At 44.5% G+C, this 276,568-nt stretch overlaps 1 protein-coding gene across 1 annotated transcript; it reads left to right on the top strand.

Moving 5' to 3' along the window:
• The first annotated feature begins 54,827 nt into the window (after window positions 1–54,827).
• NXPH1 (neurexophilin 1) lies at window positions 54,828–241,615 on the top strand. Its single transcript, XM_088653925.1, has 3 exons — window positions 54,828–55,829; window positions 56,702–56,863; window positions 239,541–241,615. Exons 2-3 carry the CDS (start codon window positions 56,810–56,812, stop codon window positions 240,300–240,302), a joined length of 816 nt encoding a protein of 271 aa, XP_088510051.1. The 5' UTR covers window positions 54,828–55,829; window positions 56,702–56,809; the 3' UTR covers window positions 240,303–241,615.
• Window positions 241,616–276,568: the final 34,953 nt, after the last annotated feature.

Below are 276,568 nucleotides of genomic sequence, written 5' to 3'. Positions count from 1 at the left end.
AAGAAAGGAATGCAAAATGGATTCATCCGTTCCAGACTTTTAAAAACAACCCCTAAAACAGCAATTTAACATGATTTTTACTATCTAACGAGACCACTGAGCCATAAAATGAAAGCAATAAACGATGCACTGCAATCACACAGTCAATCAGTAGCTGAACTGAGTTCCACACAGTCACTAAAACAGCAAAGAAGCCGCAAAAACAAAAACGCAAAATAAATAGCAAAAACGGACAGACCTCAGCGTAACACTCAAAATGGAAGTGTGGCACTCAAATCAGAAGCGTAACAGTCAAAACGGAGCACATTCAGCTTCCGAATTTTTTTATTTTTTATTTGCAAACGGGAACACTTCCGGATTTGCAGTGTTTGGGGTCCAAGTTGTTTGAGTACCAAGGCATTTGAGAACCAAGGTACTACTGTATCTAAAAACATACGTTGAAAGAATACCCTGTTTTCCCGAAAATAAGACATACCCATACAATAAGCCGTAGCAGGATTTCTTTTTTTAAAAAAAAATAATTTTTATTGGAGATTTTCAACTTAAAACACTTATCATCACAACGCTTATCATCACAATATGACCTAATATTTAGCAAGAAAGAAAAAAGAAGAAAAAAGGAAAAAAGAAAAAAAATACAAAAAACCACACACACAAAAAAATAAATTTAAAAAAGAAAAAATAGCATCAATCTAGCTATATCATTATCATGACTTTGACTTCCCCGTCCCACCCTTCCCGAGTCCATTTTGTATCCATCTTCAGCAGTTTTCACCGTGTAACATACTCATCTAATAATACTTTCTATATCTTCACATAATTTAATACTCTTAAATCCTTGAAATTCCCTTATTAAAGAAGAAGAAGAAAAGAAGAGAAAAACAAAATATTCTGTCTATAAAAAACCCCTTAGCCTACAAATTTCCCTTAAAAATATTCCCATTTGCTAAATCTATCACCCTCATTCTTAACCTATTACCCTTATTTCCTTAAAGCCCCCCTCCCTCCCCTGGTTGACAATTCCCTGTGGTCCACGGCCAGGTCCTAGTAACCGTAGCAGGATTTCTAAGCATTTGCGCAATATAAGCCATACCCTGAAAATAAGATAGGCACAGTTCTGGAGGGTGCCAAGGAAGAGGCGAGGCTGGACACGTAATAAAAATAGGATATCCCCTGAAAATAAGCCATTGTGTGTCTTCTTGAGGAAAAATAAATATAAGACAGTGTCTTATTTTGGGGAAAACACGGTATGCACAGCCCGCAGACTTAGCACATAGAGTAAGAGAAGAAGAAGAATGTAACATTTAAAGAAGATTGGTAAAATGTTTTATTGAATATATGGGAAATAATTGTATACAGCTGAAAACGCTGGCAGCATTAAAATAAATTCAACAGTGTTGACAAGTTTTGATGGAAGCAATAATGGAATACTGAATGGTATAGGTTTTTTTGTAAAATGTGGAGGGATTTATGATATGTAAAATGAACCATGGAAAGAGAAGAAGGGAAGTCATTGATATCTTAAGGATGCAAATTGAGTATTTTAAATTGTAAAACAAAATTTAATAAAAATTATATAAGAAAGACATAATAGGAGTTGGCTCCTATTGTTCATGGCTGAGTAGGGATTCCAACGGCTTCCCTATGCAAGAAACAGATTTGAAATGTCAGTATATTTGGATATGTGGCTAGAGATCAATCTTTCCCAAACGTGGTGCCCTCTGGATGTTTCATCCGACGACTCCCTTGAGCCCCAGTCAGCATGGCCAACGGTGTGGCGGGAGTTGCAGTCCAACATTTCTGGGTGCCAGGTTGGGGACGGCTGACCTAACCTCTCCTCTGATTTACACTCATTCTAATTAGCAGGCACCGCAGAATAGTTGTTTTCTGGGCAGCACCCCAAAATAACAAGAACAGTTTACACTCGCATTTTGGAAATAAGGATGTGTGGGATATAAATTAATAAATATATATATCCTGCCATTGGGTTGTCTCTGGGTAGCATGATCCACCTGGAAAAGAAGAGAAGAGAAGAGAGAATATAAGACTGTTTCCAGTGGGGGGGGGGGCTGCTCCATTAGGTATATGGGGCACTACCCAACCATCCTAATATTGCCCTCAGCTAGCCCCCTGCCCCGCCTCCCTCCCTATGTACAACCAGTCTAGAGAATGGCACTGTGAGTCAGTTTCCTCCTCCTTAGACTCAACCTACCCTTTGTAAAACTTAACAGGGAAGCTGAGGTCAAAATTATAACTGGCACTTCCAATGAACATGAACCACCACTGTCAAGAACTGGGGTATTTTGGGGGAAGTTTTGACATAAGTTTTTGCTGTTGTTGATATTATTTTTTTGTATCTTTATTTTTACAGTGGAACCTCGGTTTATGAACACCTCGGTTTATGAATTTTCGGTTTATGAACGCCGCGGACGCATCTGGAACGGATTAATTCACTTTCCATTACTTTCAATGGGAAAGTTCGCTTCAGTTTATGAACGCTTCAGTTTATGAACAGATTTCCGGAACCAATTACACCCATGTTTCAGTTTATGAACGCTTCAGTTTAAGTACTTCGCGGACCCGTCTGGAACGGATTAATCCACTTTCCATTACTTTCAATGAAAAAGTTCGCTTCAGTTTATGAACGGTTACTCCGCGGACCGTCTGGAACGGATTAATCCACTTTCCATTACTTTCAATGGGAAAGTTTGCTTCAGTTTATGAACGCTTCAGTTTATGAACAGACTTCCGGAACCAATTGTGTTCATAAACCGAGGTACCACTGTATGTGGAAATTGTTCAGTTTGGTTATGTAGTTTTGATGTGTTTTTTTTATGACTACTTTGCTATGTTTGTAACTGTAAATCTTTTCATATTGTAAGCCGCCTTGAGCATTGTTTTAACGATGGAAAGGCGGCATACAAATAAAATGATGGTGATGGTGTCGCATTTCATTTCATTTATTTGCATGCAGCGTTGCCACACACACACAAAAATTATGCTCAAGGCAACTTGCACGAAGAAAGCAATATATTTCAAAACAAAATGGTACAAAAAAGAGTTTCCTAATAACATAGCCAAACAACACAATTGCAAACATAACTTACAAAAATCAACATTTCAGAACTATAAATATAACATGATTACATAAACAACACCCAGGATCCAATAACAAAAATAACAAGGGAACTTTGCAGTTTCTGCTTGGTCCTAGAAACAACCCTCTCATGATGTTGCTCTCAGTCCTTCTCCTTTAGCAACTGTCTGTTTAACTCCCCACTCCACTTTACTTCTAAAGATCACAAAAACTCAACAACACAAGCAGCAGCACTGTAACATCTTTTGGTTCTTGTTTTGAATGCCTAAGTTTCAAATAACAATTATGTGTAACTGGACAGCAGCTGGTCCAATAAGTAGGTGTCCTGCACTTCTTGTTCTGCAGGATACTCCTGCTACAAAACATGTAGGTTTTTGGCATTAGAATCACAAACCTAAGCTTTCCTCTTAAAAAAGTGAAAGTTTGAAGATGGACGTTAACAGTTCAAGAGGTAAAATATAATTATGAATATGTTACTTAAAATAATAATAATCCAACAACACTTCTCTGCTATCTCTGCCCATGTCCAGAATTTTCAGTTATAAATGTCTGTTGTTATATGTTGCAATTGTACTGTTTTGCAATTGTACTGCAGAAGGGTTATGGAATGTGAATGTTATCGTTTTAAGAACAGTTTCCTTTTGTTCCTGCTGGGGTTTAGTATAGTGGTTTACTTTTGCAATATTCTCATTATTTCAACTTCCACTCTCTTCCACATCTTTATATAGTGCACAGTACTGCACACTGCTCACCTTCTATTTAATTTTCTGTCACTGATAGCCTTATTCCTTTGCCAACATTTTGGTTTGCAATGTACATGCAGACAACAAAGGAACTGTGGGCTGCTTTTAATTTGAATAGCAAGAATGGAACATCTGGAGTGAAAATCTAATGGATGTTCTGTGGAAATCTAACTTACACAAGATAGGAATATTGCTTTCTTTCACTGAAATGGAACAACATAGCGGGAGGAAAAGACATGGCAAGGCATGGGGGTGGATCTGTGTGAGTTCTCACTTTAAAAGAACAAAATCTGCCATTTACGCATTCCCTTGCAGTGTTAATTTGTTCATGCATTTATTACATAAATAAAATTTTAACTTAATTTCATCCTTGATTTCATTAAGCAGCACAACTGCTTTGATTAGGCATAATTCAAAATGAACTTTATAAATCTATTCGTGATGCAGGAGAGATTTTTGTTCACGTTAAGGATACTCAGTTTAAATGCACTTTATGATTGTCACACTACTTCTATTACTCAAACTGTTGTGTACAGGCACTCATCATCTGCAGGGTGAGAAACAATCACGTTTATATGTTACTGTTCTTCCAAGAACCTTAGAGTGGCATCCATGAGATTATTTCATTCTTTTCTCATAATAATCCTGAGTGCTACTTCGCACGCACGCACACACACACACACACACACACACAAGAGCAATCAATAACAATTGTAATATTGCCTCAGGGAACAATGTGAATGAGCCTATACATACCTCAAGCTCATACTTTGCCTTCTTTTTTGCACAACGAAAGTCTAAATTCAAGGAACTGTGGTTTGTTTGAATTACGACTAATGATCAAAAGCATGTTTTCAGATCTTGGCTTGTTCCAAAACTGATAGTGGATACAAACCACAATTTACTGGGCTTGGAGGTCACAGGGAAGAGCAGTTAGCTTAAAATTGAACTCCTTTCCACATAGTGAGAAATGATAGCTTTCCACAAAATCTGAACCATGGTTTATATTCACACATATACATCTACATATACATATACACAGTGGTATCTTGGTTCTCAAACTTAATCTGTTCCGGAAGTCCGTTCCAAAACCAAAGCGTTCCAAAACCAAGGCGTGCTTTCCCATAGAAAGTAATGCAAAATGGATTAATCTGTTCCAGACTTTTACAAACAACCCCTAAAACAGCAATTTAACATGAATATTACTATCTAACAAGACCATTGATCCATAAAATGAAAGCAATAAACAATGTACTGCAGTCACTCCATCAATCAATCAATCAATCAGTAGCTGAACTGGGTTTCACACAGTCACAAGAACAAAACAAAAAAGAGCCGCAAAAACAAAAACGCAAAATAAATAGGAAAAACAGACAGACACTCAAAACGGAGCATGTTTGGCTTCCAAAAAAAGTTCGCAAACCAGAACACTTATCTCCAGGTTTGCAGTGTTTGGATTCCAAGTTGTTTGAGAACCAAGGTACCACTGTATATACATAATCTCAGTACAGGCATGTAATTTTTCTTATTAATTCCCCAGTATTGAACAAATCGATTAAGCATTTTAAATTTCTTTAAAGTGCTTTTTCTACTGTCCCTAAAATGAATAATTTGCATTAATTTCAAACAACTAATGACAGCCTCCCCCCCCCCAATTTATTTAGAGTTGCTCTCCGCTGCGACACTGAATTATCAGGCACCTTTCTGCTATCAAGAGACGGAATGTCAACTCAGTTTCTTCAATGCTGTCCAGTTTTTGCAAATATCCCAGAATTATCCATCTAACTGGCTTGCTCAGGTTCTGAAATGCAGAGAATTTAGGAAGCAAGATGGCAAGAGAAACGTCTGTGTAGGTATTAGAGTTGCAGTTGGATTGAAGAAAATGTGGCGACAAACTAATATGGATATTCTTTTGGAATTCACTGAATCACCACTGGACATCTATGATGCTGAGTCCTATTAACTTCAGGGCCCTTTGCTGGTGTAAACAGGTGTACTGATGTAAATCTAAGAATAAACTATAGAATTTCTGAGCTGGTAACTTGACTAGTGAATGAGCGCAAGCCAGTTAAAGTTAGGTGCACTTAAGGATCATTGAAATAAACGGGGTGTGAGTGCATAACGGTGCGCAAGTCAACCATTCTCACCCAGGCATATATAATATTTTCTGGATGGAGTTCAATGACTCCAAGGTCTTTTCCCATAAAATATATTTCACCTATCATCTCTATAATTGACATCAACTGCACCTCCTGCCATTTCTCAGTAGAGCAGTCCTAAGAGGTTTTTCCTCTTTTGAAGAGATTTGCCAACAATTTTCGTTCACCGTCAAGGCTTCTAGGTAAAGTGACCTAGTTCTGTGGGGAAATTACAAGGTGTATTTGAAAGTATATAATGAATGTAGTTGGAATCCTTCAGCACCTTCCCAGCTTGGTTTTAGAAATGCTATACTACCTTTGGTTTAGCATGTCTGGGAAATAAAGTTCAGACTCAGCAACTCTTTCCCTTCCCAACTTCTCACTGCCTTTTATTTGAACTAATTGCCTACAGTACTTTATAATGTTACAAAGATCAATAAGAAGTAGGACAGGAGATCAAAGAAGATACTGATAACTGGAGTATAGTAAACCAGTAAGCTTCCAGATATGGATGTGCTAAATGGTAAAAAAAAAAAAAAGACGAGGCAGAAGTCCCCCCCCCCCCCGACAAAAGGTGAATTAGAAGTTTGGAGATTATATGAAGAGGCATTGTCCCACACTAAAAACATGTATCTGTTTCTAATAATGTGTATTGTTCACAAAATTATGTTCATAAGAGGAACAATCAAGGAAGTATATTAAGTTAATGGAAGCAGTAACTAGTTGAATTTAGTTAACCCGGGATGAAGATAAGTGGAAGTCGTATGGGAGGAGAGGACATTTTTCTTTCCTGTTTTGCACTGGATATTGTGCTGTAAAGTTTTGTTAGTGAGATGAAGTTTTAACTGGTAGGGCTGCAAGTTAAATATACACACTCCCTGTTTTCGAGTCTGTTTTGTTTCTGCTATACAGTAGTAGGAGAAAGTGAAAAATAAAACATTAAAATGGCCTTTCTTTCTGGCGATGAGGGGAAATGTTTGTTTATTAAATTGTAATTTGCTTTTCCTTTCAATAGCCTCAGTATTGATCCGTTTTTGGTAATATGAACATTAATTTTTTGAATTGGTCAGAAGGTGCATGGTTAAGCCACTCAAAATACTTTGGTAGGTTGTTGCCATAAAATAGGATATTAAGGTCTTTTTGTGCCATCTGCAGAAGATTCTCTTTTACTACTGTCTCTCTATAGTAACTTACTTGGTGGGTTGCCAGGTTGCTTCTCTGCTGACAGCTGCACCCGTTGTCCTGTTGTGAAACAGCCCTTGTTTAAAGAAGAACAACTGTATTTTGTCCGCTGAGAGCTACCAATTGCTGTGGAAAATAGTCTTTCCAACTCCATCTCTAGGTACAAGTGTCACACATTATCTCATGCACCTTTGCTGAATTGAGAAAAAGTGGCTGCAATTCTGATTTGGGAAAAGTGGCTGCAATGTGAGTCCGACAAAACTGCTATTTTTCAAAGTGCGGATCAATCGCTCATACAACACTAAGGACAATTTCTCTCTTTTTCAGGGCAGAGATCATCTGGCTCAGAAGATAACCTGCACTCTAATATGTAATAAGGACTGTTTCCTGGACCATGTAAAATTGTTATTATTTTCTCCTCTGAAGACCTATGGCTTAGATTTTCTGGTTCTCTCTCAATAGGCAGTTGACCTAGTCTATCTGGGTTTCAGAAGAGCCATTGATACGATATACTCTGCAGAACACCACATCATACAGAGTATTTCTGCCAGTGTTAAACGTTATAAAGGTAAAGGGACCCCTGACCATTAAGTCCAGTCACAGATGACTCTGGGGTTGCAGCACTCATCTCGCTTTACTGGCCGGTGTTTGCCCGCAGACAGCTTCCAGGTCATGTGGATTCAAACTACAAGAAAGAAGATTCCACCTAAACATTAGGAAGAACTTCCTGACAGTAAGAGCTTTTCAGCAGTGGAATTTGCTGCCAAGGAGTGTGGTGGAGTCTCCTTCTTTGGAGGTCTTTAAGTGGAGGCTTGACGGCCATATGTCAGGAATGCTTTGATGGTGTTTCCTGCTTGGCAGGGGGTTGGACTGGATGGCCCTTGTGGTCTCTTCCAACTCTATGATTTCTATGATTCTAGCATGACAAAGTCACTTCTGGCGAACCAGAGCAGTGCACGGAAACACTGCTTACCTTCCCACCAGAGCAGTACCTATTTATCTACTTGCACTTTGACATGATTTTGAACTGCTAAATTGGCAGGAGCAGGGACCGAGCAACGGGAGCTCACCCCGTTGCGGGGATTCTAACCGCCGACCTTCTGAGCGGCAGGCCCTAGGCTCTGTGGTTTAGACCACAGCGCGACTTGCGCAGTTAAACTTTATAGGAAATCATTAAAGGAGAGGTGGGAACTACAAGCCCAGGGACCAAATGCAGCTCTCTGGATTTCTCTATCAGGCCCTCGAGACTCCGTCCGGACCAGGCCATGCCTCCCCCTCCCAAGGCCATGCCTCTCACCTGCCCTGCTCCACACCCTCCTTGAGTGTTTTGAACTGTGACTCTTGCTTCCTGGGTTGCGACATTGTGGCTGTGTTCACAAGACAGTTTATTCTGTTTTCCTGAGTTTTCTCTAACTGTTGATTTCTGCATTTATACTTGATGTATACCGCATTTTACATGATGTACAAGCCACTTCTGGAAATATAGCAGAACACAGGGCAAGTTCAGTGCTCATTTCTGTGTTATTTGCACTCTCCTCCTCTGGAAGTCTGTCTAAGGTAAAGGACCGCTGGACAGTTAAGTCCAGTCAAAGGTGACTATGGGGTTGTGGCTCTCATCTCACTTTCGGGCCGAGGGAGCCGGCGTTTTTCCACAGACAGTTTTCCGAGTCATGGGCCAGCATGACTAAACCGCTACTGGCACATGGAGGACCGTGACGAGTGCCAGAGCGCACGGAAACGGCGTTTACCTTCCCGCTGCAGCGGTACCTATTTATCTACTTGCACTGGCATGCTTTTTGAAATGCTAGGTTGGCAGGAGTTGGGATAGAACAACAGGAGCTCGCCCCGTTGTGGGGATTCGAACCCCTGACCCTTCTGATCAGCAAGCCCAAGAGGCTCAGTGGTTTAGACCACAGGGCCACTATAGCACAATCGAAGAGCACATACCTTGTAGGCGGAGGGTTTGAGGCAAAATCCTCAGGTAGGGCTGGAAAATAGTCATTTCCGGAAAACCTGGAGAGCAGCTGCCTGTCGGCATAGGCAAAATTGAGAGAAATGGGCCAATGGTATGATTTAGCACGCAGCAGCTTTCTGCCACTCATGCCCTCAACTTGCCTCAGTTTCCCCCCTTGCATAATCTTGTCTGCCAGCATAACATTGCTCTCTGCAGGCAAAAGGGGGTTCAAGAAGAGCTATCCTATCCAGCACAGCAGAATTAACTTGAGGATAGGCTCACTGGGTTAAATTATTAGATCTTGTTATATAAGGCCTCTCTGTAATTATAACTGCTACCCTGTTTGTGATTACAGAGGACTTACATTACAGCCTCTCCCTCCTGCTTCTAAATAATCCTCATCTTTCCATCTTTGGTGCTTTCAATTAAGACTTAATGCATTGAAGCTATATTTTCCCTTCCCTTCATGGTATTCATTAGAGGACCTTATATTTTCCAAACTCCACTCCACTGAAAATAATTACATTAGATCAATATAGGGATGCCCAGTGGATTGTATTACACAGCTCATCGGAAAGTACTGCAAATATATATATTTCCCCCCCATAAGGTCTGCATTAACCAACTCAGTGACCAGAAGTGGGTTGATGATCTAAGGCTTTTATTTTTAGTGCCTGAAACTTCCATTGAAGGCACCTTGGAGGGAAAGAGCTGCTGGGGAACTGTTCTGCAGCAGTGAATGGCTGGCCTGAATATCAGAGCAGAACCCAGTTAAGTGGTCTTTCAATTTTGCTTTCTGAAAGAAGATGCGTTATTGCCATCACAGTTTCTCCAGAGAACTTGGTTGCAATCAGGGTTGCTGTGCTGTAATATCTTGGGCCTATATTCTCACAAGCAGGTATTAACTCAGGCACCCCCAAACTTCGGCCCTCCAGATGTTTTGGACTACAATTCCCATCTTCCCCGACCACTGGTCCTGTTAGCTAGGGATCATGGGAGTTGTAGGCCAAAACATCTGGAGGGCCGCAGTTTGGGGATGCCTGTATTAACTGAACGTCCTACAGCAGCAATGATAATGTCTGGTGAGTGTGTGAAGGCAATATGTCATGAGTAGGGAACCTGTGGCCCACAAGACATTCTTAGACTCCAACTCCCATCAGTCCCAGGCAGCAAGGGGCAATGGTCAAGGATGATGGGAATTGTAGTCCCAGAGCATCTGGAAGTACACAGTTGCCATGTTTCTGCTTTAGCCCAGTTGTCTCCCTTCCCTAGGTCAGCTTTTCAGGTTTGAATGCTCAGAAAAACCTATCAAGGTTTTTCAACAGATTGATTGATCCAGTTCGAGCAAGCGAATGGATACTTTGCCCACGGAAAGCTGGTGCTTTCCTGATTGTGCATTGTACCCAACAGCACTGTTGTCACAATGCCTCTTTCAGTCTTAAAGTTTAAGACCAAGGATGGAGAACCATTTGTGGCCCTCCTGATGTTCTCAGACTCCAGTTCCCATCAGCTCCAGCCATCATGGCCAAGGATTATGGGAGTTGAAGCCCCAGAGCATCGAATGTAAGAGTCTTTGAGTCTGATAGGTCTGACTAGTAAATACGGTTAAAGTTTCATCCTTGCACCATAAAATCGGCTCCTTTCCACTGTGTTTCATTGTCCAAGGGTACCTCAAAGCCAGCAAATGCTGTTTGTATGCAGCAATAGTGACATCTGGTGGCTGTTTGCTTTCATCATAATTGTTCTGCAATACACAACCCCTGTAATAGGATTGTAAAAGAGAGTTAACCAGATGACGACTCTTGTACAGAGGACAGCACGTTTTCATACATTTTTGTTTAAAGAGTGCACATGTCTCTCTCTCAACAGCAAGATTACTTCCTCCCATCTAGGGATGGGGATTTTTTAAAAAAAATCAGTTCATATTTAAAGATTCCTGATGAGTGCTGGATCCAATCCTGCTTGTGTCTGCTTCTGCAGAGCATTCTTTGCGGCAAACATGGTGTGGAAGCAGACCCTGCAGCCAGCAGGATTTCACCCTTCACTCACCAGTAGGTTTACTCCTATTCAGTTTGACCGTGTGTGTGTGTATTTTCCCTTGCTGGGAACGGGCACATGCAGCCAGCGCTCACAATGCATCATGGTTTTTGTTGTCTAAAGGTTGCATCAGTGCTTAGTCATCTGTCCCCCCCGCCACCTCTTTGCTTAGCATCATACTTGGGGATTGTCCTCCTCAGGCAACTGTCAAGGTCCCAGCATTCCCAGAGGGCTTGTTGCCACCAACACTTCTGACAAGTAGTGTCTGAAGGGGCCTTGGACAAGAGGTGATGAGTTGAAGGCATGGTTTCAAATACAAGCTGAGTTAAATACATAAAAGGTAAAGGTAAAAGGACCCCGACCATTAGGTCCAGTCGTGACCGACTCTGGGGTTGCGGTGCTCATCTCGCTCTATTAGCCGAGGGAGTTGGCGTACAGCTTCCATGGCATGTGGCCAGCATGACTAAGCCGCTTCTGGCGAACCAGAGAAGCACACGGAAACGCCGTTTACCTTCCCACCGGATCGGTACCTATTTATCTACTTGCACTTTGACATGCTTTCGAACTGCTAGGTTGGCAGGAGCAGGGACCAAGCAACGGGAGCTCACCCCGTCGCAGGGATTCGAACCACCGACCTTCTGATCGGCAAGCCCTAGGCTCTGTGGTTTAACCCACAGCGCAACCCGTGTCCCTGAGTGAAATACATATCTGATGGGAATAAAAAATTAATTTCCACAGGGAAGCTGACCTTTTATGGTTGGATTTAATTCTGATATACCAAACTAAAGAGAATTCCCGTCTATTCAGAGGTCATTCTGATATCTTTAGCGAGAATTGCATCATGGACCTAATAGTCGGAAACTGAGCAAATGTGTTTAAAGCCTTAAATATGTTGCAGAATAGGTGAAAAGCATATGCTTTGTGAATTTTCCCAACCACTGAAAGAATTACGTGGCTACTCCTCTGGTGCAATTTACAGCTAGGGATGTGTGAATCTGTCAATTTCCAATTTCTCTCAGATTCTCATTTTTCAGATCACTAAATTTCCACATCAGATGATGATGATTACTATTACTATTACTAATATAAAATCCTAACAAAAACACTGTGTTTCTCTGAAAATAAGACACTGTCTTATATTTCTATTTTTTATTACATGTCCAGCCTCGCCTCTTCCTTGGCCCCCTCCAGAACTGCGCCTATCACTATGTCTTATTTTCAGGGTATGGCTTATATTGTGCAAATGCTTAGAAATCCTGCTACGGCTAATTTTATGGGTATGTCTTATTTTTGGAGAAACAGGGCACATCACCATTTTAATGCGTATTTCTCTTAGTAAACACATTTTTTTTGTATGCAGGTTTGACCTAACCCACACATATTGGGACGTAATTTCCCCTATTGTAATACGCTTGTGTATTCCCACTAATATAGGCATTTTTAATAGGGTTGTGCATTGGGACTGATCAAATTCTGGATCCTGAAATGAACCAGGTTGCTTCAAGCCAACCTGGGTTTCCCCCAGAATGGATTGAGTCAGCCCTGGATTACTCTGGCTAAGGTTGGGTGCATCCGGGGCAATCCAGGCTGTCAAAAGGACGGAATAGTTGGCAGTGAAGTGGCCGAGAAGGAGGCCTGAACAGGTTGCCAGCCAGCATCTTCTCCCCACATTCTCAACTGCCTGTTTACTGTGGTTTGGCTTTTCTGCAAACTCCGCTCTAACATGTACAATTTTGTACACATTGTTTCGTCAGCGAATGGCGTCACAAAATTCAGAGGTGGGTGAACTTAGAAGGACAGTCGTCTTTCGGCTTGCCTACTGGTTCAGGAAGAGCAAATTAAGTAGTTCCTCATTAAAATGTAAACAAAGTCAAGTGTCTCCCTGCCCCTATTTATGACTAATAGCATCTAACCCTCCAAATGGCTGAGAGGGGGCTTAGAAACATGCCCCCTCGCGCAAAGAGCCAGCTCTTGAAATATACTCGAAAGGAAATCATCCCTTTCACTAGCTATAGGAACTGAAAGACCACTAGTTGACTTTGTCTTATTTTCTGCTACAGAGATGAAGGCTCGAATGGGGAGGGGAGATGTCCGCTGTTGCCCTGAGCTCATCAAAACTCATTCCAGTTAGGAGGGCTCTAGAGACTCGCACTCAAGCAATTAGAATTACAAGCTTTGATGAAACTAGTTCACCGCTGCATTCTTCATTAGTCATTTATGATAAATAGTTCTCAAGCTACTTCACGCATCCCTGGGCTACCTATTTTTTCTCTTCTCGTGTTGGAAACGCCTCCCGAGATCCAGCTTATCTGCCACATTCCCAGTTTCCACAGCAGGGCTGGGGGACCTGGGACCTTCCAGATATTGTTGGACTGCAACTCCCATAGAGATGGGTGAATCTGTCAATTTTACTTTCATTTCCCCCATCTTAAACGCATTTCATGTGTGTTCATACCACAGTCTACACAACAAATACAGCAGTGCGCTTTTGAGCAACACTGCATGGGCCTTTCTACACAATCTGAGCTAATCCAACCATTTCAGTTTCTCTTTTCTCCAATCTTAAATTGTGGAGAGAACTACATCTTCTGTACATATACCACATCAATTTGTACAGGGGCCTCTCTTACCTTGAGTGTTTATTTGTACTGTTTTTAAACCTATTTTCTTTTGTTGTTGTTGTTGTATGATTGCAAATCGCCTTGGGACTTGCATGAAGGGAGATTCATAGATTAATAAAACAACAACAACAAGAATAAATCTCACTCTTACATTTTTTTCTGGCTAGGTTTGAAGTTGCAGCTTTTAGTCCATCTGAAACTAAGTCAAAATTGGGCATATTTGCACATTCTTTTCATCCAGCTGTTTTCCATGTTTTATTTGCACTGAGTCAGGATTGCATTTCTGGAACAATCTTAGGAACATAGGAAACTGCCTCCTACTGAGGGCTTATCCTCACTTACCTTTTGCCCTGCAGTTTCCAGGCACAGGTGCCTAAGGCACAAAAATCTGTGCCTAAGTGTGGTTTTTGGTTTGTTTTTATGCTGGAGCTTTCCCTGTGAAAACCCTCTCTTTTAGCACTCAGTTGGAACAAACATCAATTCAGGGTTTATGCGGATTGCTATTTGCTCTGATTAAGCTTTAAAGAGCGGGTTTTAGTGGGGGAAAGCTCCGTAGGAAAAAATAGGGCAGCCGCACCCTGACATGGAGCTTCAAAACACAGAGCATGCCTGGAAAGAGTGGAGGAAATGGTAAGGGTGTTATGATAAGGCTTCAGTGAGACCATTGGTCCATCAAGCTCAGTATTGCCCACACAATGCTCTCTGCAGCTCTCCAGGGTTTCAGACAAGGAGTCTCTTCGGGTCCAACCTGGAGATGCCAGAGATTGAACCTGGGACCTTCTGAGTTATGGCTCTTCTTCATCCTGAACACCCTTCATGCACTTATAGGGAGACTGGGGTCTTGTTTGCGAGAACAAGAAATGTTATCCCAGAGCTGCAACCATATACATGTCTATCTGCTTCTTGCAATGTTTTCCTGAATGGATTCCTTACATTTCTCAATCTGCATAGTTTGGTGTGTGTTGCCAGAATTATTTTTTGCAACAAGAGCACGGAGTAAATTAAGTACAGAGGTTTTACTGTTCCAAAGTATCTATTTCTCACTGGTGAATCAAACGCTCTCCAAACCCAGTTTTATGCTTGTTTGTCTGTCTGTCTCTAAATAATATATTTGATGGCTGCTTAACCTTCTGTTAACCTGCTCTATTAAAATTCTTCAGACACACAGTAGCAATGCTCATAATCTCCAGTTCATTATCTTAATTAGATCTGTCCTATATTGTCCCACTGTTCATTCTCATTAGTTTTTAAAGGTGATCAGCCTCCAAAAAGGAATATGAGCGGAATTCGGTGGATTCTATTGTGGCTGTTTGGCTCTCATCTACGTTTGGATCTTTCAGGTGTAATAATGACAGCGCTACTGGTACATTTAATTAAAAGTTGCTTTCAAATGACGCGAATGCCCATTTTGGAAAATGAAGACAAAATTAACTCGGGGATGTAAAAGGCGTGTAATGGAACTGAACTGAACTGGGCTCTGTATCAAAATATAAATGAGACATGAAAAATGTTGGAAAAATGAAGAACATTTCTTGAGCAAAATTCCTGCCTAGGTCGAGAGCAGTTCGTTAAGGGGCAAGTGACAGTTTGTGTCAAGAGGACGATGTATGATCATGTCATTCATTTCATTATGGCCCCATTAACCATTTCCCCCATGAATCATCACAACAGTCATCTGAGGCAGGGTAGACTGAGAGAAAATCACAGCCAAAGGCCTGTTACTGCTACCAGTGGTTACCTGCCATGATGACTCAGGCATCCCTCCAGATGTTCTGGCCTACAACTCCCATGATCCCTAGTTAAGAGGACCAGTGGTCAGGGATTATGGGAATTGTAGTCCAAAACATCTGGAGGGCCGAAGTTTGGGGATGCCTGTTCTATCTCAACTTTCAGAGGTGAAATCTGAGGTTATCAGTGTGCCCTCAGACAACAGCTTCCACCCTCCCTAGCCCCTGGCAATGCTGGCTGGGGCTGATCAGAATTCAACACCATTTGGAAGGCACCAAGATGGCTACCCTTGTTTTAGATTACAGAGAAATTGTGGACTTGTTTACAGGCAAGTCTTATAAGCCTTTCTCTCTGATGCAAGCTGCATGAAAAGATTAATGTGATTAGAAATTTAGAACATTTTTTTTTCTTCTGGGAAAAGGCTTCCATTGGCTTTCTGTAGTCGAGCTATTATGTTTCTGCATCGACCAGATTGCCCACTGCCTGATAGTTAACCTCGAGAAGGTAATTAAATAAAATGAAAGAAGAAAGAAGACGAGCGCATCCTGTCTGCTACTCCATCAGGACGAGTCTCTTTTTCTTTCCCCTCTGAGTCTGGCAATGGGGGAGGGGGGAGGGGAGTGCGTTTGATTTCCCTTTGTCAAGAGGCAATTGCAACATTCAGCGAGCAAAGACAAGTGTCACTTTAAACACAAAGTCCAGGCTTGTTCAATCCATAGCTGAGAAAAGGGTGAAGTTGTGCAGCTGGGTGGCGATGCTTCTTCTCAGCAGCTGTCAATGAAAAAAAAGGACACGAGCTCTCTCTAGACATCAAAAGCTTCATCTGAGGATATCATGCGTATCTTCAGATGATGGCAGACGTTTTCAATGCATCCCAAATGGTTCCATTGGGACTGGTTCTTTTCAGATCTTTGTCGCTTTCCTGTGTTTTTATTCCTTGGATTCCCACGGATTCCAGAGGCACCATTTCAGATTTAAGTAGGTGATAAACAGACACCTACATCTCTATTTGCTTGTGAGGGCAAAAGACCATGGATGTCATGGGGTTCAGAGGAAGAGTGAGCAGAGAAAGGTGCAGACCACCATGAGCCCAGAAAAAGCTGCCTTATACTGCCAGTCCAACTAGCCCAGTCTTTTCTACCCTGACTGGCAGAGGACTCTGTGAGATTTGAGGCACTGAGTCTTTCCCAACCTGAATTGGAGATACTGGAGATTGAACCACTGAACTTCTGCATGCAAAAGGGAGCTTTGGTCCCTATGTATGAAGCGATTAATCAATGGAAGAGGACACAAAGCCATGGCCACATTGTGCCTCTTCTGCTTCTGAGCAACTGGCCCTGCTGCTGACTCAGCCTGACCTTTAACCAACCTTCTTTACTCTACCCCGTTCTTCTTGACATTAGTCATCCTTGCAGAGTTTGGGAAGTTTAATAATAATAATAATAATAATAATAATAATAATAATAATATATTTATACCCGCCCATCTGGCTAGGTTTCCCCAGCAACTCTGGGTGGCTCCCAGCAGAACACAATAAAACATCAAACATTAAAAACTTCCCCAAACAGGGCTGCCTTCAGATGTCTTCTAAAAGTCAGATAGTTATTTATTTCCTTGACATCTGATGGGAGGGCATTCCACGGGGTGGGGGCCACTACCGAGAAAGCCCTCTGCCTGGTTTCCTGTAACTGCACTTCTCACAGGGAGAGAACTCGGAGCTGGACTTCAGTGTCTGGACTAAATGATGAAGGTGGAGATGCTCCTTCAGGCATACTGGGCCAAGGCCGTTTAGGGCTTTGAAGGTCAGCCCCAACATTTTGAATTGTGCTCAGAAATGTACTGGGAGCCAATGTAGGTCTTTCAGGACCGGTGTTATAAGGTCTCGGTCAGGGCCGTCTTAAGCAGGTCAGGCGCCCTGGCGCCGTGGTGTGCCGATCGCTCCAGCGCTCCCGCCTCACCCTGTTTCTTCCCGCGGCTGGTGGGTGGGCGCAGTGCGCAGCATGGTTTTCGCGCGGCTTTGCAGCGCAGCGCCCCCCTACCGACCCGGCGCCCCGCACCACCCAGCCTAACCCCTAGAGCCGGCCCTGGTCTCGGTGGCCACTTCCAGTCACCAGTCTAGCTGCCTCATTCTGGATTAATTGTAGTTTCCGGTCACCTTCAAAGAGCTGGTTCTAAAGTTCAGGTTCAACATGCACCTGAAGGAACTCAAACCAGTTCACAAGCATCCCTTTAGAAAGTGAACTAGATAGAACTTTCATGGTTTTTTTTTTTTACCTTTAAGCTCTTTGGGCCATAGAGTCATAGAATTGTAGAGTTGGAAGGGATCGTGAGGATCATCTAGTCCAACCCCTTGCATTGCAGGGATATGCAGCTGTCCCATACAGGGAACAAACTTGCAACCTTGGCATTATTAGCATCACACTCTTAACCCACTGAGCTACCCAGGCTGACAGTCTTAAGGCTTAAAGAGCATAATGGTTGGTATGTTTTAATACCCTGACAGAGCAGCTTGTAACATTCTGAATGCTGATCAGAGAATTGCTGTTGTTTGCTGCTGCCGGATAAGCCCGTGGGAACTTACTGATGAAGGAACGGTCCCACCAGAGAATGCTTTGTCAAGCCCCACCCCCACAAAAACTGGATCCATTTCTTTTTTTTCTTCGCCCAAAAGAACATGGCCTCCCCTCTGCAATGAGCATCAAGAGAGATCTGTCATGGACATAAGAAGGCTTTTTTTTTTTTAATGCCTGTGACTGATCTGTTGGAAAATATTTTAAGTGACTTTGACCAACTGAGACTTTTTAATGTTAATATCTGCAGGTGACAGAACAAATGCATCAACTTTTTTGCCACACAGTTTTGATCTCTTTGAAGATTGGGAGAAGCATAGCATACTCACTGAAACAAGCTCTTCAAGGAAATAAGAAAGAGTGAGAGAGATCGAGAGAGGGAGAGAATTTGATCGTCATGCAAGGAAAATATCAAGATGGATAGAATGCAGAGATGAACACTAAATGTCAGTCTCTGGACTATAATGAAAATGGTCTGCATTCCTATTATTTCCTGTCCTCAGGTCTCATTATAGTCATTTTACCAATGAATACATGCATAGTATGCTATTTCCTTTTCTCATTACCATCTTTGTCATGGAAAAGAGGCTATCAGAATCTTAATGACTCAGTTATTTAAGCCGTTTCTGTATTCTTTATATTTTGAACAACCTCTCTGTTTCACTTCTTCCCCACAGGTTATTAATGCCGAGAATGGGAATTGCCATCAAATTGCTGAACAATGAAAAGGCCAAAGTATCAGGATTGCTATTATCTCCGCAACAAAGATTATAACAAGAGCGAGAAAGAGGGCCAGGATGAATTCAGCACGTGTCTCCCCAAGGCAACTGACATTAACAGATATGATAAAGAGCTGGAGCTGGAATCCGTGGAAGTGAAGGGAAAGACTTCCAAGGTCCCAAAGTTACTCACCCTGATGATGAGGTGCTGTGTTAGCGTTGTGAGATGTGCTCCCTACTTCTGCGAATGGTGTGGAAGTTCCAGGGGCAGTTGGGCTTCCTTTGGAAGGAGAGCTCTCTAGAGGCAGAGGGCTGAGCAGAAAGACAGCCTTGAAAGAGAATGGCATCAAACATCCACCTCCCTATATATTGTTGTTGTTGTTGTTGTTTAGTCGTTTAGTCGTGTCCGACTCTTCGTGACCCCATGGACCATAGCACGCCAGGCATTCCTGTCTTCCACTGCCTCCCACAGCTTGGTCAGACTCATGTTGGTGGCTTTGAGAACACTGTCCCACCATCTCGTCCTCTGTTGTCCCCTTCTCCTTGTGCCCTCCATCTTTCCCAACATCAGGGTCTTTTCCAGGGAGTCTTCTCTTCTCATGAGGTGGCCAAAGTATTGGAGCCTCAGCTTCATGATCTGTCCTTCTAGTGGGCACTCAGGTCTGATTTCTTTCAGAATGGATAGGTTTGACCTCCCTATATATCTTTTAGCTAAATCCCATTTTGAAAACACACATTTAAATGTGGTGTGTGTGTGTGTGTTTAATGGGATTTCCTTGTGACTGGTTTCCTTGTGACTGAATAAAATTATACTGTGGTCCAGGTTGTGTGTGCTGATCGCAGAGGGATGAATGCCTTGCTTTGCCTTGTAGATCCCTGGAAGGTAGACTTCATAACTTTGGGGTTCATCCCCATACTATGCTTCTCTGATTTCTGATGTAGCCAAAATGGCACCGCCAACATGCAAGATGCAAGATGAAAGTATTAGTGTGCTTGGAGGTGCCCCAAAGTTTGCAGAAGTACAAGGAAAGTAGACCTCCCCTTCAGGAAAACCCCCCCAAAACCTTAATGAAGTCAGAGTGTTCTCAGTGCCCAGAGAATGCTGCCTGATGGTTTGGAGTGGGAGAGGGATGGAAAACTGTTGGCGGAAGGAGAGGGAGACTAGAATACTGAACAAGGCGTCTCCCATACTATAACTCAAGGGTAGCCAACCTGGTGCTCTCCAGATGATACTACTTTTATCATCCATGACCTTTGGCCATCCCAGCTGGGGCCAATGGGAGTTGGAGGCACATCTGCAGGTGTCAAGGCTCTGCCAAGGCTTTGGGAAAGCTATTCCTCCCCCAGCTGCAGTAAGAGCAAAAAAAAAAAACAAGGTAGAGTCTTTTTTAAATGAGTTTTATTCCATCCTAATAGTGAGAGACAAAAGAACGCAACAATGGCATTGCTCCAAACAGGGCTCCTCCTCCCTCCTTCTGTCAGGAGTCCAGGGTCCCGGCTCAATAACACAGTAAGCGTAGGTAATTAAAAAGGAGGATTTATTGCAAAAACAAACAGATAGCTCCAGGCGGCTCTGACAAAGCCGCTGACATTATTACCCTTCTGAAGACTCCTTCCAGTTCCTACAGAAGATATTGAACCTTCGCCCCTTACATCTCTTGTTTTGCTTCCTGTCCAGCAGCCATCCCATTCGCTGACTCTTCGGACTTATTGGACCAGCTCCAACCTCTTCCTGTTCCAAAAGACTGTCTCTGTCTCTGTTCGCACCTGTTTGAGCTTCCTGAGAGCTTTGGCTGTGTTCCAGCCTGTTCTCAGTTGTTCCCTTGGCAACCGGCCATCCAAGGTCAGAGGGAGTCAGCACTGGCAGCTCTGGCCTCTGCTCAGCCTGCTTCGAATCTAAACCGCTCTGTCCCTGCCCATATTCTGCAACTGGCTGTAAAGTTCCACTTGGAGCTGGCTCATTCCTGACACCTTCCTAGCAAACCGCATCTTCCCTTATGGTGGCCAATCATGGCCAAATGTCTTTGAGTCCTTTGTTCCTGTACTCTTAATGAATACCACGTTCTAGGAGAAGGGGGATCAGAAATACTTTCCAGTGACAACGTGTCATCTGGCTGCCCTGCTGCAGTTCCCCCCACTTCTTCTAACACTTCCCGACTTTTCTGTTTGTCTCTCTCTGAGCTGTGACTTTTCTCAAACCCCTTAAAGCCCTGTTGTAATGCAAGGCTGTCTCCCTCTTCTCCTGCAGCACCAGGAAAAGGGGTGTGTGTGATCACCACCATTCCTCCTCCTCCATCTCACCCTCTTGAGTTTGATCCCTGACATCAGGGCACCTTGTTGGCTACCCCTGCTGTTTTGTCCCATGTCCGACTTGTGCTTCTCTTGCTTGAGCATCAGAGCCAGTTCAAATGTTATATTGTACCAGGCACAATATTGCAGAGCTGAGACTCACTAGCACTGTGTGTGTGTGTGTGTGTGTGTGTGTGTGTGTGTGTGTAAATGCTCACCAAATAGTAAAACCCAGATTGCTGGTGCATGGATCTCAACCACAGTCAGATCCAGGTGTTCCAGAGATCATTTCAGGTCACTTTGAGAGAATCATGTTGAGATGCGTGAGTCAGCAATTTGGTCTTAACATTATTAGTGGGTATGCAGGAAAGCACAAGTAATTTGTGTGCATTTACCATGCCTCCCGCAGTGTAAAACTCAAACCAGCCCTTGGGCTGCCTATGTATTAGGGGAGATGACTCTCAAAGGGTGAGTCACCCGAACAGCCACGATAGCCCACCAGGACTACAATGTCTCATTGTAGATCTGTAAAAAGAAGAATGGGGAAATTAAAAGTGACATTTTTAAAGCCCTACCTTTATAATCCAAATGTATGTGTAGGGGAATTTAATTAGCGTCGTAATTTTTCTAAGTTCAAGCCATCCCCAGAGTAACTTTAATGTAACTTCTGAAATTAATTAGAGCATATTATTTCTTAGAGGAAACAACCCTTCACAGTCTGCTTTGCAGTCACTGTTTCTTCATGTTATCTTTGAAACATTCTCCTGATCTTCAGCAGAAACGCCAACTTAATAAAGTTCTTAATATCAAGCGAGGCTGCTTGAAGCCTGATGAACCAAAACTGTGTATGCCATTTCTCTCCATTGCTAAGCCGGAGTTTCTGAAATACTTATTAAAAGGGTTAGAAAATGAGACAGAAATCAGCGTCTTTTATGAAAAGAATTACTCATTCTCTGAGCCCTCCAAATTGTCCTAAAGAAGTACCATTTGTCGTTTCCAACCCTTTATTTCCCCTGAAACGGAATCATAATTCAGTTATCTGTTTAACTCCCTTTTTAGAACATGCACTTTTCTTGATGGCAATAATAATCAACAAAGATAAATTAAATTAATATCTTTACTGATGCAATAAATTAAATCACTGCCTCTCTTTATCTGTCATCGGAGTGCAATATCACATGACAGGCTATCAAAACGTTCATTTCTGGGTCAGAGATTCATGTGTTAAGTTGGAAGTGTTCCTTATTTCATCTAATATTGTTATATAAATAGTAATGATAAAGACAAGCTGCAATAAAATGTTGCTGTGTGAACAAGGTCAGCTCACTTATAAGCTAAAGTGAGCTGCTTGCCTCAAGGGGTGGCTTACCAGGGTGCCGGATCAATGTCTCTGGCCCATGGGTTGGCAAACTAAGGCCCAGGGGCCGGATCAGGCCCAATTGCCTTCTGGATCCGGCCCGTGGACGGTCCAGGAACTGCCGCGTGGATCACCAGCGCATGTGCGTTGTTTCCCTCTCCTTCCCTCTCTCTCATACGGCGGCGGCAGCTCCTCCTCCCTCCCTCCTCCTGGCTTCTCCCTGCCCTGCCTAGAGGAGGAAGGGGGATGGGCTTTGTTGGTGCCAGCAGCAGCAGTGCTTGAGCAGCCACCATTTAAAGCAGCCCCTCTCCGGAGCCCTTTTGCGTGCCGCTCATTGTCCCTCCGCCGCTGCCACCAGCCCCTGCTGCTTGCAAGACACAGGTAAGCAGCCACCAGGGCCCGTGGTGCTCTTGCATCACCCCCCCCCAAAATATAGTCTGGCCCCTCACAAGGTCTGAGGGACAGTGGACCTGCCCCCTGCTGAAAAAGTTTGCTGACCCCTGCTCTAGCCCATCACCATAGGTGCCAGCTTCTCAGGATGATGGAGCCGATATGACGTATTGACATTGTGCGTGCAACATGTGAGGAGCCAGGGGGTGGAGCCAAATGCCTTCTGAACATTGAGGGGGCCCAGCTCCCTCACCCCCCACTTTTTGGGGGCACTAATGCTTCAGCCCCTAGGAGCCGGTGCCTATGTCCATCACCCACTGTTTCCACTCCCCATCCCCTGCAGAGTTGCAGTGCATTTTTGGTGGTGGCGCCCGCCCTGTGGAACACCCTCTCATCAGATGTCAAGGAAATAAACAACTACAGTGGTCCCTCGACTTACGAAGTACTCGACTTACGAAATTTCGAGTTACAAATGAAAAAAAATGGCCGCACGCTTCCCTTTTTTTTGACATCCGAAAGGAAAACCGTTGCGGTTTAGATGGGGTTTTCTCGGCTTACGAATTTTAGATGCGGTTTACTCGACTTACGAATTTTTCCGTTTCCAATGCATTCCTATGGGAAACAGCTTTTTTTCAACTTACAAACTTTTCGACCTATGAATGTGCATTCGGAATGGATTAAATTCGTAAGTTGAGGGACCACTGTATCTGATTTTTAGAAGACATCTGAAGGCAGCCCTGTTTAGGAAAGTTTTTAATGTTTGATGTCTTATTCTGTTTTTAATCTGTTGGGAGCCGCCCAGAGTGGCTGGGGAAACCCAGCCAGATGGTCGGGGTATAAAAAATAAATTATTATAATTATATTATATTATATTATTATTGACTGCTTGCTGCTGCTGACCAGCAAGTCACTCCCGAAGACAACAACAACTTTATTATTTGCAGTGGTACCTCTGGTTAAGAACTTAATTCGTTCCGGAGGTCTGTTCTTAACCTGAAACTGTTCTTAACCTGAAGCACCACTTTAGCTAATGGGGGTCTCCTGCTACCACTGGAACACGATTTCTGTTCTCATCCTGAAGCAAAGTTCTTAACCCGAGGTACTATTTCTGGGTTAGTGGAGCCTGTAACCTGAAGCGTTTGTAACCCGAGGTACCACTGTATATGCTGCCTGTGTGTGGCTGTGTGGCTCCCAACAAAATATTAAAAACACAGTAAAACATCAACCATTAAAAACTTCTCTGAACAGGGCTGCCTTCATATATTTTCTGAAAGTCAAACAGATCCAGTGGTTACAGAAATAATCTACTCTGATTTGATTTATAATGCAGCATGTACTGTACTTTAGGATCTAGTCCAGGACAGTCTACCTTGATGGGGTTTTTTTCCAAGGTCTCAGACAGTGGTCATTCCCTGCTTGGTACCAAAGACCCCTTTAAATCAGAGGTGGAGATCCCATGGCCCTTCAGTTGCTGTCAGACCCCCAAATGCCCATCATTCCCCTCCATTTTTCCATTCCAGCTGGGACTGATGGGAGTTGGAGTCCACCAGCGCCCTTATTTTAAACAAGCCAAGACTTTGCTCTGTGACATGGTCTATTCCCTGCCCCCCAGCCCTGGCCCATCAGCTGATCCCCACATCTTTCCATGCCGTTCCTCTCCTTCTGCTCCTTGGGGACCAGCCATGGACTGTGAGGGAAGGAAAGCACGTGCTTCTTCCAACTCATTTTCAATGGGTTATAAATAGAAGCAGAAGACTAAGCTTAAATAAGTGCCTCCTTTAATAAAAAGTGTCCCATGTGCCGAAATAGGAAGGGAAGAAAAAAAAAACTGTTTTCATGGAAATGTTCAAGAAGTGATTTCAGGAACAATATCGGAAGAGTGATGAGATTATTAATGAGTCAGGCTCACACAGCTGGGCCTGAAAAACAGACTCAGACACTTTCCATTTTAAGATGATTCCCCTCTCTCTCTTTCTCTGTGATTTACTTTGCTTCAGTCCGGTTCTGAATGGGTTTGGACATTGGATAACAGGCAGAATAAGAGAAACACCTTTTTTTAAAAAATGCGGTTGTAGCCTGTTCATCTCCTAGGGAAGGGATGAGACACCTGTGGGCCTCTAAATGTTGCTGCACTACATATCCCATCATCCCCTGCCCATTGGCTGTGCTGGCTGGGACTAATGGGAGATGGATTCCAACACCATCTGGAGGGCCTCAGATTCCTTGCCCCTGCCCCAAGGTGTTGGACTGGATAAATGCATTATAATTATTTTACCCTAAGACAGGGCTACTGCAGGTTTTGAATGGGGCTTGGGCAAAGTGTTCTAAGGTGCATTCCCCCTCACAAGTTAGTGAGCTCAAGTTTGCGATAGAAATACTTTATTGTCACTGTACCACTTGTTTACAGTGAGATTAAATGAGTCCCCATCCCCCCCTCCACAATCTCTCAGTCCTTGTTACTCTCTGGGTGCTGTCGCACGACCACCAACCCCGAGCGTCAGCTGCTATATTCAGCAGCCTCACGGCCCATGGGTAGAAACTGTTCTTTAACCTGTTGGTGTGACTTATCATGCTTCTATATCTCCTGCCCGAGGTGCTGGCCAGGGTGTGAGTCATCCCTGAGAATGTTCCTCGCTCTTCTGAGGCAATGGTCTCCCGCGATAACATCTAGCAGACTCAGGGGACAGCCCACGATATCGTGTGCTGTCTTCACCACCCTCCGTAGGGTCTCTCTGTCCATGGCTGTCAAACCAGCATACCACACCGTAATGCAGTATGAGAGAAAACTTTCTATTGTGGACCAATAGAAGGAAATCATCAGTTGCTGTCCAATCTTGTTCTTCCACAAGACCCTAAGGAAATGAAGTCTCTGTTGGGCCTTCCTAACCACCTGGGCTGTATTGACCTTCCAAGTTAGGTCTTCACTAAGATGGACTCCCATCTTAGTTAACAGTTAAAACATAAGAACAGTCTGCTGGGTCAGGACAATGGCTCATCTAGTCCAGCATCTTCACAGTGAACAACCAGTTGCCCATGAGGAACCCTCAAACAGGGCACAAGAGCTCTCTCCTCTTCTAGGGCTTCCAGAAACTGGTATTTTGAAACATTACTGTGTAAAGGAGGAGGAGGAAGAGAAAAAGGACATAGCTTAGAAGACCTCTTCACACTTTCACAGAGGTGGGGCACACAGAGAGCTGGTGAACACGGGGCATTGTAGGCGGAAGGAGGTAACACCACCATGTTAGCTACTCATCTTTACACACGTTATTCCTTCATAAAACTAGAACAGAACTTCTGGGGTTTATTCATTCCTGACCACTTTCTTCCATGTTTTGACCTTGCATTTGCAACAAGAGCGTGTGTTCGTAGGAAGTGGTTAAAGGAAAAAGAAAAAGAACAGTTGTGTGCATTTGATACTCTTTTTTTTTATTAGGATAAGGAGGGCGATGGGAAAATCTGCATTTTGGTTGAGAAGGGTCATGGCTATCTTATTCCCTATCTCACTCCTTCCTAGACAGCTCTCTTTGATGTTGCAGTTCAAGCGTATCACATCAAGCTCTTGTGACACACAACCAGATGGGAGAGGCTAAAAGTCAGTCCAAGCATCGATTTTGGAAAAAAAAAAACCCTGGCAGATTCCAAGGATCCATATTTAACGCCGCTCGCCTGCAGCAAACATCTCAGGCTAGCAATGTTCAGAAACCAATGGGCAGAAGAACAAAGGAGCCAACCTCTTGTAAGGTTATCGTTGCCAGTGGTCATTTGGCTTTTAATTGTTACAAGCAGCAACAGACAAACGGTTGGAGGCAGTATGCGTCTGAATACCAGTGTTTGGAAGCCACAGGAGGGCAGAGGGCTCTTGTGGTCAGGCCCTAGTGGCAGGCATCCTCAAGCAGGGCTTTTATGTTAAAGATGATAAACTTGTGCTTGCGTTTGACCTTGCTATGCCTTCGTGTCTTGTCTGTCGTTGCGACAGGGGCACGGCAGGAATTTCTCCCACTTGGCTGATTGGCTGGTGCCATTTGGGTTTCACCTGCCACGTAGCAAATCATCACAACTTGTAAGGTTGCGGGATAGGCTCTGGTTCAAGTTGATAGGGATGGCAGAAGGGTCTCGCCATCCCTATGCGTTGGGTATTCCGCTAAAGGAATCCACGGACTCATGGTTGGTCTTCCCTGTGAGGGGTTGTGCCCGGAGCCTGAGTCCAGGGGACATCTGGGTGGAGGCCTAGCAGGGCTCCTGCTTGCCACTGTCCCAGGTGTTCACCCGAGGCTGACCTACGGTTGGTGCCCAGGGTCAACGCTGCCTGTAAGGGTGCAGGGAGCTAGTCAAACCAGAGCCTATGAAACCACTCACTTGATTGTAATCAATAAAGTTGGGGTCTAAATTCTGCCAAAAACCAAACCAAAGATTTGAGTCTTGTCTGAATTTATTTCGGGGTGGTGGTTAAAAGGTCTCCACATGCAAAAGTACATGCATATCAACAATGCTGGTATCTCAAGTAATATCTCTTTGATTCTTCATTTTGGCTGATTAGGTTTATATAATTTCATTAGCAGTATATCCTCTATCCCGGTCAACACCTGAATTTGAAATTGTTATGCACCCACCCACCCACCTGTTTTTATACATGCAATTGTTTTAATTGTTTTTACATCTGCAATTACTTTGTATGTGGTTTATATGGTATTGTGAAATTGCTTTGAGATGCTTCACAGGAACCAATTAACTAATGAAATAACAAACAAACAAATAAACAAGCAAACAAATAGAGGTGTGTAAGTAAGCAGTTACTAATTCTTAACAGAGAACAGTGAATCATGGTGAGGGAAAAGCATTATTTTTCTGAACTTCTTCCTAGATTGGAGGGGTGGTGGAATCGCTTTCCCTCCAGATCTTTTCTTTTTGGACCAAATGCTTTTGGCACAAGATAGTGCCCTTCAGCTTATATATATATATATGCAAAGGTGCTGGCAGCCAAGCTCCTGCTAGGGACTTCTTCTTTGTTCCGGACCAGACACTCTATTTCTGCTTGGTAACAGCAAGCCTAATGGACCCTTATTATATAGCTCTCTCTGGAAATCATGCCAGTGCTCCTTCAGAATTGGCCGAGAGCTGTGTTGAATCAATGAGGCAGCTGGCACCCTCCCCGGAGACTGAATGCTTTACCTTTTTGATTCATGCGGTCTATGCGAGCAGAGATCCAGGATGCCATGAGTGATTTCTCTTAGAGGCAGGTGAGAACAAAAGAGCTTTGTAAACCCAATTCAATAGAAGCGGCAGACATGGTGCTCTATTGATTACGAAAATACATACACAGTCCAGAAGCATTTTCTCCGTAATTGATTTCTGGGCGAGGTGGAGCTGAGAGTCCTAACAAATAAAACATTCCATATCGGGATTGCCCTGCCTATATATACCAGCAAGTGTGTAGGATCAGCCGCTATGAGTGATCGCCAAAGAAGAAGAAGAGGATCGGCCGCAGCTTCTTATAAACTGAGCTCTTTGCTGAACAACATTTGCCCACTGTAGATTATATACTCAGTCCTAGAAATGATAGATGGAGAGAGATGGATTCTCTTGCATTTCTGGCCATATAAATTCCAGAGACATGATTACACATTGACTCTCAGTACGTTTCTGAGCACAATTCAAACAGCCTCGATCCAGTATACCTGAAGGAGCGTCTCCACCCCCATTGTTCTGCCCGGACATTGAGGTCCAGTACCGAGGGCCTTCTGACAGTTCCCTCACTGCGAGAAGCCAAGTTGCAGGGAACCAGGCAGAGGGCCTTCTCGGTAGTGGCACCCACCCTGTGGAACGTCCTCCCAGCAGATGTCAAAGAGAAAAACAACTACCAGACTTTTAGAGGACATCTGAAGGCAGTCCTGTTTAGGCAAGCTTTTAATGTTTAATAGATTATTGTATTTTAATACTTCTGTTGGAAGCCACCCAGAGTGGCTGGGGAAACCCAGCCAGATGGGCGGGGTATAAATAAATTATTATTATTATTATTATTATTATTATTATTATTATTATTATTATTACAGATGCATAGAAGTTCTGGGAGGGAGTTGCTGAAGAGTGATAAAGAGATCTTGGGAGAAACTTACTATTATTGTTGTTATCTTGATTTATGTCCTCTCAAGAAAGCATGTAGAGTTTTATCCTCCTGTTAGCTTTTACGGTTCACAACAGGACACTACCCTCAGGTTTGAAGATGGCATGGAAAGCAGTCTTGGACCAATGCTGGCAGTGACTTTCTGTAGGTGCCAAAGAGGTTTGGTAACAAAGCTGAGAAATATGGCTGGGTCATGTTTGACTGAAGAGACCAGACCTATGAGACGGTGGCTGAGGGCAAAGAGTAACTACTTGCTGCCTCCTAGTTAGGTTTGTCTTTTTTCCTCTGGATGTAAGCTTGAATAGCTGCCAAAGCAAACTCTTTTTCATCCCTACCTCCTTTTGTTTCCGGAGAAGATTTATATAATTGCTTGCATTTGGGCCAGGCTTCTTTTAAACGTGGCTGGTGGGTTTTTTTGTTTTGTTTTGCATGACTCAGGGATAATGTCCATGCAGTGTGAAGGTGAGGGTGCTGAGAGGCAATTGCTCAGTGTTGCTAGGCAGAGAAGCAAATTGTGATTTCAAACCAAAGAATATTTGTCAGGGTGTACAAAGAGGGTGTCTCTTCTTTAGGAGGCTGAAGTCCAACACTTTGGCGAAGCATATAATTTTCTCATGCTGAGGGTTCATGCTGTGGTTCCAGCAAATATACCTTTGACTCACATAATCCTTTAATATGCATTTACAGGAAAGGCTTTTAACACATAAAGGATGCTAGGCAGAAGTTGTGAAGAATGCTGATCCTTTCTGTGTTAAGAGAATTAAGCTGAAAGAGCAGAATCTAGCCCGCCAATGCTTATCACAATACATGTTTACTAAAATACAATAAGCATTTTAAAGGCTTTCATTGCCTCCTTTATTTAATCTATTTATTAAATTATGCCCTTGCTCGTGACCTTTCTTGTAGATCCAGGTTGTTATTTACAGGAGGGTGCTAGTTGGTGTCTAACTCCAGCTGTCCATGTTGTGCACAGGACATAGTATAAGAAGAAGTCTCAAGTGAGACTCCCCTAGCCTTGTTTAAACTAGAAAAGGTAAAGGGACCCCTGACCATTAGGTCCAGTCATGACCGACTCTGGGGTGGCGGAGCTCATCTCGCGTTATTGGCTGAGGAAGCCGGCATACAGCTTCCAGGTCATGTGGCCAGAATGACTAAGCCGCTTCTGGCGAACCAGAGAAGCACACAGAAACGCCATTTACCTTCCCGCTTGGAGTGGTACCTACTTATCTACTTGCACTTTGACGTGCTTTCGAACTGCTAGGCGGGCAGGAGCTGGGACCGAGCAACGGGAGCTCACCCCGTCGCGGGTATTCGAACCGCCAACCTTCTGATTGGCAAGCCCTAGGCTCTGTGGTTTAACCCACAATGCCATCCGCGTCCTATTGTTTAAACTAAGCACATTTAAAAAGCCTGCTGGATCAGACCAATGGCAAATGACAACATTCTGGGAACCAGCAAGCAGGACTCAAGCACAAGAGCACTCTCTCTTCCTGTGGTTTCTAACAACTAGTATTCAGAAGTGTTACAGCCACCAACCGTCGAGGCAGAGTATAGCCATCACGGTTAGCAGCTCCATTTTGAAAAATAAGCATATCTTTCTGCATCATTTTTGCTTGGATAATTGTTAAGCGGTCCAAGGATGTATACAGGGCACTGACGCTCCCACCCACCCACTTTTAAACATACTGTATATACAGAGCCATGAGTTCTAGAAACTTGAATTTCTAGTGAAAGCTGAGCTTCTGCACCCATGCAGAAGTCATGGCCCACACACAGCCCAGCTGTAAACTTACTGGCCATTTCCCCTTCCACCCACTATAGCTTTTATTTCATCTCAATACGATGGAGGTGTGTTTCTCCTTCCCAAATTGATGACGGCATCTATCCCAGGCCTTGGTAATCTCTTTAAGTGGTTCCAGACCTCCCAGGCACCTTTCTTCTTCGATCTTTTCTCCCACCTCACTTTCCTTGCATGATGTCACTTTCCTCTCCGCCTTTGCTTGTCATCTCATCTCCTATCAGCCGATATACGGTGCAGGGGCGTCTTAGCCATAGAGGCTACTGGCGCAAGGCGCCACGGCGCCAAGTTCTGGAGGCGCTTTGGAGGGCGCCTCCACCATGCCACACTGTGCCTGGAGCCTCCTCCCTGCCGGAGGAGCAGCACTCAAGCCCCGCCGGCAGCGCCACCCTCACCCACCTCTTCTTGGGCTGCCAGCGCCGTTGCAGGGAAGCCGGCCACAAGCCTCCCATCAGCGCTGCAGCCAGGGCTGCCTGGACGGCAGCGCCGCACAGCCGCTTTGGCCGAGGAGGCAGAGGCGGATCACAGCTGGCAGCGTCCCCGCCCATCAGGCTGCCCCCTCTGGTGGCCTGCCGTGCCTGGTCCTGCCCGGTGGAGCGCAAGTCCGGCGTCGCCGTTGCCGGTCCTGCTCGCGGCAGGTGAAAAGCAGAAGCCACGGCATGGCGGTGTCGGGGGGGAGTGGTGCCTCAGAGGTTTTCTGGCTGGGAAAGGGGGGGGTGGGGTGCCGGAGGGATCTCTGAACCACGGTGCTGGATAGGCTTAAGACGGCCCTGATATGGTGGTGCAACAGGTGTTTCCATTTTGAGTCATCTGCCGTTGGACATCAAAGGATGTGTTCCCTCATGTTCTCTTTCTTCTCTGCCAGTCCCTGCTTCTGGGCCAATGACCTCCCCTGCTCCCCACTCTTTTACAGTGGCCTTTCCCTGGTTCCACGCCACGCCTTGCCATCAACTCGCATGCATTTTCTATTTGCGCACCTCACCTTTGCTCTTGCCACCTCAGACATTTTCCCTGCCTTATTCGAAACACTGCCTGCATCCCCCTTGACACTTGATAAGAAACCCTCTGGTGGCAACTCAGTTGACACTGTTTAGCATTTCCTGGAAGGGTAGTCGCATCCAGAGTCGCTGCACAGAATAAGACAAACAGCTAGCATTATGTATGCCAGGCATAGCACTGCTCACAACTCTGTGAGGTAGGTTAGGCCGAGAAACAGGCTGGTCCAAGGTCATTCAAGGTCAGGTTTGGGGTTGAGTGGGGTTTTGAACTCCAGTCTCCCACGTCCTATTCTGACACTAACCACTGCACCGCGTTGGCTCTCAATGGCTCCCAAGACATTTTTTTGCTGTTTGAGGCAAAGGACTACTTTCCCCATTCCACATACAGAATCCAAATAGATGGACAATTGAATCTTCTTTAAGAGCGTAAGAAGAGCCTGTTGGATCAATCCAGTGGCCCATCTAGTCCAACTTCTCTTTCTCACAACGACCAGCCAAGTGTCTGTGGGAAGCTGTCAGGCTTCAGGGAAATCGGTCCCTCCCCCAGTGGCAGTAATTAAGCAGATCAAACGAAAGGAGCACTCTTACTAGATAGTTCTTATGACAGTGAGAGACAAAGGAATGAATATCTCTCTAAAATGGTGTTGCTCCCAGTTAAGGTTTACCCCCTCCTTCCCCATTAATCTACGTCACTCCTACGTCATGCAGTCTGAGTTTGTTGCCTCTGAGCTTGCTGTTCTATCACTCTCAGAGCCTGTCTAGTCCTAGGCTAAGGGGGGGGGGTGTCCAAGGACACTGCATCTGCCAGCTGTCTCTCTCCTGGTGTTCCCTCTTCTAGCTGTTCCTCGCCCAGTATTTCCCAGCTTTACATCTCTGGACTATGCCCCTCTGCCAACCACTGTTCTAAATCAAATCTGTCCTCCTGCCTTTGGGAAGGTTCAGGAGAAGAGAGGGGCAGCTCCCACCATTTCTCCTCAGTCCAGCCCCTTACGGAAGCCCACAAACAGGCCCTGAGCACAGTAGCACTCTCCCCTCCTGTCGTTTCCAGCAACCGGTATTCAGAAGCATTCCTTGCCTCTGACCATGGAGGCAGAGTCTACCCATCATGCTAAACTATGGTTTCAGCCTCCAAACAGGGGCAGACTTTGGTCTTTTAAATTTCAGTGGCGCCCTGTTTGAGCCCAAAATTTGGCACCCCTGCCTCTCGCCTTCTGTTCTGCTCAATTCCCTAGGACAGAGTTGTGATGCCCTACAATGCCCCCTAGGCTTGGCGCCCAGTGCAGAGGAACTGCTTGGGTTGCCCTAAATCTGCCTCTGCCCTAAACTATCAGGCCATTCATGGTTCAAAGCTGCTTCTATGCTTTCATTTTCAGTCTGCTTTGCTTATGTCAACCCAATTCAGGCTTGAACTTGGAGATGGCTGGGGGAGACATTAAGAGCATAAGATGAGTTTGCTGGATCAGGCCAGTGGCCCATCTAGTCCACTCTCCTGTTCTCACAATGGCCAGCCAGATGCCAATGGGAAGCCTTAAATATTGGGGATTGGACAGCATCCTCTGTTGCATCTGAGTACAGCAAGGTAAAAGGAGCACAGGACAGCATCCCACATAGCTTTATTCTTGCCAGTGCTCTCTGTTCAACACAATTCACTGCTCAAAGCACCTTCCTCCTTCTGCCTAATGGTAAGCCAAAGATATTGCTATATAAAGCAACATGCTAAAACATGGGCAATGCAACAACAATAACTCAGCCTTGGAAAGAGCAGCTCCAGGAAAATTAGTTTGTTAGAACAAAGGGGTGGCAAAGTCCATTAAAAAAGAACAAAAACTTTTTGTGCAAAATACACAAAATATTGTTATAAGCAGAAAGATATACAGCAGATCCACAGATAAAATAATCATATAAACTTACAGAACCACTTACAGATTTACAAGAACAATCTAATAGCTCATCTTCATTTATATGGAATGGTGTGATTGTTCTGCTCTTTATGAGTACAAAGAGACTAGGAAAAAATTGTTGTTTATATTTCAATTACTCAAAGTTTATGGAAAGATTTTGCAAGAACAAGGTGGATTATATTCTATCATACTATGTTATACTATAGCTGTGTCTTCTGTGTAAAGAACTTAGATTAATTTGATCTTGTGCTTTATTGTTCCAATAAAATACAAATAAACTCTACTTTTCAATGACCTGATTGCCTTTTTGTTGGCCTCCTCTAAATCTAATAAAGTCACCCATCCATTTCCCAAACTTGAACCAATCATGAAACAAGAGAAGGTAGCAGGTCCCCGGTCCCCCCCCCATTTTTGACAGGTCACCTTACGGAGACCATTGTTAAAGGGAGCAAGGATTTTGCATTGCACATTGAATACAAATACTGTATACTCTTGACTGGAAAGCAGAGGGAGAGAGACTGATGTAGAAGGAAATATTTTAGGAGAGCACCCGTTATCCCTCACTGCCTCTTGAAATCATTTCTAAGCCCTGTTTTCTCCTTTATGTACATCAATGCCATTTAGAGCGTTGAACGGTGAACTATCTACAAATTTGGTTTAGTATAAAATAGAATTCTAAGAATTTGCCATCACTTTCAGATTTCAGACTAATAAGCAGTGCGGTGGGTCCGATATGCACAGCGCAAACAGATCAGCCTTTTCCCATTCTGGATCAATTTGTTCAAATGTGTTCATTCGCAGCTCCACCGTGTCCCATCTTTTCAACAGATTTGTTTTTTTAAGCAGGAAAAGTTTGCATTTAAATTCTACACCTTTCCTCTCAAAGTATGCATTTTCCTGTGCTTTTGGGGAGCGGGGCCACAGAATCAAAACTTCACCGCAACGTGTGTGACCTGGTTGATAGATCCATTCTGATTACTACGGTACGTAAGTCCTGGCCAGGAATTAGGCTGGTTTGCTTTCAATTGCAGACTCACCAAATTTCTCCTCTTTCCTTAATACAATGCAGCAGATAGTTACAGAGGTATAATACCACGCGGTCCCATTAGATCATTAAACCTCTCCAAGGCGTAGTGGGATATACAAGAACAGGGTCAAGAGGCATTATGTTGGAAAGGATACTACTCCCCCACTCCCGGTCCCTTCCCATCCCATGTGTGCACTGTCTTCTTCCAGTTCCCTTCTTCACTGTGTATGGAGATGATGAAGTTCCTTGTTCAAAGTCTCCTGCTTCCTCTCTCCTTCTCCAGCATCCCCTTGTCACACGAGCCTCCCCTCCATACTTTGCATTAGCAATTTCCCGCTTGGCTGCTCCTCCACCATAAAACAAGCTGGGAGATTTAGCGATCTCGCAGCACAGGTTGAGTAACAGCTCTTCCATTTCCTTTTCTGACAAAAATCTGCACCTCTCTCTCGCCTCGCGGAAGCCCTCGGCCTCTGTAAGTTCAGACTTCAGAAGCGTTGAGAGCAGAACAGCAAGGAAATCTGGCGGGGAGGGAGAAAGAGCGGCGTCAGCCATTTTAAAAAGGCTTTGTTCTTTCCCATCTCCTCCACACCATGGCTCGATTCTGTGTAACGTGCTTCTAATTGCCTAAGCACCTGCACTATGAAAAGAGATGTATTTTCAGTGCCGATGAGCTATATATAGTAAGCACGCAAATATTGGCTTAATGCAGTCATTTAGAAAAGGGTCCGTTTTGTGTACATGAAAGTTTGTGCCTTGCCTTACGCTTCCGAAGGCAGCTGGAGCCAGACATCGGGGGAAATTCCTAGGCTGGTCTAGTGAGAGTTTAGTGAAGCTGGATTTCTCTCTCTCTCTTTTGAATGTCCTAAGAATATAAGAAAAGCTCTACTGGATGAGACCCAAAGCTAAAAGACCCAGTGTTTGGTTTCCTACAGTGGCCAACCTATGAGAGGCCCACAAGCAGGATATCAAGGCCACAGCACTCTCCTGCTCCACAAATTCTGCTATGGTGCCCAGAGACCGTTCGAATTTTGGGTACCCCCACTTCCATTGGCCGATTCGGCTAAAAACTAGAACTTTCCAAGGGCTCCAGAGGCTCCCCTGACAGAGTAGGCCTGTCCGAAGGCTTTCTGTGACAGTGTGACACAATGATGTCAACATATCAGGGTGGTTTAGGAGGCCTCTGCCCATATATGGTGTGATGATATAATACGGTAACATCTTCAGTGCAGGAAGCTTCTGCCTAAGCCGCTCAGAACTGTGAGCAAATCTGTCAGATTCCATTAACACCTGAGGTGAACCCAAGTCCAGCTAAAAATCTTGTCTTCAAATCTCAAAAACTGAATGTGTGAGCCTGCTGGTCTTCTACAATGTTCTCTATAAGAAATTAATTCTCTTGCTAACATCCGGGAAGGGCTATAAAACTGTCTTTCATCATGCTTTTAAGATTTCTCCATGGAATAATTTTTCTGACAATCTGATACAGTACATGATTTTTTGTTTTGTTTTTTTAAAAAATCGGCTTTTGTGTTTAATACCATTTTAGGCTTTGTTTTTCACTCTGCTCTAAGATTATTTGAATTATGCAGGGGAAGTGGAGTAGAAATGCCTTTATTTTATTTTAAGACAAAATAAAGTAGCTTTTTCTTCTTCTTCATGTAAGTGGGGACTCAGCTTAAGTTAGTCAATAAACAGCATTTTGAATGCGTTATAAACATGCAACACCAGGTGGTGCTGTAGAGCAGAAAACTTTTTTGCATAGCGTTTTTCTTCTTTTGATATAACGATTTGGTTTCTGACTTATTTACAGCGGTTTTTCCCCCAGGATGGTGTCAGCATGGGAGAAAAGAGGAAGTGCGGTGGTTAGGTCAGACTCATCGTCATCACCTGTTGATTTGTATGCTGCTTGCCCACAAAATTGTGTTCAAAGCGGCACACAATGTATCAACTGAACAATAAATGTAGCAAGTAAAAAATACTGGAAATGGTTGCAAATAATTATAATATCAAAAAGCTGTGACCGTTCCTGGACTGGGATAGCCTTACTCGAGTGGTCCATGCACCAGTAACCTCATGCCTTGATTACTACAACACATTTTACATGCAGCTGCCCTTGGATCTGGTCCAAAAGCTGTCTCTAGTGCAGAATGCAGTGGCCAAGCTGCTCACAGGACAGGAATTTCATTAGGTCATGGTGTCCCTAAAAAAGATGGGTTTCTGCTAGTTTGTGGTGTTCTTTATTGGCTAGTTTTAATTGCTAGTTTTAATTGCCAATTATTCTTTACGTTGGATGGTGAGGTAAGTGTTGTTCGTACTAAAAATTTATTGCTTACCACAGTTACTGTAGAAGCTTTTAAGGCTTAGTTACAGTCATACCTTGGTTTAAGTATTTTCAGTTTAAGTATTCCGCGGACCTGTCTGGAACGGATTAATCCACTTTCCATAACTTTCAATGGGAAAGTTCGCTTCAGGTTAAGTACGCTTCAGGTTGAGTACTCTGTGGACCCGTCTGGAACAGATTAATCCACTTTCCATTACTTTCAATGGGAAAGTTAAGTACAGACTTCCAGAAACAATTACACTCATACCTCAGGTTAAGTACGCTTCAGTTTAAGTACTCCGTGGACCTGTCTGGAACAGATTAATCCACTTTCCATTACTTTCAATGGGAAAGTTCGCTTCGGGTTAAGTACGCTTCAGGTTAAGTAGGCATCAGGTTAAGTACAGACTTCCAGAAACAATTACACTCATACCTCAGGTTAAGTACGCTTCAGTTTAAGTACTCCGTGGACCCGTCTGGAACAGATTAATCCACTTTCCATTACTTTCAATGAGAAAGTTCGCTTCGGGTTAAGTACGCTTCAGGTTAAGTAGGCTTCAGGTTAAGTACAGACTTCCGGAACCAATTGTGTTTGTAAATCGAGGTACCACTGTATAAGAAAGCTAAGTGTTTCTTGGGTTGCTTGTGTGTAACAGAGAGAGCTGGATTTGAATCTGGCTGAGGAAAGTTTGCTATCCCGGCCACGAGGTTTGGGCCTGTTCCATTTCATCTGCCATTTGCTCAGACGGAGGTAGAGAGACCTGCGGGCATCTGTCACACTTCCTTCTCTAGATCCTGTTAGCATTCCGTGCATCACCCAGAATAGCCCTTGGTTTTAACATCAACCAAATGCACTATCTAGAAAGGACTGCCACAAAAAAGATGCAATATTGGATTAGTGGGCACACTTCCGTCTTTGGCTATTGCAACACAAAACACTGGCTTGCACCAATGGTGGTTAGATCTGATGGCAGGCTGCTGGTGAGCCAAATGAGGCTTGCTAGGCGATCTTAACCCTTTCTTTGATCATTATCTGAAATAATGCTTTCATCTGCCCCAGCTGCAATAAAACATGTCTCTCCTGCATCAGTCTCTACAGCCACAGGAGGTGCTGCAACCTTCCAACAGCTTGACCTCCCCCCCCCCCCCCCCGCAAAAAAAGGTGCATTCCTTCATTGTTTCCTGAGACAGGATGGAAGCTCTGTAAACTTTTTGGGGCAGGGCGGGGCGGGGATGTTTTGTTCAGAATTAAAGATTGGCTGAGGTTTCTTTGTTCAGAGCACAGATATAACAGCATTTATCATTATTTTTATTTATAAACTGCACTTGGGCATGCTTGAGTTTCCTTTTCAGGCTATGAGTAATTGGGCTGGAACTCTGATAAGACGGTTTCAGTGTCTGGTTAGACTGTCAGGGTTGTGGGCTGGTGATAATAGTTTAAAACGTAAATAGTTCAAAACAATTGTGTGTGTGTATTAAAATCAAAGTCATCCCGGGCCTCACCAGCTACATCTAGATCTCTACATCTTCATGTTATCCTGTTGTCTGGCAGAGGGATATTACTACGTGATATTAAACATTGCCACAAGATGGCGGTAGAGGATTATAGCAATGTCGTGCAATTGGGCTTTGTAAATCACATCCTTGTCCAAGTCAAAATAAGAAAGGACTTTTACATTAAATGATGCAAGTCTTGAAAATCAGTTATTGCTCTTTATTATCACTGCCTCAACTGTTTTTGTTTTTTTTACAATTCTGTAAAGAGCGACACAAAGAAGGAACAAAATACCGTACAGAACATTTCAAAACATTTTTTTAAAAAATGTGATGTATACTTTTTTTTGCTACTTATCTGTTGCCAAGAGCTGTCTTTCACTCCCTTTGGTGAGGAGGAAGGGCTGGTCACAAATTTGAAACAAGCAAGCAAGCAAGCAAGCAAGCAAGCAAACAAACAATAAAAGTAAAATTGGGAAGTGGTTTAGGGGAAAAGGGAGGTGAGCTGAATACCCTTCTTGAGCTCTTGATGGTCTGGCTAGAGCCAGACATGACTGGCTGGTGGGATTCTCAAACAGCAGCACTCCCGCTGGGAGGGAAAGTGACACTGCAGCTTTTTGTTGCAGCGCCAACTTGTGCCTAGAAGGTGCCAAATATTGGAGTCAGAATAATGAAACCATAGAATTGTAGAGCTGGAAGGAACCTTGAGGATAATGTACTCTAAATGCCGATTCCAGATCTTCAGTGTGTAGACGTTGGGCAGGCTCATTGGGGAGAAGGAGCCATTCAGCCCAGCTCTGCTGTATGTATGGCCTTTCTAAGCCAGAGGAGCACAATCTCTTGTGGACAACCTTCCGGGTGTGAGGCTGACTAGAGGCAAAAACGGACAGAGCAACGTTCCTTTGTCCAGGAGGCTCTGTTCCAGCTATGCAAAAGGCAGAGCTTTCTACACGAACACACACACACACAAGCATACTTGTCCCTCCAGGCCAGCAAAAAAAAGCATCACCCCAGTTGAATCGCCCATTCCAGCCAGGCAACATCACCGGCATGAGGTGGCATGAAGAGAATCCCAAGGGTCTAACAGAGAGGCCTGGAGGGCCAGTTTGGGGGCCTAAGGTTCCCCATTCCTGCTGCATAGTCTGTGCCCCTATGAAGGTGGCTGGGAAGAGTGGGGAAGGGGAGCCTCACTCACCTGGCGAGCTCCCTGCCACTGCCTGAGATGGCAGGGAGGTCAGCAGTGTGCAGGTGGGAGTGCCGGACTGACTCTGCGTCTACATTGTGCTGACCACCCCACTGCATTTTCCCTTCCCAGCTACCACAGAATCATAAAATTGTAGAGTTGGAAGGGACTCAAAGGGTCCTCTAGTCCAACAGCCTGCAATGCAGGAATCAGAGCTAAAGTATCCTTGACAGGTGGCCACCCAACCTCTGCTTTAAAACCTCCAAGGAAGGAGAGTTCACCACCTTCCAAGGTAGTCTGTTCCACTGTCGAACAGCTCTTAACGTCAGAAAGTTCATCCTGATGTTTCATCGGACTCTCCTTTCATGTAACTTGAAGCCCTTGGTTCGAGTGCTACCCTCCAGAGGAGGAGAAGAGCTTGTTCCCTCTTCCCTCTCCACCCCCAGTGTTCTGCCCGGACACTGAGGTCCAGCGCCGAAGGCCTTCTGGCGGTTCCCTCACTGCGAGAAGCCAAGTTACGGGGAACCAGGCAGAGGGCCTTCTCGGTAGTGGCACCTGCCCAGTGGACATCTGCCCACCAGATGTCAAAGAGAACAACAACTACCAGACTTTTAGAAGACATCTGAAGGCAGCCCTGTTTAGGGAAGCTTTTAATGTTTAATAGATTATTGTATTTTAATACAGTGGTACCTCGGTTTACAAAAGCAATCGGTTCCAGAAGTCTGTACTTAACCTGAAGCGTACTTAACCTGAAGCGAACTTTCCCATTGAAAGTAATGGAAAGTGGATTAATCCGTTCCAGACAGGTCCGCGGAGTACTTAAACTGAAAATACTCAAACTGAGGCGTACTTAAACTGAGGTATGACTGTATTCTGTTGGAAGCTGCCCAGAGTGGCTGGGGAAACCCAGCCAGATGGGTGGGGTATAAATAATATATTTATTATTATTATTATTATTATTATTATTATTATTATTATTATTATTCCATGTGACAGTCCTTGAGATGGGTGTCCTATCTCCTCTCGGTCTTCTCTTTTCCAGGCTAAACCTATCCAGCTCCTTCGACCGTTCCTCATAAGGCCTGGCTTCTAGACCCTTGATCATCTTGTTTGCCCTCCTCTGCCCACATTCCAGCTTGTCAATATCCTTCTTGAACTGTGGTGCTCAGAACTGGACACAGAACTGTGGGTGACCTCCAAGCTGGAAAGCCAGGTGAACAAAGTCATGGATTCTAATGATGCAACTTGTGGTTCTCTAGCAGTGGGGCCTGCTGGATTCTTCCCATCCTGGGTAGAGCAGCTGAAACAAGCCGATGATCAGAAAAGGTCTCGGTTCATTGCCTCTATGAATGCACGCAACTAGCATTTCTATTAAAATGTCCAGGAAAAAATTATATTTTTAATGTGTGGCATTCAACCGTGAAAAGGGACACTAGACAGGATTTTTTTTAAAAAAAGAGTAATGTAATTTCAAAGTCAGAAGAGAAGGGGATGGTTCTAAGGGTGAGAATGGCTTCCTCGCTCCATAATTCAAATCATTTTCATAAATTAAATTAAAAGTGAGCAGGAGGCAGAAAAACATGTCGCCGGCTTTTATTTATTTATTCCGACTTGGCCAGATGTGCTGCAGTTTGGGAAGAAACTGCAAGCAATGGATTGATGGGAACGGCATCTATTGACCCAGACAGGGAACTGAAGTGGGGCTGGCAATTGTTCACTCGCTGAATTACAGCAAAAGGGTAAGGATGCATATTGTTTCAAAAAGATATCACAGAGAATGTGCAACACGGTGGTTTCAATTTACGGCTAGCCATGGAATTGGCTCCATCAATAACACCAGGAGGGACAGGACTGGTGGATAGATGTCCAATACTCTTCCTTGAGCCAAAGCCACGTTCATCTGAAGAGCTAGTATCTAAAATAGCTAAGGGTGTTTTCACAATGAAAGCTAAAATGCACCCTTTACACCAAATCAACCCCAGGGCTAATTTAATGCTTTATGACATACAGCTAATAGCTCAATTAGTTACTTAGCAGCCCAGCCGTACCCATGGCTACTTAAAAGGAAGCCCCATTGAGTTCGGAGAAACTGAGGGGTCACCCACCCTTTTTCTTGACCTGTATTTTGATCATATCATGTGCTGATTAATTCCCCTGGGTCCAAGAGCTTTCCTCGTTGCCTTGTGAAAAATTGCCTGCTCAAATGGGTCTTATCAGATGCATGGAAAATCTGAAGAGAGGTTTTGCTTACCAAGCTCTTGATACAGTGGGTAAAATCAGATTTTCCTAAGTCACAGCCACAGAAAAACGAGGAAAGCTCTCGGACCCCGGGGGAATTAATTGGTATACAATCTGATTACTATATGGGGGAAATGAAGGTGTGAATGAGCCCCTTACTATCAGGTAAGTTGGTTTAGGAGTGCTAAATTTTTTAATTTTCTGATAAATTAAGAAAGGCAACCAGATATTGCTAACAAGCCTCACCCTTCACACCATGTCATGGCAGCAGCACTGCTTGCTAGGGATGGAGAAATCTATTGTTTGCAGTTTCTCAGCCCCCCCCCCCCAATCTACAGTTTGCCACATTTCAACATCACTTTTCAATTTATGTACTGTATCTATTTTAAAGATCCTAATGAAAACCAGTATTTTCCCCAAAGTGTACATTTTCACCTGATATACTGAAATGTGGATTTTCTGCACTCTTTTGTCTAATAGAAAAGAGACCCGCAAAAGAAGTTTAAAGACTCTCTCAAGGCAATCTAAAAAAATGTAGTATAGACACAGACAATTAGGAAACACTGGCCTGTGAGTGCTCCAGTTGGAGAACAGCCTTTACCAAAGGTGTCATGGGCTTTGAAGACGCTCGAACTCAGGACGAAAGGGAGAAATGTGCTAAGAGGAAGGCATGCTTGGCAAACCTGCACCATGATCAACTTCTGCCCAGAAACCCATGTCCCCACTGTGGAAGGGCTGTGGATCCAGAATTGGCCTCCACAGTCACTTGCGGACTCACTTTTAAAAACGTGTTCATGAAAGACAATCTTACTCGGCTATGAGTGATTGCCAAAGAAGAAGAAGAATGCTCCACATGAACTGACACATCAAAGGAGGTACATTGCAGAAGTCCCATTGACTGCGCCTGACTATAGCGTTCCTGCAAGGGCAGGCCGATGTTGCTTCTTTCACATTCCTGCTTCTGTCTATCACCCAGGCAACTTTAACTGATAAGCAAAGTCTTTCCGCTGGCTTCCTCTCCTGGTGTGGCTGCTTCAGTGTTATTCCTTCTCCAGAGCTTCCACTCCCGTCTCCTCAGGAGTAAATTGTGGTCAGTTGCTGGTTGATGTTGATGACTCACGACAGGGTCTTTTCAGTGGTGGTTCCCCAATTGTAGAATGCCCTCCTTGGTAAGGTGGACGTGTCTCCTTCATTATTAACTTGCAGAAGAAGCTTAAAATCATCCCTGCTTACCCTTATTGATTTATTCCTGTAAAGAGTAATTTTTCTGTGGGGACTCTAAATCTGCCCAGGAGAACACTGACCTAAACTGATATCCCTCCCCACCCCAGCAGTGCCCTTGGCCCTTAGTTACATGAAAGGGGAAAGTTCAGCCTGCACATCTTTCTCCTGGTATGCAGTTGCTGTGCAGGAGAAAGATTTGCCAGCTGAATGCCTGCCTGTTTTTTTTTTTAAATAGCTGGGACAATTAAAGGCACAGGAGTCCTACCAGGAAAAAGTTGGCAACCTACTGGTGTGTGACACTCAATTAACCTCTATCCAAAAGCTGTGGCTTAGCCAGGCCAGGGATCAAGTCGAATGAACTATGGATTGACTCAGACTAAACCAGTCATGCTTTAGTCCTGCCCAGATCAGTGGGACAGTTTAGCTGACCAGCTTAAGTGCCGTTGACATCAATAGGATTACAGCATGACCAACTCAGTGTAGATCCAATGCTATGATAATAATGTTTGTTGTCAACTTCTCTTTGCCTTGGGGGACCTGTCAATTAATCGTCCCTAGGGTGGCCAACATAAAGAATCCCACTAATTGGATTTTAATGACAAACTTCACTTTAGTCACACAGCAATTTTTGAAATCTAATTATCTCTTTAGGAGGACCACCCAATTCATTGCTTTTCTGCAATGTCTTATTTGCTCATTCCTCACAAGCTTCTCCTTGTAATTTTGCTGTAAGGTATTTTCTTGTACAAGTGTGCATGAGTAATTAAAATGTGGCGCCGCGTTCCACAGAGTACTGCTAGAGAAGACCTCTCGTATCTGATAAATTAACTATGTGAAATGTTTTTTTTTTAAAAAAAACAAAAACCCAAACAAAGATGCATTGTATATTTTGCACTTCAATCTTTTTCACAGCGGCTTTCCGGTGAAGGAAGCCCATGAAGCTAGAGCCTGAGGTTAAATTGCGGTGCAATGTTATACATCTCCACTCAGAAGTAAGTTTGGGGTGGGTGTTCATCAGTATGCGGATGATACCCAGCTCTACCTCTCTTTCAAATCAGAACCAGTGAAGGCGGTGAATGTCCTGTGTGAGTGCCTGGAGGCGGTTCGAGGATGGATGGCGGCACTTGTGGAGTAAATACGGTACATACCGTAAATACTGAGACAAAAGTGCAACACACAGGAGGGAGAGCTGGAGCTGGAGCTGGAGCTGGAGCTGCAGTGGAGTTACACTGAGCTGATAGGAGCAGCCGTCATTACACAGCTTGCCTCCCTGTTTAAATATATGGTACCAAATATACCCGAGTTTTGAACATTTAATAAAATATTGAATTGTTCTGTTTGGTGTTTAAAATATTTGTTTCATAATTTTGGGCTAAAAAAATAGGGGTCGTCTTATACAGGGAGGTGTCTTATGCATGGAAAAAATACGGTAACTGCTGCTGTTCTCTGCTAGTTCTGATGTGGTCTTTAACCTTAGATCAGGTGATTAAGGTATTGAATTGCAAATCGCCATTTTGAAGGGAGTTATGTTTGGTCTTTTGTTCCCAGCCGGAGTGGAAGTAAGATGGAATAAGGATGCTCTTCTGGAGCTGCCTAGCCCCTTGGAGCTGGAATAAAGGCTAATAAAGGCTGGAATGGGGGAAAGACACAGTTTTGATTTCTGGAAGAAGTAAAGTTATTTCTAAGATGCTGGACCTGTGCTGGCCATGCACAAGATCTTATGGAACTGTTCGGATGCATCGTTTACTGCGTTTTGTTCTGTTCTGAGGAAAGTTCTGAAAGTAAAGCTTTGAATCAAGCTTGTGGGTCGGCCTGGGCAATGTTTGCTTCCAAAAGGAGTCGGCTTTTATGCATCCAGTCACTTCCAGCTAGGCAATCTTAAGATCTGCAATATGCCCTCACTCTTAATTGGCTTCAGAACACGGCTGCTTGAAACTAAATGCTTCCTGCCCTTGCTCCAAGGGGTTCCTGGAGAACAGAAGGGTTGGCTGGGTGTTGTCATGAAGCAACCAGCTCCTTAAAATAAAGAAGGGGCATGGGTGAGTGGGCAACACCTGCCCTCCTTCCTTTAACTGCCCAAAGTTTGAGTCAAAACATGTTAATTGCAAGCGTGCAGAAGTGTCCTCCTCATTTTCCTTTCTGAAATGGCAGAGAGTCTGCCTTTTTTTTACTTCCACATTTCCCAGATGAAGATTGGTCTTCTTGCTGGCTCTGGTATCCATCTGACTTCTTTGCTTGCAGGCAATAAAACTCACCCGTTGTCCCTGCACCTTCTCTGGCCATTCCTCCGTCTGGGGCGAGAGCTGCCTGCTGTGGAAGATCTACGAAAAGTATTGCTGTGATAATCAGAATCTGGCGCTGGAGGGACTAAGTGCTACATTGCTGGGCTGTCATTGAGGGAGTGAAGTTGGGTCTTATTTGACTCTAGCAAGAGGTGAATTGAGCCTTGATCAGGGAGAACAATTTTAACACATTTGGCTGCATACACGCTGTCTGTCTTTTATCTGCGGAAGGTTTTGACTTTAACAGGAAAAATGAGCATGTTATTCCTGTAGCGCATGTTTCTGAGCTCATTTATCAATGGAATGAGAAAAGTTGCAAAAATGGCAAGAAAAGGAAAAGGAAAGTTATAATACCTAAATCAGGCTTCTGCAATGTGTGACCCACTGAGGACTGTGCCTTACCAAGGCTTCATTTATCCCTCTGAGGTTTTTTTCGCTGACCACCCAAGGCTGCAACAACAGAGAAGTTATTATTGTTATTATTATACATTTCTACCCCCACCTTTTCCTCCAAGGGCCTCAAGTTGGCATACTGTACATGGTTCTTCCCCATCTCACTTAATCCCCCATAAGCACCCTGCAAGGTAGATTAGGCTGAGAGGCAGTGATTGGTTCAAAATCACACCCAGTGAGCTTCATGGCCAAGTGGGGATTCGAACCCTGATCTCCCAGGTCCTAGTCAGGCACTCTAACCACTGCACCACACAGGCTCAGGCTGTCAAGAACATGACAACTGGCTAGTGTTGCTACAAGTTTTGCAAGGCTGCATTGAATCAAGCGACTTTGGTCTAATCCAGGCCACACACCCTCTCCGTAGGCTACACCCGTTGCTGGCTCTGCCAGTGTTTTTGTCCAGCTAGAACTTTTGCTTCTCTAGAAAACAGCTTGTTGTACAAAGGTAAAATTTACATTCACCGGTCTGCCCTGGCCCCTCCACCCTTCGCCTGTGGCCCTTGGGAGGCTGTTCAGAAGAGCCTTGGGCTGAAAATGGCTCCCTATCACTGATTTTAACCCAAAGCAATTCACAGTCTGATTCTTTCAGCCAGGCACAGTCATACTGGTCCTCTCCGTACGTTTTGCACTCCTTCATTTGCAGCCATAGGCATTTGCAGGTTATTCTGTGTCACAGGAGCACGTCGGTCAGTATTCACAAAGTTCAAAGGTGGAGTTAACTCTTTATTAGCAAAAACATGACCTCCACAGACTTGGTTGGATTGTCAGGCCTCATGAGCATAGCAGCTCATGCCTGGTCGTCTTCCTCCATGAAAATCATTCGCCAAGACTGAAAGTTCCCACCTCATCCCCAGGGCTTTCCCCAAGCAATTAAGAGACTGAACCTGCATGCAGCCAACCTCTCCTCCACCCTCTTCATGTCTCTTCTGGTTCTGGAGACAAGCAGCGATGGGAGCTTGTCATAGCAGAAGGGGGGGGGAGACACCTGTGACTCTTCACCAGCCTGATTCGTCTCTGCCTCTTGGCCTCCTTCATCCCACTCTCTGGCTTCAGCTTCTGTCTCTGATTCTGGTCTTCTCTCTGCCACCCACTCTTTCAGCTCACTAAGCCCTGTTAGCTCTTCAGCTTCCAACACCTCCTTCTCCCAATCTTCTCCCTCTTTCCCCTCCCTCCATCATTGGCCTTCTTCCCTTGGTGGTCCTCCAGCTGGTTCCTCCGACCATTGCTCTGTGTCCAACCAGTCCATGACATTCTGCTAAGGCACTTTGTCCTTGCAAGTTAGCGGCAGCTCCCCCTCCCACATCCTAGCCTGGTACAACAGCTGCCTTTAGTTCAGCTGCATTACCATCCCTCTCACCCTGGGGCCATGTAAAATTCACTGCACTACAATCAGAGGCAAGAATGTGTCTGAATATCAGTTGCTGAAAATCAGTTGCTGGAAGCCACAGGTAGGCAGAGTAATGCTTGCACCCAAGTCCTGCTTGGCAGGTTTCCCATAGGCATCTGGTTGGCCACTCTGAGAACAGGATGCTGGGCTAGATGGGCCATTGGCCTGATCCAGCAGGCCTCTTCTGGCAAGGAAGGACCAGTTGCCCACCATCTGCTATTCAGAAGGATTTTATGAAGCATTTTTCCCTGTTTCATAACAGCCACAAAACCGAGCCATAACAGAAAGCAAGGAAGAGAAGAGAGAAGCTTCCTTGGCATGGCACTGTGCTCCGGTTGCAGATGAGGAAGCCACTGCAGCAGCTTAGGGTGATACATTGGATCGTTGTGGCTTCCATTGCCATTTAACTCAATGAAGCGAAATCAGCATAAAGTTACAATTCCAAGGAGACACAGTAGGGAGCAAGCCCCATTGAACTCAGGCTGGGTTTACTTCTCACGGTAAACATGGTGGGATTGAGCTGTCTGTTGTACCGTTTTACTTCATTAGGTTGTGGATCGGGCTGCCTCTTATTACAAAACAAAACAGTATATTCTTGGTCTTCTTAGGTGGCAAATGCTATTTTTGTGTGGATTAAAGAAGAGGCAAGAGGGCACAGCTTGTATAATGATATCACGCTTACAACCCTTAAAGATTCTTATCTTAGGTATGCAGATTTCCTTGCATAGAACCATAGAATTGCAGAGTGGGAAGGGAACATGAGGGCCATCAAGTCCAACCCCCTGCAATGCAGGAATCTTTTTGTCCAACGTGGGTCTCAAACCCATGACCCTGAGATTAAGAGTCTCATGCTCTACCAACTGAGCTATCCCATATGCTCTAGATCAGGCATCCCCAAACTGCGGCTCTCCAGATGTTTTGGCCTACAACTCCCATGATCCCTAGCTAAGAGGACCAGAGGTCAGGGATGATGGGAATTGTAGTCCAAAACATCTGGAGGACCGAAGTTTGGGGATGCCTGCTCTAGATAAAAGTAGCTTGTTCAACAGGCATACACCTGGTAGTCATCTTTTATGATAGGATAGGCCTGGTTTGGCTTCATCTACTCTTGCCCTCCTTGCCTTCACCCAATGGGCAGCAGCCTCCACTGGTGGTCAGCCATCTGCTTTGCATGCTGAAGGACCCTCATATCTCCAGGAATGGTTGGGACAGACCTTTGTTAAAACCCTAGAGAGACATTGCTGTAGACACTGCTGTAAATGGACTCATTGTCTGATTCCAAGGCAACTTCCAAATCTCCTCTGACCCTCCTGTCCTTCTTTGTTAATATATGGCACTTTCCATTTAAACCTGCATTTCTTCAGTAACAGAGGCAGACTCCAGGGTTTTTGTTTTTTTGCTCACTTCCCAAGATTGGTTCCTTCCCCCCCCCCCCCAACAAAAGGATAGGAATGAAAAGTTACTCTAGATTTTCACACAACTTAACTTCCCAGCTGCTTCGTTGTTGTGATTCTCCCTTGAAGTCAATGAAGCTAAACTGATTTAAATCTGGTCTGTAGTTCTGAATTATACAGATTGTCTCATTCCCCCTTCTTTTTGAGCTCACTTCAGAGACCAATTTAAACCAGAATGCCTGGAACGATATAGGCACACTTCAGCAGTAAGTTCCATTGCAATCACTGAAGCTAACTTCCGAGTAAACACCCCTGTTCCAAAGCTAGGCAAACACATTATTATTATTATTTTTAAAAAAAGGTTTCCAAAAGGTGTCTCTGTTTTCTGCATCGGAGGGGGAAATGCCATGGGTGATATGGCACACATTTCTTCATTTAAATCTGAGCTGTGGAACCTGCAGCCCTCCGGTTGTTGGACTCCAGCTCCCATCGGCCCCAGCCCAATGGCTAGGGATGATGGGAGTTGTAGTCCAGCATTGCAACTGAACATCTTGAATACACAAGGCATTCAGGTGGACCAGGAGACCTCATCCAGCCTGCCAAGCTTTCCCTGGTGGCCCGCTGGGCCCCCAAACCAATCTTTTTGCAGGGATGAGTAGAGTGATTGCTCTTTTCACCATAGCACTGGGCTGGGCAGAGACATTTCTGCCCAGTCCAGCGCTATGATGGGGATGCAGATAACCCCTCCCACTCCACCATGACACCCAGGGCCGGTGGGTCCATTTAGGCGAACTAGGCAGTTGCCTAGAGCGCGTAAATGGAGGGGGCGCAAAACCCCGCAAAACCCCCGCGCCACCACCGCCTTCCCATGGCGCTCGCTCGCGCTCCTCCCGCCTATGGAGGTCCTATGGAGCGCGAGCCAAAAGGAGAGCTCAGCGCCCTCCCGCCTATGGAGAGGACGCTGTGAAGTCCTCAGCGGCTGCAACGAGCGAGCGGCGGCGGCGGCGGCAGCGCCTGTAGCTTGCACTCCTCCTGCCTATGGAGGGGACGCAGGGGCGCCAGGAGGTGATTTTGCCTAGGGCGCAAAAAGCCCTAGCATCGGCTCTGATGACATCACATTACAGTATCTGATGGAGTGGGGGAAGAGACACTTGTCATTCTCCCTGCTAGAGTGCTGCAGCAGCAGCAGAATGGAGAAGAGGGAGATGGGGAGGAAATTTGCTTTCCACTCCAGCACCTAATGGGCAGGGACAGTTTTCCTGCATGGAAGTAGCATTGTCTGCCTGCATGGGCACGATTGTCTGTCTGTCCATCTGTGCATGCGTGCATTGTATGAGGCTGTGTGTGGGTCAATCACACCCACTTTGACAATGCTCTTTTTTTTGCTCTGGACGTGCCCACGGTTGGCTTGTGGCTGTCAGAGGGTTGGCCAAGAGCAAATCAGGTCCTTGTGGCGGGGAAAATGTTGGCCACTCCTGATTCAAATAGAACTCTGTGCTTGCCTTAACAATCCCATGCATGTGATGTTAAGAGAGCCAGGGAGATGTGAGGATTACAGTGGGGGACTAGGACTGAAGAGACCCAGGTCCAAATGACTACGCCATGGTGATCTCTGGGGTGACCATGGGCCAGGCACCAGTTCCATGCCTAACCCACCTCATCAGGTTGTTGTGAAATAGAAGGAAGGAAGGGAGGAAGATTTTGGTGTGCTACCACAAATGTTCAAAACACTATGTTTCTGGTGGCATGTCAAAAGCTGAATTCAGTGCCTGGGTATAGCATGTACACAACCTGTCTGACACTGGCTGACACAATTAAAAGGATTGTATTTTACTTTTAAATCAATGACAAGCAGCCTACACTTTTCTCACCATGAGGCAATGTCTGGCAACAATTCAGGTCAACAGCCAGTTTGAAATTGTGCCAAGAGCCATTTGACTCCTATTGCCCCATTGGATGATTAAGAATCTCAGCTTTCATTCGAATCAATTTTCTAGTCCTCGTGGTTTGTTCAATAAGATTAAAAAGTACCAGGAAATATTTGCTTTTTTTAAAAAAAACATAGACACAATACAGAGCTATTGGAAATGGTCCTAGGATAATGTATACAAATCACTCTAAGTACCCAGGGAAATTTCTATATAAATATAATATTAATCACTACGATATTTTACTGCAGGGGGAACCTGTGGCAGGGAGTTCCAGTATCAAGAGGGTGGACTAGACAAGATCCCTTCTAACTCTAGGAATCTAAGTAGGACCTTGAAAATGTTGCCGCATCCTGTTCTCGGTTCCAGCCACTCCCTTCCATAGTCCCTCCCCAGCAGTCAGTCAACCAGCATTTAGTGACCACTGAGCATGCTCAGTCTACATGTGGCTGCTTTGGGAGAGTTCCCTCTCCCTTTTTTGTTTTTCTTCCCCTCCTATAGCTCAGTCAGTAGAGCATGAGACTCTTAACCTCAAGGTTGTGGGTTTGAGCCCTAGACTGGACAAAAAACAACAACCTGCATTCCAAGGGATTGGATGACCCTCACGATCCCTTCCAACTCTACAATTCTATGATCTAATAATTATTTTTTTGTTACTTCTGCAAAAGCCTTGGGTTCCCTCAAAGCTGCTGATACCTCTTTCTTGTGTGTGACCGTTCTGGCCACATGAGCAATGACATCATGACCTGAACTTTGGAAATAGTAGAAATGATGGCTTATTTTATCAACTTGACTTCCTGTCATTAATCAGTGACTCTTACTTTTTCCCCAAGGAGAGGGAAGTTCATCTACCCTTAGTGGAGAGGGATATTAGCTTGGCCATTACCCAGGGCTCTTAGGAACATGAAATAGACAAGGCTGGAGCCTGACTGTACAAATTAAGTTGTTTTCTGGTAGGTTCAGGGTGCCAGAATAGGGGGTTCCACACTCAAGGCTGAGAAAAATCCCCATCAAGGCCTTCATCCTGGTCACATCCAGATTCCAGTGCAGTTTATCTTAAAGGCCTTTAAATCACCAATCAGCGTTTTTTTATTACAATGTTCTGAAGCAAGGCCTCTGAGTTGAAACAATATTTTAGAGATTAGTATCAAAATGTCAAGCGGAGGTATTAATCACCCCGACGTGTTCCAAGGGAGCAGGTACTTGGCAGGACAAATGAAGTCCTTTTCTTTTCTGCTAGAGCATTCATGGGATGACTGTCTCCTGGTTTCCTCCTTTGGAAGATGATAAATCACAGCCTTCATCAACAAGTAATGAGAGGAGGCTGAGCCTCGGCTTGTTAGACTTTACCCAAGCAAATGCCAGACTCCCACAGCTTCAAAGGCTGGGACTCTGCTTTTTAACAAAATTATTGTGATTATTTCAAAGGCCAAGGATTGCCCCTTTCCCTTCCCCACTCCCCCTCACTCTGAAGCCGTTTTGTCCCACCAGCAGGTATGAAAGACCATGATAATAAGAAAGCAGGTACCTCTCATTCTGGGCATCAAGGATGAAGATCAGGGGTCTCTAAACTAAGGCCCGGGGGCCGGATGCGGCCCAAATGCAGACGGTCCAGGAATCAGCAGGTTTTTACATGAGTAGAATGTGTCCTTTTATTTAAAATGCATCTCTGGGTTATTTGTGGGGCATAGGAATTCATTCATTTCCCCCCCAAAATATAATCCGGCCCCCCACAAGGTCTGAGGAACAGTGGACCGGCCCCCTGCTGAAAAAGTTTGCTGACCCCTGATGAAGATAGTCGGATGCACTGCAGAGTGATGATGTACTGTATGTTCCAGGTAAAGATCTATCTATCTATCTATCTATCTATCTATCTATCTATCTATCTAATCTTTATCATCTACCTATTTATCACCTGCAGATCCACAACTATATATTTAAAGCCCATCCAATTTACACCAAATGCACATGCCTGTTCCTCAAAAGGATTCCTGGGAACTGTAGTCTGTCAAGTATGCTGGGAATTGTAGCTCGGTGAGAGGGAAACTGCAGTTCCCAGGATTCTTTGGGGGGGAGTCATGTGCTTTAAACTCATGGCTGCCTACAAACCATGCATTTACAGCACATGGCTTCCCCCAAGGATCTTGGGAACTGCAGTTTACCCCCTCAGAGAGCTACAGTTCCCAGACTCTTAACAAACTACAGTTCCCAAGTTCCTCTGGGGAAGTCATGTGCTTTAAATGTTTGCACATTTGTATGTACACAGCCTGCCTATCTAAAGACTGTCTACACACCTGCAACCCAGTGTTAGGCAGAGTTGCCCAGAATTGGACCTAGGTTTTATATGCACACCCCAGGGATATTCTAGATCGCTTTTATTCTGGGATAGTCCCATAGTGAGTGGGAAAAACCAAATGAGCAGATGTACACAAGTCAGACATATTTGCAAGCAGGCAGATGTGAATGAATACAAACCAAGCCTGCCCCTCGCACCCTGTACCCTGCAAATCTAAATGGTGGAAATTTAAATAACAACAACAACAACAACAACAACAACAACAACAACAACAACAACAACAACAATGGGAAAGTGCCAAAAATGAGAGCTGCCTGCCTGAAAAAACAACAACACTAAATATTAGGTTTTACAATGCTTTCTAGGCAAGGTTTTCTGTTTGTTTTAGAAAGAGCAATGGGACTTTGTGTAGCCTGAACAGCAAGTGTGTGATTTATTAGGTCTTCCTGGCCACTTAGCTGATATCCAATATGCACCCTGCTACAGCAAACACCCAGTGCAATCTTATACATGTCGGCTCAGAAGTCCCACCTGAGTACAGTGGTACTAACTCTTGAGCAACTATAGGTAACAATCTGTGTCTCCCTTGACAAGCTCGGGGCATGGGCATGTTAGGGGGGGCAGGCTTTTTGTTAGGGGGGCCAAAACCTCAGTTTGCTATGTAATTTTTTTGATTTTTATTGATTTAGGGGGGAGCAGCTGCCCCTCCCTGCCCCCCCTGACTACGTCCATGTCCTGGGGAGTGGAAAAGAGAGAGAAACATCCCTCCAAAATCAAGATGTGACATTCACACTCATAGATTAATGACTTCTTACCAGCTTTCTCTCTCTCATAAACACTTTTTATTATGAATTACAACCCATAATCACTAATCATTTTTTTAAAATCCCCACCTGATGCATAGACATACACCAACAGTGAATATATGCGAAGGATTACTCTTTAGTACTCCAAAATGGTGCTATAGGACAACTGATCTGTAGTACTGTACACCATCTTAAGTTTGCGACTCCTTTAAACAGCCTCCCCCCCTCTATAAATTCATTGACTGGTGATTCCGGAAACTATGGAACTCCATCCCACAGGAGGCAGGGGTGGCCACCACTTCCGATGGCTTTGAAAGAGGATTGAACAAATTCACGGAGAAGTTTGTCAGAGTGGCTACTAGCCATGATGTCGGAGGCAGTAAATGCTTCTGAATACCAGTTGCTGGAAGCCACAGGGGGAGAGTCTTGTGTTCAAGTCCTGCTTGAGGGTTTCGTAGGGGCATATGGGTGGCCACTGTGAGAATAGGATGCTGGACCAGAGGGGCCGTGGGCCTGATCCAGCATGGGGAGGTGTGTATATACTTTTTTCATTCCATTCTTTCAGTGCTCTTCAATGCTCTTCTCTGCTTGAAGCCAGGCTTATCATCTCCCTTGCTTGAACGGAGCACAGAACCAGGCGAGATAATGATTCCGAAGTAACTAACGCGGAGTTAAAGCGAGTTAGGGGAGGCCCCTGTGCCCGCCGGAGGGGTGTGCTACAGGGAGGGCCGCGACCATAGCTGCCAAGTTATCCCTTTTTTACAGGGATTTTCCCTTATGCTGAATAGGCTTCCTCGCGAGAAAAGTGAAAACTTGGCAGCTATGGCCGCGACACATCGGTGCTCTCAGAAATCCAAGTTCCCGAGTGCTCGCTCCGTCCCCCCCCCCCGTCTCTCAATTCCCGCCCCGCCTTGGAAAAAAAGGCAGTCCCTCCGTCTCCGAAGAGAGAGTGCCAGGCATCTCTCTCTCTTTCTTTCTTTTTCTCTCTCTCCCCTGGCCCTGTAACCCAACTTCTCTTATCTCGGGTGCCAGACTTCACGCCCCATTTCTCCAGCCATCTCGCAGCCCCTGCAGTCATCTCCAGGAAACCATCGGAAGGCATCAAGCTCCTCTTTCAAGTGCTTTATTATTTGTGCGGGAGCCAAGGGCGACGTCATTATTCATATTCATGGGATATTAATTGCTATTGAAGAAGGAGAGGAAGGAAGGAAAACCGGAGCCTGGACGGTGTGTGTGTGTTTGTGTTTATGTGCGCGTTGAAGAGCGGGAAGCGACGCAAACTCTCCTGCTCTCTTTCTTTCTCCCTCTCCCTCTCTCTTCTTCCTGCCAGGGCATCCTTTTCTTCCTCCCTCCGCAGCCGCGGAGCACCGCGTGCGGAGGGAGCCCCCTAGCGGCAGGGCAGCGCGCTGCAGCGCGCCTTGGCGCGGCTCTGATTTGTTGCCCGCGCGCCCGCCCGCCCGTCAGCCAGCCAGCCAGCCGGTCGGACTTGGAGAGGCTGGGACGCGGCTGCCTCTCTCGCAAGTCTCGCCGATTCTTCTTCTTTTCGCTCTCGCTCCTCCTCGCAGCTGGAATGACTCTCGGACAGCGCTCGAGGCGGCTTTTCGGCGCTTCTCCTCCTCCTCCAGCGCCGGCCTCCTTCTGCAGCCTCGCTTTGCCCTGGAAGGGATGATCGGCCGAGGGCTTTGCAGCTGGGCTGCTTGATCCCTTGTCCAAAGTTAAGAAGGCGGCAACAAGGAGCAGCTCCCGCTTAGCCAAGAAGTCCTTCTTCTTCTATTTTTTTTTCAAGAGACAAATCGCTCGGCACGCCCGGACTGCCTCTGTGCCAAGACAGAGACGCAAGGAAGCGGTCGTGCGCTCCGGGCTGCCTTCTTCTTCCTCCTTGGCGAAGTTTCCTGCCGCCGTGTCCGTCTGCGGGGCGCCTCCCTTGCGCAGGCTGGCTCCGAGGGGGCGCCTGTTTCCCCGGGACCCCGCTGGCCACAGCATGGAGCAGCAGCAGCAGCAGCAGCCGCGCCGAGGCGGGGATCCTCGCGCAGCCCTGGGCGCTGCTGCCGAGACCCTGTAGCTTGCTTTGCTTGCTTCCCTCTATCCTCGCCTCTCCTCTCCTCTTCCCATGGACTATTGCCAGAGATCGGCGCCTGCTTTCGGACCTTCCATGCAGTAGGTAGCCCCGTCTACTCTGTTTTTGTGGGTGGTGGGGAGGAAGGAAATCGGATCTGATTTTCCTTCCTTTTTTTTGTTGGGAAGGAAACGAGGGGCGGGGTGCTGGGAGCTCCGCTGTGGGTTGAGGGCGACCTGGCGGAGGCAGAGACGGGAGTTGGGAGATGGGCGAGGGATCTGTGTGTGTGCGCGCGCGTTTGCGCGGATACGGGGCGCGGGAAGGAGGCGCATGTGCGCTCCCGAGCACCTCTGGGGCACCTTTTGCCTGGAGCCTGGATCTGGGGCTTGATCCGCGACCCTAGACCAAGCTCCATCCCTCGTCCCCCCCGCCCCTCCGCTTTTACTTTCCACACGCCTGGCTGCGTGTGAGTCTCTCTCTCTCTCTCTCTCTCTCTCTCTCTCTCTCTCTCTCTCTCTCTCTCTCTCTCTCTCTCTCTCTCTCACACACACACACACACACACACACACACACACACACACCCCATGGGGTAGCTGCGCTGGCGATGATGCACCAGCCGTCCCCATCTTCCTTTCAAGAATAAGCAGTCAGCTCTGGACCCCCACCTCACCCCTGCCCAATCCTGTCATTCCGCACCTCCCTAAGTCACTCAACAGCTTAGGGGTAGCAGCTTGGCCCGCGCGGCGCGAAGCCCTTCTCACCCCGCCCTCTGCCCTGTAAATGGATTAACTCCGATCAGAGTCCTTCATCACTCAGCGCCCCCCCCTTTCCACCACTTCCCTGCCCTCTCCCGGTCCGTGTGTGTGTGTGTGTGTCTGTGTCGCGCCCCTCCCTCTGCCCCCCCTCGCTTCGAAGCCCTCACCTCTTGTTTTGCGATCATGGAGTCTATACAGTAATTTCCTTTTTGGTCTAGGCTGGCGCGAGCTCTCCTGGTTCTATAAAGTGGATGTCAGGTGGATCTATGTTCCTGGAGGAACAAAGAGCAAGCGAAGGCAACGCGGTGGAAGTTTGAGCTGGGAGGATGCAGCCGGTGTACTGGTACGCGGTGCTTCTGTTGCAACCAGCACTCTACCTGGTAAGTTTGGCAAGGAGCCTCCCTCCCTCCCGCTTTCTCTCTCCCCGCCCCGCACACTAGCTTGGGCTGGCTTGGGTGGAGGGCAGGAGAACCCCGAGCAAAGGCCTTGAGGCTCGCCTCACTTACTCACGAGTAGACCCACTGGCTACCGAGCCAAAGAGTGAGAGAGTGCCTTGAGAGACTCCTTTCAGCTTTCTCCCCTCGTCTCCGTCTCCCCGTGGGGTGTGTTTTTCCCATTTTTTATTCATTTGTTGGTGGATGGAGTGCACGTTTTGGGTGACTATGGGCTCGACGGAAGTTTGGCAACCTTACTGTAGGCGTGCGAGAAGGTGAGAAGATCAATTCAAGGACGTTGCCACAGCGTCTCTTGGAAAGCTTGACGAGAGGGGCTTAGCAGGGGTGGTTAGGAGAGCGAACTCCGGCAAAACTTTGTTCTTCCACGATCTACCAATTGGAGCTCCATCCGTACATATGGGGGACCAAGCCGGCGGTCTTAAAAAAAAAGTCCACTGTAGACAGCAAGGTCTACCCGAGGTCTCTCTTTGACACGGGCTGGAGCTAGTTCAAATCCGCAAGGGACCTCTCCTGCCCGATCATAAACTCTGTAAAGTGACAACTTGGGCTATGTCGTGGATATCTCGCCTCCTCTATCTGTCTTCCTCCTTGTGACCCCTGTGTGTGTGTGGGGGGGGGTCAGCTGGTGCGTCCCCAAGGTGTCTTCAGCTCTCCTCGGGACAGGAGCGGAAGTTTTCGGTGGCGCCGGCGATCCAGGTGATGAGAGGAGTGGATCGCTCTCGCGGTCACTGTCGTGCCATCACACGCACACCCTTTAGGGTTTTTTTTCCGTCATGCACAGGTGTCAACATCCAACACTAGCACTTACCGCCTCCCCCCCCGCCCGGGCTGCGTAAAACCAAACCACCTAAATGCCACTGAATAAGCCCCGTGGCACATACAGATGACCAGAGGGGACGCGAAACCACACAACCCAGGGATCTCCTCCTCCTGGGATCCAGCTCCCAACGAGCCAAATAAGCACAGAGACCGTCATCTCCTGCTTTCTGAGCCAGGGGGATCGAGAGTGATCGGCTTTCAGCTTGGAAAAACGGTCTAGGATTAGGCTGGATGGGGAATAATGAAAAAGAAGCGCCTGGTGCTGGCTGAAAAAAAGAATGGTGTGGTTCGACAAGCACACAAACCTTGAAAACCAACCGGGGCAACTGGGTGTTTTGTTTTTTAAACCCCTCTGTAAGAAGCCTCTTCCTTGCGCTGTTGGCCTGCGGTTGCAGCTCTTGGCCGCTGGAGGGCGCTGCGCGCCAGTTTCAGCCCCACTCAGGACACCTGGGGGGGGGGGGGGAGAGAATCAGGTGAACGCAGGGGCAGCCCTTGCATACGGGAACAAGCGCTCTGGCGTGCCATCACCTGCTGTAACACTGCCTTCCCCCTACAAATGGACCGGAGCCGCAGATTTGAAGTCAAGAAGTCTTGGGAATTTATTTATTTTTAAGAAGAAGAAAATTATTCTGGTTTCTATTCATTCAGATTCCGACCCCCCCCCCTAAAATAGAGGTTCCTCTAAGATCCGCAGAACTATGTCAAGAACTAAACCCGCCCCCATGATGTTGTTTGGGGGCCAGCGACCCAAGAAGCCTGGACTGGCTATGCATCCTTGAAAGGGTCGTTTCACCTGGGGGGGGGGATTGCTGTGTGCGCGCCTGGCGCCATTGCACAGCTCTCTGATTTATTTATTTTTAAATAGGTGGGGGCCAGTGAACTCCAACACACGTAATCTCTCCCATCCAGGCGCAAGATCAATAAGCTGCGTGGCTCTCCCCCCTCTTCCTCCGCCCGCCCTGGGTTTGTTGGCACTTAAACTCTTTCCCACTCATGGCAACAACGGCGCAGGATTTATTCTAATGCGCGGTAGGCTGAAAACAAGCGCATTAATTCTCCTTTAATTGTAAACTGGGAGCATTTGAAAACCATTCAGTGTGCAAATTATGCTGATTCAATTACCGTTTAGTTACAGACTTCATTACCTGAATGCCTTCTCCCCCCCCTACTCCCCCCCCAACCAGGATTTGGCAAGCGGGGGAAAGAAGAGGAAGGGAAAGAAAGAGTTTTCAAAACAATGCGAAATGTGACTGAATGCAAATTGAAAATCAGCAACAGTTTAGGGCGGTTGTCAGCTGAGGGAGGGCTTCGTATAGGATTCCACAGGCTGATCTATGACTTTATTTGCAAGTCGATATAGTCGCCGGTTGATACTTGCTCTGCATATTCCTTGAGTTTTCCTAGGGACTAACTATCCTGTGCTAAGCCTGATAAAACCCTTCAACCGCGAAGCTTTGATTTAAAGCTTTAATCAACCGCAGGAACCAGCAAGGTGTCAGATTTTGCTTCTTCCTAGATGGATCTATAGGGTGGCAGGATAGGACCGCCTTGTAGAATTGAAGCCCAATGGAGTGGGGGAGGCAAAAACGGAGAGATCAGTTTTCATGGAGAATCGGTTTAAGCTTGGGACGTATACGCACAGCGTAGATGGAACACGATCCCAAATCTGTGTTTCTGAGGGATTCGCCGATGGGAATACATTTTTTTTTTAAAAAAATAAGTTTACCTCTCAGTAGCAGGACGTGGGAGAAGCTATTCTGGACCTCATCAACTGCACTGCAACCACACTGCAGTCAGTCAGTGCAACGCCAGTGCTTTTGTATTTAGTGTGGTCAGGAATCTGGGCCACTCCGCCTACTAAAGGAAAATGGCAAGAGGTCACCACTGAAACAGACGGAACTGAAATGACTAGGAATGTATGGACAGGCCTGGTGGATGATATGTTAAACCCAAGAATGCTTGTCAGTGACTCTCCGGATCGCTCCTGTGCTTCTTAGATTTGTTAAAAGGGAATTCACGAAGCGGTCCCCGTTCAACAAGCTTTAAGGTTTCTTTGGCCTACTCGCGATTCTCTCGATATCTGCTTGGACCTACCGTTATATGGGGCTTAAAACATATTTCTGATTTCATTACACAATTACTCGATAGGAACCCCAAGAGTATGCTGAATAACTGAGGTGTTTCTCTTGGGGCCTCCCCCCTCCAAACCGATTTTCTTCCAATGGATTTTTGGAGTCTACTCCCTCCCCTCAGTTTTAAAAATGCCAAAGACATTATGCGGCAAACATGCCTGTATATATGAACACAGACGGTCATATATATTGTAGTTGACCTTGACGCTTCCAGTGGTGGAAGAGAATGAGATGGATTATTGGAGCGCTGGAATAATTCCTAAACGGCAACCGGAGTCTGATGTCATTTCTGGACATTTTCCAGTAGAGTCCTAGAATGGAACTTGTGTGTGATGTATATAGTAGCTATAAATAGATCTATGCGCCCAATACCCTGATATGTGATAATATAATGTAGGTTCTATAAACAGTACAGCTCACAGGTTAAGGTATAGAACGGGTGTATAGAGAGACATTCAGAGAGAGCACGACAACATGTTTCATATATGAAATGCACACACATGTATCTATTTGCAATGTGTGGCTGTATAAAATGTGCCTGTACATCTACAATGCTATTTTCTCTGTCCTAGACACACTACTCAAATTATATGTTTAAGCATCCTAGCATGTGGCACGTTTTTCCTAGGAGAGAAATCCCTCTGACTTCAATGGGACTTGCCGTCAAGTCAATCTACACAGGACCGCAGGCTAAACTCAGGATTGCTTCCAAACTGATTTTAAACTCTTTCATATCTATCCTAAACACAAGAAGCAAATTTCTGTGAAACCGGTTGGACTTTTTCATTAATATTATTGCTTTAAATCTATGCGTTCGCATCGCTGATCTGAGTGGGATTTAAACCGGCGCGCTGGCTTGTGTGAACTGGGCTGTTGGCGATGTTTTGGTTTAGAGCGATCAATATGCCTCAGAAGCATTGTGTGTGTCTGTGGCAGCTACTCCCCTCTTTTTTTTTTTCCTTCCTTGAAGGGATGAGGGAAAGCGGAGACCGTAGCTGAGAACATTTCTCTCCAGGATAGGCTCCAAGTCTGGCCAAAGGTGCGGCGCTATCCCTCCTATTTTGACACTCGTCGGTCATTCCAGAAATCTTCTTGTTAAGAGCGGATCAGAACAGCGGGATCGCTTCTCCTGCCAATGGCACAAGAATAACTTGGTTTCTGTGCTACATGTTTGGGACGGGAAGGCCCACATTTTCGGAGAATTCCATGCAAATATTTAAAGCACCCGGGCGTGCGTTTCCGTCGCACATTTGGCGCGGGGTGGCCTTAGGAGTCGGTTGACACAACACTTGTTTTGTTCTAGATGTCCAGTGCGGAGGTGTGAATGAACCGCAGATTTTTTAAAAAACGCTGATCGTGCCAAGCCATCCAAACCGACCTCTTCGCTCGATAAACTCCTGATCTCGCAAAGATTTCTCTCCAGAGCTAATTGTTCACAGGAAGGCGCGAAAGGACAGTGGAAGTTGGGTGGGTGGGTGGGTGGAGGAAGACCATTTGATTTGTCCTTCATTTCCTCTCTCCTACATTTAGTTTAGGCCGTGTATCTACCACTCTCGAACCTTGAAGCAACGTACCCTGTCGGGGTAAATTGCATTTATGACTGTACTTCGGAGTGTGCGCGCGTGCGTCCACAGCTCGATTTAAAGCCCAATGAAGCCGGCGACACCTCTATTTCAGCTCCATGATCAAATTCTGAGCTGTCATCTCCAACATGATTTGGCGGTAGCCAGTTTCGCTGTGTGTCCCACACCTTTGCTTGGAAGTAAACCCTATGGACTTCAAGTGAAACTTCTGAGTGCGTTTAGCACCTATCATACATATTTAGGAACACCAAAACTCCGTTTAGCTCTCATGGTTGGACTCGAAGACCTCAAGGCCACCCAAGGGACGTCCATCCCAGAACCTGGTCTTTCCTGGGTGACGGCTGGGTTTGCATAGGAGAGAGGCAGAGGAGGAGAGAGAGGGGGAGGGAGGAATGGAGAGGGGGGGGAGAGGGAGGAAGATGTTTCTGTGTGTGGTGTGTCTGTAACACCAGGCAGCATCGTGTACCTTCTTCTATATGAATTCCGAAGATTACCAAGCTTACCTGTTTAACCTCAGGGTTTGAATGAAGTGTACATACGTATTCCTGATTCACGCCGTTTTGGGGTGGCCCGTTGATAAAGCCAGGTGCATGTTGTGCTGTGAGAGACAAGTCCAGGGCTGGTGGTGGTGTCACTCAGACTGCCTTAAAACTCGCGACTGCCTCTATTATCTGCTCCCCAGCTGCAGATTCTAGAGTTGGTGTCGCTCTGTTCAGTCTGGCCTCGATTGCGGTCATTTTCTTCTTCCTGGTAATCGGAATGTGTCCCCCCCCCCGCCCATCCTTCCTCCTTCTTCCAAGCTAGGTAAGCATTTCCCTCTGACTGCAGGGAGACCATCCCCAGCCAGGCAAGCATTGTCCTCCACTAACCATTCTTTACACGGGGTTTCAAAGGGTTTTTCTCTTCCTTTCTTGGCGCTGAAAGCATTTGGCTATTACTGGCTTGTTTTCCCCGCTCTTTCTTCTTTTTTAAAGCGATTTGCTGTACTTTGCAGGTGGAAAAAGAAAGATCAAAACAACTCGTGGCGCTGGTTGTATATTGGGCATCTCACACAACACGGTGGCAATTTATTTTCATTTATTTGTGTTGGGAAGTTTGGGGAGAGAAAGAAAGAAAGAAAGAAAGAAAGAAAGAAAGAAAGAAAGAAAGAAAGAAAGAAAGGCGCAGCTTAAATTCTCTAGGAGCAGAAATCTCCTAGGAGGACTCTGAGTTTGAACAATGTTGCAACAGGAGACAGGCATGCGTATGTAGAAAATGATATGTCTAGGAATATCTGGGTACATGGTGATTGTGTTTTCCTACACATACAACACGTGCACACGAGCTACGGTATTTAGACTCAACACATGCTGTAGGATACAGGTTGTCTTATATCTAAACTGATCTTTCTGTATCCTCTCAATGTCTTGTTTTTATACCAGGAAATCCATGTAAATTCTCACAATCTACAGAACCACCCCAGCACGCTCTCGCCGTCTCTTTTTGAGGATAAATTGGAGCATTTTCTTTGAGTTTTATTTCTTTGGGGTCTTATTTACGTCTTCTTATTCACCTTATTTCACCCCCTCTTCTGAATCAAGCGGTTTGTCGTAAATATGCAGTGAGACTGTGGGATACACACAGTACTGTACATACATAACAGCAGGGTAAATCAACTTCCACCATCGCATAGGCCCATTGATTCCGACAGAGTCTACTCCTAAGTAAAACTCCAAGCGGCTCCAGCCTTGGTAGGGTTACTTGGTGGAAGTAAGCCCCGCGGTGTTGGGTGTGGGACTTACTCCCGAATTAGTTCCCGGGATTCTGCCCTGCAGCCGAAGACCACCCGATGTTATCTCTGTTCACACCCACCTTTTAAAAATGGGGCGTGGGGGCGGAAGGGAAGTTTTCCAGGTGTGTTAACATCGCCTCTCTCTCTTCCAAATCAGCACAGACTCAGGTACCTGAAGGAGCACTGAGGCGAGCTGGGCTAGCCCCCCTCTCCACCCCCCCCGTTTTGAATGTCCAGAGAGGCGTCCCTACTTCTACAGAGACAGCAGTTCTCCATCTGAGTGATTAGCTAAATCTTCCGAGCTAGGAGTAATGAGAAGCTCATTTCAGCCCTTATGTAGCCCGCCTTGCCTCTAAACTGTTTATTATTATTATTATTATTATTATTATTATTAGAAAAGCCATTTTCCTTTTAAGCGATAGCAGTCAGAGGCTAATCAGGTTAGTCACCCCCTTGCTGGGAATCGCCGATTTCGCAAGCTCTGTCCCCCCACCCCGTTTAGGATCTCTTGTTCCGTCCTTCCTTCCTCCTAGTAGTAGTTTGGGGGAAGATCGCCGGGTGATTTGCCAGTCAGTTTAACTCACAACCGGCTCTTGTAAGTCAGCATTTAAAGCACCCCCCAGGGTGCTTGGTAAATAGGACTTGAGCCATTTTTTATGCGGCAGATTGACATGTTGACGACTCTGCTTGGAGGAAGCTTCTTCCTCCTCGCTCCCCCCCCTTTTTTGCAAAAGCTTGGCAAGCACTTCATCAAGGATAAAAAGGTTCTGCCGTAAGGATGTCACTCAATTTATTGTGAAAGTCGAATGAATTACGTTTAATGAAAGTGCTCCCCCGATGAATATTACCAGCCATTTCCTGAGTTGGCTCTGTCAGATTGATGGGAGGAAATGCCAGGCGGCCTCCCTGCTGCCACTACCACCAAGATCTCCAGCCTCAATCACGGACGCGAGCTAATCGAGGGCTGCTGCTGCTGCTACTATTACGCATAGGATCGAGAGGGCGGAGGATTCCCAATGCAATGCGCAAGGTTAACAAGGCGACGTTCCATTTCGCCTGCATTAGAGCTTCGATCCTGCCCATCGTCAGCGGTTGCACCAACTTCCGTGGGACTGTTTGTTTCTGGGTGAATATATGAGGGTGTGGAAATGCTATGCTTGCTGACACTTCCAGCCAGCCAGCCAACCCAATCTATAAACCGGGATTTGGCACCTCCCCTCTCCAATTTATTTTTTTGAGAAGTTCTACTGATGACATTTGGCAGGTTCAGAGTACACAGTGGCACTCGCTTCCCGATAAATTTAACCTATATGCAGCGATGCCTGGCTCAAGTACGCAAGGTGGGAAGGCACTCTCTTTGTGAGAGCGGAGAAACCATAGCCAGTCTGTACCTTAAAGGGGAAGAACTGGAGGGTTTAAATGTGTGGCTGGATTCTCCAGAAGCTCTCGAGCGTTGGCGTCTTACGTATCTCACTAAACACTGCAAAAGGCCCATCCACATATAAATCGCCCGAACACATTGATTCAATCGGATCGAGCTCCCATGATGGGCCATTCACAAACCACGGGACTTGCTCCCGTGTAAATGCGGAGAAAATCGAGTTTGCACATCCCATTGACTTCACAATGGTTGGCAGCTAGACTGCATTGGCCCTGGTCGTTCTGGCTTGTAGTTAACTGTGAACAGAGCTCCAAGCCAGCCAATGTATTTAAGATTGTCCTATTGGCTTCTATTGACCTTTCTCTCTCAAACATCCCCTCAACCTGATATAAGGTCCCTTCACTCCTTTTCCTTGAATGTAGCCCTCCCACTTCAACAAGGTTTGAAGCCCAAATTGCGTCAACTTATCCGAGTTGTGAATAAGACAGACAAAATATTCCTTTGGGATTTCAGGCTGGTTCCCAAGACGTTCTGTGCTCCCGCGCACGTTTTATGAGCTGCGTTAGCGTTTGCATTAGTCCAATCGCTGGCCACAGTCTGATCTTAATCGTAGAGGATCTATCCTGCCATTCTAAAGGCAGCAGGGTCACAGTCCTGTTAGGTAGGGGCTGTTGATGCAGGAAGTTTCGGGTTTGGTCTCAGAAGTTCAGAATTACGTTTTGTTGATTGGTTCTTAGTCTTGGGGTACCAAAGCGCTCCTCCATCCAAAACATTTCCAGCTGAAATTAAATCTGCGATCTTACCCACACTTAGGAGTGAGTCCCATTGTAGACGGTTGGATTTACTTCTGAGTAAACCTGCACAGAATTGGGCGGCACAAGTCTTAAAACATGCTAGTTTTCCTGGGCCTCATTTTCATTTTGTCTGATTTATGTGGGCACTGAGAGTGTCAATACTTTTCTTTCATAGAAGTATGTTCAGCACTGTAGCCCTCTTAGACATAGAAACACCCCAGTCCTATTTAAGTAAAATGCTTAGGATTGCTGCTTTACTTGGAACTAAATTCTACTGAAATCCATGGCACTTGCTTTCAATTATGCATAATCTGCGTAATGAGTTTAAACCGGGCATTGCTGCTTAACAGGTGTGTCGCTCTGGTTGCAAAAGACACCCTACTGTAAAACAGAAAGAAAGAAAGAGAGCCTTCCCATCGGGATATTGTTGCCGATGTGATGCAATGCAGCAATAGTTTAGGGTGAAATCTTGAGTACCCTTATTCGGAGCACTGATGAATAATGCCCAAAGGTTTTGCTTCCTCGCAACACATGAACACCCCAAGCCTAAATCAATTTACTTGGAAGTAAGTCCTATTGTAACCAAGGGAATTTACTTCCAATTGAAGAAGTTAGGCTTCGGATAACTGTGTGCTTCTGAAAATCAAGTTCCACTGGTACTTTTTCACTGATGCTCCAAGCAAGTTATGTGTTCAAACGATTGTTGCGTTAGATTCCATCACCACAAAAGGCAAGAAAATGAAGGAAGGAAGGAAGGAAAAAGTCCTAGCAGGGATCCATTCTAGTATTACAGTTCAGCCAGCTGCTGGAACTGGGATTTCCAGTATCCTCAGTGTCAAAGCTGGAGAGAGGCTGTTCCTTTTCCTGTCCCAACCTTTCGGGCTTTCCCGAGATCTTAAGTGAGGCAGAAAAAGGTATCCACTCTCCGAAGTGACACCTGCTTAGACTTAACATCCTGAGAGGTACTGGTACTGAAGTCTTGCGCTCTCCCCACCTCTCCTTCCCTTTCCCAAAGGGGCTGGCTCAAACCACAACCCTCTTAAGAGCGGCACACAAAACTTCCAAGCCAAATAAGCTAGTCTGCTTTTTACCAGATGGTGGAGTGTCGAACGCAAGGGTAGTCAATGGTGCCGTGTAAATCACAGTTCTTTGTTAGGAACACCTGACGACAGAACCCAGGAACCAATGGATGATTCTTAAACGTAACGTATCATTCTTTACTCATAGTATTAAAGAGATCAGCTAAGCAACCACTGCTGTTCATTCCAAGTCTTTCTTTACTCTTCTTACTCTTTATTTCCTGCCCTTTATTGAGCGAGAGGAGTAGCTTTCTCTCCCCCCCCTCTCTCTCTCATAGAAACTAATATTCAGGACCAACTCTTTTTTCCAGACCTGTACAAAGAATTTGTTCAGATAGTGGGCTCAAATATATGATCTTCAGGTTTCTTGCGTGTGCCTACAGAACTTTTCTCGAGAAGACTTTCCACTGAAACTCTGAACTCTTTTGACTGCTGGAAGAGAAATGTATGTTGCCTTCTCATCTATAAAGAGCGAACACCTTATCCGCAGAGGAACGCCTCTTTTTAAATGTTCCATTTTTGTAGTCTTGGATAGGTTTCCACAAAAGGCGATTTCCTTTACTCAGCGTCGCTTCAGAGTTACAAAACAGGTGTCTCATGTGTAGGCAAGCTTTTGAGTTGTGCATATCTCTTCGTCATTTCTTACAAACACCTAGCTCGGAGTAACCTGGCAGGTTGACCGCTCTTGTACTAAAATTATGTGGGTTTTGTGTTTTGTGGGTTATTCCAGGTTTTAGTCACCAACACAAAGGTAGACTCTTTGCTACGCATCTCTTTAGCCAGTCAGTTCCAGTCATTTATGCTGTATTAGCATGCCAAGTTTTCATTATACTGCATTCGGATTATGTTAAAGCAGTTGGAGCAGAGCTTTAAAAAAATTATCTTAAGGTGGTGCAGCAATGTTTTCCATTGTTCAGAAGTTCAGAAAGTCCGTTCTCCTGCTCCTAGCCACACCGCTGGTCCGCTGCACCTCGTTTCCTTTTTGCTTTTCTGATGGAACTAAGCAACAATGCTCACAGAATGGCTATTTTCTGAACCTTGGAGAGCTCCACGCGCAACGAAACTCCACACGCCCTGACAGAAGCTCGTTTCATCTTCAGGACCCTGGACAGCATCTAAGAGTTCTTCAACGGCCACAGTAGTGACCTACCCCATTCAACCTCTCTCTCACAGACCTTTGCGGTAGAGACCTTTGCAGTAACCTTCCATGTTCCTGGCGCTTTCTAGCTCACCGCGTAGTAACTCCAGGCGAGTTAACAAAGCAGCCCTCCAGCGCCCGACCTCTCGCTTCGGAAACAAAGAAGGCAAATAACTGAGATTGATGTCTCATTAACGATCGATGCTATTTTATGTGAAGCGAATGGAAAATAATAATAATAATAATAATAATAATAATAATAATAATAATAATAATAATAATAATAATGCTTTAGGGAAGCTCCCCCCACAAAACCCCCCACAAACCCTTCCTTTTTTTAACGTCTTTTGGGCAACAGAGCAGGATTTTTTTCTCTAAATAAGGGAGATAGCTGGTTGCCTGCAGCCTCCACCCACCCTTTGGTAATGGCACTTCTCAGTTTAAGTTACGTTGCTTTCCAGAACCAAAAGGGAGACTGTAATTCACACGTAATAGAAGAGAAAACCCTTTGAGGAACAGGATTTGTGCATTTGCTCTTTCCTGACTAACCGGCTCCCCTTAAAAGCAGATGGGTGAGAAACAGGGTTGACTACTTGCTATGAAAACCACCTCCGTTGAAAGGATCCGGCGCGAATAGAAAGGGGAGGGGGACTTAATATTTATTGTGGACTGGAGGACAGCGTCACACTGTTAGGAATGGCGAGAAGCATATGTTCCTTTTATGTTTTTTATGTTTTGACAGATTTTTAAAATTTTAACAAAAAAAACTTTAATACGTTGAAAAAATTTACCTGGAAGTTTATTGACAGTGAAATATTCACTGAAGTCTACACACACACACACACACACACACACACACACACACACAGAGAGAGAGAGAGAGAGAGAGAGAGAGAGAGAGAGAGAGTATTCGATCACTACCAACTAAAGTCAATGAGTGACCCTCCTGGTGACCTCTTCCTAAGACAACCTGTCTCTTGACCCAGTCCTTAATAACAGCTGTTAATAAATTAATTATCCCACCCCGGCATCTAAAACCAACCAAACAAACAAACAGGAATGCAAGAACTCTCATTTGATTCTTAGCCAAGCCCTTGGGATTGTGCCATAAGGATACTACCGTATTTGTAGTGGGCTAGCTAGCCATACTGATCGGCGCAAACCAACCAACCCCAGCCCATTTAAGTGTTTGCCCAATTAACTTAAACATAAGCGATAGTTTTTTTGGCGTTCCTACGAGCTTCGCCTTCCTCTGTTAAGTAAGAGATAATCATTGACTTTGCCCCTCGATGGCATAAATCCCCACTTAATATTGACAGAGCTGTCCCCCAGGGTTTTGCTCGCGGAGAAGCGGTTGTCGATAAAACACAGGAAAGTTGACAAGGAAGGTGTAACTGGATGAGTGATGGGAAGCCTTACAAGAAAGAGCGGTGGTGGGAATAGATTGGGCCGCGCTTTAAATCAGGCTTATTCAAAGACCCACGAAGAAGACGTAGGAGAGGTTTCTTTGGGGGTGGGGGTAGCGCGGAGGCAGGCGAAACTGGCGCCGAGTGTCTGCTTCAACACTTTAGCACCTCGCTGATTCATGGATCCGGGAGGTGAAGGAACAGCTGGGGACGCAGCCTGGATGCTCAAGGCCTGTCTCCGCCGTCGACTCTGGGTATATCTCTGTCTTTGAAACGGGGAGAACAGCGGCTTCCGTAGGCGAGATGGCTGTCGCCAAGCAGTTTACTGATTCAGTAAGATTTTTATGTACTTATTATTCCTTTTTATATTTTAAAATGTTTTATCCTATCCCTCCTCCAAAAACCCAGGGTGTTTTAAATTACAGGATCTGTAAGTCAGGGCTTGAATAAAATTGTATTGGGGCGGGGGAAAGTAAGTCTCGCCCCGCATAATGGATCACAAGAAGGGGCTCATCCATACCATTTGAATGGCAATGCCCATCAATTTTTTTGGGGGGGCACCTCAAATATTTTATGGAGGGGGCCAAAGGGACCACGGCCCCTGGGAGTTGGCTCCTATGTGTAACGTTGTCTTCACAACAACCCTGCGAGGCCGGTTAGGCGGAGGCACAAGCTATCTCAGCGAGCTACAGGGCTGAGAGGGCTTTAAACTGCGATGGGTCTCCTTGGGTCTGGTTCGACCTCCTGACCCCCAGCTGACTGTGATTCCACTAGTTTTAATCACGACCACTAGTTTTCATGCACATAATTTTAGATACCAAGAGCATAGCCTACTATAACAAGACATTGGTCCCGACCTGTCCTTATAGATTTGCAACACAATGGATGGGGGCGAAGGTAAGATTTGAACTGGGCTCTTCTGCGCGCTTTATCGAGCGAGCCAAACTCCTCTGCCCTCGCCATCAATCTTCTGTTTGCCTTAGTACTCAAAGCGCCAGCTGCTACCGGTATTATCCACGGAGAGACTTGGCGTTGCCCGTTAAGTCTCCATCCTCTCCTCCGGTCCTTTCTCCCCCCCGGAAGGCAGTTAGCTTTGCCTTGTCGCGTTATCTGCTGGCAGGTTCTGGATCCACTCGTAGATTGTCTTTCTCGTTGACGAGGCCTGTCACTTAACCGAGGGGGGCGGCGGGAAGAGCTTTCTTCAATTGCTCCACTGCAGGCTGGTTGCCCACTTCTTATTAGCAGCAGGCGCTAGAATGGTTGGCTAAGCCCTCCAGGCACAAAGGCGACCCCCCCCTCGCCGCCAGTCCTTCGTTTGCATATGTGTAAAAGGGCAGAAAACAATGAGAGACTGCTGCATCGCTCGCATTGGAGTCCTCTGCATCAAATGGCAAAGCCGTTTGGCTCCTCCATATTCCAGGCTCAATGAATTGCAACGATTATTGAAGAACAAAAGCTCGCGCGACTCGCCTTCCCCGCATCTTTTTCCTGCTGAACTTTAAAAGTCATTCTAATGCAAATATATTTCTGCATTATTCCGCCTGCCTGTTTCCCTAAAAGCTCGCTTGGGGAGAGGAGGAATCTTGGACTCCGTTCTTCATTGGAGCAGCACATCCGCTGTGAAATAGATAGCCATACCCCACTGGCACAGGAAGCACATTTCTTGGGGAGGTGGCGGCGGCAATGGGAGTTGTTTGGTGGATCTGTAATTTAAGATAGGAACTCAAACTTTCTTGCAGGGAAAAGAAACTCTTCATTGTGCTTAACCTGTGTCCAAAGGTAAATGGAAATTACGATAGGGGTTCTGGATTACTTTTGGCAAGAGGACAGCAGGTGTATCTCCTTTTCAATCAGCTGCTGTGTTTTGGATTCTGCTGTTATGCTTCTGTTAATTTTATTTTGACCATCTCTTTGTATGGAAGTACCATTGGACCTTTATTTCCAAGGGGGAATCTGGGCCATGCACATGGGAAAGTCTCTTCTCCTTTCCAAAGATTCTAGGCCTTTCCCTTTAGGCACAAGGGTCGAGTGGTTCTTGGATTCTGTGCTGTTGCATTCAGGTTTTCTTGCAGGTTTCTCAAAGGAATCTGGCTGGCCACTGTGAGAACAGGATGCTGGATTAGACGGGTTATTGATCTGATCTTCTTACAACCACATATTAATCTATCCCAGGGTATGGTCTGGGGATAAATCTGTACCTGACCAGATGCTTAGCTCTGGGGTGGGTGGCAATTTGCCTGGATTCTTGTATGCAGCAAGGTGAGAGATGGCAGCTGTGATAATAGTCCTCCCTGATATGGCTTGTATTCAGTGCCAGATTTATGTATAAGCTAAACAAGCTGTAGCTTAAGGCCCCACTCTCTTGGGGGCCCCCCAAAATTTAAGGAAAACAACAACTGGATGTACATTCCCAAAATATAAGACAAAAAACAAATAAAATAAAACCTACATACAGCAACAGTGTTTTGTGTTGTATAGGTTCCTATGATGTAAGTAATGGGCCCCGCCTGCTAGCCTGCTCTCCCTAAAATATCACTGGTTTGTTCATTTCTATATATAGGGTGCCTAAATTCTGCATGGACTGGTTGCATGGCAACACGTGCAAATGGCTTTAGATACCTATTAGGTCCATACATTACCATATAGCATATATTCAACACAAAAAACAGCGGCAATTTGTTGTTGACAAAGGACAGCTGGACATATAAAGGGGCCCATTACCTTCAGTAGCTTAGGACCTCATCAAACCTAAATCCGGCCCTGTGGGTATTCAGTGCTGGTCATAGTCGGAGCAGACCCATTGAAATTAGTGGACAACTACTGGCAACATATTTATTTCCATAGGTTTACTCAGCTTATACAGTAACTTAGTTGGATACAACCCTGTGGAACACCTTCCTCTCCAGATAAGATTTGGAGCTTTCGCCAGGGCTTTTGGTTGAAAATTTATCTCCTCTGCACTTGGCATTGTTATTTGTACTTGACACTGGGGATTGTTTGATGCAGGTTTTAACATGTAGTATGATATTCATTTCATAGAATTTCAGAAACATAGAACTGTAGAGTTGGAAGGTGCCCTGAGGATCATCTAGTCCAATCCCCTGCAATGCAGGATTACGCATTGAATATGTTGAAGATTCATTCCCTGTGTCTGCAGTCATGGGATTGTTGTCTATCACATGACGGTGTATGTTCTTCATTCCACAGAGTGGGAAGTGACGGAGACAGGATGTTTGTGTTACTGTGTTCTGTGTGTGGGATGTGAAACACAAGAGCAGTCAAGTACAACATCCCTAGAGTGGACAGAGAAGGGGATGTCTGGACCAGCCAGTTGGAACTTCCTGTTTCTCCTGGGCTGGGACAGACTTCCTCTGCATGTGACTAGAGGTGGGTGTGGCCTCACCTGTGCAGGTAACAAAAGGCAAAGGACTGGCCGCCATCTCTCTCTATCTGATTTCATTCTTCAAACAAGCAACATCTGCTTAGCCAGAGATGCCCTCTTGGCTTCCAGCCAAGAGAGGACAAAGGAGCTATCTCCTTATGGGATAGATTCCAGGTATATTACTTTTCTAAGCTAAGTCTGCCTTCTGGGTTCCTGTTGTGAACAGAATGATGTGAGTAAACTCTTTTTATACTTTTATAAAAGACTGTGTTGTGTCTTATCTTTTAGGAGGGAATAAAGGGAAAATACCAGGACAATATTATTATTGAGGTTTTAGTGAACCTGAGCAACGCATCCGCTGCGTGACTTTAAAAAGGGGAATGTTACTCTGCTAAATTGTGGAACTTGTTAACACAAGCTGGAATAGGATATAATCAAACAATATATCCTCTCCTGCTCCCCTGAACATTCCCACACTGTGAAGCGGGACTATTGTCCTTTGTTCTTTCTCTTTGCTGCTTGATGTTTGATGTTAGAGAGAGAGGGAGCCATGTTGCAGTGCTCTGTGTGTGTTTATATGTAAATAAAATAGATTAGCCAAATGCTGAGTTCTGTTATGCAAACTGCAAAGACTCTGCAGATCCCTAAGTGTGCTAATGCTTTTTGGCATCAGTCGCTGTGATGTTTGGGCTGAAGAAAGCCTTTGAAGCTCCCGAATGATCGACCAGGAGGGAGAGAACATGCCACTCTTGTGTAGGATGACTCCTAACAGCTGTCCCATACAGGGGGTTGAACCGGCAACCTCAGTGTCATCAGCACTATGCTCCAACTTCAGAATGTTTTGATTGTTGCAAAAACTGTGGTAAAAACTTGTTGGGGATGCATATTGCCTGAAAACCTAAGAAATTATAAATAAGACAAGATGATGCAGCCACTTTGCTGAAGTCCAGTAGATCTGAGTGTGGTCACTGCTTGGATGGGATGCCATTAGGGAAGTCGGTGTATATTGCCTTTGATGGCCTTTGGAGTTTAAGCACATCAGAAAAACCAAAGCTGTGCTCTGAAATGGAATCTCTTTTACCACTCCTTGCTAAAATGAAACAACAGTGTAGTCAATTTCTATCCTTTTTAAAAAATGTGGAACTTGTTTTTATTATCTAAGAAGCAGGCTGCTATTGTCAATCTGTTTATCATCATATGCAGTTTTAAAAGCCACTCTTGATTGAACTGTTCACCCATCAACTCTTCTGTTAAGCTATCTTGTCAAGAAATGCTGCCACAGGCCTCCAGGTATATAAAAAAAGCTGGTGTAAAGTTAATGGACTGCCTTATATATTTACAATCTCATCCATAGTGCCAGAACTCTTTTCAGAGCAATATATGTATTTAAAATAGGTGCAATATAAAAGTTGCATATTCAGGTTTGCCACTCAATCAATAGCCATAAAAACAACATTGTCAAGTGTTAAATATCAGACTGTAATTTCACAATCATTTACCCAAGTTGTTCATAGCGTATTGCTGTTCTATAACTTGTCAAAATTATTTAAAAAATACATTTATGCAGGAAATCATGAGCATATTAATATGTATCTTATACTGATAATTATAACCTACTGCAGTTTGGCGGTTTTTTTTTTTTAAAATGAGGAATACAACTGTTGACTTAATGAATCTTATGGATGTACTTTGGTGTGAATCAAAGCAAAAACATTGTTAGAGTAAAAAGGGGGGAGGGAAAGAATACAAGGCTGATCAAGACACCATTTTAATATATGGGTTCAGTTTTGCAAACCAGGCCACAAGATGAGCACCATAATATAGATGTCAGCTCAGTTCACAGAACTGGCTTATACCTACATAACACACTGGGTTATTTGATTTTCCAAGATATTTTGTTTCAACTCTCCAACATCAAAAAGTCCCACTGCATATGTTGGTGTAGGTAAGAATGGGGAAAGTGAAAGGTTAGGCTTAAGGAAGTAGCTGGACAGGCAAGTTTCACATTCTAAGTTTTGGTCTGTAATTAAATGCTGGTGCAAATTGTTGTGGCTTAGAAAGTGAGTGACATTGCTACTGCTACTAATACACTGCACTATGTCCATGGGCCAGTTCATACAGCTGGTTGCACCTCCTATACAACAGTTTTCAGGTGTGTGTAGAACCACCAGTGGACTCATGACCTGGCTGAGTTCAATTGGAAGAACCAATTGTATGAACGAATGATGCCTTAGACCTCAGGTGGGTTGCAAGCCTGCTGGCACCCTTTTGTGCTCCGGGAGCCCATTGTGTGCGAGTTACCAACCCCATCATTGCCATAACACGGATGTTACAAAATGCAGAGCTGGGCTGCAGGATGCTACTTCCCTTGCACCATGAAAAACTAGGATCTTTATATCAAGTAGGGTTGAACCCACCGAGGGAACTCCACTGACCTTTCTGAAAGCAAAAATGGGTGGAGTGATAACAGGCGAGATCCGCTGTGGTATAAGTTTTAAACCCTTTGCTCACTAAGCCTCTGTCAGTTGGGAGCACTGTATTGCAGTGGTTCCCACTTCTTCTAGCAGGTCTGTTATCAGAAAGTAGCTGGGTGGGACTTCTGTTAACCTCATGGCAGGTATGCTGTGAGGTTCCTCAGGGTTCCATCTTGTCCCCTATGCTGTTTAATACATACAGAAAACCACTGGGAGGTGTAATCTGGGGATCTGAATTGTGGTGCTGCAACTATGAGGAGGACACCCAGCTCTACGTTGAGCTTTGTCTCCCCATTCCATATGAATTAGGAGAATAATAATAATAATAATAATTTATTATTTATACCCCGCCCATCTGGCCGGGTTCCCCCAGCCACTCTGGGCGGCTTCCAAAAAAACAGAAATTCTAAAATACAGAAATCCATCAAACATTAAAAGCTTCCCTAATTAAAAGCTGTGCAAGTGCTGGACCAATGACTGGAAAAAGTGATGGTCTGAATGAGGGTCAACCAACTGAGACTGATTTATGATAAGATGAAAGTACTGAGGGTAAGTGGTTTCTGGTAACTAGGGAAGTGTTCTGGATGGGGTAGCACACCCCCTGAAGGAACTTGGGGGTCCTCCTCAATCTGAAGCTGACAGTAGAAACCTAGATGACATCATAAGTGATGAGAAGCACCCATGTTCAGCTCTGGTTGGGTCACTAGCTATAATAATAATAATACTGTAATAATAATAATTAATAATATAATTTATTTTTTATACCCCACCTATCTGGCCGGGTCTCCCCCGCAACTCTGGGCAGCTTCCAACACACATCAAAAATACATTAAAATATCACAGACTAAAAACTTCCCTAAACAGGGCTGCCTTTAGGTATTTTCTAAATGTCATGTAGTTGTTTATCTCTCTGACCTCTGAGGGGAGGGCGTTCCACAGGGTGGGCGCCACTACCGAGAAGGCCCTCTGCCTGGTTCCCTGTAGCTTTGCTTCTCACAGTGAGGGAACCGCCAGAAGGCCCTCGGCGCTGGATCTCAGTGTCCAGGCTGAACGATGGGGGTGGAGACGCTCCTTCAGGTATACTGGGCCAATTATTCCTGGACAGGGATAACCTGACTTCAGTAGCCCACAATCCCATAACTTCACAATTGGACTATTGCAGTGTACTTGACATGGACTATCCTAGGAGATGGTGTGTGGAAGCAGGGCCGACCCTACAGCCAGGCTGGGTGGCACAGGGCACCAGGCTGCCGGGCCGCCAGGGGGGCTCCGCGCAGCAGCACCCGCGGCAGCCGCACTGCGTGCTGAGCCCACCTGCCTGCCCGCCCGCCACGTTGGGAAATGGGGCGGGGGGGGGGCGCCGGAGGGATCCGTCACACCACGGCGCCAGGGCAGCAGATATGCTTAAGACGGCCCTGTGTGGAAGCTCCACCATCAGAATGCCGTTGCCTGGTTATTTGGGGCAGATTGGCTCATATAGCACTGTACTGGATGCTTGTATGTTATCAGGCTCAATTCAAGGTGTTGGTACTAGTGTTCAAAGCCCCAAACGACTCAAGGCCAGAATACTTAAAGAATCACCTTTCTCAATACTTGCTGGCCCATGGTTTGAGATGGAGAAGCCCTCCTTATGGTCCCATCAATGGGCATGGTCTGTAGGGTGGTGACACAAGGCAAGAGCTTCTCTGTGGTGCACCTCAATTGTGGAAGCCCCTCCTGGGGAATGCCAGTTGTCTCCTGCTTTGACAGTTTTTAAAAAAATAAAATATCAATTGAAGATGTGTTTGTTTATGCTAGCCTTTGGCACATAGTGGATTTTATCTGCTCAGGTGTTTTTGTTATTTGTTGTGTCTGCTATTTTATGTCTTTGTTTGTAATTTGCTGTTTCATGCCCTTGAGTTTTTGATATAGGTTCCTAGCTACTGATTCAATTATGATTTTATCATGATTGTATTTTTGCAGTTGTTTTTAGCTACCCTAGACTCTTAAGGGAGGAAGGGGAGAATAGGATGATGATTATGATTAAATAGTCATAGTTTTATGGCATCATTGAGCCTAAAAGGAAACAGTTGTTCACTAATGGGGATACAGAATTTATAACATAAGGCCTGGTCAGTTCATTTCTGCACCAGTAATGTCTGTAAAAATGGGGGGTAGTGGGACTACATTGGGGAAAACCATGTTTTCTCTGCATGCGAGCAGTCCCAGAGTGACTTTAACACATGATTCTTTCGTACAGAAATAGAAGTGACTGCTCCACTACAATGATAACAGATGACTTTTGTTTTGTTTACATTTTTTTCTTGACTTTCTTTTCTCTTTAGACAAACATCTCATTTCAATAACATACATATAACACATCTTAACCCCTTCCTTCCTGGGCTTCCCCCATTTCTGGTTTGTTTCCCTTTTTATCAACATATGACTTTGGTTTTGGAGGTTAGTAAGTGTTAGAATTAGGTCTGTGTCTTAGATTTATTTATATATGCCCAAAGGTTGTTCTTTCATTTTCTGCGTTGAATTTCAAGGAGTGATCTGTGAAGTTAATTACTTTGCAGCTTACGCAACATAACATAATATATTAAGATGTAATCCAGAAAGATGCACCATAGAACTTCACTTTATAGCCTGGCTTGGAGGATGTGCTCACTTCAAGCTAAAAAACAACAACCCCTCAAATGCTATTTATATGGTATTTATGCTGGCATGTATAGTGAAGTTTACTTGGGAGATTTGCAATGAGTTTAAATAATTAGGTCACTCAAATAGCTGAGGTTTAGATACAGGGATTCCTGCTGTACATCTTTGATTAGTGTGCAGATTTTCAGTGCTGCAGTTAGGTAATTTTAGACTCTGGACTTAATGACCTTATGCACCCACCTCCTTTAGATGTTGATGTGCTTCACTTCAAAATGTGGAAAGCCAGCCCTGCTGTATTTTAGGGTCCCATTGCTCTTTCCACTAGTGGGGTCCTGGACTTCTAATCTGATGACACCACTGTTTATTTTGCCATGCGCTATGTGGGTCTTCTATGGAGGCATTGGCTCCTCCCTGGCCCATTCCTACCTTGTGTGTTGAGCGTTGTGATTGACCTAGGAAATGGAATTCTGACTTCCAAATCATCCTCATCCTCTAATAAGCCATGCCAGATTGTGTGTGTAGTAGAAAATAGGCAGGCAGGCAGGCTACCATGATGGCTAACATACAATGCATAATCCACAAGAGAACTCTAGAGAATACATTTTACACTTTCACAAATAAACCCGTTGGCCAAAATATCAATGTGCAGGCACCATTCCCTTGTTTTTGAGTGTCACCATTTTTAAGCCCATCTCTGATGTACCAGTCTTCCATTTTGGATTTACATAATACGGGCTTATTTAAAGCAAAGTGTACAAAGTGGGCCTAAAAAGTTGAAATGCTTCCACCAACAGATCTGCTAAAGGGCTTGGCTGTTGTAATCTCAGGCTGAGGACTGATTGATTTCTCAGTAGTTGATTGTTCCCAATGTTAAACGTCTTTGAAGTTTTGAGGTGCATTTGATGTGAAAGCTCTAGAGGTGGTGTTTGCACAGCCCATCATTTGCTGCTGCAGCCATGATGAAAAGAATAGGGCCATCCTATTGACCCATTTGTGCATGCGTGTGAAATCTAGTCCAGGTTGGCTCTGTTAAGTCCTCTCCTCCTCCCTGCATTCTCTTACTTTCCAGCTCTGGGCTTGGAGAGAAAGGGCAGATGGATGAGTAGGCAATGCTAGCGGTCGTTTCCTCTTCCTACTCTCATTGTTTTCTGGCATTATCCTACTGTCCATACCAGTGCCAATGGGGACCAGTCTCTGTGGACCCAGAAAGGTTCCCTGTCGGGTCTCCTTTAGCCCAGCTTCCTCACCCAAACATCTGGAGCACCTGGCTTAATTAGATCTTCCCCAGGACTTCTAATGTCCTATTCCTTTTTCTTGCTCTCCTTAGCCTACTGTGCCGGTGTCAACATTTGAAGAGGTCAAGGGATTTGGGCTTACCATCTGCACAGGTGCTTTCTCTCTCTCTCTCTCAGTTTGTGCGTGCCTTTTTAGTTTGACGCAACAAACGCAGCCATTTGTATAAGGAGGCTGAGAGATGGCAGTTTGTCCAAGGCCACTAAGGTGAGTGGGCCTTTAAGTCGAGCCCTTCCCACTCAGAGTCCAATGCTTTGTTAACCCCACTTTCTAAAACCCACACTAGGGAACCCAAAAATCATGTTAATGATTCACATTAGCTTTAATGCATACCCAATGAAAATAGGGATGTTCCTATTCCATAATAATAATTTTATTATTTATACCCCACCCATCTGACTGGGTTGCCCCAGCCGCCCTGGGTGGCTTCCAACATATATAAAAACCATTTAACATTAAATGTTAAAAAACTTTCCAATACAGTAGTACCTCAGGTTACAGATGCTTCAGGTTACAGACTCTGCTAACCCAGAAACAGTACCTCGGGTTAAGAACTGTGCTTCAGGATGAGAACAGAAATCGTGTGGCGGCGGTGGAAGGCCCCATTAGCTAAAGTGGTACTTCAGGTTAAGAACAGTTCAGGTTAAGAATGGACCTCCAGAACGAATTAAGTTCTCAACCCAAGGTACCACTGTACAGGGCTGCCTTCAGATGTCTTCTAAAGGTTGTATAGTTACCAGTAGTGGAGCAAGGGGGGGCATCATAGGCAGCACTGGAGTTGCAGGGCACCCCAGCCACCGCCTCCCTCCTGGGCGCCCTCCAGCTGAGGGGGAGGCAGTGGGCGGACTCCCTGCAGGCTCCACGCAGCACGTCCTGCCCCAGCTTGCCCTGGCCAGTGGGCGGCTAGCCCCGCCCATGGCAGCTAGCCCTGCCCCTATACGTGGCACACATGCAGGGCACACACACTGTCCTGGGCACCCAAGCAGCTAGCTACACCACTGATAGTTACTTATCTCCTTGGCTCGGGGTTGCATAATTCAATACCCCCAACATTTCTCTGATGAAAATAGTGCTATTTTTCTGGAAAAAAAGAGGCGCCGGACGTCACAATGAACTTCTCCCTTGTTTTCTTACAATGGAACTGGTGCCCACTTGATGGGTGTCAGAACTGAGCTCCAGTGAGCTCTGGCTGGGAAAAAAAAGCTAAGGAAAAGTGGGACATTCTGGGATCAAATCAGAAACCGGGATGGCTTCTGTAAATCTGGGGCTGCCCCTGGAAAATAGGAACACTGCATCCATTCAAATGAAAGCAGATGGTTTCAGAGATCACCGTTTGATGTACCCATGACCTCCTTCATACATGCACATTCAATGACACAAAAGCCACTTCATGGGTGTGCAGTGTAAATGAAGCGTGTTGGTGGACTCAACCACGTAGATCTTTCCAACTTAATAAGTATTCCAAAAACATTCAGAAGCCCTATCAAAATCCAAATAGAGCAGGTGTCTGGAACCTTTGGCTCCAGATGTTGCGGAACTACATACAGTCTGCATTAGTCCCATGAGCATGGGCAACAGTCAGGAGTGAGGGGAGCTAAAGTTCAGACACACCTGGCAGACCAAATGTTCCCCACATTTGAAGCCGAGATAGGTCTGGCATGCGACGAATGGACATGTAGGGATTCCTCTCCAGCTAGAGAAGAAAATTAGATACTCACTGTCACTAGATAAACTCCAAATGCGTTGGCAGAGGGATGGAGATAGCCTAGCTTCATTGTAGTCTTGTACTGTGTATGACCTTGAAAAAGCTTAGCTGTGCCTTAGGGGGTAAAAAATTAAGTATTCCTTGCTGAAGCAGTCTCATCTTTCAGCTTTATGTGGATTTAAAAATGTAAATAAAATTGCTCGTAGTAAATGGTATACATGAAGGTCACACTTACATCCGCCGTAAAAAGATTCAAACATAACCATTTGATCCATCAGTGGTTCAGCAGACAATAAGGCCATTCTCTTGGTTTCTAGTAATCTATTTTTAAGCGCTTTATGGGCCAATATTTATGTGCCTGCCTCCCAGTTTGGGAAATAAGAAATCCAAAATAAACCTTTAAGAACTTCATTGTGGATGTATTTATAGCCCGGCTTGCCAGCGTGTCAAGCAGTGAACTTTTTAAAATGCCAGGCCTTTTCGGATTACATTTTCTTAGTTGCAAAAATGGCAGTACAGAATATTTGCAGAGATAGGAGGAGCAGCAGCCTTTGAAAGATTTTGAGCATTCTCTAGTAGACTTGAAAAGGAAAAAAAGCTTCAGTGTGCCTATAATTCTTTATTCTCTTCAGCAGGTTAGACACACTGGCTGTGCCATTCTCTTCTGTTACCTGGCAAAAGAAAAATATTTCCACAGGTACCATGGACAACATGTTCCTTAACTGGATCACATGGTAGCTGAGGAAATGATTACATGGATGTTTTAGGACTTTAGGATATAGTGTTGCTTTTCATCTCTTACATGATTAGCTGATAGACCAAGAGGATGCTCCAGGGTGGACTGGACACAGTTGTAGTAGTAGTAGTAGTAGTAGTAGTAATAATAATAATAATAATAATAATAATAATTTATTTATACCCTGCCCATCTGGCTGGGTTTCCCCAGCCACTCTGGTCGGCTTCCAACAGGACATTAAAATACAATAATCTATTAAACATTAAAAGCTTCCTTAAACAGATGTCTTCTAAAAGTCTGGTAGTTGTTTTTCTCTTTGACATCTGATGGGAGGGTGTTCCGCCACTACCGAGAAGGCCCTCTGCCTGGTTCCCTGCAACTTGTTGGGGCAAGATTCCATTTATTTATTTCATTTGGGTTTAAATGACCAGAGTCCCTTGATAATTAAACACACACACATACACATGATCTGTAACAAAATGCTACCTTGGGGTGTGCTTAGGCAGCCAGCCATGGCCCCCTCCGGGATACTCAACTCCCCACCCCATCTTTCTGCTTTTCATTTCTCTTTTCCAACATTCTGTTGCACCTGAGCTTCATCACTCTGCATTTGACTATGAGCTTTGGGGGGGTTGCCCCTTAGTTTTTTGTTTTTTAAAAAGATTTTTGTGCCCCCAAACAAACCTCTCACTTTCTCTGTGTTCTCTCTCCTTACTCATCTCTCTTCTGTTTTCTGCTTTTTTCTTTCCTCTGTCTTTTGTCCCTTCTCTACCAGCCAGTTAAATTTTTCTCCTCTACAGTTTGAATTGGTCTTGTTCTCTCAGCAGGCAGTTTTAGTAAGTGGCCTTACCTTTACAGATTCGATCTCTGCTCCCCCTTCTTTTCTCTGCATGATTACACAATTTGTAGTCTTGCTGTTTTTCTTGGGGTGTGTGCATTCTCTCATTGTTATCTGCAAAACGTGGGGTTCCTCTTCTTCCTGGCTGGTTCTGTTTTGGTTATATAACTATCGGCACATACCCCCTAAGGTATGATGAGAATCAACGTTTCATAGAGGATCAATATGTTTGCAATAATTAAAAACAACAACCTTGTATCAACTTATCAGCTTTAAGGCTCACAAGGTGGAAAAGAGAAATGTGGAGCAAATAGAAAAGGAAGCTTGGGCTTAGTTTCTTGAGCAGTCAAAAAAGAGAAGATGATTAATAATAGAATTGTAGAATTTGAAGGTACCATGAGGGCCATCTAGTCCAGCCCCCTGCAATGCATGCCATGATCTAAAACAGCATGGGATCATAATGTGCACAAAGTGCCCACAAATCTCTACCGCCTGCACAGAGCTCATCACAGTGCTGGAGAGAATGGGAAAACCTATTCTAATAGGAATGTTTTTGTGTGAAAGTGTTCATATCAGAGAGAAGGTCTTCCAGTTTTGACATGGGCCACACCTTCAAAGATCTCCCCATGCTGAGCCTCTGGCAGTAAAGTCCTTGCATGAAGACTGTTCTGCCTCAATTAGGAAATTTGCATCAGCTTCTTGTTTAGAGTTGAGCGATGTCGCATTCGGGCAAATGAAGAGACACTCTGTCAACGTGAAGATCAGTCGATATAAAAGGAGATCTGTAACATATACAACTAGGAATATTTCTCCCACAGAGAACAATAAACAATAGGCAAGTTCAAAAAGGGAAATTTAACAGGAGTTGGAAGGGTCTACTAGAGACTGAAGTAGCATGGGGCAGAAATGCAATGAAAAGGGGCATTGATTCTTTCCACTAATGATTTCTTCTTCTTCTTCTTTTTAAATCGATTTTTCTCTTTTCTCTTTATTTCATTTCACATTGATGCTTTTACATACCATTACGTGATTTTGTAGCTGACTTCTCCAAAACCAAGCACGTTGTATTTTCAACCAGGGAAGTCTTCTTCTTCTTTGGCAATCAGTCGTAGCCGAGTAAGATTGTCTTCCATGAACACAGTCTGAACAGTGAGTCTGTAAGTGACTGTGCAGGCCAATGCTGGATCCACATGTCCTTCCACAGTGGAGACAAGTAGACTAGTATGGAAGAAGGTTAGGTAATAGGAAAACAGGGTTACATGCCCCCCCCCACCCCGGAATCTCTGAGTGGTGTGAGATTCCACAGGTTCAAGGCGCTTACCCAGGGTCTGCGCTTCCTTTGGAAACGAGGCACAGCAGAGACTGTGGTGTCTCTATGATATATGGTTTATTTACACACATATATCCTATGCAGTGACGGAGCATATGCCCGTGCTGCCTGGGGCAGGCACACGGGGCTCCCCCCTGAGAGGAACAGAGCGTAGATGCCACAGTTCAAGGTAGGGGAGGGGCGGGGAAGCTGCTGCCCACCCTCCCACTGCTCTCCACCACCGGGTCAGGCCTGACCTGGCGGCCGAGGCAGAGCTGCTGCGGCCGGGCATGCCCAGCTGCAGCCGAGGTGGGATGCTCTCCGCCACCAGGTCAGACGTGATTCGGCGGTGGAGCTACTGCTGCCGGGCATGAGGTGTCTCGCAGCCAAGGAGGGTGGGCGGCAGCATTGCCACTGACTTTCCTGCTCTCCATCAGACCTGACCCAGCGACGGAACTGCTGTGGCTGGGTGCGCCGCTCCGTGGCCAAGTAAGGCTGCTCTTTCCACCTCATCAGAAGTGACCTGGCTGCCAGGCGTGAGGTGTGCTGCGGCTGAGGTGGGTGGGTGGCAGCAGCACTGCTGCCCACCCTCCTGCTGCTATCCTCCCCCAGGTCAGGCCTGACCCAGGGGGCGGAGCTGCACAAGGCACAAGCACCGCAGCTAAGGTGCTGCTTCTGCTGGCGCTGAGCCAGGCTTTGATGAAGGAGCCTGCTGTGGGGGTGCCTCTTTGCACCCTGCTCTCAAAATTGTGCCTGGGGCCATGGTCGCGCCCCCCCCCAGTACCCCTCACACTATGCCTCTGATTCTTTGATTTTATATGGAACCTGAGCCTAGGATGGAGGGGTGACATCCTTACACCCCCAGCAGACCCTGTCTCTCTCATAGCTGCCATGATGGTGCCCTGACCCCTGCCTTTTCCCAGTTTTCAAACTGCTTGCAAAACACACTTGTCCTTTCCAGCTTGCATCATTGCCCACTGCAATTCTGACTCCCCCCCCCCCAACTCTGGCATTGTATTTTGCTCATTCCTCAAAGTACAGGGCAGGGGTCTTCACCCATCTTCTTATTCTTTTTTTATAATAATATTTATTCATTATACAAGAAAAGAAAAAAGAACAAGCAAACATAAAAACAAAAAAAAATACTTCTCATAATTTTTTCTTAAACAGCAGTATGTGACTTCCCCCAATCCCCCCACCTGAATTTCATATCCGATCATCTTTGGCAATTCCAAAAATCAATACCTCCTCAATATCTAATTATAGAATTCTAAAATCTTAACCTATTTCCTACATTTACACTGACAGCCTCCAACAACTTACCTAAGGAATATTAAACATTACAATATTTTTAAAGATATAATTTAAATTTCTTCCAGTCTTCTTCTACCTCCACGTCTTCCGAATCGCAGAGTCTCCCAGTAAGCTCAGCAAGTTCCATAAAGTCGATCATCTTCATTTGCCAATCATTTATAGTTGATAAATCTTGACTCTTCCAATTCTTTGCAAGTAGTAGCCTTGCAGCAGTTGTGGCATACAAAAAGAATGTAGTATATTTTTGGAGGATTTCCTCCCCTAGTATTCCCAGTAAAAAGGGTTCTGGTTTCGTAATAAAAGTGTCTTTCAACACTTTTTTCATCTCATTATAAAACTTTTCCCAGAAGTCTTTTACTTTGGGGCACGTCCACCACATATGGTAAAAGGTTCCTTCTTTTTCTTTACATTTCCAACATTTGTTATCTGATGTGCGATACATTTTTGCCACTTTTACAGGTGTTAAATACCATCTGTACATCATCTTCACCATGTTTTCTTTCAAAACAGTGCATGCAGAAAACTGAATTCCTTTTTTCCACAACCTCTCCCAATCTGGTCTTCACCCATTTTCTGGCTGGCAGGTATTGAGGTTGGCTTAAATTCTAACCCTTTTCTGTTTCCGGGAATTTAGGGGAGCCTTGCAACCCACAAATCCATAACAGCAGCCTTAGGTTAGAAATGTTCATACTGTCATCAGACTTTAATGGTAGACTATTCCCCTTAGCCATAATTGGTCACAACTGTAGATTGTCGCTATACTGTGCTTTATCTCTCTGAATAGCTGTTCCAGACTGGTCTTCAGAAATCTTTAAACTTGACTCAGACCCCTTCGACTCTTCTTTCATCTAGGATATTGAAGCACAGCAATTAGGAGGGTGCATTCTGCTGATGCAAAGGAATCCTGGCTGGGAGTTGCTCTTAATTAATGAACTCTGCAAAAGGGTCAGAAGAACACAGGATTCATTCCTATTTAAGAGTGAGGAACCTCAAGGAAATAAGCACCTTTGGGGATATTTTTCTACATTCACCTACATGGGTCAGAGTAGTCACATGGCTTCAGGTCCTACATGGAAGGGTTCCAGGCTTTTGCAGTGCAAATCAGCTATTCAGTGAACACAAAACTATACAAGATTCATGTTTACAATTGTTGCTAATCACATTCATATCAAATTGTAACAGGCCTGAGAACCAATGAGCTTCACTGTGAAAGGTTTTGAACCTAAATTTCCCCAGTTTGCATACAGTGGACTAGCTCAATTCAGGTGTCACAAGAAGCAATGGCTTTTGGTTTAAAACCCACACCATGGTTTGAATTTCCAAATATATAACAAGCAAACCATGGTTTAGGGTTGTTTGACTGCTTCCATTTTATGCCTTCATAACACTCAGCTCCATAAATTTACAAGCTCATTCATGTATCCATTTTACAAGCAATATCTGGAGACAGAGTGATGGCCATAGCTATGGTTTAATAATTCAGACATCACAATAAACCATAGTTAGCATAAACCACTATGATTTGCAAATCTACTTCAAACTAGAGTTTCTGATTCTAGTTAATCAACTGACAGCAAACTTCAGTATAGAATAACAAACCATGGTTAAATTTTCATAATGGTGGTTTGGTGTGAAGTTGGAACATCATAATCACAAAACCACATTGGATTGGGCCGGAGTGCCCCATCTATTTCATGGGCAGCTTCCTCTGTTTGATTTCAACACGGTGCAAATGCTTTCACATTAACATTGGTGGATGCAGGAAGGGTTAAGCAGCCCCCCGCTTGGTACTTCTCCCAGGCAAATCAAACTCACTTGTCCCTTCAGCTGCTCTGCAGTGGTGTAATGGTTGTCAGATTCTCAATATGCCATTGAAAGTGTGGCTTAGTTAGGCCTTCAAAAAAGGTTTAAGGCATGTGACATAAGTCACGGACAGTTCCCATTTTAGTGCCATCAACAATGCCTGCTCATAACTTGTGTAAGGATTTGTGTCCCTTTCCTCCTGCCTCGATTTTTGAAAGTAGACATGGCTGGCAAAGCTACAGAAAGAATTACCAAACACACTGGCTCAAGGGAATGCTTAATCTGACTACCAGGCTGCCTGTTCGCAGCGGAGAGCAAAGCTTCTCTTCTCAGGCAAACAGTTTGAACAGTTTTGTAAGCCTTTGTAAGCCTCTCTGTGCAGCAAGGAAAGTGTCGCAAGGCAAGAGCCCCACTCCCCCCCCAGTAGGTCACAAAACTGTAAAGATGGTTAATAGTCACAATGCCTGTGAACAGGAAACTGGGAGGAAATTGGTGTCTTAACAGCATCTGGATTGGAAGCGCCCTTAGTTTCGGAATCTCAATGCAAGCAGAACATTTTGTACGTTATGGATGCTATATCTATATTAGCAGGAGTGTAGTGTAGTTGGAATGTGTGTAGAGCACAGTTCTGGTACTGCTTTCATAGTAGCAGTAACTACTTTCACTGGTAGAGCTAAGAACCTGGAAGTTGCCTTCCTGGACAACTGGTCCCTCTAACTCAGTATTGTCTACATAGACTGCAATGGCTCTCCAGGGTTTCAGGCAAGGATGTCTCCTATGATCTCAGGAAATAGGGCTGGGGACGATCTCTAGAGTCTCTACCAGAGATCGCGGAGAAGTGCCACCTCCAATCAGAGCTGCTGGTACTGGGCTAGATGGACCAGTGATTTGCCTTCGTATAAGAGACATTCACCAGCTCTTGAAAGTGGCAATTTACTAGAGCATCTATCTTCATTTAACTAATTTCTTTACTTTTCTCTTTCTGTTTAAACTTTACAAAATCTTTAATGTAAATTTAATGCCACTCTCTGACAGCAACAGAGAGAGCCTGTGTTTATTCACTGACCTACAGGTTAAAAGCTCTGTGGCAAATTACCAGCCTCAAACACCATGCCTCTCAGCTTAGTATTTATATTCACTGCCATTTTCTGAGAGTGCTGTGGGAATTCTGGAAGCCATGCAATTCCATTTTCAAAAAAAGCTTTGCTTATTTTTTCAAGCCTATACAGCTTCTTAAAGATGTGACCTTTTGCTACAACAAATTTTCAGAAGGAAAATAAAATAAAAAATAAGACACCCTTGTTTTATTTTTACAGCATTTCCCTTTCAGTGAGAAATGTCATTAAATAGACAAGTGCAAATATAAATTAAGGAAGATTACTGGACTGAACCAAGGTCTGTTTGCATCATCTTCTTATCCATGTTTATTCAGAAGTCCTGTTGAGTTCAATGTGGCTTACTCGTCTCAAGGAAGAGTTCACTGTAAGATCACATCCACGGCATACATTAACAACAGCCATATCTTTAACAGCCATGCCTATCCCCAATCTTTTTTCCCTTTGGATGCTATGTTATATGAAATATTAATGCAGTATATTACTTCCCCCTCCCCCTCTATAGTGTGTGTGTGTGTGTGTGTGTGTGTGTGTGTGTGTGTGTGTGTACATATGCTGTAAGTAGCTTGAAGACCTTTGGGTGACAAGCGACTAATTAGTCTAATAAATGAAAAATGAAATTACATGAACTGTGGTTTGTTCAGGGTGCTGACCACACAGAACTACAATTCCCAGCACCCTCAACAAATAATAGCTCCCGCATTTACCCACGACTCTTAAAATGGTGTAAGAATCTCTTTGATCCTTGCCATTCCTGGCTTTTGAATTCTACTAGAGGGAGACTGGACATGTGGATCTAGGAGCTACTACTGGGGGAGGGGCGTTCTGTTTCAGTCCCTGGGGTTTGGGCGGTGGGGGTTCCTCAAGGTTCTGTCTTGTCCCTCATGCTGCTTAAGATTTACATTAAACCATTGGGAGTAGCCATCTGGAGCTTTGGGCCGAATTCTACCAATATGCCGACGAGACTCAGCTTTCCCTCTCTTTCCCATCTACTCATCCCATGGAGGCTGTTGAATTTCTTAACTGGTGCCTGGAGGCAGCCGTGGGATGGATGGGAGTAAACAAGCTGAAACTTACTCCAGACAAGGTGGAGGTGCTGTTGGTTGGAAATGGGATATTGTGGGTGTAGGTTTGCAACTGGTCTTGCACTCATTGCTCACAGCTTGGGAGTGCTTCTATACGCAGTAGCGACTGGGGAGGTTCAGGTGGCCAGGGGTGCTTTTTTGCCAATTTTTATGGGTTCACCAGCTGTGATCCTGCCTGGAAAGAATGGACCTCACCTCAGTTATCCATGCATAGTGACATCCAGACTGTACTACTGTCTAATGATGGCCACTAATTTGGATGGTGTTAAAAGAGGATCTGACAAATTCCTGGAATTCCATGGAATTCCAAGGTCTATTAGCCATGATGATGCTCTGGTTTCATGGTTGGAGGTAATATGCTTCTGAATACCATCTGCTGCAAACTGGAGGGGAGAATGGCCACTGTACTGTAGGAACAGGATGCTGGACCAGATGGGCCATTGGCCTGATCCAGCAGGCTCTTCTTACATTCTTAGGTATTGTGGGGCTGCCTTTAAAAATGGTCCAATAACTACAACTGGTAGAAAATGCAGCTGCCCTGCGGAAGTCAGGAAGCCAGAACATATTACACCTTTATTATTCCAGTTGTACTGGTTGCACAGAGTGTTTCTGGGACTAGTCTAGAGTGCTAGTGATATCCTTTAAAGCACTAAATGGTTTGGGACCAGGCTAGCTAAAGAACATGACCCCTGTCTTTGATACTAACTTTTGGTTGTTTAACCTCCTTGGTCATGGGCTCAGGAAACACATGGACACCAGATATGCACTGCACAATTTTGTTCCAGGACCTTACTTGTCATTGGTCTAGTATCAATGGATTTTAGTTATTTTCCATAGATTTATCACATTTTTAAAATATATATATATAAAATCTGTCTAAGCTAGTGTGTATCACATCCTGTGCTAGTGTATTCCACCAGCTAATTATGCATTGGGGGGGGGAGTACCTTCTATAAATCATGCAGAAATGCAAATGCAGATCTGAGCCATTAATTTTTTAAATGAAAAGTCTCCTGTAAAATATGGGTGCGCCTTCTTATCATTTACAGCATGCCGTACAGTAGAATGAACGTGCATTTTGTACTTGGATATCCAGATCCTGGCAAAATGGCATTTCTTGAGAAGTGGCACTGCAGGCTGCATTATCGCACATTCTGCGCTGCTATGTCTCTCTCTGTGTGCACATGATAAGGAGCTGTGGCGGATTCCAGCGCTCTGGCAGATATGCCCTTACATTGCATGTGTATGTATGCCGTGTATAAGTGAAAAAGAGAGAGAGTATGGTCTAGTAGTGCATGCACAATGAATTTGGGAATCTTGGCGTTTCAGAAAACATTGGTTCCATGTTAAGCCCAGATGGTGGGTGTGCCATAATGGTGAAGGATAAGGTGAAGATCCATCTGAACTCTCATGACTTTAGCCTCCTGGGAAGACAAAGTTGGCGCTATTTCTGTAGCATGTGAATGGATGCGTTTATATGAGTCAGGTGCTGCTGTAATTTCGTTGGGTCTCCTCTCACGGGATCAGTCACTTGCTCGCTACTCCCAGGTTCAGTTAAGATTTTTCTTTTGCTCCAGTTGTGGTGTGGCAGCTGGTTCCCAGTGGTCTCTTTTTTACTTGATAGTGGTAATTTAGACGCCTGAAAGATTGGGGGTAGGGTGGGTCCTTTTGGTATGGGTCGAGCATTCTTCTTCTTTCTTCTTTGGAGACCACTCGTAGCCGAGTCTTCCATAAACACTTTCTTTAACCCTATAGTCAGGCGCAGCCAATGGGACTTCTGAAATGTACCTCCTTTGATGTGTCAGGTCATGTAGGGCTGCTTCTTCTTCTTTGGTGATCACTCGTAGCTGCTGAGTAAGATTGTCTTCCAAAACAGAGTTTTAAAAGTGAGTCCGTAAGTGACTATGGAGGCCAATTCTGGATCCAGATGTCCTTCCACGGTGGGGACATAGGTTTCTAGGTGGGAGTTGATCACGGTGAGGGTTTGCCAAGCATTCCTTCCTCTTAGCACATTTCTCCCTTTAGTCTTGAGTTTGAGCGTCTTCAAAACCCACGACACCTTTGGGAAAGGCTGTTCTCCAATTGGAGCACTCGCAGGCCAGTGTTTCCCAGTTGTTGGTGTTTATACATTTTTTAAAGATTTGCCTTGAGAGAGTCTTTAAACCACTTTTGTTGACCACCAGCACTACGCTTTCCATTTTTAAGTTTGGAATAGAGTACAGTGGTGCCTCGCTTAACAAATGCCCTGCTTAACGAAATTTCCGCTTAACGAAAGGATTTTTCGAGCGGAGGTTGCCTCGCTAGACAAATTCGTTTCACGAAAAATTCGTCTAGCGAATCGCAGTTTCCCATAGGAATGCATTGAAATTCAATTAATGCGTTCCTATGGGCAATTTTTTTTTAAATTTTTTTTTAATGCATCCCTATGGGATTCGCTAGACGAATTTTTCGTTATAAGAAAAGACCCGTGGAACGAATTAAATTCGTCTAGCGAGGCACCACTGTAGTTGCTTTGGAATGTGATAATTAGGTATCTGCACAACAAGACCAGGCCAACGAAGCTGATGTTGAAGAACCACTGCTTTGATCATTACATTCCCTCCAATTAGGTGCTGATTGGGTGGGAAGAGCCCATGTAATGGATCATATTACGTTTCCAGGAGAGGGGCAAAGTCAAGGGGAAAGGACTCCCATGCTGATGCAGTAACATCTCTCTTGCTTCTAGTCCAGGGGATGTAACATTGAGTGAACATAGGAAACCTGGTTTCAAACCTCTGCCAGCTGATGAAGATTGTTCAGTGCTCTTGGTCAAGTCACTACCTAAGCAGCAACTTCTTAATCATGCTTTCCAATAACTAAAAACATAGGATCTTGTAATGAAGCCAGTGCAACAAATCCATTCATTCTTTTAATAAAAAAATTAAATGACAGAGAGAAATATGATATATGGATTCTTAACGCATTGTGAAAACATAGCCTTCATATTTTAAATGAGGTTTCTGATTGTTGGGGCTAGGATTAATGCAGTAAAAATGTCTTCAATGCATTTTTCTTCTTAATGAAACAACGAGGGAAAGAGAATTAGCGATATTTATCTTGTGTACAATTTCAGTGATTCCACAAATGAAAACAAAATACCTTTTTGTGGAGACTATTGAAGATGTGGCAAGACTGTTTATATTCCAATCATCTAACATTCCTAGGGATGAATCACAGTAATAAAACACAAAAAAATAATTGGATTATTCAATAATGTAATTGCCGTTTCATCAAGAATGACAAATAAATAAACATCCTTGAGTTCTTTGGGGTTAGAAAGTGTGTCTGAACCTTAGGACTTGTGCCAGTCTCATATTGCCAATGGGGCTTCCTAGACTGTTGGATTTAACTTACTAGAATAGACATTCTGATTGTTTAGCAGTAAGACTGTGACCAGGTGTACCCTGGTGTGGACAATACTGAGTAAGGTCATCTTCATAACATACATTTAAAACACGATGATACCACTTTGAACAGTCGTGGCTTTTCCTGGAGCATCCTAGGATGTGTTGTTATGGATGCTGAGAGTTGCTAGGATACCCCCGTTCCCCTCACAGAGCTATAATTCCCAGAGTTCCCTGTGAAGAAGAATTGATTCCTAAACCACATTGGGAATTATAGCTCTGGGAATCTCCTCACAATTCTCAACAGCCTTAACAAAAGACACCTTTCAGAATTCTTTATGGAGAAGACGTGATTGTTTAAAGTGGTATCATAGTTGCTGGCATCTGTCTGTCTCAGGAGACTATGGAGGAATGTGCCTTTGGGGGGTGAGGTCAAGCTGTTGGAAGGTTGCAGCACCTGCTGGTAGAGACTGATATGGGAGAGACATGTTTTGTTGCAGCTGGGGCAGATGAAGGCGTCCAGTTGTGCTGCTGCAGATGCACCATGGCATTTCTTCTCTCTGTGCTCCTCCCAGTGGTCATTCCTCTTCTGGTCATTGCTATGGAAACACACCATAGTGCTTGGATACACATATCATAGTGCTTTCAGTGGACGGTGTATTCAATGTATTCAAATGGGATAGCTCAGTTGGTTAGAGCATGGTGCTGATAACACCAAGGTTGCATGTTCGGTCCCCATAGGGGGCAGCTGCATATTGCTGCATTGCAGGGGGCTGGACTAGATGGTCCTCAGGGTCCCTTCCAATTCTACAATTCTATGGGATATGTCCTTAGATGGATCAATGGTCAATGTTCTGACTACGTTTAAGGCAACTTCCTATGTTTATCATCTTTATCATGTTGTGACTTAGAGGTCTGAAACACAAGCTCTGCTATTTCATCATTTCCTTATTTATTGGAATTATTTATAAGCCACCCAATTAACTATGTCCTCTGGGCAGTTCACAAAATCTAAACATCAATAAAACACAAATACAATCAAAGCTAAAAACAATCGATATAGAACAAACTGTACTGGCGCAAAGATCACATAAAATCCTTTAAAAACTGTCATGAGGCAACAGAAGATAATAAAACAATAAAAACAGCACATGTATCAAGGTTGATTGTATAGAAGAGTTGGGAGAATAAAGAGGTCTTCAGCTAGTACCCAAAATATTCTAAATCACATTGGGATGCCCCTTGGAAAGCAATTCATGAATGAAATAAAGAACAATAATGAATAATAATGGGCTACAACCAGAGCAGACCTACTTAAATGAATGGACCCCTGCCCATTATTTTCCATTATTTTCAATGGCTTTGCTCTGAGTAGAACCTCATCCACACTATTCCTTTAAAGCAGCACCATGCCAATTTAAGCAGTGATGCCTTCCTTGCAAAGAATCCTGGGAACTGTGGTTTGTTAAGGCTGCTGAAAGTTCTAAGGCGACCTCTATTCCACACACAGAGCTACAATGGTCACCATGGCTTTAACAGTCATAGAATTGTAGAGCTGGAAGCATGGGTATAGCCAGGGGGTGGAGCTGCCCCCCTCCCCTGATCAAGTAAAACGATAGAAATACTGAACTAGGTAAGGTAAAGGCAAAACGTAAATGACCCCTGGATGATTAAGTCCAGTCAAAGACAACTATAGGGTGCGGCACTCATCTCGCTTTCAGGCCGAGGGAGCCGGCGTTTGTCCACAGACAGCTTTCTAGGTCATGCGGCCAGCATGACTAAACAGCTTCTGGCGCACTGGGATGGAAGCCAGAGTGCATGGAAATGCTGTTTACCTTTCCGCCGCAGCAGTAGCTATTTATCTACTTGCACTGGTGTGCTTTCGAACTGCTAGGTTGGCAGGAGCTGGGGCAGAGCAACAGGAGCTCACCCTGTTGCGGGGATTTGAACTGCTGACCTTCCAGCCAGCAAGCCCAAGAAGCTCAGTGGTTTAGATCACAACTCCTCCTGTGTCCCTAAGTACTTAACTAACTTACCAATCACGTTGGTTCTGCCCCCCTTAACAAAAGTCCTGGCTACGCCCATGGCTGGAAGGTACCCCAAGGTTCATCTAGTCCAATCCTCTGCAATGCAGGAATCCTGTCCACAGCTGTCCCTGAGGAAGCTCAAACCACCAACTTTCTGGTTAACAGCCAGACACACTGACCTATTGCACCACAGGGACCTCAATAAATCCCTCTTTCCAAAGAAGTCTCGGAATTGTAGCTCTCTATGGGAAATAGGGGTCTCCTAACAACTCTCAGGACTCATAAGAAACTACAGTTCCCAGGATTCCTTGGGGGAAGCCATGACTGTATGCAGTGGCGTCGCTAGCCTTCTGGCTGCCTGGGGCGGCAAACCTGAAGGCATCCAACCGGCAGGCGGGGCGTCCATCGCATGCATGCGTCCTGACGCATGCCGCACGCATCGCACTACAGAGGTGGTTGCTGGGGGGTGGTGTTCCAGTGCCTGGATCTGAGGATACTGATGCTAGAGCGGTGCTGCCGGCAACCCGCTCCGTAGCTTGCTGATGTCCCTCGCCGCTCCGCCTGAGTAGGAAGAAGCACAAAGCACGCTACGGATCGGCTTGCCGCGCGCTTTGTGCTTCTTCCTACTCAGGCAGAGGCGGAGTGGCGAGGGGCATCAGTGGCCGCTGACGCTGCTCTCTGGCCCACTCCTTGCCTCCGCCCCACCAGGAAGAAGCGAGGGGCGAGGCCAGCAACATCGGGGCCTCCTCAATGGCGGCCGTGCTGCTGCCACGGCAGCGGCAGCCATCGTTGGAGGTGGCGAGGGGGTGCCGCGCTGCCCCCTGCAGAGTGGAACCCGGGGCGCCCCGCCCCGCCCCGCCCCCCTATTGCGACGCCGCTGACTGTATGATACTGTTTAAAATGTATAGTGCAGATGGGACCTCGGCCTGGCATTGGATGCAACCCAACAACCGCAGCATAGAAGGCCTGTGAACTTCTCTGGGGAGGGCATTCCATAACTGGGGTGCCACCACGAAAAAGGCTCTTCCGCTGGCAGCCACCTCAGCTTGTTGGGTGCTGAAACCTGAATAATAGTTTCACTGCTCTTTGGAGCCCAGCCAAAGAAGTGATACAGAAACTTGTCTTTTGTTCTGGCAGCCTTTCAGAACCTAAGCCCCCCCCCCATGTTTTGGACTACAACTCCCATTATCCTTTGCCACTGACCATGCTTCCTGGGACTGATGGGTGTTGGGAATCCAAGCACCAAGTTGGGGAAAAGCTTTATTACGGAATTTAAACATAGTCTCATGCAGGGCTTTTTTTTCCAGCCGGAACTCACCAGAACTCATTTCCAGCACCTCTCAGGTGGTGCTATGATAAGAGAACGAGGGAGGTGTTCACGATGAGTTCAGGCACCTCTTTTTCTAGAAAAATAGCACTGGTCTTATGCACAGTAGTTTCTCTTGAAAACCCCGGAGACGGGGTCGAAAGAACCCAGGATACTTTGCATCAGAAGAAACAAGCCGGGACTTGGAGGGTCACATGCCCACTCTTACCATCACCTTTCTGAAACAAACCAAATGAGAAAAATCGGCATTGATCGCAACATTCCGCCGCGAGTGAGCCGTTCTCCCCGGCCGTATTAATGCCATGCTGATTTTCCCATTTGTTTCCTAAAGCCGTGTGGCTCCCCTACCATGTCGAAAGCCCTAATAAATAAATAATGAAGCATTAAACGGCTCAGTGTGTGCCGGGAAACACCAATCTTTTCCTTTCCCTTTCCTTTTTCTAAAAACGGAGCCTTTCCAACCTGCCCGAGGTGGCTCTGCCCTGAGCCCATAGCAGAGACAGGTTGGCCCCTCAACTACAGCTCCCTCCCTCTGCTCTCCCTGTCTGGGACCGAGCTCTCCTGGAGAATTAATTACAATAAAGAAGGTCTCTCAGCCCCGAAGGCCTCCTCTCAGGTCACGGTTCGGCTCTTCGGCAAAGCAGGGTGGAAATGCTTGCACTTTGGCTGCCTGCAGGTCTGTCGACACATAGATAGATGGGGTCTAATTTCCAGGCTCGTGCTACAATCTCCCCTAAGCCTCAGAATTTTCCACTTTAGCGGAGGGCATAGGTAAAGTTTGCTACGCTGCACGATTTCCATCACGACAGCCTTGTTTTGTTTCTCCACATTGCGCATCTCCCGATGGCAGGTGCTATGAACCCATCACAGCATTTCCCTATCAAAATGTGGGTATTAAATAATATTTTTGATGCGGTGGTCTGGTTGCTTGGCCATCATATCAAATTGCTTGTCAGGGTGTTGTTGTTGTTGTTGTTGTTGTTGTTGTTGTTGTTGTTGTTGTTGTTGTTTTAAGAGCCCCTCTGTTTGCAGTGGTGAGATGGATGCCTTTGAGTGGAAAAGAGATCGGCACGTTTCACTGCTGAACAGGCTCTCAGTGTGCTGAAGTTGAATGGCAGATTTTCTTATCCCTTCCTTCTAGGGAAGGAAATTCAGTGGGGAAGGGATGTGGCTCGACGGCAGAGCATCTGCTGTGCAGGCAGAAGGTTCCAGGTTCAATTCCCTGCAACTCCATGTAGACCTGGGGGTGTCCCCAGTCGGAAGCCCTGAAATGCTGCTTCCAATCAGTGTAGACCAGTGAAGTGGCCAAACTTGGCCCTCCAGCTATTTTGGGACTACAACTCCCATCATCCCTAGCTAACAGGACCAGTGATCAGGGATGGTGGGAATTGTAGTCCCCAAACAGCTGGCGGGCCAAGTTTGGCCACCACTGGTGTAGACAATATGGAGGGAGGTGGACCAGTGGTCTGCTTCCTGTGTTCCTAAGCGTTGTGTTCAGGGATACAGGTTAGACAGGGGTAAAACCCCAGTACCACTTGCTGGGGAATAGCACTAGAAGAGAGCGGTTGCCCTCAGTAGTAGTAGTAGTAGTAGTAGTAATAATAATAATAATAATAGATATTATTTATACCCCGACCATCTGGCTGGGTTTCCCCAGCCACTCTGGGCGCTCCCAACAGAATATTAACACTAAACATTAAAAACTTCCCTAAACAGGGCTGCATTCAGATGTCTTCTAAAAGTCAGATAATTGTTTATTTGATTGACATCTGATAGGAGGGCGTTCCACAGGGCAGAGAAGGCCCTCTGCCTGGTTACCTGTAACCTCACTTCTCACAGTGAGGGAACCGCCAGAAGGTCCTCAGCACTGGGCTGAATGATGTGGGTGGAGACGCTTCTTCAGATATACTGGGTCAAGGCCGTTTAGGGTTTTAAAGGTCAGCACCAACACTTTGAACTGTGCTTGGAAACATACTGGGACCTGCTTATGGGCAATGGTGGACTTTGGGGTCTCAAATTTCAGCGGTACCCAATGCGACAACAAATTTTGGCACCCCCGCCTCACCCTCTTGCCTTCCATTCTGCATCCTGTTATAGTTCCATTCTTCCATTCCAGACCCGCTGAAGGAGGCGGTCATTAAACCGCTTCTTTAAAAAAACATCTTTAGATGCGGCTAATATGGCCAACTATCGCCCAGTCTCAAATCTTCCATTCTTGGGCAAGGTGATTGAGCGAGTGGTTGCTGAACAACTCCAGGAAGAAGTGGACCATTTGGATCCCTTCCAATCGGGATTCAGGCCTCATCATGGGACTGAAACTGCCCTGGTCGCACTGGTTGATGATCTCCGGCGGGCTAGGGACAAAGGTGAGAGCTGTTTCCTAGTCGTGCTGGATCTCTCAGCGGCTTTGACACCATCGACCATAACATCCTTCTGGACCGTCTAGAGGGGTTGGGAGCTGGGGGCACTGTTATACAGTGGTTCCGCTCCTTCCTCCTGGGCCGTGTTCAGAAAGTGGTGGTGGGGGATGAGTGTTCAGACCCCTGGGCTCTCACTTGTGGGGTGCCTTAGGGTTCTGTCCTCTCCCCCATGCTTTTTAACATCTACATGCAGCCGCTGGGAGAGATCATCAGGGGGTTTGGGCTGGGTATTCATCAGTATGCGGATGATACCCAGCTCTACCTCTCTTTCAAATCAGAACCAGTGAAGGCAGTGAAGGTCCTGTGTGAGTGCCTGGAGGCGGTTGGAGGATGGATGGCGGCTAACAGATTGAGGCTGAATCCTGACAAGACAGAAGTACTGTTCGTGGGGGACAGGAGGCGGGCAGGTGTGGAGGATTCCCTGGTTCTGAATGGGGTAACTGAGCCCCTGAAGGACCAGGAGCGCAGCCTGGGAGTCATTTTGGACTCACAGCTGTCCATGGAGGCGCAGGTCAATTCTGTGTCCAGGACAGCTGTCTATCAGCTCCATCTGGTACGCAGGCTGAGACCCTACCTGCCTGCAGACTGTCTAGCCAGAGTGGTGCATGCTCTAGTTATCTCCCACTTGGACTACTGCAATGCGCTCTACGTGGGGCTACCTTTGAAGGTGACTCGGAAACTACAACTAATCCAGAATGCGGCAGCTAGACTGGTGACTGGGAGCGGCCGCCGAGACCACATAACACCGGTCTTGAAAGATCTACATTGGCTCCCAGTACGTTTCCAAGCACAATTCAAAGTGTTTGTGCTGACCTTTAAAGCCCTAAATGGCCTCGGTCCAGTATACCTGAAGGAGCGTCTCCACCTTCATCATTCTGCCCGGACACTGAGGTCCAGCACCGAGGGCCTTCTGGCGGTTCCCTCGTTGCGAGAAGCCAAGTTGCAGGGAACCAAGCAGAGGGTCTTCTCGGTGGTGGCACCTGCCCTGTGGAACGCCCTCCCAACAGATGTCAAAGAGGAAAACAACTACCAGACTTTTAGAAGACATCTGAAGGCAGCCCTGTTCAGGGAGGCTTTTAATGTTTAATAGATTACTGTGTTTTATTTTTCTGTTGGAAGCCGCCCAGAGTGGCTGGGGAAACCCAGCCAGATGGGCGGGGTATAAATAATATATTTATTATTATTATTATTATTATTATTATTATTATTATTATTGTTGTTGTTGTTGTTGTTGTTGTTGTTGTTGTTGCGGTACCCCCTTGTGGTGCTCCCAAGGCTCCACACCCAGTGCAACCAAATGGATTGTGTTCCCCTAAATCTGCCTCTGCCTAAGGTGCATGTAACACAAAGTATACTGTTCTATGTGAAACAACTGATTTGATGCAACAGAGGTCATATTATGTACCCCCCATTTGCTTCAATGTGGGAAAATAAAGGGGCACACACCTACTAGTGGCCAGGAAATGAACTGCAATGCTCAGTTTCACACCGATGTGGCGATTCTACAGGGCATAGATTCCAAATGAGGGAGTTGAATTAACTTTAGTGAGATTCTTTGTTACATTTTAGGTGCTGGTCAAAGATTTTGCAGAGTCCTTTCCACACCCACCCACCCATCTCTCTGCCTGCCTGTATACATGGCTCCAAGGAGACCATTCAGTATTAAATCCGTAACTCTGAAGAAGAATGGTTTTGTAGCTGTTGAAATTTCATTTTGTTAGGTGGACATGAAGAGCTCTGTGTAAAGAATCACCCTCTAGAGGGGATTTGCAGTGAATGGCAAGCAAGACTATTAGGATGAAAAGCCAGAATGATACTACATATTTTTGAACTGCATTCACTTGTGCCTTATCTACTGCTTGCATGATTCTAGAGTGAGAAAGGGACTGGGGCAAAGTAGCTTTTGAGATGGGCATTAAGAGATTCCTGCATGTATTGTGAAAGGATGCTTATGTCAGACTCAATATCCTATCCCCACCCCCTGCTCCGAGTGCTGCAATTCTCGTCCCCACTTTATCATTTGGGACCATAGCTTTTGTGCATGTGAAAGGCTCCAGGTTCAATGAAAAGATCTTTGATTAAAAGACTGGGTGAGACTTCTTGCCTGGTGTGTTGGAAAGCTGTTGCCAGGCAGAGTAGACTCTGGTGGTTCTATGGACCAGTGGGCTTAGGATAAGGGGCAAATAAATAATCATACTATGCACAGTTTTTTTTCAAAGCAGTGACCACTTTTATTTGGATTGAAAAGCAACTGGGGACCCACAAACCTTTTTTTCTCCCCCACCCCCACAACCCAGCTGCTATTCTCCCCCCCCCCCCAAAAAGGTAGTTTTATGGCAGTATTAGACCTTTGTGGTCAAACTTGTGTGAGGGCATTGGATAGGAAACTGGTGCAGAGCCCTGAACCATATTGGGAGCACATCCTTTGAAATAAAAGTTGACAGCTGAAGTGTGCTTTTCGGAAAGCCTGTCTAATCCAACAAATAGGTTACCTTCATGTCTACGAGGGGACAAAACTGGAATGTTTTTCTTTTTAACCACTCAACAACCAGATAACTCATATGGTTAGAGCATGGTCCTGACAATGCCAAGGTTGCAGATGGTTGTTGGACTCCAACTCCCATCAGCCCCCATTAGCATGGTGAGTGGTTGGAGCTGATGAGAGTTGTAGTCCAACAACTTCCAGAGGCCATGGGGTTCCTCATTCCCATAGAGAAATGGAGAATGGAGAAGGAGCAATAAATTCAAGCCATCTCTCTGATCCCTTCACATAAACTGGTAACCTAAAGATGCAAGCCAAGAAGCATGGGAAGAAACCGCAGTTCTGAAAACGGAGCTCCAGGGATAGTGAGATATCTATTTCCAAAGCATGTGAGTAATAAAACCCTAAAACTGTCAAATTCAGCTTGTTTTTTAAAAAATTAAATTAAGTTCCTATGAGTGTTCTGCGCTTAAACACTTGCATCTAGAATTGACTAATCACAGGATATTTTGTGGAAGACATGAATTACAGCCTGTCATTCTTGGTAATCAGGATTTATTACTAAATCACACAGAAAATTTGGTGACACATTAGATGATATATATTTTTTACACCCTATAAAGATGGATGCTACTTATTCTACTTGAGATACATATCTGGACTTCTCTGCAACCCTTCCCCTCTGCAGGGAGGTGGGACAGATTCGGATGGTCTGCCCCTGCCACTTAATGGATCCAAATGGTTTCCAGAGAGTGGTAGGGGGATGCTTTATCCCATGTTGATGGCCTTTCAGCTGATTCCCTGGTGGCCCATTGGAATGTGGAGTTAACCAGGGCTATTGACTGTTTGGCTCCGAAGCGCCCTCTTCGATTTCACGGAGCGTGGACAGCTCCGTGGTTTTCCACGGATCTGAGGGCAATGAAACAATTGCTGAGATGGCTAGAGTGCTGGTGGCGGATAATTCATTCTGAAGCTGACCGGACTCAGGTTAGAGCTCAATGTCAAGCCTACCAAGTGGTGGTAGCGACAACAAAGAAGACTTCCTTCACCGCCTCTATTGCATCTGCAGAAAACAGCAGCAGGAGCTATCCAGAATCCCCAGATTTTGAAGCATGGGAAGCCAATTTTTTTTTAAATGATTCGGCATAATATTTGGTTTAATTGATATGTATTTGTATAATTTGAAATAATGGAAATAATTGATGTGATATAATTGTGTTTTAATTGGAAAATTTAATAAATAGATTTTTTTAAAAAGAAAAGAAAACAGCAGCAGGAGACTCTTTCAGGTGGTCCACAATTTAGCGGAACCACCTGCTCCATCGGTGCCCAGAACAGGCCTGCAATGCTTTTGCAAAGTTTTTTGCAGGTAAAGTCACTTAGATTCGGGAAGAGGTAGACTCCACCGTGGGAGCAGGGCCGGGGTGGGAGAGTGCTAGATTCCTGTCTAGTCAAGTTGCATGGGATCAATTCCAATCAGTTACCTCCGAGGATGTGGACAGGCTGCTTGGACGAGTGAAACTAACCACCTGTCTCATTGATCCTTGCCCATCCTGCCTTATAAAAGCTAGCTGGGAAGGGCTGGGCAATGGGCTTCGTGGGATGGTGAATGCTTCTCTCTGTGAGGGAGCCTTCCCAGACCTGCTGAAAGAGGCGGTTATTAAACCGTTGCTTAAAAAAAACCATCTTTAGATGCGGCCAATATGGCCAACTATCGCCCAGTCTCAAATCTTCTATTCTTGGACAAGGTGATTGAGCGAGTGGTTGCTGAACAACTCCAGGCACGCCTGGAAGAAGCGGACCATTTGGATCCCTTCCAAATTCAGGCCTCATCATGGGACTGAAACTGCCTTGGTCGTACTGGTTGAGGATCTCCGGCGGGCTAGGGACAAAGGTGAGAGCTTTTGCCTAGTTCTGCTGGATCTCTCAGCGGCTTTTGACACCATCGACCATAACATCCTTCTGGACAGTCTAGAGGGGTTGGGAGCTGGGGGCACTGTCATACAGTGGTTCCGCTCCTTCCTCCTGGGCCATGTTCAAAAAGTGGTGTTGGGGGATGAGTGTTCAGACCCCTGGGCTCTCACTCAGGGTTCTGTCCTCTCCCCCATGCTTTTCAACATCTACATGCAGCCGCTGGGAGAGATCATCAGGGGGTTTGGGTTGGGTGTTCATCAGTTTGTGGATGATACCCAGCTCTACCTCTCTTTCAAATCAGAACCAGTGAAGGCAGTGAAGGTCCTGTGTGGGTGTCTGGAGGCGGTTGGAGGATGGATGGTGGCTAACAGATTGAGGCTGAATCCTGACAAGTCAGCACTCTATGCACTCTGATCATGATCAGTCTTGAACATAGCTGTCAATTTTCCCCCTTTCTCATGAGGAAGCCTATTCAGAATAAAGGAATTTCCCTTAAAAAAAGGGGGAACTTCACAGCTATGGTCTTGAATAGTCTATTTTGTTTCCACACCCACAATTGGGTCCATCACCTGCAAACCTCAGAGTTCCTTGAAGACTAGTGATACCTTCTGCTGGTGCATGAATGCTGCCATTTTGGCTTCATAAGCAACTGTGCTCAGAGTCTGAAAACTGGAAACTGAAGGAATGATAAATATAATAGTTCTTAGACGTGCAACACTATGGCTAGGGATGTGGTGTGCAATCCATGATTCTGTGATTGTACTACTTCCAAATTGTGTACTGCTCACAACTTTGGGATTTAATTTTAATGGGCAGCCCATTTCTGAGTTGAAGCATTGCTTTTCAATCAACCCAGCATAGTTTTATTGCATATGCAATGTTGATAGAACATGGTTAGAGACATCTCACAGGGCAACTTCTGAAATGATACCTTAGTTTAATGTAATTTAGAGCAGCCTTTCTCAACCTTGGGTCCCCAGATGTTGCTGGACTACAACTCCCACCATCCCTAGCTAGCAGGACTAGTAGTCAGGGATGTTGGGACTTGTCCCATCTGGGAACACAAGGTTGAGAAAGGTTGAGTTAGATTGACACTTGGCGCTTCTTCTGTAGGATGGGTGGGATTGTTGACAGTTGATTGCTGCTCTTTTGTATGAATAAGTGGAAACACATACACACAACACAAATTTGGTACTGGGAACAGAATAAAAGGGGTGCTGCTGGCTTTTAAGGGCTGATAAGCTATCCCTGAAAGTACATGTCCATTGCCTAGTAAAATCTCCAAAGTGCAAGAGGGTCTGAGTACGTTTTCATGTGGTCAGAGGCAGCTATGGCTTTAGTGCCCAGGATTGTACCTCATCCTCCTCATTGGCCATGGAAGGCTTAGAGCTGGTCAGGAACCTAGACAAGAACTTTATTGTTTCCTTCCATTTAGAAACAAAAACAGGAAGCTCCTGACTCCTTGCAGACAAAATTAAGTCCAGTGCCAACTAGTGGCTAAACTATGGAGTGACACCACCCCCACACTACTATCCAGCAGAGGCAGCAAAAGGTATGCAGCATCAGAGAAAATATGCACATGCACTTGATTTTCATATTTTATTTAGGTTCCAGAATTAAGCCTTTCTTTGTTAGCTCTGAACCTGGGCTTTTAAGGCACAGAATATGCCTTTTTTATCTTCAGAGTGCACCTGCTCTGACGATACCTGTTTCCATAGTTAATTTCCTAGACACAATGAATGTTTTTTTCCTCTTGGAGGCAGCTGAGTGGGCCTGTGCCAAAAGCAGAAATACCTCTGCTTAATTCAATGCTACTGCACTGATAAAAAGAAAGGCAATCAAAGCTCCCTTCCCCCATGCCTGGTCTCTTTTAAGTTAACTGAAAGAACAGCACTCCCCCCCCCAAACATCTGTAACTCACAGATCTGAGAAATAACCTTGCTGGTTATTATATATGTAAATCTGAGTACTCCTGTTAACTGTGTCATCGTTTTCTTGAGTCACGTGCATCTTTGGCTGTGCTGGGATTCTCAGGTGAGACTTGGGAGTGGAAGTTCGCCCATTGGGAATGTACAGGAATGGTTGCAACTATGCTAGGCTCACAAAATAGTTCATAGCTGATGTATGGAATTTGATACATTGTGCGAACACCAGGGGACATTTTGTGGCATCCAAACATGTATCCTGTGTAACTCTCCTCAGGAACTGGCCCCTTGGGTGGTGGGAGGTAGCAAAGAAACTAAACCAATTAACGATGAAGCTGTACCAGAAATAGGACATCTGTGAGAATGTTAGTAGGCTTCTCGAGATATTTCAGCTCTCGAGGGTAATCAAAAAGGCAGGGCAGTGACTGAGGAGCTTAACCACTCCCCCCCCATTGACCTAGAACAGTGAGAACTGAGGGTAACAGACTTACTGTGGGGTTATCCTTTTGAATGCAGTGAAAGCGGGGTACCAGTGAGAGTCAGAGCGATTAGTCGTAAAGGCATTGTAGAATTAAACCCTGAGATCAAGACTACATGGCAATATCTGTAAACAGTGGTACAAAATATTGGGGCCATTAAACACGAAGTGTCATTTATCAATCAACATTAATGACATCTCAGAGGATTTGTGAATGGTGAATGGGGAAAAGATTTGATCAGATCAGGCTGTTCTTAGCACCTAACATTTCACAAGCTGAAGGCTGTAATTGTCACGCATCTTTCTTGGGGCTCCTTAGGGTTTCTGGTACCTCTCACATAATGCATTCCATAGGGGCAGGATATGGCATTCATATAGACTGCCTATTTTGGTATATAGAGCAAGGAATAATGACCCCCTCCATGTCATGCATAAACACTGCATATACACCCAGGCTGCAATGCTTCACACACTTACCTGGGAGTTGGGATGACTAATCTGTTAGTTTCGGTTTCCCTTAGTTTACCATTTTTTTCCACCTTAATTACAGTTTCTTAAAATATAATAATAGTGTGTGTATGAAACACCCACCCACACCCACATCACATACCCACACTGTATAGCTTAGATCCCACCTATGTCGCCCAATTTCCACTTGGTTGGCTCCAGACTTGGTCATGTTTAGAGCACACCTATGGATATCAATGAGACATAAGTTAGTCCTGGTGAACTTTCACATGCATATATTGATTATATTCATATAAACTGGCTGTTGTGGGATTATCAGGTTAGCAGGATTTAGACTCCAGCTGAGACTGCACAAGTGTGATCCCAACCTCATCATGGAGGTCTTCAGGAGAGTCGCTGTCCGTGGTCTCCCATGGCTCAGATGCACAGCTCCCATCTACTAGCCATTCATTCAGTATCACAGGGCCTCCGATTTGGCTAGGATCCTGTGCCGGAGTGTGATTAGCATGAGAGTTAATCCAGTCCTGGCTTCAATGGCAACTCTCTCTCTGATTCTGAGGAGTCAGAGCATTTTTGCAGCATTAATTGAGCACATCAGGACCTTCAGAAAGAGTGACATTGCTCACATCAACTTCTGGTGCAAAATGAACACCAGCCGTCTCCTGTGACATCTCCTCTTCTTGAGCTCCTTCCAGACCATGATTGTCCACGTCATGACTAATTCTTGCTTGTCTACTGATGAGAGAGAGAGAGAGAGAGAGAGGGAGAGAGAGAGAGAGAGAGAGAGAGAATAAAGGCAGGATTCTGTAAGAACAAGGGTCATTAGTCACAACAGAATCACATTCATCTAAGGAAGGCATGGAATTAAAGAGAGATGCTGAATGAATCAGGCAACTGTCTGGAGCAAAAACTTGGCAACCCTAACTGTGGAAAGCAAAGACTTCCCATAAAACAAGCAGCAGATATTGCTGCCCTGAGGCAGTCAAACTCTACTCTTCTTCAGTTCATATATTTCCCCTCTGTAGTTCTAAGGGGCTTCAGAGTGACAGGCAGCATCAGAGGTGGTGGTAGTTGTTTTTATTTACCGTACTTTTATTGTGCACTGGCTGGAAGAGAGTGGTGAGGGGGCCACATCTGTGGCGCACCCACAATTTAAACGCAAGTTGTTCCTAAGAGGCTACCATCTCACATATGAGGAGAGATAATGTAAAGCAGTTTGGACCCTTGAAAGCAGCTGTTGCAGAGTCCTCAAGGTATGAGGAACCGAGAAGCTGCTCAGATAAGCCAGTGTTTGAAAATGTTTTACATGACAGTCTCACATGGAGAAACAAATGGCAGACCCAGCATCCTGTTTCTGAGGGGGTGGCAGCTTGATGCCCTCTGATTCTGCAGTTATGTTTTAGCCTGTTTGAGAGCCACACCCTCTCTGTCCTGAAAGTTCTTCTCCCAAAGAGCTACAGATTCCTAATGGAAGAGTTCTCTGTGCTATAAACGTAAATATATCTGTACACATATCTGAAAAGCTGGTGCGGTTTAGTGTTTATTGTGGTGGAATGGGACCAGCAAGCTCACTTGGTAGCTTTTGGTGAATCTGTATCCCTCAACCTAATCTACGTCACAGGGTTGCAGGTGACATTCATGTGCTCCTAATGTTCATCTCATGCTTGTGGGAAGGCAGTTTATATAATCATAGAAACATAGACTTGTAGAGTTGGAAGGGACCCTGAGGATCATCTAGTCCAACCCCCTGCAGTGCAGGAATATGCAGCTGTCCCATATGGAGATCAAACATGCAACCTTGGCGTTATCAGTACTATGCTCAAACCAACTGAGCTATCCAGGCCCTGCCGCCGCCATTGTATCCCACTGCAGTGACTACCTAAGGCAGCGGTTGGCAAGGTTTACCTCACCTGGGCCAGTTCACTTCAGCGGAGATCCCTCTGTGGGCCGGATTGTGCCTGCGATTTCCAGCGTCCGCCAAATGTGATTTTCGGTGCCGCGGAAGCGAGTCCCTGCGCCATGCTGCGGCAGTTTAGCATAGCGCGCAGGGACTCACTGAGCGGGCGGCTCAGTTTGTGGGTGGCTCATGGGCCAGTTAAACGACTCCCGTGGGCCGCTTGTGGCCCATGGGCCTTAGGTTGCCTACCCCTGACCTAAGGCAATGGTGAACCGGGAAATTTCTAGATATCTCTTTACTACTCAGCATATAAAATAGCAAAGTGGTGTATATTTTAAGACTTGAAAGCATATACAGAATAAAATACCAGGAGGACGAAGCAGTTAGGCAAGGCAGAGGCTCTGTCACTGAGCTACAGACCCTTCTGTGTGTGGTGAAGGGAGCGAGGCTAATGAGCCTGAGCAGTGATTTAGGGTACTCCCAGTTGACTTGTTCATTGAACATTCTTCCTGGGAGATTTGATGACACTGGCTGTATAATGAACATTCTGATGTGTTTGCGGGGAGGTTGGATCATCAAAGCCAATGGCACCTGACACTTCCCAGTGCATTTCCTCCTCACTTTCCTTACTGCAACAAGTCCAGTCTTTTTGGGAAGTGGCTCTATTGTGCAAGAGCTTCCAATCAACTACAATTGCGCAACCTGCATTTGCTAGTTGGTAGAGCACGAGATTCTTAATCTCAGGGTCATAAATTTGAGCCCCACTCTGGGCAAATCATTCTACAATTCTATGAATTCCACCTGAAAATAGCGACAGTCTGGACATGCCCTTAGGGCTCATCCATGCTGTTGCTTGAGCCATATTTTGATTGTAAAAAGGTAAAGGGACCCCTGACCATTAGGTCCAGTCGTGACCGACTCTGGGGTTGTGCGCTCATCTCGCATTATTGGCCGAGGGAGCCGGCGTACAGCTTCCGGGTCATGTGGCCAGCATGACAAAGCCGCTTCTGGCAAACCAGAGCAGCACATGGAAACGCCGTTTACCTTCCCGCTGTAGCGGTTCCTATTTATCTACTTGCATTTTGACGTGCTTTTGAACTGCTATTCTCCCGGATCTGAGAGCTTTTGTTGCTGTTCTGCTGCTGTGTCCTGTTAAAATTTGATGTTACCCTCTGAATGAGATCTTACTCTTTGGTTCAGAATACATGGCTCTCCCTTTCTTTTCACCTTTTTGTTGAATGCAGTTCCCATTCTGATCAAGTGGCTTCAGTTCAGGTGCAGAAAATCCGCACAAGTGGAGTCTCTTCTGCTTATGTCAGCGTCGTGAAATGCACAGTGAAATCATATCTACAGAATATTTCTCAACAGGGAAGGACAGCCTCTGCTGGCCTGAAGTATTGCATGTTCAGCAATCTGAATGGATGCTTAGGAGCATAGTCTCTTAAGTGGCAATGAATCAGTGCTGAAACAGAAAACGCCCTCGTCCAGCGCGATGCATTGTTATGGCTTTCTGCATTTTCAGCGGTGATGCTTTGTCTGAGGATGCCTCTGCTAAGTTGAAGCAGCTGCACAGCAGTTTTGCAGCACTTAGGTGTCATTCCTGTGCTCACTGCTTTCACTCAGGTGAATTTGCTGCTGCATCATCTCAAGGACTCTAGAGCTAGCTGAGCTGAAAGATGAGCTAAGCAGTGATTAATTTAGATCTTTACCAAGGGCCGGCCCTGCCTTAAGGCAGAGAGAGGGTTCATCCACACTTCCATCTGTCTCAGGATTTCTAGTCACAGGTCTGAGAGGTTATTATTATTTTTGTCTCACCACTTTCCCTGGCAAAACCCACAGTTTACTGCTGAATTAGTTGGGTTTTCTGCATATTGACATTTGTTCTGATTCAGCAGCATACAGTGGGTTTTTCTGGAGAAAGCTGTGGGTCAAAACAAACCTCCTGGACCCGTGGTTATAAATCAGAGGGAAAATTGAATAAATTGTGGGACAAAGGCAGGTATGGTTGAGCCCAGAGTGAGGCAGATGTCTCAGGTAGGAATAGTGGACCCATCAAAGCCTGGTCTCAGTTCTCAGAGAAGAGGGGATGAAGTTTCCCCCACTCAGGGCTGGCTTTAGGGGTAGGTGAGCTGGCCTTGGGCATTGAGGTGAGCTCCATTTTATTTTTCTAATGTACTTTCTGCACAGACCTAGGGTGGCAAAAAGCAAGTGTTGGTACCAAGCTGGGTGTGTTTGTGTGCCAAGCTGAGACAAAAAGAAAAGAAAAGTAAAAAAAAAGTAAAAGACCCCTGGACAGTTAAGTCCAGTCAAAGGTGACTATGGGGAAGCTCATCTCGCTTCAGGCCAAGGGAGTCGATGTTTGTCCACAGACAGCTTTCTGGGTCCTGTGGCCAGCATGACACACGGAGGACTGTGATTGAAACCAGAGTGCACGGAAACACCGTTTACCTTTCTGCTGCAGTGCTACCTATTTATCTACTCGTGCTGGTAGGTTTTTGAACGGCTAGGTTGGCAGGAGCTGGACAGAACAACAGGAGCCCACCCTGTCGCGGGGATTCGAACTGCCAACCTTCTGATTGACAAGCCCAAGAGGCTCAGTGATTTAGACCACAACACCACCTGTGTCCCTCAAGCTGAGACAGCCCCAAGAAGCACAAAGGAGTTCTGCCAGAAAGGGGCTGAAATTTGGAGGAGGTACTCAGAAGTACAACCCCCTTTCCTCCTAGGTCAGCTAGGTACATATGCCTGATTAATAGCCAAAGCAAATGGAAGTATTGATTCCATAATCTGACCACACTGTTACCAAGCAAGCTGAGTCTTGCAAGGTATTTGTGCCTTGTGCTTGAGGTTTTGTTTCTGGGATTGCTGGTCCCTTATTCAGATACCCCAGGGATAAATCCACAGCGATCTTGATGTCGCAGAGTACCAAAGCCTCTTTAATTCTAAGTGCAGCTTATATACAACTTTGCCACAAGAAGTAAGTGTGCACTGCTTATTAACTAAAACTTGTTTCAGTATTTGGATCCATCTGGACCTCTGGGAATGTACGCAGGAAGGTTGTGTTTCATGGAGAGTTGGTGCCCCTGCCCTGAACGCATACAGCTATATATGAATATATAGACGTGTCCAGAGGAGGGCAACCAAAATGGTCAAAGGCCTGAAAACGATGCCTTATGAGGAACGGCTTAGGGAGCTGGGTATGTTTAGCCTGGAGAAGAGAAGGTTAAGGGGTGATATGATAGCCATGTTCAAATATATAAAAGGATGTCATATAGAAGAGGGTGAAAGGTTGTTTTCTGCTGCTCCAGAGAAGCGGACACGGAGCAATGGATTCAAACTACAAGAAAGAAGATTCCACCTAAACATTAGGAAGAACTTCCTGACAGTAAGAGCTGTTCGACAGTGTTGTTGGACAGTGGAATTTGCTGCCAAGAAGTGTGGTGGACTCTCCTTCTTTGGAGGTCTTTAAGCAGAGGCTTGACAGTCATCTGTCAAGAATGCTTTGATGGTGTTTCCTGCTTGGCAGGGGGTTGGACTGGATGGCCCTTGTGGCCTCTTCCAACTCTATGATTCTATGATTCTATGAATAGGGGTTTCCATTCAAGTGAGACCCCTGATCACAAAGGACTGCTGATCTCATGGAAACCTGTGGGTCCCTTATATATATTCAGCTGACTATGTGCCTGTTTGGGTTGCTGGTGGAATTGTTAGAGGCCTTTTGTGTGTGTGATGGTACTCACTTTTTTCTTTTGCTGTGCAGCCATTTTGGGGGGGGGTTAATTTTTTTTTTAAAAAAATTTTTCAATTATAGTTGTACCTCAGAAGTTGAACAGAATCTGTTCCGGAAGTCCGTTCGACTTCCGAAATGTTCGACTTCCAAAGCGCAGCTTCTGATTGGCTGCAGGAAGCCACGGAAGCCCCATCGGACATTCAGTTTCCAAAAGAACATTCGAAAAATGGAACACTCACTTTTGGTTTTCGATCGTTCGGGAGCCAGAACGTTCGACTCCCAAGGCGTTCGGGAGCCAAGGTACAACTGTACTAAAATCCAATATAAACCACATTTTATCAATCTCAAATTACAATTCAAATTCAAATATATATCAATTATAAAACCAATTATACATTATGTGTGGCCTCCTGCGTGCTAGATTTCAAGGTGAAATGGTTTTATTTCATCCTGATTCCGAAATCTTAATTAATCCAATTACATTCAGTCTTGATCTTAATCCCTTGCATGGCAGCCATTTTGTGCTGGCAACCACAACACTTTTATCGTGGTCATACCTTATATATATATATTTAACCCAAAAAGCACAGTTTGTTGTGTCTAGCTGCCTTAGTCCTGCTCCCCCTCCACAGCATGCATTCATGGAGCACATGAAGAATTTTGTCTAAAAAAGGGCTTTAGTGGAGCCTTTTTCTAGGTACATTAGCACCAATGTTTCAGTTAATGGCCAAGAGGGAAAATGGAATGCAGGAGAAATGGTTTCAAGATGGCTCCTATTGTGCTAATGCCTCATTTTCTGTTTAATTGTTTACCTGCTAGGGAGCATTCTAAGGATACAGGGGGGAGGGGGAGGAACTCTGAATACTGATGCTAGCCATGGGGGGCAAAAGGGGGGCTGTGATTTACTAGGGACAGGCGTGAGCTGCTTTGAGACAGATGGTGAAAAGCAGGATCTAAACTTTAATAGTAGTAGTTGTAGTAACTGGAGATTGATAAATAGGAACAGCTGGAGTGTGTGGTGTACAGTGACCTTTTAAAACATCTGTATTAGAGGCAGTGGAACAGCAGTGGCAATTAAGGTTTGGGAGTGGGTATTGGGGCTGTCACCCACCCCTGGGATGTGTCTAGGACACCCACAATCTCATTAGCCTAGAATGTGAATTCAAATTAATTACTCTGCTTTCTTTCAATTTCCAATTTAATGGGGCACTTCAGAGTTTTAACAGCAATTCTTTTGTTGTTGTTGTTGTTGTTTCAAAGGGTTAATATTTGGACTGCCAGCAGAAGCTGTTTTTGGTTGTGAGTACTTTGAAGGCTGCATCAACATTGCCTCTGAATTTAGTCGGCAGTGGAAATGCCCGATCAATCCAGATTTTTACATTTTAGCAGACACCAGCCTCCATCACAGCATTAGAGAAGTCAATAGTTAGTGGACATCTCATTAAGCACTTCACACAGGCATGCTGTGACTATTTTGGATCGCATATCACAGTTCCAGCTGACAGTCGAGATCCAATTAAAAAGTAAATGAATTCTCATAAATTGTTGCTACATGGTTTGGAGTTTTATTCTTCCGCCGTTTGGTTTCTCTCTCTCCACCCCACCCTCCATTTCTCGCTTTAATTAAGTACTTATGAAAAGCCTCCTCCCCTATACATTTATTTGGAAGTAAGTCCTGTTGATTTTAGCGGAACATTCGTCTGAGCAAATGCTGCAGGATTAGAGCCTATGACCGCTTTTGGGAAGCATTTGGTTAGATTTCAGCTCCAGCTGAATGAATAACACTGATCTCTCAGCATGCTAACTGCTTTTGACTGGTCCTCATTGTCAAAACTAAGCATCGTGCTGGTCTCTGAGGACAGAAAAGAAGAAAGAATTAAGGAAAGAAAGAAAGAAAGAAAGAAAGAAAGAAAGAAAGAAAGAAAGAAAGAAAGAAAGAAAGAAAGAAAGAAAGAAAGAGAAAATATCCGTATGAAAACGGCGCTGGAATCTTTCAACTTACAATGTATCTGTTATATGCATTTATTCATTTATTACACTGCTGCCAACGTGATTAGTGAATGAGCACAAATGTTGGCTAAATCAGTCCTGGAAAACTGGAGTTACAAATGATTAACACAAATTATATACAGAGGGAACACTTTTATTAAACTCATTTTGTTCCTCGTTTTGTTAATTGCAGCTAATGCCTGCCCTTTCTAGCCTCAATGCATACATTTGAGGCTTGCTTCGGAAATCTCATTGCCATAAAGGCAGTCTCCCCCAAAGTGGTGCCTTCCAGATGTTTGGACTACAACTCCCATCAGCACCAGCTGGCATGGCTATGCTGGCAGGGCATAGCTGCCAAGTTATCCCTTTTTTAAAGGGATTTTCCCTTATGCTGAATAGGCTTCCTCGCGAGAAAAGGGAAAACTTGGCAGCTATGTGGCAGGGGCTGATGGGAATCTGAAGGTGGGAGAACCCAGAGGTGGTCTTCAGAGGGTGATCTTAACATCTGGGTAGGTTCATGCAGGAAAGGGTGGTATTTTGATCCCAAGCAATGTAGGGTTTTGCTACAACATAAGGTTGGGAAAATGTGGCCTTCCAGATGTTGTTGGACTCCCATCAGCCCCAGTTAGCAGAGCCAATAAAATGATAATGGATGCTTGGGAGTTGGAGTCCAACATCTGGAAGGCCACATGTTAGCCACCCTTTCTATAATACCTAGCACCATTCCTTTTCACTGTGCTTTCCGAAACAACCAGCACAGCTGAAGATCTTGAGCAGTCTTCCAAGGCAGACTCATCTACAGCATAGTGCAGTAGTCAAACCTAAACATTACTATACCTGAAGGAATGTCTCCACCCCCATCATTCAGCCCAGACACTGAGGTTCAGTTCCGAGGATGTTTTGGTGGTTCTCTCACTGCAAGAAGTGAGGTTGCAGGGAACCAGGCAGAGGGCCTTCTTGGTAGAGGCACCCGCCCTGTGGAATGCCCTCCCATCAGCTGTCAAGGAAATAAACAAATATCTGACTTTTAGAAGATATTTGAAGGCAACCCTGTTTAGGGAAGTTTTTAATGTTTGATGTTTTTTTAATCATGTTTTTAATATTCTGTTGGGATATGTCCAGAGTAGCTGGGAAAACCCAGCCAGATGGGCAGAGTATAAATAATAAATTATTATTATTAAATTATTATTACTTTCCTTCCATTACTTTACGCTTTCCATCTGCCTGGGTTAGTCGGCCAGGGTTGAAAGCTCTCCCTGGCTCAAGACAGGATTCACAGCCAACGCTTCCCTTTTTATATCCCTTATCCAGCCATGTTTCTCTCATGGCATAAAGGTTATCCACATGATACTACTATAAGTCACCTGCCCTTATAGCTGGGTTAGAGGAAGCTCCCCTAGGCCACTTTACCATCTGGCTGAGTTACGTGATACTGCTGCAGGTCATTTATCCACATGATTGCTTCAGAAAATAAAAAGGGTAAGCTTGGTTTATGCGCACCTCTCTCTGCAGAGGTCCCTGTATCATAATTAGGGTGGCAGCTTTCATGGTACCTCCAGTTCTATGTTAGTGTGAAATGTAAGTAGCTGTGAGATAGATCAATGCAGAATGGATACCACAAAAACAGAGGGCCTTTAGCTTTGATTGTTACAATCACATATCTGGGAAGACAGTATTTTCCAGGACATGTTGGCCAGGGATGGCTCCAGGTTTGTAGTAGTAGTAGTAATAATAATAATAATAATAATAATAATAATAATAATAATAATAATAATTTATTGTTTATATGCCACCCATCTGACTGGGTTGCCCCAGCCACTCTGGACAACTCCCAATAAAATATTTAAAACACAATAAAGCATCAACCATTAAAAACTTCCCTGTACAGGGCTGTCTTCTAAAAGTCGTGTAGTTGTTGATCTCCTTGACATCTGTTGGGAGGGCATTCCACAGGGCAGGCGCCACTACCAAGAAGGCCCTCTGACTGGTTCTCCGTAACTTCACTTCTCACAGTGAGGGGACCACCAGAAGGCCCTCAGAGGTGGACCTCAGTGTCCAGGCTGGCCAATGAGGGGTGTGGGGGCCTTGGGCAAAATACGCTCTTCCTTTGTTCATGACAGTGGCGGTCCTTGGTGACTCAAATTTCAGCAGTGTCCTGTGGGGCACCAAAATCTGGTGCCCCCACCTCTCGTATTCTGTTGGATATCGTAGTTGCAGTTCCCCTGAGGCTCAGTGCTTAGTGTGACCAAACTGGTCATTCCCCACAAAATCCGCCTTTGTTGGCTGATGTCACAGTGGCCGGAGTGGACTACTTCAGAGTAACGACGCTACGCAGCTCTGCATTTTATTCTTTTATTGGTGCTGCGTATTTACAGTGCTAAAGTCATTGCTATTTACACGGAGTGATGTGATCAGTCGGTTTCAGAACCTCCTAATGGCTTTTGGCGCGTCTTTCTCCAACACAAAAGCTTTGGCAGACCCATCCTCTTTCCCCTCCTCTTTCTGCGTAGTTCTGGCGTTGGGGGGATGGGTCTCCCTCCCTTATTCGCCCCTTCCTGTCCCACCTGGGACCCTGGCTCCTCTACCTTGCCTGAGCCTCGGACCCGACTTCCTGCTTCCCCACTGGAATCGGAACTCTCTCTGCTTTCCCCTGTGCTCGGTGATTGGCTTGAACTCAGGAGGGGAGGGACTTCGCGATATCCCCTGTCCCTCACATCCACCCCCCTCCCAAGCTCTCCTTCACCCCTCCCCAGGTCCCCCCCAGGTGTCGGTGACGACTGGAAGCCTAAGAACTCAGTGCTTTCCGAGCCCGTTGGTGTGAACACCTCCCCCCAGTCCTGCAAGCCCCCCCCTTCCGCCTGGGAGGATGGGAATCCCAAAAAGTCCGTGGCGTCAGAGCTGGTGGGGGTAAAAATGTTCTGCCAATCTGCTCCTTCCTCTGACTGGGTGGATCTCGGTGACACCCATACCTCATCCTCTGGTTCCTCAAACTCCGCTTCCCAGCGCCATGGTGAACTGCTCTCCCGTGCTTCCTCCCCCTCCCCCTCCCTTTCCATGTGCCAGGGCTTGGGTCTATGGGGAAAGAGGGCGTGAAATTCTTCTACCAGGAATTCCTCCTGTATCTGAGTGGCTGGGACCCATTCATTCTGGGACGGTGGAGCATCCTCCCATGCCATGAGGTACTCCAGTCCCCCCACCCCCCACCTTGAATCCAGGATGGCCGTGGCCTCATTGAGTTGCTCCCTGCCTTCCCTCTCCCCCCCTCCCTCAGGGGTTTGTTCGCTGTCTCGGAGCCTGCTGCTTTCCCTGTACGGCGACAGCAGCGATCTATGAAACACAGGGTGCACCCTCATGTCCTCTGGCAGTGCCAGCCTGTATGCCACCGGGTTGACCTGTTGCGTGACCGTGAAGGGGCCCAACCTTCTGGGCGCCAGCTTTTTGCATCGTCCTCTGATGGGAAGGCCCTCCGAGGACAACCAAACTTTGTCCCCCACCCTAATGACCTCCCCCGGTCGCCTGTGGCGATCTGCCCCCTTCTTGTACGCTTCCTTGGCTCTCTCCAAGTGTTCTCTGAGCTGCTGGTGCACCGTCTCCAGTTCCTCTGCCCAATCCTCAGCCTGTGGGCCCTCCTCCTCCTCCTCCCCCTCCCTCTCTGGGAAAGATCTGAGGTCACGCCCGTAATTGGCCTTAAAGGGCGACACCCCTGTGGAGACGTGCACCGCATTGTTGTAGGCAAATTCTGCCAGTGGCAGGCGATCCACCCAGTCCGTTTGCCGCTGGCTGACGTAGCATCTCAGGTACTGCTGCAGAATGGCGTTGACCCTCTCCGCCTGTCCATTGGTCTGCGGGTGTCTAGCCGTCGACAAGCTGACCTCCACCTGCAGGAGGTTCATGAGCCACCGCCAGAACCTGGAAACAAATTGGCGGCCACGATCCGAAATAACCCTTAAAGGTAATCCATGCAGTCTGAATACGTGATCCACAAACAGTTTGGCTGTCTCTTCTGCAGAGACCGCCCTGGCACACGGTATAAAGTGGCACATTTTGGACATGAGGTCCACCACCACCAACACTGCGGTCTTGCCCCTGGACGACGGCAGGTCTGTGATGAAGTCCATGGACACTACTTCCCACGGCCTGTGCGGTGTGGCTAAGGGCTCCAGCAAACCTGCTGGTGGCGCTCTGACCACCTTTGCCCGCTGGCAGGTGTCACAGCCCCTTACATAATCCCTCACATCCTCCCGCACCCCTGGCCACCAGAAGTGTCTCATGACTAGGTGAGTGGTTTTATCCCTCCCAAAATGACCCGCCGTTGGGTTGTCGTGCATCTGCTTGAGGACCGTACGTCTAAGCTGGGTGGTGGGCAGGTACAGTGCACCCTTGTAGAAAAGCAGCCCCCTGCGTTCTGCAAAGTCGTTTGCCTGCTCCCCCCCCTCAGTTCTCTGAAGATGCGGTTGGCAAATTCATCCGCTGCCGTCAGTGCTGTGAGTTCTGCCTCGCTCACCACTGCTGCTCCGCAGGACCAAGCTGACGGGGGGAAAATGTGCCTGGGTGCCGGTGGCGCCTCCTCCTCCATGTACTCTGGCTTGCGGGAGAGGGCATCCGCCCTGACATTCTGCTCTCCCGGGATGTAGTGTATGGAGAAGTTGAAGTTCGAGAAGAACTCTGCCCACCGTATCTGCCGCTGGTTGAGCACCCTGGCAGTTCTCCAGAACTCCAGGTTCTTGTGGTCTGTGCACACCTGGATGGGGTGCTTGGCGCCCACCAGGAAGTGTCTCCAGTGCTGGAACGCAGCGTGGATTGCAAGAAGTTCCCGATCAAACACCGTGTAGTTTCGCTCTGGCTGGGTCAACTTCCTGGAGAAGAAGGCACAGGGTCTCCACTCTCTGTTGGCGTCCAGTTGCAACAAAATGGCGCCCACAGCTTTATCAGAAGCATCTGTCTCCACGCGTAGGGGCGCGTCCTGAACCACGTGGAACAGGTTCTGGTCTGAGGCGAACACCCTCTTGAGGCTTTCAAACGCTGCTTGCGCCTCTGGTGTCCACCTGAACTTCTGCTTGCCTCTCAGGCAGTCAGTGATGGGAGCCGTAACGCGAGAGAAGTTCTTGATGAACTTCCTGTAGAAGTTGGCGAAGCCTAGTAGGCGTTGGGCATCTTTGCGCGTCCTGGGGCTGTGCCAGTCCAGGATGGCCTGCACCTTGTCCTTGTCCATCGCCAGCCCCTTGTCTGACAGCTTGTAGCCCAGGAAGTCCACCTCCTTGGTGTGAAACTTGCACTTCTCCAGCTTCACATACAGGTGGTTCTCCTTCAGGCGCTGCAACACCTCCCTGACATCCTTCACATGCTGCACTGGGTCATCGGAGTAGATAAGGATGTCATCCAGGAAGACCAAGCATTTCCTGAAGAGGAGGGACCCCAGGACGTGGTGCATGAAGGCCTGGAAGCATGCTGAGCCCCCTTGCAACCCGAAGGGCATCACCAGATATTCAAAAGAGCCCAGAGGCGTGAACATCGTGGTTTTCCATTCATCGCCTTCCCGGATCCTGATCAAGTTGTACGCCCCCCTCAGGTCTAGCTTGGTGAAAATCTTGCCCCTGCGTGCCGCTGTCAGGAGATCATCCACTCTGGGCATGGGGAAAGCCACTGGCTCTGTCACTGAATTCAGTCGTCTAAAATCCACCACAAGACGGCGCTGTTGCGTGTCTTTCTTGTCCACCCAGAAGACTGGGCTGCCCCCTGCTGCCTTGCTTTCTCTGATGAACCCCCGCTTGAGGTTCTTGTCGATGAAAGCGCGCAGATCCTCCAGTTCCTGGTCTGACATGGCGTACAGCTTGGCTGGGGGTATAGTTGCCCCTGGCACCAGGTTGATCTGGCAGTCAAAAGGCCTGTGTGGGGGTAGGTGGTCGGACTCCGCTTCGCTGAAGACCTCCTGCAGGTCCCAGTACGGCTTGGGTATCGCCTCACCCCCTTTGATGTGCATGGTGGCCACCGTGGCTATCGGAGGCCCCTCCCCTGGTTGGTGCTGCATGCAATGTTCCAGGCAAAAGTCCGATCCAAAAGTGATGCATCTCTGGTGCCAACTGATGGAGGGGTCGTGGCGCGCCAGCCAGCTCATGCCCAAGACGATGGGGGGGGTCTGAGATGGTTGTGACGTTGAATGCCAGTGTCTCTGAGTGCCTTCCCACCGTCATTCTCATGGGGGGGGGTTTGATGAGTGATGGCCCCTCCCAGCAGCTCTCTGCCGTCAATGGTTGCCACGTGCAGAGGAAAATCCAGCTGCAGAAGCTGGATCTGGTGCTCTTCTGCAAAGTTTCTCGAGAAGAAGTTCGCTGACGCCCCACTGTCAATTAGGGCGAGGACCGTCAGGGGATAGCCATTTGGGAGCGTGAGCGTCACTTCTAGAACCACTCCTGCTCTGGGAGGGGTGGGCTGGCTCTGCTCCTCTCTGTGCGGGCGGGTGGGCTGGGGCTGTTGTCTGCTGACTGTGCCTGGCTGCTGCCCCTTGTCTCCTGCAGCCAGGCTTTCCCGTTTCCCTGCTGTGGTGCTGCATCAGTGGGGGAGGGCACAACCGTTCCCGCCTTTCCTTGCCACTCCCTGCGATGTGGGCAGTCTCTGACGAGATGCTGGGGGGGAGTTGCAGAGAAAGCAATTCCCACCCCTTCCCTCCTTGCGTCTTGGCGCCGCTGGGGTTTGAAAAGCCCCCCCGCGCGCGCTATCAATCTGCATGGGTTCCTGGTCCTGACTGGCCCCAGGCGTGGCTTGAAAGGGTTGTTGGGGGAGTGGCTTCTCCTGCGACCGTGGGAACCAAGCCCGCTTTGCGCGCGTTGCTTGCTTGTCGCTCCACCGGGATTCCTGTCTCACCCCCACCGCCAGAGCCGCTTTGCTCAGCTGATCCATATTACTGGGCTTTGGACCTCTCGAGAGCTCATCCTTCACCTCCTCATGCAACCCCAAGTAGAACGCCGCTTGCATTGGGGGTGACTCGAGTTCCCACCCCAATCTGTGCACCAGCATGGTGAATTTCGCCCAATACGCGCGAACTGTCATATTTCCTTGGCGTAAATTATGAAGTTCCTCCTTAGTCTGGTCCATATGACTATCGGACGAATACATCGTTTTCAAACCTTCTAGAAATAGTTTGACATTCTTCATGCAAGGATTCTTTGTTGCGATTAACGGTCTTAGCCACTCCCTGGCTGCCCCGGTAAGGTGCTCCACAATAAACGCTACCCTGTGCTCATCATCAGGGAACTCAGCGTGGTGCAGCTCAAGAGCATACACAATCTCAGTCTCAAAGCCCTGATATTCCCTCGGGTCTCCATTGAACTTGCTTACTAGCGTCCCGGCTCTCCTTCCTGGCAGCACTTGGACTTGGGGTGCCCCTCCCGCCTTGTTTTTCTCTGCATCCAGCTTGTTTTGGAGGTCTACCGCCACCGCCCTTAATTCCTGCTCTCTTTCCTGTAGCGCTCTCACCTGTTCCGCAAGTTGTAGCCGGTCGTCCTGGACCTTCTTAGTCTCTTCTTTAGCTGCCTTCAGTTCCCCCTGCGCCTGCAGCGACAGCTGCTGCAGTTCTTGCTGGGCTTGCTCCGCGATCTGCCGCCATTTCTCCGCCTCTGACACGCTCATCCCGGCAACTCCAAAGTAGCCCAAAAAGGATTAGGAGGTTGCTGTCACAGTGGCCGGAGTGGACTACTTCAGAGTAACGACGCTACGCAGCTCTGCATTTTATTCTTTTATTGGTGCTGCGTATTTACAGTGCTAAAGTCATTGCTATTTACACGGAGTGATGTGATCAGTCGGTTTCAGAACCTCCTAATGGCTTTTGGCGCGTCTTTCTCCAACACAAAAGCTTTGGCAGACCCATCCTCTTTCCCCTCCTCTTTCTGCGTAGTTCTGGCGTTGGGGGGATGGGTCTCCCTCCCTTATTCGCCCCTTCCTGTCCCACCTGGGACCCTGGCTCCTCTACCTTGCCTGAGCCTCGGACCCGACTTCCTGCTTCCCCACTGGAATCGGAACTCTCTCTGCTTTCCCCTGTGCTCGGTGATTGGCTTGAACTCAGGAGGGGAGGGACTTCGCGATATCCCCTGTCCCTCACAGCTGACTTACATACAACAAGCATAAGGAACACAGGGAACTGCCTTGTATTGACTCATCTATTTCTTTATTGTTGTCACAGTCTCCATGATTTCAGACAGGGATCTCTCCCAGCCTTACCTTCCAAGTCCCGGACTGCAGAATCTGGGACCGGCAGCCGTGTGACACCGGAAGTTGCGTCGATGTAACTTCCGGTGTCGCTTTGCCCTTCTATGGGCACCAAAAATGGCCGCCGCCGGCTTCGAAAGTCACTTGTACGCATGTCAGGAAGTACGTCGACGCAACTTCCGTTGTCGCTCCGCCCATCTATGGGCACCAAAACGGCTGCCGCTGACACCGGAAGTCGCGTCTATGCACTTCCAGACATGCGTACAAGTGACTTTTGAAGCCGGCGGCGGCCATTTTTGGTGCCCATAGAAGGGCAAATCGGAAAGAAAAAAAATGGCCGCCGGCAGGAGAAAATAACAGAGAAAAACAGGAGACGAAGTGATACGGGGGACCACCGGGAAAAGGTAAGTAAAATCGGAGTTTTCCCGGAGAAAATGGGGTACTTGGCAGCTATGCTCCCAGTTCTTCTTGGAGATGCTGGGGCCTTCTGCATGTCCTACCAGTCAACTCCAAGCTTTGCAGAAGTGGAAAAAGAAATAAAAACACAAGTAGCAAAACACCAAGCCCTTGAAAACAACAACAACAAAAGGACCGAGCATGTTCTGTGACCACCATGGGCCACAGAATGTCAGCAAATGGAAAACTGAGAGGTGAAAGTGAACTGGCGTCCTTGAGCCTCACAGAGCATCCCAGAAGAAGGCATGGTTTTGATGGCTGGAATCCTGAGCTGGAGCAGAGCTGCCAGAGGTGAGGCTATACTGCAGCACTTCATTGCAGGTCCCACTTGTATGCCAGGAATACTGGGGTGGTCTTGCTGCCTGAAGCTGGTGAATCTCCGTGATACTTGAACTCAAGGAGTCACAGGCAGTGAATCTGTGCTGACTAAATTACTGACGGGCAGCAGCTTCTATGTACTCTGGGAAGCGAAAAGCAAACTCTGACAATTGCTGCAAACGGCAGCTTCTTGACAACTATTGTCAATCTTTATTTAATCTACCTTGCTCATCTATTGCGTGAACTTGCAGCTTATGTATTGTGTGACTGGAAAAAAACCACACGATTCACCAGGCTGTGTATGTTATAGAGAACAAGCTTTTTTCAATCAGTCCTGGGAAATTAAGGCCATATTTTTCTGGTGATTTGCTGGATTTACACACACACACACACACACACACACACACACACACACTCCAGGTCAGATATTCACATTATGATGCTGCCAGCGTGGTTGTTGCTCTCCAGTATTTCTTCTTTTTTTTAATGCTCCATGGTCAGTTTCTTTTATCTGCTGTGCCCTTCAATTACTGACAGAAACTGCACATGAGTGCTCTGAGCAGAAACGTTCCATTTGTAAATCACCATACAATGATGAAGCGAACACAGCTACTGTGACCAAAGCTTAATGAGATATGGTAGGGTGGTCCATTGACATTGATGGAGATTTCTGAACTTCTGGCTTAAGTAGTTTTGCAGTGTCTAAAAAGACTGCAGTGTTATTAGCAAATACATGTATCGGAGCAAAGAGAATTTTACTTTCACTGGAGGCAGAATGTGGAATTTTTGTGGACGTTGTTGTTTCAACCGTGATTTACCTCCCCAAAGAAGATATATGTGTGTTGTGTGTGCGCACACGCACGCACCTATGTGTAATATGAGCTGAAGATTCATTTATGTATCATTTATTCAATCTGAGTAGTATATCAGTTCTCAGGTGGACCATGAAAAACAAATATGAAAATGCTTATCTTCCACCTGACACATTTTTTTGCCCTTAAAGTGGATGGAGAAGGGGAGGGGGAAGCAACCCCCCCTATAAAATAGGTCATCAGTAAATTAAGCACATAAAGATCAGAGGTGAGATAATGAGCTCATTTGCATGAGAGGCAGGATTTGTTTAAAACTTTGCAACATTAACTAGAAGTGGATTCCCCATTTAAATGGAGCACTCTGAATTAATGACTTTAAATCAAAAGGCAACCCCCTTTTCATCAACTCACAATTAATCTCTAGACAACTCTGCAACGTTCCTGCAGTCGGCATTTTTATTTATTTTTTTACTTTGCATCTGCTAGAAGTGAAGTTCAGAGATGGTCATGCCGGGTCACCGCTCAGCTACCCAGATGTTTTTATTCTTAGCAGCTTGAATGAGTCTGAGTAAATGGTACTTTTAAGAGATCTTGATGAAACTGGGAAGGGGTTGTAGACCTAAAGCGGAAGTATTGATGGTTGGCTTGCCAACCAGTTGAGCCTGCTCCAAAAGCTATTTTTCTTTCCGCTGGCACAGCACGAATCACAGCGCTGCATAAACAAAGTTTGTCTTCTACAACAGGAGGGACAGAAACAAGAGTAGCTGGGCGAGTCCTCGTGCTGCGTGGCTCACGGTTAATTACTCTGCAGCCCTTTCATTTCTTGGTAATGTCAATGGCAAATCCTCATATGGGATGCAGTGTAGGAAACAAAACAAAAATAAAAAATTGGGGGATGGAATCCATGGAAGCTTGGATAATTCCCAGCATCTTCATGTAGGGATGGAAATTCACCTGAAAAACTATGTGCACAGCCCTGAGCTACATAGTTTGACCCAGAATTCTAATGTTTCTGTAAGTTTTGAAGAGGCATTTAAATGTTATTATTATTTAATGTTATTTATTAATTAATTTAATTATTATTATTATTATTAAAATGTTATTATTGCCTCTGCTTCCCAAATACCCTGAGAGAGAGGTTACAGAATGTGGGAGGAGGAAAAGAATAGGTAGATATAGTGCTCCCCCCCTGGGGTACTCAAGGGTACACTGTACTGGCACCCCTCTCTCTTTCATTTAAAAGTATGACATTTACTGTAACAAGTTCATCGCAAGTACCGGCACCTATTTTTCTAGGGAAAAAAGCACTGGGTAGATGGATGGGTTGAAGCTCGGACTGGAAGTTCTCCCTGTCATGGACATATTTACACTCCAATGCTTTGCACAGATTGACCTCAGTTATAAGTCTTAATAGTAGTAGTAGTAATAATAATAATAATAATAATAATAATAATAATAATAATAATAATAATAATAAATTTATACCCCACCCATCTGGCTGGGTTTCCCCAGCCACTCTGAGTGGCTCCTAACAGAATATTAAAAAAACTTGATGAAACATCAACATTAAAAACTTTCCTAAACAGGGCTGCCTTCAGATGTCTTTTAAAAGCCAGGTAGTTGTTTATTTCCCTGACATCTGATGGGAGGGCGTTCCACAGGGCGGGCGCCACTACCAAGAAGGCCCTCTGTCTGGTTCCCTGTAGCTTTGCTTCTCGCAGGGAGGGAACTGCCAGAAGGCCCTCGGTGCTGGACCTCAGTGTCTGGTCTGGACGATGGGGTTGGAAAAGCTCCTTCAGGTATACTGGGCTGAGGCTGTTTAGGGCTTTAAAGGTCAGCACCAACACTTTGAACTGTGCTTGGAAACGTACTGGGAGCCAATGTAGATCTTTCAAGACCGGTGTTATGTGGTTTTGCCGGCCGCTCCCAGTCACCAGTCTAGCTGCCGTATTCTGGATTAGTTGTAGTTTCCGGGTCACCTTCAAAGGTAGCCCCACATAGAGTGCATTGCAGTAGTTAACTGTGTAGGACCAGCATTTCATTTTGACTGGAATCTGGCAAACATATAGCCAAAGAATAGCATGTTATTTCTAGTGTCTGTCAAATGAAGCTAAGTGTTGGAAGGTTCTCTTCTGCAAGTCTTCCTGAAATTAATGGTAACTGCTCAAAAAGTTGCCGCTTGGTAGATACAAAATCTCCCACAAGTACCGTATCTCCTACGCAGATTTACAGCAGAAGCCTCTGCATGCCTATGCAGAAGTATGCTCCATTGAATTCAATGAGGTTTACTGTCAGATAAGTCTTTATAGGATTGCGGCCTTAGCAGCTGTAAAATCACAAAGGCATTATGAGTCAGCAGTGTAATGATGTGCCACAAAAGAGCGGGTCCTGTTTTAGGTTTTAGTTAAAGGAGCAGAGCATTATTTCTGTCACATCAACCACAAGTTCCCATGTCTTGGAAATAGCATTTTCAAGATCAATAGTTGGCAAATGTTAACATTTGGGGGTGGTAATAATAATAATAATAATAATAATAATAATAATAATAATAATAATATATTATTTATACCCTGCCCATCTGGTTGGGTTTCTCCAGCCACTCTGGGCGGCTTCCAACAGAAAAATGAAATAAAACACAGTAATCTATTAAACATTAAAAGCCTCCCTAAACAGGGCTGCCTTCAGATGTCTTCTAAAAATCTGGTAGCTGTTTTTCTCTTTGACATCTGATGGGAGGGCGTTCCACAGGGCGGGTGCCACTACCGAGAAGGCCCTCTGCCTGGTTCCCTGCAACTTGGCTTCTCGCAACGAGGGAACCGCCAGAAGGCCCTCGGTACTGGACCTCAGTGTCCAGGCAGAACAATGGGGGTGGAGACGCTCCTTCAGGTATACTGGATCGAGGCCATTTAGGGCTTTAAAGGTCAGCACGAACACTTTGAACTGTGCTCGAAAACATACTGGAAGCCAATGTAGATCTTTCAAGACCGGTGTTATGTGGATTAGTTGTAGTTTCCGGGTCACCTTCAAAGGTAGCCCCACGTAGAGCGCATTGCAGTAGTCCAAGCGGGAGATAACCAGAGCATGCACCACTCTGGCGAGACAGTCTGCAGGCAGGTAGGGTCTCAGCCTGCGTACCAGATGGAGCTGATAGACAGCTGCCCTGGACACAGAATTGACCTGCGCCTCCATGGACAGCTGTGAGTCCAGAATGACTCCCAGGCTGCACACCTGGTCCTTCAGGGGCACAGTTACCCTATTCAGGACCAGGGAGTCCTCCACACCTGTACAAATTTTATGTACTTTTGCAAGACCATTTAACTAAGTGAAAATGTAAGGTAGGGGATCACCTTGTGACAGCATGTTTCTGCCACATGAATGTGGAACTGTACGTAAGCGATGGAGGGGAAGATTTGGAAAGAGGCAAGTGAGCAGTTTGCCACCTCCTGTTCTTTCCCCACCCCTCTTGGCTCAAACCCCTAGCAATCCGCAAGAGCTTTGTCCCCATAGCTGCTGCCTGATCTCAGCTGCCAGGAAATGCTCAGGATTTAACGTACCAAAAGGAAGGGCGGTTTGTCAATGGCATTTGCACTTTTCAGATACAAAACTGAGGGCAACGTCCAACCATCGGATCCAATGCAAATGAGGGAAGAGACGGGTCTGGGTTTTACCGTGAATCCAGTGGGACCTCACGAACGCTCCCCTGAGTGATTGGTTTAGTCCTGTGCGCCTTCCCTTTCGCATTCAATTTAACCAGCCAAATAAACAAAGCATAATCTCGTTTGGTGCATACCTCAGTACTGGCACTTGCACAGCACCTAATGTGCCAGCTGCTTCTTTGTTTATTTCTTCTTGCTGTATTAATGGATTACACATCACTCTCATTACTTAGTGAAAGGACAAAAAAGAACGCTCTGGATGTACGGATGGGGAACTGGTGTGGCATGGTAGGGAGAGACGAAGATAAGGAGCGTGGATGTCTGTGTTCGGGAGGTGTATTTTTGTTTTTAAAAGAATATGTACTCTTCGCTGTATGCAAGCCCAGGGAGGGATATCCACTACAGTTTGTTTATGTGTGCAGGCGCTGTTTAAATCCTGCCTTCACAAAGACCTCCATCACAAAGAATTAACTGCAGTTAATGGTTGAACGGGACTAATGTCTCCTTGCTGATTTCTCCTTATCCCACGTCTTGATCCCTGTGTTCTATTACATAGGAACCTGCTTTATACAGAGTCAGTCCATTGGTTCATCTCGCTCAGTATTATCTACACTGATTGGCAATGGCTCTCAGAAGTTTCAGACTAGCGTGCTTTCCTTTTTATATATATAAAAAAAGATAATTTTTATTACATTTTCCAAATAAACCCAAACATTTTTTTTTTACATTTCATCTTATATTCACCCATCTCAGTTCATTTTGCTCTGCCGAGCTTTGACTTCCCTCCCTCCCATCATTCGGTTTTCTTTCCCACTCTTATCTCGCAGTTCCTTTTAGTCCTTCTAGTTAAAACCAATTTGTAGGATTTATTTCAGTCCTGAAAGTGTCTTTAAACTTCTACAGTTCTTCTCCACATAGTCCACAAATTTACTCCATTCCTTTTGGAACTTTGTCTCTCCCTGGTTTCGGATCCCGCAGGTCAACTTTGCTAACTCTGCATAGTCAATCATTTTCGTCTGCCACTCCTCAATCATCGGTACCTCTTGTAGTTTCCATTTTTGGGCTAATAAAGTCCTAGCTGCGGTTGTAGCGTACATAAATAGTCTCTGATCTCCTTTTGTTATTTCCTCTCCCATCAGTCCCAATAGAAAAGCTTCAGGTTTTTTGGGAAAGGTATACCTAAACATCTTTTTCAATTCATTATATATCATTTCCCAAAATCAGACTAGCGTGTTTTCCAATCCTGCCTGAAGATGCCAGGGGTTGAGTATGGGGCCTTTTGATCCTTGACACAAACTTCTTCATTTCTTTCTTTCTAAAAGATAAAAAGGGCCACACACAAGAAAAAAACTGCTTTGTTGTATTCAGTTGGATTTATCTGCAAATAAATTGGAACAGGTTTGAGTGCAATACTTAAAAAATAAGGATATTTTATTTATAAGGTAAAGGTAAAGGGACCCCTGACCATTAGGTCCAGTCATGACCGACTCTGGGGTTGGGGCGCTCATCTCGCGGTATTGGCCGAGGGAGCCGGCGTATAGCGTCCAGGTCATGTGGCCAGCATGACATAGCTGCTTCTGGCGAACCAGATTTATAGATGCAGGCATATTGCTAAATTTAATACGAACTTTATATCTATCTATACAGTATTAGTAGTGGTAATTTTTGTGTCCATTTCTTATTTTCCCTCTGTTTTCTGTTTAGGTCTCTGGAGTCAATGTGGAATGACTCATTTTCCAATTAGAAAGAAAAAAAGTAGTGGATTGAAAGGGTACCTTCCCTTCTTCCACTTCTGCAGCAAGGCCTCTGTCCTGCCTTACACGCGGATGAGCTATCATGCCTCTCGCTCTGGTTTGGGACTAGCACTCTCATCTCTAGAGAGCCAGTGTACATAGTAGTTAGAGCCAGCCTTTCTCAACCTTGGGTCCCCAGCTGTTGTTGGACTACAACTCCCATCATGGGGACCCATGTTTGAAAAAGGCTGGGTTAGTGTGTAAAACTAAGACCTGGGAGACCAGGTCAATCCTTCAAAATCAGTTACCTGAATTTGGTGATGCCGTTCTCCAACCAGTGTTTACAATAATGCATATATTAGGGAGGAACCACCAATCAGCGTCAGTCCATACCTGCTCCTTTGAAAGTCTAGTTCTACAGTGTTTTAATTTGTTAATATATTTTTTTTAAAAAAATCATGGTGGCAAGAGATTATCAGTCTTAAGGAGAGGAAGCATTTAGCTCATTCCAGCGCTTGACAACTGAAGCTGTGCAATTTCGTCACATGTGCCCCGCCGTCTAACTCTTTAATATTTAAATGGACCGAGCTCATGAATAAATATCAGCAGGCTTGCGATTAAACATTTATGAGCTGATTATTTGCAACACACCTAAGAACGACTCTCCACCCTTTAAGTTACACAGGAAATGCAGGAAAACATGCATGTAGATGTGTGAACGCCAGGCAAAGGGGCTTTCAAAAGGAAAGGGAAAAAGAAAAGAAGCATCATTGCCATTGTTTGTTACTGGCGTCCCTTCCCCAGTCTGCATGCTTTACTGCTTATTATAATATGAAAAGATTATCTTACTAGGGTAATGGGCAATAAAATTTTTGTAATTCATCCTAATAAGCATGAATGGTAACCCGCATGCTTTGGACATTTCTATCCAGGCATAATTTATCCCTATCTTTGGCGGCAAAAACAGTGCAGATCTCTTAACTGGGTCCCTGACAGATGGTTTAAGCTTCGCTCCCCCCTCCCCTCTTCCAGGACTCCATTTCCAATCATTTTGCCCATATTGCAAAATTGGCCTTGAAAAAGGGTAAAGAGTTGTTATGCTGCATTAACATCCCTCCTGAATTGCTCGCTGTGAAGGGCACGAGAATAAGCCCAAGGAAATCAAAAGAGGAATGCTTTTTAAAGTGTGCCTTTGAAAGTTACAAATGTTCAACACATTGAGGATTGTAGATTATATCACCATTCTCCATTTACATCTGAATGCTGGCACATTAAGGGCAGTAATGAAAACATAAACACCCCTGGTACCTTGGTTCATAAGCCACTTGGATGGCATTCATAATACTGGGGAAAAAATGTTAAAAATTGCTGTAATTTGGGAAAGCTTCCTATAGTCTTAAAATCCTGCTGTTCAGCTCCACCGCTGGTTCTCAGATGAACAGAGATTTTTGTGGAGGCTTTCAAGTTTTTCCCTATTCCTTTTTTGCTACCAGCTCATATAATGAAAGCACTCCGATATCTGCATTCATTTTCCGAGGAACATGAATTGATCACATTCACCATGCCATTCCCCCCCTCCCCATTTTTCTTTTGCAGCTTCAGCTGACTGACTTCTTCATATAAAAGTGCTGTTCTTTTCTTCTCGTCGCCTTTTAGTTTATGATCAAAATCAATGAGGACTGAAGCTTTCAACAGCCATCTATAAAATGCAATTACTGTATACAACACACAGTAAAACTCCTGCGGTGTATATGTTGAGACATAATTTATGCCACTTACCTCCAGAGTGGTATTGATCTTCCTGGCCGAATGTCTTACAAAAGGGCCCTTGAGTGTAAGCTCAAGGAAATATGTGGTTATTGGGATTGATCTCAAATTTGATTAATAATGAGCTATTGCCTGAACTCTGCTCTCTTCAACATTGTTTGTGCGTGTGTGTGTGTGACCTGACCATATGCCTTTGATTTTGTTTTAATACATGGATGCCATATGGTCGGATGACTGCTGTCACCGTTCTGCCATTGTTGCATCCTCACCAATGGAGGCCGGTGGAATGCTTGATGGGTGGAAATGGAAGGGACCTGTCAAGACCCCTTTTCTCACCACAGTTAGCAGCTAAGCAATCTTGGGTGGCATGGTTTGCATGCCCTTTAACAAAAGCGCAGGCCTTTAATGTGCTCCTAGTTTCACATAGCCAGGGTGGTGCAATGAACAGGATAGCCTCAAAACAAAAGGGAGAACCTACCTGGTAAGTGTACTGGATTGTCCTTGTGCTCCGACAGTGACTGGTTAAGCTGGTGTGATAGCTTAGAACAGGCGTCGGCAACATTTTCCGTCGGTGGGCCGGAGCATTCACACGGACCATCGTCCGTGGGCCAGACATGGGCGGCACATGCGCAGAAGCAATTTCTGGTGCCACGCTGTCCATGTCCAGGGCGCCGGAAATGGCTTCTGCACATGTCTGCAGCACCGGAAATAGCTTCTGCAGCTGCGCAGATGCGATTTACAGTGTCTGCGCAGGCGCCATTTCTGGCGCCGCTCGGCGAGTTCCCGTGCCGTGCTGCTCCAGTTTAGTGCAGTGGGCGGGGGGGGGGGGCTTGCTGAGTGGGCGGCTCGGTGACTGGGTGGCTTGTGGATAAACTGCCGCCTGCGGGCCGTATCCGGCCCATGGGCTGGAGGTTGCCAATGTATGGCTTAGAATGTTTCAGTTGCTCAGGAAACAAAGTAGTGCCCAGTCCAGGTTCTATGAGGGAGGGAAAAGCTGTCAGTTTGACTAGAATTAAAACATCACACAGGATGACTCAGGAACATGAAGTAGCACTGGGAGTTGGGGAAACTTAAGGAGCAAGTAGAGGCAGTGCTTTATTTTCCTGGCGGGACGCAGGGGTACACATACCCCTAAACATTTTGTGAATCTAAGTTTGGCCTCATTGGGGGGCAGTATTTCAATAGGAGTAGGAAAATGAAGAGTACCCCTAAACATTGTTTTAAAAGAAAAAAGCACTGAGTAGAGGCAAGAAGAAACAAAGGAAAGATGCAGAGTAGGTGATGGACTGTGAAAGAGTAACCCAAAGTCTAAAGAGCAGGGCTTGACATAAAAGGTCAAAGACTTAGGAAACTGAGGCAAGAAAGGAAGAGCTGATCAGGGAGATCTAGAGCAATTTCACAGCACTTAAAGAAGAGGAAGAATTGTAATCCCTTGGGAGGGAAGGTGGGGGATGGAGAGAGGAGTCCTACAGGGGTGAGGGGGTGCTTAAGGAAGAGGCTTAAAGTGGGCAGTGGTCAAAAAGCAGGAACCAGAGAAAACAATGGGTGGTGGAAAAAGGGAAATGAAGGAAGGAGGTGCCAAGTTTTGAGACAATGAGGGTCTATGACTATTGGTAGAGGACCCTCCTCATGATAGGTAACAGAAGAAGCTAAGATGCTATGTTGCTGCGTCTAGACTCTGACTGGGAAATCCCACCAGTAGCCCCAGCTTCTTCTGTCATTGTAGCATTGTGCTTGATGATCCTATGAGTAATGAGCTAAACTGATTTAGTTTGCCAAGAAAAGCAACATTATTTTTTTTACATGCCATTCAAGGGCAGCAAAATGCCTGTCATTCAATTTATTTTTATACTTTTCAGCAGCAGTGGGATACTCTAGTTTCCCGTTCCAAATGTATTGAGCCGATGTTGGAAGACTTTGACCTATCAGGGAATTCAGTGGAGGCGTCAGCTAGGAAGAGCATTGGGGTAACTGAGAAAAGGTTTTACCTCGTACGCCAAGCTTAGGTAAAGGTAAAGGGACCCCTCACCATTAGGTCCAGTCATGACTGAGTCTGGGGTTGCAGCGCTCATCTTGCGTTATTGGCCGAGGGAGTCAGTGTACAGCTTCCAGGTCATGTGGCCAGCATAACAAAGCCGCTTCTGGCGAACCAGAGCAGCACACGAAAACGCCGTTTACCTTCTCGCTTGGAGCGGTATCTATTTATCTACTTGCACTTTGACGTGCTTTCGAACTGCTAGGTTGGCAGGAGCTGGAACTGAGCAAAGGGAGCTCACCCTGTCGCAGGGATTCAAACCGCCGATCTTCTGATCGGCAAGCCCTAGGCTCTGTGGTTTAACCCACAGCACCACCTGCGTCCCACATGCCAAGCTTAGGTGGTAGGAATGTGTTAGGGGAAGAACACTGAGTTAACTTTCTCAAACTGGTACCCTCCAAATGTTGGATGCCAATGGGCCACTAGGGAATATTTCACAGGCAGGATTAGGCCCACGAGTTCACCCCCTCATTTTGAAATGAGCGGCAGAGCTATTGAATACATTTATGCATTTTGTATGTTCAATTACAATGCTGAACTCCAACTCCCATCTTCCCTGACCCATGGCCATGGTGGCTGAGGCTTCTGGGAGCTGGAGTACAGCAATATCAGGAGGGCACGAAGTTGGGGGAAGGTTATTTTAGACAGAAGAGAGGTGGAGCTGCTATATTACCTTCTCAGCAGGTAGGTCACTGTTGCTTACTGGGATGGAGAAAGGGAGGATTGAGGTGGCAGGAAGGACATGACAGTGTGAACGTTCACATGGAAAGGATAGCAAATGTGCGATAGATTTACCACCTCCAGTGTATCATTGTTAGACAGTTGACTTACATGACAGGCAGGAATATTCTGAGATAAGATTTCAGGAGAAATCTACAGTTATTGAACACAAATTCACCTGCCGCCGCCATGGCAAGGATGATTGCAGTGTTGAGGTTCTATTGTCCAAAAGTGACAAAGAGAGAGGATGTTTTAGTTAGAGACCTTTTTGAAATTCTAGTCGTGGAGGAATCGCTGAGCAATGAAACAGTTTATTTGCAAAGAACAAACCTCTATTACTTGATCTCTCAGTACCTAGTCTTAGGTAAATTCTTCAAATAAAAGACTGCGGGGCAAAGTCACTAAGCTGACAGTTTCCATTTCAAAGTCCATGTTCCCTGGGATTTCTGGACAACTGGTGGTAATTTGCTGTATTGTGTGGGAAAATACTGTGTATTAAAAAAGAGTGAGGGTCCAGGGGAGGCCAATTCACTTTGGTCATGGTCTCACGGAGTTGGTTAAACCTCACCCTTATACAATTATGCCTTACTCTTCAGTCTTGTTGTGAATGTAATGCTCCTATTGGGATTTGAAATTAATTGCCTATTGTGAACATATTACAGTTGACAAACATTACAGCGTGGTCAAGAGTGCAATAAAAACAACACAGTTTGGAAATGAAAAAGTTAGGCTTGCTTTTTATTTTTAAAATAAACTATTCATTTTAGGAGGACAGCAATTGGTGATATAATTTAGGCATTTTTCCCCCTGAAAGAAATAACAAGGATATTTTCGTCTTCCTCCACCTCTTTCTTATTACTACCAAAATGTCAGATATTTCATTTAAGGGTTTTGCCCAATAGCGATGCTAGCTTGTAAGAACGGGCCGTATTGGCAGGCAGTGCAAATCAAGGGACGGGAATAAAGATGGAGTGTGATTCTAGAGTTTTAATTGGGTAATGAATGGTCCAGCTCATGGGCCTGAATCCAAAACCATGTGAAACTTGGGGCAGAGAGACACTGACATGGAGCATGGTGAGGCAGAGGCTTATTTTCATTGAAAAGCAGCTCTTTCATATCACATGGAAGATTGCTTTTGAGGGAAGTTTCAAATGGAGGTTGTAAGTTAGTATTCTGGTCAACTGTGTCCACTGAGCTAGGCCAAGCTTCCTGCTGTCACTCTAAACAGGGACAGGCTTGGGTAATATGGTGCTTTATGCCACACCCTCCAATGTTTCTCCTTTTTATTTCGTTTAAAAAATCATTTTTATTTTATTTGTAATATAAATGTATAACAAAACCACATACATATGGGATGCAGGTGGTGCTGTGGGTTAAACCACAGAGCCTAGGGCTTGCCGATCAGAAGGTCGGCGGTTTGAATCCCTGCGACGTTGCTCGGTCCCAGCTCCTGCCAACCTAGCAGTTCGAAAGCATATCAAAGTACAAGTAGATAAATAGGTACCGCTACAGCTTCTGGGTCATGTGGCCAGACCGTCGGAGCGGTCCCTATTTATCTACTTGCACTTTGATGTGCTTTCTAACTGCTAGGTGAGTAGGAGCTGGGACCGAGCAATGGGAGCACACCCCATTGCAGGGATTCGAACCACCGACCTTCTGATCAGCAAGCCCTTGACTCTGTGGTTTAACCCACAGAGAACCTTTACCGATATCCATATGAAGAGATTTCTCTGAATCTCGAGACTTTTCCCTATCCCCTCCATGGGTCCTATTGTCAACGTTTTCAACTGCATATGATTTCATAATTTATATTTTATATCTATCCATATTGTCCACAGTATTTGTTATGTTACAAGTGAGATTAAAATTCTGCTAATGTTTTCATCTGCTTACAGTGGTCTCCTAAATAAATTATAAAAATATTCCCATCCTTTCTTGAAGTTTTTGTCTTCTCAGTCCCTGAGCTTTCTGGTCAGTTTTGCCGTTTCAGTGTAGTCCAACATTTCTCTGATAATAAATAGGGGTGTCCTATTCAATAATAATAATAATAATAATTAATATTTTAAATATTTATACCCCGCCCATCTGACTGCATTGTCCCAGCCACTCTGGACGGCTTCCAACATATATAAAACATAATAAAACTATATAGGGCTGGCTTCAGATGTCTTCTAAAGGTTGTATAGTTACTTACCTCCTTGGCTCAGGGGTTGCATAACTTCACACCCTGCAACATTTAGTGGATGAAAATAGACACGTCTTAAGGAAAAGCTGGACATTCCAGGATCAAATCAGAAACTGGGATGGCTTCTGTAAATCCAGGACTGTCCCTGGGAAATAAGGACACTTGGAAGGTCTGTTATGCAAGTCCATAATTTGACACCCACCCACCCAGCCCTTGCACTGCCTTCCCAAAGCTGAGGGGGAACGGTGGGATATAAATGTAATAATAAAGAAATTAAAAAATGTCCTCTAGCTCTGTGGTATAGGTTTTTCCATGTAGTAGCATCTTTGAGAACAGTTCACATGGAAAAATGGCAAAAACCCCCTCTGAGTCCAAAGGAATCTGCTTGTGAATTCCATCATCATGAAGCCAGAAGTGAAGAAAATTCAATGCAATCTGCTCGTTTCCCATTCTTACTACAGGATATCTTTCTGTGGTATACATTTCCCCCCAGCATGTGTGTGGTGAGGAGATGCAGCATAATAAAAAATTGGGAACAAAGCTACAGAAATGAGTATTATAAACTCCCCAACCCTCAGAAATAGCAGCTTGTTAGGGTCAGATGAAAATTTGCTGGTATGTATAAATTAGGGGTAGATTTGCATAAGCAATAAAGCCGTCTGTGATACCTATACTTATTGTCTTAAATAACTTGGAAATTGGTCTAAAATTACCTCAGGGATAAAGGAAAAGACAGCTTGACTGCTTTTCAAGATGAAAATATGCTAAAGGCGAAAATCATTAGAAATCTCCCAGAAGCCCCAAAGAGTCTCAAGGAGGACTTGTTCTGGCGACTCTGAGGGCAATTTCTGACATTTGCTTTTTCTTTGAACAAGCACCTGTCAGCTCATGTGTATTTTAAAATTCTGTCAGCCAAGTATGTTTACTGCCCTCGAATCACACAATTCACCCCGCTGCAGTTATCTTGTCAGTGTCATTGCACTGAGGTTGCGTGACATCGTTTGCCATTCTCCCGGCCTTTGTCTTCTGAATTCGTGTTCAAAACGAACCGGAGCCCACTCGCTTTGGCCTCCCAGCTTGGAGAGCGAGAGCGCGGGCATGGGAGGAAAGATCACAGGCAAACGGATGCTTACGCCACGTGATGTGTGTGTGTGTGTGTGTGTGTTGCATCAAAGGTGACTCGGAATAAGAGTGCTCGGCCCCTTAAATCTGTATTAGGGAATCAGGACAAAAATGACACTTGCTGCAAGCTCTCTAATTTGCATTCAGCTTCTTTTCTGGATAATCTCCTTGACCCATATATCCTCATCCAGCTGCTTCTATCTGCAGAATTTGCACTTTTGCAAGTGCCACATAACGCCTGTGCCACCCTTGCAATGAATGGATTCTTCCGTGTGGCAACACCAACTTTCTGGAGCTCCCTGCCCAGTAATATGAGGCAGGAACCTTCAGTATATTGTTTTGCACACTTGCTAAAAACTGATTTGTTTAGGCAAACCTATCCAGACATGCAATTTTAATGTGTAATTTCATTTCATTTCATTACCTCTATTTTTGAAAGAGTGCTCATTTTACTAATATTTTGGTAAACGTTAGGTCAGCTTGTTTCTAATGTTTGCCTTTACCCATGATCAAAGGAGAAAAGCTAAAGCTTTGGGGTGCATATTTTTATGACTTGAGTAATTTATATTGTTTTGTGCAGGCATAGGCAAACTCCGGCCCTCCAGATGTTTGGGACTACAATTCCCATAATCCCTGACCACTGGTCCTGTTAGTTAGGGCAGTGTTTCTCAACCAGTGTGCCTCCAGATGTTTTGGGACTACAACTCCCATCATTCCTGACCACTGGTCTTGCTAGCTAGGGATGATGGGAGTTGTAGTCCCAAAACATCTGGAGGCACACTGGTTGAGAAACACTGAGTTAGGGATGATGGGTATTCTAGTCCCGAACATCTGGAGGGCCGGAGTTTGCCTATGCCTGGTTTTATGTAAACTGCTTAGACAGGCATGTCAAACCTGCGGCCCTCCAGATGTTTTGGCCTACAACTCCCATGATCCCTAGCTAGCAGGACCAGTGGTTGGGGAAGATGGGAATTGTAGTCCAAAACATCTGGAGGGCTGCAGGTTTGACATGCCTGGCTTAGAGGTTTCAGCTGTTTAAGCAGTATCTAAATACTGTTAAGCAAATAATCTTAAAGAGACAATATTGCACCTCCTCCCATAGCTGCCAAGTTCTCCCTTTTTTTAAGGGAAATTCCATTATGCTGAATAGGCTTCCTCGCGAGAAAAGGGAAAACTTGGCAGCTATGCCTCCTCCTCCTGCCGCGCCTAGGCCATCCTTCCTCCAAGAATCCTCAGCTCATAAAAATGGTTCCCTCTTTCCAAGCTTGATCCTCCCTTTCTCTGTTTCAGATCTCATCTGATTATATTCATCAGGATCCTCGGTGTTTTTTATTTAACTTGCTATGTTTTAGACACAGTCTATTATGAAAAAAAAAAAAATCAAACGGGCCTCTGTACTTCACAGGCAAGGCAAGCCTACAGTGCCTTTTGCTTTAAAAATAACCCTTGTTTCCATTGGTTTATATATAAAACTAGAAAACCCATTCTTTAACTTAAAGGAGTTTGGAGCTTCTAGGGCTGTCCATATATTCCATGTAGGGTTTCACCGTGCAATAGGCAGGGGAATGTTTTGGAAGTCTGGTCCTGAGCCAGGGCAGAGGCTACACAAGAGGTCAGGCACTAACTCCACTGCTTAGGAAATCAAACCCTGCATGAGACCGGCCTGTCATATCCATAGTTTGACAGCTGCCAAACTGGATCCCAAAGTGACTGTGTTGGGTTGACTTCTTTCGAAGGAGATGACAGAGACATGGCCTTAGGGGGAGCATTGTGGCAGCCTTCCAATTACAGAAGTACCGTATGAGAAAACCAAGCTGATCCTGAGGCAGTATTTTAGTCAGCGCCACCGGACTCCCAATCCATGCACTGACAGCAGCTGCATTTGTATATCTCGTATGGCTTTCAGTTGAAGGAAGGAATAATTCTCTAAAACAGTTCTCAACCCATTCCAGCCAAGTTTTCATTTCAGGGAGCCTTCTGTTTAACAGGTGGGTCCTATCAAAGACAGCAAAAGAGCCTTGGGACACCCTTAAAGGCAGCCACTTCTTATGGTGGAAGCTTTATGGTGGAAACGAGAGTCAAGACCAGTTCATCTGATGCAAGTGACCTCCAGTTCATGAAGACATCTGCTATGATAAATGTTTTCACCTTCAAGATGCCAAAAGGCTCATTTTTTGGGGGGTGGGGGGTTGCTGCAGCATACTCACCCAGCCACCCCTCTAGAAATGGTTCCCCTCTGGATATGGGTCATATCAATGCTGCCAGCCAAAGATGAAAGAGATCAATTGATGTTCTTTCTTTTCTACTCCAGGGGTCCGGGGGGGGGTATTAAAAGCAGTGGTGTAGTGGAGCAGGAACACAGAGTGAAGGTGGGGATAATAATAATAATAATAATAATAATAATAATAATAATAATAATAATATATTTATACCCCACCCATCTGGCTGGGTTTCCCCAGCTACTCTGGGCAGCTCCGAAGAGAATTAAAAACACAATAAAACACCAGGCATTAAAAACTTCCCTAATCAGAGCTGCCTTCAGATGTCTTCTAAAAGTAGGATAATTGTTTATTTCCTTGACATCTGATGGGAGGGCATTAAACAGGGCAGGCGCCACTACCAGAAGGCCCTCTGCCTGGTTCTGTGCAACCTCACTTCTCGCAGTGAGCAGGGGCGTAGGAACATAGGGGTGGTGGAGGCGGTGCGCCCCGAGCAACGCGATCCCAGGGGCGCCATCGCCGCTGCCACCCCGCCCCAAAACGCGCTCCCCGCCACTGCACATGGCGCCCCCGACCCCAAAACACGTGTCACGTCACTGCGCATGGTGCGCCCCTCCCCAAAACGCACGCTGCGCCCCCAGAACGCGTGCCACGTCACTGGGGGCAGTGCTCCTGTTCTCCGCCCCCAGCAGTGAGGGAACCGCCAGAAGGCCCTCGGAGCTGGACCTCAGTGTCCGGGCAGAATGATGGGGGTGGAGACGCTCCTTCAGGTATTCTGGGCTGAGACTGTTTAGGGCTTTAAAGGTCAGCACCAACACTTTGAATTGTGCTCAGAAATGTACTGGGAGCCAATGAAGGTCTTTCAGGACCAGTGTTATATGGTCTCAGCGGCCACTCCCGTTGACTAGTCTAGCTGCCGCATTCTGGATTAGAATGGAGCTCTAGTCCTTTTTTCACAATAGGAGCCATGACACAATCTGCTGGAGCAGTCTTTGCCAGTTTTGGTTGAAGCCTGATGGTTGATGGAGAGGACAGGATTGGGCTGGCACATTATCATTTTGTTAGGTGGGCTAGACTCAGACAGTGACCGACCCAAAGTTCCCATTGAGAAACTTGGTGTAAATGTATCAGCAGTGACACCAGATCATGGTCTTATGAGGCTCTCATCCTCCAAACACCAGAAAATGTTTGTGTGGGGGGGAATGGGAAAAGAATTTTGGAAGTCAAGAATGGATCTGGACCAGGTAAACATTCTGCTCTCCAATTGTCAGGCACATTGAAAATCTCAAGATGTTCCATCTGCTTACAGGTGACAATTGCTACCTGCAGAAGATAAAAAAGAGGAGATTTTGGAAATGCCTCTGTAGATCTAGGGACTATTGTATAATTCTGTTTTATTACCGGTACATGCCTAGAAAAACGAGTTCCATCCTCAAGCAAAATGAACGAGGCCTCCTGAACTCTTCATCACATATCAGAAAGAGGCAAGAGGGGCTGATAGCCTTTGGCCTTTATTAGCCTCAATGGCAGGCAAAAGCCTTCAGACTTATTACAAGGACAAGCCCTATAATTGCAGTGGCAATAAAGTATGTTTTCGATAGGATGAAACCTCACACACACAAGGCCATTTATTTCAGTTATGCAAAGAATGGAGATGGGAACCTAAAAAGATACTCACAATAGATGATTTCAGAAGTGTCGGCTTATATGAATACAAGAAAGGGTTATCAACATGATCGAAGGAGAAAAGCTAAAGCTTTGGGGTCTTCTTTTTGTTGTTGTTTAGGGGGGAAATGTCTAAAGGAACATGATAGTGTGCATAAAATTACACACATGGGATGATATCCTCCTAAGTCATGCTTAAAATCAAATCTCGTCACTTTATTCCTGCGATTTTCTGGGTCATGCAACAGATCCACCCCCCCCCACTCCCGCCCGGAATCAAAATAGCACAGAAATAAGCACTAAACATGTGTTATATTCCATTAGTTTTCCATAAATGGTTTTAAGTCATGTGAAAGCTCAAATATAATGCAGGAATTAAGTAGGGAAATGGAATAAACAGACATGTGAATGCAGCTCTGGTTTCACTAACTGACAGTGACTCACCAGGGGACATTGGCAGACTTACCTAGAGCTGCTAGGAATTGAATCTGGGACCCTCTGCAAAGCAGACACTCTACCACTGAGTGAGGAGAGCACATTCCGCAGTTGCCGCAGAATATTGAGGGGGCCTGACCCCCTCCTTGAAAACTGGGGTGGGGGTTGGCGCCCTTGCCTCTAAATGTTCCGGGTCAACCTTGCCCAGAGCAGCTGGCAAAGCTTTACTTACTGAAGATCTTGGTCTTAGATTTCCCCACCTCACACATTTGTATGTTCTGTACTGAGATGACGAAGCTGATATTAAGTTAACAAAGCCCAGCAAGCAGATTGAAACATACATTTGGCTTGAAAGCTCCTTTCCCTGGATCCTTTTGAGGCAGTGCTATCGGAAAGCAGCTGGTGAGCTTTATCCACAATAAGAAATCTGGAGGTGGTTTCCTCATGGCTGGATCAGCCTCTAAGGAGTAATGAAACCCCAAGCAAATAGGAAAAAAAGAAAACCCACCACGATTTGCATTTTTAAGCCCAGCACCAGTCCGATCTGCTGGTACAGTGAGCATGGAGGAAGTGTTCCCTGAGTTTCTCTAACTCTAATTAGACATTTTGTTCGGGGTTACATAAGGAAAGGAGGAGGAGGAGGAAGGAAAAATATATGTGGTGTGTTATTCACAGCTTCACACTCCTCCAAACTAGACTGATATAATTGCCATCATAGAGCTGGTGTGGCATGCTGGTTGAAATATTAAGATTAAAATGTACTAATCATACATGTGGCCGTCACCAAAGTATACTAAGAATGTAGTTTGCCCATCACAGCATCCTTTACAAACTGAAGTTCCCAGGAACTTTCCCTTGGGCACAAGCACTTGATGGAGAAGCAACAAGAGGATCAGCCATTTTAGATCTGGTCCTAACCAATAGTGATGACCTGGTTAGTGGGGTAGAAGTGGCAGGATCATTAGGTGGGAGTGACCATGCTCTTCTGGAGTTTATTATTCAGAGGAAAGGAGCAACCAAGCATACTAAGACTCAAATCCTAGACTTTAAGAAAGCGGACTTCAGAAAACTTAGGGAAACACTGGGCGAGATCCCATGGACAGAAATACTAAAAGGGAAGGGAGTTCATGATGGTTGGGAGTTTGTTAAAAGAGAGATATTAAAAGCACAACTTCAGGCAATACCAACGAGACGGAAACATGGAAGGTGCCTAAAGAAGCCAGGGTGGCTATCTAAAGAACTTTTAACTGAGTTAAGATTTAAAAGGGATATGTACAAAAAATGGAAAAGGGGGGAAATCACCAGAGAGGAATTCAAACATATAGCCAGCACGTGTAGAGACAAAGTCAGAAAAGCTAAAGCACAGAATGAACTCAGGCTCGCCAGAGAGGTTAAAAGCAACAAAAAAGGCTTTTATGGGTATGTCCGTAGCAAAAGGAAAAACAAGGAAACAGTGGGGTCACTCAGAGGAGAAGATGGTGAAATGCAAACAGGGGACAGAGAAAGGGCAGAACTCCTCAATGCCTTCTTTGCCTCAGTCTTCTCCAAAAAAAGAAAAAAACGCCCGACCTGAAGAATATGGAGCAGATGATTCAGTAGGGGAAACACAGCCCACAATAAGTAAGGAGGTAGTACAAGAATACTTGGCTAGTTTAGATGTATTCAAGTCTCCAGGGCCAGATGAACTACATCCAAGAGTATTAAAAGAACTGGCAGAGGTGATTTCAGAACCACTGGCAATAATCTTTGAAAATTCCTGGAGAACAGGCGAAGTTCCAGCAGACTGGAGGAGGGCAAATGTTGTCCCTATTTTCAAAAAGGGGAAAAGAGAGGACCCAAACAATTACCGCCCAGTCAGCCTGACATCAATACCAGGAAAGATTCTAGAGCAGATCATTAAGCAAACAGTCTGTGAGCACCTAGAAAGAAACTCTGTGATCACTAAAAGTCAGCATGGGTTTCTGAAAAATAAGTCATGTCAGACTGATCTGATCTCATTTTTTGACAGAATTACAAGCCTGGTAGATGAAGGGAATGCTGTGGATGTAGCCTATCTTGATTTCAGCAAGGCCTTTGACAAGGAGCCCCATGATATTCTTGTAAAGAAGCTGGTAAAATGCGGGCTAGACAATGCTACCATTCAGTGGATTTGTAACTGGCTTACTAACCGAACCCAAAGGGTGCTCATCAATGGCTCCTCCTCATCCTGGAGAGTAGTGACTAGTGGGGTGTCACAGGGTTCTGTCTTGGGCCCAGTCTTATTCAGGAATGCTTTGATGGTGTTTCCTGCTTGGCAGGGGGTTGGACTGCATGGCCCTCGTGGTCTCATCCAACTCTATGATTCTATGATTCTATGAATACATGCATAAACACAGGTTTTGAAATGGCCAAAACACTGACTAAAGAATCTTTGGGTAGGGAGAACCTGCAGAAAGGATTAAGCTCTTATGACTCAGCTTCTGGCTTGGAAAACTGTCAGTGTGCTAGAGGATTTTTCAAAACCAGGACCTCAGTACTTGACGGTGTTGCGGCGATGCATTGACAGGTGGTGAAGAGTATTCAAGCCAGACAAAGACATCTGCTGTTGATGTCAATACTACAATAGTCAGTCTGTAAGCAATAAAGCACAAGGCAGAAATTGCTCTTTGACTAGGGAAAGGAGAGTGTCGGGGATCCGTAAAATATGATGGGAAAACTGAAGGCACTGAGTAACAGGGTTTAGGCAATGGGAGACAACATGTAATCTAAACACTCTGTATAATAAGCTGAAAAAGTATAGTGTGAGTTTTGCACCTTATACTGAAAGGGGTTATAACAGTATTTTTTAAAATATGTACTGAAATTTTATGTGGAATTTTTGGGTATAATAATAATATTATGTTTCTATAGGAACCGCTACAGCGGGAAGGTAAATGGTGTTTCCATGTGCTGCTCTGGTTTGCCAGAAGCGGCTTTGTCATGCTGGCCACATGACCTGGAAGCTATACACCGGCTCCCTCGGCCAATAATGCGAGATGAGCGCGCAACCCCAGAGTCGGTCACAACAGACCTAATGGTCAGGGGTCCCTTTACCTTTACTTTATATATAAATATAGATAAAGGTAAAGGGACCCCTGACCCCGACTCTGGGGTTGTGGCGCTCATCTTGTGTTATTGGCCGAGGAAGCCGGTGTACAGCTTCCAGGTCATGTGGCCAACATGACAAAGCCGCTTCTGGCGAACCAGAGCAGCACACGGAAATGCCGTTTACCTTCCCGCTGTATTTATCTACTTGCACTTTGACGTGCTTTCGAACTGCTAGGTTGGCAGGAGCTGGGATCGAGCAACAGGAGCTCACCCCATCGCAGGGATTCGAACCACCAACTTTCTGATCGGCAAGCCCCCTAGGCTCAGTGGTTTAACCCACAGCACCACCTGGGTCCCTATAGAGATGATAGATAGATAGATAGATAGATAGATAGATAGATAGATAGATGATAGATAGATATTGCACATATAAATGTCAAAACCACAGCGTCCCTATAGATATAGATAGATACAGTAGATAGACAGACAGACAGACAGATGATAGGTAGATATTGTACATACAAATGTCAAACCACAGCATCTGATATGATGGGGTTATGAAGGAGCTGAGTGGGCTTGTGCCAAGCTGAGAAACATGCATAAATCTTGGTAGTCTGCTTCAGTGTTCTCCAAGCTGGTGCCCTCCAGATGTTTTTGGACTATCAGCTGCACCCAGGTCAGGGATGTTGAGAGTTGTAGTTAAGTAATATCTGGATGTGAGCACCTTGGCTACTCCAGTAAATAGGATATGAGAAACTCATGAAATAAATAAGGGCTATGTGGTCCCATCAGAAGACTTTCCAGGGCTCCATCTTGTATACTAACTTTCATGTATTTCTGGAGAGGAAAAGAGGTTAGAACTTGGAAAGACTGCAATTGGAGGAAGACCTATAGCTCACTGAAAGAGCCCATTGTTTTGCATGTGGAAGGTCCCAAGTTCATTCTTCAGCAGTGCCAAATGGAAAAAAAATGCTGCTTGAAACCCTGGAAATCATTGCCAGTCAGTTTAGGTGGTCCTGAGCTACCGTAGATGGATCTATGGTCTGACTTGGGATAACACAGTTTCCTATGTTCCTGTAAAGTCCATTTGTTTGATTAGGGAAATTACAAGTAAATGGCCATCAAGGCCATTTTTCACAAAGAGATCTCTCCCTTTCCACCCAGTATGAAGTATAATGCAGTTTGGGTCTATGTGTGAAATGACAGTCGGAGACAGAGAGAAAGAAAGAAAGAAAGAAAGAAAGAAAGAAAGAAAGAAAGAAAGAAAGAAAGAGAGAGAGAGAGAGAGAGAGAGAGAGAGAGAGAGAGAGAGAGAGAGAAAGTGAACAAAAATTTAGTTCTGGAAGACAAAGGACATTTTTGGAGTTGCCTCGGCTTCTTTTCCAGGGCAAGGGATTTGCTCTCTGTAGCAGTGTTAAGCTATGTATGCTCACATTGCATGTTTGCAAATAAACCCAATTATTGGGAAATACTGTAATTCTCCAGTGATCCCGCTTTCCCAAAGAGACCAAATCCAGGGAAGGTTCTGCCCCTGGGATGTCTCTTCACTTGGGGCCGTGGGACATGGAATGGAATTGTGTAACAATATTAAGTTCCTGCTTTTGGAAGAGTGTTCAAATGTTAAATAAATTCTAATTCCTTATTTTCGACATGGTAGAACCCAGTTGAAATATGACCTTGGATAGCATGTATTTTGAGGATAGCTCTTACTTGGTTTTTTTTGGCAGGTGGAGATGGGGAGGAGGTGTAGTGACGGTGATCCCTTCCAAATCTCACGGACCAATAGCACCAAAGGGAGAAGTCACTTTCCTCAGTTCTCTAGATTTATGACAGGCTCGTTTCTTTGTTAAAGGAGGAAGGGTATCATTAACTGGCCGACATCTAAATTACTGGCCTAGTGAGAACACCTCGTGGAGACGAATGAACGCAGCATCCGAGAGACATCTTTGTATCAATCACACTCGGTTCACGTTTTTGAGTTCAATCTGCAGCCGTGACAGCTACAAATTTGCTTTGAAAAAATAAAATAGAATAAAATAAACAAAAGCTGAGACTCTGGAGAACAAGATAACCACTTTAGAGAAGAGTCAGCATGCCACAATCTATGCAAATGTCTGATTTGAAAGGAGGAAGGGTTTTGCTATTGTAAACCTGAAACAGGACAGAAAATGGGTGCTTTCTATCCAGACAAGGCTACACTCTCAGTGGGGTGCAAAAAGATTCATTTCTTGATATTCTGTGGAAAGCCAGTGTCTGGGGAGAGGGGCAGGGGAAACTGTGTGCTGTATTAATTATGCAGAGCTGTCATCAAAACCAGCAATCTCACCTTGAATAATTTCCCATAACCATCATATGCTTCCCTGCTCCATTGTGTTATCAATGGCTGGTGTTGCCAGGTGATGAGGAAACACAAAATGTTGTGTTGTACCCAATGTAGGGCTAAGTTAAAGCCGCTTAGCAGTACACTTATTCTGATGGTGAACATTTTTGCACCCATGGAGTATCTTTATGCAAGACTATGCATAAGAAGGTTGTTGGCTGGTTGCACGATAGATTTCACAATCTGTTGTGCAATGAGTTTCCACTAGTGGAACTATTGTTCTGGTGTCCTCTGTTGCTCAGCAGTCAGACTGACAGAGAATGTTGGATAATACGGCTCATTATGACACCAAGACATGGTAATTATCCCTAATGCAATGAATAGCAGGAGTTAACTAGTGATAGAGGTGAACAGACGACTGAGGAAGTTTGAAAGACAAACTCCCCTGGTTTCAAAAGCCTCGCTCCATTTCAAGCTACTTGTAGATAGGGGTGGGCAAATCTCTCCATTTTGGTTTCTCTCATTCATTTTTCCAGCCTTAAATTCAGTTTTCTGTATTTCCACATCAGTTTGCGATAATAAAAAAGTCCTCATAAAATTCACCAGCATTTTAGTGGGAAACCCCCCCCCAAATATACCCATTTTTGTGTGCAGTTTAGCCTCATATGCACATTTTTGCAAAACAATTTCCCCATTTATGCAAGCTATTTTTTTTACTGAGATAGTGGCTGAACTATGATTATAATAAGAAAAATTGATTGATTTTGCTAATATGTGCATTCATGTGCACACTTCCATGTATATATATATATATATATATAAATATATATATATATATATATATATATGTGTGTGTGTGTGTGTGTGTGTGTGTGTGTGCGTGTGTGCGTGCGTGCGTATGTATGTATACATTACTTACTTGGCTGGAGTACCGCTTTTGAAAAATTCAGAGAAGTGTGAATTTCACTGTTCATGTGCCTCGGTTTGCATAGTTGCATAGAAAGTGCAAATTAGGTAGATTCACCTTTTAAATGTTAACTGAACTGAGTTTGTCCCCCATCCCTAGTCACTGATCCCTTTGAATTTTGGCCTGGCTGAAATCAAGGTTTATCTTGATCCCAGAGCCCTCATTTATTGATCCCCATTTCCATCCCTTTCCAAGAAAAGAAGATAAAGACAGGGGAGGGGGTTGGAAATCATAGTGCAGAAAGGGTTACTCAACACGAAACACTCTCCTTAACATGAAATAATACTCCTGAACATGTTTAGGTGTTCTGATTCTTGGTTGGGAATATAGATAAACCTTGCATTTTCTCTGCCTTTTTGTAGGTGGAGAAAATGACAATTCCCAGCAAACTCCATGTTCTGCCACAGGATATTGTCATTTCCAGTTGTGGAGAGGTCTGTTTCTAGTATGCTAGAAACTCAACAGTAGCAGCGTTTATTGGCTTGAGAAATGAGATGGCGACTGGCAGGGAAGGTGGTGGTGGGGTTATGAGTGACAAATGCTTCATCTGTTTGCTTTTGAAGCTTTCTTGGAAACCGAAAATATAATTTGATTAATCTTTTTGTGTGCCCCCTCAAGAAAAGCTTCAAAAGACAATAGTTTTGAGGTGGCCAAAGGAAGCTTGCCCACCACTAGAATTAATCATACCACTGTGAGTTTCAGAAGCAATGTGCCTCAACAGGGCAGTCTTGAGCAGGTCGGGTGCCCTGGCGGTGAGGTGCAGAGATCGTTCCGGCGCCCCCGCCCTCGCAGCGCACAGCATGGCTTCCGCGCGGCTTTGGCGCGCAGCGCCCCACCTGCCAGCCCCACGCCCTGGCACCCCGCACCACCGGGACTATACCTAGAGCCGGCCCTGGTGCCTCATGTAATGTGTAGTGCTCAGCTCAAGGAGCAATGAACACCATCAATTTTCCAGAGATGGCCACATATACCGTGTTTCTCTGAAAATAAGCCAAACCCCGAAAATAAGCCATACCCCGAAAATAAGCCATACCCCGAAAATAAGCCATAGTGATAGGCAGTTTAGCCTTGTAGGTTAAACTGTACCATACTTAATTTAAAAAAGAAGACATCCTCTGAAAATAAGCCACCATGTGTTTTTTTGAGGAAAAATAAATATAAGACAGTGTCTTATTTTTGGAGAAACATGGTATGTGTGTGTGGGAGTGTCATTATAAAGTCAGTAGGTGACAGTGGACTTATTTGCTTTAGGTAGTGCCAGAAGCTTTCTTGGACACCAGGACAGCTGTTCTGTTCCCCTTTAAGAGAGACAATAAAGTTATTGTCAGTTTCTCTTATGGTAGGCCCTCTAAACCAGTGTTTCTCAACCAGTGTGCCTCCAGATGTTTTGGGACTACAACTCCCATCATCCCTAGCTAGCAAGACCAGTGGTCAGGAATGATGGGAGTTGTAGTCCCAAAACATCTGGAGGCACACTGGTTGAGAAACACTGCTCTAAACCTTCCATGATACTAAGTAAGCTACACCCTCCCATGCCACAAGGATATTTAAAATCTGTTTCTTGCTGTGAAATTATATGAATTTTACCTGTTATTTAAAAATAGCATGCCCTGTGTGAGAAACACCCACCCACCCCCACCCTGAAGTTAAAAGGAGATGAAATAGGTCACTACAGGTTATTAGATATGGAAGTGTTTAGAATAGGGTAAATTGATGGAAAATCCAGCCTTCTTTAATAGCTGTGTAGAGCATGTAATGTGAGTGGGCAAAAAAGTGATTTAGGAATGGCTGAACAGGGGAAAAGGAAACTAAGAAGATCTGCCTAGTTTTTGTTTTGCATATAGTTTGGTAGTAGCACTCTGCTAAGCAAAGTTTGCTCCTTTTAATCTTTATGGATAATTTGTAATCTTGCAAACACTGCAGACTAGGGAGCCCTGTCCTTTTTCGAATTTGGCTACCATGGGTGTCTGCAGGAGGGGTGCAAAGTAAGTAGGATAATTTCTCTCAAAAAATAATTATGAGAAGAACAGTGCCTGGACATTTAGCATCTTATCTTAGGTTCTTCAAACATTAAAAGGTAAAGGCAAAGGACCCCTGACAGTTAAGTCCAGTCGCGAACGACTCTGGGGTTCTCGCTCTGGCTCATCTCGCTTTACTGGCCGAGGGACCCGACATTTGTCCGCAGACAATTTTTCCGGGTCATGTGGCCAGCATGACTAAGCCGCTTCTGGCAAAACCAGAGCAGTGCACAGAAACACCGTTTACCTTCCCGCCGGAGCGGTACCTATTTATCTACTTGCACTGCATGCTTTCGAACTGGTAGGTTGGCAGGAGCTGGGACCAAGCAACGGGAGCTCACCCCGTCACGGGGATTCGAACCACCGATCTTCCAATCGGCAAGCCCTAGGCTCAGTGGTTTAGACCACAGCGCCACCTGAGTTCCTTTCTAAAAACATTAGAAACATCATTTTAAAAAATGAAAGCTATAAACCTGGGGATTATGATTGATCTGGAGGTGAGGGCAATGGTTGTGAACATCTGTGCTAACCACCCTAACTTAAATCAATCATTAAGGTTGATCAAGCATTTTTCAATTCCTTTTCAATGACCGGAACATTCCATCATATTCTAACTTGGACCGGATGTGTTGAATGATTTGGCTGCCATGGGTTATAGAGCAAAACGTTTTACCCTTTCAGCCTGTAGATATAATTAGACTGTCAATTAAATAATAAAAAGACCATTGGCCTGAGATGTTCCTTGTAGGGATTGTGATACAGTAGTAGATGAGCAAGTGACATGGAGAGCTAGTACTGAGAAACACAAACCTTGTTAGATGCTTAAAGGCCAGGCCAGTGACACAAAGTTGCCTACAATTTGCTTACGTTAATTTGTATGCATGGATCTCACCGGGTAAATTGAAATGGTAGGTGGCCGAGCAAAGTATGGCAGAAAGAGTTGTAGCTCAGTGGTGGAGCACTCCCTGCCATCTCCAAGTAGTGTTGGGGGAGCAGCTGCTGGTCAGTGTAGACAATCATGAGCTACATGGATCAATGGCTTGACTCAGTATAAGACAACCTTCTATGTCCCTAAAGTGAAAGGGAGGGGAAGGGGCGGATGGGGTCAGGACTTGGGCCCCATTGGACAGCTTTTAACAATATCATAATACCCCTCCAGAAAGGTTCTTTCACATTGCCACAGGGAATTTCCTTTGGTGGTATTTCATCAGATTGCTGTAGATTTTCATATGGAAAAGTGGCTGTATCTCTCCTCTTCATTTTCTCTGATGGGGAAATCATACAAGTCATTATAATCACTACCTGAGATGCCAGTTGCCTTCAACACTGTTTGGAATGCTATGATGGAAGCCTGCTATATTTGGACCTGGGACATATTTCTTCAGCATATGTTGACATTTTGTGCACAAGGTTTATTGAATTTCCAAAGTGCCATGTTTTCCAACACGGGACATCTGTGCCGAGAGACAATGTTTGTGAAGTGTAAACATTAATTTAATTGAATGTGCAATAAATATATTGATGTAGCAATGCTTTTTCACATTAAAAATAACGAGTCACAGCCCTGCTCACCCTACTTCACATAAATTAGCTGCTTTTTTTCAACACGTCTTCTCTGCCCAACATACATCTTGAGTACATGTGCTAAAGCTAGAGTTTCCAATATTGAAGGCATTTTTTTTTCAGTTTCTGTTTTCTTATTGCTTAGTTTGCTGCATAAAATTACTTCTTCACACAGCACATAGTTAAACTATGGATCTCACAATCAACAGGAGGCAGTGATGGCCACAAACTTGGAATTTTTAAAAAGAGGATTAGACAAATCCTCATACATGAAGTCAAATGTTCCGAAGCTACAATGCAGACTGTTTGTGCTGTGAAGTAGGGCACCCATTGAGAAGATAAATCAACTCATTGAGTAGGGGAGACCACAACATTTTAACCTGATAACAACTTGATGGATAGAACTGAATCATGCAAAGTGCTGTGCATAAAGTTAAGATTTGGAATGAAAATCCATAGCATTAAATTTCAAAGGAGCAGGAATCATTTAAACATTCCACCTCTTTTCTTATTGATCCTGATGGTTTGCTCAATTATTTCTCACCCTTGAAAGGAGATGGGTGGTTAGCAGGCACCTGTCACGGTCCGGTCGGCGGGCGAGTGAAGCCCTGACTGAGGACGTCAGGACCAGAGGCAAGATGGTGATGTAGAAGCAGGAACAGGTGCAGGGCTGAGGGTCCAGCAGCAGGCAGTCACAGGGTCAAGTAGCAAGGCAGAGGCAAAGGTCTGGGAGTCAAGGAGCAAGGCGTTGGCAAGGCAAAGGTCCAAGGGTCAAGGATCAAGGCGTCGGCAAGGCGAGGGTCCAAGGAACAAGGCGTCAGCGAGGCAAGGGTCCAAGGGTCGAGGATCAAGGCATCAGCAGGGTGAGGGTCCAAGGAGCAAGAGGCCAGAGGCAACCAGGCAGGGATAGCATTGCTGTAGCAAAGAGCTGAAGGGAAATGCTGAGCTTTTATCCCTCCCAGCTCCGGCCACCAGGTGCAGTGAAATATCAAGTGGTCTCACCTGAGTGGCCACTCCTTGCTTCTCCAGCACAAGCTGAGGCAGGCCCCAGTCCTGCAAAGCACTACAGGCCCCAGAGCCTGACTCCTGCCCATACTCCTGACAGCACCTACTCTTTCTTCTCAGAGATCCATGGCTTCCAGAAGCTGGAGTGAATTGGTGCAGACAATAGCCCTAATCATAGATTAGTCGTGATGATTAGACGCTTGAGTTAAACCACCCACCAGACACTGGTCCTGTTCAACTCAGTTAAGTTTTCTTGACAATTAAAAATTCTGTTTTTTTGTCATGTTTTTGTTGTAAGCACCATTGTGGGTGTCCCTGGCCTAAAAGGCAAGGTAGAAATGTTTCAAATGACTTCTCATTTCATTCTATTTATTTCATAAAATTTATACACTGCTTGATTGTAAAAAACAAAAACAAAACACCCCTCAACGCAAGAGTCGAGTAGGCAACATCAAGAATATCTATTGAAATATCCTCACTCCCAGTGGCCTCTAGAACTGTCTACAAATGCGCAAGATCTTTCTATTATACCTGTTGCTTTGTATTATAACAGTAAGATGTAGAACGGCTTACATGCTTACAAACACCAATGCGCTGAGAATTTATGGATGAGGCACTGTGAAAGTGAAATATAGTTCCCCCCCCCCAATCAATAGGTTAATTAAAGGTCTATTTTGTAAAATGCATGCGCAGGCACACACACCCCTCTCACAGTTCTATATTATTGATTATTTTCACATTTACAACACAACCAATGGTACATATCAACCATTTCAGAAATGCAATGATTTCATTCATATGCAAGCAGGAACATATACCAACATTTTAGATACTATTCCCCCCTCCCCTCATCTAATCCCAGGCCAGGCAGCAAAGCAAACCGGCAGCACTTAACATGATTATATCAACTTCTCACACAGTTTCACTTCTAGCCAAGGGAGCTGATGTGAAGAGCCAATTCGCCAGGGCTAATTATACTGATGGAGGAAAAGTTGCCTTTCTTTTGTGCTTCCTGTGGATAAAAGCCCTGTTTTGCACACTCTCTGGTTTTACCCCAAAAGATTGCACAGGAAGGCTAGGAGTCTTTGATGCAATTTAATGGCAATAATGTTGATGACACAGGCTTCATTAGCTGATGCTGTGATCAGGTATTAAACATGAGTACCCCTATGGCTTTCTGTATAATTTAACCACAAATGGTCCCTGTTCCTATGGTAGTTTGTGCTCTCGGTGTCTAGTAAGGCCCAAAGCCAATAATAATAATAATAATAATAATAATAATAATAATAATAATAATAATAATAATATATTATTTATACCCCGCCCATCTGGCTGGGTTTCCCCAGCCACTCTGGGCGGCTTCCAACAGAAGAATAAAATAATCAATTAAAGATTAAAAGCCTCTCTAAACATGGCTGCCTTCAGATGTCTTCTAAAAATCTGGTAGCTGTTTTTCTCTTTGACATCTGATGGGAGGGCATTCCACTACCGAGAAGGCCTTCTGCCTAGTTCCCTGCAACTTGGCTTCTCGCAATGAGGGAACCGCCAGAAGGCCCTCAGAGCTGGACCTCAGTGTCCAGGCAGAATGATGGGGGTGGAGACGCTCCTTCAGGTATACTGGGACGAGGCCATTTAGGGCTTTAAAGGTCAGCACCAACACTTTGAATTGTGCTTGGAAACGTACTGGGAGCCAATGTTACTGATGTGCGATGGTGACCACTTCAGTGTAGCCCAGGCATGTCCAAAGTCCAGCCCGGGGGCCTAATCCGGCCTGCTGGTCAGTTCAATCTGGCCCCTGTGGCAGTTTATTTCCTGGGGTAAAATCCTAAAAAAAGGTCAACAACTTTTGGTTGGCCGTCACGCATGTTCACTTCATCAAATCTGACCCTATTTGAAAAAAAGTTTGGATACCCCTGGTGTAGCCCAATCACATGCAGAACTGATGGGGGATCTTACGTGTGGTTCAGGCAAATCACCCTGTATCCCCACAGCCGCACTATTCCAAGGAAGGAGCATGGGTGTGGAGCCAAGCTCAGTTACTAGGCTGGATAAGTGAATGGCAGATCCTAAAGAGCACATTTGTGATCAAAATGGTTATGGAGCCATAGCTACATCCGTATTTTAGCCTGGTTTCTAGGGAGGATGAAGATGCTGGTGTAGTAAGGGTATCATTCACGCAACTGTATCAATGGGGAACCAGGCAGAGGGTCTTCTGGGTAGTGGCGCCCACCTTGTGGAACGCCCTCCTGTCAAATGTCAAGGAAATAATCAACGCTCTGACTTTTAGAAGACATCTGAAGGCAGCCCTGTATAGGGAAGTTTTAAAATGTTTGATGCTTTTATAATTAGTTGGAAGCTGCCCAGAGTGACTGGGGCAACCCAGTGAGATAGGTGGGGTATAAACAGCAGCAGCAGCAGCAGCAACAACAACATAATGCACCTGTCCATTAAGTTATGCACCAGAGCCTGCATTCTGGGTGCTGTTGCCTCCAGAAGTGATGTGGGTGCTGAATGGACAGGGCATAAGAACAAAAGCAAAGTTATTTTCTCAAGAGTTATTCGTAATCAGAATGTTGTTGTTGTTGTAATATTAATTTAAACACATTCATATGCTGCTTGATGAAACAAACAAACAAAAAACAAACAAACACACAAACCCCTCAGGGGGTTGTACAAGGAAATACCAGAACAAAAATAAATTATAACCCCAAATTACAAGCCATGAAAAACCAAAGCACATGAATAACAGCCATACAGTAGCAAAAACAAGTCAATAAATGTCATTACTAAAAACTGGCTGATAACAAGATCAGCAAATGCTTCAGTGGCTTTAAAAAGTGCCCCAAAGACTTCTATGTTTGACCTCCAGCGTCAGAGACAGTGCACTTCTGAATGTCAGTTCCTGGGAATTGCAAGTGGGGAGAGTTCTGTTGTGTTCAGGCCCTGTTTGCTTGCTTCCTATGGGCATCGGGTTGGCCTCTGTGAGAACAGGATGTTGCACCAGATAGGTCAGGCATTCCCAAACTGCGGCCCTCCAGATGTTTTGGCCTACAACTCCCATGATCCCTAGCTAACAGGACCAGTGGTGAGGGATGATGGGAATTGTAGTCCAAAACATCTGGAGGGCCGGAGTTTGGGAATGCCTGAGATAGGTCATTGGCCTGATCCTGCAGGTCTCTTCTTATGTTCCTATGATATCATGGGTGGTTTTTGTTCTATCCCAGGGGGTGGAACCAAGATCTCAGAAAGTTCAGTGTATCATGAAATACTTTGAAACTTTTTGGATTGGTACTTTTTACCAGCATTATTGATGAAATTACGGTATCTGTATTCCTAGTGGCATGTAAAAGAAAAGAAAAGATAGCAATGCTTTTTTATGGTTTCTCTTCCTTGTTAGTTTTTACGCCTGATCGTATTCAGCCAGGAAAAGTGTTTTCTTACTTCTTTTGTATTTGCAGTTCATGCTTGTTCATTAGACATGAAAAGAAATCCAATCAAATCTATAGTTACAAAAAGAGAAAATGAGGGGAACCAGAGTAGTAGATTGTACTTCATTGTATCTGCGTTAAAATGTTAATTGTATGATTATAGTTCCAAACTCCCATTTCCTATCTTGGGAACTGATGTTTGGCTTTGCTGCAGAGAAAAAAAAGCAAAGGTGTCTCTCAATGCCTGCAACTAGCTCCTATTCTTAAATTGGTGGTATTTGTCTTTTATCAGAATGTGCCCATCTTGAAATATGAGATTGGGAAATGTCAGCGGCTATATTTTTTTCCATGGCTGGAGAAATCTCTTTCTTGTGTAATGCTGCCCTCATAAAATAAATAAACAGTGAGCAACTCTGCTAAGTTTCTCCAGAATTCACACACACACACACACACACACACACACACACCTTCTTTCAAGTGGGGTAAAATCAACCCAGACTGCACATTTCATTTGCACAGACGTAGACCTACAAGATATGGCAAGATGGTGGCTGTGTGTGCACCATGCATTTAAAGTACATACCCCCAAGAATCCTGGGAACTGTAGTTTCCCCCTCACTGAGCTATACTTTTCTGTACCCTTAACAAACTACAATCCCCAGAATTCTTGGGGTTGTGTGATTTAAATGTGATTTAAATGTATGGGTTGAACACAGCCTCTGCCCCCAAATTCCAGTCACTTACCATTTACAGTTGTATTTTTGTACACAAAAACAACCTGGGACGACAATGATGACGACACTATTTCAGCTAGTATGTCGAGTTTTGCCATTGGTGTGCCTTTTATTTTAGTTTTAGCCCAGCCCTTGTTAATGTATTGGGGTTAAAAGGGGGCATGTGCTTTTTCAGGCAAAAAAAATGATCCAGGGAAGCAGGCATGACTTTGTGTTGTGTTGTTTTACTTCCCCGAGATTCACTGGAATTTGCCTTGAGGTAGTAAAAAAACAACAACCAATGACAGCCATGTGTCGTTTCAAACAAAATTTGGGACTCCTCCATATATTCTTCTTATGGTGGTTTCATGATTATTTGTTATGGTATCAGGGCTGTTTATACATGACCCCACTTTCAATATGGTTTGTACCTTAGTGTCAGGGTGGACATCCTGCTTCATGTCCAAGTTATGCACATCCTGTGATGTCCTGCTAGAATCTTGTAATTTTTCGTATTGCAAGTGTTCCAGGGGAATGTCAAACAACAGATAAGTGAAGTGAAGGGCAGATGGCCCAGTAGAAACCCACCACGAATGCACTATTATTATGTCAATAACATGTTGCTGGATACATTTGCAAAGCAAACACCAGCTTGGAGGGGTCCCCGATCTAGAGAACAGACTTAACTTGGGCAAAAAGTGGGAGTAAGAAACAGAAGGAATCTGTCGTTCTAGTTTCCGCCAGTTTGTGGGGATAGAACAACTTACTGGTAGAACACATGTATTGCCTGCTAAGGTCTTAAGACAGACTTTCCTTCTGTTTCAAATACAGTATTTTCAAATATAATCAGTCCCTGGCAACTGCCCAGGTAGGATTAGAAAAGGCTTGTCTGGAACCCCGAGGAGCCACGCACAGTCAATATAGACCAGGCATAGGTAAACTCAACCCCCCAGATGTTTTGGGACTACAACTCCCATGATCCCTAGCTAACAGGACCAGGGGACAGGGATGATGGGAATTGTAGTCCCAAAACATCTGGAGGGCCAAGTTTGCCTATGCCTGGTATAGACAATACTGAACTCAGCTGTAAAGGTCTAACTTAGAATAATGCTTGGAAGATATGTCTTAAGAGGAAGTTTGGTGGGCTACAATTGGGTAGTTAGCACTGGAAACCATCTGGAAGATTTGCTTTTTTCGTTCTTTGACTACCAGTTGGCAGAAGAGCATATGCTGAAGAAAAAAGTGGCAGGAGATTAAGGCTTTGTATCAGTCCAACGGCTGCCAACTGGGAGATGGATTTGCAAAGGGACATGGAGCCCCTGTGGGAAAAGACAGGGATGGTGAAAGTGTCTGACAGCAGAGGAGGGAAACTCAGAATTGTTCTACCGCTTCAAAGGCAGATTTCTTGAGCAGAAGTAGTTCACAGATAAAATTCTCCAGAGGAGCATAAAAGTCTTGGCATCTGTACTCTGTTTTGGGAACGAGCCTATCTGTGTTGCCTAATGAATCAGGAATCAAAACCTTGGCTTGCATTACTGTGATGATTCCTTATCCCGCTAGAGTCTCTTATCAAAATGTGGTCTCATTAAGTTCAAGTGGCACTTTTCGACTTACCATTTAAAATGTGTTGAACTAACTTAGAGGAAATGAAATCTAATTGCTTCAAAATTCCAGCTAAGTTCACGTGGCAGCCGAGAGATTTGTCCAAGATTTTCTCTATTATGCTTACAAAATGAGCGTGCAATGTTGAGCTGGGTCAGCTATTCCTTTTGCTGGCTGGTGCTTGTTCACAAAAGTGCTTTCAGAGATGGAGACTCACAGAACTTAGTGGATCAAGTTCTGTAGGCAGATGGAGCTCCAAATCAGCAAAGTACCTTACTAGCTTTAGCTAATGGGACTGTGATAGCTGTCTCTGGACCAGGAGAGCCTGACCACTGTCATCCATGTGCTGATAACTTCCCCAATCTCTGTGGGGCTGCCCTTTCAGTTGGCCTGGAAGCTGCAGCAGCTAGTGTTCAATGCAGTGGCTCAACTGCTGCCGGGGGCAGAATCATGTTGCACCCCTGCTGAAGAATTGGACTGGCTGCCATTTAGCTACTAGGTTAAATTCAAGCTGGTGTACAAATCCTTAATCACTTGAGAGCTAGACTACCTAAAACAGGGGTTGCTGTGGTCCTTCCGACCACCAGTGGTCCATGAGCTTCATTGAGGTGGCCCATAGACATACTGTACTGGTTTTTAAAATTGTAATTTAATGCTACTTTTATTTCTTGTATTTTACTGTGTTATCTGAATTCTATGGGATACAAATTGTCGTTCAATAAGGGTTGGCATGGTGCTAATGCATTGGCAGAAGCACTGGATTGGTTCCAGTGGTGCATTTACCCATCGCCAACCTCCTTGGCACCTTCACACTTCCCCTCTCCCTCCCGGTTAAGAACAGTGCCTCACCTGCTGGGAAGCTAGCATAGTAGTTCTCCCCCAGCCACTTCTGATCAAGGGGTTGGAACAACTCCTGTATGAATAGAAGGGTTGCAACCAGTGCTATTTTTTTCTAGGAAAAATGGTGCTGGAACTCACCACGAACACCTTCTTTGTTCTCTTAGAATGGAAATGGCACACACCAGAGAGATGCCAGAACTGAGTTCCAGCAAGTTCTGGCTGAAAAAAAGCCCTGGTTGCAATATTTGGGGCTATTTAGTTTAGAGAAATGGTGCAAGGGGGAACACAATAGAGTTGAGTTGTATAAGATAAGGCAAGGTGTGAAGAAAGAGCTGTTTTTCCATGATAGTTCTAGTACTCAGGGCCATCAAATGAAGCCAAATGTAAGTCAATTTAGTGCAGCCCTAGTGGGTTCTAAACTATGGTTAGCACAAACCATAGTTTGATGTGATGTCCGGATTAAGCAATTAATATCTGCATTAATGAAGAACATTTCAAAATGAAGCTGCATTATTGAGAAGTTGTGGGCTGAATGACTATGCCAACAAACTTTCCTATGATGTACAAGATGTGTGTGTGTGTGTGTGTGTGTGTGTGTGTGTGTGTGTGTATCTTTAGAAGGCTAATAAAAAAGTATGTTGGCTATATCAACTTTTTGAAGTGTCCCATGCAGTACTTTAAACACTGCTCACAAGATGTATGAAGCTGCAAGATTTAGCCTGTTTCGTCTCTTGAAAATACAACAATTTGAAACTGCCATTGTCTATGAGCACTAAATCTGTTTTGTGTAAATCCCATGATTTGCAGAAGAATGAAACCTCAGTAAACTGGAGAAAGAATAATGATTTGTGGAGCTCTACAGGAGGTCTTAATCCCAAGTCCAACTGTAATACCACTCACTATTTCATAAATTGTGTCCCTATGCATTTATCCCAGCAAAAGCCAATAGTTAGTATCTAATTATAGAGGCCCAACATGGTTCACACACTGAGGTTTCCAAGCAGGACCATTACCAAATGAAAGGAATCAGTTGAAATCCTGTACAGAATATAATTTTCTCCCACCTGGTTTCAAATGGCATTAGCAGAACAAATCAGATACTGAGGTGAAAGATAAACATTTCTGAAACATGGGTCTCAAAATGTGCATAACATCAAGCACAATACAAAAAAATAGCATTTTGCTATACAGTGAAACCTCGGTTTATGAACACCTCGGTTTATGAATTTTCGGTTTATGAACGCCGCGGACCCATCTGGAACGGATTAATTCACTTTCCATTACTTTCAATGGGAGAGTTCGCTTCAGTTTATGAATGCTTCAGTTTATGAACAGACTTCCAGAACCAATTACACCCATGCTTCGGGTTAAGTACGCTTCAGGTTAGGTACTCCGCGGACCTGTCTGGAATGGATTAATCCACTTTCCATTACTTTAAATGGGAAAGTTCGCTTCAGTTTATGAACGCTTCAGTTTATGAACAGACTTCCGGAACCAATTGTGTTCATAAACCGAGGTACCACTGTATAATCTATAAATCCCATCTCCAATTCCCCTCAAAATTGTCATAGTTACTCACATGACCGGATCCCATGGATAATAACAGAACTAACTTTTGCATAGCTGTAGCAGGAAAAGGTATTATTAAGAGAGAAACTTTTCTTGAACTAAGGAAACTTTGCAGCTGTTCAGGTTATAGAACGGGGTTACAATTTTCAAGAAACAGCTTATTGCATTGTTGCATCAGCTAAGCTCTGATTGCTGTAATAATCCCATAATGATATATTAACCAACTTTGCCTGGGCTTCGATTTCAGGATTTGTTTTAACTATCTAACATTTTTGGAGAAAAGAACCCAAACTCTTGTTTTAGGAAGAAGAGGGAAATCTGGGCCTATTAATGTTTAAACTGCACTTGGAATTAGCTCAGGAGGAACAGGGCCCTGCAATTATAAAAAGGCAGCAATCACAGCATGACAAAAGACAACCCCATGCAGTCATTTTTCAATACTTCGGAAAGAAAAAGGAACCAAATAAATAAAGGCAACAATCCAACTCGCAGCAGTGGCAAAAAGGCTGCTTGTGTGTAGGGCAGTCATGGAGAAATGAGGAGTTTCCAGGAAGAGAGATGCACAGCACAGAGAGAAGCTATGGAGGGCCGAATAAGATGGCCGATCGTATCAAAACAGTGTCCCTACTGTATCCTTCTGGTACAGTTCTGTGAACGGGAGAACACTTTCCTTTTCATTAAGGCTAGGCACTGAAGCTGAAATAAGCTTGTGGAGAGCCAGGAGTTCTGCTTCATTTGGAAGCGGTTTAGATCAGGAAAGGAAGGGCTTGGACTTTCACGTGGTGGAAACTTGGTGGTGAACTTCAGTGTCAGATCGGCTGTAGGTTTTGGCAGAACCTTGAGCAAGAAACCCACAATTGTCCCCTTCAGCCATTTGCATGCACGTGAAAGACCTGTCCTTTTCCTAGAGAGAATACACTGCTTATTCGTTGCTGCACTGGCACTGTGGTCTAAACCACTGAGCCTCCTGGGCTTGCTGATCAGAAGGTCGGCGGTTTGAATCCCCGCGACGGAGTGAACTCCTGTTGCTCTGTCCCAGCTCCTGCCAACCTAGAAGTTTGAAAGCACGCCAGTGCAAGTAGATAAATAGGTACTGCTGAGGCAGGAAGGTAAACAGTGTTTCTGTGTGCTGTGACACTTGTCATGGTCTTCCGTGTGCCAGTAATGGTTTAGTCATGCTGACCACATGACCTGGAAAACTGTCTGTGGACAAACACCAGCTCCCTTGGCCTGAAAGTGAGATGGGAGTGCCTGATCACCTCATCTGTCTCCTGAGAAATCTCTATGTGGGACAAGAAGCTACAGTTAGAACTGGATATGGAACAACTGATTGGTTCAAAATTGGGAAAGGAGTACGACAAGGTTGTATATTGTCTCCCTGCTTATTTAACTTATATGCAGAATTCATCATGCGAAAGGCTGGACTAGATGAATCCCAAGCCGGAATTAAGATTGCCGGAAGAAATATCAACAACCTCAGATATGCAGATGACACAACCTTGATGGCAGAAAGCGAGGAGGAATTAAAGAACCTTTTAATGAGGGTGAAAGAGGAGAGCGCAAAATATGGTCTGAAGCTCAACATCAAAAAAACCAAGATCATGGCCACTGGTCCCATCACCTCCTGGCAAATAAAAGGGGAAGAAATGGAGGCAGTGAGATATTTTACTTTCTTGGGCTCCTTGATCACTGCAGATGGTGACAGCAGTCACGAAATTAAAAGACGCCTGCTTCTTGGGAGAAAAGCAATGACAAACCTAGACAGCATCTTAAAAAGCAGAGACATCACTTTGCCGACAAAGGTCCGTATAGTTAAAGCTATGGTTTTTCCAGTAGTGATGTATGGAAGTGAGAGCTGGACCATAAAGAAGGCTGATCGTCGAAGAATTGATGCTTTTGAATTATGGTGCTGGAGGAGACTCTTGAGAGTCCCATGGACTGCTAGAAGATCAAACCTATCCATTCTTAAGGAAATCAGCCCTGAGTGCTCCCTGGAAGGACAGATCGTGAAGCTGAGGCTCCAATACTTTGGCCACCTCATGAGAAGAGAAGAATCCTTGGAAAAGACCCTGATGTTGGGAAAGATTGAGGGCACTAGGAGAAGGGGACGACAGAGGACAAGATGGTTGGACAGTGTTCTCGAAGCTACGAACATGAGTTTGACCAAACTGCGGGAGGCAGTGCAAGACAGGAGTGCCTGGCGTGCTATGGTCCATGGGGTCACGAAGAGTCGGACACGACTAAACGACTAAACAACAACAAAGCATGTCCAACTGTTAGGTATTAGCAGTGGCAGAGCATCTTCTCTGTTCCTGGTTCAATTCCCAGCATCTCCAGGAAGGGCTGTCTGAAATCCTGGGGAGCTGTTCCCAGTCAACGTAGGCAACACTGAATTAGACGGACCAATGGTCTGACTTTGTATAAGGCAGCTTCTGACATTCCTTATGTTGGGAGTCCTAGTCCACAGTATCTGGTGTGCAGCAGTTTGGGGAAACCTGCCTGACGCCTTCTGAAGATTATGCTACAACAACAGCTTTCTTTGAACCCCATGAAGATAACCTTCCTCTCCTCACTGGTCCATTGCCAGGGATGTGTTTGCACATCAGCCACCATTATTTCCAGTGGTGTACTGTACTGTCATACAGAAGCCACCTGATTCTGTAGATAAACAGCATTATTTGTTTTGTGCTTATTATTTGATTTCTTCCTGCTTTCAAGCTTTGAAATGTTATATATATATATATATATATATATATATATATATATATATATATATATATATATGGTAGGGGATGAATCAATAAAACATTCAAATGCAAACATCTTAAAGTACAAAGAGAGAACTTCAAACAGAGAGGTGAGGATGTTGTGAGAAGCGATTGTTACAATACACTTTAAAAATATCTGTTGGGTTCCTCGAGAACTATGGATTGCTTGGAGATATGTATCCAGTCGCTTTCTTCTGCTTCTGGCGCTTGGAATAAGTTTGGGGGCGCATTGTGCTTTGTTCAAGTAACTGGGAAACATAGTTGTATTGTTGGAAAACCAAGTGGGGAGTCCTTTATACATAGTTCTCCAAAAGACAGAAAAGCTTGATGCAGAACCAAAGCCATTTCTCTTTATGTACAAAAATGGAGTGTAGCATTCCATCGTCTGGAAGCTATCTGATTTTGTAGATAAATAGCGAAGAGTCATACAACCAACCAGGTGGGAACAGTAAATATTAGAATTAAAGAAAACGTCTCCTTTTTTTTTTTGCTAAAGACTGAGTGGGGGTGGAGGATGCTCTGTATAGATTGGAATGATTTTGTTTTGATTCACCACAGCAAGCTCATTGAAGGTTGCTGTCATATTGTTTTTGCCTTCCCTTCTGAAGGATATCCTTTAGACAGACATGTAGGAGGGAAGGAGCCTGTATTGTGATGACAGGAGATAGGATTTCAACACGAGCCACTGAGATTTGTGAGACTAGAGATGATACCCAGAAAAAGGCTGAGATGCAACCAGAAGGTTGAAAAGACTTTTGGATTGTTGTGACAGCGATTTGCTTTAAGCACATTCCAACCCTGTTCAATTTCATTCAAGCGTCTGGAAAAAGGTGACTGGCTGGTTATATAGATCCTATGCAATGGTTATCTTCGTGGGACTGCAGATTTTCCCCTTTCATGCCAGGATCTCCCATCGTCCCAAATTACGGAAGGGGACAAAAATGCAAAACTCAGCATTGGTCATTGAATAAAGAACCCCATTCATTCATTATAGGTGTTGTGACAGTAGACAAGGGTCCCCAAACTAAGGCCCGGGGGCCAGATGCGGCCCAATCACCTTCTTAATCCAGCCCTCGGATGGTTCGGGAATCAGCATGTTTTTTACATTAGTAGAATGTGTCCTTTTATTTAAAATGCATCTCTGGGTTATATGTGGAGCATAGGAATTCATTCATATATTTTTTTTCCAAAACATAGTCCGGCCCCCCACAAGGTCTGAGGGACACTGGACCGGCCCCCTGCTGAAAAAGTTTGCTGACCCCTGCAGTAGACAACAGTGCCATAGGTAACTAGTTTTGAGAGGCAGGAGCCTTGTTAGATACTTAAAGGACCATTTGCTCCTTCAACCAACCAATCAGTCACTGTTTTTTTATTGCACAGTAAAACATTTGCTCTAAATGGCCTTGGCTCAGTATACCTGAAGGAATATCTTCACCCCAATCATTGAGCCTGAGGTCTAGCGCCAAGGGCCTTCTGGCGGTTCCCTCATTGCGTGAAATGAAGTAACAGGGAACCAGGCAGAGGGCCTTCTCCGTAGTGGCGCCCAGCCAGGGGAACACCCTCCCATCAGATGTCAAGGAAATAAACAACTCTCTGACTTTTAGAAGACATCTGAAGGCAGCCCTGTTTAGGGAACAAGGAACCACCCAGAGTGGCTGGGGAAACCCAGCCAGATGGGTGGGGTATAAATAATAAATTATTATTATTATTACCCTGTTTCTCATATTTTAAGACATACCCATAAAATAAGCCATAGCAGGATTTTTAAGCATTCAAGGAATATAAGCCATACCCCAAAAATAAAACATAGTGATAGGCGCAGCAGCAATGCCGGCCGCGGCAGGAGGAGGAGGAAAAAAATAAGACATCCCTTGAAAATAAGCCATAGTGGGTTTTTTTGAGGAAAAAATAAATATAAGACGTGTCTTATAATATGAGAAACACGGTATTATTATTATTATTATTATTATTATTATTATTATTTCACTGGCCTGGGTTAACATTCTCTGCCAGTGCAAGGGCTAAATGTATGTATTTTCTCACCTATCATTCTATTAATTGTCGGCTATCTGGAAATGGGAAAAAGAAATCTCTCCTACTACCAAGGGTGGGAACAGAGCTTTGCTTTCATATCTTCAGCTGCATATATTGTAATTTTGACTTTTGAATGGAGCAGCATTGATAGAGAGATCAACGAAGGTGAATAAATATTGAACTGCACAAAGTCAGTTAGAAAGCTTTCCCTCCTTCCCCAACCTCTTACTTAAGACAAGGCTGAAAAAATAGCTTTTATCCATTCTGTTGATAATTGTTTCCCTTCAATGGTTATTTCAGCTATAGTCAATATTTAGAAACTGACATTTTTTTCCTACCCTAGGACATAATACCAGGATTGCTAGCTTTGGAAATTTTGTTTCTGTGATCTCTGCTGTGTGTGTGTGTGTGTGTGTGTGTGTGTGTGTGTGTGTGTGTGTGTGTTTGGGGTTCCAGTCTATTCTGATGTTTTGGTAACTCTCACAAAGGCCACAAAGCTGGTGTAATGGTGCAGAGGAAAGTGGCCCTGGGTAGGGAGAGAGAAGAAATTCAACCCCAATTGCATTGAAAGGCAAACCTACCTGTTTTGAACTTCCCAAAACAATACACAGCCACCCTTTGAAATTCACGCGTACCTGAACTTTGCGGTGCAATTCTGCATCCAAGCAAATGTGTGCAAACATGCCATAAAATGAATATTATTGGGGAAATGACAAAAAATGCATTATAGTAGGCAGAAATGCTTTGCAAAAACGTGTATATTTGGATAAATCCATATTAAATGTTGATGAATTATTGGTTTGTTTGTTTTTAAATAAAAAAATTGCAAACTGATATGGAAATGTGGAGAACTGAAGTTCAGTAAAATGAGAAACAGAGAGAAATCAGGACTGATAGATTGACCCTTTCCTAGCAGAAAGGAGACTGCTCTTTGGTTACAGTGACTGAAACAAACAGAAGAGGATTCTGAACCCAACATACTTTATGTCTTCAGCCCTGGTGCGCATAGGTTTTCTTTAAATTGCTGGCATGGGACATTTGTGTACAAGAGCTGGATTGGGTCCATGGCATGAGATGGAAGTAATGTTAGTCCCTCGTTCCCACAGTGCTACCAATCCAAATTGGAACTCACACACCAGCTATTTGTAAAGGGAGGTAAGCTCAGTAGCGAAGTTCCCTTTTGCATGGATGTCATCCAAATTATGTGGTAAATGTTTGTAAAACCTCAGACTCTAGAAAACATATATTTTACCACCTTGTTTTCAAACTGAATACTGCATTTAGAGGAAGGATGGGCTATAATTATGCTGTAAGTTATCAAACAAACAGCACATGCGGAATGAGATCAGATACCTTATTTTGGAGGAGAACGCTGGTGTAAAATGAATGCATTTTTGTTGGAAACCGCATTGAGGTAAAATGTGGGATCCTATAGCACAGCGGGTGGCGCTGTGGGTTAAACCACAGAGCCTAGGGCTTGCTGATCAGAAGGTTGGCGGTTCAAATCCCTGCGACAGGGTGAGCTCCCGTTGCTCGGTCCCAGCTCCTGCCAACCTAGCAGTTCGAAAGCACGTCAAAGTGCAAGTAGATAAATAGGGACCGCTACAGCGGGAAGGTAAACGGCGTTTCCGTGTGCTGCTCTGGTTTGCCAGAAGCGGCTTTTTCATGCTGGCCACATGACCTGGAAGCTGTACACTGGCTCCCTCGGCCAATAAAGCGAGATGAGCGTCACAACCCCAGAGTCGGTCACGACTGGACCTAATGGTCAGGGGTCCCTTTACCCCTTTACCTTTATAGCACAGATGTGCACATCCCTACTTCAAATCATGCTTTTTAATTTTCAGTGTCCCAGTGGGTCACAAGCCATAGTTGTTCATCACATCAAGCTGTAGTGAAGCTTCCTTGTCTGAACCTAGCCAAGGAGTAAAATAATAACACTTGTTTATTAGACAAGAAGTTAGCTTTCACTTTCTTCAATAGCTCATAAGGACATTTATATGGAGAGGTCAGTGATATGCAATTCTATCTAAATCTAACTAAATTATTGGAGAACAGCTTAATAAATGAATAGCCCTGCTATTCGATACATGAATAACTGCACACCATATTTACTGATGAGTACACTTACAGCTGGCATGTGTTATCCAATCTTCAATTACTATGTAAGGATTAATTATATACCTGCGAATATTGTGCCACCAACTCCTGGTTTTATTGCAAGATCCAGTTCCTGGATGAATCTAATAACTGCAACATAAAGTTCATTATCTTTAAACTCATCACCATGTTGATCTTTGCTTACTTTTGAAATAGGAGGAGGTGGTTGTGAGGGAGGTGGGTGGTTCTTTCAGAACATCTACCTTGCATGGAGTGCAGGAAATGAGATTTTCATTATTATTCTGCAGATTCATAAAGTTCCTATCATGCTCTTCAAATAAGCAGGAGGCTTCTGCAAGAGTGGACCTGAATGCAATTGCCCACATTCTGCCTGTTAAAAATATATAATTAAAAATGGCTTGCTCTTGTGAACATGATTAGCTTGCCTCCTTGTTCATTGCCATGGTATAGGGTTGTTTATAATAGAGCTGAATGGATGCAAATACGTCTCAAGTGCTTTATCCACGTCTGCCGCAAAGTAAGCTCCATTGGGACCTACTCAGAGGACAATGGATGTCAGGGGACCACTGGGGGGCAGTGGAGAGCCCAGGAGATCGGGGCCAGGGCTCTCTGATGGAGACGGAACCCCAGAACCAAATGTCTTACAACTTCCACTGGAAGGTGGGACTGGGGCTCAGGAGGAGGTGCAGACCACTTGAGGATGTACAGAGGGCTAGCCTTCCAGAGAGAGAGCTGCAAGGGGCGGATCAAGGCACTTCTGAGGGGGAGGCGCCAGAGGCTACAGCACCAGACCCTCAGCTGAGCAGCTCTAGCGGAGAGGGCGTTCCACCAGCACCCTCACCCCAACAGAGAAGGGGGGGGGAAGAGGAGGGAACAGTGGAGGAGATTCAGGGTGCCCAGGGGGCTGTGTTGGCGGAGGTCATGATGGGAGGTGCTTCCGGATTCTAGATCGGATTAGTGCAGTCCAGTCGTGCTTTTTGATGCTCTGTCTTGTACATATGTATATAAATAAAACCCTGTAAAAACCAAGCACAGGGTTGGAGCTGCTTACTCGTGAGGAAGCAACTAACATCATTACAATAGCACAGGGAGCTTACTCTGAGGACAGTAGCACAGGGAGCCAACATGCTACACTCCTAATGTTGCTAGACTCCAACTCCCATCACCCCAGATTTATTGGCCATGCTGGCTGGGGCCGATGAGAGTAGTTATTCAGCAATATTTGGAGGGCACCATGTTGACTATCTCTGGTGTTTAGGTTTGCAGTCTACCTATCAGTTCACATAAGCAAAGGCTCAAAGAGTTTATTTCCTTAATCTGTATCCCACTGGGAGCATTGATAGTTTGTACTGAAACCCATTTTCATGCAGGAGGTTTTCTCATTAGTTGCTCTGCTGTTGTTTCTCAGTATGTATGTATGAAAGCTACAAATACAGTCAAGTCGCATCATCAGCACATTTTACTTGTGTGAATTCAATTTTATGCACTTGGCTGCAGCTCCATTTCAGCCTTTTTCTTCTGCCTCTGTCTCTCTCTGCCTGCCTGCCTCCCACCTCCTTCCTTCTGCCAGTCACTCTCATGTGGAAGATTGAGGTTAGCCAGCAGAAATGCAGGGGAGGCCATTGTGGGGCTTCCCCCTCCCCTCCGCAGTCAAGAAAAAGGTAATTTTGGCTACATGCAATTTGCTCATATGCCCTCAATCTTCAGAACTTAACACCCATAATAGCAATAGCAATAGCAATAGCAATAGCAATAGCAATAGCAATAGCAATAGCAATAGCAATAGCAATAGCAATAGCAATAGCAATAGCAATAATTTTATTATTTATACTGCACCTATCTGTCTGGGTTTCCCCAGCCACTCTGCATTATGTGACTCACCTGTATATGTATCTTACTATCCTATAGTTGCGTATGTCATGACATTGCAGCTTGTGTGGTTGCTGACAGATGGCACTGCCACCTGGGTGGAAATGGAGGAAAAGTCTTTCTACCCTTCATATCGCAGGTTCTGCTGGCAAAATGGGTGAGCAAAGGAGAGAATGTGAATTCTTTCTTGGGCTTCTCTCAGTGGAGGCTGGTCCAAGGTAAAGGGGATGGGGATTGACAAGAGACGAGGGTTGTTGGTGAGGTCCAAGGGAAAGGAGTTGGCAGCTGGGTGAGGTCTAAGGGGAGGGAATCAGGGGTTGGCAGGGGGTGAGGGGCAGGTGTGGATGGGGGAGTAGGTGTGGTTGCTGAGCAAAGTGAGCAGGGGCACAGCCCATATTATGTATATTATGTATGTATGTATGTATGTATGTATGTATGTATGTATGTATGTATGTACATTTGAATAGAGGTGACTTGTTGTGTTGTTGTTTTTTAGTCATTTAGTCGTGTCCGACTCTTCGTGACCCCATGGACCAGAGCACGCCAGGCACTCCTGTCTTGCACTGCCTCCCGCAGTTTGGTCACACTCATGTTCGTAGCTTCGAGAACACTGTCCAACCATCTCGTCCTCTGTCGTCCCCTTCTCCTTGTGCCCTCCATCTTTCCCAACATCAGGGTCTTTTCCAGGGAGTCTTCTCTTCTCATGAGGTGGCCAAAGTATTGGAGCCTCAGCTTCAGGATCTGTCCTTCCAGTGAGCACTCAGGGCTGATTTCCTTCAGAATGGATAGGTTTGATCTCCCTGCAGTCTACGGGACTTATGCTGTGACTATTGGTACATTTAGTTCAGTATTGTCAGTATTGTCTACACTGACTGGCCGTCGTTCCTAGTCCTTTCTGGAGATGTTTGGAACAGAACCTGGGACCTTCTGTATGCAAAGCATGTGCTAGAGAGCTCCTTGGCAAATAATACATGCGTATTATTTTAAATGCAGAACCGGAGGTCCAATCACACCCTACCATAATGCTACAGAGCATATTTGAAGAAGCAGTTGTTTGGTTTGGCTTTGCTTTAGAGATCATATCTGGAAAATGCAATATCTGATGCAGGCAAATTATGATGCCTAATTCTGTGTGGTAGCAGTAAGTGCCAATAGTTGTGGTTTGTGTCTGATTTTAGAGGGTGAATGCTGTGTATCTCTGCTGATCCTGCTGTTTGAGCCTGCTGATTTGATTATAAACTTGATGCATTGCATTTGATTTGTGTTCTTCTATGGTTGTATTTTAACATGTCGTTCGCTGCTTTGTGGACCAAAGTGCATAATACAAAGAAATAATAATAATAATAATGATAATAATAATAATAATAATGCTGTAACTTGTCACTATTAGCAATTGGTGTTAGATGGTGCAGGTGTGTGCAGGTGTGCATTCACAGGTTGCTGTTTGATGTGCTACATGTCTGAGGCATTTTCTCACTGGTCCCTTTCCAGATAACTAGTCACAGAAATTGAACCAGACAGAATGATTTTCTAAAACAGACCTTAATTTTCATTTGCATTTTCATGGCATTATATGCCCACAGTATCTCAAAACTTTCTACAGTTTGCATGTGGCCAGAACATTTACCAGTGTAATCCGTTCTGTCACTTGGGCTTTGAAACTGACCATTCAGTTTGCTAATGGCTTAGTATAATGCAATAATATATTGAAGCCCTGCATTCCCTAAGAAATGCAAAAAAAGAGAGGACCCCCATATATATACACGTTCAACTTCTAGTCAAGACACCAGCTTGGGAAATGTGGCTAGACCCCATCACCTGGAAGCAAGCCCCGCTTTGAAATCAGTGGGGTTTACTCCCAGGTAACCATGCATAAGATGGATCAGGCATCCCCAAACTTCGGCCCTCCAGATGTTTTGGACTACAATTCCCATCATCCCTGACCACTGGTCCTGTTAGCTAGGGATCATGGGAGTTGTAGGCCAAAACATCTGGAGGGCCGCAGTTTGGGGATGCCTGAGATGGATGGAGGTTTCCTTAATTTAGATACCCTGTGTGCTCCTTAATACTCCTTTCACTACAAAAGCATTTGTGCCCTCCAAAAAATAAATAAATAAAATCTGGGTAATCGGATTTCAGCTGGGTCTGGGTGGATAATGATTGAGATAGTGGCAAGTGCAGAGTTGTCGGAGAGTAGTACAAAATCCAGGGGAGTGAAGAAAAGGAGGAAATAGACAGTGATTGGAAGGACAGAGATAATAGAATGCCTTAGGCCAGTTGTAACTCACAGGGACCTAATGTGTGTGAGTGTGTGAAGGGAGGGGAGAAGAATGTCTTAAAACCAGGGGGAGCAGGAAATGGGAGGCAGAGAGCCAAATGAAACAAGTCTCACTTGAAGTATTTTTGCCATTTGTTTTCTGAAGCAGTGTGACCTTTCCTATGAAATCATCTGCTAGCCTGCTGTGGAACCAGCATCCCTGGGCTCGCCTCTACCAGAAAGCCATGGATATTTCATGCTGGATCAGGCACTTGATGCATTATCTAATACATAACATAAGGCATGCAAACTGTCACCACTAGCCCTTCCTTTCCCCGGCCCCCTCTTGCTGATCTTCGCTAAGGTTAATGCTTTTGTAAATGAATGTCATTGTTCTGATGAATTCCCCACGAAGCCAAACAATTCCGCTGCTCCTTTGTTATGGTACTCCTGTTTTATCCCACTTCTAAAGCTCAACACGAAGCGAGCTCACATGCTCTTCTTTCTCATAAGAGGAGATCAAAGATAAATGGAAGGAACCGTACAGCAAGGCACAAACTCTGGACTTGTGTTCACGGTTTACAAAAGCAAACACCTGACATGGAGCTGCAGCAAAGATGCGCTTTTAAAAGAGAACATTTCATGCAATCTGCTGTGCTGCTTAACATAGGTCTTGGGTTCTGAAAGCTATGACACCCTTGCTACTCCCAATGATCTTTTAGTCCAGTGGATTTCAAACCTCTTCTGTGGGATCTGCATAGGCTGCCTCTAGGTTTAAGGTGTTAAGTCTAACATACAAAGCCTTCAACAACTTGGGACCTAGATACTTGGTGGAACACCTCTCCTCATATCATTGACCCAAGCCTTGAGGTTGGTGGAGGAAGCTTTTCTCATTGCCCCACTGGTGTCCCTGTGTGGTGATGTGGGACATGGCCCTCTCTGTTGTGGTGCTCCGGCTGGAATTTCTATGCCCCGGAGGCATAGATTGCCACAACATGGTTTAGATTCCATCACCTGGTGTTCTCCAAAGCCTTTAGAGCATTTGATCAGGCTGCTCGGAGCTTGGATTTTTCTGTTCTGCAGCATTCACTGTTTTCTGAGGTTGTGCTTGATAATATAAAGGTAAAAAGGTACAGGACCCCTGGATGGTTATGCCCAGTCAAAGGCGACTGTGGGGTTGCGGTGTTCATCTCACTTTCAGGCCTAAGGAGCCGGCGTTTGTCCATAGGCAGATTTCTGGGTCATGTGACCAACATGACTAAACTGCTTCTGGCACAACGGAACACTGTGACGAAAACCAGAGCGCACAGAAACTCCATTTACCTTCCTGCTGCAGCAGTACCTATTTATCTACTTGCACTGGTGTGCTTTTGAACTGCAGGAGCTGGGACAGAGCAATGGGAGCTCACTCTGTTGTGGGGATTCAAACCGCCGACCTTCAGATCGGCAAGCCCAAGAGGTTCAGTGGTTTAGACCACAGTACCACCCGCATCCCCGCTTCATGATATGTTGGTTTATTGGCCACTTTAAGAACAGGATCCTGGACTAGATGGGGCATTGGCCTGAAATACCAGGACTCTTCTTATATTCTTCTGTTTTTATTTGTTAAATCACGTTGAGATGTTTCATAGGCAGCAATTCCTAAGCAATTTATTTTATTTTTAAAATTATGTTTTATTAATTTTTCATTAATAACAATCCAATGGAGGCCACATTAATACAATGCCAAATCATACCAAATCACAATACAATCAAAAGAGCCAATTAAACAGTTCCGAATTAAACATTTTTGGATGACTTCCCGTGTTCCGGCTATCAGGAGTTGAGGTTATTCCTTGATCCTGCACCAATTTTCTTAATTAATCCAAGTTCCACAAGTCCGATCTTAATCCTTTGTTCTAGCAGCCACTGAAGTGATACTTTCTATCGTGTTTAATAAATCCAAATCCATTAACTTGCAGAGGGAATTTATATCCTGTAGCTGTGTGAATATTTGTTTATCTTCTTCATTTCCTTCATGTTGTAATCAGTCAATTTTCTTCAACATTGCCCCTCCTTCGAAAGCTCATTACTAGGTGTGTCACAGCTCCATTTTGCGCCTCTGAAACCGAAAGCAGAAAGAAATCCGGCTATGACCTCTGGCTTACTTTCAGTGTTTATATCCTTGTTTCTTCTAATGAGCTGGCATCTCACCAAAACCATCATAAATCAGAACTAGAGCTCTCTTTAGATGGCAACATTACAAATCATCACAGTATTTCACACAGTCTATTCTGTCAAGCACTCCGTAAAGAAAATTATAAGTTCTTGTTGAATCCCTCTTGCATTCCAAATATAGTTGTAATCAATTAGTAATGTCCTTCCATTAATATTTGGTTCTTTTTCAGTGAAGGCTTGCCAATTCATAGCGCAGCAAAAATAATGTATAAAGAGAACAAAGGCTCCCTTCACTTATGTAGCATTCCAGTTATGATGACCAGAGTCCTCTCCAAATCAAAACCTTGGCACTCAGTGGCTGATTAATTTCGCAGGTTATCTTTCTCCTTCTTCCAAAACATGTCTGTTTCTTAAGTCCAAATTCAGATACATCTTAAAAGAAACAGAGATACCCCCACTCATGGCGACCGCATTGGGGAGTTTCCAATACATGCAGTTCTATGCCCTCTGCGTCCCTGCCCCCGCATTCCATCAGAGCAAGAAGCAGTTATTGGACAATCTGCAAGAGAATGCTCTCCCCGACCCCGGGCGGGGGGCTTGCAAGGATAATTACTCCCAAATTATCCTTAATTAACCGCACAGCTGGCATCCGCTAACATGGGATCGGCAGTTCACCATGGTGGCTGCGCCGGAAGTCCATATACAAGTTTTAAAAGAAACTAAACTAAAAATCTGATACTGGAAGCCAAGAGTGACTGGGTACAGAAGCCCCACGGTCTCGTAGTTGTATGAGAAGGACCAGTGGTGGATGGTACCCATTGCAACTGGTATGGCAGAAGGCGGTGAGGTCAACAGTAGGTGGCACCAGAGCCAATGGCAGGCAGAGTCAACTAATTCTGCCTTTGCTGCTATCCTCCTCTCTGCTGAGTTCTACAAGGGTCACACTGGGACTATGGAGGAGGAAGATGATAGGCAGTGGTGCCTCCTTGGTTGCTTTTAAGTAAGAAGGCAAGCAAGTGGAGGATGGCTGAGGGCAGACTGAGGTTGGGGAAGGGTTGTAGCTCAGTGGTAGAACATCTGATTTGCAGGCAGAAGGTCCCAGATTTGATCCTTGGCATCTCCAGATAGGATTAGGGAAAGCTGCTCCCTGAAACCCTGGAGAGCTCCTGCCAGTCAGTGTAGACAACACAGAGCTAGATGGACCAAGAGTCTGACTCGCAATAAGGCAGCTTTCTATGTTCCTATGATGGGACAATGCCATGGTTACCCTAGTGAGCAGTTTGCACCGAGAAAGACTCCTGGTTTCATGTTAGGAGATACTTGCTTGAACAGGAAAACTCATGTTAGAATGACACTGCAGCCCACAACTTCTTACCTCCGTGGGAAAATCAGGCAGGGGTGTGATTTTGAAAACAGCTACCGGTAGCTCCCCTCCACTGGAGTGGTGCAACCTGATAAGTGGACGACCTCATCTCAGAGACTGAAACTAACCCCTTAGCTTATCTTCCTAGCCATTCAGTTGAGAAATAGGCAATTTGCTGCCCTCAAATTCCCGAGTTGAGGAATGGTGTCACATTTTTGTGGTTCCAAAATTTCTTCCAGTACCTACAAAGATTTTTTCACATATGGCTCACTATATATATATATATATATATATATATATATATATATATATATGAAAAAAATGGCTAAGCTTCTGGAAGTCAGCCTGTGATGATTACACACCCTGCCAATCCCAGGAGAAATAGACCAATAATAGTCTTGCACAATTACAACTGCCAGGAAAGAAAGAGGAGAGAGAGAGAGAGCAGCCAGCAACCTCCAATATAATGAGGCACACCAGTTTCCTGGTCATGTTATAAAATAACCCTTGAGGAAAGAGAAGCTAGAGCCGCCACCAACAGCATCCAAAGTGCAGGAAAACTGAAATCATATGTATTGACTTGTGTGATGCTAAGTGATATTATATGAATGCTCTGATAATGGGCAAATCCACAACCCTGTTGTCTAACTGAAGGCATTTGGACAGAGGCAGTTTTAAAGGGGGGGGGGGAATGGAAGTGTTTTAGTGGTTGTGAGACACCTGTGCGCACAAGCAAAGGTTGTGTTTGGATAGCACAAGAAACTATGGTTTGCCATGGTGGAACGAGCCTAGTCTTCCTCTGTGTGGCACAATTCTTTCTCCCCTTTCTTCCTTCAGTGTGGCTGTGAGGAGGACACCACAGGTTACTAGAGCATCCAGTTTTAAGTATCCACAGTTTTGTGTTATGTTCAAACTCTAAATCGTGGTTAACCTTTGCCATGGCTTGACTGAAACAACCCAGCTTTATAACCTGCATCTTGAAGTTGGCTTGTTCCACATAAGCCATAGTGAAGATTAAACTCTGTTGGCCAGGTTCTGGTGATACGGCGAGTTGCAGTTAATAAAAGCAGCAGCAGCAGCAGCAGCTTCCAAACTCCTCCTTGAGGACATGGCAGAAGAAGAGGAGGGAGCCTGGGTGAGGCTAGGCTCATTCTCATAATGATAAATCATGCTTTATCTTAATGTCCAAACACAGCCAATGGGTTTGTATGTGTGTCTCTTCCCTTTAGGCAGCAGTCACATGGAATGTTATCCTGGAAGACCTCCCAGCTTTCCCAGGCAGGCAGCTTTCTCTGGTGTATAGGGAGCTGTCAATGGAATGGGGAGGCTAAAAAGTACTGAATGTCAGCCTTTGCCATAAACGGATTAAAGCAATTAGCCACAAAGTTTCAGGGAAGAGACCTAAGAAGCAGCACAATCAGTGTCTGGCAATGTTATGCCCTTCTATAGCTGAGTCTCAGTTTCACTATTAAATTTTTTTGGGGGGGGAAGGGAAGACAAATTCATAACACCTATGTAGTACGAAAGTATTAAATGGAATCTACTCATCATGAAAATTTGAGCCACCCCACAGCCAGTCACCTCAGCAAGGATGTTGAAATCCCCCAAAACCAGCAGTCTGGGAGAACTACTCTCTCTGAGACCAGCTTTCTGAGCTCAGGCAGGGAGACTGCTGGGCAGTGAGGCAGGCGGTAAACCAGCAGAATCCCTAATCTGTCCCAATTGCCCATTGCCAGGAACACACACTCTATATCCCACCCAACCCCGTTGGAGAGAGAGCCTGGAGAGAGGTGGAATTTCTATAGACCACAGCAACTCCCCCTCCTTGACTCTTGTCTGCCCTGATGCTGCACCTAGTACCCAGATGGGCACAGCAGGGCAAGACCAACTCCACCCTGCTCATCCACCAAGGTCTCAGTGATACAGACCTGATCAGTTACAAATATTGTACCAGGGTTGGCCCTGTGTCAAAAGGACCACTGCTGCTCTCAGCTGCTGGGGTTGGCTTGCCTGATGGGGAGAGGAGCTAGCATGAGGGAGTGGTAGCTGTAGGAAGATCGAAGCTTAGGTGGTCGGAAATATTGAAGTCTCTCCTCTTACTCTCTCCCTCCTGTTTGCCTCCTTGCCACAGACAGCAAGCCACTTGGTTCCTAGACCACACTATGTTGGCCCCATATCTGCTTTGTAGCTGGTGATGCAGCCAGGAGATGTAGATCTAGTCTTTCCACTATGCTTGCCATTCTAGAGGGTTCCTACTGCCTGCCAATGACAAGGGACAATGTAGTCCAAAGGGGGGTTAGATTAGATCTTTTGGGGTCCCTTCTAACTCTACAGTTCCATGTTTCTATGATTCCTACAGCTGATATCTTGTATACAAATATATGCTGAGATCTTACATAGGTATTGTCACAGGCGCGGTAGCGGCTACTCTAGAGTAAAGACTCCTCACGACGTTGCCTTTTCATGCTTTTATTCAGTGCAAACTATTTACAGTGCAGAGTCAGTACTATGTACATGTTGTCAGTCTTGGTCAGAACCTCTGAATGGAGATTCCCGCGTTTTCCTCCAACAAAGTAGCCTGGGAACATTGAATCTCCGCCCCCGGCGCTTTTTGCGCAATTCCGGGGTCGGTGGGAGCGGTCTTCTGGTCGCGCTTTCCCTGCTTCCCATTTCCTCTCCTGAGCGGAGCAGTGGCTCTGCTACCCTACCTGAGCTGTGCCTTCTACTTCCTGATTCCCCGCTAGAGACATCCCCCTCCCCGCTCACACTGGCGCTGGGAGATGAACTTGTGCTCAGGATGGGAGGAGGCTGTCTGTAGCTGCTCTCCCTCACAGGTATATATATTTTTAAAGCTTTTAGAATCTATTCCTTTGGGTATATTTGGATACCTCCCCCCCCCATCTAATTACATGTAGCCCCTGCAACTTCCAATATATTATGATAATCTTATGGGAAGAAGTTTGTCTTGTCTGGCAGGTGAATAGTCTTTTTAAGAGAGTGATAAGTGATTGAAACACGCACCAACAACACTCTGAACACATTTTTTTTTGTGTTAGTAACTATTTTTAGTGTACATCACTCCTCCAGAGCCCTCGGCAAAGCAGGCAAAATGCCAGACTTGGCAATCTTTTGAGGTTTTTTAATGTGCCAGGTTCTGGCTGTATCACATTTTTTAAAAACGGAAAAACAAAAACAAAAAAACCCAGACTTGTTTTTTCAGCCTTAGTAAATTGATCCAGATTTGAGCATGACTATGGCATCTAAAGAGACCCGTGAGACTGGTATTGAAAAGTTGCCACAAAAGCTGGAAACTGTTGGTGGTTGTTTCTTTCTTTTGCGACACTTTATCAAAGTAACGGGTGAATGAAGAGCAGCTTACTTTCTGCTCTGGTGTCCTTTTCCATAAGAATATGCTGGTATCAGGTTCCAAATGCGTAATGCATTTCTGCTATCCTGCTACACTCATACAAATGAAATGAAAAGACACTACAAAATGCACGAAGAATTCCAAGAGAAAGTCCACGCTGAGATTTAACATGCAAAGTCACTTCCGCCTTTCAAATCCGCAAATTTTCCTATGCCTTGGGTGATTACTTTTAAGTCTATAAGCACGCAGCGCATTGGGAGTACAATGGAGACCATTATAACTTTTAATATCCTGGCTTTGGGGCATGTAAATTCCTTGGCACAATGCTGTGTTATCATCTTTGAAGGCATAATGCCCTTGCTTTAAATACATAAATAAAAATAAAAAAGGGATAACCTTGAACTAGCCAATGGCACACAGCCATAAAAAGACCTGCAGTTTTGAAGAAGTTTGCAAACTCCCAGTCATGTCCAAAATGTTGCTGTGCCTCAAAATTAACAGAGGAATGCCAAAAGAGCCCCGTTGAATCAGGCCAAAGGCCTGTCTAGTTTATTCATTTATCTAACAGCAGAGGCAGAACAGAGCCACCATGGCTTGGCGCCAGGTGAGCCTAGCCAGGGAGAACATTCCACAAATGATGAGCCACCACAAAAAAGGCCCATTCTTGTGTTGCAATCCTCCAGACCTCTTGTGGAGGGAACACATGAAGAAGGACCTCAGATGATGAACACAGGGTCTGGGTTAGTTCTTATGGGAAGAGGCAGTCCTTGAAGTATTACAGTTGTGAGCCATTGAAGGCTTTATAGATCAAAACCAGCACTTTGAATTGGGCCTCAAAACCAATTGACAGCCAGTGCAGTCAAGGGCGTACCCACCACGGGGCAAGTTAGGGCAGCTGCCCTACTCTAGAAGCCAGCTGCCCCCCCCCACAAGGGCGTACCCACCGCGGGGCAAGTGGGGGCCGCAGGCTGCCCCTCCCTAGAAGCAGGGCTGGTGGGCAGAGGCGGAGCACAGCCCGGCGGAGCGCGAGTTCACCATTCCCGCTGCGCTGCACCCTCCCTCCAGCTCCCCGTCGCGCCCTCTGGCAAGGCCAAGCGCGGCGGGGAACCAGAGAGCGCGGCGCGGCGGGCGGGAACGCCAAACTCGCGCTCCGCTGGGCTGGGCTCCGCCTCCGCCCACCAGCCCTGCTTCTAGGGAGGGGCACAGCCCGGCGGAGCGCGAGTTCACCGTTCCTGCCGCGCTGCGCCCTCCCTCCAGCTCCCCGTCGCGCCCTCAGGCAAGGCCAAGCGCGGCGGGGAACCAGAGAGCGCGGCACAGCGGGCGGGAATGCCAAACTCGCGCTCCGCTGGGCTGGGCTGGGCTCTGTCTCCGCCCACCAGCCCGGCGCCTCTGAATGCACTTTCCCCGCCCACTTTGTGGCCCCTCCCCTTCCGTGCCTTGGCCCCTCCCCTTGCCCCCCCCTAGTTTTGATCCTGGGTACACCCATGAGTGCAGTCGATCCAGGATTGGTGCTCTATGTTGAAACCAGAGCTTTCAGGTTGGTGACACACTTTTTCGACATGCATCATTTCGTGACATAGTACCGTATTGGCCTGAATAGAAGCCTCACTTCCACCCCCAAAATTCCGACCGTGAAAAGTTAAAGTGTGGCTTATATTCGCGACCTTACAGTATGCAGCCAGAAGCGCGGGGCAAACAGCGCCAGGAGCACGGCAAAGCAGCGCCCGCCCTGCACGCCATCCCCCATCCTTTCCCCCAAGGCTGAGAAGGGAGAGAGAGAGGGGGGGGAGGGGAAAGGCTGACAGCAATGCAGCGTGGCTCCCCACACCCCTGCGCCCAGCATGCAGCCAGGAGCAGTGAGAAATGGAGCGGCTTATATTCGGGTATTTTTTCCTCTCCCCCCTCCAATTTTTAAGGTGCGGTTTATATTCGGGTGCAGCTTATATTCAGGTCAATACGGTAATTCTGTTTTCCTAGCAAACTGGAGGTTATACTATACTAACCTCTTTTCAGGAGGAGGGCGGGGAGTGTTCGCGTGACACACCTATACACACTGCAGCTGACACACAAATGTGTTGTGACACAGTTTGGAAAGCTCTGGTTTAAACCATTGTCCCCTGGTGAGCAACCTGGCCGCTGAATTCTGCACCGGCTGAAGTTTCGGAACTGTATTCAGAGGTAAAAAAGGTAAAGGGACCCCTGACCATTAGGTCCAGTCGTGGACGACTCTGGGGTTGCGACGCTCATCTCGCGTTATTCTCAGCAACCCATAACAAACTACAGTGCCCATAATTCTTAGAGGGGATGAGAGATGCATTTTGAATAGGCTTTGAAGGTATAGCTGGTATCTACAGACTCTTGGCCACGTTTAACAGCAGGCATTGTGATTTCTGCTCTATGGCAAAGGAGGAATGGAAACAGAGGAATGGGAATGGGAAAGCATTTAGAAAAAGCTATGTGATTTTAAATGCTTGGAAGCATTTTCTTAAAACATGCACAACCTGAGGCTAAGCACAACCATTTCTTATTAAGCATCACCCCCCCCCCAACAGTGTTAACTCCAGGTGATTTATTCTTCAGCATGCTTCTTTCACGTTGCCTATATAAAAGCAGTATCACATTATCACTTGTAGAGGGAAGAAATCTTATCTTAAATATATATCTCTGTGGGTGTGTGTGTTCGTAGGAAATAATGTAATAACTGAGAAATTTTTTCATTTAAAAATGGCCTGTGGAGTCAATTAGAGGCAATCTGAAATGCTTTGAAAATAAAACACAGAAACTTAAATATGTATGAGGTTTCAAATCTTTAAGGACCAGAAACAGCCTAGTGATAAATACTGGAGACATAAGGGTATGGCAGGACTGTTTCTTGTCTGTGAAATATGGGGAAGAACCATCACCAAGGATTAAGGGCTGCACCATACATTACAAAGAAGAAGGAACCTCTTTAAAGTTTATCTTATGTATATCTACTCAGAAGCAAACCCCATTGTGTTCATCTGGGGTTAATCCCAGTCATACCTTAGAAGTCGAACGGAATCCGTTCTGGAAGTCTGTTCTGTGGGATGGAACACTGGGGCAGACAAATCACAACAGTTCCTAGAGTGTCCACTAAGAGGAACTCACCTGGAAGGACACCTGACTAAATTCAGTTCCTGTTCCTCCAGATATGCAGATGAGATGGATTAGCTGGCAGACAAAAGCCCCTAGCCAGCAGCCATTCTCTCTCTTAGCCATTTCTCCTTCCATGGGAACACATCTCCAGAGAATCTCCAGTTAGGATGGTTCTCCCTCTTGGCCTGCTGCCAAGAGAGAGACCAGATGGAGCCTTACTTTACTAAGTAGTCTCCACATGTATATATTTGTAACTTTTCTACGTAAGCCTGCCTTTCTGAGATTATGCTGTTAACTCAGGATGTCATGTGAGTAAACTCTATCTTATTTAATACTATTGTGTTGTGTATTTCATTTAAGAGGGAAAAAGGGGATTTGCCAGGAAGTATAATATTGAAGTATAATATTATAGAGGTTCTAACAAACCTAACACTCATGCTTTGCTGCACACAAAAGGGGAATGTCACTCTGCTGATATTGGAAGCTTGCTAACACAAGCTTGGATAGGATCTATCTAATAATATATCCTAATCCACATCCCTAACATTCCCACATGTTCGACTTCCAAAACCAAATTGCAGCTTCTGATTGGCTGTAGGAAGCTCCTGCAGCCAACCAGAAGCCACGGAAGCCCCATTGGATGTTCGGGTTCCCAAAGAACATTTGCAAACCGGAACAATCACTTCTGAGTTTGTGGCGTTTGGGAGCCAAAACGTCCGGGTTCCAGGGCGTTTGGGATCCAAGGTACAGCTGTATAACATTTCTACCTATTTGCTTCCCTGTAAGTGCCACTGAACTCAGTGGAAGTTACTTCTGAATGGACCCATATAGGATTGTGCCCCAATCCTCTCGCAAAGAGGCACCTAAGGGAGCAGGCTTTGAAGTGCTTAGCTGCAGTGGATGCAGGTGTCTGTCCGAAAGTACATTTGCAGCAGGCCTAATCCTAAAAGAAGGGGACCCAGGTGGCGCTGTGGGCTAAACCACAGAGCCTAGGGCTTGCTGATCAGAAGGTTGGCGGTTCGAATCCCTGCAATGGGGTGAGCTTCCGTTGCTCGGTCCCGGCTCCTGCCAACCTAGCAGTTCAAAAGCACGTCAAAATGCAAGTAGATAAATAGGAACCGCTACAGCGGGAAGGTAAACAGCGTTTCTGTGTGCTGCTCTGGTTTGCCAGACCTGGAAGCTGTATGCCGACTCCCTCGGCCAATAACGCAAGATAAGCGCCGCAACCCCAGAGTCGGTCACGACTGGACCTAATGGTGGAATGGTGGAATGGACCTAATGGTTACATTTAATCCTAAAAGAAGAGATTCTTCTTTCTCACACAGGAGGTGACGAATCTTATGACATAAACTTCCACCTGCAGTTTTGTTTTTTTTATAAGAATATTTCTTAAAAAACAATAATCTGCTTAATTAGCTGGGGCATCTTTCTGCTTGACAATTTTTTTTTTAATGATTAAAAGAAGCAATTAGATGTCTGCAGCCCTAAAAAAAATCCAATTCCTAAATGTTTCCCGGTGCTACTGACTGACATGACCAGGATCAAAAACTCCATTTTTTTTTTTTGCAGAGTTCATAGGCAAGTGAGCCATAAACTAAAGAAGCAACTGTTCAGTTATTTTCCTCCAAGCATCCAAAGCTTTATATTTCAAATAAATCCATCCAACAGCGCGGAGCTATGAACAGCGGGGGCACGTGTATTTCCTAGCTACTTGATCTCTGTGCTGTGCCTCACCATTTCCCTTTTAATTTGGCTTTACAAAATGCAAGGACACTCAGTGAATGAATCACATATTCCATAGGCTCCCAGTGATTGCCCAGATGCACTATTCATCTTGCCAAGATTCCTGGGACTTACAATCACCTGCAGTGTTCAGAAACATGGTGCCTGTGTAGCTGTTCTTTCCTTCATTAGCCCGTTTGTTGGAGATGACGTAAGCCAACTCCATTCTCTACTGCCAGAAAAAAAGAGAAGAAGGATGAATGTACATCTAGGATATTCTTTCATGAATTTGACATGAGCAGCTGATCATAAGTAAATACAGTAACTAACTTTTTTTGTATTTTAAGCTTGCTTTTATTGCACATTTCTGTGCACCACATAGAATGAATTATTCTATTAGTACAGAACCATCCCTCTTAACGTCATATGTTGAACCGGTGTAGTACAGTGTTTAGAGTGCTGGGTTCAAATCCCTGCTCAGTCACAAACCTGCTCTGGGTGCAAGTTGATGTCTCTCTGCCTTACCTACCTCTGAAGGTTGTTGGAATAATAAGTAGACTCTCTATTTTATGCATAGGGTTGCCAGACCTCCAGGGCTAAGCTGGAGCCCCCCCCCCAGTGGCACATAGAGGGCTTGGAAAAGAAGAAAAGTCTATACCGTACTTGCAGCTTGCAAGCTCCAAACCTTTAGGGGCTGGTTGCAATCTCGGGCAGTGTGTGTGTGTGTGTGTGTGTGTTTAAAAGCAGTGTTTTTTTCAAAAAAAAAGTTTAGGGTACTCTAATTTTGACTCACGAAAATCACCATTTTATAGTTCAAATTGGGGAAAAAAATACAGTAAATGGACAAAAGTACAAAGTACAAAAGTACAAAAGTACAAAGTTTCACAAAATGATTTAGGGGTATGCTTACCCCTGAGACCCCCCCGGAAAAAAGCACTGCTTAGAAGGAAATGAAATGCAGCATAATCACTGGTTGACAACAGCAGTTCACAAGCATAGAGACAAACCTTTTAGCTAAGGTTTCTACCCTAATTTCCAACCAGTGACCTATTTGTAAATTTGTTAGACGTGTTTTTTATTTGAATGACATGCTCTCAGCAACTGTGGTTAATACTTAATGTGTCATGTCTAAGGACATCACCATGGGGCATAGCTGCCAAGTTTTCCCTTTTCTCGCGAGGAAGCCTATTCAGCATAAGAGAAAATCCCTTTAAAAAAGGGGTAACTTGGTAGCTATGCCATGGGGTACATCCAGGGGCATAGGAAGGGGGGCAATAGGGGCACTCCGCCCCGGGCAGTGCGATCCCGAAGGCGCCATCGAGAGGCCCCCTGGCCGCGCTGGGCCCCCCGCCCCCAGAACGCGCGCCATACCCCTACGGACGGCACGCCATGCCCTCAGAACATGCGCCACGCCTCCATAATGTGCGCCACGGCCCTACAGGCGGCGTGCCATGCCCCCAGAATGCACGCCAGCCCCGCCGCCACCTGCTCTCCGCCCCCGGTGCCGGAGCATGAAGCTCCGCCACTGGGCACATCCCATGACATCACATCACCAGGGACCACCTCTAGGTCTCAGGTTTGGGCCTTGTAATCTCAGGGTCTGGGGTGCTCTTGTCCTGGCAACCCTAAATTGACAGGTCTCTTCATCCCTCCCCTTGTCCTCTTCCCATTTTCTACTGTGTTCTCCCATAAGCTGGGGGTGGGCTGAGTAACAAATTCTGTCCCCTGTTTGGTCTTGCTTGCAGGAAATCATAGGTCTGTCCTGTGCCATTGCAAGCTGTTTCATACAGTTGTGTCCCATTGGACACATTTTATGCAAACTTGTACATAGAATATTTACATTTCAACGCATTCCTCAGTAAAATATGGATCTTGTATGCAACTTTTATGTAAAATGCACACCAAAAACGCATTGTGAAATTCAGAGAAGTCTGTAATCTGACTTGGAGCTGTGCTCTGATTTGCAAGCAAGTTTGAGAACATTTGATTGGCCCAGTTCATTGAGAACCAAAGAAGACCAAGCAAACCCCTTCCCCATCTTTAGCCTAAAATAGGAAGGAGATTTCTGTGAGATGACACTTGTCATGATATGACAAGCACTGTTACTGATAGGGGAAGCATTTTGTTGGAAAAATACTGGGTAAGAGGGTGTGTTGACTGCATCTGGAGCAGTTCTGATCTTGCAGGATTTCCTTGTAGCACAAAACAACAGACAGGTAGAATCTATTGGTTTTGTTGAGATGAAAATGAGAATTTGGCCTTACATGGAGACTGTAGCTCTGTTCGCACCTTCAAAATTTATAGCAGGGTTGGGGAACCGGTGGTCTCCCAGATGTTGTTGTGCTCCATCTGCCACCAGCCTCATCCAGTATGGCGACTGGTCATGGAGGATGGGATTTACGCTCCAGTAGCATCTGAAAAGTCACGGTTTCCCCATCCCCGACTTAAAGGTCGAATGCGTGAATAAGGTACCAGATAACCCTCACTATCCTCCCATCTTTTGCACATTTAAGAACTCTGCAAATATATGATCTCCCATTGGTAGGCACAGCACCTGCACATATACAGTTGTGAAAACACAGAATGACAGAGATGGGAAAGGTCATCTAAGTCCACCCCATCCCCTGCTAAAGCGGGAAATCCAGTCCATGGGGCTCCTTTCAAAACCATTTGCTAGATACAGGAGATTGGAGATTAGGACAACTGATGTCATATCCACCCCCTTCCCACATGTTTAAGTCTACACATTTTGAAGGTGTGAACAGAGCTTCAGTCCTGTAGGACGTTTATGGGGCCAGGATCTGAGCACTCCCAATATTTAAGGTCCTGTGCTTTTAGTTAAGAAGTACCTTTTAATAAAATGCATACATCCTATTTAGGCCCATGAATATTCAGGCCCTTTAGATGCTCCCTTCTCTCGGGGGTTCACGGCAGGTCTGCAGAGGAGGTGCTAATTCCCATCAGGTTGATGTTAAGTGAAAACAGCATGAAGTGTCTTCTGATTTTGGCAGCACTGCCTGTTATTACCATTTTGACTTTCCAAAGAAATCTGTTAGTTATTTTCACTTGTGTGGTTTTTTTATATATTAAAAAAACACGTGCACACTGCTCTCCAATGTGTTACTAATTTGAATCGGAATTCTGAATGCCTGTATGTAAAGTTGGGCCTAAAATAAATGCAGGCTTAATCTTGTATAGAGCAATAATTGCAGGTGCCTTTTGCAGCATTTAGCCTGATTGCAGCTTTAATCTCTTCCATGCGCAGCTGTGGTGAAGTGCATGCCGTTTGTGTACGTTTTTTTTTGTCTCCATGCTGGAGGGTCGCTTCTAAGTTTATCGCTGCCATTGTGCTGAAGATTATCAGGCAGCACATGGAATGCTGGCAGCCCCAGCGGATTCTTAAATGTGTTCTTGTGGTCCCTTCACAAGAAAGTGGGGAAGAGTCATACCTCAGCGGTAAAGCATCTTTTTTCTATGCAGAAGGTCCCAGGTTCAATCCTCAGCATCACCAGGTATGGCTGGAAAAGACTCTGTCTGAAACCCTGGAGAGCTGCTGCTGGTTAGTGTGGACCAAGGTTTCCCAAACTTAGGTTTCCAGCTGTTTTTGAACTACAACTCCCATCAAGCCTAGCTCGCAAGACCAGTGGTCAGGGATGATGGGAACTGTAGTAAAAGACGTAACCTGCAGCGGACATAACATGAGGTATGATTGTATATGTGTGACTGCTGCTAAGGACTCCCTTTAGGCAAAAGACATTAAAAGTGTTTTGGTATGGCAGGCTGTAATGATGAACTCATCGAATCGTGGAGTTGGAAGGGACCCTGGGGGCCATCTAGTCCAACCCCCTGAAATGCAGGGATATGCAGCTGGATCGAAGCGGCAACCTTGGTGTTGTCAGCACCACAGCCGAACCCGCTGAGCTAAGCAGTTTTCTTTTTTTTTTAAACATACTTTTTATTAATTTTACAAAATACAAAAAAAAAAACGGCACATACATAAACACCTTTTCCACCTCCTTCCTACCCACCCACATGGGTCCTCCCCTGCCACAGAAGTATCCCATGTATGTGAACAGTCAGAGATGGTCCATTTTATGCTTGGATTTCTGTCCTCCTCCCCCTCCCCTGACCCCAAAGCCCCCCCCTGCCACCAGGGAGTTCCAGCAAACCAGGGCAGTACGCAGGAGGCCATCCATCCAACCATCTATTGTCATACCAAAAAAAGAGAAAAATAGAAATAGGAAAAAAGAGAAAAAAGAAAGGGCAAAAAAAGAGAAAAAAACAATACAAAACAGAAATTTTTTTCTTACATTCATAATTGTAAAACCATATTTTGTGGGCTTCCCCTCCCCCCCCCTCCCCGGTTTTCATCCCTTTTTTATCATCTGCAACAGTTTCTTACTTTATAAAAATACACCTTTGTATCTTATACAACTTATAAATCAATTGTTAACATTTTCATCTAATATTCAAATCACTGAAAAATCAAACTCCCATTTTATCTTCCCGTGCCTAATTTTTACTCCCTCTATAAGCCTCCATATTTTCACATTTTTAAGCAGTTTTCATTTTGATGTTGATGACTCTTTTCTGGCATTCAAGAATGGTTCGGGGGTGAACCGATGGTGTATATTGAATCAACTTGAGAACTGTATGCTACTGAGCTGAATTTTCTCTCTCTCCAGACATTGGACTCTTTCAGCCATACATGCACTGAAATGGGGTATTATGCTACTCATTGAATAAAGAATTATAAATGATTTATTTACCATTAAGAAATAGTCAGATCGTAACCAAAAGTGCACCTAAGCGCTTATATAGGCAGAATCATAGAATTGTAGAGTTGGAAGGGGCAATGAGGGTCATCTATTCTCCATAGTGGATTTTAATAATAATAATAATAATAATAATAATAATAATAATAATAATAACAACCACCACCACCACCACCACCACCGTACACTGGTGGTATCCAATGCTAGCCCTGCTCAGAGTAGACCCAGATACATTCATAGACATGACAAAGTTGGACTCGTTAATTTCAATGGATCTGCTCTGAGTAGGACAGTTGAGCACAACCCATAGGTTCTCTGCATTTGACTTCATGTCGATATATTCTTTGAGTGGGAAATTAGGAAGGCATTTAGACTTTTGAGTAACACAGAATAAGAATGGGTTGTTGCCACATATAACAAAATGTCACTGAAAGGGGATTAACATTTTGAATTTTGACAACCACATCTAATTATAAGGGAGTTCTAGTGAAGTCCAGGCAGACATGTCTTTTAATTGGATGGGTCCCTTATATCACTTTTGGAGACAGTACTGTACTGTTAGCTCTCTGTCATATTTGATGGGCCAAAGCCAATTTAAGGATAAAGCTTTTTCCGTTTTTGCTTTTGCTTTGCTATCACAGATTTCAAAGAAAGAATTAATTTTCAAGATTAGCAATATATACAACAGACATGAGGAACCTGTGACCCTCAGAATGTCATTGGACTCTAATAACTATCGCCCCCTATACTGCTCCCATATGCCTTATACTACCGGAGTATTGAAGTATTAATTGAAGTTTGCACGCTACACATTGTCTGAGACCATGAAGTCCTGGCTGAAAGTAAACATGGATGAAAGATCTTACATTCACTGAAAAGCCAATGGCTGAAAGCAAATAAGCTATGTAGTAATTCAGAAATGTGTATTCTCTCCATTAGGGTCCTAGTGACTTCTGGAGCAGCAGAAGTATAATAATATTGTTGTAACATGGCTTATTTGTATTGATGCTGACGTTATGCATAAACAGTGGGATTCAATAGGAAGAAATTATGCATGAAACCAATACGTATGTCAATAAATAAAACAAGATTAATTTAGTAGTGTAATCAAGCAATCTTCAATAGAATAGGTATTCATTTTAATCTAGTTTAAATAAGCAGGGCATCTGTCACGCTAGGGCTAGATTTATGAATTCCGTGTTATCAATTTTTCTTTCTAAATCAATGATAACAACCCTGATTAATACATTTTAAGTACTGCAGAGGTTGAGTGCATGGAGTGCACTTCTCTATCTCCCCAGTGCTTTGAGTGTTGTGTTTACAGTCTCTTTTGTTACTTTTGACTGTATATTGAGGTGAATATTTTGCTTGTTGCTTATATTTATGATCCACCAGATCTTTCTGGAATAATAGTTCTTGGGGTTATAAATTTCATAAGAACCTCCTTCACACCTGGCTGTGTTCATTCTTCAATCACTGCTGCACCTCCTTTGTTGAACGTAGCTTCCTTGGATGAGGACAGTATATTGAATTATTGTCCTCTTTCCAAATTGCCTTTGCAGAGATGACAGTGAAACTGCATTGTTGCAACATTTTGCCAATAATAACCTCCAAAAGTAAACACAATCTGAATGATACACCACAGGCAGAAATTTGGCACCACTGCAGCAACAAAGTGCCCCTTGAAGTCATCTCTAAAGAATTTTTTGTCATTGATGACTTTAGAAACTTTGTTACACTTAGCATTTGCTTCATTGGAACAGACAGTCTTCTTTCTTAGAGTTCATTAGAATGCAAGAATAGCCCTGAAAGATCAGGCCAAAGACTCATCTGCTCCAGTATTCTGCTTTCACAGAGACCAACCTATGAGAAGGCCACAAGCAAGACATGAAGATAATAGCAAACTCCCACTTAATAATAATAATAATAATAATAATAATAATAATAATAATTTATTATTTATACCCCGCCCATCTGGCTGGGTTTCCCCAGCCACTCTGGGCGGCTTCCAACAGAAAAATAAAATAAAATAAAATAATCGATTAAACATTAAAAGCCTCCCTAAACAGGGCTGCCTTCAGATGTCCTCTAAAAGTCTGGTAGTTATTTTTCTTTTTGACATCTGGTGGGAGGGCGTTCCACAGGGCGGGTGCCACTACCGAGAAGGCCCTCTGCCTGGTTCCCTGTGACTTGGCTTCTCACAGCGAGGGAACTTCCCTCGGCGCTGGACCTCAGTGTCTGGGCAGAGTGATGGAGGTGGAGATGCCCCTTCAGGTATACTGGACTGAGGCCGTTTAGGGCTTTAAAGGTCAGCACCAGCACTTTGAATTGTGCTCGGAAATGTACTGGGAGCCAATGCAGGTCTTTCAAGACTGGTGTTATGTGGTCTCGGTGGCTGCTCCCAGTCACTAGTCTAGCTGCCACATTCTGGATTAATTGTAGTTTCCGGGTCACCTTCAAAGGTAGCCCCACGTAGAGCACATTGCAGTAGTCCAAGCAGGAGATAACCAGAGCATTCACTACTCTGGTGAGTGTCCCCCATTGCAACACTCTTTACTTTGCTAAGAAGTTGCATGTGCATTGTATCCTTGGCATACTATCCAGCAGGGATCTGTAGATTGCTTCCTTTTTTAGATCGGGGTAGTCAACATTTTTATACCTACCACTAAGGCATCTTTCTTGATGGTAAAATTTCCTTACCGCCCACCAGTGCTCGATGGAAGGAGGATTCAGCTTGTGCCATAGAACCCCCTACTGCCCACCTAGAATCCTGAAATGCCCACTAGTGAGCGATAGGGATCAGGTTGACAACCTGTTTTAGATAGAGCCATCATGGGCGACAATGGATATTATCTGAATTTGAATCCAATGGAAAAAAACTTGCATCTGCTGCAACAAAGACTGAATATGTATTTAGGAATTTAGTGATGTATGATTTTCCACAGATTAATTTATTTGCAGGTGTTCAGCCAACCAATATGCATATATTTGTAAAGAAAAAAAATGGAACGAAAAGGAGAAAATCTTTATGGGAACTTACAGAAAATGCCTTAAAAAAGATAAAGCCTATAGGCTTCTCCAAATAGCTGTAAGATAATGTTTTTGAAAAAGGCAGTAGTAATTTATGAAAGATTAAATACATTTTTTGCTTTTATAGCTGGAGAAGACTGTGAACTGTTTGATATCATTGTTATTCAGCCTTTGTTTTTGAACTCTAAAGTTTGGCTTCTGTTTTGTTCTCTATTTCTGAAGGATATATTTGTGATAATCCATGTGCTGGCAGAAAGACATTTGTGTGTTTTTTTTTTGAAAATTAATTAGATCATATTTGAATATTCATATCACTCTCTTGCATTGAAGGGATAAAAATAGTTTCTGTTGATTGCCTGGGGAGTTAGGGATGACCTAACATGGCTCAATTTAAAAGAAAAAATATACACAACAAAACAATCCTTTTACCCTTTCACACATTCATTGTGCAACCTACCATTAGTCAGAATATGAGGAAACTTCCTTTGATGTTTCCTCTTATGTACTTCTGAGCCAGATCTGGGAAATCTCAGGCCTGTGGCTAAATGTGGGCCTTCCACGTCAGAGGAAGTAAATACCCCTGAACGCCACTTGTTGAAAGCCACAGCAGAGGAGAGGTTTTGCAGATGGTTGGCTTCTATAAGAAGAAAATGCTAGACTAGGTGGGCCATTGGCCTGGTCTAGCAGGCTCTTCTGTTCTTAACATAATGCATTTCCCCCATGCTATTTTCACTAATATAGTCGTACCTCGGAAGTCGAACAGAATCCATTCCGGAAGTCCATTCGACTTCTGAAATGTTCCACTTCCAATGCACGGCTTCTGATTGGCTGCAGGAAGCCCCATGGAATGTTCGGCTTCCAAAAGAACATTGGAAAATCAGGACACTCACTTCCAGTTTTTGGGAGCCGGAATGTTCAACTCCCAAGGTGTTTGGGAGCCGAGGTATGACTGTATATGCATATATTCTTTAATATATGTATTTTTATATGAATGACTTCGCTGGAGATCTGCATTGCAAAATTTGGAGAAGCATGAAATTCAAAGAACGGCTGTGTTCTCGGTTCAAATTTTGTTTTGGAAAGTGCAAATTTTGCAGGGTTATCTATACATGTTGACTGAACTGAATTCCACCTCTGTTCCTCTTGCATGTAAAATGCGAACACCCCCATTGCTCACATCCATCACGGCAAACAGGATTGCGAACACACAAGCGATTACACTAAAATGATGCTCTCTCCCCTTTCCTTCTTAAGTAGCACTCTCTGCTTCAAGTTAGTATTTGGCCAACAATCCTGGAAGCAATTTTTAATTATGAAAGTCAATTAATGTTTTCATTTCAGCTACAGCAGGTGTACAAACAGCTTAATGTCAAAATTCTCATCAACTCCATGCTGCTGCGTACAGAGGGAGCAGAAACTCAAAACTCCTTGAAACAAATTGGCACAGGAGCTGTTTATTTAGAGCAGATTCCTAGGTGTCAGAATAAATAGTGTGTGGGCTTGGTTTTGTTTTGTTTTGAGATATAAGGAGTAGCTCTCTGTCTTAATTTCAATAACCGTTGTACTGACATTTCCACCTGCCTGACATGTAATCGAGTATACAAAGACTGGGGCTATTTAAATTAGGGAGGTTTTTTTTTAAAACCTATTCTCTGCCTTTGCCTCTCTGCCTCCCCCCTGTAAAGCAGGAATTTCAGTTTGTAGTTAATCTGGGTGTGGCCCAAAGCCCACTAAAGAATACTGGGAGTCTTCCATTGGTTGTAAGTGGACATTGATGAACACCCGGGGCAGAGGAATAGGATTCACGTGTAACACCCATCCCAAAACTAATCTTGGACAACATACTCGATGTGTTTAAAATAAAATTGCAGGCTTCATATAACCGATTCCAGCAGTAGCACTGAATTCTGTGCACATAAAGTAAGAACTGCTGTCCAACAGCACTTCTTAGCAACCCCCCCTTTTATTGTTTACATATTGCTTATATGTAAAAAAGGCTTCTAAGTGGTTTCCAACTATAAATCCATACAAAATTAAAATGCGCCATAACAGTTTCATCATAGCATTAAAGAACCCTTTATTAAAACACAGAACAAGCTAGTTAAAAAACACACACGTAAAAAAAAAGCACAGTTAAAATGATAAAATCAGAAGTTCTGATTCAGGGGGAAGTTTGCTTTAAATTGGTGTGTCTTCAGGAGCTGGCGGAATGTCGATCGTGATGGAGCCCCTTGTCTTTCAGCAGGGAGGGCATTCCACAACTAGGGCATTCTGCAACTAGTGATCCCACTAGTGAAAAAACCTGCCTCCATATTACTACAAGCAGATTATCACCGGGCCACGGCAAAACTAAGCAGGTTCCATTTGCTGATCATAATGCCCTTATTGGGCAAGGAGGAAAAATATTTTTTGTTTTTTAGATAACCTGGTCTAAAGTTATTTAGGGCTTGGTATTAGCAGAAACTTAAAACCGTCTTGGTGGCTAATACATAGCTGCCAAGTCTCCCTTTTTTTGCGGGAAACCCCTGGATTTTAATCCGTTTCCCGCTGTTATCCCGAATAAAAAAAAATCCCGTAAATCCCCCAATTTCCTACCTGCCAGGGAGGCTCCTTCTGCGCATGTCTGGGCATGCACAGAACCGATTTCGGGTGCCGCTCTGCCCATGTCTGGGCCCCAGAAATCGGGCAGCGCCGGCACCGGAAGTTGCTTCTATGCATGTCCAAACATGCGTAGAAGCGACTTCCGGTGCCGCACCGCTGCTGATCCCGGATTTTTCAACGGGAGACTTGGCAGCTATGGGCTAATAGGTAGCCAGAGCAGATTCCTCAGTACTGGCACAATATGTGCCTGATAAGGAGCACCACTCATCAGCCAGACATTCTGCAGCAGCTTCAGCCTCTGGACCAGCTGCAATGGAAGTCCAATGCAGAGTGTATTGCAATAGTCCAGGCATGAGGTTACCAACACATGTGTCACAATATTATCCTGGGTGAGAAAAGTTGACATGCCTGCTGAAGCTGGTGGTAGGTGCTATTTGCCAGAGGCCATCTGGGCCTCCATGGACAAAAATGATTTCAGGAGCCCACTTAAAGTGTGCAAAATCATTTTAAGCTCGAAATACCTATTCTCTGTTCCTCTCTAAGGAATCTGAGCATGATTAGTTAATGCATTCTGCTATAAAACCTCTAAAGCAGATCCCCCCGAGGCAACAAAACATCTGCATAAAACTCAAAATGTTGCAGAGAATGAGAAATGGGGCTTTGAAACCTCTGACATTGTCAGCAGTTTTCTGGGGAAGCTTCATAACACAAAATATAAGTAGTTCTGCATCTCTTGTAGATTGTTGAGCCAATATCAAGATTATGATCTGTCTTGTGTTGCTGGCACTAGGTTAAATTGAGAGTCCCAAATGTGTGCTAGGTGCCGCATCCACTTCATATTAAAATTTTGTATCTTCAGCTTAATAATACACTGGAAACTTAGGCAAAAAGAAGAAAAAGTATTGTGCTTAAGTGTAAGTCAGAGGCAGAAATTGTGACTAAGCTAAATTCCTTTCCAGACTTCATTCCTTTTGTTTTCCTAAACTCAAGAAAGAAAGAAAGAAAGAAAGAAAGAAAGAAAGAAAGAAAGAAAGATAGAAAGGTGCTGCATGAGGGAATTCTGGTAGAATTCTAAAACTTCTTATCCAATCAATTATTTTCAGCTTTTTGTGACAGGGATGGAGAAGCTGTGGCCCTCCAGAGGTTGCTGAACTACAACTTCCACATTCCATGGTCATTACCGTTCCTTGTTACAGCTGGTGGGAGTTGTAGTCCCACAATGCCTGGAAGGTCATAGGATTCCCATCTCTGATTTAGGATGAAGGAGGCACTTAGTTTTTGAAACCCCAACATTGTGGCATTTAATAGAATTCTGTAATTCTGAGGACTAGCAACGTGTGTGTGTGTGTGTGTGTGTGTGTGTGTGTGTGTGTGTGTGTGTGTGATTCTCCATAATGAAATAAGGTCACCCCAAATAATTAAGACTTTAAAAAACCCCTCTGCTGACTTTTGGAATGAAGCTATGCTATGCTATGCTATGCTATGCTATGCAAGGATTGGCAAAGCCTATCCTTTCACAGCTGGCACAACACCTACTCGGTACTTATTTCACCAAATAGGTCTCATTAGTATTGCTTGGCTGCTACAGTCCCAACCTCTCTGTCTCTTTCCCTCTGTAAAATGTACTATAATTCCTCCCTTGTTCTCAACTATTCTCAATAATGATTTCTTTCCCTGGCCTTGTTTCCTTTTAAACACCAGAATTGCAGCATCTGAGCCTGACAGAAGTGTGGATTAGCTTCAGGTTGTTCAAATCTGTGTTTGCTTTCCATAGAGGCACTGAAGCATTTAGCACCTGAAGCGGATATTATATAGCAAGGAAGGGGAACTTGCGGCTGTCTAGATTAGGCTGGACTCCCCCCTCCCATCAACCATAGCCAATGTGGACAGAGATGATGTACCATAGCTGTCAAGTTCTCCCCCTTTTTAAGGGAAATTCCCTTATGTTGAATAGGCTTCTTCACGAGAAAAGGGAAAACTTGACAGCTATGTCTAGTACAATCTCATTTGCTTACAGTGTTACGCACAGATCCAGCTGTCCAGATATCTAAATCTGTGGTGTGTGCACAGCAAGCTTTGGGTACCAATTCCTGGTGTTTGGATAAGCAGATTTTCCACATGACAAGTGTTTGGATAGCAGGGCCTGTGTGAGCAAATAAGCCAGGAGACCCAAGGGCAGGTGTGACCTTGAGAGGATGGTGCCCACCTACCTCAAGACACACACCTCCTTCCCTGCCCCACCAGGCATTTTATTCCCTCTCCGTGCCCCTTGCAGCCTCATTGGAAATTTCCAATGGCTATGGAACCATATGTAAGAGTTTACAAGGAAAGAAGAAAACTAATTGTTGTGCAAAGCTCTGCTTGACTAGTAAATTTCACCTCTGCAGGGAAGGGCAGAGAGGTGTATGGAGACATTGGCAGCCACACCATCCTGCCAGCTATGGCACTGTGTATGTCAATCTGTGATAATAGGCTGTATGGACAACTGCCCTCCTGCTCTGCTATGATGGCGCACAGCTCATAGGATTCAACCATAAACGACCATTTGTTTATCAAGGGCACTATACTGTTTTGAGCGACCTGTGAATTGTGCTGGTAATAGTCCTAATCTAGAGACACACACTGGGCAATCTGTGCATGGAGTGATGACGACGATGATTGTTGCTGTTACTGCAGTTTCCAAGTGATAATCCCATGCCTTCCAACTGTCCTAGTCAACTGGTGGTGCCCATGTTTTCGTACCTGGGAAACATTGGACCTTGGCGAAAATGGTCTTTAGTGTGTTCCCACACTTTCGAAAGATTTCCCTTGCTTCACAACAGCAGCACCCTGTAACTGGTCTTCCAGATAGTGATAGATGTTCCTGAATGGGTTTGAGCTGCGGTGAGTCTACAGTGGTACCTCTGGTTGCGAACGGGATCCGTTCTGGAGGGTCGTTTGCAACATGAAAAGGCCACATCCTGAAGCGCCGCGTCTGCGCACACGCGTGATGCAATTTGGTGTTTCTGTGCATGCGCAAAGCGTGATTTAGCAATTCTGTGCATGCGTGCACACCGAACCCGGAAGTAACCCGTTCCAGGACTTCCGGGTTTGGCGCATCCGTAACCTGAAAAGATGTAACCCACAGTGGATGTAACATGAGGTATGACTGTATAACAAGCCCAACCAGATCCATTGCAAGATTAAGGCTGCTATCAATGGCTACTAACCTGGATGGTCATTTCCTGCCTCCAGGTTCAGAGGCCATTTGCTGGAAACTGCAAGAAGGGAGAAGGCTTTTGTGCTTGGGTCCTGCTTAGAGGTTTCTCAGATACCTCTGTTTGGCCACTGCGAGTACAGGATGCTGGACTAGAAGGGCCATTGGCCTGATCCAGCAGGCTTTTCTTAGGTTCCTGGGGATTTATGACTGCACCATTTGCCCTCAGACCCTGGACGCATACCCTAGGGAGTTCCTATCAATGGAAAAACAAGTCAGAGGGCAAGCAATTCAAGAACTCCACATTATGTCAGAAGTGGTTGTGAAAAAATCCCTCTTTTCCAGGTTTAAAAAGTTGTTTGCAGTGTGGAAGTGCACAAACACACACACCAGGGTGGGAAATGTCTAGACCAGGGGTCCCCAAACTAAGGCCCGGGGGCAGGATGCGGCCCAATTGCCACCGGCCCGCAGATGGTCCGGGAATCAGCATGTTTTTACACGAGTAGAATGTGTCCTTTTATTTAAAATGCATCTCTGGGTTATTTGTGGGACATAGGAATTCGCTCATATTCCCCCCCCAAATATAGTCCAGCCCCCCCCCACAAGGTCTGAGGGACAGGGGACCAGCCCCCTGCTGAAAAAGTTTGCTGACCCCTGTTCTAGACATAAGGAGTGGCAGTAAAGAACCGAGCTCTATAAGTGAGGCAACATATGTATATAAAGAGATTTCCTGGAATAGGAACTGTTGACTGGAGTAGTTAAATACATGCATGGCCTTATTGAAACCAATGAAATAAATGTAGCCCTGGTGCTTTTCTTACCCCTGTGCTCTGTGCACTGTGTCAGGCCATGAGCGTTGCGACTCTCTGCTGGCGGCTGGCAGGGGCACATTTATGACCTGTTTCCCATTGGCTAGCTCATCCCAGAATAACACCATCAACAGCTAGGCAAGGACAGAAGTCAAGTTATCTGAAAGGAGGCACAGCTGTTTGGTGATACTGCACAGTGTGACACTGGTTTTATTGAAGACGCTTCCCTGTGAATATTAATGAACAATGTCTGCTTTGTTTTGATGATGACAATATATGAATGAGGGTGGCTTTTTTGGGGCTGTTATTGGCCAGACTTTTTCCAAAACAGCTTAATTCTTTATTGTGGGGCATTATATTATCGTTTTCCCGATGGAGAAGGGCTCATTGACATAGAGTACCAGTTCAGCATGCAAATGCCTCAGGTTCAGCTTCTGCCAACTTCAGATAAGACTCAGAGAAAATCTTAGTCTGAAACTCTAGACAGTTGCTGCCAGTCTGTGCATACAATGCTAAGCTAGATGGATCAATGGTCTGACTTAGTGCAAGTCATCTCCTCTTGGTCCTGTATTGGGGATATTGGAAGAAAAGGGCGGGCAAACCATTTCCCCCGTCGAAGGCCAGAATTCCATGAAGGTAATGGGGGCAGCATGCAGGTGGTAGGCAGGGCCACATACAAAAGGCTACCTGGCATTTCCCAGTCCCAGGCAGGTCTACTTAGAAGTAAACTCCACTGAGTTTGATGGGGTACCACAAACCAGCTACTGTGCAGGAAAACAAACAAAAGCAATTGCTTTTGCTTTCTGATTTTAATGTGGTGTACATATAGAAATCCTGAGAAGGAAGGAGAAGAAATGGACAGGAAGGAAGGAAGGCACGTGGATGGGATGGAAGAACGGGGCAGCTTCAGAAGACACCAGGGGCCATATGAAATGAGATCAGGGGCCACATGCAGCCACCCAGATTGTGTTGTAAAAGAAGCTCCAGTTGGGATGTGTTAATATGAAGAGGAAATTGCTAAAATGGTGGCAATTTGCTAGATAGTATTTCTCTCCCACATTTGTTCCAGCAGTTAGGAGAGTTGGAAAACTGTTGATGTTTGGATTGGAGAACTATTGTGGGTATAGTATAGTGGGTATGGATCTCAACCCAGGATTCTAGGTACTGCTAGGCTATAAATCTGGTTAGGTGCCTTTGGACAAGCTGTTTTCATTCCATTTAGCCTACCTCACCAGGGTTATTCTGAAGCTTGCTCAAGCTTCCCCAGCTCGGTGCTTGGACAACAGCTTCCACCATCCCATTCCATTGAGCATGCTAACTGGGCTGATGGGAATTGTAACGGGGGGGGGGGGGACACCAGGTTCAGGGAGTCAGGCTAGATTGTCACTCTGAGCTCTTTGGAGAAGGGGTGGGATATAATTTTTAAAAATTGCATAAAGATAGTGTGAAGAAGGAAGACACACATCAAATGCATGCTAGTGCCAATAATAGCCTTTATGCCTTCTTTCCAAAGGCAAACTGAAACAACAGATATGACAAGGGGATTGAGTTAAGGGTCTGGGAATGTCAGCTGTGTCACTCAGAGAAGCATTATGTCTACTGGAAAAGCAAAACTGCCCCCCCCCATGAAAGACAGCTCTGTGCTGTATGAGCCTGCCTTTTTGAAAGTGTTTTGCATATATCCCCAGTCTTTTCATTTCAGCTCCAGATTCACCTTTAACCACCAGCTTGTGCCATTCTCAAGTTTGAACTCTAATGCTGCTGGAGAGCAAGTTTTATTAGGCTCTCGGTGGAGATGCTTTTGCAGATGTCTGCTTGGTTTGTAAACAGTGGGTGACTCCTCGGCATTAAGAGAGTGACCCTGTGTTTACTGCAAGAGCTGCACACAGTAAATGTGGCTGTTCTCCACCCAAAAAAGTGACAGGAGCCTATTTGCAATTGATTTACAGTGATGCAGCATCTGTGATTTGAGACGGTGAATCTTGCCAGGGAAAATAAATTCAGAAGCTAGCCAAGAATGAATATCCAAGGCAATTTTCTTATCATCAGAGTACAAGGGTACCTGAAAATCAAGGAAACAAGCAAACCCTGATTGAAAATTATTGATAAAGAACCATGTGTGGCAGGTATCTTGGGCAAATAGAACTCCTCTGTTGGCTATCTTGACAAACCTTCAGTTCTTCAGAAAATCTTTACCCCTTTCCTTACCATAGCACCCAAGGGCAACATTTGGTATACCAGATCACATCAATATACGGTTATATTGCTGGGAATATATCCATAGTTATATACAAAACAACACCAACCAAACCCAGTAGTTGGCAGCATCTATTGCAGCAGTAGGCAATGTGCTCTCCAAATGTTGTTGGACTCCAGCTCCCATCAACTACAGCCAGCATAGCAAACGATCAGAAGGATGGGAGTTGGGGTCTAACAAAAACTTGAGGCCTCCACATCGGCTACCCCTGATCTACTGGGTTAAAGTGCAGTTGGGTGCTTTTATGTTAATAGAAAAGAGGTGGTGGTTTGTGTTTAGAGAGTCAGTGTGATGTAGTAGTTAGAACTAGGAGCTGGAGACCAGGGTTCAAATCCACACTCTGCCATGAAACTCACTGGGCACCTTGAGTAGGAAAAGAACCATGTATGCCACCTTCAGCTCCTTGGAGGGAAGATGGGATATAAACGTGGTAAATAAATGAAGATAAGGAAATCTCACTTTGCCAACTTCCAATCTCTGTTGGATCAACTCTTCTTAAGAGAGCCAGTGTGGTGTAGTGGTTAAGAGTGGTAGACTCGTAATCTGGGAAGCCGGGTTCGCGTCTCCGCTCCTCCACATGCAGCTGCTAGTCACACTTCTCTGAAGTCTCTCAGCCCCACTCACCTCACAGAGTGTTTGTTGTGGGGGAGGAAGGGAAAGGAGATTGTTAGCCGCTTTGAGACTCCTTCGGGTAGTGATAAAGAGGGATATCAAATCCAAACTCTTCTTCTCTCAAGGGCGAGTGTAGCCTTTCTCATCTGCTTGACTGAGAAGTCCAAGATGTGAATTATGTGTTATATTAGCTTAGTTAGAATCCCCTTCCCAAATGGCAGCACACAGATTTATTCAGTGATTTTTTTTCGGGGGGGGGGAAGGTGGGGACACTCACCACAAAGTTTGTTAGTTTATTGTACGACCAGTCACACTGCTTTGCTGCCGGGCAGTGGCTAAGCAGTGAGAGATATTACTTTCTTGGGTTCCATGATCACTGCAGATGGTGACAGCAGTCACGAAATTAAAAGACGCCTGTTTCTTGGTAGAAAAGCAATGACAAACCTAGACAGCATATTAAAAAGCAGAGACATCACCTTGCTGACAAAGCTCTGTATAGTTAAAGGTATGGTTTTCCCAGTAGTGGTGTATGGAAGTGAGAATAAAGCGGGATATCAAATCCAAACTCTTCTTCTAATGCTGGGAAAGATTGAGGGCACAAGGAGAAGGGGATGACAGAGGACGGGATGGTTGGACAGTGTTCTCGAAGCCACCAACATGAGTCTGACCAAACTGCAGGAGGCAGTGGAAGACAGGAGTGCCTGGCGTGCTCTGGTCCATGGGGTCACAAAGAGTCAGACACGACTAAAGGACTAAACAAGAAGTGGCTAAATGTAAGATGTGAATAATAAACTGAAGCAGACAATGATCTGGATTAGAAATGGCCACAACTTTATTGATTACTGATATAGGTGATATTTTTGTCTCAAAAGTTGGGTGTTCTAGGCCCACCCACCCCCTGACCTAAAAAGCAATTATTTGATTTTAAAAAGGTAAGGGAACTCAGCTCCCTTGAGTTCATGCTCAAAAACCCCTCTGGATTTACATGGTATGCACAAGTTATTATTGATGCTTTCTATTCATTCCTCTGGAATCTATGGGATGAAGGGTGGTATACAAATGGTTGAAATTATAAATATAGATTGGGTGGGGGTGCTGTATCCAATGGTGTCCCTTCACTATGGGAACTTGTTGTCTTGAAAGAGGCTTTGTTCAGTGGAACAGCAAAACAAAGCAATTTTCCCACACTCACCCCTCCCTGTAGTCTTAGCCATCCATTCCTAGTCAGGGGTAAAATCCAAGTCTGCTCAACGAAATCTTGCTCCTTAGAAATGAAAGCATTTCAGAGGATTATATGTAATTCCTCAAAGCTTGACATGATCTTCACGACAGCATGTAGTATTGAACCACCCTAGAAATCTTGCGCAATACAGTCGGAAGGAGCCACATATAGGCTGCCTTTGTGCTCTGACACTTCCATGGAGTGTTGAAAAGAAGATGAGACTATTACATATTTATAACCGAAGAACCCTGGATTGTGTTTATTTCTTTGATAGGATAATGGGGTGCCATGCAACAAATCCAGCTTTTCTCAAATCAATAGTACCACTAGTAGAATAACATTGCTGGCGCTTAGAAAGACCAGCAATGTATTTTCTTGCTATGGAAAGATATTTGATTTGTGAGTACCTTTAGTCATGTCAACACTGCCCTTGTGTGCATTAATTGTTACCTACTCAGGTAAGCATCCATGACAGGAGTCTATTAGCATTAGAGCTACACTGTCTGTGTTATCAGTTCCCTCACAAACTGTTGTGTATGTGAAGCCACACGAGGATGGGAAATAATTGGGTATGATTGCGGCATAGTTATCACTGGTGAGTGTGATAATGATTTGCGCTTGCACTTGTCACACAGCAGTTTCCAGGATACTGCAGATGTCTCTTCTTTTTGGGATAAATAAGAAACAGCTGTGTTCTCAGATACCATTGTGTGGTAACTATTACGGGTGGTAGATATTGACTTTCTAAATAGCAGCTAGCATTAAGAGTCTCCTTTATCCCTTTAATCCATTTAAAACCTTACCAGCACTCATTTACCAAATAAAACCTGGTAGTTTCACCCCACAGGAGATTCTGAAGACATTCGCAAACATGCCGTCTAGTTGGGAACCTTTCAAAACCGTCATTGCTCGGACTTCAAAAAATGAACTATAATTACTTCCCAGTTTGAATGGGATGCACACACCTTAGCCTCTGTGGTCAATATCTCAGATAAAAATTCAGAATCCATTGATCTGTACCTAGGAGTGGCAGATATACAAATGTAAGAATTTTGCATCCATACTGGGCCATCCATTGGCAACAGGGGTAGAAAAGGCATATCAAGATTGTGCCTTCTCAGCAATCTTGGTGTCCAGCCCAGGGTCTAGGGAAAGTGATTGATGGACAGGGACCTGGGAGGTCCAGATTCAAATCTGCAGTCAATCATAAAGCTCACTAGGTGATCTTGAACCAGTCTTAGTCTCTTAGCCTAAACCAGGGGTCCCCAAACTTATGCGGCTTTGGGCCGGATGCCCGCCGGGCCGATTGCGTGGTGGGCCGGAGGGTGGGGGAGCGTGCGCAGGAGCGTGGGAGCGCGCACCTGTGCGTGCCCATGCGCATGCGCAAACACTATTTCTGGCACACTCCCGACCTGGAAAGCACCGGAAATAGCTTGTGCGCATGTGCAGAAGCCTCCTCCGACCCGGAAGTACACCGGAAATGACGCTTGCACATGCGCATAAGCTATTTCTGTCACTTTTCCGGGTCAGAAGTCGGCAGTCGCGCCGGTAAGAGCGGGCGGTGGCAGCGGGGGTCCCCGGGGGCAGCATAAAAGAGCCTCGGGGGCCGTAGTCTGGGGACCCCTGGCCTAAACTATCTCACAGGGTTGTTGTAAGGACAAAAAGGGAACAGGGAGAACCATGTACTCCACGGTGGATTCCTTGGAGGAAAAGTGGGATAGAAATGTAAAATATAAACTAATCCAGATGGTAAGTGAGTTATTATGCTAGCTCTATCTTAGGTAGCATTTTCTTCGAACTGTAGCACTCAGACCTGAAAACTAAATCCATTTATATTTAGGGCAGTAATTTGCAGCTTTGGTTCACCTATAAAGCTGAACATACATCAGGGGGGGGGGGAAGCAGTCAACCACATTTATCCTGCTGGTATCAGCTGCCTCATCTGCTGATTTTAAAATAATGATATGATTCAGCAAACTGCAAGTGGAAATAACAAAGGGGCTCAGTCTAACTTGATCTCGCCACTGCCTCGGGCGATAATTATTAGATACAGAGAGGGACATGAAATAGCCACTGAAAGGAAGAAAGGAGATGCAACGCTGATCCAAATAGGTAAGTTTAATTAAATCAGAAATGAATACAGACAAATGACAATTAACACCGCCCACATGAATATTCCCATTCGCCAATCAGCGACTGCAAGAAAGCTATTGTAATAAAGAACAATAGGAAATCAAGTCAGACAGTAATTCACAGAAATACTTCAATGAGGTCTGCCCCGGGGGAAGTGACATAAACAACAGTAACAAAGCATATCATCATAAATAAATGCAAACCTCTCCCCAGTAGTACAGCAATACATAGCATTATCCATCTCGGGCACCACCAATGATTTTAGTAACTGTTTACCACTTTGGTAGTATTTAGTATTAAAAACGATTCGCTCTCCTGAAATCAGTAATTGCCACAACTGCCCTCTTAAGGTGCATTATTCATAACCTCATTTTAGGATGCGAGGTGGCACCTTGCTTAAGGAATTGAATTTGTGTGTCGAGGCTTCCCAGAAATTACCTTAAATAACTCACAACTGACAACATAATTATGGTTTGGTTTTTGGCAAATAATCTAGGGCCACAACTTTATTAAATACACCAATTTTAATCCGAGTGTTGGCTTAGGCTTTTGGTTATCCACTCATCCTTCCTAAAGAAGGACTATCACCATCTGTCCATTTAGGACAGGACTCAATCAGCTGTCCCCTTCTGACAGGACTCACCTCATCTGCCCAGTTGGGGCAGGACTCACCTCAGCTGTCACCATGGGACAGGACTCACCACTGTCCGCTTGGACAGTTCCAGCTCCGACTTCCTGAAGGGAAGTCAAGTAAACATACCTGGGGGAGAGGAGGTGGCTGAGCCCAGTCATTCCCTCCTCTCTTTGCCCAAGAATGTTCCCCAAGGCTCTTACTCTTATAATTTGGGCCCACCATCCCCGCCAATGGCGGGATGGTAAGGACAAGAGCGTAAGCCCCGAGATTCCTTTAATGGAATACTACTATATGGAGCAAACGGAGGTGGGGGTAGGCATCTGTGTGCCACACCCCTCTACCAACCGATTAACCAACCAAAAGCCTAACCGCCAACCTAACAAGTTGCTAACGCAGTAGGCGAAAACCAAGAGGCAAAGCCAATCAGCCAATTGGAAAAATTCCTACTGGCCCCTGAATACAGGCGGCCCCGAAGGCAATAGCAATGTCGTGCTAACCTGCAAGAAAAAAGGGTGGGTGGGAGGGGATTCGGACGCCAAGGCAAAATGTGACTGGAAAATGGAGGGCAAGACCTTAAAAGGGGACCCTTCTACCAATCGGAACTCAGGGATTTACATATCCACACCCCCATTACTCAGCATGACCTGTGGCCTAGGCCAGAACCCAAACCCTAAAGTAAATTTCCTCACAGCCCTACCACAATCCGCTTTATATTGGATGATATAAAGCGCTTTATTATCGTTCAGGGATTTTCAATACAGTTGCCTGTGTTCAAAGCCCAGTCCTCTTTCTGTTGGACTGCATAGGCTGTTCCTGAATCTGTAGACTTATATAGAAGAGAATGGAACCAAAGGCTGCCTAATTGCACCCAAAGCTACGAAGCACATACCCTTCAACTTTCCTCAGATGAAAATAAATACATTTCTCACTCCCCACCCAACTGACCCTCCTCAACCCCCCCACCTTTGTCCTCCCTGCAGAGCATTTCATATCAAAAGAAGGGGGAGCACCACTAAACACATAATAATAATAATAATAATAATAATAATAATAATAATAATAATAAATTTGTATTTATACCTCGCCCTCCCCAGTCAAAAACCAGGCTCAGGGCGGCTCACACCAACAGAATTACAATAAAACATAAAAACAATTAATTAAAATACAGATTAAAATACAGTATTAAAATTTAAAGTGCAGCCTCATTTCAAGTAGTCCATAAATCCAAGCCATGAGGGAGGAAAACACAGGGGTAAGGCTGAGTCTAACCCAAAGGCCAGGCGGAACAGCTCTGTCTTGCAGGCCCTGCGGAAAGATGACAAATCCCGCAGGGCCCTGGTCTCCTGGGAAAGAGCGTTCCACCAAGTTGGGGCCCTCCACTGTTCTGATAAAACCCCTTAATCCCAATTTTATTTTATTTTGTTCTTTGGTAGTGCAGAATTCAGCGGCTGGGTTGATGGCTTGAGCATATTATACCGATCCTGGTCCGACTGCACTGGATACCAATAAGTTTCCAGGCCCAATTCAAAGTGCTCGTTTTGACCTATAAAGCCTTAAATGGCTCAAGACTGCAATACCTCAAGGACCGCCTCTTTCCATATGAACCCACCCAGACCCTGAGATCATCTTCTGAGGCCGTTCTTCGTGTCTACACCTCGAGAGGTCTCGAGGGTGGCAACACAGGCCTTCTCTGCAGTGGCTCCTCGTCTGTGGAATGCTCTCCCCAGGGAAGTTCACCTGGTGCCTTCATTATACACCTTTAGGCACCAGGCAGAAATGTTCCTTTTTAATGAGGCCTTTGGTTGATTTGATTGACATCCAACACCCTTTTAGAATGTGGCTTTTTTGGGGGGGGTATTGGGTTACATGGACTGCAAGAAGATCAAACCTATCCATTCTGAAGGAAATCAGCCCTGAGTGCTCACTGGAAGGACAGATCGTGAAGCTGAGGCTCCAATACTTTGGCCACCTCATGAGAAGAGAAGACTCCCTGGAAAAGACCCTGATGTTGGGAAAGATTGAGGGCACTAGGAGAAGGGGACAACAGAGGACGAGATGGTTGGACAGTGTTCTCAAAGCTACGAACATGAGTTTGACCAAACTGCGGGAGGCAGTGCAAGACAGGAGTGCTATGGTCCATGGGGTCACGAGGAGTCGGACACGACTAAACGACTAAACAACAACAACAACAACAACAACAACAATTGGGTTACTGCTTTTGGTTTGATTTTATATGTTGTGGTCTTGTTGTGAACCGCCCTCAGACCTCCAGGTATAGGGCGGTGTATAAGTTGAATTAATAATAATAATAATAATAGAAGAAGAACACACACCAAGAAATAAATTTTAGAAATGAGCAAGATTAGACATGGATGCACAAAGCATTAAAAAAAGAAGAAGACCCCTTGAGCTTCCCTTTTCTTTGCACCCAGGGTGGTCCTGCCCTCTGCCTGCCCCTCAGAGCTGGCACATCATGTGGGGCTGGGCCTCCTTGGCAGCAACCTCTCCTCCTCCTCGCCCACTCTCCAGCAGCTGCTACGAGCTGCTGAAGGGAATTCCATGCCTCTCCCTGCCATTGGACCCCTTCTGAAATAAGCCATAAGCCTTTTCTGTGTCAAAAAAGTTCTACTGCAAATGCAGTACAGCAGACGCTACAGCAAAGGGCAACATGATACCACAGAAAAATGGATATCCGGCGCCTTTATGAAAAATTTCTAACAGAGCAGAACCTAATCTTTAAAAACAGGACCCATAACTTGTTCCAATGTTCGTTTCAGGCACTGTGGTTACTTCATATAACATTTAGAACGGAAATAAAATTTAGATTGGTAGGGAGGCATGAGACCGGTGTCTCTATTAAGAAGCCGTCTCCATTTATTTATTGGATGTTTTAAGTTTGCTCTGCTATTGTGCCTTATAGCTAGTAGTATCCTTGGCTGAATTTCCTTCTTGCTTACATTTTAAAAGTCATGATAAAGCCCCGAATAAAACCCATGCAGCTTATGGGCTTTTATTGGAAGTTAAAGCGCTCTTCAAGCGGCTTGACATTTTATGGCTTCTGTTTTTACGTCTCCCTCTCCGAAAATGAAGGCCACCGATGTGTGCATTTTGTGTCCCGGAACAGGGTCACGTCCCCTTCTGTCACACTCCACCTTGTTTTGTGATGGCGCACCCTTGGCTGGAGGAGAGAGATATGGTCACTTGTTCGTGTAAAAACATGGCAGAGATGAACCGTGAAAGGTTGTGCTTTATAGGACAGCACATTCTGAACTTTCCTTCCTCATCCCTCAACTCGCATGAGCAAAGCCCCATGTAAATGGACCGTAACTTTTGGATTTGGTCTTCAGAAATGTGTATCAGCTATTTAGGTTCATTCCCCCCCTCCCTTAATATGCTTTCATTTTTTATTATTAATTCCCACCTCTACTGAAATTGAATAAGTGTTAGAATGCATCCTCACAATATCTTAATATCAGCTGTTGTTGCCTCGATTTTCTCCGGTGGTTTAAATTATCCTCCATGGCAGCTCGGGAGGTCATTTCCTGCCAAGTCAGAACACTGATGCAGGTGAAAGAGCAAGTCTGTGTGTCAGGGGAGAGATTGAAATTGATACTGAGATGAAACACATTGAAAATGATAGAAGTGATTAAAGTAGAGAGAATCAGGACATAGTGCCCCCGCTCAAAACAATACCATCTGCAAGATTTATACTATGTCTTGCAAACATAAAATCTTCAAAACTTAAGAGCTGCAATAATACAAGGAACTGTTGAGCTACGTATAAAGGAAACTGGCATAGAACAGAACCCCAATTTTGAACAGAGAAGCTATGAGGGCTTAAAAGGGGGGGGGGTCAGTAATGAAGAAAAGAAAGTACTGTATTGGCCTGAATAAGCCACATTCCCCCCCCAAAAAAAATTCCAACCGTGAAAAGTTAAAGTGCGGCTTAAATTTGCGACCTTACAAAAATTGGCATTTAGGATATCGCTGCTAAAAGAGACATATGGTAAAATGGAATGGGTGTGAGTGCCTGTGGAATTTTAAGGGAGTGGCTTCTATTTGGGTATTGTCTTTTTCTCTCCCTCCCTCCCCCCTGAATTTTAAAGGTGCAGCTTATATCCGTGTGCGGCTTATATTCGGGCCAATACTGTACTTTTACTCTGATCCTGCTTGTTGGACTAGATGGATGATTGGCTTGTCATATGTTCTTGGTTCTTAATTCCTTAAAATTTTGAATTTTGCTGTTATATTGACCAAGTTAACACATTAGGGTCAGCACATTGCTTTGAAAAATGCTTCACCCTATAATCTTTTTAAAAGAAAAAGCAGCTGTTTAGGGGCCCAATCAAGCGCTTCACACTTACTTACTTATCAAACCTTTATTAGGCATTTTGCAAATAAAACCATAAAAGAGAAAATAACATATAAAAGCCTTGAAATATATATAAAAAGGCAGCAGTTGGCTACATTATATATATATATATATATATATATATATATATATATATATATATATATATATATATACACACACACACACACACACACACACACACACACACACACGAGTCAGTGGTTTTCCTTGTTAACCTGCTCCTTGGAGGACTGCTACCAAAAACTCGGCTACCGCCGCCGTTACCCTTTGGTCAACATCAGATAGGCAGAATCCCACACTTCACTCTTGATCTGTATCGGGGCCCTGAGTTGTTTTCCTGCTGAAAATACTCTCCCCCTACGTGTGCCCTCCCCACTAACATTCACACAGTTCCCAAATGAGCTGTTTGCACTAAATCAGGACTTGTGTGTGTGTGTGTGAACAGCTGCTTGATCCAGTGGCCCGCTTCTTCACAGGTAAGTTCTATGCATGGAGAACACCTGAACGGTTGTATCTTTATACCTGCAGTCTCTTTTCAAGTTTTGCTTGAAAAGCTCCAAGAAGCTCAAGGTGTTGTGTTGTTGTACATCGCTCTCCCCCCATCATTTAATGTTCACAAAAACCCAGTGGGTTAGACTGAGAGATGATGGCTGGCCCAGTGAGCTTCATGGTCAAGTGAGGAGTAGAACCCTGGTATCCCAGGTCCTAACCTGACACTCAAACCTTGCTAGAATCATGCACCTGTGTGAATGGTGCTGTTTTGGCTACATGGGGATCCACACTTGGGGAATGAATGAACTCTTATTAAGGTGTCATGAATTGCATGTGGGCTAGAAATTCCCTGTGGTCAATTCTTGGAAGACCCGGGCAACCTGATTCATAACTAAGTTCTTGAAATGAAATCCATTTAGATCAACTGATGTCCAAGAGACCAAGCAGGCTTAAACCCCAAAGCATCAGCCTCCCTGAATTTTGTATCAGGCTGAAATAAAGCAATGCTGTAAAGGAGTCTCCAAACACCATAGCAACGAGTAGTCCATAAAGGAGGATACTGCAGTAATTTATTGACAGGCGCTCTAGACATTAATCTAATGATTTACCTCAATGTTCACAAAAGGAGATGCGGGACAGATGCTGGAAACAGACAGAAATTTCCCTTGAGAGGAAGAAGAAATACTGAGGGAAATCAGGATCATGCCAGAACAGATGATCAGGATATTAGATTGTCTGAAGATTAACAAAGCTCCAGGGCCAGATGGAATCTATCCCGGAATTCTGAAGTGGGAAGCAAAGATAAGAGATATGCAGAATCATTGGGGTGTGGTGGATGGATTGTGGGGTAAGAGGGTGAGAAGGTATTTTTAAAAATCTGTATAAAGTATTTAAGGGAATGAGAAAAGGTCTGGGAATTAGGTTTTATATGCCTCATTTCTGCAGTAAGTAAGTGATCGTGAGTGCTAATCATCAGGCCCTTGCAAGGAGCCATGATTTAATTAAGGTCAGCATGGATTCATAAAGGGAGATTTCTTTAATATTATAATTGGTAGAAGAAAGCAAATTAAAAGCTGGTTGTGTGGAAGACACAGGCATAATTAACATAGAACTCTGTGCACACAGTCTTTAAAGGGTAAATCTTTTAACACAAAAATCTGTGCTGCTGCTGTTGTGGTAATCTGATTTTAAGAGGAACCACCCCACCCTGGTCAGATAATTCAGGAATTCGCAATGGGTCAAACTCAGGCTACACAGTAACAGGCAGCAACATAGTCACAAGAATCTCCCAGCAAAGCGTAGAATCGCAGATTTTATTAGAAGAATGAAAAGAAAAACTAAAGATGAGTTTCAAACCAGTGCTTGAAGGAAGCCATTTATTATTATTTACTACCATTTGAAGATCAATCAACCACATGCCCACCAACACCCCAGTGATGCAAATCGGGACATTCCTCTTCTTTGGCGATCACTCGTAGCTGAATAAGATTGTCTTCCATAAACACGATTTTAACAATGAAGAGTTTGGATTTGATATCCCTCTTTATCACTACCCGAAGGAGTCTCAAAGCGGCTAACATTCTCCTTTCCCTTCCTCTCCCACAACAAACACTCTGTGAGGTGAGTGGGGCTGAGAGACTTCAGAGAAGTGTGACTAGCCCAAGGTCACCCAGCAGTTGCATGCGTAGGAACGGAGACACGAACCCGGTTCCCCAGATTACGAGTCTACCGCTCTTAACCACACTGGGTCCGCAAATGACTGTGGAGGCCAATTCTGGATCCACACGTCCTTCCACAGTGGGGATATTGGTTTCCAGGCGGGAGTTGATCACAGTGTGGATTTGCCAAGCATGCCTTCCTCTTAGCACGTTTCTCCCTTGCGTCCCGAGATCAAGTTTCTTCAAATCCCATGACACCTTTGGTAAAGGCTGTTCTCCAACTGGAATGCTCGCAGGCCAGTGTTTCTCAGTCGGCAGTGTTTATACTACAGTTTTAAAAATTTGCCTTGAGACAGTCTTTAAACCTCTTTTGTTGACCACCAGCATTACGCTTTCCATTTTTAAGTTCGGAATAGAGTAGTTGCTTTGGAAGATGATAATCAGGCATCTGTACAACATGACCAGTCCAACAAAGATGATGTTGAAGAATCATTGCTTCACACTAGTGATCTTTGCTTCTTCCAGTACACTGATATTAATTCGCCTGTCTATCCAAGTGATGTGTAAAATTTTTCGGAGACACCGTTGATGGAATCTTTCGAGGAGTTGGAGATGGTGTTTATAAGTGGTCCATGTTTCACAAGCATATAGTAAGGTTGGTAGTACAATAGCTTTGTAAACAAGCACTTTGGTTTCCCTGCAAATGTCCCGGTCCTCAATCACTCTGCACTCGCAGAGCTCAGGCGATGCTGGATTTCGGCATCAATGTTGGCCCTTGTGGAAAGGTAACTGCCTAGGTAGGAGAAGTGATCAACATTTCCCAGCGTTACACCACTGAGTTGAATTTGTGGCACTGCATAGGGGTTATTTTGTACTTGTTGGTGCAGCGCTTTGGTTTTTTGGATGTTGAGTGATAGGCCAAGCTTTTCGTAAGCTTCTGCAAAGGTATTTAGGATGGTTTGGAGGTCATCCTCTGAGCGTGCGCACACTACGTAGTCATCAGCATCCTGATGACCCGGCCCCGCAACACACTTAAAATCACCCCCCCAACACCTACCCACCCCTCTACAGATACACCCAACCTCCTCAGTGATCCACATTCCCACCAGACACTTCAACAGAGGCCTTGCCCCTCTCATGCCCCCCCCCTCACTCGGCTCCCTCCTCCTCCAGGGCTCCCTACTCCCTCCTTGCACCATCCTGCTGACAAGCCCTTATACACTTTCACCCATTGCTGCTGCTTCATTTTTTTGACCCGGCCCCCTCACTGGCCCCCTGCCCCCTGCCCCACCATGCCCACAACACACAAACAAACAAACACACAAGGACTGCAGTGACTCTTATCCTGCCATCTAGTTTCTTTCCAGTTGATGTACTTCCAGAAGCCAATGGTGTTTCTGGAAGGAGGAAGAGGAGGGGGCGGCACATGGCTGCATGGTGAGGGTGTAACTTGATGTGGAACTGCAGCCTTAAAACACTATGAGAAGTAAGCTGTAATGATGATAGTGATGATCTCCTTTGAGGACCAAGAGTCCTCCTGTACCTTACTCTTAGGGCCAGCTCTCATGCAAAATAACCAGGGGTTTTGAATCAAAAGCAACTTGTATATTGGTCTTAGAGCATATGTGCAACCTTCAAAGAGCCATTCATTTATTTTGCATTTCATATTATTATTATTGTTTGTTTCCTCTCATTAAGGTACCCAGAGCTTTCCATAGTGTCATAAAGGACAGGTTCCCACCTTGAGCAGCTGGCGGTTTGAGTTTTGACAGAAGGGATGCAATAAGAGAGCAGGGAAGGGAGATGCAAGGGAAGTGAGAGAAAGGAACACAGGAAGCCTACTTTGACCAAGTCGAACCAATGACCCTTCTAGCTCAGCATTGTCTACACAGACTGACAGCAGCTCTGCAGGGTTTCCAGACATGGGTTTCTCCCAGGCTTACTTGGAGGTAGCAGGGATTGAACCTGGGACATTCTGCACGCAAAACAGATGCTCCACCAATGAGATAAATGGACTAGTCCTTTTCCTGATGAATATATGCAACACATACACATGCATGGGCCTCATTCCTGTAAAATATTGGGTCTTCATTTGGGTTCCAAAGGGAGAGTGGGAAGCTAGGAAAGAGACCCTGGGAAAGGAAATTTCTGCAGAAGCAAGATGTGACTATTTGCTATTTTGCAAGCAGCCTGTGAAATTTGTAGTGGCTGAATTAGGCCACTGGTCACTTCCACACCTAACAAAAGGGTCAAGGACCTTGGCTAAATAAACCAAGCAATGATTTTCCGGTGTGTGTGTGTGTATGAGAGAAAATCATAGCTTGGTTTATACACACAATCAAGAGCGAGCGAGAGATTGTGTGTGTGTGTGTGTGTGTGTGTGTGTGTGTGTACACACACACACACACACAGGCACACACACATACTCAATCAATCCCTCTTCCCAGAGAACTCTTGGAATTGTAGCTCTGTGAGGGGAACAGAGGTCTCTTAACAGCTTTTTGCACTCTTAACAGACTACAGTTCCCAGGATTCTTTAAGGAAAGCCATGACTGTTAAAGTGGTATAATAGTGCTTTCAGCAAGGATGCTAATGATGCATTTTAATTCTTTTTCCAGCATGCATCACATCCCTTTTAGGGTTGCCAGACTCAATAGAGGACAGGACTTCTGTGCCTTTAATTGCCCTGCTCTCTTTTGAGTCTGGAAACCTTAAAGAGAAACCAGCAGACCCTTTGTTTAATTTCCAAGCAAAGGGTCTGCTGGTTTCTCTTTAAGGTTTCCAGACTCAAAAGAGAGCAGTGCAATTAAAGGCACAGAAGTCCTGTCCACTATTGAGTCTGGCAACCCTAATCCCTTTTGAAATAATAGTCTCCATAAATATGACAAGCAGGTCAGCCAGATGGATGTATGCTATCATGCCTCCTTGGACAGCAGTGATTTTAAATATGCACATTATTGGCTGCTTATGACCCCTTTGCTGTACAAACATGGCTTCCTGCTCCTCTTCCTCAGTCCATAGCTATGCCATCTTATAAAACCATGTGTAGGGAATTTTTCTGAACGCAAAAAGATTTGATGTGGGCAGATGGCTTGTATTTGGGCAAATGCATACATTGCAAAAACCTGGGCTACAATTTAGGGCAGAGAGTTGAGAAAGTCGTCTTGCTGTTATAGTGGAATCCTTGTTGGAGGCAAATTCTGTGTCATCATATGGCTCTACTCCCAGGAAACTGATTAGGGGAATTGTGCAAAAAAAAAAAAAATCAGCCAAGGTATTGTGCACATTTGCTCTAGTAACATGTGACGAATGAGCACATGTTCTGATCTGCAGATGAATGGTAATAAATTAAAGAGTGAGGCCTAGGAGAGTGAGCGAGCAAGAGAACATTTTAACCTACAGATGCTTTGTACAATCTCAGAAATTCAGACGAGCAAATTGCTTATCCAGTTAATTTACAGTTACCTTAGAAGCAATGAATTCTTCTTTTTCTAGTTCAAGGATATGTGTGTGTGTGATTGGGAGCAGAGAAATGATGATAAGGAAAAGCCCCTCAGAACAGAGTTTCCTGGGAAAAAACAAGATGGCCTCCACTCTCCCCTGCTCAAAGTTTACTCCACTCTGAAATATTGCCAAAACAAATTTCAAGGTAGATGAAGTGGCTGTGAAATAGTCCTTGTCTATTTGGTCCATCCATAGCAGTGTGAGCTTCACTCCTTAATGAATAATGTTTCCCATTGTTTTATAATTTTCAGATCTTCCAAAAGTCAGACTACCTTCTCTACTTTAGCAGTCAGTACATGCTTTCTGCAATTTTGTGTCCCTAGAAGCATATTCTTTGAATTTCACCTCCAAAAGAAAAGAAAAAAAATCAGATTGGGTGTTGTCAGAGAGCCTATCTAGATGACCAGCGCATCATGCACACTTCAGCATGTAACAAATTCTCTTTTTACCACTTGTCTGGATACATTGCCCTATGGGGGGCAAAACCTCACACTAGAGTAATTTGACCTGCTCCTGCCAACCTAGCAGTTTGAAAGCATGTCAAAGCGCAAGTAGGTAAATAGGCACCGCTCCGGCGGGAAGGTAAACAACATTTCCGTGCGCTGCTCTGGTTCGTCATGGCACATATAGGGATAGTAGTCCAAAACAGCTGGAGGGCACCAGGTTGGCAAAGGCTGCTTTCGATCTAGAACTTGCATGCCTTTTGTCTTGACTATCTGTAGTTTGTTGACCAAAAACAACAATGGAAAAGTATTCATCATTCAATACGAGGGAGTTAATAATATGCGCAACATGACAAGATGCATTCTGCTTTGACTCTTGTTCCATCATCAGCATAACCAGCAATGTTTTCATGCCAGAAATAATATTGTAGGTGTTGGCTGATGTACAAAGAAGAAAGAATACCGTTTAATTTGCAGATCTCAATTTGCACAGCTAGCGGGTGGGAAGGCCTTGTTTAGATTTGTCAACAAAAAAGGCTGAAATATGGAATGCCAGAATGCGTACTGCTTTGTACAGGCAATTTGCTAAGCAGAACATCCTTGTTGTTTCCTTGTCTAGTGTTACGGTGTTGTTTATTTGCAAGTGGCTCCCCCAGCCTCCGCTCTACACTTTTCTAAATGTAATTTTTCTCTTAGTCTCCTTCTTAAATGTGTTTTTCAGCTTTCCTGTTACTCTGTCCAAGTGAAAAATGACCCTTTCTCAATGATGTGATATTGGCAAAGAAACTCAAGCATTTATCTGCAGATAGCAATAAGTAGTTTTGGAGACTTTTCTATTTTATTTCTTAATCTTGTATAGCTTTACGGTATGTTGGGCGTCCAATGAGGAGGAGGGGGGGGGGGAACCAACTAATTGAGGGCCTCAGTTCATAACAACATACTTATTATTAGGTGATCACTTAATTAGATTTTTTTACTTTATTCCAAAGACACAAGTACTTATGTTATTACATTCTGTGCTGCCTTGGCTGGCATTTAAAAGATAAACCAAGAATAAGAAATAGAAGGCCAGCATTGTTGAGGGAGGTAGTTTACATAACCAGCCCCCAAATTACTTATATAGATAATCAGTTATATAGGGGAAAGAGTCCCGAATTGTGCAAGTAAATGTAGTAAGGCTGTGAGAGAAGTCATATCTAGGGCTCTTGATATTTATTTATTTTAACACAGGATGTTCATGTAACAACAGCCCAATTTGGACATGTTGAGCTCATCTACACTTCCTCTCGACCTGTATTCTGATCATATTGTGTACCAATTAATTCTTCTCAGTCCAAGAATTGAAACTTTCTTCAGATTTCCCGCTCATCTGATAAGATCTGATGTGGTGGGTAAGGGGAGTAAGGGGGGGGGGGAGAGGCCAGGCCTCCAATATTTCCTATGAAAGGGCTGCCCCCCCCAAAGTCCCCCACTGGCTGTGTGTGCCATGGGGCATGCTTGTGTCATGTGCACAAGCCGCATCCACACAACATATCAGCATGCCCCATAGTGTGCGTGAGTGAGGTCAGCATGCTGTGGGGCGTGCGCACATGGCTTGCTGACAGTGCATAGCCCCAGGCCCCCTCAATCATGGGGGCAAGGTGGCACGCATGCCGACAGGCAAGATCAGATTTTTGCAAGACACTGCTGCAGAACAACAAGATAAGCTCTCAGACCTGGAGGGAATTCATTGATACAGAACACGATCAAAATAAATGTCTAACAAAAGTGTGGCTGAGCCCTGAGTTTACTCGTGTGAGTGAATCTTGGTGTGTGTGTGTGAGGCTGACTTCATCTGCCTCTCTGCCGCATCACTTTTCTTGAAAACAGTGCCCCTCTCAAGCTGAAAAACAAACACGTGCAAGTGAGAATGCGATTTGCAATCCTGAATAATTAGACTTATAAATTTATTAAATGTATATGCTGCCCTTCATCCAAAGACCACAGGGCAGTTTACAGCATACAAACACACAAAATGCATAATAAACATAATCATAAATCAGTTCCCCACACAATCAAAAGGTCATAGATTGTTTAACAGCCAAAGGCCTGGCTGAAGAGGTATGCTTTTTGTCTGGCACATAATAAGGCTTAATGCATCTTTATGCAACCAGGCAGAGGGCCTTCTCGGTAGTGGCACCCACACTGTGGAACGCCCTCCCATCAGATAAAGGAAATAAACAACCATTTTACTTTTAGAAGACTTCTGAAGGCAGTCTTTTAATGTTTTAATGTTTGATGTTTTATCACTCTATTATTATTATTATTATATTATTATTATATATCTTCCATGAGTACAGAATGTTCTCCACTGCAAAAGTTTACTCTCCAACTTCAGAAGGGCAGCAGGCACAGTGGTTAAACAGGGCTGGACAGCACACCTCCACTCTCCTGATTGAATTTAAACTCACAAGACTGAAAAGACAACAGAGTCAGGCACTACAATTGAAAGGCTATGGTTTTTATTTATTTATTTATTTACGCCATTTCTTTACTGCTTGATATATAAAACCCATCTCTAAGCGGTGTAAAGAAATACAGTCGTACCTCCGGTTGCGGACTGGATCCATTCCAGAGCTCCAGTCGGATCCCGAGGTTTCCGCAACTGGAGGGACCGCTTCTGCACATACGCGTGTGGCAAAACCTGGAAAAATACTTCCGGGTTTGCTGCATATGTATCCCGAAGGATACGTAACCAGAGGTGAAAGTAAGTAGAGGTACCACTGTAAAGAACAACAAATATTACAAAAATACGGTTAACATATTGAAACATTGCACTAACTAAGACATTGTTCATACATACCCCCACCCCCACTCACAGTTCCTTCCCCAGTCTCTACCCTCTTCTTCTCCATTGGCTTCGCATCCTGTCTTGGTTTACTTCCCATCTCCTCTCTAGTGAGGCATTACATATGAGGCATTACAGGGTTCATGTGGGCACGTGTTTACATTGCGTATTTAGGAAACGAGTCTTGATTTGCAAAGAAGTATGACAAAATTGATCTCACCAGCTGTCAAGGCTGAGGAATCTTGACCGTCGTGATTTCATGTATTCAGAGCAGAGCAGAACAAAGCTTTGAAATGACATGGGAAGAAATAATCTAACATCCACACAAAATAAATGGGGAGAGGCTTTATTTCATTTGTGTGTATGTGTGTGTATGTATGCAAGGCATATGTTTCCCAAGACCTCTTTTTTTCACCTATATGAGTGACCTATTTTAAAATTAAAAGCTGATATTCTTGAAGGTTTGAGCTTCGGGTTCCCAATTCTTTTCTTCTATGTAAGCTCTGATTTTTTTTTGTCTCTTAGCGAGATACTCCCAGTGGGTTCGACCAAACAAAACAGAAGTCTTTGCACAAATTTGAGGGGAGGGACTTGTTTCCAAAATAGAATCAACTTCTTCTACAATTTCCATGTGGTGAAGAGATTTTGCTATGCTATGCAGTCAGATCACTGGCACTGGTCAATATTATGGGCACAGCCATTATCCACTTTGGGGTTGTGTTAGACAATACCTTTCCCTGACCTGGCATTTATGCATCTGCAGTCGTCAAATGAATGTTCCAACCTTACCTTGCAGTGAAATGTGATGAGGTAACTCTTAAAATATCTCTCCTTTCATAAATAGGGGTACCTTGGGTTACAAAAGCTTCAGGTTACAAAAGCTTCAGGTTCCAGACTCCGCTAACCCGGAGGTAGTACCTCGGATTAAGAACTTTCCCTTAGGATGAGAACAGAAATTGTGCGGCGGCAGCAGGAGGCCCCATTAGCTAAAGTGGTACCTCAGGTTAAGAACAGTTTCAGGTTAGGAATGGACCTCCGGAACGAATTAAGTTCTTAACCAGAGGTACCACTGTAAAACTTTCCCTCCCTCCCTCTATTGAGTACTTCTAAAAAACAATGTGCCCCCCCCCAATTTGGGCCTTATCTGTATCATTTTAGTGCTTTTGTTTTATACCTCACATTTTTCTCCACTTTCTTTTTTTATTCCCTTCAAGCTTAGTTTATAGTCTCTGACGGGATTCTTTCTATGCTATCTGCCAAAACATCTGTTCCTTTCACGAATAAAAAAGCTTCCTTTTCCAGAAGGTGTCATGCAGGTCTACAAAAAACTACAACCCTTTCCTTTTTTAACAAAAAACATGACTTTGCCAACATTAGACTTGTGCTGAGAAGCTTTATAGGCTTCTCCTGTCATGTCTCATTTTTCCTTATACCTAATTCAATTTACCTAATTTTTTATTTTATTTTTTTGGTTGGGGGAGGGATGACTTTGCAGGGTTTGCATTAACAACCTCGCTCCATTTGAATGCCCAACTTGTATGATTCATACTTTCTATTTTTAATACTGGAACTATTCCTTGCACGGTTGATCAAAGCAGAATTTTTATGACTATTTTAAGTTTCATCATGAACTTGATGAATTGAATACAAGTTTCTAAATGCCAAGTGTTCTTATGATTAGGAGCTTTGGAGATTTCCATGCAAAAACTGGCTCCTGGGCAGTTTGTTTTATTCTTTGGACACTTGTTCCCCTTATTACTCTCCTATTGCCATGACTCATGGGAAATATGTGAGCTGTGCCATATTACTGCTCTACCACAGGAGTAGCTCACCGATGGCCCTCTAGGTCAGCGTTTCTCAACCACTGTTCTTTGGCACACTAGTGTGCCGCGAGACGCTGGCTGGTGTGCCGCGACGTGCGGCGACGAGAAGGGCGATTTGCATTGTCACGTGCCTGGCGGCCGCCAATCCACACCACTGACCCGTCGGAAAGCAATATTTCTCCTCCTCTTTCCCAAAGCTCAGTGCAAACGAGCCTGGCGGCCGCCAATACACAACACTGACCCGCCGGAAAGCAATATTTGGCAAGTGTTTCTTACAGTCATAATTATAATATAGGGCGGCACAGAGTTAATTTTTTAAACTTTTTTAATGGTGGTGTGCCTCGTGATTTTTTTCACGGAACAAGTGTGCCGTGGCCCCAAAAAGGTTGAGAAACACTGCTCTAGGTTATCCAGTCCCACCAAGCCTGACCATTGGCAATGCTAGTTAGCGTGGATGGGAGCTGGAGTCCAACAATATGTGAAGGGTCATCTGTTCCTCATCCCTGCAATAAAATAATACCCACCAGTATGTAACATTGTTGGTTTCCCACAGACATGGCCACTGTGAGAACAGGATGCTGGACTAGACAGGCCATTGGCCTGATCCAGCAGGCTTGTCTTAGGTTCTTGTAATCAGAGGCGTAGCAAGCCCAGGTGGTACCCGGTGCGGAATTTTTTTGTCACCCCCACGCGGCTCTGCCTGAAAAGTGAAAAACATGAATTGCAAAAAAAACTAGAACTTACAGAACAAAACTGTCTTCAGATATGAAATCAGCATTGAAAGAACATATAAGAACAGTTGAAAAATCTCATGCAACAGATTTTTTAAAAAAAGTTCCCCAGTAGGGGGCGCCGAATGTTACCCCCCCCTCCAGGGTGGCACCCGGGGCAACCTGCCCCCATCGCCCCCCTTTGCTACGCCACTGCTTGTAACATAACTATGCCCATATAACCCATTTAAGCATATTCACCATTAATTGCCTCCTTGGTGGTAAATTAATTCAGATTTCAATGACCATAAGACACTGTTCCCTTTAATTGTGCCCAGTGATTGCTTGAGTTAGTATACACTGAAAACCAGCTGGAAAAGAAAAAGGTATTGTGATGAGAGAAAACAAAGGAGGGGCACTGGGGATAGTCATGTTTTTACCTGCAATTCTTCCTGAGATTTACAGACTCTCAGGGGGACTTACAGTCTTGTATTCAAAGCATGTGGCAACAAGAAGCTCTGCACAGCAGTCAGTCCAGGTCGCAGGTAGCTGGGTGACCTGTTTTGAACTTTTAGAAAGGCAATAAATAGCTTTTACAAGTACAGAAGCAGCATGGCCTGGGTGGCTCAGCTGGTTAGAGCATGGTGTTGATAATGCCAAGGTTGCAGGTTTGATCCCCATCTGGGACAGGTGCATATTCCTGCATTGCAGGGGGTTGGAATAGATGATCCTTCCAACTCTACAATTTCTATGGAAACCTCCAGGCTGCCTCAGATTCTGAAGTGGACCCGTGATCTGATCCAGATCATGATCAAATCAGGTGAGTCAGCTTTGGAAGCTGAGTTCTGCAACTTCCTGTCCCTTGACCTCCATTTCAAAAAGTGACTTCTTCAGAAAGAAAGCGTTCTTCTCTTTGAAACGGGTCAGATGACCAAACTTCCACAGGAGTTTAAAATATGCTGTCCATGGAGCATTTTGGATTTATGGACTGTATTATGAGAAATATGGGGCCATACCTCCTAAAGACCAGAGCCGCCCTTAAAAATGGCTGTAAGAAGACAAGAAGAGCCTGCTGGCTCAGGCCAATGCCCTACCTAGTCCGGCAGCCTGTTTGCACAGTGGTCAACCAACCAGTTTGCCCATGGGAAGCCCAAAGCAGGGCTTGAGAGCAACAGCACTCTCCCCACTTGTGATTCCCAGCAAATGGCATTAAAAAGCATACTGCCTCTGACAGTGGAGGTAGGGTAGGGCTGTCTAACTTGATACCCTTCACAGATGTGCCCATAAGCCCCAGTCAGTATGCTCATGGCCAGCACTATAGTTCAACATCATCTAGACAGCACCACGTTGACTATCCCTGCCTTATTGTGAGCCAAGACCCCCCAGAAATTCCCAACCAATAACTCAGACAGACACATTATTTTAGGTTTTTGTTTTGGCATAATTTTGGCCACAACTTTATTTAAAATTACAATTAATTTTGAGTGTTGGCCTTAGGCTTTGGTTAATCTTCTGCCCCACGGTGGGACAGGACCAGCTCTGACTTCCTGCAATAGGAAAGTCAAGTAAACACTGCATGGTGGAGGAGATAGCTGAGCAACAGGCAATCTCCCCCTCCAGAAATGTTCCCCAAGGCTCGTGCTCTGTATTGGCCCCAGCCCTGCACCATTGCGGGGGTGTAAAGACTAGAGCCCCGGAGCCCCAGGATTCCTTTAGCGGAATACTTCTATAAGAGCAACCACTGAGGGGCATGCACCTCCATGCGATGCCCCTCCCAAACTCATCAACCAAAGCCTAACCTGCCAACCCTAACAAGCTGTGACTATTGCTAAGCAGTAGGCGAAAAACCAGATGGCACAGCCAATCAGCCAAATGGAAAAAATCCTACTGACCCCTGAATACAGGTGGCACCATAGCAAGGTCAACCTAAACCTGCAGGAAAAAAGGAGGTGGGCGGGAGGGAGATTAAATTCACTAGCAGGAAGGAGCTGAACCCCAGGGACGCTGACTATTTAAAGGATCCCCCTGTCAATCAAAATTGGATACATGCAATTCTCCCCAGAGACAGTCAGCCCTCCAATCAGGTTCTCCCAATTAGCTTAAACCCCACCCCACAATCACACCGTCATTTCTGATAGGCCTGTTCGCAACTCTCACTAAATCCCTATGCAGGTTAATGAGTTTTAGTTACAGGCAGGTAGCCGTGTTGGTCTGACGTAGTCGAAACAAAAAATAAAATAAAAAATCCTTCCAGTAGCACCTTAGAGACCAAATAAGTTTGTCAGTGGTATGAGCTTTCATGTGCATGCACACTTCTTCAGATTGTAAATGTCAATTTACAAGCCCGTTTTTGCATCACTACCACTGTGGTGTATATACCGTAGTTTAATGTTGCCTTGTCTCAATGTGGGCCATTATATATTTTCTTTAACTTGATTAGAGGAAAGCATATTCATATACTGTGTCCTATGAATCTGTACTTCAGCTTAATAGCTCATAAGATCAGGTTATTGGGCATTTTTTTCTTTCCCTGTCAACAGTAAGAGAAGCTCCCTCTTTCTTTCATTGGCTTTTAAATTCCTTATAACAGATTGAGAATCCTAGAATGAACAATTCTCGTGCTAGTGGGAATTAGGGAGGTGATAACAATATATTTCAGTATCAATGGGTATTGGCTAGAGATTCTGAGCCCATTTGCTGAATTTCTGCTCTTTTTTGTTTTAGCACTCCGTAGCTAAAGTCACTCCACTGAAATCAAGGAGCTGCATTTGCAAATCTTTCCAAATAGCAGAGCCCCCCCCCCTCTCGTGACCAGTGCTGCAATCTGAGCCATAATTACACAGTAAAGGTTCTTTGGGTGACATTGCAGAAATGTAATCTCAGGCAGCAAATTCATAGGTAAAAGGCAGTCGTGGCACAGCCATTTCCATCCACCCACAAGCACATGCCTGATTTTAAATCCCTGAGATACATTTTTTTAAAAAACCTTTTGGTTGGAGAAGTATCTTGCCCAGCTTTCCCCGACGTAGTGCCAGTTCCTACCAGCCAGTTCCTACCAGCCCCAGCCAGCAAGGACAATGGTGATGAGAGTTGGAGTCTAAAAACATCAGGCGGGGCCACCATGTTGGCTGCTTATTTTTTTCTATTAAAAAAAAGCTCATTTACAATTCTAAGGTTGCTTACAATTTATGCTAAGAAGACTAAACCCCCCACATTAAAATAATCTGAAACAATGTAACCTAAGATGACCCTTGGGGTCCCTTCCAACTCTACAATACTATGATTCTATAAAAGCCACAATATTTATTTATATATTTTAAATATTTTGGGCACAACCCTTCATCCACTAGTGTTCTTTGCCCCTGTTAAGAGAGATACATTTTTTTAAGGAAACACCCAGGGACAAATTTTGCATTCTCTGACCCTTGTCAATATGTTTTCTTTTCCCCACAGCCTTTAATGGTAAGCAAATAGGTGCCATTGAAAGGGACAACTGGAATGTGGGCTGAAACGATCCCCTCTTTTCTGATCCCCCCCAATGGCCTCAGGCTTTAAGAATCAAGAGTTTTCTTACTATAGTGTTGTTGTTGTTGTTGTTTAGTCATTTAGTCGTGTCCGACTCTTCGTGACCTCATGGACCAGAGCACGCCAGGCACTCCTGTCTTGCACTGCCTCCCGCAGTTTGGTCAAATTCATGTTCGTAGCTTCGAGAACACTGTCCAACCATCTCATCCTCTGTCGTCCCCTTCTCCTAGTGCTCTCAATCTTTCCCAACATCAGGGTCCTTTCCAGGGATTCTTCTCTTCTCATGAGGTGGCCAAAGTATTGGAGCCTCAGCTTCACGATCTGTCCTTCCAGTGAGCACTCAGGGCTGATTTCCTTCAGAATGGATAGGTTTGATCTTCTTGCAGTCCATGGGACTCTCAAGAGTCTCCTCCAGCACCGTAATTCTTACTATAGTAGCATAGTTTTATTTAGATCCCCCCCCCCCAAAAAACTGCTGATAATATTGGGCCAGTGTGAGGCATCATCTTCTACTCTTCCCTGAATCTGGACTGATTTATCATACTTCCAAATTCAGAGGATAAACTGTGTGGTTGGTAATTAATTATTCAGTTTTGAAGGTTTTATAGAGATGTACGGTTTAGGAGGGGGAATGTTCCAACAAACACACATGCATCAGAATAAGCCCCATTGGTTTCAGTAGGCTTTTGCTGTGTGTAACTATGCTCTGAATTCCAGTCATTATCTATTATATATTATCCTTTCAACATGAAAGATTAATTGGGTTAGATTGGGTGTAACTGAAGCCTAGAAAGACTGTGAAGGGGATAGTAAAGTTTGATTGTTAATTGCATTTTTTCATGATTCTTTACTTTCTTTATAGGCAAGATGAAAACCAAGGGGGTATTTTAGACATATAGATAAATAGATGAATGGATGGATCTACCCTAGTTGATGAAAAGAGAACAGGGCCAGCAGAATGCATTTCCAAGAGCGATGAAAAACAGCTTTCCTCTCACAAATTGTTTAACATTTACATTTTAATGTTGTTAAATGTATGAACATATTGGATGTTATTAGCAAGTACATTACTGCAGAGCGCTATTCTCTATTGCATTATAATGTGGTTTTATGACTTCCTCTCTTAGTTATCTTTTGTATCAGTATGTGGTACGGCCAAACAAATTAAGTTGGTTGGCGAAGGTTAATTTTCCTATTCGAGTTGTTGGAAGGCCACTGAGCATAAACTTGCTTGTGAGACACACACACACACACACACACACACACACACACACACGGAGAGAGAGAGAGAGAGAGAGAGAGAGAGAGAGAGAGAGAGAGAGAGAGAGAGAGAGAGATGTACTGGCTTGGAAAAAGTGAGCCTATTGTCATGAGGAATCTAAACCAGAATCAAGCTCAAAACAGGTCTATATCCAGAATGACTCAAAAATAAACTATGTTCAGATAAATAACACTTGTTTGATACTGAGGTGGGACTAGGATCTTGCTCAATTCTACATAGTGATATTAAATGCTATGCTGAGAATGGGGAGCGAATATACCTTTTCAGAAAAGGTCACCATGGCTTCTTTGAGGCATGTAAATTTATGTTGCTGAGCCTATTTGCATTACAGTTTGTTGTCGTTCTTGATGGAGACACATACAAATCACTGAGGGCTAGTAACTTGAATGTGGGTGGCAGGAGCAGAATGATGAGTGAAGCACAGATCACTACAATGAAGTACCAGTTTTTCCAAAATCACCTGCCTATGCAGCATCTTGGTGCCAGATGCATTGCTCAGCTTTCTTCTGGACCACATCAGTGAGGCTGAAAGTGGGGTCTTGTCATCTGGGCAGCCCAGGACCTCCATACATAGTGCCTAGGCTTGCACCCCAGGGAGGTCAGTTTGATACTGCTAACACTTCACTTGGAGGCACATTCCATTTTCTCTCAAGACAGATGGATTCCAACAACAACAGCAGGTGGGATGTGGCAAATTTGCCCCTCCCCCCTCAATTGTTCCACTCTTCAGGTCAGTTCTCCACATTTCCACATCAGTTTGCATTTTTAAGAAGTCCTCATGAAAGTTCATCAGCACTTTCGTGTGAATTTCTCCTAATAAACCCATTTGGTGTGCAATTTCCCCTAGTATGTTCATTTTTTCTTGCATACTATTTTCACTAATCAACATATTTTTCTCACAGGTTAACCTAGTATATGTTTCTTTGTACACATTACTTGGCTGGAGAACCTCATTGCAACATTTGGAGAAGTGCAAATGTTGAAGGATGTGTGTGTTTCAGTTTGTGTCTTGTTTCAGAAAGTGCCAGTTAGGTAGGCGTGCCTTTAAATATGAACTGAATTGAATTCCTCCTCCGTCCCTAACTGAATTGTCCTCTCTCTGTTGCACTGTGTCTGGATTGCACAGGATGAACTGTGGGGAACCGGTTGAAAGATGTCCCCACCTTTAGGTGTTATAGTGTCAGGCAGAACCACTAGCCTCAAGATAATGGGTGTGCATCTGGGCTGTTTAATATTTCCAAAGGAAGTGGGGATTCCCAGTCCTAAAACTGCAAATCAGCATCTACGGACTTTTGCAGATAGGACTTGACAACTCTGCATGGAGCCCAAAATGGATCTGAATATTTGAACAGCCTCCCTCAACTCCTGTGTCAATGCCCCAAGGCCCATCTATTCATCTAGTTTAAATTAATGATCTCACTGATGGCACTAGCAATTGAACCAGAGCTCTCCTGAGCCAAGCACTTTCATACTGAATTTGATTAATTCTGATGACTATTAATTCTCACTGTTAATTAGGTAAGGTACTGCTGTAAAAAGAATATTGCATGTTGTGTAAAAGCAGCCGGCAAATAACTGTGATGTCCTTTTTGCGTTGAACGTAAGCAGGATCTGGGTGCGTCCAGGTTTTCTTCAGGTGTTTAGTGTGCAAGTGTGATGGATATATTGATGCACCTGATTTGGCACCTGAAACCAACCTCCCTCCCTCCCTCCCTCCCTCCCTCCCTTCCTTCCCTCCCTCCCTCCCTCCCTCCAGGCACAGCCACATGACCCAGATCTGCATACTTTTTGCATATGCTCACTGATATGATTAGATGCCTCTGGGCAGACTGAAATGGCGGGCTGGCTGGGGTCTCACTAGTGCCACATTTTTCAATGCCCCCAGCCACCTTGTAAGCAAAGTCACTTTTTAAAGTTTTTCCAAAAAAGAAAGAGAAAAAGAAAAAAAGGGAAGCAAAGGAACAAGAGATCTAGGATTCTGTACAATGACCAAAACCAAATGAGATTCAGGTTCCATGGACCACCATCTAATTATACCCATTATTTAAAATCAGTTCATAGAAGGTAAATGCATGTCCTTCACTTGGAAGTGCATTTCCAAGATGTTTCTATTGAAATAGAGCACATTCAGTAGAAACCACTTGGAACCTATTCAATAGAAACTGCTGGGAAGCACTCTTTCAAGGCACTGTTGTCACCTGGCATCATAATGATGTCATCGTGATGTCAGGTGATTGACAGATCAGTGGGCCCTCCTACCTGTCAAATTTGGCCCATGGTGCTTGTGGCGATAACGACCTCAGCACACCAGGTCAAAACATTTCCTCATCCTTGATGTATAGGAAAGAAAGCCTTTCTCAGAAATTTCAGTCCGTAGGAGGAAGAATAGTAACTGGCACTTATACCTGCTTGCTCATCCATGGTTACAATCACTGCCGATTTACGTATAAGCTAAGCAAGCTATAGCTTAGGGCCCCACTCTCTTGGGGCCCCCCAAAAAATTAAAAGGAAAGAAACCCTGGTTGTACATTTCCAAAATATAAGATAAAAAAACAAATAACATAAAACCTACATAGTGCAAGTGTTTTGTGTTGTGGACCCAGGTGGCGCTGTGGTTAAACCACTGAGCCTAGGGCTTGCTGATCAGAAGGTCGGCAGTTCGAATCCCTGTGACGGGGTGAGCTCCCGTTGCTCGGTCCCAGCTCCTGCCAACCTAGCAGTTCGAAAGCACGTTAAAGTGCAAGTAGATAAATAGGAACCGCTACAGCGGGAAGGTAAACGGCGTTTCCATGTGCTGCTCTGGTTTGCCAGAAGCGGCTTTGTCATGCTGGCCACATGACCTGGAAGCTATACGCCGGCTCCCTCGGCCAATAATGCGAGATGAGCGCGCAACCCCAGAGTCGGTCACGACTGGACCAAATGGTCAGGGGTCCCTTTACCTTTACCTAGGCTCCAATGATGTAAATACTAGCCTGCTCCCTAAAATATCACAGGTTTGCTCATTTCTATATACAGTGGTACCTTGGTTCTCAAACTTAATCTGTTCTTAATTACCATATAGCATATATTCAACACAAAAAACAGCGACAATTTGTTGTTGGCAAAGGACAGCTGGACATATAAAGGGCCCCATTACCTTCAGTAGCTTAGGGCCTCATCAAACCTAAATCCGCCCCTGGTTACAATTACCGTATTTTTTCATGTATAAGACGCCCCCATGTATGAGACGACCCCTATTTTTTTTTAAATCCAAAACTAAGCAAACAAAATCCTAAAATAGACGTGAAAATCCGGACAATACTTGGTGTGGGCAGAAAGGTGCAGAAGCTGTTCCCCCTCAGTGTAAGCAATGGACAGGGGGCTCCCAAGTAGGATGCTGAGGCAGAGCAGGGGGACGGGGTGGGGGTTTGAGGGGGAGAGAAAAAGTGCAAGTAGAGATAGTCAAGGTAGCTCTCGGCGGCAGGTGCTCTTGGTCTGGTGGTCGAGTTGGTGGGGGCTGCTGGAGGCGAGCCAGTCACCTCGTCTTATACACGAAAAAAATACGGTACTGATTGATTTGCACGTCTTGCCTTTCCTGGTTAAGAGCTTGAGCTATGAGCTGAAAGCCTCCATTTCAAATCTCAGTTTAGCTTCATGATCCCAGTGAACAGCCTTAGGCAAATCACTATTTGAGCCCTCAGTAATCTAAGATCATGGTAGACCACCTGACAGAATTGTTGCAAAACAAACCCAGAACACTTTGATTACTTCAAGTGATATGTAGGCGCACCGGTGTGTGTGTGTGTGTGTGTGTGTGTGTGTGTGTGTGTGTGGAACTGCCAAAGCGGTGAATGGATAAAATCGACAAATGAAATTACGTTCATAAATACAAAATACATCACGAATCAGTGGAGACAATGCTGAGCTAGATGGACCAATGGATTAACTCTGTAAAAGTGCTCAAAATGCATCAACACAGCTGGATCACATGCGACGAAAAGCTTGGGTGAACAGATGAGTTTTATAGTCAGCCAAACAGTGTGCATTTTGTTGCCTTCTTTTCCTTATCCATCTCCTCATATTCTTGTTCAGTCCAGTCTACACAGATGCTTACAAAAGCTGGTGTAAATTTTAATCTGTTTCAGTAGTTTAACTTATTGTATGTTTCAATGTATTGCAATTTCCCCTGATAATATGGTTTTAGCTGTGGGTTAAACCACAGAGCCAAGGGCTTGCCGATCAGAAGGTCGGCAGTTCGAATCCCCGCCACGGGGTGAGTTCCCGTTGCTCGGTCCCAGCTCCTGCCAACCTAGCAGTTTGAAAGCACGTCAAAGTGCAAGTAGATAAATAGGTACCGCTCCAGTGGGAAGGTAAACGGTGTTTCCATGTGCTGCTCTGGTTCGCCAGAAGTGGCTTTGTCATGCTGGCCACATGACCCGGAAGCTTTATGCCGGCTCCCTCAGCCAATAACGCGAGATGAGCGCCGCAACCCCAGAGTCGGTGACGACTGGACCTAATGGTCAGGGGTCCCTTTACCTTTACCTAAACCACTTTGAGATTTTTTATTTATTATTTTACAATCAAGCAGTCTATAAATTTTATGGAATAAAAACGTCAATACAAAAATTAATTAAAACCAAAGAGATGGTTCCCTTTCTGGAACCATCATGTGATGCATTCCGTTGGGTCTAACTACAGCCAGGAAGAGAGTCGGGGAGACTTACTATATAAGCTGTTTCTGAGTTTATTTATTAAGTAAAAACTGTGTATAAATCTTCAAGGAAACAAATAAAAGCTGGTCTCCTACACCACAGCACACAAATTTCTGGTTTCGTTTTGCCTCTATTTGGCATTTTTGGGCCTTACATGTTCTTGTTGCGATGAAACCAAACCTAAAACCCATCACTCATAATCTTGTAGTCATTATTTAGCACATATTTTAAAAGAAAACATCAGTGTGTTGTCTCTTACTCTGAGCAGAATGACTATTTTTGACTGGATCTATATAATAACATAGTTGCGGCTCATATGAGAAAGGGCATCTTCACCAGCGGCATATGTAAAGTGGAACGCAGTGCAGATTTTGATTAAAATGTTGCTCAGTGGCCTTTCAGGCAAATTCTAGAATTATTTAATATTCTTTTCTGCACATATGCGGGAAATGGCACAGGCAATATTAATAAAAGAGGGCTTACAGGAGTGTAGAATCAGGAAACCAGTTCCCTGACAAATGTTATTTACCTAGCTAGAGTTTCATTTCATCGCAAAGAGAACTCTGTGACGCCTATATTATGCAGAGGCCTTAAAATTCTGTTGGACATTTTTAACCCACTCTAATTTATTCCAGGAAACTTTAATCCCCTGCAGAATGGAACTGCCGTGATTTTTTTCAAAAGTCATAATCATCTACCACCAAAGGTGGGGGGTGGGGTGGGATGTGTAATGACGACAATGGCACTGGGCTTCAGGAGTTTAGTTTAAATTCATTCTAAAAATGTGAAGCAGAGGGCAAGAGTTAATCGGATATTTCATACAGTTAACATTTCAATCCTCCTCCAAATCTTTATAAATTTGCTTGCATCGCTGCCATTTATGGCGTGTTCTGACTGTGCACTTGCCAGAATTCGAAGGCTAAACATTGCGAGAAAGCACTTCTGGGATATCTCTTCCGAGTCTCGTAACTCATTTAGTATTTGGATCACATCCTATCTGGTACCCTAATGGTGTAATGTGCGCTAAGTTGAAAGTAAAGTGAGATGCTTTGACATATCAGGCATGCTGTAACTCCTGTTATCTGACAAGCTATTATAATAGACTCGACTAATAGAAAAAGAAGAAATGAAATAAGAAAAGGAGCTTCCAGAAGAACTGCAACACAGTTCCCACACCAACCTTATTGGGTTCGTGGGACCATTTGCAAACCAGGAGAACTGTTGTGAGCAACACACACACACACACACACACACACACACACACACAAACAAACAAAATAAGTAGAGATTCCAAACTCTTATATTGGCTACAACAAGACTAATTTTAGTGCAGAGAAGGGTTGGAGAGGGGACTCTGTGGGCACAAGGAAAGACATCTATGATCACATGCGTGCCTGTGGGTTCTATGCTGGTAACCCCAGAAGGACTGCCTTCTTGGATTGGACCAAAGACAATCTAATCCTGCATTCATTCATTCTCTCTCTCTCTCTCTCTCTCTCTCTCTCTCTCTCTCTCTCTCTCTCTCTCTCTCTCTCTCGTGGTACCTTGGTTCTCGAACTGAATCCATTATGCAGGGCCGTCTTAAGCATATCTGGCGCCCTGGCGCCCTGGCATGGACTATCCCTCCGGCGCCCTCCCCCCGTTTCTGAGAGTGGCTGCCGCGTGGGCGCAGCGCACGGCGCGGCTGCCGTGCGAGCGGAGCAGCGCGACGCCCCCCTGGCGCCTTGCGCCACCCAGCCTTGCCTTAGGGCCGGCCCTGCCATTCTGGGAGTCCGTTCGACTCCCGAAACCATTTTGATTGGCTGCAGGAGCTTCCTGCACTCAGTTGGAAGCCATGGAAGCCACTTTGGATGTTCGGCTTCTGAAAAACGTTCGCAATCCGGAACACTTACTTCCGTGTTTGCAGCATTCGGGAGCCGATTTGTTCGACAACTAAGCCATTCGGGAAGCAAGGTACCACTGTATAATAAACATAATAGTTTAATGAAGAGGGGGAAAGAGAGAAGAGAAAAGAATTAAAGACAATAATATAAAATAAAAATAGTTATAAATAATAGCAATAATAAGGGGGAAAAAATCCAACGTCAGTCCACAATAGGGACATAATGAGCACCAGCACACGAATCTTAAGTTAAACCTATAAAGTAATATAAGCCCTGTATACAACATTAAAGTCTCACATCAAATATAACTGATCTGTAGAAAAGACTTCTATGACCTGAAAATAGAAACGATGTATGTCCTTTTGTAACCCAATACAATCTTTAATAAAAACAATTACAAAAAGCAATAGATTAATTAATACAAGTCCTCTAAATGTCCAGATAGGTATCCACACAGATTTAATGTGTTTCAAATATGTTCAAATGTAGCTAGGACTATGAGGTCCTCAGACCATTGTGTATGGGTATTGTTCATTCCTAGCCCAAAGTCTCTTAGCAACCATAAATGCATGCAAAATCCACTTTCGTTGTCCTGCTGTTAATCATCACACTATATGAATATAATTTAAAAGTACAAGAACAGCTGCAAATATTAATGATTTCACAAATACAAAACTGACGTGAATAACAGTTTTAGACCAAAAAAAAGGATATATCCCTGAGCATGCCCTCATCATAAAGCTAATCGAGGGTGCCAACTTGAGTAAGATATTGGGGGGAGGGGCCAGATAAGCCCCGCCCCACATAATCGATCACATGGTGCAATGCACATACACAATTTGAATGGCAATGCCCATCAACATGAGGGTGGGGGCTGGCCCCCTCAAATATTTTATGGGTGGGGTGGGGTGAAGGGACTTCGGCTCCTAAGAGTTAGTTCCTATGAAGGTAATAATCTTCACCCAGTAGGATAACTGATTAAAAATATATATGCAGCATAGGAATGCAGAGTCCCTGCTTATATTGTCATGGCTAATAGATGTGGACAAATGGGGCCTGCAGAAGATTTGTACCCCATCCATCTGACTGGGTTGCCCCAACCACTCGGGGAGGATTCTTGCACATACAAAAATATAATAAAATATTAAATATTAAAAACTACCTTCAGATGTCTTCTAAAGGTTGTATAGTTAATTATCTCCTTGATATCTGAGGGGAAGGCGTTCTACAGGGAGGGTGTGACTACTGAGAAGGCCTTCTCCCTGGTTCCCTGTAACCTCACTTCTTGCATTGAAGGAACCGCTAGACAGCCCTCAAAGCTGGATCTCAGTGTCTCGGTTGGATGACTGGGGTGGAGATGCTTTGTCAGGGCCGAGGATAAACCTGTCTTTTAAATTCTTTTGAAAGACCTCCTGATCTGCTAGCCTTTAGTACAGGCACCCCCAAACTTGGCCCTGACCACTGGTCCTGTTAGCTAGGGCTGATGGGAGTTGTAGTCCCAAAACATCTGGAGGGCCGAGTTTGGGGATGTTTCATTTAGTACATCCCATCGTAGTCAATTTACGTGATGCATTAACATTTGCTATATGACTTCCAGACCTCCTGTATGATTCTGTGGTGGATTTTAGCACTTCATGCGAAAATCAACAATTTCAGTTGTATATTATATAATTATAGCAGTACTTTATTACAATAGTTATTACAATTATTTGCTTGATTTTTTTTTACATTTTTATTCTAGTTACATGTCTTACACTAATATCATTTTTCTTGGGTTTGAAGAAAACTTTCGTTTCAATCAAGTCCTGATTTTCCCTGAAGAATTTCCGATGGACGCTCATCAAACACAACCCAGTCAGTCTGTCCTCTCCCTTTGTACTTCTGAGCCAGGTCTTTACCCTTTAAAATTTAATTTTCTACAGAAATTACTTAACTTACCTTTTTGGAACCAGTTTCTTATATCCATTTAGGCAGCCTCGATGTCTTCTAAATGTAAATAAGAAGGTAAACCAATAGTGGATGGCTCAGTTTAGTGACACGGAACTCACTAGACCCCTCTAGAAGATTCCCTCTTCTCTCTGCTAGAGCCTGCTAGAGACCTCTCCCTCCCTTGACTCCCAATGGCTGGCTGACATAGATTCCTCTACCAGTCGCTAGGTGGCTCTAGATACTTCTCAGTTTTTACACCATTTCAGTGTGGTAAACAACTGATTATTCGCCATCGCCCTACCTAATTTTGTTCCGTTTCATGACTTTATAACCATTTTATTTTATTTTTTTTGCTTCTGGGGGGCAGCTGCCCCCCTGCCCCTCGCTGGGTACGCCCATGCTTCCGCAGCTAAAACAGCAGCACAAGAGGGAGGAATCAGCAGGCTTGGGGGAAAATGAAGGTTTGCAGAAGTGCAACAAACCATAATGTGCCGGTGGCAAGAAAGGTCAGGAAGAGGGCAGAAAATTCCAGTGAATTGTAAGGGAGATTTGGAGGTCCAAATAGAAATACATTGCATGTAGTCGTGGAGGTGCCCCATTTAGAGTCTCCCTTGCAATATATGGTTCTGATGGCTTGTACAGAGGCTATGTGTTTGTGTGTTTTCTTTTAATTGTATTTGTACGGTTTTGTCATGATTTTTGGCTAGTATAGTCGTACCTTGGTTTTCGAACAGCTTAGTTCTCGAACGTTTGGCTCCCAAACACTGCAAACCTGGAAGTGACTGTTCCACTTTGCGAACTATTTTTGGAAGCCAAACATCTGACAGGGCTTCCGCAGCTTTCGATTGCAGCCAATCAGAAGCCACATTTTGGTTTCCGAACATTTTGGAAGTCGAACGGACTTCTGGAACGGATTCCGTTCAACTTCCAAATCTACTTTACTTTACTTAAAAGAAAACTTTTGGGGAGAAAAGTTCTATCCAGACGGGGAAGAAGGATCTCCAAGAAACAGCTTAATGAGATCTGAAAATGTTCAGTGCAAACAGAATGCTGTTTGGGAGCGGGGAATTATTTTTATAAAATAACTGGAGCAGGGGGTGAAATGGCGTGACCAACAGCACTTCATGCTGTAACATTATGCTGCAGATCCTATTTGTTTTGAGCTTTCAAAATGCACTCCTTGAAACAATGTTTTAGATGTAGATATTGTTCCAGAATCATCTGCTGTGAAGAGCAGTGGGAAGCATTCATTTGGCTTTTGTCTGCCAGTTCCCCGCCATCCTTCGGTACACCTTTGTCATGTAACAATCAAGCCAGAGGAGCTTCTGTTCTGGTGTAAGAAGACAAAAGCTCCTCTGCATGTGCTGGCAAGAGAGACAGCTCTCTTCTTTTGGGATTCTGACTCAAACCAATGCGGTAATGATACAGCTCTGTAGTAACCTGGAAAGGCTGCAGGAAATCAAGGCGCATTCTGGGCCATTCCGCATTTCCTTCAAACCAATCTAATTTTCAGCCTGTGAAGTTTTAGTAGGCACTAGTTCGTATACATGACGGACGTCTTTGAGTATAAAATACCTCATGGGCTTTGACATAAATGAATGACTGAGCTTCCCCCTCAGGGGTCTCTGGGAAGAGACTAATACTCATGAAAAACACATCTAATGAAGTCCAGTGTCACTGCAGAAATGTCCCCAGCCTTTAAAAGCAGGTGACAGGGGGTGTTCTCTTCAAGCTGAAGGAAACGAGGCAGGACAGATCAATTTCCTAATCATGAAAATATACTCTGTCTTCTTAATATGCCCCTGGGCAAATTATGCCTCAGTTGAAACACTGGTAAAAAAAACCCAGACTATTGAGCAGCGATATTTCATTATTGACGAAACATGGGTCACCAAGTGAAAGAGCTGCTAGATCACCTTGGTTTCAGTAATTATTTCTGGAAACTCTTTCGAAACTGGCTGCCACCCTGATCCTGAATAGAGGCTCACCAGGTGAATAATGGCAGCCTCCAGGGGGAACTCACACGCAGCCTGCTGTATCATGGGCAAATCGCAATGCCCTTGCAATCAGTTATTACTAGAAATTGTTAGTGTGCCCCCCCCAATATGTATAGGCTGCTTTTTTCCACCACAAGATGGTTGCAAAGTGGTTTATACAACGATCCACACAACAATCCAGCCATCAAAATGATATAACGTTTTCAAAACGAACAAAAAGCACAGGTGAAAACAGCATTCTGTAGACGGGCTTAGTGAAACCCACTTAAAATGTCTGCTGATATAGGAAAGTCTCTTGTCGAGCACTTGAAATCCAGCAGGGAGGGGTACTGTCTGATCTAAGCTGGAGAAGAAGAAGAAGAGGAGGAGGAGGAGGAGGAGGAGGAGGAAGCCTAGTAGGCAGGATTGTAATGGACACGATGTTGGTACAGTAGGCTTCACTGCAGTTATGCAAAGGTTAGAGGCATCATCACAGTCCAAGCAGTAGCAGAGGATGTGGTGGAGCTCTGCCACTCACCAGTTTCCCTGCTGGTGCTCACTTGAAGGCAGAGAAGGAGAAAAGAGGCGGTGGTGAGGTCAGCATGGTGCAAACTCACCAGCAGAGTCCTTTTTAAAAATGCCATTTTATGAAATATAAGAAGAAAAATAAAAAGAGACTAGTGACGGAATTGGGGCTCTTCAATTTCAGCAGTGACCTGTGTGATGCTAAAGTTTGGTGTCCCTCCACCTTCTCGCCCTCTGTTCTACAGCATTGCTGAGCCCCCCCCCCCCCCCGCAGCACAGCACCCAATGCAACTGAACTGGTCAAGCTACCCTAAAACTGCCTCTGAAGAGATATGGACCCCCTAATCCCCCTCTCACTAATCTTTCCTCCAGCTTTGGCACAGATAACATGGGTAACAATCCAAATTAAAAACAATATAACCCTAACCCACCACACTTTTGACATTGCTGAACATTGCAAGAGAAAGAGGTCTGGGGTTTTTTTGTTTTTGTTTTTGCAGTGGGGTCCACTGCATACCACCAGAAAGGGTAGTTCCAGTCAGAGCATTTTTTCAAAATCTTCATCTTATAACTGGGAGCTTGTTTGCACAAAGCCTAAAACAAGCCAGTGTTAAAATTAGCTTGCCAGGACTCCCCATCCTAGAACAGAAGAGACTTTGTTGCTTAATCCTGCGGTGCACAACACATTCAAACAGATGGCTTAGAAATGAGATTAAAGACAAAAGACCAAATATGTACTGGGGGTGGGGGTGGGGGGACTGAATTCACTGGGTAGCAGAAATCCCTGGTCCCCCCCCCAAAAATAATAATTGCTGGGAATAGGATAGGGAACAGAGGCTAGTTAACTGCCCAGGTTCATATTCTGCTGACAAATTCACGCAAGATTGAAACATTTTCTCCCCCTTTTAAGCCACCTTCCTCCTAATTTGCTCTTGCTCCCAATATGCCGCTTAAGAATTATATTCTAAGTCTTCCCCCCTCTCTCCGTGACATCTTCATTGCTGCTTCATTAACTGGTGCACCATCAGTGCATTTCATTACAGCCTCTCTCCTCGCTCACTGTGCTGATCTCAAACATAGATACAAACCAGCTATCAAATGCTAGGTGGTATTTATCTTCCCTGCAATTCAAAAGAGGAGGAAATTGGCTAAATCATCCCAGGGGCAAACATACCCATATTTGTCTCTTCCCATCTTCCTGCGCTCTTCAGCAGCTGGGAAGGATATTTAGACAGTTGTAGGTGTTTTTATTTTATTTTATTTTAAGGATTACAGATTTTGAGGGAGTCCACACAGCAGAGGATCCCTTTGGGAAAGAGGAATCCTGATGTAAAGCAATTCTCAATGAAGCAGCCAGCTAAAAAACTGGGGGATGGTAGAAAAGGGAAAGAGCTTCCTGTCCGCTTCCAAAATGCCTTGGCATTTGCATAGAGTAGGAATCTTCAGATTTTTCTTTTCTTTTCTTTTAGTGGAGAGAGAAGTTGCTTGGAGTGGCAAGTGAGTGCCATTGTGCTCAGGTTTTGCTCGTGGGCTTCCCAAGGGCATCTGGCTGCCCACTGCCAGATCAAAGTGCTAGACAGCTAGACTAGAAGGAGCTGTGTTCGGATCCAGCACTGCTCTTCTTATGTTCTGATCAATTTCTAATAGTAATGATGACTATGACGCAGGTGGCAATGTGGCCTAAACCACTGAGCCTCTTGGGCTTGCAGATTAGAAGGATGGCAGTTCGAATCCTCATGACAGGGTGAGCTCCCGTTGCTCTGTCCCAGCTCCTGCAGTTCGAAAGCACACCAGTGCAAGTAGATAAATAGGTACCACAGTGGTAGGAAGGTAAACGGGGTATCCATGGGCTCTGGTTTCCGTCATGGTGTTCCGTTGCGCCAGAAGTGTTTTACTCATGCTGGCCACATGACCTGGAAAGCTGTCCGTGGACAAACGCCGGCTCCCACAGCCTGAATTGAGATGAGCACCGCACCCCATAGTTGCCTTTGACTGGACTTCACCGTCCAGGGTTCCTTGACCGTTACCTTTTTACTATGATGTATTGGGAAGTTCTTAATGTTTTATGCTTTATTATGTTTATAATAAACCCAGGTGGCGCTGTGGGTTAAACCAGAGAGTCTAGGGCTTGCTGATCAGAAGGTTGGCGGTTCAAATCCCTGCAATGGGGTGAGCTCCCGTTGCTCGGTCCCAGCTCCTGCCCACCTAGCAGTTCGAAAGCACATCAAAATGCAAGTAGATAAATAGCGACTGCTCAGGCGGGAAGGTAAACAGTGTTTCCGTGCGCTGCTCTGGTTCGCCAGAAGCAGCTTTGTCATGCTGGCCACATAACCCGGAAGCTGTCTGCAGACAAATGCTGGCTCCCTCGGCCTATAGAGTGAGATGAGTGCCGCAACCCCAGAGTTGGACACGACTGGACCTGATGGTCAGGGGCCCCTTTACCTTTATCTTCTACTATGTTTATATATGTGTTGGAAGCCATCCAGAGTGACTGGGGCAACCCAGCTAGATGGGTGGTACATAAAACAACAAACAACAGACAACAGACAACAGACAACAGACAACAAACAACAAACAACACATTGTAGGCAGTGTGTCTCTGCATGCTTATTGTGGGGAAGTGCAAGAGGGGACAGCAAGTTTCTGAACTGTCTTTTTTAAAGTCCTCATGAAAATTAATTTTTATATGCAATTTCCCATAATATTTTTGTGTGTTATTTTACAAAACTAATATATGCATTTTAAGGCAAAATTTACACTTGGATATACATTTTTCTGTGCCTTATTTCGCTGGAGAACTGCACTGCAAAAACATGCTGTGGTTTGAAGGCTGGATATGTTACGGTTCACATATTCTTTGGGGAAGTGCAAATTCTTGTTGTTTAGTCGTTTAGTCGTGTCCGACTCTTTGTGACCCCATGGAACAGAGCATGCCAGGCACTCCTTTCTTCCACTGCCTCCCGCAGCTTGGTCAAACTCATGTTCGTAGCCTTTGTCCCCTAATGTTGTTGTTGTTTAGTCATTTAGTCGGTGTCCGACTCTTTGTGACCCCATGGACCAGAGCATGCCAGGCACTCCTGTCTTGTACTGCCTCCCGCAGTTTGGTCAGACTCATGTTAGTAGCTACGAGAACATTGTCCAACCATCTCATCCTCTGTCATCCCCTTCTCCTAGTGCCCTCAATGTTTCCCAACATCAGGGTCTTTTCCAGGGAGTCTTCTCTTCTCATGAGGTGGCCAAAGTATTGGATTTTCAGCTTCATGATCTGTCCTTCCAGTGAGCACTCAGGGCTGATTTCCTTCAGAATGGATAGGTTTGATCTTCTTGCAGTCCATGGGACTCTCAAGAGTCTCCTCCAGCAACATAATTCAAAAGCATCAATTCTTTGGCGATCAGCCTTCCTTATGGTCTAGCTCTCACTTCCACACACCACTACTGGGAAAACCATAGCTTTAACTATATGGACCTTTGTCAGCAAGGTGATGTCTCTGCTTTTTATGAATTCTGCATATAAGTTAAATAAGCAGGGAGACAATATACAGCCTTGTTGTGCCAATTGAGTAGGTTTATCTTTAAATGTGAACTGAATGGAATTTCTCCCTCATCTCTAGATGGCCTGATTCATATGTTCTTGCGCCCTTAAGATAACAGGAGGGGATGGCAATTCAAAACTCCAATGATGAAACCTTCCCAATTCCCCAGGTCCTTTGAATGTACAGGCTCAGTCTGTAGCATCAGTTTCTGATTCCTAAAAACAATGATTAATATTATACTGAGCCACTGCAATTTTTTTGGAAATAACAGTTGAGCCATGGTGCTGTGAATGAATTGCCTTGGTCTGAGGACTGTACTTCACGGCATCTTTCATGACCTGAATAAAATAATTTTTCTTCTTGTGGGTTCAGATGTCGATTTGCTTCCCCTGGCATGAATGTTTTTTTCTGGTCCTGAGTGAGAATGGGGGGGGAGGGAAAAACCTATAGAAATAACAAATTTATTTATAAATTCTGCTAATACAGACTATATGACAACTTTATTTAGCATGGATGCTGTGCCAGAATCAGTACAGAACAGAGAGCACCCAGCATTAATCTCCACCCAAAAGGATTTCAATCTTACCTTTCATAGGCAAGGTGAGGTCAAGGACTCGACAAACACCCAGTTCAGATGATAACCTAAGGGTTCTGTATTATGGTTTAGATCACAGGTGAACCTACAGGTGGAACACAACTCTCACCACGCCTGTGAGTTACCTGTGACCTAAGCAGCGGATTACAATATTGTTGTCTAAACTGGGCCAATGAGTTGTGGGGTGAAGTGAGGGAAGTCAGGTGAAGGCTTTGCTAAAGTATTTTAAAGAAGGTAAGGAGATGATTGGCCTGAAGAAAAGAAAGCTGCAAGCTTTCTAAAGATGGATTTGGAAAGGCCAGAATGTGTGTGAATGTATCCCACGTAGAAGAAATGCATAAAGGAAAAATGTGTTGCTTTTTTTTTTGCGATCTACATAGCACTTAAACACAGCATAATGCTATGAATATTGAAGTCGTGCTTTAGAAATATGTTCAAGCTACACTCACCTGTAATCCATTCTCTGTTTTGAGAATAATGGTGTTAATACATAATAATCCCTACCTAAACATATATTTTCCTTTATCTTACTTTCAGGTCACATGCGCAAATCTAACCAGTGGTGGAAAATCAGAACTTCTAAAATCAGGTGGTTCCAAATCCACGCTAAAGCACATATGGACAGAGAGTAGCAAAGACTTATCCATCAGCCGGCTGCTATCACAGACTTTCCATGGCAAAGAGAACGATACGGATTTGAGCCTGCGGTATGATGCCCCAGAAACATATTCCGAGCAAGATCTCTGGGACTGGCTGAGGAACTCCACGGACCTTCAAGAGCCTCGCCCCAGAGCAAAGAGACGGCCCATTGTCAAGACTGGGAAGTTTAAGAAAATGTTTGGCTGGGGCGATTTTCATTCCAACATCAAGACAGTCAAGTTAAACCTGTTGATAACTGGGAAAATAGTGGATCATGGCAATGGGACGTTTAGCGTTTACTTCAGGCATAATTCCACTGGCCAAGGGAATGTATCTGTGAGCTTGGTGCCCCCGACTAAAATCGTGGAGTTTGACTTGGCACAACAGACAGTGATTGATGCCAAAGATTCCAAGTCCTTTAACTGCCGCATTGAGTATGAGAAGGTCGACAAAGCCACCAAGAACACCCTCTGCAACTACGACCCTTCAAAAACATGTTACCAGGAGCAGACCCAAAGCCACGTCTCCTGGCTCTGCTCCAAACCGTTTAAAGTGATCTGCATTTACATTTCCTTTTATAGTACAGATTATAAACTAGTACAGAAGGTGTGCCCCGATTACAACTACCACAGTGACACGCCTTACTTCCCTTCAGGTTGAAGTGGGCCACGCCTCTCAGACTGGACCCTGTGGAGTAAATAAATAAATACACAAATAAAATAATGCTAATTTTAAACAAAAGTATGGGGGGGAAATGTGAAAGAGGTCACACGACAGGGCTGTTACCTCAAAGAAGAAGGCCACATCTCTTGCCTGGAATGTGTCTACACACTGCTGCTGATGTCAACTGGCTGCAAATATCTTAGCGGAAACCAGTCTAATGTCATTTCTGCCCAGTCAGTTCCATGTATATCAGTCCAGTTGTAAATCACTGTGGATTTAAAATAGTACCACACACAATTTCTCTCTCTCTCTCTCTCTCTCTCTCTCTCTCTCTCTCTCTCTCTCTCTCTTTCTCTTTCTCCTTCCCCCTCTTTGCAGCTTGCAGATCTATCGAGATTCCTGTGAAGAGGGCTTTCATTGTCTGATATATGATGTTTCAGGATAACCTATCATCAAGCAAAAAGGATTAACTAGACAGAGGATGTTTTGTTTTCGTTTCTCCACAGACTGTTATGGAAATCTTCTTTTACAGCCCTGAATACATTATACTCAATAATCCCCATTCATACATTCTATCACTTGGAGTAGCTGTACTGGTAAATAATATTGTAGGAGTAAAATGCTTGTTAAAACAGGGGTTGGGTGGGAAATGTGTGTGTTTAGAGCTCAGTATTCCTCTTTATATGAACACAACAAAGTATATTGACTTTTCTTCAGCACCCAGTGGGCACATTCAAGGTGGTGTTAGGTGGGCCTTTTTTTGGTGAAGGGAGCCTGTTGAACTCATAAAGATGAGCAAACATTTGGAATTTACATGTGAACAGAAAGTTACGATTTTGTAGTTTGGTAGTCATCACTCAACCGAGATACTCTCCAATCGCCATGGAGGAAGGAGAATGCCTGATAGGTAACATGTAAGTTGCAAGTGGCCATCTTATCTTTATAACACAATATTGTAACAAACAAACAAACAAACAAACAAACAAACAATATCCTAGTCTTCATTTGTATGAATGGTTTGTATTGTACATAGTTTAACCTGTGTTATTTGAGCTGCTTATTAATATTAACTTGTAATTGTCTCTCTGCTTGTTATTGGTTAAAAAAAAAGGAAATGAGGAATTCATTTTATCAATGTAGCTGTAAACTCCATTTAAGAAGACAGAATTATGTACAAAGCATTTATTCAGCTAAAGTATTGTTGAAAGCTATACAACTTACAACATTTACAATCTGTCTGTATTTAGATCTTTTGTTTCCAGGTGAAAACAATTGAAATGTACATAAAAAATAAAAATAAAACACTTGAATTCGAGTTTCAATATGCACTCTGTAGATGGTGGTTTACAATAGTGCTGACAGGCAGCTGATACATCGATGGTGGTGGCACCTTCAGTCACAAAAGTTGCTCCATCTAGACCAGATTCTTTATCATATGTAATGGCGATCACTTTTCAATGCAGAAAGAAGCATGCAGTTCCTATCTTATTTATCCACAGAACAACTCCATGAACAAGTTAGCTAGAACCCCATGGATAGGTTAGATCAGGCATCCCCAAACTGCGGCCCTCCAGATGTTTTGACCTACAGCTCCCATGATCCCTAGCTAACAGGACCAGTGGTCGGGGAAGATGGGAATTGTAGTCCAAAACATCTGGAAGGCCAAAGTTTGGGGATGCCTGGGTTAGATGGAAACCTGATGGGCAGGTTAATGTGGTGGTGGTAGACCTGTGTGTCAGAGAGTAAGGTTATTACCAGTTTCCAATAAAGTAGAGGAGATGGGATTTTAAAGGGCAGCATAGGTAGATGCGTGAGTCTCCTGTCTTTTCGTTCCACCCTCCACTGTTTCTCCCTGGAGTTTTGATGCACCTCCAATATTGGAACTCCTACTACGGAAAAAACCACACACACCCTGAAGCTTCATGTGAAGAATGCATGTAGGAAATGCTCTCACATTGTCCATGCTGCTCTTTCTATTGGTGCCCAGAAACAGGCCCATCTGGTAGTTTCTGACATATGGCCCATGCCACTAAAAGATCCAGGTTGCCCCGATTCTCACATGCAATCAGTGGCAGGGAAGCCCTTTGAACATGCAACCCTCTGGAAGTGGCTCCATACTGTTGATATGTTAGCGGAAAGCCACACAGTACATGTGACCTTGGACATACAACAATACACTGCATAAAATAAAAATAAAATGTGGTTATATGATGAGGGTAGTTGAGCAATACATGCGTGCGCACACATTCCCATCTATTTATCACATTTGTTTTTCATGCTTCTTTGAAGGAGCTTGCATTGATATAATGGTTGCCCACTTTTGTATTTACAGCAACCAGATTGAGGGGTGATGGATTGCCCCAAGTCTCCCCATGAGTTTCACAGCTGATTTGAATGTATGTATCAGGAGCCCAAGTCTACCACTTTATTGCTTACTTAAGATGAAGTTTAGACATATATGCCTTACACTGAGCAGATTCTTGGTCCATCTAGTTCAGTAATAATGTCCTCAGACTGGTGGCCATTTTCTAAGGCCACAATTTCCTCCAGTCCTATTAACTTGAGATCCATTTAACTGATGACGCTACCAGGGATCGGACCTGTGCTCTACCGGTGACAATGAGCCTAGCTTTATCGTGGATAGAATGGCCTACAGCTGATAGCAATAAATGGAATTGGGGGGGGGGAGGATACCGCCTGTGTATAGTTTGTGCAGTTTATTCATTCTCAGATTTATACTGATTTATTTAAGAACAAGAAACAAAAACAGGGTTCCACAACAGTATAATCTGTAGCCCAAACACACACACTGACACATGCACACACATACCACCCGATAGCTTTGAACTCTGGGGAGGAAATGTATTAAAACTGAAACTAGAACACAACAGGTCCTGCTCATTCATGTTGGGGCTTGGAGAAGATCTTCCTTTTCTAATATCAGTGGGAGGGAGGACTCTTATGGACAGATGCACATTAAGTGCAAACTTGGGTGGCAAAGTGTGCCTTGAAAAATCAAGCCACTAGCAGCCAGTTGACATCAGCATTGAGCTGCAAGTACTCAAAATTTACTTCTGACTCCACACCTTTCCATTGTCTCTCGAGACAGACGGATGCCAACAACTGATGTTTCGATAGACAATGCTATGGAACAGTTATTCACCCGCACCCTGACAATATACGGCCATGACATCATCCAGAAGGAGGGCTTTCCTGATAGAAGTTGAGTTGGAATCCTTAAGTACTTCTATTGCTCTGAAGCACAGTCATTCATAGACTTTGACTGACTAGGCAGAGAAGGGAGCAACAGCCCTAGGAGATAGTATGAATTAAGCGATCATGCTATTGCAAACAGAAACCCATTGTTCTAAGAGCTGTTTGAGTGTGCACACACACATTTGTACTGTATATCTATATGTGCATAAGAGAGATATGTGCCTCTAGTTTTAACCCAGATATGAAACTGTGCCCAGATATCAAAAAGTGAAATTCCAGGCCATTTGGATATTTATTGGAATCTTGTTTCCAACATTTCCCCACAAAGCTTGAATTACTTTCACAACATCAGTACTATAAAAATTATAAAGTGAGGTTTAAAAAATGATTTTAGTAGCCAAACCGAGGCCAATCATGGAGATAGATTTTAGCTTCCTCCCTGTTTTATTCCTATGCTACATTCTGAGACTGGTAGATTCCAGACCAAGCAAAATAGACTTCACTCACACCCAAGACATTTCTGTATCTGGTTCTATAGATTTTTTTAAAAAATAATCTGACTAAAGAGGCTTGTATCTCAGAGGGCAGTAATTCAGGCAGGGGATACGCTATCTGCGAATCAAATGTGCTCATTATTTCGCCTTCCAAATGCATTTGCATGATTAGACAAATCATATTTTTCTGGACATAATAATCTGCTTGTTGATGTTATTTTTGTAGCAATTGTCTTGCACTGTGTTGGAATTCAATTAGCAAAAGTGGTGTACTAACAAGTTTTTTAAATAATGTATATTTATTTTTTCATTTTGCTTGTCTGGTTCCTTGCTGCAGTTTGAGTTATTTCAAAATATAGTTTTGCTTGCTTAGACTTTTGCATAGTCATTTGGTCATCAGAACCGCAAATCTGAAGTCTCCAGTAAGACTAAATTGGACAAGAGATTTTATGAGTCCTGAATAAAATGATGGATTGAGTATAGACGCTTTTTGCATTCAAGAGCCCACTATAAAGTCCTCTCTCTTGTGAACTCTGATTCTGGATGCTTTTCAAGTTAAATATACAGAAACAAAATCCCTGCATTTTATATTGGTCTTAGACTCATACAGCAACAGAACTAGAATGGACCAACATATCATCTTGACGCTCCAAGTATTGGCCAATCTTCACTTTGTCAACACTCATGCTACCTTAACATTTTCCAATTTGTGACATGAATACCTTTTCATATCTCTCTAGACTTGCTTCATATTGTTCCAAATTGTATTTCTGAAAGATGGGTGTCTGTATTGGAATGATAATCAACACTAATTCTTTGCTTTGATTTTCCATTCTTCTTGCAGCCCAATCCTAATTATGTTTCCTTGAAAGTAAGTTGTGTACTGAGTTCAACAGGACTTACTTTGAACTAGAGCTTCTTGAGGTTGCCACTGATCAAGTGCAGGATACCTTAACAAATATTTCATGTAAATCCTAACACAATCTAGCATGCTTGTTTTTCAGCATAGCCTTAAGAAGTTTATGATTTGTAATACTTTAGAGCCATGATTAGAAATCCATGGATTTGGGTAGACTTCCTTGTTCCAAATACTGTGTTTGTTAAAAGCAAATAGTAGAGGACTGATACAACATATAGCCATCATCATTTCTTAGGTGTGTTCTTTCTTTCCCATGATGTTATTTGTATTATCTCACCATGTCACGGAATTAAAGTTCTCCGTTGGGTTCACAATATTGCCATGTGTTATGTGCTAAATATTTTATTGAGTGTTTCTTGTAATTGATGGCAAGAGCCTCTGTCTCTTTTTGAGTATGTAGACTTGCGTTATATAGTCATAATCAGAGGCCCATGTTACCACTATAGCCTAATGCTCATTAGAGTAAATGAAAAATACTATGAGCTTTTTCCCAAATGGCTTACATACCAGCAGAATTACAGTGCGGAAGAGAAAGAAGTATAGAGGATTCGAATCTTGAACACACCGTAGACATAAATCTACTCAGTTATACTCGCCATTCCTTGTATAATATGAAGGCAACTGATATCTGAAAATTGCTTGTCTTTCCGGAATAAATAAAACAATGTTTTGCAGAAGACTTGTTACTTCTGTTCCATTTTCTATAAGTAATCAACATGCAAAGGATCTAGTTCTTGTGACAAATCGTGTCCTACCTAAAAGAGGGCACATGTTGCGGTGAGACCGGGAGACTGACCTCCTGGTTGTGGGTGGGTCTATTGGATAGCCACAACAGGTCCTTCGTTGCTGGGTTTAATCTGACCAATGGGGACAAGTCTAAACGGATCGAGGGACCTATATAAACGCATGCACATGTCCCAGAGCTTCCTCTTTTGGCTCATGCATCGGAACACCTGCCCACCTCTCCCTAATTTTAGGGCATTCTGCGATTGACCTTATTATGCCGTCGTGTGTCATCTGTTGTTGGGACAGGGGCACGGCAGGAATTTGGCTGATTGGCTGTTGCCATTCGGGTTTTGCCTGCTGTGTAGCAAATTGTCACAACTTGTGAGGTTGCAGATAGGCACTGGTTCATGTGATAGGGATGGGAGAACGGTCTTGCCATCCCTATGTGAAAGGTATTCCGTTAAAGGAATCCAGGGACTCAACTTGGTTTGGTCAAGCCCTGAAAGGGGTTTTTGCCCATGCCTGAGTCCAGGGGAGCATCTGGGGAGTGAACAGAGTCTGTTCCCAGGCTTTTCACCTGCTTCAGGTGTTCACCCTTGGCTGACCTATGATAGAGCTCTGGGTCAGCACTACCTGCAAAGGTGTAGGGAGCTAGTCAAACCGGAGCCTATGCAACCACTCACTTTTCTGTACTCAATAAATTTGTGGCCTAAATTCTGCCAAAAACCAAAACTAAAATTTGAGTCAAATGTGTCTTTATTTAGGGGGGAGGTCTCTGGGTCTGAACACGCAAAAATATCATTGGATTTACAGATTCTGTCACCCTCACATAACATAAACATATTCCATTTTCTGGTGTGTTCAACCTCATTTGAGCATTTATCAAATCATTCTTCTCAAACCACATTTTTCAGCAACAGGTGTACCTGTGTGTAGAACTACTGGTAAACCTGTTGAATTGCTGCTTCCTTCAGAGAGAGTTACTGCTTTCCTGCTATGATTGTTTAGTGCATTGAAATCACTATGGTTTGCTATATCTGGGGTAGCTAACAAGTTCCATAGATTCATTGCAAGCAATGGCCTTGGAACATGGTCACCAAGAAGTAATCCAGAACAAGCAAGACAATATGTCCACTAGCCAGTGCTTCATGTATTCAAAAAATAAAAAACAAAATAAGAAAGAAAGAAAAGAGTCAAGGTAGCCCATGGGTTTAAAAAATCTATGATTTACATAAAACAAATCTAAAATGATACTGTTTTTAAAGTTTATAATTGTTTTGTCTGTGTCATATATTTATATTTAACCTGAATTTTTTAATAGACTGATCTATCAATCCATGCTGCACCAATATCAGTGCTCATGTAACTTTACAAAGTATTGCAAAATGGAGTTTCTTCCTGAAGAATGGGAAAGCAGTGAAAACACATATAAAGGCAACCCTTCTCAACAGGGTAGCTTGTCAAAAACACACTCTAACCAAGTGAAGAACCAGTAAACCATAAATCACGCATTGAGCCAGACTTTACCATGCCCTCCCACACTTGGATTGTTTATGAGTGGCAGCAAGACTCTGGTAACTCTCAATGAATCACACAACTGGAACATACAGGTCTTAAACAACCACCACATCAGCTGGTCATTGTGGTTCAGGAACATTTGGAGGGCCCTAGGTTCCCCATCCCTGCACTCAATGGTTAGATCATAGGTAGCCAACACGGCACCCTCCAGATGTCGTTGGAAGCCAGCTCCCATCTTCCCTGATGCTATGCAGGCTGATGGAGGGTTAGAATCCAACAACATATGGATGGCACCATACCTCAAGGTCCATATGAACCTATTGAGACCCTGTGATCCTCATCTGAGGCCCTTCTTTGTGTGCCTCCTCCACGAAAGGTCTGGAAGGCAGCAATGCAAGAACAACCCTTTTCTGTAGTGGTACCCCGCTTGTGGAATGCTCTCTCCAGGAAGGCTTGCCTGGCACCCACATTATAAATCTTTAGTCAAAAACATTAGGCCTTTGGCTAATTAAACAATCTATGGCCTTTTAAACCCAGCGAGAGGGGGTATTGATTTTTTTGTTTTGTTATTACGACATGTTTCTTTGTGTTTTATATTGTAACCTGCCCTGTGATCTTTGGATGAAGGGCAGGATATAAATTTTAACAACAACAACAACAACAACAACAACAACAACAACACCTGAGGCATTATTGAGTTAAGGGCACTCTTTTGGTTTGCCAGTTCAGGGGGTGGGTCTCAGGCTTGGCACACATGATTGTGTGAACCCCCAACTGGCAGGGTCACATTGTGCTTGTCAAGTCACATATGCAAAGTGTTTGCAGCAAGGAGAGAGTTGTTCTCAATCCTTTGTTATGAAGCTGCCTTTAGATATGACCTGGGTGGGGGAAGGAATATTTCCTCTTGCTATAGGGAAATTCCTGCCTGGACTATAATTTGATTGACTTTATGGATTGGCTTTATTTTTCAGATCCTCTGTGATATACTGTGTGTGTGTGTGTGTGTGTGTGTGTGTGTGTGTGTGTAATTTTCTCCCTATTCTGTGTTGCAAGTCTTGTTTGTGGGCAATAAACATAAGCCCACTGAGTTAAATGGGCTTTATTTCTAGGTGTGCATGGGATTGCAGCCTAAATGTGTACCCACCCTCCTTGGATACAGCAGTATGGCTTGTCCCAGAAAGATTTAATAAGACAGGTACTTAGGAAAGATAGCAGAGAGCCTAGGGACTAGTTTGTTGCCCAGTCTGCATCCTCTCTACACCCATGATTGACTGGTGCTCCATCTTTTCATCAATGGCAACACTGTATTTCTAACATCTCCTGGCAATGTTATGCATTAATGGACCGGTGGGATAGCTCTTATCCAATAGACATGGTAGTGGGTGGGAAATGTCAAATAAGTGAACTGTCATTCAATAGATACAGAATGTACAGCTGTAACATCAATGGTTTTGTGACTGCTATTAAGTAAAAATATACTACCTTTCTTTAAATGCTCATGAGCGTATGGCTGTATTGTTTATGTACCTTGTTGTCCCTCATGGAACACATTCTGATGCACCTGATATGCGAAATTCACACGTGGGACTGTGGGAATCTCCTGGAGACATACATAGAGGTGGTGGCTAATATATCAGATCATGAGGCTTTAAATAATATGCACGCTTTACAGCTAGTCCCAAGAAAAAATATATATACATATTTATTGCTGCACTGTGAAACTCATTCCCCTAGATACCTTTCTTCAAATAGATGATTGTTTATTATGAACATACTTGCCTTGGCATTCCAAATAGCACCTTTTTGTTCATATTTATGAGAGATAGAGATCTATGTTAGAAAGACAGAAATAGAATATATGGCTGAAAAGCTGTTTTGTCACCCAAGTCCCTTAGCAAAATCCCTCTCCGTGTGATGATCATTAAAAGAGAAATAATGATTTACTTCCAAAAGGAACAAGCGAACCCACTGAATATAAATTCAAAAGATTTGCCCAAGTGTTTATTACTGTGAGAGTTCCTGCTATCGCACACAGCCTCTGCCCGTTTTCTCACTGCACCCCACATACTTCCTTCTGCACGGGGAAGAGGGGCAGGGACTGGGGGTGAGGAAGAGGGGCAGGGAATGATCCTTGCACAAATGCAGCATTGCATACAACCCCATCTCTCTCTCTCTCTGCCCCCAGGAAGGGCAGCAGCTTAGGCAAGCTGTTTAAGTAGTAGCAAAACTTACAGCAGACTTGTGTAAGAGCAGGCACCCCCAAACTGCGGCCCTCCAGATGTTTTGGCCTACAACTCCCATGATCCCTAGCTAACAGGACCAGTGGTCAGGGATGGTGGGAATTGTAGTCCAAAACATCTGGAGGGCCGAAGTTTGGGGGTGCCTGTGTAAGAGGCTCCTGACTTTTTGTTATGAAAAGCAGTCACAGGAGGATGCAAGTGGGGGCATAAGAACAGTAGTGTAGGCAGGGCACCCATGGGGGCGCCACCTCTTCAGCTTCTACAGTCCAAGGCAGCTGCTTAACCCACCTCATTGGCAGCCTGGCCCTAATATGTGTTACTTGCTATCCTGATGTCTTTCAAGTAAGCTAAACCTCTAATCAAAGAGTTGAGAACCTCAGGTATGCAGCCCTCCACTCCTCTCTCATTGACCTTCAGGACTCTCCTATGCCCCACCCCTGTGAAGTGGCTACACTTCACATCCTCCTTGAATACTTTTTCTTGCCAAGAATGTGTCCTTTCATAATGTCATTCACTTACCTGGACAAGGGATAATGAAAGTGGTGTGTAGTAGCACCTAGCCTATTGTGCAAAGGTAATATTTACACCTGTTGCTCTGCCCACTCTTGACTCTGGCCCCACCCACCACTGGGACGTGACAACCACCCCCACTAGAAAGTTGCACAGAAGGTGTTCAAAGGGGTTCCTCAACTCTGATCTTGTTCCACAGGCTCTTTTGGCCTCCCACATGGTATGCAATACAGTACAAGATGCTGCTTCTTCACAACATGCCCCATTAGGTACTGTGTTGAAAGGAGGCTTGTGTGTCTCACTTTTCAGAATCTAGCTAAGGCAGGCATCCCCAAACTTCGGCCCTCCAGATGTTTTGGACTACAGTTCCCATCTTCCTCAACCACTGGTCCTGTTAGCTAGAGATTATGGGAGTTGTAGGCCAAAACATCTGGAGGGCCGCAGTTTGGGGATGCCTGAGCTAAGGAGAACCCACACCCAACTCACAGAGGGCCGATTATGCATTAGATTTGGGAGGCTGAATCCATCTACCACAAGTGGGTCTAGACCAGGCATCCCCAAACTCCGGCCCTCCAGATGTTTTGGACAACAATTCCCATCATCCCTGACCACTGGTCCTGTTAGCTAGGGATTATGGGAGTTGTAGGCCAAAACATCTGGAGGGCCGCAGTTTGGGGATGCCTGGTCTAGACCAGAGATGGGGAATCTGTGGCCCTCAAGATGTTGGACTCCAGCTCCCATCAACTTCAGCCAGAATAGTCCATGGTCAGGTCTGATGGGATCTAGAGCAACAGCTAGAGAGCCACAGATTCCCCATTCTTTGTCTAAAGCAGGTATGTTGATCGCGGGGCGTCCCTGGTCGATCCTTGTCATCTTTGGCTCCCCCCCCAAAAAAAAAAGCTCAACAACTTTGGCTCCCCCAAAAAAGCTCAACAATGGTCGATCCAATGGGTAGATCACTGCCAGGTTTTTTTTAAAATAAAAAAAATAGTGGGAGTAGATTGCAGTCTCTTGGGAGTTGGGCATGCCTGGTATAGAGCAGGCATCCCCAAACTGCGGCCCTCCAGATGTTTTGGCCTACAACTCCCATGATCCCTAGCTAACAGGACCAGTGGTCGAGGAAGATGGGAATTGTAGTCCAAAGCATCTGGAGGGCCCAAGTTTGGGGATGCCTGGTCTAGAGTAACACAAAATGTAAGGAACAAGAGCGCTCACAAACCCAGGAAAGCCCACCTGTGGCAAATAAGGACGACAATGGAAGTTTAGCTTATGGGTTAAGCTTGGGGGAGAGACAGTGCTCAAAACAGGGTGCTTTTCTCCTAAAATATAAAGTGGGAAGTGTGTCACAGCTGCCAAAAACACGACTTACCCACTAGCAGCATACAGTTTATGACAAAGGGATGGGGAGTATGATGTGGACCAGTACAAATCGGTGCACATAGAAATGCATGCAGAAACAAACCACATAGCACTTTGTGGTGTCCTATGAAGCAGCTTAGGATATACAGTACAGTGCAGCATAAAATGGCCTTAGCAAACCAGAATCATATTACAGTGGTACCTCAACAACCGAATGACTCGACTTCCGAAGGTTTCGACTTCCGAAGTCGACAACCCTGGAAGTCTTTTCGCCCTGCGTGCCGCGTGCATTCTGTGCCTGCGCAGAAGCAGCACGTGTGGTCGGCGTATGCGCAGAAGCGGGAAATCACACTTTGCGCATGTGCAGAACGGGCGCTTCAAGAACCGAAGACTTCGACTTACGAAGATGGCCGCGGAACGGATCGTCTTCGTAAGTCGAGGTACCACTGTATCCATATGTTCCATCTGCCTCAAAGCACTAGGAATGCTGTATGCCACCATTTTTTCCCTTTTCCAATCCCCAATGTATGTAGTGTGACAACGTGGAAAAGATAGAGACAGGCTACAGCTGGAGACCTGGGTTTGGGGAACACTGGTGTAGGCAGTACTGAACTACTTATACCAATGGTCTGAGTCTGACTCAATATAAGGCAGTCTCCTATGTTCCTAAATTTGTAGAGTGAAAGCTAGACTGTGGCAAAGCAGTGTGGTTCATGGCTGGAGTGCTATGTCACCTCCCCAAGGGAGAGTGTGGGGAAAGTGGACACGCCCTGCTTGTGGACTTTCCCACAAGCACCTGGTTGATCACTGTAAGAAACAGGATGCAGAACTAGATAGGTCTTTGATCTGATCCAGCAGACCTCTTCTTTATTCTTATAACTTGAGGAAAGGGCCAGATTTAGATGAAGAGAAGCCCTAGGCTACTCCACTTGTGAGGCCCTCCCCATCCCCCACCCTCACAACTAGAAGAAAATTGAAGAGTGTTATAAACAAAATTGAGTGAAGCCAAGGAGGAGGAGGATGATGGATATTTAAAATTCTGCAATTCACAATTTCTCATCTAAAGGACATAAGATATTATTGATAAATACCATGGTGATTTTTTAAAAATGCATAAAATCAACACTGAAAAACTTTTGCAATAACTGAACTTTGTAAACCTTTTGTGGCCTGCACAGGCCGGGTCGTCCTCTTATATACCTGCTGGGATTGACAAGGCATCTGACCCTCACCTGAATCTCGTAGCTCTCCTGATGAGTGCTTTGGTCTGCAGCCACAGTGTGGAAATAAAGGATGGGATTGCCCACCAGATAGCAGGCACTCTACTATTCAAATTAGGCCCCAGTGTTTTCGTTACAATCCCCTTCTCAATTAAGTAATCAATTTTAATCTAGAATTTAAATTCTCAAAACTTCCTTATTTGTTAATTCGAGCAAATAGACTAGTGCTTTCACTTCATTACAAACAGTATTTCTACCTGCAACATACTTTGAGCAAACCTTCCTTTCACAGATATTTTGTTGCCATTTGCAACTGTAGCTGCCTTTGATTAGTTATCATTTAACTCTTGGGGAAAATAACATCATGTGCATGGAAGTTGCTGAACCAATTAACCAGGTAGAAGGATTACTGATAATAGCACCAGTTTTCCTATAACTTGATATTGCTGGAAAGGTTTGATGAACTGCATAAGCATTTTTAGTTTGCTTTCTATTGCCACCCTGGAACTTTTCTTTATTAGTGCCACTTTGTTTTGTACGATTCCTTGCAAATGAAGGAAAACAACTTTTCTGCTTGTATATGTTGATAATATAATTTTGGTTACTGAGGACAAACAAGATTGTACAAAAACAAGATTGGGTGCAAGCCTGGCCTGGGCATAGGCGTCCTTACTGTGACAAAGGTGACTTGTGTGCTTGCTTGCTTGCTTGCTTGCTTGATTAACAGCTGTTGGGAACTTCAAGGTACCTGCTCTCCCTTCTTATGGTCTTTGTACTTGACCTGGAGACTTCAATAGAGAGCATTCCATGTCAAGAAGGAGGGCACCCTATCAAATGACAAAACAGGAGCTACACCGAGCAGGGCCTTTTCACTGGTGGTGCCCATTGTATGCCTTGCTCTTCCCAGACCTGCTCTCTTTTGGCCTGTATTTTGGAGCTTTATAATTTAGGAAGACTTTGGAAGAACTGGTTGACAAGTCTTATCAGTCACTGATGTATGAGCGGATTTTGTTTGCAGCTATTCTGGGCTTCTGGTGTACCAGGGTTTACACCAGCATAAAAGAGTTGGCCAGGATGCCAGAAGGGATACAATTTACCAGCTTTCTCCATTATCTGCACAGCAGGGGGTGTTCAGTCAACAGTGCAAAGGCTGGGCTGAAGCATTCCTGCTGGTTACTTGCTTTCAGCAATAGGGGTTGCTGTTTGGTAGTACCCAATTGGTTAGCTGTCAGATTCTAGAGCTCCCTATTGGTGGCTCTTAGGTAATTCACAAAATACAGAGTTCATTCATAAAACACAGTGTTCATTCATAAAGCAGTAATGTAAATCTCCATTGTTACATATTGGGTGTATATTTCAGCGGTTGAATGTACAGGTTTATGGCCGTGCTGTAGTGTAGTGCTTATGCAATTGTGAATAAAAATTGGCTGGGCTCATTGTATCAGGGTTTTTTTTGGGGGGGGGGGGAGAGGTGACAAAACTGATTTCCAATAAGTGCCCCCCTTTATTTCCATAACAAGTCCTTGAGGCTGTACTCTGAATGGTGACACCATGGACCAAGTAGGTGCAGGGCTTGTCAGTCCAACCCCTCACAGTCTCATCAGGGCTGACCTTAAGGCAATTGGAGCAATTTGGCCAAATTGGGCCCTGCGTGCTGCTCCTAAGGGGTCTCCCGCACCAGGGCAATCTAGATGGATTTTATTTATATCTATAAGATTTTGCAGACTTTGGCTGCCCTACCCCCCCCAAAAAAAAATCAAGTTGCGCCCCACTACTTCAAATTGGGCCCCACTGGCTAGCCCTGAGTCTCATAGTTGCTGGGTCTGAGTTGCCCTGCCCTTGCATGAAGTCTTGGGCTTACAATTTTGGGAGAGGGGAGACAGCGACACTGGGGAGAGGGCAGGCTGGTGAGGCTCCCTAGACTTAGAGGCCCGAGTTGCCCTGCCCTCGCATGAATAATAATAATAATAATAATAATAATAATAATAATAATAATAATATATTACTTATACCCCACCCATCTGACTGAGTTTCTCCAGCCACTCTAGGCGGCTTCCAACAGGAGATGAAAAATACATTAAATACATACATGAAGTCTTGGGTTTGCAATTTTGGGGAGAGCTGGGGAGTGGGCTGGCTGGCGAGGCCCCCTAGATTTAGAGGCCCTAGGCTTCAGCCTACTTACCTGGCACTGCTCAAGGGGTGGCTTTGGGCAAATTGTCAACACTCAGCCTCAGCTCTTTAAGTGATAATTAAGTGAGCTTTAACAATGCAATGTTTCAAGACCACAAAGGTAACCAATACCATGACTTACCTACAGGACATATTGCTGTTTGAAGGCATTTCCTATGTGCAGCTGTTTGGCTGCTGACACTAATTTTTATTAGCTTGTTTTTGTTTTACTCTGGTTTTCTTCAATAGACTATGGTTTGGCTCATGTCTGAAGCACCTGTGCCTATTAAGTTTTTCACTGCTGTGCCTGTAATGGGGTTGTCTGCTTTTGGGGCAGGGGCCCGGTAGGAATTTTTCCATTTGGCTGATTGGCTGGTGCCATCTGGTTTTGCCTACTGCATAGCAAATAGTCACAACTTGTAAGGTTGGTGGTTAGGCATTGGTTATTTTGTTGGTTGTATGAGGGGTTATGATTGACTGTGTCTGCCCCTTCAAGTTGATGCTGGTGTGTTGGGGAAATTCCATTCAGGAATACAGGGGCTCGACATGCTCTGTCCGTAACCCCCGGTCGGAGGTCAGGGCCGCGCAAGAGCCCCTGGGAGTCTGAAGGGAGAGGGGAGGGACAGATACACCCGGCTCCCTGTCTCTCCCCTGACTGACATAAGGTCAGTTCTGTCCTTAGGGGACAGTTGGTGAACCAATGCCTATGCAACCACTCACATATTTTGTATTTTAATAGTGGCCAAATTCATGCCAAAAACCAAACCAAAAGTCTGTCTGTGGTGTGAATTTATTTGAGGGGTGGTTTAGGGACCTCGACATGCAACATTCTTAGGAATGAAACCCAAATCCAGACCTTCAGTATGAATTAAGCTGGTGATGCAAGCTGTATTTTTTTTGTCATTTGAGAGATATTGGTGATGTGCTTAGCAATTAATAAGAGCAACCCTGCAGCTGACAATACACATTCATTTCATCAACTTATTTAGTCATTTAGTGCAAGAGCCCAGCGTGGTCTCAAATAGCGCCATCTGGTGACTTTGAAGACATTTTCTAGGCTATGAAGGGATATAGAAAGTGAAGTGTATGCCATTTCCTGCCCTATCCCAGCACCTCTGATTTAGCCCACGAGTACTCAAATATGCTATACTATACTTTGAGACAGAGAGAGAGAAAAAAATCATATACCTGCTATCAGACATGCTATCTTTATTTACGATGACAGACAGAAGCTGCATGAATGGATAAGCAACTCCTATATCTATGAACTGCTGGACAGTTATGGTTCACTGCGTGCTTGAGTTATACTTGGGCAATTTGGCACATATCATGTAGAAAACACAGTAAACTGCTCGCTCATGATTTTGCTGAGATTTTTGCGAAGCTGTCATTCTTATTTTCTGCCTTCACTCGACTGAGATTAAACGTCTCGTCTATTCCCTTCTCCATCCTTCTGCAACCACTGCTGCTAAATTTCTAGATGTGCTTGGGGAGTCGAAATCAACATAATAGCTACAAATTCACCCATCCCGTGGGTTTGTCTAGACAACTGCAAGTGATTTTAAACAAAATGAAATGATTTATTTTTGGGGGGTGGGGGTAAGCCTAATCAAGACAGGAGGTTACTTATTGTGTTTTTGACAATGACTCTGTTTTTAATAGGATCGGAACACACTGTCAGCAAAGGAATATACTGCCCATTGATAAAAGTGTTGCTAGCTTTCCTACAGATTACACTTATGACGGTAGTCTTTCCTCTCCTTTTCCTTTTTCCTTTTTTTTTTTTTTGGCTTCCAGCTTTTCTCTTTGCACTGAAAATCATCTTTACAAAACACATTGCAGTTCATTTCACACTGTGTTAATTGTGTAACACACTGTAACTATTACCTCTACCAGTCACAATTGCTTGTCTAATGGAAAATGATGAATTTAACAAGGAATTATGAGATCTGTTTGATCCTGGAATGAACATGTGGCTAATGATGCCTGTTGGTTGAAACACACTTCTCTTACGACATTTTTTTAAAGGAACTGAACGGTAGAAATATAAAGTAAATTGGAACAGTAGCTGCTCATGTTCAACTTACTGAAGAAATGTTTCCAAGGCTGGGCGACTTAGAGCCAATTTCAGGGGAAAGCATATGGTACAACCAACCCAAGCCTGGACCACAACATGCATGTAAGGATGGCCTTTTTCCAAGTTCTCCCACATTACAATATCCCCTGTGTGGCATTTAATTTGACAGCAGCAGCTCATTGATTTTAGAATTGTAATTCTAAGGTCTCCCAAATCCACCTCTATGATTTCTGAGCTGCTAAACAAATCCTTCAGCAGGCAGAGAGGATGAGACCTCTGTCAGCAAAATCTACTATGACATCCAATCAGCCATGCACTGTGAGACGGTGGAGGGAAGGGATATAGTTCAGTAGCAGTACATATTTTACATGCAGAAAGTCCCAGGCTCAGTCTTGGCAGAACATTGCGGGTGGAGATGCTCCTTCGGGTATACTGGGCTGAGGTTCTTTAGGGCAGGGGTCAGCAATGTTTTTGTGGCTTGGGCTGGTTCACGGTCCCACGGTAAGCCGGAGTGCTATTTCTGGTGTTCCTTCCAGCACAGAGGAGGCGTCCACAGCTTCTCATTGGCTGCAGGAGCTTCCTGCAGCCAATGGGAAGCTGGCCACCATTGTGGAAGGTGGTCCCCGTTCTGCTCCGCGCCGGTTTAGTGCAGTGCACAGGTGGCGGGTGGCGGGGGTCCATGGGCCGATTAAATGACCTCCATGGGTCGCTTGTGGCCCATGGGCCTTGGGTTGCCAACCCCTGGTTTAGGGCTTTAAAGGTCAGCAGCAACACTTTGAATTGTGCATAGAAATGTACTGGGAGCCAATATAGGTCTTTCAGGACCGGTGTTATATTGTCTCAGTGGCCACTCCCAGTCACCTCTCTCTTAGATTAAGGTCTACCAGGCTTGCGTGTTGAGCACACTGCTTTATGGAAGTGAGTCATGGGCAACTTACACCCGCCATGAGCAATGCCTCAATGCCTTCCATATGCGCTATGTCAGGAAGATATTGGACATCACACAGTACGACAGGGTCTGAAACAAAGATGTGCTCTCCCAACCCCACATTCCCAGCACGTTCACACGGGGAGCTTCAAGCGCTTGGCCTGTTGGCAGACCAACTCTGCATTACAAAGATGTCTGCAAATGCGACATGAAGACCATAGCTGCCAACTCCAGGATTGAAAAATCCGGGATCAGCATTGACACGGCACCGGAAGTCGTTTCTACGCATGTCCAGACATGGGCAGAGTGGCACTGGAAGTCGCTTCTATGCATGTCCAGACATGCACAGAAGCGACTTCCAGTGCCGGGCTGCCTGTGTCTGCATGTCTGGGCACCAGAAATCACTTCTGTGCATGTCCAGACATGTCCAGACAGCCAGGAGCCAGGACATGGCCACCGGCAGGAGCTGCATTCCAAATCCAGGGGATTTACGGGATATAAATCCATTCGGGATAACAGTGGGAAATGGTAACAAAATACGGGGGTTTCCCGCGAGAAACGGGAGACTTGGCAGCTATGCATGAAGACTGGAAACATTAACCCCACCGTTTGGGAGACAGACAGTCAGGTTGTGTGTCCACAGAAGTGACCAGAGGAGGAATGACCACTGGGAGGAGTGCAGAGAAAATAAGCACCATGGTGCACCTGTAGCACCAAAATTGTGTACTCATTCATCTGCTCCACCTGCAAGAAAACATGTCTCTACCACCACAGCAGGGTCTGTACCTCTCCAACAGTTTATCCCCAAAGGCACACTCTTCCATTGTCTCCTGAGACAGAGAGAGGCCAACAACTCTCTCTTTGTCAAGCCAATTCCCACTCCAAGTCACTTCTCAAGAGCTCTAACAAGCTCCTTATATAACTACCCTATAGCACTCAGTTATCCCCTATTCTATCACTTAATTTGAATTCATCTTTAGTACAAATCCATGACTTTTCTCATCTTGCCCCATGTTTTCAGACTCATGTAGATGATAAATCTTGCTTGGGAAAGATGTGTGTGTAGTGGTTAAGAGTGGTAGACTCATAATCTGGGGAACCGGGTTCGCGTCTCCGCTCCTCCACATGCAGCTGCTGGGTGACTTTCGGCTAGTCACACTTCTTTGAAGTCTCTCAGCCCCACTCACCTCACAGAGCGTTTGTTGTGGGGGAGGAAGGGAAAGGATATTGTTAGCCGCTTTGAGACTCCTTAGGGTAGTGATAAAGCGGAATATCAAATCCAAACTCTTCTTCTTCTTCCTTAGTTTCTAACTTCATGACACTTTTTAAAAAGCAGATGTGCGAGACACTTGAATTTCATCGTATTGTCACCCCAATCTCTGGTCAGTGGGAGACTCCATGGGTTCCAACACTTAACCCCGGGTTGAGTTTCCTTGAAATGAAGGTCAGTGGAGCCTGTGGTGTCTTTAGGATATATGGTTTTATTTAAATATACATACAACCTGAACTTAGGATGGAAGGCTTCACAGCATTGGCACTCCAGCAGATCTTGCCTCTACATTAGGTTTTCAGAGAGGTCCCCCAAACCCTAGCTTTGGATTCATTACACTGAGGCTGGATCTAGATGCATCAAAAAATGTTTCAGGAAAACATGTTGTAAACCTCATAACGGGAAATCACATTGTCAAAAGACAGAACTCCGCAGCGCCATCTGGTGTCACAGTGTTATAACGCATTTAAAACACTTTTTCTTTACTAATGTAGCTAAGTCCTGAGAGAGTCAAACAGTCTGTGTCTGCATTAGTCTAAACTCACTGTCAGGGCCAGATTTAGGTTTGATGAGGCCCTAAGCTACTGAAGGTGGTGGGGCCCTTTATATGTCCAGCTGTCCTTTGTCAGCAACAAATTGTCGCTGTTTTTGTGTGTTGAATATATGCTATATGGTAATGTATGGACCTAACAAGTATCTAAAGCCATTTGCACATAACAAATAGGAGCCTACACAACACAAAACATTGTTGCTGTATGTAGGTTTTATTTTGTTTGTTTTTATCTTATATTTTGGAAATGTACATCCAGTTGTTTTTTCCTTTAATTTTTTTGGGGGGGCCCCAAGAAAGTGGGGCCCTAAGCTATAGCTTGTTTAGCTTATACATAAATCCGGCACTGCTCACAGTCTAGCACCCCCAATCTTATAACAGTTTATTTTAATATTCAAAGCGTTATGTACTGCTTTTCCTACCCTTTTTTGTGTGTGGTGCACTACACAGGAGACACTAAGTGATTTTGCTTTTCTGTTTTTCCCACCACAACGTGTTGTAATATCTGAAGCTGCTCCACACGCTGTGTTCTCTACAGAGGGAGAGTAAAAGACAATATTCACAGGTATTCTCCAGCTTCCACTAGGAACAAACTCAGCTTCTTATGAATGAACTTCAAAGGTTTGTATGCAATGTAGTGCTAATTGAAAGCAAGTTAGTGGGGAACTTGTTCCACTTGCACATTTATTTTATGTCATTTCATAAAAATTCATATACCCCTTGATGTGTAAGGGGAAAAAAAACTTCAAATGTTGTCTTGTGGAAGCTGATCTCAAGAGGTTCTACCAGTGAACAGCTTGCCGTTATATGTGCAATTTGTATATTTCTGTCTTAAGCTCTTGGGTCCACCTGCAGAGCTCTTGTGTTGGATGTCTCCTATCACATGGGTGGTAGTAGATTGACAGCATTGGATACAACCCAAACTACTTCATCTTAAATCCATTAGAATTGAGCCTGGAGCCTCTACTAACAGTCAGTCATAGTAACAGCAACAAGGATTCTTCAACTACAAGGCTCCTTCTTTCCTGGGATGCAATGGTGGTGGAGGAGCTAGAAGGGATTGGCTCAGGGCTCTCCACATGGTTTCTACAGTGTGAAGGGAGAATGACTGGAATGGACTGCCTTCTTTGAGTGGAGTTTACTATGTTCAGGAACAGCCTCCTTCCTCACAGTCCTTTATTGGAAGAGCTGCCTGGTCCCATTGCAGTTTAAAGATTTTACACACACGCACGCACGCACGCACACACACACACACACACACACACACACACACACACAGAGTCATACCTTGGTTTAAGTAGCCAGTGTGGTGTAGCGGTTAAGACTCGTAATCTGGGGAACCGGGTTCGCGTCTCCACTCCTCCACATGCAGCTGCTGGGTGACCTTGGGCTAGTCACACTTCTCTGAAGTCTCTCAGCCCCACTCACCTCACAGAGTGTTTGTTGTGGGGGAGGAAGGGAAAAGATGATTGTTAGCTGGCCGCTTTGAGACTCCTTCAGGTAGTGATAAAGCGGGATATTAAATCCAAACTACTCTTCTTCTTCTTCTTCTTCTTCTTCTTCTTCTTCTTCTTCTTCTTCTTCTTCTTCTTCTTCTTCTTCTTCCGCTTCGGTTTGAGTACGTTTAGTTTAAGTACTCTGCGGACCGTCTGGAACGGATTTATCAACTTTCCATTACTTTCAATGAGAAAGTTCGCTTCAGGTTAAGTACAGACTCCCGGAACCAATTGTGTACTTTAAGCGAGGTACCACTGTGTATATATATATATATATAAAAGGTAAAGGTAAAGGGACCCCTGACCATTAGGTCCAGTCGTGACCGACTCTGGGGTTGCGCGCTCATCTCGCATTATTGGCCGAGGGAGCCGGCGTAGTTACCGGGTCATGTGGCCAGCATGACAAAGCCGCTTCTGGCAAACCAGAGCAGCACATGGAAACGCCGTTTACCTTCCCGCTGTAGCGGTTCCTATTTATCTACTTGCATTTTGACGTGCTTTCGAACTGCTAGGTTGGCAGGAGCTGGGACCAAGCAACGGGAGCTCACCCCGTCACAGGGATTCGAACCGCCGACCTTCTGATCAGCAAGTCCTAGGCTCAGTGGTTTAACCACAGCGCCACCTGGGTCCCCAATATATATATATATATATATATATATATATATATATATATATAGAGAGAGAGAGAGAGAGAGAGAGAGAGAGAGAGAGAGAGAGAGAGAGAGAGAGAGAGAGAGAGAGAGAGCCTTGAGAAGAGAAGGTTAAGGGGTGATATGATAGCCATGTTCAAATATATAAAATGATGTCATATAGAGGAGGGAGAAAGGTTGTTTTCTGCTGCTCCAGAGAAGCGGACACGGAGCAATGGATTCAAACTACAAGAAAGAAGATTCCACCTAAACATTAGGAAGAACTTCCTGACAGTAAGAGCTGTTCAGCAGTGGAATTTGCTACCAAGGAGTGTGGTGTAATCTCCTCCTTTGGAGGTCTTTAAGCAGAGGCTTGACAGGCATATGTCAAGAATGCTTTGATGGTGTTTCTTGCTTGGCAGGGTGTTGGACTGGATGGCCCTTGTGGTCTCTTCCAGCTCTATGATTCTATGATATATATCCCTTAAGATTGGAGAGCAGCGCTTTTCAAATTGCCTTTAACATTTTGCAGCTGGGCAGCTGACTGAACAGACACAGAGGTCATATGGTCACAATAATAATAATAATAATAATAATAATAATAATAATAATATATTTATACCTCAGCCACACTGGGCGGATCCCAACAGAATATTAAAAACACAATGTAGAGTTATGCCAACTAAAACACCTCTTTTGTCCTCATTTTTGTTGACGTGTGTTCTTGTTTTCCACAGTGCAAAAGTGGCCACTTTCTTCCACTCAATAAGTCATATTTTCTTTTACCATCTGATGATGTAAGGGGTCATCATGGTGGGGTCACCTTCAGTTAGTGTCATACAATGAAATTAGATGCTCAATAGTTGTGAGACTATTATGTCATCAACTAAATATAAAAGGTAGAGCTTAATCCATCAAAGGAAACTTTTTCATTCTATCTGAAATTGGTATTGTTGTGGAATTTGAATCTCATTGACTGCATTGGACTTGGGATTCATTACTTCAGAGAGAACGCTGGGAAAAATATAATTTCAATGCTTGTGCCAGTTTTGATTTCCCCCCCTCCCTTTTGTGACATTGTTATTTATTTAGCTTATATGATGGAACACTGATAAATTGGACTCCGCTCATATTCTTCATTACCTTGAGTTGAATTACAATGTTTAAATCTCACAGCGAGTGCAAGCAAAACTGAAGAGATTACATCTTTTGATAAGATTAGAAGCCCCTCATGTAAGTTAATATTAAAATTGACTCCGAATACAATCAAGGATTTGTCCAGCTATCTTTAATTGATCTGCTATAGAAGGATGGAGCAAATGCAGATGGCATAGTAGTAACAGGACAAATCAAAGGAATAATGTAAAATGAAGCAGTAAAACAAAATGACATTTGTGCCTATCATATTGGCTCACCTGGAGAGAAGAGATTGCTTGTTGTTATTGAACGCCGAACTGAAACAATAACTTCTCAGAGCAACTTATCCTGGGTTGAAGAAAGATTAGCTTCTAGCCTGATCCTTCTACGCTGCTACAACAAAGCCAAGAAATGGATGCTGAGACCAGGGTCAGAAACTCAAGGCCCAGTGGGAGCTGATTCATTAGGGCAAATGAGGCAATTAGGGCAAAATGAACCTTAGTCTGCCCTTAGCCAGCCCTCACCTGCCTGTTTCCCAGCTTACAGCTAGTCCAGGAGGGAGCCCTGGCTGTCTGCTTCCTCATCATAAATCTCAGTGTAGCCCTTGTAGAATTCATCAGTGAAGAAGATGAAGGCAAAACTAGATCCAGTTGGCTCTGCCTGTCATTGGCTCTGGTCCCGCCTATTGCTGATTCCCCTGCTTTCTGCCCTCTCAGTCCCAACTGGCACCAAACATCACTGACTCAACCTTTCACCACATAATGGGAGGAAGCCTCATGGGCCAACCCAGGGCCAGATGTTCTTTTGTCAAACATTAGATTGCTTGTTCTACAGGAAAGAATTGTGTCCAGTTTTCATCTGTGGAACTCCCTTCCACTCAAGGTTCACCTGGCTCCATTTCTTTTCTTTTTTTAAAAAAAATATTTTTTATTAAAGATTTCTTGAATTACAAAGGTATGTGCAATGTCTCTCATATTTTAACATGTATCATTTTTGCAAATCAGTTTCATTTGTTAAGACACTAAGAGGAAAGTGGGAAAACGAGGTAGATAGGGGATGGGAGGGTGGATGGGGGTGAGAGTAGGTGACGATGTTTCTGTTTGGCTTAATATATGTAGGGCTTGGTGTCAGCTTTGTTTGTGTTGGTACTCCTTTATTTGCTTATGTTCTTTTGATGGCGAGAGAGATTGGGGTTGGCCAAGGGTGTGGTTGTTCCTTTGTGATTTGGCTATGATGGTCTTTGTTTTCATGTGTGAGTGGGGTGGGTGGTTTTTTTTGGATCAGGTTAGCCATACTGATTTGTATGCTGGCGGTAAATTTTTGTCATTATCTTGTTGGGCTCTGTGTGTGATAAAGGGGAATCATACCGGGGTGAAGGCATCCTCTTCTATTTGTCCCCATGACCTGGCTCCGTTTCTGATGATTTCAAAATGAATATAAAACCTGGTTTCTCCCCCTCTGCTTTTAACTGATGCTATTTATTATATTTTATATTTTACAGTTACGATTTTCATTTTACTGACATTTTACAATTTGGATCCGGAATGCTATGTCAAGGCTTCATTTTTAGTTAATTATGACATATTACTCTCTTTTTTATGAAATAAAGAAAATAAAATTAAAGAAAGGAAATTAAAACATGGTCAGCTGCAGCATAATTTCCTTGAGCTTGAGGTGGAAGGGGGATGGAGAGCTCTCTCTGTGCTTATGTAGAAACCTCCAACATTTGCATGGCTAGAATGCAGTCTAGGGTACACAGGCAAGAGTCACATCCATTGGGCTGTCCACATTGGCATCTGTCCCTGCTCACAAGTGGTCTGCATCCCCCGGAAGGTTTAAAGGGTTTAAAAAGTTTATCCACCCCTCATTCCTCACACCTGAGTCTCTGGAAAGGTTGCTGAGGTACAATAAGACCATGCTTTGGCGCCAGTTATTACAAGCAGATATTCTGAGGACAATACCTGAACTCACTTTAACCTCTCATTTATTGACACCTCCAAGAGAAAGAATTAGAGGCTGAAAGAAGCTGCAACCTTTTATTTCCATATTTTATCCAGGGACCAACTGAACTTGTAAATGCTCGCGATATATGTCCATATGGACATGGCAATGATGAAACATTGGCTCATGTTTTACTATTTTGCTCTTTCAACAGAGATAAAGAGCCCACTACAGCATTAGTAATAATAATAATAATAATAATAATAATAATAATAATAATAATAATACCATCTCCTCCAAGGCATTCAGTTGAATGTGATCTGATTTCTTCATGAGAAGCTGGTGACAGTAAAATCTATAGTGACTGCCATTAAAAGAAGGGCCACAATGGTGCTGAGTTTTAAACAGTATAAGTTTCAATTTGATTTGTCAATTATTTGCTCAGTTGCCTTTATATATGTTGATACTTCATACATAAAGTGCAATGGTGGTAGCCCATTAAAATATATCTATCTGCCTTCTATCCATCTATCTAAACCAGGCATGTCAAACATGCGGCCCTCCAGATGTTTTGGCCTACAACTCCCATGATCCCTAGCTAGCAGGACCAGTGGTTGGGGAAGATGGGAATTGTAGTCCAAAACATCTGGAGGGCCGCATGTTTGACATGCCTGATCTAAACTGATGCAATAGATCTTTCATGTGCACTCATGAAATTTTCCCATTTGGTGCATGAGTCCTGACAATGCTGCTGCACCTGTCTGACTAGATTATAACCTGCACATGAGATGAAGACAGGGCTTAAAAATACCACTTGGGATTCTGCCATGTGCCACTACAGTTTCCTTTTAAAATCCCTTTTTATTAAAAGCCAAATTATTGAAATTTCACTATACTGAAGCAAACAGCATTCAAACCACTGATTATCAAAATATTGTGGATGCCTCAATATCATTTAGATGAATGTGATTCTACAGCAATTTGTCTCTTAGAATTATCATTATCACCACATCTGACTATGAAGTTCATCACCATTTTTTTGCTTTTAAATAGCACCACTCATCTTCTTTGTGTTAATTTAGCACTTTCCCATTGTTCATTCTAAGGATTGATGGAGTATTTTGAGATGCAACTACATGGAAATTGTCATTTTGAATTGTCATATCAATGCCAGATGTCATTTCACATTTATTTTATTACTGAAAGGGTGGAATGAACAGCCATTTAAGTCAAAACAAGCTTAAAATTGTTGGTTCGTTTGGGACTGTCGATCAGAAGAGTATTTCTGTCCTCCCCCCATTTGCTCCAGCACTATTTCTGGAGAGATGCAGACAGTTAGAATTGAAGTTCAGTTTGATATATGAAAGGAAAAATGACCACCATGAGAGCAAACTGATGACTAAGGGTTGAAGCCAGCTAAGTTGTGGTATAGTGTGGTGTAGTGGTTAAGAGTGGTAGACTCGTAATCTGGTGAACCGGGTTCGCATCCCTGCTCCTCCACATGCAGGTGCTGGGTGACCTTGAGCTAGTCCCACTTCTCTGAAGTCTCTCAGCCTCACTCACCTCACAGAGTGTTTGTTGTGGGGGAGGAAGGGAAAGGAGAACGTTAGCCGCTTTGAGACTCCTTAGGGTAGTGATAAAGCGGGATATCAAATCCAAACTCTTCTTCTTCTTCTTCTTCTTCTTCTTCTTCTTCTTCTTCTTCTTCTTCTTCTTCTTCTTCTTCTTCTTCTTCTTCTTCTTCTTCTTCCCAAAGTAGATTCATCGAAAGATACGGTCCTAAGCATGTTTGTTAGTTTCAAATGGTCTTCTCTGAATTGAACTACAGTGGTACCTCTAGTTATGAACTTAATTCATTCCGGAGGTCCGTTCTTAACCTGAAACTGTTCTTAACTAGAGGCGTGCTTTTGCTAATGGAGCCTCTTGCTGCCGCTGCACCGCCAGCACACAATTTCCGTTCTCATCCTGGGGCAAAGTTCTCAACTCAAGTTAACTCTTCCAGGTTAGCGGAGTTTGTAACCTGAGGCGTTTGCAACCTGAGGCATTTGTAACTCGAGGTACCACTGTAGTTCTGGAAACAGAGGCGGGTTTCGGGTAACAAGACTGGTTCAGCCGTACCGGGCGCTGTGCTGCAGGGGGCACTGCAACAATGATGTAGAATGGAGCGCGAGAGGTGGGGAGAGGCACAGAATTTTAGCATAGAATGGGGCGCCAGTGAAATTTGAAAGTCTGTCATTGCTGGATAAAACTTTAACGCATGCTAACTGGTACTTTAGATTTCTGCTATGAGCGCTTAGCAGAGATCTAAAGTACCAGTTAGCATGCGTTAAAGTTGGAGGACGACAACAAAGACTGATAGTACAGTATTTGCTGGTTCCAGTGCCAACCAAAGATAATTGGCTGCTTAAAACAGAACCCCAGACACTACATCCCCTTGTATGGGCCAACATTCCTTGCATCATTTGGACATCAATTACGCAAATTGACCTACTTTAATCTCATGGATGGGATGGTGTAGTGGTTAAGAGCGGTAGACTCGTAATCTGGGGAACCGGGTTCACGTCTCCGCTCCTCCACATGCAACTGCTGGGTGACCTTGGGCTAGTCACACTTCTCTGAAGTCTCTCAGCCCCACCCACGTCACAGAGTGTTTGTTGTGGGGGAGGAAGGGGAAGGAGAATGTTAGCCGCTTTGAGACTCCTTCGGGTAGTGATAAAGCGGGATATCAATTCCAAACTCTTCTCTTCTTCTTATTTGTGTATCCATTCTAGGGCCCAATGGAGGTATAGCTTCAGGCCTATATCAGTTATTTAAAAACAAAAACAAAAATTGTGAATTTAAATTGTCCACCTAGCCTCCTAAAATACGCACTTTGTACACATTTTCCCCACAAACATGTTTCTGTATGAATATTCTTTAGCTGAGGACTCCATCAGAACATTCAGAGAAGTGCACAAATTATTCCATTGTGATGCATGTATTAGTCCAAAGCTTGTGCATTTGCTGCGCTCTCCGAATCATGATGTCTTAACCTCAGAAACACACAGGTATTACTCATAGCTTGCTCTGTAACATTAGCTGATGATGCTGTTGGTTCCTGCCATCATATAATCAAAATTCAGCCAAAGTGGGGAAATAGATTTGCATGAGATATAATGAAGCCAGATTTCCCCTCCAGTAAGAAAATGGAGGACCGGGCTTTAGAGTGGACTGGAAATAAAGTCATAGTGTGCATAAAAGAATGAGATCATTAGGTCAAGTCCTTCAATCAGCTAGGCTGTTTTTCAGATCCAGGCTAACTCAGTGACAAAAGTACATACGCTCTTCAATCACGCCTCAAGCCTTCAAACCTCTTGATCACTAGAAACTTGGAATAGCTTTTCATAATTTATGCAACCACACTGCAACAGTCTGCCTTACAAAGATACAAGAAAAGGAAGTGTATATATGGAAATAAAACAAATTTGGGGACATTTCCTTATTTCATAGTCTTTTTTGTTTTTTTATTTAAAAAACACACTTAGAATAGGTGCTAATTAATTACTACATACTTAAAAACTATTGCATGCCTTAAAGCAACAAGTGTTTCTGTCTATTTCCATAGAAGGATTGTTGATTTGATTTGAGCCCTTAATATATTATTTGATTGCACATGGCATCTCAGCAATTATAATTTAACGAAAGTCGCTTATCGACTCTACATTTTTTAATTGAACAACTTCCGAGTCTCCCTCAGCATGGAATTATTCAGTCTAAAACTTTTCAGGCTTTCTTCAAGATCAGAGTATTAAAGCCAATAGAAGCCAGAGGAGCGTCAAACCTTATCTCTATCAGGGATGCAGAGTAATTTGATTCAGCTTTTTCAAGGTCCACGATCTCACGCTGGTCACATGACTCATGTGGGATTTTGAACCTGGAAGATGATGTCCTGGATTTGGGCCACATCGTGTTGGAGGGTATGTAGTTGAAGTCCCCCGTTACTACAACATCTCCTCTTCTGGATGCTCCCTTGATTTCATTCTTCATCTCAAGATTTCCCTTAGCATTCATCCCCAGTATCAAATCACTCTTGAAACCTGGTATCACCACCCACCATGATTCCATAGAGGAAGTCTAGATTGCTGGACCCAATGCTCCTTTTGAGGCATGGCCATATTTAGGTTTTATGAGGCCCTAAGCTACTGAAGGTAATGGGGCCCTTTATATGTCCAGCTGTCCTTTGTCAACAACAAATTGTCACAGTTTTTTGTGTGTGTTGAATATAGACTATATGGTAATTTATGGGCCTAATAGGTATCTAAAGCCATTTGCATATAACAAAATATGTATTTTATCAAAGTAATTGTTGAACTGAAATACAATTAAGAAGAAGTATATTAATAGTGAAATACAATTAGGTAAAGGTAAAGGGGCCCCTGACCATCAGGTCCAGTCATGTCCGACTCTGGGGTTGCGGCGCTCATCTCGCTCTATAGGCCGAGGGAGCCAGCGTTTGTCCACAGACAGCTTCCGGGTCATGTGGCCAGCACGACAAAGCTGCTTCTGGCGAACCAGAGCAGCGCACGGAAACGCCGTTTACCTTCCCGCCAGAGCGGTCCCTATTTATCTACTTGCACTTTGATGTGCTTTCGAACTGCTAGGTGGGCAGGAGCTGGGACCGAGCAACGGGAGCTCACCCCGTTGCAGGGATTCGAACCGCTGACCTTCTGATCAGCAAGCCCTAGACTCTCTGGTTTAATATTAATAGTGAAATAATTATTAAGCTTGGTTTTGGAACACTTTGGTTTTGGAACAGACTTCTGGAACCGAATAAGTTTGAGAACCAAGGTACCACTGTATATAGAAATGAGTAAACCAGTGATATTTTAGGGAGCAGGCTAACAGGCGGGGCCCATTGCTTATATCATAGGAGCCTACACAACACAAAACACTGTTGCTGTACAGTATGTAGGTTTTATTTTATTTGTTTTTATCTTATATTTTGGAAATGTACATCCAAGTGTTTTTTTTTCCTTTAAATTGTTTTGGGGCCCCAAAGAGAGTGGGGCCCTAAGCTATAGCTTGTTTAGCTTATACATAAATCTGGCACTGTTTTGATATACAGAACAACAACACCTCCATTACATCATTCATTGGCCTCCCTATAGAGGCCAAGCACTTGCATTAGCTTTTAGACACTTGTATACAGTCTCCCCCTTGAGTGTCTTTGGCATTTGCACTTCAAACTGCAGTGCTTTGGTCTTTCTGAATTTCTTTCCTGTGTCCCTGTACTCATATCGCCTAGTTCTACACCTCCCCTCAGCAAGTTATCATTTTCAATCAAGTGGGGAGATTCATTCCGAGCCTTTTCAACACCTGTCAACATTCAACAGGATATTTGGGTATTTGGGTTGTGGCAAGGCAACACTTGAAACAGCACGCTGCTGCAATTTGTTTTGGATCACAAATCCCCCATGAACAGGGACTCAGAAGATTTCTCGTAAGTGCTTAAGAACTTCCATTTCTCAGGTACAACAAGCATAAGCAAAACCTTGTAACATGATTTCCTTGTACCTTGAAGGCACAGCAACGAGGAAATAAATTTAAAGAAGAAAGCATTAATTATTTTTAAAATCACATCATCTGTAAGCCAATCTCATGATTAGAGTTGTCTGACTTGATCATTCTCGAACAATTTAAGGTTGGCAACTCTGCACCAGGGACCATTTCAGCGCTAGATTTTAATTTGAAAGAAATCTGTTTAGCCATTTGTTTTAATTAGAAGACCATTAAGGAAAAGTAGATAGGAGTAAGATGCATTTACTACCAGGCTAGTGATCTGTGAACCAAAAATTCTCTTACCAGCACTGATATGATAAATTGTAACAGTTCCCATAAGGCTATTTAAGGATGAGGCTCTTGAGGGTTTCAACTTAACTTTGGAGAGCTGCAGAGTGTGCTGTGGTTCTGAGAGGTTAAAGCAACTATAACCTATCTATCATCTATCTCTATCTATCTATCTATCTATCTATCTATCTATCTATCTATCTATCTATCTATCTATCTTTATCTATCTATCATCATCTATCATCTATCTATCTATCTATCTATCTATCTATCTATCTATCTATCTATCATCTATCTAATCTATCATCTAAACATTTTGTGAATCTTTGTACTTTTGTCCATTTACTGTATTTATTTTCCCCCAATTTGAACTATAAAAAGGTGATTTTCTTGAGTCAAAATGAGAGTACCCCTAAACATGTTTTTATTAGGGGGAAAGAGCACTGTACCTATCATCTATCTATATTTTGTGTTAGCATACTATTTGGGTTGAATTTTTTAAAAAAATAATAAAGACCAATGACAAAGATGCAGATTATAGCCCAGTGGCAAAGCACCAGCTTTACAGGATGAAGGTCCCATGTTCACTCCTTGAAACCTGTGGTCCTCCAGAGGTTGGTGGACTTCAACTCCTAGCATTCCTGAACACTGGCCATGCTAGATGGGGCCGATAGGAGTTGGAGTCTAGCAATAGCTGGAGGGCTACCAGTTCTCCTCCCTGAGTTAAAGGATCAGGTAGAGGTGATATGAAAGACATGTGACTGGGACTCTGGAGTAGACCATGCTGGGCTAAATGGGAAAATAGTGCAAGCTAGTATAAGGCAGATTCATATATTCCTAACACCTGGGGCCAGTTAGCAGTCCAGCAGCTATATTCTGAAAGAACTACAGCAGGCATGTCAAACCTGCGGCCCTCCAGATGTTTTGGACTACAATTCCCATCTTCCCCAACCACTGGTCCTGCTAGCTAGGGATCATGGGATTTGTAGGCCAAAACATCTGGAGGGCCGCAGGTTTGACATGCCTGAACTACAGTTTCCAAACTATCTCCAGAGACAGCCTCATGTGTTGCATATTACAGAGTCTACACCAGAATTCTGTGAAAATGCTGGCTAGACTCATGGGCCTATTAAAATCCGTAGATGACAGAATGCACATTCTGTGGGTGTCTACGAACCCATTCTTACAATTTCCTTTTTTGGTCCTTGATGAATGGATGTGTGCTATTAGGGAACGCAGCATCTAGACAGCCTCCAATGGTAGTTTTGCATTTTTCAGTGGAAGCTTCCAATTAAACAATTTCTAACATGTTAAGAGCATTTCTGATCTCTCTTGGCTGATCCTGCATCCTGCCATCAATGTATTGTTGCTTAGACGCCAGTCAGGGGGCAATCCATTGTGTTTAAATTGTTGGCCATTGACGGCTCCTTGTTTTTAAATTGACGGCTTGACAGCAGGAGGCCATTTTGAAACCACTGGCGAGCTCTTTGCTCCTCATAACTACTGCTGTGCTCAACTAAGTGAGAGTGGCAGCTGAGCAACACTTTGAATGGCTGACAGCATTTGAGCCACCTTAGTGGTTCCATCTCATGCTGTCCCCAACAATCTCCCCAGCCTTTCTGTCAGGATGGCCTCTGCTACTGATTGCAAAATAATAATACCAAACAAGGTGAAATAGAACTATTTCTGAATGGAAATCCTTAGCAGAAATATGTATACAAGAATTTCTCGCTGGATGCTAGGCATAGCTGTCAATTGTATGCTATCGTCTCATCATGTGAAAATGTTACAGTATTTATTGTATGTTTGTTGTGTATAGAGTTGTTCATAAGATATGCACAGTAGGGATTTTGCTGTTGGCTCTCACAGTTCTATGAAACTGCCCCCCCTTGTGACGGACAACCTCGTATTGGGTATTTTGGGTAGTAGCTAACTGAATGCTACTCAGAATCAACCTAAATTGGTCATGTATTTTAATTTCAGTGTGCTTACTCTGAGTAGAACAAGTTGGAATAGGCAACCGTCATTAATTCCTTCATGTGAAACTGATTTCTTTAATGGCACACAGGAGTCCTAAACATTGTATAGTTTCTCTGAAAAAAATATTTAAATAGTTTTCAAAGTCAGAAACATACTTCTTAAGACCCATCTCACACATTATTTTTTAAGATGGACCTGTAAAACATGTGCTGCTGTTACATTTGATTTATAAATCACTTTTCATAAAAAAAATCAGTGTGCTTCACAGTACCTAATAAAACAATAGCATTGCATTCAACAAAAAAAATTGGTTGACTGACATTCAGTGCCCTTGGGGGGTGTTATTTACCCCCACCAGCTCGGATGCCACGGAGTTTTTGGGCTTCCAATTATCTCCCCAGCTACCCATCACCTCAGGGGAGGAGGGGGGCCTGGAGGGGGGTGGATGTAAGGGGGAGGGTTTATAGAGACCGCCCCCCTCATCCGAAGCAGCACGTCTCCCAGCAGTCATGAGAGCGAAGGGTCTGATGGAGGGAGTCAAGTCCTTGCCCTGTTGGACTCAGGTGCCTCAGCGAACTTCTTTGCCAGATCTTTTGCAGAGGCACACCAGATCCAGCTCCTGCAGCTGGATTTCCCCTTGCGCGTCGCCACCATTGATGGCAGGGAGTTGCTAGGAGGCACCATAACTCACCAGACGCCACCCATGCAGATGAAGGTAGGAAGGCATTCTGAGACGCTGGCATTCCACGTGACCACCCTGTCTGACCCACCTCTGGTTCTGGGCATGAGCTGGCTAGCACAACACGACCCTTCCATAAGCTGGCACCAGAGGTCCCTCATGTTTGGCTCCGAGTACTGCATAGAACATTGCGTGCAGCGGCGACAAGGGGAGGGACCACCTTTGGCCACGGTGGCGATGATGCAGGTGCAAGGTGGAGTCACCATTCCCAAACCATACTGGGACCTGCAGGAGGTTTTCAGCGAAGCGGAATCGGACCACCTGCCCCCTGCACAGGCCATTTGACTGTCAGATCAACCTGCTGCCAGGGGCCAAGCTACCGCCTGGCAAGTTGTATTCCATGTCAGATCAGGAGCTGGCAGACTTGCGTGTGTTCATCGTCAAGAACCTCAAGAGAGGATTTATAAGGGAAAGCAAAGCAGCGTGGGGTAGTCCAGTGTTCTGGGTGGACAAGAGGGACACGCCCCAGAGGAGGCTTGTCGTGGATTTCAGGCGGCTGAACAGTTTGACGGAACCAGTGGCTTTCCCAATGCCCAGGGTGGACGATCTGCTGGCAGTGGTGCGACGCGGCAAAATTTTCACCAAGCTGGACCGTACGTGAACTTCACATTCAGAAATAGGTGCCATGTAGATCCAACAGACAGCTGTGTGTTTTGGCCAAATACATGAAGGAAAGCCCATTGTCACAGTGCCCTTTCTCTTGGCAGATCAAGATGAGCAGGTGACAGCAAAGGTTGCAAGGTTTTAGCTGGGGCAAATAGAATAAGATCCACTATTTGACTATTGAATCACAACCCTAAAATGTATTTTTTATATATTTAAAATTCTTTGTATACTGTATGCTTTATTGCTGTGGCCAATGGCTGACGCAAATAAAGATTCATTCATTCATTCAAGCTGATGACATAAGGATCTGGCGTACCTCCTTTCCCTCAAAGCTGTTGAATAATCCCATTGTTAGGGTAACAAGGAAGCAATAGGGTTGCCATACGTCTGGAATTTCCCAGACATAGCTGGTATTCAGCCATTGTTAGCAGTGTCCGGGCGGAAATTGCAGAAGTGTCCAGAAAAATGTGGACGTATGGCAGCCCATGTCGGAAGTGCAGATTTGGGCAAATTTGATTAAAAATAGCTCAAAAACTCCATTTTTTGAGATTTTGCATAACAAGTTCATCAACTATGGGAAAGACTAAAAAAAAAAGCTTTTTGAAATATGGCAACCATAGAAAGCAATTTTCACTTACAAAACAAACACCACACTCTTCTAGATCTACCATGACATAGCAAAAAACCTTGGTTTGTGCTCTCTTTGGCTAAATGAAGGATCATTATAACTATATACTATAAATAGAGCTGAAGCATGCATGTTGCTTATCATTAGCTATTAGCTGATAAGATTGCTTATTTTCTATTTAGTTAATTAAATGAAGAATTAGGTTCATTAATGAGATGCCATACTTCTACAAGCCTTCCATGGAAGTGTTTTGATTTCTCTATTAAACCTTTTAATTTCTTGGAATTTTGGCTAATTTGATCCTGAATCTAGCAAAGTTTCTACATGAGGTGATGCTGCAGTAAATTAAATGGGGCTCTTTTTTCCAGGAGGACTTACACATGCACAAGCATTCACATGATGGGGTCATAATGGAATACCAATTTATTCTGATAGCCATACAGTATTAGGGGGGGGGAGATATTGGGATTATACATGACTACATCCTAGCATAGAACTATTAAAATAAATAGACAAGTTAGTAATAATAACTCAGCCACTGATTCAATGGGACTCCTCTGAGTATGACTTCGTTGAAAACAACTGTAGGACACTTTGTTCACAAAAAATGATGACATTGATTCAGATATGCAAGATGGGTCTGCCTATACTTTTTTGTACATGGATCTATGTTTACTATCAGCCCGTCATTTTATATTTCACAGTGTAAATTGATTTGCAGATGACATGACCTTACACTGACATAAACTGCAGCTGACTTCAGGCCAGTAAAAAACAACAGCACCACTGCTTCATAGGCATCAAAGAATGCAGAATTTAGGAATTGGGTTGAAGTCACTGAGTTTGGGAAATATGTAATGTTGCCTCAGGTGGATGAGTTTTTTTTAAAAACACATACTGTTTTCTGTTGTTTAAAAGGCATGTTCTGCAGCTTGGGAAACTGATTTGTGTTATTTTATTATATATCAAAGTCTTCTTCTTTGGCGATCACTTGTAGCCGAGTAAGATTGTCTTCCATAAACACGATTTTAACAATGGGTCCGTAAGTGACTGTGGAGGCCAATTCTGGATCCACACGTCCTTCCACAGTGGGGACATTGGTTTCCAGGCGGGAGTTGATCACCATGTGGATTTGCCAAGCGTGCCTTCCTCTTAGCATGTTTCTTCCTTGCGTCCTGAGTTTCTTCAAAGCCCATGACACCTTTGGTAAAGGCTGTTCTCCAACTGGAGTGCTCGCAGGCCAGTGTTTCCCAGTTTTTATACTACAGTGTTTATACTACATTTTTAAAGATTTGCCTTGAGACAGTCTTTAAACCTCTTTTGTTGACCACCAGCATTACGCTTTCCATTTTTAAGTTAGGAATAGAGTAGTTGCTTTGGAAGACGATCACCAGGCATCCGCACAACATGACCAGTCCAACGAAGTTGATGTTGAAGAATCATTGCTTCAACACTGTATATTGTATATCAAAGTGAGGGATGGATGGACCCACTTCTTTCTGTTCTGTGTCAGTTTCACATTAAGTGACTCATAGGTCTGCTCCATTTAATTTCCTGCAGGTTTGAAGGAATTTGCATGGGGGTGGGAAATCACATTTTAATTGTCTGCATTTGGTACACATTCTCCCCCCAAAATGTGCATTTCAGATTGATTTCCAATGCATTTCCACCCAAAATATTTATTCTGTACAACCTTGCTGAACTGCATCACAAAATTCACAGAAGTGCATCATCTGCTTGATTGACATGTTCCAATTTGCATATCATATCTGGTGAATTGCCTTGCTACATTTTCAAAGGCAGGCCAAACAAATTTCTCTTCCATCCCTGCTTGAAATGTAGAACTCAGTAAGAAATGACAATGTCTTATCTGGATCCTCAGAAATGCTCCTCTTAATAAACAATTGATGATTATCTGTACCATTTTTCTCAGGAATCTTATGAGTGAAAATTATGTTGAGGACCATTGATGATATTAATAATAGTAATTATTATTATTATTATTATTATTATTATTATTATTATTATTATTATTATACCCCACCCTCCCCAGCCAATTCTGGGCTCAGGACGGCTAACACC

This window comes from Zootoca vivipara, chromosome 11, assembly GCF_965207765.1.
Source record: "Zootoca vivipara chromosome 11, rZooViv2.hap1.1, whole genome shotgun sequence".
In the NCBI taxonomy this organism is placed as follows: domain Eukaryota; kingdom Metazoa; phylum Chordata; class Lepidosauria; order Squamata; family Lacertidae; genus Zootoca; species Zootoca vivipara.
The sequence above is the reverse complement of the archived record's forward strand: the minus strand, read 5'-3'. Positions and strand labels throughout refer to the sequence as shown.

Excerpts from the sequence above, each read along its gene's own strand:
- NXPH1 (XM_088653925.1), top strand. The coding sequence starts at position 56,810 with ATGCAGCCGGTGTACTGGTACGCGGTGCTTCTGTTGCAACCAGCACTC. Across the intron at positions 56,864-239,540 it reads TGCAACCAGCACTCTACCTG|GTCACATGCGCAAATCTAAC; the intron begins GTAAGTTTGGCA and ends TCTTACTTTCAG.